The sequence below is a fragment of the Poecilia reticulata genome, chromosome 19, assembly GCF_904066995.2.
Source record: "Poecilia reticulata chromosome 19, P_reticulata-male-v2, whole genome shotgun sequence".
Taxonomy (NCBI): Eukaryota; Metazoa; Chordata; class Actinopteri; order Cyprinodontiformes; family Poeciliidae; genus Poecilia; species Poecilia reticulata.
Genome location: NC_088848.1, coordinates 19,412,150 through 19,664,667, shown reverse-complemented (window position 1 = coordinate 19,664,667; position 252,518 = coordinate 19,412,150). Strand labels below are relative to the sequence as shown.

General features: G+C 40.3%; 16 protein-coding genes, 3 long non-coding RNA genes and 3 other non-coding genes across 48 annotated transcripts; 11 read left to right on the top strand and 11 right to left on the bottom strand.

Moving 5' to 3' along the window:
* Positions 1-11,572: 11,572 nt before the first annotated feature.
* LOC103481953 (uncharacterized) lies at positions 11,573-15,876 on the top strand. Its single transcript, XM_008437794.3, has 4 exons — positions 11,573-12,764; positions 14,444-14,803; positions 14,942-15,066; positions 15,141-15,876. The coding sequence occupies exons 1-4, from the start codon at positions 12,689-12,691 to the stop codon at positions 15,321-15,323; spliced, it is 744 nt and encodes a 247-aa protein (XP_008436016.1). The 5' UTR covers positions 11,573-12,688; the 3' UTR covers positions 15,324-15,876.
* A 1,438-nt stretch (positions 15,877-17,314) lies between these two features.
* On the top strand, positions 17,315-30,693 carry fdxr (ferredoxin reductase). The gene is made up of 12 exons (XM_008437793.3): positions 17,315-17,738; positions 18,650-18,756; positions 21,189-21,284; positions 23,717-23,839; positions 23,911-24,024; positions 24,114-24,215; positions 24,436-24,543; positions 25,905-25,989; positions 27,762-27,961; positions 28,041-28,212; positions 28,285-28,458; positions 29,577-30,693. The coding sequence occupies exons 1-12, from the start codon at positions 17,657-17,659 to the stop codon at positions 29,705-29,707; spliced, it is 1,494 nt and encodes a 497-aa protein (XP_008436015.2). The 5' UTR covers positions 17,315-17,656; the 3' UTR covers positions 29,708-30,693.
* An 813-nt stretch (positions 30,694-31,506) lies between these two features.
* mrpl38 (mitochondrial ribosomal protein L38) lies at positions 31,507-35,457 on the bottom strand. Its single transcript, XM_008437788.3, has 9 exons — positions 35,298-35,457; positions 33,898-34,086; positions 33,695-33,826; positions 33,411-33,613; positions 33,255-33,327; positions 32,351-32,396; positions 32,092-32,250; positions 31,798-31,934; positions 31,507-31,722 (listed from the first exon to the last, which is right to left on the bottom strand). Exons 1-9 carry the CDS (start codon positions 35,377-35,379, stop codon positions 31,586-31,588), a joined length of 1,158 nt encoding a protein of 385 aa, XP_008436010.2. The 5' UTR covers positions 35,380-35,457; the 3' UTR covers positions 31,507-31,585.
* A 406-nt stretch (positions 35,458-35,863) lies between these two features.
* Positions 35,864-41,800, top strand: trim65 (tripartite motif containing 65). 2 transcript variants are annotated; one of them, XM_008437791.3, is made up of 9 exons: positions 35,864-36,010; positions 36,407-36,482; positions 36,595-36,858; positions 36,954-37,049; positions 37,892-38,122; positions 38,198-38,366; positions 38,454-38,543; positions 38,645-38,862; positions 40,083-41,800. In XM_008437791.3, exons 2-9 carry the CDS (start codon positions 36,465-36,467, stop codon positions 40,389-40,391), a joined length of 1,395 nt encoding a protein of 464 aa, XP_008436013.1. In that variant the 5' UTR covers positions 35,864-36,010; positions 36,407-36,464; the 3' UTR covers positions 40,392-41,800. The 2 variants fall into 2 exon arrangements, with proteins under 2 accessions (XP_008436013.1, XP_008436012.1); XM_008437790.3 differs by having other exon boundaries at positions 36,407-36,858.
* wbp2 (WW domain binding protein 2) lies at positions 41,665-47,550 on the bottom strand. The gene is made up of 8 exons (XM_008437792.3): positions 47,311-47,550; positions 46,006-46,114; positions 44,675-44,810; positions 44,498-44,590; positions 44,260-44,406; positions 44,048-44,170; positions 42,885-42,961; positions 41,665-42,792 (listed from the first exon to the last, which is right to left on the bottom strand). Exons 1-8 carry the CDS (start codon positions 47,367-47,369, stop codon positions 42,745-42,747), a joined length of 792 nt encoding a protein of 263 aa, XP_008436014.1. The 5' UTR covers positions 47,370-47,550; the 3' UTR covers positions 41,665-42,744.
* Positions 47,551-49,571: 2,021 nt separating this feature from the next.
* unc13d (unc-13 homolog D (C. elegans)) lies at positions 49,572-69,649 on the top strand. 2 transcript variants are annotated; one of them, XM_008437786.3, is made up of 34 exons: positions 49,572-50,158; positions 51,008-51,034; positions 53,786-53,842; positions 53,933-53,989; positions 54,071-54,178; positions 54,253-54,312; positions 54,467-54,533; positions 56,480-56,660; positions 56,738-56,782; positions 56,867-56,938; positions 57,021-57,090; positions 57,176-57,280; positions 57,524-57,616; positions 57,704-57,804; positions 60,470-60,587; positions 60,815-60,936; positions 61,027-61,117; positions 61,195-61,251; positions 62,157-62,254; positions 62,380-62,431; positions 62,510-62,640; positions 63,103-63,220; positions 63,509-63,661; positions 64,534-64,629; positions 64,748-64,954; positions 65,891-65,965; positions 66,064-66,143; positions 66,253-66,367; positions 66,447-66,518; positions 66,682-66,765; positions 66,846-66,966; positions 67,893-68,016; positions 68,283-68,500; positions 69,439-69,649. In XM_008437786.3, the coding sequence occupies exons 1-34, from the start codon at positions 50,096-50,098 to the stop codon at positions 69,549-69,551; spliced, it is 3,351 nt and encodes a 1,116-aa protein (XP_008436008.1). In that variant the 5' UTR covers positions 49,572-50,095; the 3' UTR covers positions 69,552-69,649. The 2 variants fall into 2 exon arrangements, with proteins under 2 accessions (XP_008436008.1, XP_008436009.1); XM_008437787.3 differs by lacking the exons at positions 49,572-50,158; positions 51,008-51,034; positions 53,786-53,842; ... (2 more) ...; positions 54,253-54,312; positions 54,467-54,533 and adding an exon at positions 55,380-55,702.
* On the bottom strand, positions 69,571-79,003 carry unk (unk zinc finger). Of its 3 annotated transcripts, none has more exons than XM_008437783.3 (15): positions 78,533-79,000; positions 77,248-77,457; positions 76,184-76,360; positions 75,961-76,094; positions 74,834-74,969; positions 74,612-74,729; positions 74,443-74,527; positions 74,055-74,350; positions 73,798-73,863; positions 73,504-73,687; positions 73,294-73,413; positions 73,036-73,221; positions 72,326-72,507; positions 71,967-72,227; positions 69,571-71,176 (listed from the first exon to the last, which is right to left on the bottom strand). In XM_008437783.3, exons 1-15 carry the CDS (start codon positions 78,682-78,684, stop codon positions 71,021-71,023), a joined length of 2,463 nt encoding a protein of 820 aa, XP_008436005.1. In that variant the 5' UTR covers positions 78,685-79,000; the 3' UTR covers positions 69,571-71,020. The 3 variants fall into 3 exon arrangements, with proteins under 3 accessions (XP_008436005.1, XP_008436006.1, XP_008436007.1); XM_008437784.3 differs by having other exon boundaries at positions 73,312-73,413; positions 78,533-78,998; XM_008437785.3 differs by lacking the exon at positions 69,571-71,176 and having other exon boundaries at positions 71,999-72,227; positions 72,322-72,507; positions 78,533-79,003.
* A 41-nt stretch (positions 79,004-79,044) lies between these two features.
* On the top strand, positions 79,045-81,091 carry LOC103481945 (histone H3.3A). Of its 2 annotated transcripts, none has more exons than XM_008437781.3 (4): positions 79,045-79,196; positions 79,915-80,052; positions 80,150-80,303; positions 80,394-81,091. In XM_008437781.3, exons 2-4 carry the CDS (start codon positions 79,925-79,927, stop codon positions 80,520-80,522), a joined length of 411 nt encoding a protein of 136 aa, XP_008436003.1. In that variant the 5' UTR covers positions 79,045-79,196; positions 79,915-79,924; the 3' UTR covers positions 80,523-81,091. The 2 variants fall into 2 exon arrangements, with proteins under 2 accessions (XP_008436003.1, XP_008436004.1); XM_008437782.3 differs by lacking the exon at positions 79,045-79,196 and adding an exon at positions 79,395-79,454.
* Positions 81,092-81,114: 23 nt separating this feature from the next.
* On the bottom strand, positions 81,115-87,082 carry LOC103481943 (uncharacterized). 3 transcript variants are annotated; one of them, XM_008437780.3, is made up of 16 exons: positions 86,811-87,075; positions 86,403-86,510; positions 86,238-86,313; positions 85,104-85,260; positions 84,980-85,025; positions 84,819-84,877; positions 84,695-84,730; positions 83,928-83,980; positions 83,711-83,843; positions 83,364-83,581; positions 83,244-83,289; positions 83,104-83,169; positions 82,961-83,020; positions 82,801-82,886; positions 82,598-82,692; positions 81,115-81,216 (listed from the first exon to the last, which is right to left on the bottom strand). In XM_008437780.3, the coding sequence occupies exons 1-16, from the start codon at positions 86,845-86,847 to the stop codon at positions 81,182-81,184; spliced, it is 1,311 nt and encodes a 436-aa protein (XP_008436002.1). In that variant the 5' UTR covers positions 86,848-87,075; the 3' UTR covers positions 81,115-81,181. The 3 variants fall into 3 exon arrangements, with proteins under 3 accessions (XP_008436002.1, XP_081456897.1, XP_081456896.1); XM_081600771.1 differs by having other exon boundaries at positions 82,801-82,883; positions 83,244-83,519; positions 86,811-87,082; XM_081600770.1 differs by having other exon boundaries at positions 83,244-83,519; positions 86,811-87,080.
* A 1,982-nt stretch (positions 87,083-89,064) lies between these two features.
* LOC103481942 (butyrophilin subfamily 1 member A1) lies at positions 89,065-96,254 on the top strand. 3 transcript variants are annotated; one of them, XM_017310794.2, is made up of 10 exons: positions 89,065-89,254; positions 90,628-90,721; positions 91,643-91,741; positions 92,502-92,609; positions 92,687-92,845; positions 93,028-93,168; positions 93,407-93,458; positions 93,535-93,561; positions 95,018-95,044; positions 95,123-96,254. In XM_017310794.2, exons 2-10 carry the CDS (start codon positions 90,659-90,661, stop codon positions 95,680-95,682), a joined length of 1,236 nt encoding a protein of 411 aa, XP_017166283.1. In that variant the 5' UTR covers positions 89,065-89,254; positions 90,628-90,658; the 3' UTR covers positions 95,683-96,254. The 3 variants fall into 3 exon arrangements, with proteins under 3 accessions (XP_017166283.1, XP_008436001.1, XP_008436000.1); XM_008437779.3 differs by having other exon boundaries at positions 89,066-89,254; positions 90,625-90,721; XM_008437778.3 differs by lacking the exon at positions 89,065-89,254 and having other exon boundaries at positions 90,326-90,721.
* A 52-nt stretch (positions 96,255-96,306) lies between these two features.
* itgb4 (integrin, beta 4) lies at positions 96,307-125,264 on the bottom strand. 7 transcript variants are annotated; one of them, XM_081600764.1, is made up of 43 exons: positions 125,188-125,264; positions 117,922-118,004; positions 117,028-117,110; positions 116,303-116,404; positions 115,960-116,164; positions 115,767-115,863; positions 115,514-115,685; positions 114,524-114,787; positions 114,352-114,441; positions 114,143-114,265; positions 113,535-113,702; positions 113,352-113,428; positions 113,029-113,234; positions 112,672-112,775; positions 112,495-112,590; positions 110,927-111,059; positions 110,712-110,837; positions 109,693-109,811; positions 109,571-109,604; positions 109,295-109,489; positions 109,093-109,196; positions 108,961-109,019; positions 108,409-108,432; positions 108,175-108,323; positions 107,157-107,336; positions 106,895-107,043; positions 106,562-106,769; positions 106,159-106,467; positions 105,337-105,509; positions 105,078-105,258; positions 104,804-104,941; positions 104,542-104,724; positions 104,332-104,460; positions 102,511-102,669; positions 101,121-101,291; positions 100,176-100,319; positions 99,752-99,895; positions 99,021-99,170; positions 98,734-98,922; positions 98,496-98,651; positions 98,231-98,395; positions 97,465-97,584; positions 96,307-97,381 (listed from the first exon to the last, which is right to left on the bottom strand). In XM_081600764.1, the coding sequence occupies exons 2-43, from the start codon at positions 117,995-117,997 to the stop codon at positions 97,254-97,256; spliced, it is 5,982 nt and encodes a 1,993-aa protein (XP_081456890.1). In that variant the 5' UTR covers positions 117,998-118,004; positions 125,188-125,264; the 3' UTR covers positions 96,307-97,253. The 7 variants fall into 7 exon arrangements, with proteins under 7 accessions (XP_081456890.1, XP_081456889.1, XP_081456891.1 ...); XM_081600763.1 differs by lacking the exon at positions 125,188-125,264 and adding an exon at positions 121,711-122,144; XM_081600765.1 differs by lacking the exon at positions 125,188-125,264 and adding an exon at positions 121,711-122,144 and having other exon boundaries at positions 99,752-99,886.
* Positions 125,265-127,239: 1,975 nt separating this feature from the next.
* sap30bp (SAP30 binding protein) lies at positions 127,240-146,052 on the bottom strand. 5 transcript variants are annotated; one of them, XM_081600773.1, is made up of 11 exons: positions 145,896-146,052; positions 143,825-143,934; positions 141,403-141,447; positions 138,038-138,077; positions 134,057-134,145; positions 131,109-131,200; positions 130,815-130,927; positions 130,650-130,708; positions 130,467-130,572; positions 129,628-129,718; positions 127,240-127,900 (listed from the first exon to the last, which is right to left on the bottom strand). In XM_081600773.1, exons 1-11 carry the CDS (start codon positions 145,987-145,989, stop codon positions 127,780-127,782), a joined length of 960 nt encoding a protein of 319 aa, XP_081456899.1. In that variant the 5' UTR covers positions 145,990-146,052; the 3' UTR covers positions 127,240-127,779. The 5 variants fall into 5 exon arrangements, with proteins under 5 accessions (XP_081456899.1, XP_081456900.1, XP_081456901.1 ...); XM_081600774.1 differs by having other exon boundaries at positions 127,240-127,897; XM_081600775.1 differs by lacking the exon at positions 130,467-130,572.
* Positions 146,053-146,125: 73 nt separating this feature from the next.
* LOC145549134 (uncharacterized) lies at positions 146,126-152,108 on the bottom strand. Its single transcript, XR_014085099.1, has 5 exons — positions 151,837-152,108; positions 150,068-150,276; positions 148,258-149,402; positions 148,124-148,182; positions 146,126-147,107 (listed from the first exon to the last, which is right to left on the bottom strand). It is a non-coding gene; the product is annotated as an uncharacterized LOC145549134 (long non-coding RNA).
* Positions 152,109-157,215: 5,107 nt separating this feature from the next.
* On the bottom strand, positions 157,216-160,649 carry LOC103481940 (uncharacterized). Its single transcript, XR_536364.3, has 4 exons — positions 157,958-160,649; positions 157,712-157,849; positions 157,497-157,602; positions 157,216-157,406 (listed from the first exon to the last, which is right to left on the bottom strand). It is a non-coding gene; the product is annotated as an uncharacterized LOC103481940 (long non-coding RNA).
* LOC103481939 (cerebellar degeneration-related protein 2-like) lies at positions 160,649-173,550 on the top strand. The gene is made up of 6 exons (XM_008437776.3): positions 160,649-161,094; positions 165,949-166,061; positions 166,820-166,968; positions 167,249-167,413; positions 167,494-167,701; positions 167,908-173,550. Exons 1-6 carry the CDS (start codon positions 161,016-161,018, stop codon positions 168,682-168,684), a joined length of 1,491 nt encoding a protein of 496 aa, XP_008435998.2. The 5' UTR covers positions 160,649-161,015; the 3' UTR covers positions 168,685-173,550.
* A 346-nt stretch (positions 173,551-173,896) lies between these two features.
* On the top strand, positions 173,897-173,969 carry trnar-ucg (transfer RNA arginine (anticodon UCG)). Its single transcript has one exon. It is a non-coding gene; the product is annotated as a tRNA-Arg (tRNA).
* A 346-nt stretch (positions 173,970-174,315) lies between these two features.
* trnam-cau (transfer RNA methionine (anticodon CAU)) lies at positions 174,316-174,387 on the top strand. Its single transcript has one exon. It is a non-coding gene; the product is annotated as a tRNA-Met (tRNA).
* Positions 174,388-176,434: 2,047 nt separating this feature from the next.
* On the bottom strand, positions 176,435-178,572 carry mrpl58 (mitochondrial ribosomal protein L58). The gene is made up of 6 exons (XM_081600395.1): positions 177,573-178,572; positions 177,327-177,351; positions 177,173-177,232; positions 176,957-177,039; positions 176,651-176,820; positions 176,435-176,571 (listed from the first exon to the last, which is right to left on the bottom strand). The coding sequence occupies exons 1-6, from the start codon at positions 177,738-177,740 to the stop codon at positions 176,487-176,489; spliced, it is 591 nt and encodes a 196-aa protein (XP_081456521.1). The 5' UTR covers positions 177,741-178,572; the 3' UTR covers positions 176,435-176,486.
* Positions 178,573-178,905: 333 nt separating this feature from the next.
* Positions 178,906-178,977, bottom strand: trnaq-cug (transfer RNA glutamine (anticodon CUG)). Its single transcript has one exon. It is a non-coding gene; the product is annotated as a tRNA-Gln (tRNA).
* An 829-nt stretch (positions 178,978-179,806) lies between these two features.
* Positions 179,807-189,654, top strand: daglb (diacylglycerol lipase, beta). The gene is made up of 15 exons (XM_008437775.3): positions 179,807-180,514; positions 180,593-180,744; positions 181,699-181,873; positions 182,085-182,352; positions 182,495-182,617; positions 183,297-183,424; positions 183,514-183,640; positions 183,721-183,804; positions 184,367-184,444; positions 184,531-184,611; positions 185,176-185,303; positions 185,450-185,518; positions 186,096-186,168; positions 186,259-186,512; positions 188,608-189,654. The coding sequence occupies exons 1-15, from the start codon at positions 180,420-180,422 to the stop codon at positions 188,798-188,800; spliced, it is 2,028 nt and encodes a 675-aa protein (XP_008435997.2). The 5' UTR covers positions 179,807-180,419; the 3' UTR covers positions 188,801-189,654.
* A 714-nt stretch (positions 189,655-190,368) lies between these two features.
* Positions 190,369-231,482, top strand: spag9b (sperm associated antigen 9b). 8 transcript variants are annotated; one of them, XM_081600348.1, is made up of 30 exons: positions 190,369-191,179; positions 201,401-201,521; positions 206,036-206,106; positions 206,858-206,955; positions 211,663-211,807; positions 214,144-214,209; positions 215,122-215,500; positions 216,136-216,229; positions 216,753-216,877; positions 217,320-217,377; positions 218,016-218,168; positions 218,250-218,307; positions 218,388-218,518; positions 219,228-219,284; positions 221,593-221,772; positions 222,060-222,189; positions 222,300-222,389; positions 223,299-223,460; positions 223,957-224,128; positions 224,227-224,418; positions 224,502-224,658; positions 225,302-225,430; positions 225,534-225,614; positions 225,696-225,763; positions 226,167-226,315; positions 226,401-226,572; positions 226,655-226,768; positions 227,703-227,879; positions 228,495-228,626; positions 228,704-231,482. In XM_081600348.1, exons 1-30 carry the CDS (start codon positions 190,880-190,882, stop codon positions 228,820-228,822), a joined length of 4,080 nt encoding a protein of 1,359 aa, XP_081456474.1. In that variant the 5' UTR covers positions 190,369-190,879; the 3' UTR covers positions 228,823-231,482. The 8 variants fall into 8 exon arrangements, with proteins under 8 accessions (XP_081456474.1, XP_081456475.1, XP_081456473.1 ...); XM_081600349.1 differs by having other exon boundaries at positions 190,371-191,179; positions 215,122-215,494; positions 227,700-227,879; XM_081600347.1 differs by having other exon boundaries at positions 190,372-191,179; positions 219,228-219,281; positions 227,700-227,879.
* On the bottom strand, positions 227,839-241,013 carry LOC108167283 (uncharacterized). Its single transcript, XR_001777642.2, has 4 exons — positions 240,543-241,013; positions 232,119-235,244; positions 228,469-228,639; positions 227,839-227,919 (listed from the first exon to the last, which is right to left on the bottom strand). It is a non-coding gene; the product is annotated as an uncharacterized LOC108167283 (long non-coding RNA).
* Positions 241,014-252,518: the final 11,505 nt, after the last annotated feature.

Sequence of the window (252,518 nt, the reverse complement as noted above, 5' to 3'; positions counted from 1 at the left end):
AAAAAATGACTTGGGGTATTATTTTGGGAAGGTGACGATATGCTAATTGGTAAACATCCCGTCATTGTTTTCTCTAGAATGTACACACTTTAAACACCATCCTCTGATTTTTGCAGCTGTGGATGCAAAAATCCACCGGAGTGAAACTCTTGACTCCCCCCGGCTCCCAGAAAAAGAAAACCGAGTGCAAACATTCATATCGAGGACATCCTCCTCCTCCCTCTGATCTCTTTAAAGGCTGTTTTTGTTGGCTCTGCCCTCAACTGAAACATCTCCCCCATCAGGTTAGGTGAGTTTCTGCTGCCGCTCTTCTAATTAAAACGCATAACTGAAAAATAAAATAAAAAAAAATACATAACTACTCTTTGATCCCACCAGCACGCCGGAGGGTCTCATATTCTTTATCCTGAAAGTGGTTTAGGGTGCTCCTTTATATGCGGTCGGGTTTGACCTTTGACCTGAATATTAAGCAGCATTCTCCACATCCCAACCTTCTCTTTCTCTCTCACTCTCTTCTTATCTCTCACTATCTCTCTCTCTCTCTCCCTCCCCGTTGCCGTTTAGTTCCACTCATTGGAATCACATGTTGGAGTCATTCACTCGTTCCAGTGCGGTGAGTATACACTTCATACTTTCTCTGTTTTATTTGCTTTTCTTACTCTAATTCATTTTCGGTGTCGCTGTCGCTAATTTGTACAGTTTATACACACGCTCTGTTATGATAACTCGTATAATCACTAGCTGTCAATTATTGCACAACAAGAATCCAGCAGGTGTGATCTGGTGTTTTAATGCTACACAACACAAATGATCCGTTCCAGCAGGTTTCAGAGCTGACATCATATTAATTATGCAGTTTAAGTTTGTCTGGGTTTTCATTTCATCTCATTATTGGCGTCAGCTGTTTTTAACTTCTCCTCAAACATCCACAGTTTTAGCCAAAAGCATAGTAATTGCATTCTTCCTATTTAGACATCTGTGTTTACTTAGTGTATGTTTTAAGAGAAAGCTTCTCCATGCATTGATCTGTTATGACAGCTGTCTTTTTTGTAAGGATAGATGCAACAAAGTTGGATTTTTATGACGGAAGAGTTTAAATTCCCACACGCAGTCTGTCATATACCTAATTGGTGTTAATGATAGCCGGAGGTATTCGTTATGAGTGTCTTTGGGGAGTTTATGTGTTTTTCTGAGCGATAAACCTAAGTGAAGTGCTTGGCTAGGTCATATAAACATCACTCCTGCAGGAGATGTTAACATCTCTGCAGGAGATGTTAACATCTGCAGGAGATGTTAACATCTCCTGCAGAGATGTTTTAACAAGCATCATAACAGGAAAACGTTTAAGAGCAAAGGGATTAAATGTGATGTATGGAGGTCACAGCAGCTGGTAAAAATCAAAGATGAACATTAACACAAAGCAGTGCAGTGTGTGTGAAAATGTAACCAACAAAACGGAAGAAAATTGCTAACCAAAAAATTTTTTTAATAATTTTTTGTTTTTGTGTGTGTGAAGTAGCAGTCTGAAGCCCATTTTCTGTTTTGGATCTTTAATGATATACAGATAAAAACAAATTTGTTTACTGTTGAGCAAGTAAAGTCAAATATATATAATTTAGCAGTTTTAATTGAATGACTTTTGTGTCACAACGGTAGCTTGAATTTGCCAGTTTGGGCAAAAGGTTTGGACACCACTGATGTAGAGGAAAGAAACCATATCGATTCATGTGATGTTGGCATGAAACGAGGTGGTGGCAGCATCATGCTGTGGGAATTTGTTTCTTCCGCTGGGAGGGGTGGAGTCGATTGAAAGATTTTTGGGTTCGATCCAGAGCCAAGCTGGATGAAAACCTCCCAGAGACTGCAAATGACTTGGGTTAAAATGGTCCAGATCAAAATCCAGTTGGAAATCATCAGAAAGCATAAATATTGTTGTTTATAGACACTCTCCAGCCAGTCTTGCTTAGATTGAAGTATTTCACTGAAAGGAGAGAGGAAACATTTCAGACTCTAGAACTGATCACTTCAGACTTGCAGCTGTAACCGAACCAAAAGTTAACTGTGTAATAAATGGCAATACTTTGAAAAAGTTTTCTTTCTTTTTTTTAATCTAGTTTCTTCCAACAATAATGCACTCCTTTGTGATTTTCTATTAGGAAAAGAAAAAAAAATGACACTAAAATATATTCTGGTCTGTGTTCGGGACGTGATGCAATGTACAAAAGGTCCAGAGTGAACAAAAATATCCAAAGTATTCAAATCAAGTTATGGTGAAGATTGACTTTCATTTCCTTGAAAAAGCGAGACACTTCAAAAACTGGAAGAATTACTCCAAGAGGAAGTTAAGAGGATGCAAAAACTAAGAGTCATTATTCTGTTTTCTTTTGTTGCTGCTGTTGCTCTTTGCCAAACTATGAATCTGGCATTGAGAGGGAACATTTTTTAAATGTTTGGTCAGATGCCAACCAGCTGCCAGGACTTGTCGGTCTTTCTGACAGCTAATCTGCACCAGGACAGGACTTCGAACTTTTAGTTTAATTTTTACCCCCGAAGTAATGATATGCCAGCACATTAAAACTTGACCTAATGAAGGCTAAGGTTCAGAGAGAGTGATTTCTGAAATAGTTGATAAGTTTATCTTTAGATGTGCTGTATGTGTAGATTTGTTGCAAACACTTTTTGAGTGGCTGAAACTTATGGTCACATTTAAGTACACAAAATCCAACCAAGTATTTTTGTCTAGTTTCTAGTGCAAATATCTTTTTACGCTTAAAATAAGACAAAACTAACTTCCAACTAACATTTGAGCTTGTTTTAAGTCAGTAATTCTGTAATATTGATTTAAGAAGTACTAGTTCCACTGGCAGATCATTTCACTTATAACAGAAAAAAAAGTCTTTAGAGAAAAAAATCTGCCAGTGGAACTACTTTTTCATCATTAAGGAATTATTGACTTAAAACAAGTCCTGCTGAAAAAGTTACTAGTTTTGTCTTATTTGAGCTAGAAGCTAGACAAAAATACCCAGTAAGATTTTGTGTTTTTGCAGTCCATATAGTAAGTTAAACATTCTATTTGTTTTTAATACTGATGTTTTCCCAGGGATAAATCTTTGATAATTACTTATTAGGGCAAAAATACAAACAGTTGCCGGAAACATAGCAAGAGGAAACGCAAGTGAAAGAAAATGCATCATTTGATTGTCATATCTGGTTCATAGTTCATATTAAATTTCTTCTTCTTCGGAAAATCCAACTGAAGGAAATTAAAAGTGTTCAGAGGGGCCAAATTGGTAAAAATTGTTCCTTGCTAACATGTCTTTCGAATTTGGACATAATGTTGTCCCATCTCTTGATCAATGTGTTAAAATTGTGTGGAAAGATGAGCACAGAGAAAACTTTACAGATCCCTAAAAGATTTTTCCTTAAATCACTTGTTAGCAATCGGTACAGCCTGACTCTTTTGAAGCACTAGCTAAATGATGTAGCTGTTAGCTACTCTTATTTGACTGGTTAAAATATTACATTTGCCTTCTGCTTTCTTAAATTTCACACTTTAAACCAACAAACCAAGCAGTATTAACAAGATGATCTGTGGTTTCTGCTATCCATCCATCCATTTTCTTTACACCCTTGTCCCTCAGTGGGGTCGGGAGGGTTGCTGGTGCCCGTCTCCAGCTAACGTTCCGGGCGAGAGGCGGGGTCACCCTGGACAGGTCGCCAGTCTGTCGCAGGGCAACACAGAGACACACAGGACACACCTAGAGGCAATTTGGAGAGGCTAATTAACCTGACAGTCTGCTAGTCAAATGAAAAACGTTTGAACTTTTTAAAAAATATAACTTGTAGCTAGTTAGCTTAGCTTCCAATCAACTGTTTTTAAGCTCACATTAAAGAGAGTCATTATGAAGAACGTTCATCGTCTTTCAATATTAAGAGTCCTAAAAGTCAGAGTATAAGTCTAAATTGGTACACACCACACTGTAAAATTATTTAAATTCAACTGGAAAACACAACAGATTTCTCCTTGGCATTAGCCTACCAAGCAACAGTAAGACCTGGAGAGTAGTTGCCGTGTTTCCATTGACCATAACATTGAACAAATTGGAATTACACAAATCAATCTGCTTAATGGAAACACGGCAAACTCTGAAAGAAATTAAAAACTCTCATTTTTGCACTACGATGAAGTGGTCTTTCGGCTGTATCAAAATGTTTTTTAACGATTTATTACATAAGCAAACTTATTTGTGATTTTAATTACATTTCTTATTTAATGGAAACACCACAATTGTGTTTTGTTTTTTCAACATTTTTACGTCAATATGTCCTGTTTTCTCCAGTCGTTGAAGGCAAAGGCATTCAAAGATGTCCTCCCTTTGGATAAGTTTGAGTCTGTTGTATCTCCTACCACACAGCGTTTCATCAGATGCAGGTAATGTGTTTTATTTTATTTCTGATACTTGGAGAGTTTAACAAGAATAGCTAATCAAAATGGAATAATAATAATAGAATTAATTGATTCTCTCATTTTGCTATTTGTCTATGTTTAGCGGTGTCACTGACTTGCCCTGAGACAAAACCAGTACAATCTGGTGCAACGGTTACAGTAAACTGTTCAATAAAATGGAAAATGGAAAGCTGTAACGTTACAAAATCCTTGATTCACACAAATGGCACCACCACTGAATGTGGAATTACCTCAGGAATTTACTGGTGTGCCTGGGATAACTCCAATGTGACCCTAAAGATCGTTGGCGTAAAAGAGGACAATATCACAGTTGAGATTCACTCTAACTGTGGTTTGGCTTCTGACCGTATCCAGGTGCATGTCGACGGTGAGTTACTTTAGGCATCTAAAAGTGTTTTCTGTTCAGACATGAGAGCAAATTGTATTAAAAAAATATGTATTCACTTTTCTTTTCAGATACTCTGCTTGCAACACCAAAGTCACCACTTGAGATCAACCAAGAAAAAGAGGCTCAGCCCTATCTGATTCCCAGCATACTGGGTGTTCTTGCAATCATTATTGTTGTGACCATTGTGTTTATTATTAAATATTGTAAAACTCGGAAAAGGAAATCACAGCAGAATGACACAACACAAGGATGCTCAGAAATCCTTTTGGAATCTCCATAAGAAATGAAAGAAAGTTTTCGTCCTTTCTTTCTTACAGAACTCTTTTGGACGGACATTGGTCAGATGGTGGCACGTCCACTGATCTGAAACCGGGACTATTAACTCTTTGTGAGTCAATTAATAAAGCTGCTGCTGGTGGCAGCTTTGTGTACATGTATTGTGTACATATCTGTGTGTACAGGCTCTTTATCCATAGAGTGATTGAGTGCGGTCTTGCCGCTATGACCAAATTTAACACGGTTAAGTGTTAATGTTTCGTATATGCATACTGCATTTGTTGTAAATGAAAGGTATTCCTCATCGGACTGTTTTTATTATGAATTTATCTACTACTTCTTTTCAACAAGGGCCATTTACCGTCTTGAGACACACATTCATTTATTCAGTTTTCTTAAGGTGATTCACACTAATGATCCACATTAAAATCTAAATCTATTCACGTTTGATATGTCATCTATGCCATGTGAAAGCAGCTATCAATTTATAGTGTACATTGAAATCCCATTACATTAACCTTGTCTGGAGGATGTGGAGATCAATTGGGAAGGGAGTACCACCTGGCAATTTCCTTGATACCCAAGAAATATGAAGTTTGCAATAATGACCAAACATCAGTTTGCATCCAGTTTCTATGGTAACCAGTGTTGGGTAGGTTAGATTAAATAATTAACTGGATCCCAGAAGAAATGACCAAAATTCAAGTGTGTCAGTGGTATAACTAATTCAATTACTTTAACCATGATATTTAATTAATTATATTTAGTTTATTTTTGGGGTTTGTTATAGGTGAGGGGGGCACTTCTACAGTAACTTCTACAGTTCTGCAATGATATGTAGAGATGGGAGCTTTGATTAGACTAAAAACTTCAGGATGTATTTATCAACGAGACATTCACACATCTTGGAAATACTTATTTATCTTGAAGAAGCCAGTTTGGGATAACTCACATTAATGATGGCTGGGAAAATGCAAATCATTACACCTTCTTTTTTACAACGCATCTATTCAGTGTAAAACCGTATTCAAGCAATTCTGCTTCCATAGTGTTTTTGTGCATGACATCATGACCTGTATGTACATTTTGAAAACCTTATTTTAAACGAGGTCTGATCAATGAACAAGAGCTAATTTGAGTTGGAGCTGTGAACTTAGACCAAAATGTTGAACACTGGTGAACTGTGGACATGAATCAGTTCATTTTAACCTGAGGGTACTTCATTCAGAACCAGATCTTTATAAGAATGAACTTGGAATAAACTCAGCACAGCAATGACATGGATATCATTTATTTCAGATGTCTGAATATGACATCATTCCACGTCTAAGTCAAAAAAGCACTGAGATTTGCTAACTGTGTTACTGAAGGCTTACTAATATGCAATACACACTAATATCAATGTATTTCTGTTTTTTTATTAAATTAAACACTAATGTCGTTATTTTGTGTAAACATCACTAAAGTTATTGTGTGTCTATGGTAAATTTGTAAAAACTAATTAGAAATATAAATAAACAGTTTTGATAACTTTTGCTATCTAGCAGCCATATTGTTGGTTTTTTTTTTTATTTGAGCAGTTTCCAAAGTAAGAAATCGAACTTGGTTGACATTTTTTACAAGTGTAATAGAAATCCCCCTCTGAATTCTCCCTAATTGATTTTTACTCGTTTTCCAGTTTTCAACCAGTTTGAGGTGATTCCCAGGAAGAGCTTGATTCCCTCCAATCTGTGTCAGACTGATTATCTGAGAGGAATTTAAGATAACTGATGGCTAATCTGATCATCTCACTACTCCCAACTTCATTATGTTTCATTTTTTTCTCAGAGGTTTATATTTTGAGGTTTATATATTCATTGATTAACTGATTAAACAAAACCACATCAGCTGATACAAATACCTCCCTCATAAAAGTAGTGCATCTCTTTTAATTTGGTTGCTAAGGCAACAGAAATGTGCTAAGCTAAATTGTACTCAAGTGGTTTTGAAATTCAAGTACTCTCTTTATTTTTCATATTTCTCCATCTTCAAGTAAGTCAATCATTCAAAGGCAATCGGCACATCTGTTGCAAAGCTGAAAATTAGTTTTGCAAACAAAACGTCACCCAGCAGCAGTGTGATTTATGAAGGCACAAGTCAGGGCAGGTATCATGTGGCATCCAGATGAGGTGTGACATCCTCACACGTCGTTATGCAACAAAAGCACATTTTTACGAGCTTTCTCGCATCTAAACTTAGCATCGTCACTCCTTTGGATTTACAAAGGCTGTTGGTCCCATTGAGGACATTTAAACGTCAGAGAAAAATGCAAAACTAGTCACTTTACATAAATGCTAGAGTTAACCGCAACAACATTCATGTGCTTGATTTAAATTTGTAGGCATTAAATTATTTTCTAAAACGCTGTGTTGGTTTTATGCCAGATGTAACAAGAGTCGGACATCTTTCAGGAAGCTTTACCAATCAGTTGCGTTTACCTCTGACCCAATGGGTGTAATCTCCTGTTGTTGGCTCATGACCCCTGACCTCAACTTAACATTTAGAAGGTGTCGTTGGTTGGTTTTTCACCTCATATGTACATAAAGCAGAAGCAGACCCCGCCTGGAGGGACTTTATAATTATCTCTAGTAGACGTTACAGCGGAAACAAGTGCATACCAAATGTTTCCACTGTAGGAAACAGCTTGGTCATTCAGGTGTACGTGGATGCAGTAAAAAGGAAAGCAAAAGCAAAAAGAAAGAAAAAAACCCCCTAAGCAGGTTAGAACAAGGAAAAGAAACAGGCAAAAAAACAGTAATTATCATGATCTGGAGATGAACAAATGAATACAAGCAGGTAGCAATTTGTAAATGAGGCCAGGCGTGACAAAGCTGCATGAAGTCATCAAGAAAGACAAGTTTCACCAAAGCCTTTGCATTCTGAAGCAAGATGTAGAGCAGATAGAATAAACTGGATTGACACATAATTTAATTGTGACACAACTCAGACAGCACCAGTTAAACGTACATAAAGATGAAACAAACCAGAACATAAAACTGCAGATGTTGGCACGATAACAGGCCGCTAAGGCATAACAAGCTAATTTCTCAATATATAGTGTGATTTGATGCTAAAAGAAAGACGCATACATAATTCATTACCTACAGGAAGGAAGTGCCATTCCCTTTACAGATCAAGAAGACACACGTAGCCTGTTCTACTGGAGCTCTCTTCGGGTCAAAGGTCATCTTCACTTTATAGGCCCAAAAGTGCTGAGGATGGGGAATTGTCTGGAAATAAACATTCTATGCAATATTCTGTTTTTATAGACAGTTTACTTTTTAACAGCACAGTAAAACATAATTAGTGTAATTTATTTTGACTCTATGGTGTGTTGATATTTTCTGGTCTCATGGATGTGGTTTACAACACAATTTGACCCAATGCAGTCCTTCTCGGCTGTGTAATGTGACGCTTCCATAAGTACGGCTCTGATTGGTTTATCAGTCCCTGATGATGACTCCTCTTCATGAACCACTGAGAGCTGTGATTGGTTCAGGGAGAGGAGACTGAGCAAACCCATCAATGGACTTGGTCCAACTGATCACCCTGTTGGATTCAGTGGTCAGTTTTGTTTGGATCTTAAAGGTGCGGTAGGTATAGTGTGATTTCCAGGCACACAGTGTCCTTTTATAGCACAATCAAATGTCTATGTTACCTTTAGTTGGTACAAATATGCTGTATAAATCAGACATGATTTAAAAGACATTTGACTTGGTAATTTAACGTCCTGAAACTGGAAATTGGGCCTCAGTTATTTGTGACATTACAAGCGGAAGGGTTTCGAGAGAGGCTTTTCAGACGCCAAAAAAACATTTAAATTATTCCCAAAAACTAGCTGGGTGTTTTTTTTAAGTCCTTGGGCTGTTTTTGAAGCACTAGAAACTCAAATGGAAGTACGAAAACATGCAAAATTTTAATTTTGTATAATAGGTCCCCTTTAAATAGTTTTAACCCGTTTAATCCCACCGGCAACAATTGTTGCCAGACATTTTGTTCCAACTACTGGAAGCTCTAAAAGAATTGTTTTGACTTTTGGCAGCTAATTGAAGTTTTAAAAATAAAACAATAGAGTGTCTACTCTAAGCAATATCAAGGTCATGCATCTAGTGTGAAAAGTCACATGACCTGTTTACTTCCTGCCTGTGACGCTGGAGGTAAACATCAGTCACAAACCTGTACAAGAGGAAGTCATTAAATATTTAAATAAACAAATATGAATAAAATATTTTGTACATATGTTCTTTCAAGTGTCTTCTGATACTGATATGTAAAGAAACTTGTATCCCTTCATTCATCTTTGGATCATAAGAAGAGTAAATGTAAGCGTGGCAACAATTGTTGCCGTTGGAGAATAGACAGCACTATGCCATGTGTCAATGGTTTGCCTGTTTATTCTCTAAGCCTTGCTGTTCCCACACAGCTTAAACTATTAGATGTTATAGATCAGTGTTTCTCAGCCCTGGTCCTCACCTCCCCTCTGCTCTGCATGCTTTAGATTTGTCTCTATTCCAGAACAGCTGATTCAAATGATTGCATGACCATCAAGTACTGCAGACGCCTGTAAATCATCCAGAGATACAATTCGGGTGTGTGGCAGAAAGGAAAAACCTAAAACAGGGTGGCGGTGAGGACCAGGGTTGAGAAACACTGTTTTAGATCTTCTAGACATGAAGGAACCTCAAAATGATGTCTAATACGTCGCTGTCATTCCAACAGTTGAACTCTTCCCAACCCCCCACCACACCAGGGAACAAGAGACACAGGTGGGAGCAATTAGGGGCAGCAATAAGTGTGTTAACTAAATGAACACACAGAAAACCAAAACCTCACAGTACCATCTAGTGGCATTAAATGTTAACACAGAAGAAAATAGCATGCAATGTATTAACAGCAAAAGTATCATCTGGTTTATTGTCTTTGTTTCCAAAAGAACAGCAATGTTCAAAAATAACACATAGTGCAAGAACAACAACATATAGAACAACTTGAGGAAATTGCATAAAAATAAAATTGTGCAAAAACAGACCAAACTAAAACAACAAAATATCAAGGAAATACTTGATTTAAAACGAACAATTACAATTACTGTTTGAGCAGTTGCCCCTATGTTGACCTAACCCTGTTGTCAATTGGTTGCTAATTTTGATTTGCAAAGTCTTCTCAAAGATTTTGAGAATTTGTGAGAAAATAATGTGCAGAAAAAGCAATGAACTGCATCTATAATTCTTGAATAAGTCAGCGAGCTCCACTTGACTTTTGCCCTGCAGACTAGTGATAGTCTTTATCACTATTCTGCAGGAATACATGATGATAGTGAAAACTTCAACCCTCATGCCTTTTGGAGTAGGAAAAGTTCTCCTTAAAAGGCAGCGATCCTCTGATTTTCTTTCAACTTACCAGTTAGATAAGTACTATATATTAAATATATAGTAGGTGAGTGTTTCTCTCACATGATGCATTAGTTGAGCCTAAGAATGTGGACTGGTGTTCTGACTCCAAACGATTTTGTCAGTGTTCCTAGAGAAGTTTCACATAACTTATAAGTTTATGTAAAAATAATGTTTGTAAATTATCATGCTCACAGCAAACAATATAGTTCCAACTATTGCATAGCTAGTCGATATATCAAGGTAGTTAGCCTGATGAAAAAAACATTTTGCTAGCAAGCCATACATTGAGAAGTTTTAATTAGCAAAATCGCCCCTTTGAAGACAAAAAATGTAAAAATATTTATGAGGTCAACCACGAGAATCAACTCATTTAAATTTAAAACTCCGTTTCACACAAATACAAAGAGGCTAGCATAAATTTTTGGCTGGTTAAATGGACAGCACATGATCGATATCAAGCTAGTTTCCCATTAGCAGCTACACAAATCTTTTTGATAAACATTGCATTACCAAGAGACATGCAAATATACCTTTATTTTGAGCATGTATATTTGGTAATGACGTATTGCATTTACACTAATGCAATATGAAAGTCTTTACTATTATGTTTTGCTTCATCATCATCAGTCTACAATAAGTCAGTCCTGTAAAGTTTTTAGCAACCATGACTGGGCAACCTATATAACCCTACGTACACCATGTTCCTCAGGAGAGGGTCCGCTTTCTCCAGTTCTTGTCAGACGTGATAGAGGCTTGGGAACCTGAAATCCTATTCTGTCTCCCATCTGGGCTGGGGGCCCACTGCCCACCACCCTCCCAACTCACCTTAAGATCCACCATATTATGTAGTTTTGGGAGCTGACGGTCTAACAGGACAGCCATTCATTCCCCTGCCCGCTGTCTCATATTTGAAATTTGTTCTTTGTTTAATTATTTCTAGCATATGTCTGTAGTGCTTTTAGTATTTTTGACTTCTAAAGAATTTTGTTGTGCAACAGGCAGTAATACTGTTTCTGTCAGCCGATTCACACGGCAAATTACTAAGAGTCAACTCTAACTTTTTGTTATAGTGTGTGTGCGTTTGTTTGTAAATACCTTGTGGGGACCATTTTCCTGACACATACTACGTTATGGGGACCCACTGCCCCTTGTGGGGACGGGGAGACCCTGTTTTTGGGTCAGGGGTCAGATTTAGGACTAAGGTGTGAATTGAGTTCTGGTTAGGGTTAGGGTTAGGTATGTAATGGGTAGGGTTAGAATAAGGGTAAGGTTTAGGCTGTAGAAATGAATGGAAGTCAATGGAAAGTCTCCACAAAGATAGCCACGCAAAAATATTTATGTGTGTGTGTGTGTGTGTGTGTGTGTGTGTGCGTGCGTGTGTGTGTGTGTGTGGGTTTCTGTTGTGTTGTTTTTGTGCCAACATGCCATTAGGACCATAAATCTCTGATGTCGACCTGCCATCTCGCTATAATAACTTCAGGGGAATTGGAAGCGGCTCCGTCGAGGGTTTCGAAACATAATTATTCATCAGCTGTGAGTGATTTTTTTTTTAATTTTTATGCGTGTTAAGGGAAATACATTTTTCTGTTTTTGGCTGTTGTTCTCAATATGGTTCCTTTTCCGGCCTCTTGAAGTTTCAGAAGCTTCTAACATTTTTAAAGCTTGAGCCCGTCGAGATGGTGTTACCTTGGGTTTTACCCCATGCGGACTGATTTTTTTTTTTTGGTTATTTTTTGTTTTGTTTTTTCTGTTGAGTCTCAAGTTGTTCACACTTTGGTTTAACATGATCAAAATGGGGGCGCTTTAAAGATCGCAGTAAGAAAAAAAAGCAGTGACTTTTCCTTTCGGGACATTCTGAATGTGTTTATTAATACGAGCCCCAAATGATGAGTGACGGAACATGAAATAACGAAGTCGACAACAACAGCTTTCAGGCCCTTTGATCGACTGCAGCGCAGCATAAACACTCCCACACACCCCAGTTTGTACCCAGAGTCATGAGTTTCCTTCGCTAGCCACAAATGAGGCGTTAGTGTGACAGTCGTCCCTGTCAGTCTCAGAGGTTCTCGCAGCGTCTCAGGTGTCCTGTGCGTGTGGCAGCCTGCCTGCAGCCCCTGTTGCGGGATGAAAGCCAAGTGGTGGAGCTGCGTGTTGGCGCTGCTCTGCATGCCTGCCGAGGTGATGCCGAACACCCGGACAGGTGAGTTTGTTTACGCTCGAGTGACGTGGGAAGCAAACGACAATTTGTCGTTTGGTTGGGTTGGGAATCTGACGAAAGTTAATGGCTCGGATTTATCTTTCGGTGTGGTGTTGCAGCTGTTGCATGCTTCATGGTTCGATGCTGAAACAGTTTTTTATCAACGCGCACCAGCAGGTTAAGCTGCTACTTTCTGAAGTATGTTGCATTTGCGCGTTGTCTTGGAGTTTGCTGTAATATTTTATCTTGTATCAAACCATAATGTGTTTTAATTAGGATTTTCTGAACAACATAAAGTTATGCATGACTGTGAAGTGGAAGAAAATGATGCATGTTTGTTTTTAACAGGTATAAAACTGTAATATGCATTTGCGTTCAGTTCACCTTACTTTGATACCCATAAAAAAAATTAGAGCAACCACTTTGTCTTGAAACGTTACAAAATAATAAAGCACAATTTGAACGTCTAACTTCATCAGGGAAACAGCCAAGGTAACTCTGGAGGACCTGCAGAGATGCAAACTCATTTAATAGAGTTTGATGAGATCAAAACTGTTTTGTGGCTCACTTGACAAATGTAAGCTTTATAAAAAAATATATATATCTATAAGACGTTTAATCTTTGCAACAAGTCATGCAGGGGACATCACAAACATTTGGAAATAGGTGTTCTGGCTGATAAAAGATCCAATATGAACTTTTTCTCTTTTGTGGCAAAAAAAAAAAAAAAACTATCTACGCATCACTTCTTAAGACATGACACTGACAGCAGAACCACAACCGTAAATGGACAACCAGAGCTACAAGACCAAGTTATATTCATGTGTTAAAAAAATGTAGCCACAAACCACAACAGAGGCTAAATATCATTGCAAGGCTAAATATCACTGCAAGACATGAATACTGACGTCCATAGATGCTGTTTTCGCAAGAATGGTCAACTATTGCGGTTTCTATTTATGCAAAGTGTCAGAGAGTCCAACCCCAAAAGACTTGCAACTAAAATTAAAGTTGTTCTACAAGTACTGACCCAGAGCGAGTGTATGCAGACGCACACCAGACTTTTCTTTGTCATTTTTTAAAGATAATTTCTAAAATCTTTTGCAAAGCAGTCCTCCCTTTTTTTTTTTTGTTTCAGATCCAAATAGTTCAGATGTACACCAGAAGGTTTGTAATGGCTGAAATTGCATGAGTGCATGAAATGTTATAAGATATCATTACTTTGAGTGGGCCTGTCACAATAACCAATAAATCAATTAATCAGATGATCATTTAAAACAAGCTCAATAATTGAAATTGGCCTGAGTTATTGTTTTCCTCTTTTCTTCTAACCCTAACTTCTGTGACAATTTATCATCCAACCAAATTTGTTATTGTGACAGGCCTAACATTGAGCTGAGACTTTCATCTTTTTTTATAAATTCACAGGAAAAAATCTTTTACACATCACTGTATGCCTTTTATATATATATATATATATATATATATATATATATATATATATATATATATATATATATATATATATATATACATATATAACCCTCTTACTGTATCTTCCAAAACGTTTAGATGTCCGTCCATGAGGTGTCCCCATGACTGATAAGGGATTAAAACCATTAATCTATTGATACCATGATGTTGACTTTGTCTCTAACAGTCCATCTCTTTCTCTCTGGCAGTTCTCCAAAGCCCCTTGACCATTTCCAATGTGTGGATCAATTCGTCGCTTGAGATCAAATGCTCCACACCCCAAGGAGACCCTATCGGCCTCTCTCTAAAACGGCACTTCCTTGGAGATGAGCAAATTCTGTACCTCCACTTTGACAAAGAAGTTGTTACCAAGAACACTACAGCTGATAAATTTCTAAACAGAATTAGCATAACCGAAGAGCAGCTGGATCCAGGAGTCGGGTATAAGTTTAAGCTGTCCCTTCTGGAGCAGAAAGACACAGACTTGTATTACTGCAGCTGGGTCTACATTGACGAAAAATACAATAACTTGAACTTGGAGAGCAATGGGACAGTCATCATTGTCGGAGGTGAGAGGAAATGTGCTGTTTACTCACATTAGACAAATTGCAACGTTACACATTATTCTTTATGATTTTTTTATGAACTCTTGTTGATGAAATGTATGATGCAAAGAAACTTAAAATGCTTGACTTATTTCCTCACAGAGGGCGGACCCGTGAAAGCATGCAGCCTCCGCACCGTAGATCTGACCCTGATCTGCCTGAGCATCGTGGCATTTACCGGCATATTGCTGATGTTCATCTGCCTGATGATTGTGAGGTGCAGGAGGGTACGTGCGACCTGCACCAGATGAGAGTTTGAAACTGTGTTCAGAGTAATCGGACCATCTTCGTCTTCCAACAGTTCAAGAAGAACTTCACGCCTTTCAGAGGTTACGCCCCTCCCTTGCCTCCGAGACCCTCGCGGCCTCCGCGACCCCCCAGAACCAACCAGCCTCGGAACATCTACATGCAGCAGCAGACCGTCAATCACTGCCCCTATATGATGACATCCACACACGACTACGGCATCTTTGGCAATGTGTGATGCTAAGCGCCGATGCAAACTGATGATAAAATCTAATTTTTGCAGCCAGGGCATCTGAAAAGCACTCTGGCTGGAAATAGATAGCGGAACTGGTTAGCTTTATGCAGTGCCTTTCACTTCCTTGACATCTAATTTACCGTTTTTGTCTGCAGAAATGTGTCTCAGCTACCACATCCTGGATGAAGCGAGAATGTACAGGTGTGTGAGTGTGTATGTGTGTGTGTGTGTGTGTGTGTGCGTGCGTGCGTGCATGCGTGTGTGTGCGCGTGTGTGTGCGTGCGTGCATACGTGTGTGTGTGTGTGTGTGTGTGTGTGTGTGTGTGTGTGTGTGTGTGTGTGTGCGTGCGTTTGTGTGTGAAGGAGTGAGCGTTGTTTGTGATGGAAAACTGCAAAGTTAGCTATGTTTCCATTTCTGCTTGTTGTGCAGGTTTCCTTGACCCATTAAGATTTCAAATATACTTCAGACTCTTATGCAATTATTTTTATCCTGTGTATATACTGTGCATTTTTGCCTGTTTTAATATGTGCAATAAATGAAAAATGTTCAAAATCATGCATTTGTCTTGAAGACTCCTGGAGTCCATGCTTTTTTAAGTTTCACTGCTCATCTGTGCTCTGATCAGGTTTATTGTAAAAAATAATTAAACAATATGCTTTGAGGGAAAATTTTACTGATGCTAAAGCTAATTTAGAGAGAAGCAAGCATCAACTGGAGGAGACTGTGATCAAGAATGGAAATTATGCTTCATTTTAATAGCAAAAATCTGAAGAGACATGGAGTTCCACCTTAGATGACGGAAAGCGTTAATAAGAGAGGAAAAAGGAAACTCCTGTTCAAAGTCAAAGTCCAGATTGAAATCCTATTGAGAATCTGTGGCAAGCTCTGAAAAATGAAACAAAGGGGCAAACTTTCACTTTCCATATGTAAAAAGCTGGTAAAACATGGCAAGGGGAGTTTTTACAGTTAGCACAATTCATACATAAACGTGAACCAAAGTGCTTTATAAAAAATAAAAAAAACATTAAAAACATGAATACATTTAAATTTAAATTATGTCAGATACACTGAGGCATCAGTGGAAGGACACACGGTTGTGATTACAGTGAAATAATGAAGTATTGATGCAGAGGGGCTCATACAGATCTATGGCACATTTTAATAAACATGCATCATTTTCCTCCCACTTCACAGTTATGTACTTGGTTGTGTTGGTCTGTCACATAAAATCTCAAATAAACACATTGAGGTTTGTGGTTGGGTTGTGACAAAAAAATGTGAGAAAAAATTTTGAGATTTGAAAACTTTGCCACTACACGGATTAATTCATCTTCCCTACATCTGAATCTCCTGAGCTTCGCATCAAAACAGTCTGGCAGATAAAATCATGTCCTTCTGAAACAACAATGATAAAAAATAACTTCCATCTTTATTCGTGCATTCCATCCCTACGGGGACGGGGAGGTTGGAATTTGACTCAGTTAAATCAACTAAAAGATTTCCTGAAAAAGTAATATTTAGAAATTTTGCTATTAGTTTAAAAGTCGTAGCTCACAACCTTAAAATCAAATATGGCTGCCATGCATCGTTAGTGAAAGTTCTGGTGAAAATACTGGGTGATTTGTACCCCATTAAATCAGAGGCACATCTAACACTGTACCACATGGAGTTGTGTTTACATGCAGAGTAATATACACCGTCATTAGCTTTGTTATGTAACAATAATGAGCCAGAGTGAAAAGGAGCTAATACTTGTTTGCAGTTTTAACATTTCTCAAAAGAGATTTACCAGCAAGGAGGAGAGACTGGCGAGGACGTCAAGTAAATAAATTCTCTTCTCTAAAGGGCAAGTTTTAATTAGTGTAATAATCGATTTGGACAGCTTAATTAGATATCCTGCGTCCTCGCCCCAGGTCACTCACTCAGGCGCTATTAGCTTAGAAAACTTTGCTAATAAAAGCACGAGCTTATTGTGCGGAACTTTTGTGGTAAAATGGTTTCCGCGGACCGTTATCGCTGTAACACAACGTGCAGCCCCAGAAACAAACTGTATTCACAATTTGCTTTAAAGTTTAAAAGTGTGAAGAAAATAGGAGAGAATGTGAAGCTGAGCACAAAGTCGGGCTAGCTGTCAGCTTTAGCTAAAACATCGAAGGACAGGCAGCCTGTCACGGTGAAGATAGACGGTCTCCACCTTGGCTTTTGATCCCCTGTCCCGCTGTCCAAAGCTCAGGAAGAGCAGCCAGAGGCTGTTCACCAGCTATGAACCGCACAACAGGATATAACCCGCTTTCAGGTTGATGTTAGGAAGCTGGTCCGCACAGAGGAGGTAAACATGAGGTACTGCAGGCGACTGCTGTCTGAGCTAAAGCTGTGGACTTCAGGAAGAAGTAAATGGACAAGGGGACTTAATGAAGGTGAGGCACTGGTACCACTGTCTGCACACCGTCCAGTCTTGTTCAAATTGATAGCCTAAATTGTCTGTTACATTTTTTTTTTGTGCAACTCAGTTCACTCCAGTTCAAGTTATGACTCATTAAAACCGCATTAACAGTCAGAAAACAGCTTGCGGTGCAATGAGACTGAATTGTGGCTTCATTACTGAGATCCAAATGTGCCAGAATAAGAAAAAAACCCTACCTAATTAATTTTCACATATATAACTAATTTAGTAAATATGAAAGGAATAAATACTTATCTGTTAGCTAGCTATTTATTAAATGTACAATTACAAATTCAATGTTTAAATAATTACATTTAAATTCCATATATGTTAAAAACATACTTTTTATGTAGTTATCTAATATTTAATGTGCTACAGTCCATGTGAACTTATTTAAACTGTACTCAAAGTTATGAGATAGACACTAACATTTGATTGGTTGACCTGCACGGCAACTTGGCTACAGACCAATCACATTCAGTATTGCAGTGCTAATCCCACCCACTGACTTTGATAGATGAAGTAATAACAAAGCACCGAGTGCCATGTGTTAAAAAATACTGAAGAACTTTAAAAATACATTTGGCATATAATGAACCAATTTAATTTATAATTATGTAGTTAAATTTAATATTTAATATTTGTGCAAAAATACTTAAAGAAACATTGATAGTTATTTCTTTTCATTTTAATTGTATTTATAAAAGCTATTAATAATAAAATTTAAATTCGAAAACACATTATTAATCCCAAAGGCAAAATTAAGACTTTTTAAAAAATAGAATTTAAATGTGTAATTTATTTAATGAGTTTATTATGTATTGAATTGTGACACATTTGACCTTCAACTCGTCCTTCGCTGATCCAGGCTGTTCATTTTTGCAGGCCTTGGTGGGAGTGGAAAGGCATTTTTGTCTACTTCTAGCTGTCCAAAGGTGTGTATCGTTGGGAGCGGTCCGGCAGGTTTCTACACGGCGCAGCATCTTATCAAGGTGTGTACTTCCTGTTCCGACAGCACACGGATAAACTTCTCTGATGCTTGTTCAAAGCGAACAGAGCATGCCTGGCTTTTAGTCTTCTGTCATGTCAAGTCATGGACACACTTAGCTATTTGCACTACATTTTACAAACATGTTCCTTTTGGGTTTGAGTGGATAAAAATGGAGAGAAATACACTGTTATCGGCTTGGACTGATGGACTGAACAGGAGACTTAAATCGGGAAAAACAGCTACAAGTATTCACATTTTGAACCTCACAAAAAAGGCCAGAGACAAAAAACCCCAAAGTGTTGGCAAATTATTGCTAACAGGCTGTTGATGAACTATTTGAGGCTCTAGAAATGTCAAATAGCAATTGGCCTTTTTCTTTTTTTTTACCTCAGTCTTTTAACTGGAGGTAGAGTCATGCTCTTAATAGTATGATGAAAAAAAAGGGTTCTACATTTGAACTAGATCGCCAAGTTGACAAAAACCTAGTGTAGCGAAGCCAGGTGATTGCACCATTTCTCTTCTGTCAGAACACGCACAGAAGGCACTCTGCTTTTAACACTTGACTATGGATTAACACAACTCCACAGAACTGCAGTAATCCAAATGAGATGTGACTAAGAGATGGATTAGTGTCTCAGACTGATGTAATTGAATGAAGACCTTTAATTTACTAAGTGCCACCAGGCTGGAAAATAGCTCAACTTTACAACTTGAGCTGATCACATTAAATTTAAAAGCAAGAGTTTTTCCCAAATAAGCGGCGACGGGAATGCGAGGTGCCAATAGCACTGCTGTGTCAGTTAAGATTAACTTCTTTCTTTTTCTTTTTTTTTTTGCTTAGTCCCTTTCATGTTTTAGATGTTGTATAAAACGCAGCAATGCCTAAAAAGCAGCACAGAAACGTTATGGACCGGAACATGCAGGCAAATCTGGATGTCATCAGCAAACGGTGTGATCCAGCAGTACGCTTCTTGAAACCGAACACAAAGGGAGGGATATATGTTACTGGAAATATTGCATGATCTGGTTGATCATAGAAGATTTGTGGCTGTCTAAACAATAGTTTATCCTCCAGCTGCCTACGAAGCTTCCTCGTGAACGTAAATCATAGATAAGCGACTCATGACAGGAAGTCGTGACTAAAGTAAGCCGTTTCAAACCGATCATAGATGACAATAAGACCAGAGTGGTAGTTTAGGAAAAAATATAATGAAATCACTTTGAATCTGTGTTATGTTAGCAAACAGTAAGCACAGTAGATATGTCACACCGGAAACAACTCAATTTCTCTGTTATCTTTTGAATGGATTCCTGGACTAGATAATAATCTGTCAAACTAGAACAGGAAAGAGCCCTTCTGTGTTGTGCTGTTGTGTTTTTAGTCACCGATGCATGCTAAAATTTCTAGAAGCCATTATATATATGCTTGGTTGCTTTCGAAGTATTTTAACGTCTACTTTTACTTTTTCTGTGCCTCAGGGAAACATAACCTAGGATCTAATTTTTAATAGAAATCATCTAAGACAAGAAAATAAACATCTAAACTGACAAAGAATTACCCTTTACACTGTAGTTAGCTTTTTTAATTGTATTTTTATAGCTCAGACTTTTCTTACGGACGTGTTTTCCTACAGTTTTCTCTGAACTGAGGCCTCAGTGAGTCAGAGAACGATGGACTGACAGATTGTAAGAAATACAAACACAGAACTATCAAAGCAGGAGCCTAATGGCCCAGATGCACTTTGTTCAAGTTCAGTTGCGATGTTTTTATCTGTCATAACTTTTTTGTCGTCTTTATCGTCTGATCTTTTAAAGCTTCAAAAGCTTCGTTTTGTTTTTTTATTTATGTACCTGCAGTAGAGACAAAAAAAAACTGCTAGATTACTATTTGTTATTTCTTGCAGTTCTGTTCCAGACTATTAAGACAGGAAAATAATCCCCCAACTGTACCACTGAAAAAAAACAGTGAAATATTGTAAAAATACCAAACTCTTGTCGGATATAACAGAAAATACAAACTGGGAGATGATTGCTTTAAGAATCGTTTTAAAAAGCCATTGTATTTTCTTTAAGGTAATTTTCCTCCATTTTGACTTGTAAAACAGATCACACAGGTAGACATTTACCCCATTTAACAGGACTGGCTGTCATCTGAGCTTCATCTATGGTTACTGTTCATGTTTGCTGTTAATTTTACACTGAACAATAGAAACATCATGTTCTAACACATTGGAGAAAAATGGGTTAGAACAGAAGAAAAAACTGTCAGTCACTTTTCAAAGTTTCATGAGACGCTTTTATGAAAGCTGTATTTTGAAAGTTGTGTTGGCTGGTACATAAAAAACCTTTCAGCATCATTTATGAAGAGACGATATCTGCAGCGAGCGATTTCTCCTGTTTGCCATTTTTTTACCGTCCGTTTCTTCCTCTCAGGCCCGTCAGGATGTGGAGGTGGACATTTACGAGCGACTGCCCGTCCCCTTTGGCCTGGTCAGGTTTGGAGTGGCCCCTGACCACCCTGAAGTCAAGGTGTCTGCTTCTTCCACTGACATTTTATAACACAGCAAAGTTTTTCTCTTCAAGTGTTTTTAAAGTGTCTTAATCAAAGAAGCAGCCCAGGGGATCATGGTAGATCTGGAGGGGTTGCAGGAATCCACCGCTCGGGTGGGCGAATTTCTGGAGATGAGTGGAGTGGCAAAAGCGCGCTCGCTTTTTATTTTTATTGGAAATTAATTTTGTTTATGGATTAAGAGTAAATTTAATTGTCCAAAAGCTCAGGAAAGATTTCTGAGTTAGAAAACCTGCAGGATGACGGTCCATACGAAACGCTTAATGGTGAAAAATTGCTTGAGATTCACCTCAAAGCCCTTCCAATTACTTTGTCTAAAAATGTCAAAGAAAGATTCCTGTACAATATTTAACTTAAAAACCTTTTACATTTGATAAGTTGCATCATTTTCAGGTCTAGGATCATCTCATTGTAGGTTATGATGAGTGTTGAGTTGGTCAGAAACATCAGAGATGCGTAGATCTGAGGTGGAAGAACGTTTTGATGGTCAGTCCATGAAAACCACCACCTGACAAGACAAATGAGCAAGTTTTTATATATATATATATATATATATATATATATATATATATATATAAATTAGAGATGTGCCGATCAGGTTTTTTCCTGCCGATGCCGATACCGATCACCCATGAGGGCCGACCACCGATACCAATCACATAATTATTATTATTATTAATTTTTTTATCATAAACACTACCGGTTACATTATGTGGAAAAAGGAACCATGAATTCACCTTAATTTGACAAAAACTTGTTTTTAATAACTTTTTCCAAGAAGAAAACTAAACAAAACAGGCATTGTGCAAATTGTACTGCTATCGGTAATACTATCTTTAACAGACTGATAACATCTGAAGGCTCTGAAGAGGCTAAATAATGCAAAGAGCCAAAATAAAACCTCTCAACATTTCCAAAAAAATTCAAGTACAAAACTTAACATTCAAAGGCAAATACAGGATCCATTACAATAAACAATCCTGAGTTACTGAATGAAAACTTCCTGAGAGCATGGCGGCTAGCTGATTACTGCTAGTTCTGAGTGGCAGTTTGTGACTGAGCAGAGTAATTATGCAGAGCAGGGAGGAGATCAATCATTTTTTTAGAGATTATCTGTCTCATGTTAGGACAGCAAAAGTTTTAATACGTATGTAAAATGTATTTTTTTACGTAGGTGCTGCAGCTTTAAGCAGAGATTCGGTGTGGGAGTCACTACCAGGTGGAACAGAAGCGGCGGTCCGTCTGTGAAATATTACTACCTGTAGCGTAGCAGCGGTTCAACAGCAAGAGCAGAACCAGCGTCTTGCATCGCAGCTCGAAGACTTAAATAATTTTGCGGGTTATTTGTTTAGCTTTCTGACCGTCATGCGTTTGTAGCTGTGCGCTGCTTTACCTGCTGTCTGATCCTCCATGTCTTTTTTACTGCACTGAGCCTTGATGCAGCCAAACTCCGCCAAGTATGGCATTGTTTTTATCTCGTATTAGCTTTGTTGTGTTGATGCATTTTGATGTGCTTCAATTTTCCGCCGCAACACGCAAACTTCCCCATTCACTCAGTGCGTTATAGTTCCACATCGCTTAGGATTTGTTGCTGCGCGTTTGCGCAGTGTGAAGGAAAGAGGAGACCAGCTGCACAGACAGGCTGCGAAATGAGATGCAGGTGATCGGTATCGGCAACAAGAGCCAATGATCGCCGATCATGCACTTTTTCACGAAAATCGGCCCGATTATGATCGGTGACCGATCGATCGGCACACCTCTAATATAAATATATTAAAAAATGGTTTTACTCACTTCTGCTTGGCTGGAACACAACAGTTTAACAAAAACTACAACAAAAAGGAGTTCAATACAGTAACAAATAATAAATGCAAAGATTGCATGAGGAATTAATATCCAGAGTCAACATCTTCAGTCTTTGGCACAGTCTAACTTCTGGAATTTAAACCCGATTGTTTTCTGCAACCTTCAAAGCTGATTTCAGATTTTTTTTTTATCATATCTTTTGTTACAATGTGCCAAACAGGAACTGCAGATGGTTGTTTTACTGGAATTTTGAGAGCATGTACTTCCGGACAAAAGTTTTGCCTGTGGCGCTAATGTTGAGTTTTACAGACAGTGTGGTTTGTAGAGTGATGTCTTAATTGCAAAGAGCTTTATTGTCTTGTCGAAAACTTTCTTTATCACAAGGAGATAGTACAACTTTGCTTTATTAGTGTTGTGTGGCGTATTTTTGCCCTGACACAGCAGAAGGCCATTTAAAGTCACTCGCCAATAACTCATTAGAAAACCAACTGGTTCCAAATTTGCACTTCTATAAATTATTGTTCCTGTACTTTAGAAAGTGTCAAATGTTATTCTGTGTAATATATGCATCTTTTTTGTCCTCCAGAATGTCATCAATACTTTTACTCAAACAGCCAAACATTCCCGCTGTAGTTTCTACGGCAACGTCAATGTCGGGAAGGATGTGACCGTCGGCGAACTGCAGGGAGCGTACCACGCAGTCGTACTGGTGAGAACACGACCAAATCCTAAAACGAGAATTCACGCTTTGACTGTTTTTTAATATACATTTTCTGTCAGAGTTATGGGGCGGAGGGCAACAGGAGGATGGGGGTGCCGGGCGAAGACCTGCCCGGCGTCTACTCAGCCAAAGACTTTGTAGGCTGGTACAACGGCCTGCCCAGCTGCCGAGAGGTCCGTAGAGGGGGAAAAACCTCATGTGTTCTTGTGTAAATCAAAGCAAAACGGGCTGGTTTCATGTTTTTTATTAATTGCTCCTCCAGCTCAAACCGGACCTGAGTTGCGAAACAGCCGTCATTCTGGGACAAGGCAACGTGGCCTTGGATGTGGCTAGGATACTTCTGTCTCCCTTAGACATTTTAAAGGTGAGAAGGATTTTTCTTTAATGAGAAAAGTTGTAACTTTGGAGATAAAATATCTAGAGCAGTTTGCAAAATCTTTGCAAACAAAAAGTTACAAAAAGTTGATGGGTATTGTAGTGATGAAAAGAATACTTTTGACATTACCTCAAAGGTAAAGATTACCTTTAAGGAATGCAGTACTATCTGATACCGAAGCTTCACCTCATGATTTATTGTCGTCCAGAAAACGGACATAACCCAGCCGGCCCTGGAAGCCCTCGCCGAGAGTCGGGTTCAGAAGGTGCTGATAGTCGGCAGGAGGGGACCCATGCAGGTTGCGTGTACAATCAAGGTTCGTATCACGGAACAGAGGAAAACAAGCCGAGCCTTTTATCAAGGAGACACATCTGTCACATGGGAAAACCACACTAACCCAAGAGTTTGACCTACTCTGCAGACACCTGCTTCAGTCTGTTGTTGACTTCCTGCTGTGTGGCATCACCGTCTTGTGGATGAGCCGGTTTCTGCCTGCTTTTAGCTGGCGTGACTCCAGAGTACCTCGCAACACACAGGGTTCAATGTTTGGCTGATGACACTGCTAGCTGCCCAGGTCCTATTGTAGGATGGGGGGGAGGTTATGTTGACATGGTGGGTTTGGGTTTAACCAAACGCCGCTGTTCATTATGACCAAAACGTCCGTCCTTTGCATAACTCGTCTAAACGTTGTCGCCTGGTTTGTCGAGAAATGTTTGGGTGGTTTGGACAAAACCCTGCAAATCGACACCGTGCTATCATAATTGTTTTGAAAAGAACAGGTTTTCAACTTCTAATCTTTCTGAAGTCATATTTTTCAAGTCATTTCTAATTGTACTTGGTGAATTATAACATTTAACACGCTAACATAAGCCTAGAGGATGTCTAATAGAAATCTTGGCGCTTTTTTTGCATTTTCTTATGGTTTGAGACAGTCTTTCTCTGAGATCCGTGGCAATCTGCTTAGTCATCCACATCTTCAAAGTTTCTGCTTGTATATAAGATTTCTTATTGTAAAATGATGGACTTTCCCAATACTGTGGACTCCTGGTCTTTGGAGTTTATGGACTCGTAACAGTCCACGAATAGTTGAAATCTGGGATTACTCAAGTAGCAAACACATCTGTCTGCCTATTTTAATATTTCAAACGCCTATTACACCTTAATATGCATTAATAGATACAGTGTACAGTGGAACCAGTCTTGGCGCTCAGTCTTTATTTAAAGATGTTTGCATCATCTGGTTACTAGATTCCCTTTAATGTATGTGGAAGCTCTAAGTTTAAAAGTAGCTTCTATGCATTGTTTTCTGCTCCATTTCTGCTCAGTCTGTATTGAGTAAATGACATTGTGTGATTTGTTGTGTGGACATGGTGCTAAGCAAACTATGCTGAAATTTTAGCATTTCAACTTTTCTTCATCTAAGCCACGGATTCCAAATGTCACCGATTAGGTTTGAGTCACTTTTTTCCAGCAGGTTATGAAAGAAGTTTATTTTTGGAAAAGGAAACCTGAATCATAAGAACCAGAGAAAACCCAGAAAAAAAAAAAGAAAACGCAACTCCAACGTGGGAGACTTTTGGGTTTTGTTTGAAATCGTGTTGTTTTTGTTTCAAGCTGCTGGTGGAGCTTTGAGAACCCGATTGTTGCGGCCATCAAATTTCTTCCTCTCGTCTGCAGGAGCTCAGAGAAATGGTGAACCTGCCAGGAACCAGGCCCGAGATGGTGACAGCTGACTTCGAAGGCGTCTCAGAAGCCCTCAAAGGTCAGAGGCGAATCAAAGCCTTTCATGACAAGTTTCTTTTTTCGTTTTGTTTTTGTTTTTCATTTTTACAATAATTTCCCAGGACCGCAACAGGTTTATTTTTTGTTGGTTTTTTTTTAAAACGAGTCTGACTCAAGATTTACGGATTTTGCTCTTAGTTCTCATCTCCGACTTGACGGAAAGCATGCGAGTTCACGAGAAAGCGACGTGTGACTAATGCAGAACAACTTGAGCTGTCATATGGCAGGAGGAAGTGTATGTTGTGGTTAACAGCTGAGACAGACCTATGGCTCATACACAGAGCTGAACGGAAACTGTTCACAGGTTTAAAGATCGCTTCTGACGTACGAGAGCTGACAGAGGGCTGCAGACGAGGCCAGCCGCTCTGCCGCTCGCATCGTTCCGCTGACCTTCCGGCCAGCAGCCTCGGCCTCGATGGAGACGTGGCATTGATTTGAAACGGACGCTCTTTTTCACCTTGACCTTGTGAATATTTTTGGTGATAAGCGATGAGGGGCAAATGCAACATTAAAACAGCATTTCTGTGACAAATGAGAATATCATCACCTACATACACCTTCATGTGTGTTTTTACGCAATCCCAGTGCCTTGTTGGGTTTAATGAATCCTGAGTTTGATGTCTACAAGCCTTCAGAAACACAGCTGCAACTCGTACCTGAGCTGGCATCTCTACATTGGCTTTCCTGTTCATTGCTCTGTGGGTAGAGTAGTCGTCTTGTGATCGGAAGGTTATTGGTGCGAATCCAGCTTCCTCCTGCCACAAGGCATTTAACCCCTACATATCTGTGTATCGGTGTAAAAATGTTTGTGTGAGTGTGAATGGGTGAATATAACTCTAGCATAAAGTGCTTTGGAAAAATGTACCATTTTACCATTCATTTTAGGACTGCAACTAGATCATTTCAATGTGGAAGAAACGCTGGCATTTTGAGAAATGCTGCAAACATTTAGCATCCAGGATTTACTTTGCACTACCAGCCACTTTTGCCTGTTTTCACTCTCTAAATTGAGCTATTATTTCTTTAATGCAATTTTGGTTACAGAGGCTTCATAATTCATTTTAATTATTATTTCAGTTTCAGATGTTGGGTTCGGATGTTTAAGACCTTTTCCAGTTCCGGTGTAAAAAATATTCTTTCCAAATTAAAGTTATTTGATCTTTCAGAGAGTGTAATTACTTGCATTAAAACACAATTATTATTATTATTATTATTAGATTAGTTGAAAATGGTCTCAAATTGACAATGTTATCGTTTAACACAATGGTTTCTGGGACGATTTATCGTCCAACAAAATTAGTTATTATGATCCGACAACAAATTTTACTAACGATTATTTTAAAAATCAATTGTTCAGGAAATTAATCGATTAAATGGGGTTAAAAGAAAATACCACAATCTTTTCTTTCCTGGTGAAAATGGACTTGCGAGGTTTGGTTCTTTAATAACTTCGGTTGGTTTTTAGCGGTTGGCTAAAAATAATGGTGTCAAAATCAAACATGACATCCAGTCTTCTGTTTGTACACATCAGTCTATTGTTAGACCTGAGATCTCAGTTTGCTGATGTGAAACTGGTCATGAACAAAAATAACTGACAACAGCGGTATGTACATCTAAACATGGTGTGAAACCGATTCAGGTGGAATAAAGTATTCAATTATTAACTTGTTCAACACACATTTGTGCCGACTGTTCCTCCATACATTTGGTGAATAAGTCACATTTAAAGCGCCAGTGTCTCTGCTGTCCCAGACGTCCCGCGGCCCAGGAAGCGTCTCACCGAGCTGCTGCTGAAGACGGCCCTGGACGCGCCCGGAGACGAGGAGCTGGAGAGGCGGAGAAACGCCGCCAAGGTCTGGGGGTTCCGATTCTTCCGGAGCCCCACGGAGATCTTAGCCGACCCCGGCCGCATCCGAACGGCCGGCATCCGACTGGCGGTCAACAGGCTGGAGGTTGGAGCACAGCTTTGGATTTCAAAACCCAAAATGCGCCCGCTTCGGATTCTTATAATCTGTGTTTTCTCGGGGTCAGGGGTCAGGAGACGCAGCTCGGGCTGTTCTGACCGGAGAGGTGGAAGACGTCTCCTGCGGTCTGGTCATCAGCAGCATCGGCTACAAGAGCCTCCCCATCGACCCCGTCGTGCCGTTCGACTCCCGCAGAGCCATCGTGCCAAACTCAGTGGGCCGGGTTCACCAAGCCGCAGGTTTTAAAACATTGTCCTGCAATGAAAACCCTTTAACTAGACCATTTTCCATAACTCTGTCTTTCTCTTTAGGCTTGTATTGCAGCGGCTGGCTGAAAACGGGCCCCACAGGTGTGATAGCCACCACTATGAACAACAGCTTCGACACGGCCCGGTCCCTGCTGGAGGACATGGACTCTGGAGCGTTGGACGTGTCGGCTGCCAAACCCGGATCGCAAGCAGTCAGCAGTCTGCTGGAGGAGCGAGGTACAGCAACGCCTCAGCACTTATCGCAACATTTGTTGTTAACCATCTTTATTTATCTTCACCCAGAAATTAACTACAGCCCAGAAACATCACAGCTATCTATTAAAAAAACTGTATCCATGGTGTCCACCCATCCTTAAAAACAATTAAATCCATGTATATAAAATGAAGGCCTTAAAATATCTTACATTTTTAAAAAAAAAAATTAAAAATTTACTATTTAATCTCTCATTCATTTTTTAAAATATTATACTGTTACTCTGCTACTTTGATTCTTCTTTGCATTGTGTGACTGGAGATGGTTGAAGCTATGCTAACTAGCTGCTAATATACCCTAATTAGCTAGGATATATTAGCTTTGCATCTATCGTGTGTAAGTGCAAATTTGTGGCCAGTTGGCTGGACAATCTTTGTATCCTTCTCTGGAGATTTAGCTCTTAAATTCCATTCATGATGGTCTTAACATGCCTTAAATTCAAGTAAAAAATGTGGGCCTTAAATATATTAATCACAGACTTAGGTTTTGATTGGACAGGACTGTTTAATCTTGTATATCTTTTTTTTTTTTCTCGTGCAAATCTGTTGCCACTTGGCTGGAGGTCATTGGTACGTTTCTCTGTTGATACAAGTCTTAAATTTAATTCATAGTGGCCCTGAAAGGTCTTAAATTTTAGTTGGTGAAATCTGCAAAAACCCTGGTATCTTTATTGGAGTCGAAACAATTAATTGGATTAATCATGATGAATATTAATGAAGTAATCGTCAAATAATTTAATTGGCAAATGTTTGTCAACTGGAGTATGCAGACTCCAAAAAAGGTTGTTTTGCTGAACATATTCAGCAAAATTAATATTAAGCCAAAACTGTGCAAAAAAAAAATACATTTTGAATTTATGATGTAAAACAAACAAACAAAAAAAATCCTATTGTCTGTAGTATATTCTACCCAGAACTCGGGTGGCATCATTTTATCTTCCCCTGGTTCAAATTCTGTCGAAGAAAAATCTCCTATTCAGCACCTTTTGCTCTCCAGTTTTGAGTTGACCACAAAGTCTCCATGCTGCCCACCTGCTGGTTTAAGCTCCAGTCACTGAGGGTTTGTTTTGCGCCATTTGTAGGAGTGAAACCAGTCGCCTTCTCAGACTGGGAGAAGATCGACAGCTTGGAGACAAGGAGGGGGGACGCTTGCGGCAAACCCAGAGAGAAACTACTGAGTGTAGAAGAAATGCTGAAGGCGGCCTGGTCGTAACGGTCAAGCAGCAGGCGGAGTCCGGGAGAACGACGATACAATGACTGGTTACTGTATCCATGGGGACCAGATTCATACAGTACAAACATACTGTATGGCATCAACTTATTACTAAGTTGATTCTTACAGCACAAAGATAAATATTCAGTCAATTTCAGCTGAAACATAATATAGAACAGGGGTGTCCAAAGTGTGGCTGGGAGCCATTTTTGGCTCTTGAAATTATTTTTGTTTGGCCTCTGACCACAAGTCAAAAATTGTAAAAAATAAATAAAATTTCAACAAAATAGAAAGCAACAGATTAACTTGGAAATAATCTGTTTTTTTTTTTTAATTAAAGAAAAAGAAGCCATTTTTATGTTTTGGATCTTTAATAATATCCAGATTTTTTACATAAAAATTGTGCATGTTCACATTTCATCTTTAGGTTTCTACTTGTAGAAACTCCACCTATGGTGTGTTTACTAATTAGATAACTTCTGGTGGCAATTTGATTGCAGGGATTTTATTTGAGGGGCTGGGTGGAGATGACCAAATCAAAGGTTGAATGAAAATGCACACCACACTTATCAGACACAGTAATTTGTATAGGAAACTGAATAATGCAAGTCAAATTTAGCAGTTTATTTTTTATTTTAAGTTATAAAATAAATATTTTTCACCCCCTTTGCAATTATGTATCACTTTGTGTTTGGTCTGTCACATAAAGTCCCTGCATCTTGTGACTAATGTACAAACAGGTCAAAAGGGCAAGGCACTGTGTGTATAAAAAGTCAAGCCGTTTACTGGGTGTGTACTCAGACTAGAGGACGACATTTGGAAGTGGAGCAACGGAAACCGCAAGTTTTGGTCCCCAGTGATGTCGTCCTGCTGCACTCGGAGCTCAGCAGTCATTGACTATAATATTAAAATCTTTTGTTCCATGCTAGCTAATGTTTACATTTTGTAGTCAACAATAATGGATTTAAATAAAATGATAAATCCTCTGGGTGATGTTTTTGTAACTTTGGAGGGGGGAAAAAGTGGAAACTAAATCATTCCTGCACAAAATGAAATGGTTGCGGTAACGTTCACATATTAACCTGTAGTTTCGTTAGCTTGGTCCAGAGTCAGCCAGTTCATTCTTCCATTAATCACTGGCGTGACACCGCCCCCTGCTGGATGAGTCTAGATTACAGTAAATTCCAGTGAATGGGGGCGATTTAAGTGCTCGGTTTACCATATTTATTAGATACAGAAAAAACTGCGAAGCTGTTTTGTCTTTGTAACCATATAATTTACTTTACTTAGCGTGGTCAGACTTATTTTTATTGGTCAGCATTTTTTGTTTACCTGATCCGTTTGAATTCACAATGTTAAGTAATTCATTAAACTGAAAATAAGGCCGAATAGAACAAGTTTGAAAAGGAAACCAGAATAAGATGCATTTTAAACAAATTTAAAGATAAACACTTTAGTTACACTGACCCACCTGCAGAAAATAAGGTAAATACATCAAATTTGTACAACATTTCAATAAAACATTTTTTACAATAGAATTGTCTTGGATCCCCGATAAGCGGAAGAAAATGGATGGATGGACGGATTGTCTTGGATCAAGAGATGTAACTTTTATGGCCTATGACTACTTTTAACTTTACAACTGTGCTTTACCAGTCGCACTGTTGGCGCTGATTCTGTTCCTATTCCTCAGTAAGACTTGGGCAAAAATGGACACTTATAATAAACTTTTTAAAATAAAATATGTATCTGACTGAGGACAATGAGCTGTCGTCACAAGACTAAAGAGAAGACTCGGAAACGGTTAACAAATGCTTTATTTAGACGGCGATTCCAAACTTTCCAGACTGGATTTCCGGTCGGATATGTTTCTCCTGATCAGTAAATGCCGTAGGTGTGCTCCTTCCCATCTCTGTACCTGTCCAGGTAGCGTAGCGGCTGCCTGTGTGGATACTTGACCTGTGGAGGGTGGTACACTGGAGGCCTGATGAACTCAAACACCGGCTCCTTCATGTCTAAAGCGAGAATGCGGCTTTAATTTTTAAACAGACTTCAAAACAAACATGGCAACTTAAAGAAACACGACTCACTGAGTGTGTGGTGGAAAGTGTTGGTAACCGATTCGTCCCACTGGCTCTGGAAGAAGGCCAGGCCTGCTGGCGTCATGTCGTCCTGATGCTTTCTGTAGAAATCTACGGTCTTAAAGGTGCGGTCAACCAGCGAGTGGCTGAGGAGGAAAGACAGCATGGATTATTACACACACACCAACACAAGTGGTAATACTCCTCTTGTATCCTATTATGGTAAGAAAGAACATCTCGTTTAAAACGCTTGAACTTCTTGATTCTCTCACATTCAGGTAAGATGCCGGGGCCGTTACTCACCATGGCGATGGGCGGAGATCTTCCCGGAAGCTGATGGGTTTTTCCTGCTTGAAGAGGACGTAGATGTAGCGGTGGAAGCCTGTTCCCCTGGCAGGGAAGGGCGGCAGGTAGTGACACAGCTCCTCTCCGGCATGCACCGCCCCGCCTGGAATGTTCCCGCTTCCAGGGACACAAGATATTCCACACTTTTAATATTAACATGTTTTGGGACGAACTGGATAAAGAAATGCACACTTTGGATTGGATCCAAAGTACTTACACAAGCCAGTGGAGGTACTCTGCCTCGTTATCCAGAAGATGCTCGTCTGCAAAAAAATGAAATAAAAATAAAGGTATGTTTTCTGGATTTAAATGTGAAAACTAGGGGTGAAAACAATCAACTTGTGATGGTTAATTCAAATTAATTCCAATTGATTGTTCTTTTATTGTTGTAGGCCAAACCCCATCCAGCAGAGAGCGCCGCTGGTCATCCTCAAGCGGCGCCTGCCGATACAACATGGCGGCCATATCAGAACGGAAAGAGAAACGGTCCAAACTCAGACCTTTATGGGAGGTAAAATGCACTTTATGCGGTTCCGTTTTGAAATATAAACGCGCTACAAGTTATTTAAGTTTCACCTCGATAGCGCTCATTCAGCCGAAAGGCTGAATAACAGAGCAGCGTCAACTTCTCCACCAAAAATAACGAAGGCGAGGACGTGATGACAGGAAAACGGAGGAGATGACGCAGAAAAATGTTAACATGATGCGGAAAAAAAACCATTGTGTTGGCATTGTGCCAATAAGTGAATTAATACACTTAATGGAGCAACGTTTTAAGTTTTTATTCAGCAATCCAAGACGTTCCTGTTTTGCTATGCTTTATATGCAAGTTTAAGAATGAGAATCCCACAATTTTCTGTTTATTCAGTCGATATTTAGTACAGCTGACTTTTTTTTTTTCAAATTCAGTATATTATGAAACATTTATCCCTTTATGTTAATGGAATGACGGTCAGCCATCTTGAAAGAATAGAAAATTTAAGTTTTTAAGAAAATGGCCGCTTGTCAATCAACCGTTAGTCGATGGATGAGATCAATCAACTTTCCATTAACTCAACTGATAACTTGCATCCCCAGTGAAAACAGACTGCTTAGTCTCACAGGCTAAAGGCGACGCTGACCTGGAGAGGTGAGCAGGAGGGTCCATAGGGAGCCCTCCTCCGCGTCAAAGGCGATCCGGGGGGCCGACACTGCCTAAAGAGACAAGATGGAGCAGAAGATAAGCTAAGAGAAGAAACATAATATCGGAAAATTCATCCTCTGTCTTTTTAGCATACTTCTGTAGGCGTCAGCTGATTCCCATAATGCACTTGTCCATCAGTGTCCTGGCTGTAGCTGATGCGGAGGGTGACCTGAGGTCGAAAATACGCCATTGGAAAGAGGTCCCTGAAGACCCCGTAGTGGTCGGCCAGCTTCTTTATGTGCAGCGGTCCGCTGTTCTTCTCCCAGGTTTCCTGCACTCGGTCCAAGGAAATCTTCACTGAAAGGGTGACATGTGTTAACCTCACCAGTTGAAAAAAGTCACATTTTGACAAACGTCAAGGGAAAAAAGAAAGCGTACAAGTACGAAGTCGGGAGGCCCTCTCCAGCTCGACGTTCCTGCTGTTTTCCCTCATTACCTGCCTCCTCTCCTTCACCTCTTTGGTTCTGCTGGGACGACAGTACGACAGTCCGATGTCCACGCGCTCGGCACCTTGACGCACAACAATACTCAGTGATGCATTTGAACGCCATCAGCAATAGATTCCAGAGTTTACTCCTCACCGTGCTCGGGATCTGCTTTTTCCACGTAGCTCCTGTAGGTCTTCCACCACACGCGCTTGTTCTTGGCCTCCTCTGCCTGTCGGAAGTAGCGGTTGTAGCTGCGGTATTTCTCCAGAGACTCCAGGTTCGATGTGTCCATGTCGTCATTGGGCATGGGTCCCAGCGGACGCACCCGTTTGCTGAGGACCGCTGGGTCCAATGGTTAGAAACAACATCGTCAAAATGTTATGGGTTTAAATTATTATCTTGTATAACTGCGTTTTTAAGTCAAATTTGAATTAAAGCTAAAGCTAAAATGTTTCAGTCAGGCATGTTCACAGACAGAGCTCTTTTAGTGACAAATTATTATTATTATTATTATTATTATTATTATTATTATTTACCCTGTTATGACTATTTATGAGAACCTCGAATAGAGCTGATGCTAGTTTCCACTTCTTGGTTTGAAGCCTGTGCTTGTCTTCTGCCCTCTGCTGGAGGATCAATGTATTGCAGAAGGAAACATCTCGTTTGATTCAAGAGTAATAAAAGGCCGAATACACCTTTATTAGAAACAGAGTTTAAATGGGATAGAAAGCTCTCTTTGTTTTCATTGTTGATAAGAGGAAAAAAAACAAAACGTGTTTTAACACAATTATACCAAACATAACTTATTAAACATTGTTTTACAGCAATAACGCAGTAAAAATGCATTCATTTGGACACAAATTCAAAGTAGACACGAGCCACTTTTTCATGAAAAGAAAAATAGAAAACATCCAAGGGGAGTGAATATTTGTTGCCAAGAATATTTGTCAAATTCTAATTCTGGTCACATTTAAATCAGTGACTGTGTAGGCAAACGCTTCTTTTGCAGTAACATTTAATTTCATTATTTTTAGTTGATGGAAAATCTAATTCATGTAAAAGATGTCAAATTAGATTTTTTTGATTTTTTTTTAAGGAGTATGGTTACATGCCCACATAAGTCTAAGCACTTCTGATATAAAGAAAACCAGGTAATGCTTCAAATAAATAATGGTTTTGTTAAAGTGAGGAGTAAAAGAAAATGTACATTTCAATTTTAATTACTGAAAGTGAACTATTTTTCTTAGTTATTTCTCGTCAGCCTGTAAAGGGTTCATTGCTTTTTGATACATGATTAAATTGTAAAAGTTAAACTTGCGGATTCTCCTTCTCTCTTAAACTAACCCAGTTATTTTACCAACGTAATGAAGACTGAAACAAAATGTTTGATTTTTCTGACTGCTGCTTTGTTTGTCATGTCTGACCGCACAGTCGAGGCCAGCATGTTTGTGTTGTTTCCTTCAAACACCCTTTTACAAAGCATCACTCGAGCATTAAAGTTCGGACAATAACTACCAAATAAAAAATATCTCAGAAAAAAACAATAACAATACCTGTTGTAGCAATAGTCCTCGCGTTATTGACCCCTAAATCTGTCCCAGTTCGCACAGCAGCACAAACTGTGCGCAGCGCCATCTTGGACGTAACTACGGTGGCCGTGTGGTCAAATGATACAGAAGTACGATGTTGCGTTTAATGCATCAAAGAACTCAGAAATCTTCTTCAATCACTTTTTCCCGTTGATAAGTAATATTAGTGAACAGGTGTTCTTGTATTGTAACCCAGGCAACGACTAATACGTCAAAAAAAGGAAATAAAAATACAAAAAATTACAGGAAAAAAAAAGAAATGTAATAAAAATGTAAAAATATTCTTTTGTGTTTTAATGACTAGCAGCAATCTGGGTTGTGAATTCAAACATTGCACAACCCTCTTTCTTTTAAATGGGCTAATATAAGTTTTCGAGTTCAACATGACCAAAACATAGTCGAACTGATTTTACACTTCAGAAATTTCTTAACAGTTAAGCTTCTTAACTATATTTATTACCTGAAAGCGCATACTAGTGTTAATTTTAATAAGTGGTCTAAATATATAACTCCTAATAGGTAGGAATCTCTCAACACAGTTCGCGTCTTCCACCTTCATTTGTCTCGTTTAGCGTTGTGTTTATTATTTCCCTGTAGCCAGTGAAGGTATCGTTTGGCGTGTTTTCGTCATCAGCGAAGCTTCTTCTGTAACGTGCAGGAATAAATCTATTGTAGTGGTAAGACATGTCATGATGTTACATTCGTGTTACAACTCAGTAGTCAGAGAATGCGTGCTGTTTAAAATGTGGAATTAAATTGTTTAGTTCTCTTAATATTTTCGACTGAGTATTTGTCACGTAGAGTCGTGGCTAAAATAAAAGGAGCCAAACGTAATGCTAACGGGAGCTAGCGCTAGCTGTGCTCTCCATTGAGTTCATTTCAGGCTGTTGGCTCTGGGCTCCTCCTGGATATGGCGTGGTATATCGCTGTGACTTTATTACTTTGCTGTTGCTTTGTGTCACAGTTCAATGCAAAAAAGAAAAAAAAAGAACATTTTATTTTGAATTAGCCGTTTTTTTTAGTCTTGCAACACATCATCGTGACATCCTTTCTCTGTGTTTTCTTTCTTCTAGATGTTTGTTGTTTCCCTGCAAATATGGACTCTCAGAATTCATATCTCAACTGCGCCATATGCCTGGAGCGTTTCAGGTACCCTGTGACCATCCCCTGCGGCCACACCTTCTGTAAAGACTGCATCAGCACACACTGGGACACCAGCAGCAAGTCTAACAAAAGCCCCCATTGCCCCTTCTGCAATCAGGAGTTCGCGTCCAGACCGGTTCTGAAGCGAAACGTGTCACTGTCGGTGCTGGCCGAGTCTGCCAACAGTACCGGCCCGTCCTGCAGGGAGCCTCTGCTGAGGTCAGGGGATGGGGCGAGGACTTTGCTGCTCTGCGATCGCCACAAGAAGCCCCTGGTTTATTACTGCAGGCAGGACAAAATGCCCGTGTGCTGCGAATGTGGCATCACTGAATGCGCCAATCACGACAAAGTCATGCTGGAGGCAGAGAAGGAAAGTCAAGAGGTATAAAACAAGTCGGGATACTTGTAACTTTAGTCCAGACTTAACTTTTAATAGTACGGTAAAAACCTTTTCCCCAAATTGTGGTTTCTTTACAGCTGTTGCTTGAAAGAAAGAGTAAGGAAGTGGAGAAACGGCTTGAGGACACACAAAAGAGCATAAATGATTTGGTGGAGAACATCAGTCATGCTAAGGTGATTCCTCAGTTTTTATATATATATAAACAGAACCTAGATGGTTAGACAAAGGAAAATATGGTATCTTGAAAAAGTATTCACACACTGTATGCTTTTCTACTTACTTTATGGGGGTTTGATAAACACAAAACATTCAAAATTCTGATGTGAATGTCACTGGTGTTACTGGTGTATTAAAAACCCCTATTTAAAATAAACAAATGCTTAGTCTGGTGGTGGGGCAAATAAAGCCTGGTGGCCTGCCAGGCGTATAGTACACTGGGGGAAACCCTAAGCTAAATAGTGGGCAATGTTGAAAGAAAACCTTTCATAGGCCACAAACTATGATAGCTTTTTAACTGTGAATGACTGAAATGGAAGTTCAAAATTTCAAATATCGATATTTGTCGAATAAGGTCTCGATATTTAGCAAAGAAAAACAGGTGGCTAAATACGCAGAGCTGATAGGTGACTTCCTCACAAGGTGGCTCTACAGAGACCGTAGAGTCACTCATCCATTGGTTGTCTTAAGTTCTGACATAACTGTCTGAACACAACCGCATGACATGTTTCAGGGTTTTATTGGTGAAACAATGTTGAAAACTATGTTGGTCACATAAAATCCGGTGGAGTTTGTGGTTGTAGCGCGACCACAAACTCCACTGGAGTTTGGTAATACCTCTCTTAATACAAAGAGGGGTATTAATACTTTTTCAAGGCACTGTAGGAGATTGTTCTAATCTATCTATCAGACATAGTTTGAAATTAAAATCCAATCTGTTGATATTTGCTTGTTTATGGTGAAAGATTGACAAATATTTCACTAAGCAGTCGTGGAACTGAGGTCCTTCCATCAACAGGTGACTCTAGAACAGACTTCGTCTTGGATGAGGGCCAAGTTCTCCTCTCTGATCAAGATTCTGACCGAGAAGCAGGAGGCCACGGAGCTGTTCATCGACCAGCAGAAGGAGGAGGCCATCACGGAGGCGCAGACGCGGCTGGCCTGCCTCCAGCACCGCTCGCAAATCCTCCAAGTGAGCCAAGCCCAAATAGCGGCTCTGCACGATCTCTCCGACGCCGACCTCATTAGGGTCTGTACCTCTTAACATCAGCGGTGATCTCGTATTTTGTTGAAACGCGCTGGAGCAGATGTGTTTTACTCTCAGGAGTCGACGCGGGTGGAAGTGCCACGTTTCAGCGACGTTCCCACAGAGGTGTCGCCAAACCTTCTTGATCGGCTGAACGGCGTCACAGACGTTCTGACTCGAGTCTCCAAGCTGGTTTGTGAGGATCTGGAGAGAGCCGTGTGCACCACTGTGCTTCAGGACAACGACGGTAACCTTGGTTTTAAGAGCTTCTTTCTGCTGGACCGGCCAGAACTTATATCCTAACCCGTGTTCTCATCGGCTCATGGCTCTCCAGGGTCTCCTCAGGACAAGAGGCCAGTACTTGCTGTGGTTCCCAGTCCAGCTACTCCGTGCCTCCCTGGTGGGAAGGAAAGCCTCAGTGCCTGTGAGTCCAGCTTTTTATACGCTACATGATTAAAACCTTAGCTTGACAGATCTTAACTCTTGCCTTGACAGATCTTAACTCTTCAATTCTTGTCTCTGTAGATCGGTGCTCTCTGACGTTTGACCCTCGAACGGCCAACGAACACCTGTCTCTGTCTCATGAGAATCGGAGGGCAGAGCACCTGACCTCCGGTCCGCGCCCAGTCCCAGCTCACGAGGCTCGCTTCGACCACACCTGGCAGGTGCTCTGCTTCCAGGGCTTTAAAAAGGGACAGCACTACTGGGAGCTGGAGGTGTCCAAGCCTTGGGCCTACCTCGGGGTAAAGACTCTGCTGATTCTGTTGTCGTACATCACGTCAGTTTGTTGGTCATTAGAGATTTCATCTTCTTTTACTCTCCCTTCAGCTCAGCCCAAAGTTTTAGTTTTGTGGGGGGTTTTTGTATCTAAGGTTCAAGTCAGAAGGCTCAGACGGCAGTGGAAGGAGGATGACTGTGTGTCGAGTAAATTATTTTTGTGTTTGACTTGGTTGCTTTATTACTTTGCCCAAAGACCCAAACATGAGTCGCTTTCTGTTTATATTGTTAATGCTTTTATATTCAACATCATAACATTATTCACAAGAACACGGCTCTTTGCAACGCAGATATGTCCGTGGCATAAAGGATCCAGTACCATACATACAGAGGGCATACGGTGCTTTTCCACACATTCATCCCTTATTTCAAAATCGTGTTTGTCCTACCATCATAAACATAAGACTTTTCTAATCTGTTTACTGGAATAAAGTTTTTTTTTTCCTTGTATGCTTCTTTAAATGACAATTGGAAAGTACATGGCATGTACTCCTTGTCATGGAGACTTTGTGACCACCCCAAAATGGCAAATTTTTCTGCTGCTACTTTCTTTTTTCAGATTTTTGTTAACTCCTGCCTGCTGGCTGTTGACAGAATTAAAAACTTCATCTAGTAGCTTAATGGCCAGTGCAAACAGGAAATGACCTCTGACAACCATGTGAAACAGGATGTCAAGGATTAGTAATTACAATTTCCTAAAAACTTAAATGAGGAAGTATAAACCTAAAAATAAAAAGTTACATTTATGTTAAAAGGACAACTGCCTCTGGTCATGGTGTTAAAACCAGTTATTTCGTAATGTGGGCTCTTCTGCCACTGAATTAATGTGGTCAAATTAAAGGGCGCTAGCTAAATTGTTAGCATCCATGTTTGAGCTGTCGTATATGGCCACCCAAAAAAACGATATATTTCTTCACTGTTTTTTTTCTAAAGATTTTTTTCGACATTAGTGGCTTTTATTTGACAGTAATTACACAGAAAGAGTGCAGAAAGTAGGGCCTGGTAAAGCATGCGGCTAAGGAACCGAGGACGGGGGTCGAACTCGATACGGCATCGTCGAGGTCCATAGCCACTCGCCCGCTCTGACCCCTGCACCCTGCGACACACAAAATGCCCTTAAAAAAAAATAATAAAAAAATAAATAAAAAAAATGTCCATTTAATTTTTTTACCTCTCCCTCTTCCAGGTTACTTATGAAACCATCCCCAGGAAGGAGAAAGGGAAGCGGTGCATGGTGGGTATGAACGAACTGTCGTGGAGCCTCCAGCTGGACGAGCACCAACTCTCCGCCTGGCACAACGGCCGGCGGGAGACGCTGGTCGGCCACTCCCATCACAGCCGCATCGGCATGCTGCTGGACTACGAGGCGGGGACGCTCACCTACTACGGCGACGGACAGACGAGGCTCCACGCCTTCCACTGTGCCTTCACCCAGGAGCTGTTCCCCGCCTGCTGGATAGGGGAGGGAGTCAGCATTACCCTCTGCTCCCCGTGAGCCTCCGGCTGATTCGACACAGAGAAACTCATTTTATCTATTTAAAAAACTTTCTCCCCTTTCTGGTTTGTGTTACTCTCACCACTTGGTGGCGACAAACTCTGAATCCTTACATCTTTCACTCCATTTCATCTAAATGGTTTTATGTTTCACACGTCAAAGAAATCAACTTCAAGGTGTCTCCAGATCAACTCGTTATGCACCCAGCTGATCCTCGTTTACAGCTTTTAATGCAGGCAGAGAAGACTGAAGAAAATGACTCCAATGTGTTCAAACATGGGGGTTGCCAACACTTTATACAATTCTTATTTTAACTTTTTTGAAAAATATGTTTACCAAGAGGAGCGCAATGACAATTCTCGCTGTTGGTGTTTTGCATTGACAGGACAATTGTGATGTTTTCATGCATTATTCAAGATGCAGCTGGAGCTATATCTACACAACGGACTGGCTAATGATATGCTGCCAATTTGTGCTACAAAGAGTTTCAATTTGTCTGTTTGAATTAACCAGCTTGAAAGGAACACTGTCATTTGCCTTCCTGCTCCGATATTGCATACAATCATCTTGGGCACGAATGTGATGCTAACCATCTACATTTATCCAAACATCTCAGTTTTCATCTCCGACCGTAAAAAGTTTGTGCAGGAGATGTTTAGCTTGTCCATGTAGACAGCTGGAGGTTTTGGTTGGTTGGTTTATTGATTTGTCAGAATTACCTCAGTTGGTACTGATAGGTTTGTAGTCCAGAAGCTTCGATGTTCATCCAAGCAGGAGGGACAATGATCCTAAACATGTCAAAACTGGAGTCTCCATTCATTGCCACTTTACTTGTTAAAGAGCAACTCTTTCACCTGCTGCAAATAAAATCCATTTTTGTTAACAGATTTTAAAAAGCACTGCTGAGAAAAGAGCTCTTGGACTTTGAGCATGAAAGCAGAAACTGATTCCTGCAGTGTGATGTTGGAATCTACGGCACTTTCTAGATGTTTTCAGCACGTTTATGACAACCAGTCATGTTTTTTTGTTTGTTTTTTTAAGCACTTTTGCTGAGCTACGCTGTCAACCTTTGGCATGTTGAGGTACTTGAGGCTCAGGATTTATAGGGAAACTGCTGTGAATATGCACAAAACGCTGCAAAAGATGGAATCAGAGCACTTTTCCTGACGTAGAAGCATCAATCTAGAATGAGTTTCTCTTTTCTGTTTAAAGTAGAAATTTTAAATGTGACAACAATCCTGACTGGAAATTAAAAAAAAAAAAGCACTCCCTGTTTCATGAGTTAAGAGCCATTTATTAAACTTCAATCTAATGCGCACATGCTTCTGTTGAGATCATGCCATTTGTTTGTTTTTTCCATAATTGAACCATTCTACAGTAACTGTTCAATAAATTAAGTTTGAAATACATACAGAGCTGAATGTTATTGTACACCCAGCCATGACGAGAGCGAACCATAGCCTGATGCATAGCATTCTAAAAGTGCAAAGAATGAGCCGCTGATGCGCCACAGATACAGGATACAGATAAAATGACCACAGAGGAAGGAAGAACCGAGGCGCTCGAGATCAGACCGAGCGAACGGAGTTGAACAGAAACTGAGCCCGTCCTCCAGGCGGTCGTGTTACTATCTGGGGAAAAAGACAACAATAAAAAAAAAAGACAAAAATGGGACGACAGAAGAGTGAGAGGTGACGCCTGGGGCAAACAGGACGTGACATCATTAGGTGACCGGTCTGCTCCCGCGATACATCGGTGGGAGAATCCACCCCTCTAATCCCAGATTGTGGACTCTCTAGTGTTCCTGGTCCCACCACAGCATGTCGAAACACACAAAATCTGCTCGCTTTTACAAAAAAAAAAAAAAAGCTACTTCATACTTCTGACGCTAACTGTTCTCGAGAAAATACCTTCTTGAAAATCTTGGTACACACAAAAATAATAGAAAAATAAGACTGCATTCGGTTTGCCTCCGGCTGTCTGTAGCGAAGCAAATGACTTCATTGGTTTAGAGTTTGGTTAGATAGAAAATTCTACGTGAGCGTCACATCATTCAACATCAGATCGCAAGAGGTTAAAAGAGGGAGAACGGTGGGGAGGATTAACGAGACACTTGGAAAGCGACAAATACTATACAATAGATGGCGACCGTTTTGGTTGCCAGCGCTTGTTCTTTGCGACTTCCTGGTAAGTAAAGGTGCTTCTGATGAAGGGAGACAAGAAAACAACGAGAAGGAGGGTGGAGGGGGGAAAAAAAGGAATGTTAGAAGGTGATAAGGAAGACCGAGAGGAGAAAATGTCCAGTCAATGAAATGAGAGGAGACAGAGGAACGAGGGCGGGGTCACACAGGGTCTACTGGTTCTTCTTGTCCTCTGGAGGGGAGTAAGGCGGGGGCTTGTCCTGCAGAGAAAAATGAGAGAGAGAGAAAGTGTTCATTTCATTTCAATTATTGATCAGAAGTAGTTTTTCGGAGCTGGGATACGGGCTCTTACCTGCGGCAGGTACACGTGCGTAGGAGGCAGAGTGGCACAGCTGGCGCTCGCCGCCGCTTCCGCTGCCTTGGCCTCCGCTTGGAACGGTAGGCAGAGAACAGGAGAGGATGTTCATTATTAAATATGCCTTTGACCCTTTAAAAAAAAAAAAACTGGCACACATGAGAAGGGTAAGGGGGGAGAGGGGAGAGCTCATTTCACTGATGGGTGCAGGAAAATGTTAGCCAAATTTTACATTAGTTAGCAGAGAGTGGTTTGAACGATGGAATTGCATTAACAAGGCAAAATGTCCTGACTCAGACTGCAGAGGTCTAATGTTCATCAGATGATTACATTTCTTTGACTTTTATTGTGAAAATGTTCACATTTCTTGAACTTTTTTTTTGTTGTTGTTATTGTTGCTACCAACAAATCTGAGCTGCTCCAGAAGAGTTCATGTGATAAAACAATAAATGAGTAAAAAGTTGTGACGGAAACAAACTTATGTATTTTTCTTTGTAAATTCAAGTTCGAAAATACTTTATTGATCCCAAAGTTAAATTAAATGTTGATTTAACTCATATTAACTCAAATTCTTCAGAGAGTTATTGCAGACGGTGATGGACAGATTTCCTGTAGATCGAGCTCTGAATTGAATGGAAAGCCTTTAACTAGGCCATTTTAAGATGTGAATCTGCTTCCTCTCTGCCTGGTGCTTTCTCAGTCCATCTTCTCTAGCTCTGTTGAGGAAAAGCGTCTCGACACAGCAGCATGGCGCTGCCACCACCGTGCTTTACCATGGCGGTTGAGTTCGAAAGCCTTGAATTTCCCCTCAAGACATCTCTTGATTTCTCACTAGAATATAAATGCAATTTAAAAAAAAAAGTTTTTCAGGTTCTTGAAACAAAAAGAAATCTACATGAGAAAAACAACAGAAAATCTAATTGTTTTTTCATCTTCTGGTTGTTTTTCTTTGTCTGCTATGAGTTTAGCTCCAGCCTTTGACGTTGCTGTTGGTGTGGTCATAAAAATCTGAGAAGGCAAAACAAATGAAATTAAATAACGATTCTCTTACTCAAAACTGTCTCTGTGCCTAAAGAGAAATAAGAACTATCAGGTTTATTTTTATGTGTTTATTTTGATCTTAGCTACCACTCAAGAGCCTCTCCACTTGAGAGACTCACCTGCTGCTGAGGAGGGCAAGTCTGGGTCACGTGGTGGCTGCTGACCCAGAGGGGCAGAGTAAGGAGGGGGCGGTACGTAGCTGGCAGACGCATCGAAAGCTGGAGGACTTGGGTAGAATGCCCCTGGATCACAGGAGAAGAAGAGAGAACCAAATGAAACGTTTGTTGAAACGCACACTAATAACACAGCTGTCAGTATGATGGTATGGTACCTGGAGGTGGGGGGTTAGGGTAGGAGTAGCCGGGTGGAGGTCCCTGAGGGTACATTCCGTTAGCTGGGGGAGGAGGGAAAGCGTAGCCTCCATTAGCCAGGAAAGGGCAGCCACCGAAGCTAGGAGTCAGCGGCTGGCCCTTAGACGCTGCAGCAACAAGAAATACCACAAAAAATAAATACCTTTTTTTTTTTTTTTTTTAAACCTACTGTTTAGATGTAATGATTCATTTTCTTACCCTGAGCTGCTGCCTGCAGCATGAACTGGCCAAACTCTATGGCTCCGCCGGCGGCGAAGACCAGCTTGAACGTGGCGCTTCCTTCCCATCCACCTGAATGAATGAAGACATTGATTTCATCCAGATGGTAGAGAACCCGTCTCAGCCGAATGAAGGGGCCGAACGCGGCGTGCTTACCTCCGGACTCGGCGCTCACGGTGCCCTTGATGTAATTGGCGCCCAGAACCGGCTGTTTGATCTCGCAGCCCTTCATCAGGTAGAACGGCATCATGAAGGACTGCAGAGCGTCGCGTCCTTTAGCCAGGAAGATCACCTGGAAGGAGGAAGCAGCAGGTTTCGACTTTCAAGCTGGACTTAAGTTTTGCTGGGGGGGGTTTTGTGTGTGCTATATATTGTTAGAAATATGTCTGTGAAAGTAATTTTAAAAAAAAAACAGCTTCATCATTTTTCCAATCATCCCTGGCCCTGTTTCAATTTAACAACAATTTTACCTATTGTTTATAGATTTCTTGAACTAGTTTTGTCTTGTTTTTTGCAGTATCATGTGTTTTTATTTTTTCACTTGAGTATAGAAAGGTTAAAAATGACCAAAAATAAGTAAATATATACACGTGTCATTTCTGGAATGTTAGAAAAAGTTAATCTTGCAGGATGTTCTGATCCTAACTCCGTTTTAAAGCAGAAGTAGGTTTTTAGAGATAATAACCTCCATTGTCTGTCCTCATACTTCCTGCAGAATGTAAATGTCTCCTGTTGTTTTCTTGGACATAAAGAGCTTCTTTGTTACTGTTTTTTTGTCACAAAGACGTTATCCAACTCAGCTATATTCCAATGCACACACTTCCACCTGCTAACCAAGCTCTGCACTGGTGGCAACGAGGTTATGAAGCACACTTCCCAGTTAATAACCACCTCTGAGCCCATTTCCCGTTATCCTGGAAATAATGACTGCAAACTGTTATTTAATATGAAAACTACATATAAAGATACACCATGCAGGAATTTTTGTTTGATTTCCAAGTCTAAAAAAAAATGTAGATTTGTACAATCTGGATTGGATTGTTCTACAATAAATACAACTTTTTTAAGGCATAGATTTTCTGATGCCTTGGTTGGCTAAAAAAATGCAAAAGTAGGAATTTCAATGCTTTGTTTGATATCTAAAACAAAATCATGATAAATAATTTTTTTGTCTTGATGTCAAAACTGACAGTATTATTATTATTGTAATTTTTTTCTTAAAGAAAGAGGTAACTTGTTTTATCTGAAAATATTGTGATACAAATCTACGTGACTTATCCCTAATGAGGAATACTGTTTATTGCAGAAAAGTAAACCTGTTCTTCAGTAAAACAACTGCTAATGAAAAAAAAACTAGTTAGTCTGGAGCAAAATACGCATTTTAAAGAGCGAATATTCACTTTTGTTATTCATGAGCAATTAGAAGACAATTCTGACAGTATTTGCTTTTTGTTCGCAAGAGGTGGTGATTACAAAAAGTCACTCACCCTGTACGGTGTCAAGTAGACGCTGCCCTTTTTGCTCTTTCTGAACGGCTCAGGTAGACGATCCGCATCGCAGAAGACGAGCTCCACGTTATCATGGGACATCAACACGCTAGTGACGTAAACAAACACGTAGACATACATTTACAATAATAATAAAAAATAAATAAATAAATAAACACTGTACATAATGCAAGTAAAAAATGCTTATGGCTCGTTACAAGCCTCCAGGCTCAAGCTTCAGTTTCATAACCCTTCACTTACAATTTTAAAGCTGAGACAGCTGGGTTTTTCTGTAGCTGTCCAGTTACTAAACATGGCCCTGAAATAATAGGATTAGGCCCTGATACCATCTAGTGACAGACTGTGCGACAGTTTCTCCTGATGGTTCAATTACTACATTCCTGCATGTTCCAGAAGCAGCTATAAGGCAAAATTTATACCAACCCTGCTTTCTCTACAAATGATATGGCAGAAATTTCGTATTTTGGCCTAACAGCAACCAGTTCAATCTTTATTAAAGCACTTTTAATAATCTGTTAGTTCAATGCTTTCTAGTCTCCGTCCATAACTCTGAAATTCTAATACATTTCTAACCAAGAAAATATTGATGTAATGTGAAAGAGAAGTTCACACCCTCTCTTTTCTGCATTGCCATGAGACACATTTGGGCAAACACACCCAGTCTCCCTCTATTACATGTATCAAAACCAAACAACCTTTTTCTGCCAAAGCAGGGCAGCGTGTAAGAGGCCAGCAGGCTTGTGTAAGCACAACTACGCAATGCAATATGTGTTCGTGTAGAGCCACAGTCCGAACAAGAAGCATTTAAACGCTGAACTACACGTATCCTGAAAGCAGGCTCGCGCTCCATGCTCTTCTTCTTCGTGTTAGCACGTGAAGTCTGTTTTGATTGAAGGCCATGTTTTGGTCACGAGAGCCGACCCAGAGCTATCGAACGCGCCTCGAATTTTCCATGGCGTTGCAACAAATAGTGGCGTATTTATGTGAAACCTCGTGTTTAATAGAACAAAACAGTCTATTATGCATTCTAAATCCACAGGAGCTACATTCCTGCTCAGAATTTAAAGGTAAAAATAAGTAAAATTGGGAAAGTGTACATTTTATTATTTTTTTTATGAATTAGTAATATACTGCGAATAGCTACATAATGTGCACTACTGCTGTTCGTTATTTGTGAGGTCGACGTTGTGTTTCCATTAGTTTGCACTGTTCGCGTTTATACCAAAAAAAGAAAAAGATAGAGTAGGCCGAGTGTGGAAAACGGTGACTAAAAGCTAGCGTTACCTCTCACTGTTGTTGATGATGACTCCACCAGACTCTGAGTGGTTCTGGTTCAAAGTCATGATGTCGACCCTCCAGCGTCTCTCACAGCGGAAACAGCTCAGCTGAAAAGGTATTCAGAGATTTTCCAAAGAAAGAAAAAAGGGGCCTCGGTAGCTGTCACAGTACGTTGGTAACGGTTGTTATGAGTCTGATGCTACAGCTGCACCTGCTTTTCTTCCGCTGTACGTTCAAGTGACGTCACGCACGCACGCACGCACAAAATATGCATACCGATAAACAAAACATATTTTCTTAATGTAAGCTGAAAGCTGTAATTTAATTGGATACGCGAAAAAACAAATTAATAACACGTAGCCACATTATATTCTTGATATTTTGAAATTATTTCTGAAGGGTTGAGAATTAACGTATGACGTAAGCGGTGAGCTAATGTCGAAGTTTCTACGGAGTTATACAACAAATGTACAAATGTAGGTTGTCAACGACAATCACCGATAATTTTACCAACGACGGAGGAAAATATATTTATTTATTTATTTGTTTATATTGCAATGTATCCATATGCTTTCTTGACATTAAGAATAAGGTAGAGAAAATGTGGGTTACAAGGCACTAGTGTTAACTAAGATATGTTTTGAAATACACTGTAGTATTAAAATGCTATGCTGGATGTATTGATTAAGGATGACCACTGAAAGTCCAATTGTTAGACATTATAAATTCTGTGGTTTAAGAGATACTGAGCTACACAAAACCAAACTTAATTGTCTGTAACACAACATAATTTATATCTCAGTAACACTTTTCAGAATAACTTCATAAACAGTTGATTGAGGAAGTGTGAGGGTGACAAGATTGAGTATGAAACAGCATCTGCCAAAGACCAGCCTTAATTTGCTGCTGCTGTCAATACTAAGTCAGAAAATGATCATTTGTTAAAAAAATAAATAAAATAAAAAAACTCCCAGTGAAAAACAGCTTATTTTTCAAATATCCACAGCATATATTATTGCATAAAAGCCAGGTATTCTGGGAAACGTCTCAGTACATCAAGGCCAAAATTGGAAACCACCGCTGAATGTTATTTCAAGGAACTTTCGTCTTTCCCCACTGATACTGCATAATATCAGGTGAGTTCAGTGATACTCTAGAAATAATAATAATAATAAAAAACTTAGGAAAATTCCAGAAGTGTGTAATTACATTAAATGAGGAAGTGGTTTCACACACTCTCCTGACTGAGCTTTAAACTGCGTTGCATTTTTATGCCTTGAACTTTGTCTGATTTTATCCGGAAACGTCAACAAATACAAGAAAAACAATAATTAAAAAAGCAGTTCAGCCTTTTTAACTCTGTTATTCCTGAATCATTTCAGACGCAACTAATTGCCTAATTGTTACATAGCTAAGTAGAAATGTAAATGTAATTTCATCATGAATCCTGCTGTTCTGTGTCGGCCTGAGAGGTTTGTTGGAGAATATTGGTGAACAAACGGCATCATGAAGAACAAGGAACACGGCATATGTCAAGGGATAAAGCTGTGGTAAAGTCTAAAGAAGGTGGAGGTTACAGAACATAATCCCAAACTTTAAATATCTTCTAAAGTTCATCAGAGAAGTAATCATTAGGTCTGCGGGAACTTGGGAGTTGTTGCAGAGATCTGATGGGTGAATAAGTTATGATTTCCACAAACAAGATGGAGGACACATCAAACATGTGAAGAAGGTACTCTGGTTAGATGAGACCAAAATTTTACAATTTTTTCCCCCTTACATGCAAACACTACACCCTGAACACACTTCATGTTTTGCCAGCTATGTGGTAAAACATGAAGCTGGCGGCATCATGCTGTGGGAAAACGTAACAGGGCGAGGGAAAAAGTAAGTTCATTTAATACATAAGATAATTCAAAAAATAAAGGAACACAAATAAAGAAAGATGCAATAAAAACAGAAATATATTCAAACAAAAGTAGCTCAATTTAGACATCACATAAAAAGAAAGAAATTATAAAACTGCAAATGTAAACAAATAAATAACTTGAAAATAACAAAAATGACCAGATCTAATGACAGGTATTGTCTAAAGGAGTTAGACAATACACACTTTTTAATAATAATAATAATAATAAAAAATAAAAAAATAAAAAAAAAAGCAAAATCATTTTATTCCACTTTAGGATTATTAACACAACAAAATGAGAAAAAAAAAAGTTCAAATGTAACAAATACCTTAGCAAGTTTTGGAAATCGACAGATCTCATGATTATTTCTGATAAACATAAAGAGGAAGAAAATAAATTTGTCAATAATTGACAAATTTCAATTTTTCATAGTCCCGTGGCCCGACTGGTGTAACGGACAGCTTCTCCTTTAGCTTTATGTAATCTTGTGTGAGACGTGTTTTTCATCTGTGGTTGAGATTCATCAGTTGAACCTTCCTACAATACGAACAAAGTATTACCAACAGGTCAGTGAGGGGAATCTGCAAGTGCTGTTTTCTTATGTGCAAGCAAACGCCGGAGAACGAGCGAACGAGCTCTGTAGTTTTTGATTTAGAGATAAAGGAGAGTGCTGGTTGAAGAAAACAAAACAAAAAAATATATAAAAACTCCTAAGTCACAGCAGTCACTGACGTTACCAGCCTTAACAGGAAGTGATGACTTCCGGCTGCTGTGTGATAGTACATCGAAATGCAGTGCGCACACACAGCTTCCCCATATCTCACACACGGAGCACACCAGCTCACCAGGAAGGAGCCTGGTGATAAGATAGAAGCATCACCATGGCAGGTCAAAGTGGGCAGAACACCAGAAAAGGAGAGAATTTACTACAAACACCTGAACAGGTAAAAAAAAACAAACAAAAGAAAACAAAAACCCACCAACTCACTTTAACAAAGCCGATGTGTGTTTAACATGCCGTCTCACTTTTGCAGCAGTTGGTTAGTTGCCAACTGGGTGGTTGGCGCTGAGAGCTGGTGCTGATCGAAGAGATCGAGCGCTCTAATAACGTTGTTACAAAAAGATTGTCTTTGGCTTTCAGCTGCTGGTGTGAGTTCAGTCACGTTTATTCAGGTGATATTTCTGAGCAGAAACAAAACTGTGCTCATTGCGATGTTAAAACGTCTGTCCAAGCACTGAGTCATCGTCTCCTGATGGCTATTTTAAGGTCTGATGACTATGATTCACAGGGCTTTTAGATAGATATTTAAGTCAACTCTATTTTTATTTTTGTCTCTTCAAACTTTCTGCATGGTTTTGTTGCTAACTCATCTGAAGGAGAATGCCGTTTGATGAGTTAAAAGACCCTTTTGCTGCTTTGTGGAAAACATTCTGGGACAGCTGTTTTTGCTACGACGTGTGTGTATGAAGAGGCTGCGTCCAACCGTGTTTGCATATCTATATTTACAATGTGAGATTTCCCATTCAGTTCAGTTGTTTACTTTTTTCCTCCCCCGATTTGAATGTTAAGCCTCCTCACGGTTGCCTTCATGTCATTTTCATAATCAACGATAGAGGAAGTCCTCCTGTGAGGAAGGCATTATTAGAAACATGAGAATAACTTGATTACTTTTTTAAGCAGGGACAAATCTAGTAACAAAATGTCACGAACCTCAATTTTATCTCATTTTAGCTGCTTCATAAAATTTGCAGTCTCCTTATATCTGCTTATATATGATTGTTATTTTTTTCAGGAACATGGCACACCAAGACACAGGCAGGTAAGTAAGATCAGATGACATTTAAACAGTATTTCATCAGTATTATGTATGTGGATGGTCAGAGTAAGTTAAACAGATGTTTGATTGAGGGCAACACTGCCACGGATGTCACTTTAAGGGAAAAACAAAAATACGCTGTAAAAAAAAAAAAAGTAGTTTGTTTCTAAGAAATGCTTCACTGTCTACCAAGTAACTTTTGTCCTGCAATAAAATTACAAGAATGTACAAATAACCCACAATGTCAAAGGTCATCAACACAGAAAGCTAAATAACTAAACTGAAGTGGAACCATTGCTATTAGCTAAAAAGAATCCCAACCCTGAAAACATCTATTGGAACTACGGTTGTCAAAATGGAAAAAGTACAGTTTTGCCTCTAAGTTTATATATCTTGGCTTTTTGGCCCAATTTTCAGATATGAATGATAGTTCGATTTTTTTTCTTTTTTTATTTGCCTGGCACTATTGGTTAGTGGTTGGGTGAAGCTATTTATTGTCAAACTAATGTGTTTGCTTTTTCTAAATCATCATAACAAGAGGAACTGCTCAGATGACCCTGATCAAAGGCTCACATACTAAAGTCCTTAACATCAATTCCACCTTTAACTTCATGACAGCTTGAAAGTGTCTCGTGCTTGTCTGAGATAAGACATTTGTAAATTTCCCGTGTGGTCTTGCATGAGCTGCATGTTTGAGTGATTTAATGATACTGAGGCCAGAAGATTTTCCTACTGTAGCCAATGACAGCTTGGCTTGGTCCAGTGTTTTGGATCATTGGTATGCTTCTGTAAATTTCTCCTCTGGTATAACTTGCTGCATTTACATTAATCAGTTTTCACCAAAATTCCTGTGCTAACACATATCCACACCATCAGTTATCCACTTTGGGGTTTCATGGTTTGAATCCTGTACTTTTATTGGGCGTCTTGAATCCACTACACCACTTTATTTTTTTTAAAGTTTTTTTTAAGTGTGTTAGCTGAAAAATATTGTTTTTTTTCCTACACCCAGACCAATTTTCCTACCAGTTGTGTCTGAAATTGTCGATCGATCTGCGACTCAACGGAATCCTACATTTTCCCCTTGTGTATCAAATAGTTTATAAATGCGATGCATCAGACCACTTCTACCAGGTTATGCAAATATTTGGTTTGAGTCAGTTGGGTGGTTTCTCTTGTCATTGCGATTTTAAAAGAGCAAACACAACCGTTCGACAATAAAGGTCTTCAACACTAAGTTGCATTGAAAAGCAGCAGTAGCTATTGTAACCAATACTCTGCCTGGATATGTGAACCTTTGAGCAGAACAGTATGAGTCAGCTCAGCAGATGTCAGAACATGTATCAGATATGTAAAGACACAACTATAGAGTTCATGGGTTCAAAATGCATCTATGGTCAATGTAAGGATTGAGGTGGACAGGTACCAGATGTTGGTGGTTTCGTTCCATCCATCTGTCCGTCTGTCCATTCATCATTTAATGCATCATATCCGTGTAGGGTTGTATGGAGGCTGGTCCCTATTATGGGCCACTGTGGTTTTAATCAGTAGAGCAGATATCATACAAACTGATTGTGGGTTTGATTCCAACTTCCTCCTGTCACATATTGATGTGCACTTGAGAACTGTACACCCTTCTGCGAATGTATGGATGTCAGAGTGCACCTGGTGAATGTGGCTCTAGAGTAGGGGTAGACAATCCCCATCCTCGAGGGTCAGTGTTCTGCAATTTTTAGATGTGCCTCTGCTTCAACACACCTAAGTCAAATAACTCTGGAGAACTTGATTGCACTGAGGAGGTAATTAATCCGTTTGGTTGAAGTGTGCTGGACCAGAGAGACATCTACAAGTTGCAGGACACTGGTCCTTGAGGACTGGGATTGCCCACTCCTGCTCTAGAATAAAGTGCTTCGTGAAAAGCCCCATGTAAATTCAGCCCATCTATCTCTGGAAGTCTTTGGTAAAGAGGAGGTGGATAAGCTGGACATGTGGCGTAAACATAACCACTTTCTCAATGTCTACAAAACCAAACACTGAATTTGTGACACAGAGAAGTGTAGGAGACCGTAGCCATAACTGGAGATGAAGTGGAAACTACCAAGAATCTGAAATTGCATTGAAGATTCTGTTATCTCTTCTGTCTTAGCCTTGCTGTGGAGGAGGATCCATAGTTAGTAGCTGGATTAGTTTAAGACAGGAGAAGCGTGATTTGTCCAGAGCGTTGCACTCTGTATGGTTCCATTCCTGTAGATTGGCATGAAACCAGCATGGCCAGCCCTTTGAATTTTCAGCTAACCAATCCAAACTAGCAGAAAAGCAGTGCTTTACAGTGGGCTACGTCGCTAGGAAAGTGTTAGCATGGGTACAAATTACAAGCATCATTTGTCACAGTCAGCAGATCCTGCCGGTGTGCCTTGTTATCTGTCAGCCACCCTCAGAATAAGTGAGGAGACTTGGCCATCAAAAGGAGAGATAGTGGAACCTGCCACTGTGTTGATATCAACCAATCACAGGCAGTCTTGTAGAAAGTCGTGTTGCTGGCATTGAACAACCTTTCTTCTTAAGTGGAGTGACATTTTTATCATTTCTATTTTTAAATGGCATGTAAATACATGTGAAATGTGATAATGTGAAACTGTGGTATCATTCATTAATAAACCATCTAATTCCAAAAACCCAAACTCTCTAATAGTCTCTAATTAAGTTACAGAGTAGGATTAAAAGTTTGAAAGAAACTTTTTTTTGTCTCAACAGTTTTCCCCAGTCCATTCACGTAAACTCGGATTTACAAGGAGACAGAGAGACAGGAGGGTGAGTGACACTCTCAGATCTTGGTGTATAAATGTCTTAAGACTACCCTCGGCCTCTATAGGCAGCAAACTGCTCTTTTTGTTGTTTCAGGATTTAAAAGAAGATGAAAATCCGGAGGCCAAAGAAAGACGACACAAGGAGATGGAGGTACTCTCGTCTCTTTTTTTATCTGGAGTAAAACTGTATCATCCCACCTGAACCGTCGCTAAGTTTGACTTCTGTCCGTAGCTGAAGCCGCTGTATAAGGAGCTGCTGTACACCATCGCCCATAAGATGGGTAAACCAGCGTCAGCGGAGGTCTTCACAAACAGCCAGCTCCACCAGTACCTAAAGGAGGTAATCTCCCTTTAGCACTTAGCACAGGGCAAGGTTTGCTGATGACTGATGGTTCTTTCCTTTCCATCTACCAGGCTTTCACTATGACAGATGAGGAGCACAAAGGTCTGATGGAGAAAGTACAGAACACAGAGGTGAGAAAAGGAAATCACCATGTTTTTGTTTTCCATTCAACGAACCGTTTGAGACCCTAACATCTATTTATAGATTTTGTGTGAAATATCTTAACTTGCCATTAGCAGGAAGCCGAGTTTCTAAGTATCTGACATAACATGAAATCCCCTACAGCCGCCCATAAACTGCCTGATGGTCACCGTGAAGGAAGCTAAAGAAATTCTAGGAAAAGACGTCAGTGGTGAGTTCTGCTCTACAATGATCTTTGCATCTCTTAGAACGGACAGAAACAGTTACTGGAAGTGAGTTTATGGATGGAAGGATGGACGAATGACAAACTGCTTTGTAGGCAGGAACACTTGCCAGATTAGTTTGCTAATTTCAGCTTTATTGCCATTTGAGATCCACGTCCTGTGGTCTCATTAAAAGATGTTCAACCTATAGGAACAGTAGGACAGAAAAATGTATCACTTGAAACTTTCTACAACCTTGGTATACTTTCATTACTGGCCCATGTCAAGTCGGGAATATAGACCTCCTCCTGAAGTACTCCTTCTTCTTTGTGTGACTATAGTTCAATCTTTAGGAGTTTGGCTTGTATTGATTGTATTTCCCCGCCCCCCCATTTTTTATGGTTTATGGTTCTGTGTGCCTGACGAGAGATTAGAATATTAATTATCTAAAAAAACAACAACATATAAATACATTCATTTCATTGCAATCAGGACATTTATATGATACGACCAAATGGCCTCAAACAAACCCAAAATGTAAACTCTATTAAACTGAGGTAATAGAGTCAAAAGGTTTATAGATTTACCAGCTTCTTACAAATGAAGTCTTCACCATCTGGTTTTGCTTGTGCACAACATTAGGAAGCTTTCTTCTTAGTGCTCAAATGTTTTTCTCAGTGAACGTATACTTTAGCTTTATAACATCTCAATAAATCCAAGAGTTTCCAAGTGTCACTATTCCAGCAGATATTTTTAATAAGTCACATTATAAAAGCAGGATTTTCTTTTTATGTAGTACAGCCTATTTGATAGAAATGTGCAGAAATGTCTACTCAGAAGTTGAAATGTTACGTTCCAAGATGGAAAAATAGACTAAAAGCTTCTTGCCATCTCTGTCCATGAAATGCGGTGTGTTGTGGTGAGGAAGACGCTAGCAGACCCAGGTTGGCGATGAGTGATGGTCGTTTAATGATAAATATGCAGCTCAAACAGTCCCAGAAAGCCATCAGCACAGTGAGCGGAAGCTAATGCTAACACTGGTAGCGACTGATCTAAAAATCACTGATACACGAGCTGACGCCGACACATGACATCAACAGTTCAACTGTGACGACTGAAACTACGGGGTGGCAGTAACGTCAACCGATTAGGACCCAACAAAGGCACAGAGACACAGGTGACATGAAATACACAGAGGGTAATCAGGGAACAAGACACACCTGGGAACAATCAAGGGGAAGACGGGACAACACGGAGACTCACTAGACTAGACACTAGAAAAACTCAAATCACTACAAACTCAGAGTTTATAGAAATCCAATATGGCCGTTGTATGTTTAAGTAATAAAGTTTATTTGCCTTGTACCTCATAAAATTATTAATCCAAAAATGGCTGTACAACATTTAGTGTTTGAATACATAAAATCCAAATGAAAACAGTTAGCTTGCTTTGCACAGGTTAATTAGCTCCTTACTGAGCACAGCGTTTAGCATATTCCACTGTATTTTTCTTTTAATACTAACTCAGAATCACAATTAATTAGCGTGGCACTTACCTTGTAAATAGTTGATGCCAACTGTTATTACGTACTACTAAAGGCAACACGATCATCAGCGTTGCTAAAGCTAGATTTTATCTTGCTCAGTTTGCTAGCAAATTTGCACCTAGCTAGTGCCAGGCTAGATTCCCATTTGCCCTTAGTGCAGCCTTAATTCCTAATCGTGTGAATTCAAAATGTGTAGCAGACCACGTTACAGCTAAGCTTTAACCACAATATTTAAATGGTCATATTTAAGTTTCCTATTTGTAGCTAACAGGAATGATATGCGGTGCAGTCCTCTACTACTGTAGCCCATCATCAAGTTTCAAATTCAAAGTCACTTAAATCTTTAGGGTAAAATGGCAAACTAGTTGTCTACCTTAAAAGTAAGGATCGAAATGTTCTTCCTTCAGGTTTTAGTGACCCTTACTGCCTCCTGATGGTCCTGGAAGAGGAGGAGGAGAAAAAGAGCAGCCGCGCAAAAGCCAAACCCAGCAAATATGTTGTAAAGGGCACAGTATCACATGAGAAAATCTACCAAACCGATATCAAAAAGCAAACCTTGAACCCCATTTGGAACCAAACCTTCATACTGTGAGTTCAAATTTGTGGCAAGTTTCTGATCAATTACAGAGTTGGTTTTTTACACCTATCGTTTCTTTCTTCTTTAGAGAGTTTGAAGATTTGTCAAGCACCACTTTCCACCTTGAAATGTGGTAAGAAGAGCAAGAAAAAAAGCGTCACTTAGCTAGTTTTTATTCAACTTTGGCACATGTTCACTTTCTGCTCTTCCGCTGCAGGGATAAGGATGAAGAGGTGTCTCTCACTCAGAAACTGGAAGAGATCAAAACCAACTTAAATAGTTTAAGAAGGTATTAAACTTTTCTGTTTTTAATTGACTAAAAACATAATACCTGGCGAGTATTGCTGTTTTCTAATCAATGCTCTGCTTAGGATGATCAAGGAGGCCAAAAAGGAGAAAGGCACAGATGACTTTTTGGGAAATATTGTCTTAAGACTACAGGTAATAAAAACACTTAATTTACTCCTTTATTTTACCGTGGATGTCTGTTCAGTCTTAAAAACCAAACTCTGTCATAACGCTATAGGATCTCCACTGCACTGAGGACAACTGGTACAATCTGGAGCCCAGAACGGAGACGTATCCTAATCGCGGAAAGTGTCACCTCTTCCTCCAGTTCATCCACAAAGCTGTAAACGAATTCCCTCAAATCTTAGCTGTTGAAACCTTATCCCACATAGGATTTGGCACAACTGTGACTAGATTTTTTGCAAAAGTGTTTATACCCCATGAACTTTTTCACATTTTATCAAATGACCTATTCTGCAAACTTTAAACTAGGCTAATTTTATTCTCATCTGACCCTTCAGAGGTTATGAATACTTTTTTTTTACCAGGTACTGTAAACCTGTGTGTGTTTTCGTGTCATTGGCAGAGAGACGGGACTCTGAGCGCCGGTCGCAGTGCCTATACCAACTACTGTGGGATTCTGCAGCAGTTTGTCCAAGCTTATATTTCAAAACAACAGGTGCAACACAGTTTCTCCCTGTGCTGTTTTGAATTCTGGTTTTCTTTCTTTCTTTTTAACTCCGTTCTCTGATGTTTTCTCACACAGAGCTCCGCTCCGTGGAAAGGCGCGCTGTGTGGCGAGGCTCAGACTCTGCTTGAACTCTACGCTACGCAAAACGACCTCTCTCCTTTTCTGCAAGACCTGGCGTAAGCACCGTGTTTTCCTCTAATAGAGTTTAGTGATTAGGTAAAATGTGAGCCCAGTACTGAATTTTCACAAAGTCAGCCAAGACCAATTGGGATATATTTGAGTTATTTGAGATGTATGCAATCACCTTTTTGCCGTGCAATCATACGGTTTGGGTTCGAAGACCGCCGAAAGACAAACTTCTCTTGAAGCCACTTTAGCCTTTCACAAATCAATCACTTGATCCGACCATGTACTGTTGTGACATTCGCCTTCATCAAAGATGTCCAAAAAAAAAGTTTTAAAAAAACCTGACTTTTTTAATGCTCTGATGTAAGGTCTGTCTAACAATATGTAGATGCATTAAAATTATTTAAACTGATAAACGCAAAATATAACAAAGGAATATGTCTTTAATGCACCATGTTTTTTTTTTGCTTTCATTTCAAAACATCCTCACCGCGATCCAACCAGCCACTAATCTCCACCCCCCTATGACATGTCTCTATATCAGTCCAGCAGTAGCTCTCCCAGAACGTTCTCATAGAAGTGGCCAGACCATTAAGCATTTTAAAAGGGCACAGCTAAAAGAATATTTAAAATGAATTAACTAATTTTGTATTTATTTTTGGGGTCTTTCATGTATGTCTTTCTACGACATAAATATGATTCTCTGAGGTGCGCAGCATGTTTTAATGGGGGCCACAGCCCCCTCTGTGCCCCCTCATGGGGGCACCACTGCAGTCAGGATGAATTGGGATAAATTTATTACCTGCCTGGGTCATTAACTCCCTGTGTCCACTTGACTGTCTTTTTATGCTCCTACCCTCGTCTGTGATCCTGAACTGGCTTGAGTAAGTACAGAAAAAGTATGAGTGATACTGTACGTTGTCTCCACTCCTCTAACCACAAAAAATTTGAACTGATCCTTGTTTCGATCACAATTTCTATGCAAACTGAGAACTGGTAAATCATATGATCTTGTAGGAAAGCAAATACACTCATGCCAACTTGACTGCTGTTTCTTTCAATGCTCTTTTTTTTTTTCCTACGTTAAGTGGAGCTCATGTGTGAATAAGTAACATTTCATTAGGACAGGTCACACCAAAGTAGTGGCCGTTCTTGAATGAATGGAGCCACAGATTGTCTGCTTCATTTGTGAAAGTTCATCTTTGCTCCAGTGCCAAACAAGCAAACTTTGGTCTACCTGAAAACACGGGTCTGGGGTTAGCATGCAACCGAACCGTAGTGTGGTTCGCTCATGGGCCATCCAACAAACCAGAGAGAGAAAGTAAACCAAAAGGAGGAAGTTATGTCACCTGTACTCATGATTTACATGTGATACATATATTACTCTCTGCGTCTCTGCAACCACAACAGGACGTCGTAACCTCTTAAGTCTCCATGTCTTTTCTGCACTGCTGCATTTGTCCCATATATGAAAACTAAAATACAGATATCAGGGAGGCTCTTTAATCCAAATACACACAAATAAATAATTCCTAGAACAGATAAATATTTTGGATATCTAGAGCAGCTTTCTTCCTACGCATTTACACTAATTTAACAATCATTTTTCACAGTTCAGATGATGTCACACTCATTTTTTTCTATTTAGAATTAATATTATGAAAAACTGATATTGAATTCACATCAGAAACTCTCATTTCAAATTTACGTGTATAATTTAAAATGGAATTAAAGACTGGTGTGAATTTTTTTAAAATTAAATGTTAAAACAATTTGCCATTTCCTCGCTGTTAATGCTAAATAACATAGTCCAGGTTGTGTTGCCATCTTTTTTTATATTTGTCCCAAATATGAACGCTCCACAACTTCAAATTTAAAACCTTTTCAACGTCTTGACCAAATAATTTAGTCTCACGTGTTCACCAAATTGTTGTTAGAAAACTCAATTTAATGGGATTTCAATTAAAGTGTAAAAAAAAATTAAGAGAGTTCAGAAATTTTAAAATCTGGTTCTATTTAAAAAAGAGAGGGGATAAAACCAGATAACATTTCACTAGCAGTAGATAACACTTTTAGAGTCTTCACGTAGAATAAATCCACATTAGTTTGACTTTGAGGCTAAAGCTAACCTAAGCTAACTGACTCTAGTCTGACACAGTCCAAGAACAAAGAGGACTTGTACCATTTAAAATAAATTAAATCCAAAACAACTACAGTAGCTTAATGAAAAGCTGCTTCGTGAACTTTTAACCCTTCACGATGTTTACATTATGATTGACAACTGCTTACATGTGAAAGGAAAGTTGGAGGCGATGTACCTTTTGGGCTAGCTATTAGCTTTAGCCTCTAGATACAAGTAATGTTGGTTTCTATAAAAAAAAAAATATTGTAATATATAACATTTATAACATTCAACAAAACCTCACTTCCAAAATTCACTTCTATCGCTTTACTATAACATTAACTGGACGGTTAGCTTGCCTCCCTTCAGGGGAACTTCTCCCTGGAAAGATTCTTTTAAAAGGTCATATCCTTATTTTAAGATCACAGATTTTAAAATTTGAAATTTTTTTTTGCTATACATTTTGTATACATAAAATTTTATGAAATAATTCTAAGTAACCCATCAACCACCTAGCTTAGCTGTGACAAAATGTGCTACGTTTCTGTCATACGCCTGCTCTTAACAAGTGTGATTGTGCTTACCCCTGCCAGGAAGTGGGTGGCTTACAGTAAACTGTACCAGAGCTTGGAGGTGGACTCGTCTGTGCTGTTCCATCAGCTCACCAGCATAGAGTACCACTGGCATCAACAGGAGCTTCCCTACCAGCAGGTACACGTGCACGACTCACTGACCTCATAACAGGAAAAGATTTCAAACTTTTAGTGTACATTTGTGACTGATTTAACATTTATAAGTTAAAAAGAAACTATTTACAAAAGTAGTTTGCTTGAATTATCACTTGTAGACGTGTGTTTGGTGTCAGATCTCAGGAGAAACTAGAAGTTAAGATTTCAGCACAGATGAGGGTTGCGTAAGGTGCCGCTTTCTGTTGACAGAAACAGGAACTTGGGGATTCTCTTCACGGCTTCCTGCAGTACGGACTCTGTTTGGTTTCCAAATACAGAGACATCTTCCCCCCGACTCCCAGTGCCACTCCGAAACTACACACACTCCTCAGGTGTGTCTGCCTGGAAAACACACACACTCGTATGTTTTAATTATGAGCCCCACATAATGCAATAAATGATTTTTATTTTTATCAATGCAGGATCTTGGTCCAGATCTGTAAGACTCAAGCTTTCCAGAAACTGAACCCGGCCAACTTTGAGCTTCACAACGAAGTCCATGATGCCATAGTGGTGAAGCATATTTCCAGTTATATTTTATGGTTCACTTATGGAAGTTTATCAAATCAAAATAGTGATTTTTATACCAGACAGGCACAGAGGAGTGGTTTACCATCAAGAAGGGTTTGCATCAGCCAATGACCAAGGTAAAAAAAAAAAAAGACATCACTTTTCTGAAGCTAAATACACACAATAGAAATGTGTTATTGTTATTCTCTTTTTAGGGGGATTTTTAATGTACTGAAGCTGTATGGCAAGCTCATTTATATCAAAATAATGTCTAGTTAAAATGACCTTTTGTCTGATAACTGAAATATCTGTCATGCAGAGCAGAAAGGATGACGAATGGCCTTTCTAAAGTGTCCACACCCCTTTGATTTCTCTTTGCCTATTTCATCACTTAGCAATTTTCTGTGATGAACCAGCACAAGGTTCATCATACACTGCAAAACCACAAAATCTTACTAAAAGCATTTTTAGTCTAGCTTCTAGTCCACGTGTCTTGGCACACTGACAAAACTAACTTACTATTTCATTATTGTTTTAAGTCAATAATTGCTTTAATATTGATGAAAATGTTCCAGTTCCATTGGTGGATTATTTCACTTATGACATGAGGACATGAGAAAAATGTCTTGATATAAGTGAAATAATCTGCCGGTGGAATTAGAACTTTTTCATCAATATTAAGGAATAATCGTCTCACAACAAATTCATATATCTAACGCTAACTTGTACGGTAAGTTAGTTTTGAGATATTTAAAGTGTACAAAGACATTTGCACTAGAAACTAGACCAAAATACTTGGTAAGATTTTGTGTTTTTGCAGTGTAACTGAAGCAGAAGAGAAGTGATGGTTCTCGATTCTTTTTAAAAATGAAAAGCAGTATATTTTACTGTATATTGGAATTATTTTGCGTAGAATTGATCTTTGTTCTGAATAATAAGCACATATTTGCATCTATGGAATCTGACGATAGCAGTGCGGGAGTGAGGTTTGACTATATGTGTTGCCACGCAAATGGAATTTCTGCACTCTGCTGAAACGCAGGACCTGACAGAGATCGGGAGCGCCCTCGCTAGGCTGATCGCGGAAGTTCAGGAAGACATAAAACACAACAAAGACGTGTGGAACCGAGTTTTTGTCAGGTGACAAGAGCGACAAAAGATTTTTTATTTTTTTTTTAAACTGTCCGTAAATCTGCCAAATGTTTTGATAAAACACTAGTAAAGTGTTTCACTCCGATAGTAATCAATTGTTCTCTCCACTACAGTGCTGTGCAAGTTGACGTCTTCACTGTTGTCTATCAGAAGTTTGACTCCTTGGTAAGCTGCGAATGGAGCATTCTAGGTTCACATGACTCACCTCATTTCCTCACTTCTCACGGTTCTTGTTCTCCATAGCTTGCACAGGAAGTGAAAGCCACCCTCTCCATAATGGAGGACCAAATGGAGCTGAACCTCTCCAAAAGCCTGTTTCCTGTTTACCTGAGCTTGCAGGCCATCCACAAAGACAAGGCCTTCCTGCAGAAACGGTCTGAAATCATCACAGATTCTATTATGATGTTATTTTATTTTATTTTTATCTAACCTAGCAACTGGTGTTAGCATAAGAATAAAAAAAAACCCTGAAGAAATTCATCCATCATTGAACTTGTTCACAATTATCTATTATTATTTAATAATTACGTGACGCAATGGAGGAAACTGGTTGCAATGGATTACATTAGGGGAATCAGAGTGAAGGGGTTGAAAACAAAATAAAAGTATGTCACATGATTTGTGACATATTGATTTTTCATTATGTTTTAATACATACAGTATGAATGTCCAATTTATTATTATGTGCTTTTTGTGTTGAAAGAAACAGGCTAGTGTCTATAAACACAATAGTTAAAATAGAAAATGTTACGCAAGAAGACTGAGCCACACAATAAAAGATAAATTAAACAAATATTTATGGTTTTGTTTTTTTTTGTGTTGTTGCTGTTTTTCAGGGGATTACTCCAGCTGACAAACTTTCATGAAGGTTTCCGGGACGCCCTGCCGTACTGGCTGAACCAGGCGTTCAGCACCACTCTGGACCGGGTGGTCAAGGCGGTGCAGGTTGACCAGGTAACACGCTTTTGATGATGGGCGATATGGCTCACCGACCGCCGGGGGCCGGCATAAAGTGTTGCGCACAGGAGGCTAACGTTAATGTTTGAAAAGGAGCAGAAGGAGGCGCTGACTCATGCGAGAGCCGCCACTGGAAATATGCGGAAATAATTCCGCATATTTCCACAGAATTCAAGAACTAAACCCTGTTCTTAATGAAACCCAGCTTGACCTAAACCCCGCTTGACCTAAACCCTGCTTGACCTAAACCCCGCTTGACCTAAACCCTGCTTGCTGTGCTCTCAGCTGCAGCCGCTGCAGGTCGGTGCGGTCCCCATAAAGCACAGCTCCTCAGCCGTAGACCTGGTGGCGTGCATCCAGCCAATCTGCCACTTATGGGACCAGCTGTCGTGGCCTGACCCCGAGGAGGCCTTCATGCTCATGGTCAAACTGACCGAGGTACAGCACTCAGCTGTTTCTAAAGCAGTCTCCCTATTTTTTTTCTTTTTTTTTTTTACATATCACTATGTTGTGTTAGTATAATATGAGAGAGATAATCTGTCATCTGAACAAATGAACCGTTCCGTCAGAAACAACCAATCAGAGCCAGCTATGAATGCTAAAGCTAGTTAGCTACCAATGCTAAGCCTGTCACAGGAAGCATAATAAATTTAGATGAGCTATATAATTTACATTCTGATGATTAATATTTTTCAAAGGGAAATTTTGTTTACAGCTACATCATGATTCATTTTATTTATGGTTCCAGTTGTGTGTGGTTTTTATTTACGTTTGTAAATAAAAATATGTGTTTTTATTTTGGATATTTAAAGCATCTTCCAGTTCCAGTGTGGAGTGGTTCCGTACAAAATCAAGGTTTATTGATTTTTGAGAGGGTGAACGTACATTATTAAGTCATTATCAATATATTAATTGAAAATGGTCTCAAAACAACAACATTATTGTCCGACAGAATAATTACAGGGACAGATTATGGGCAATAAAATTTGTGATCGATGACAACGGTTTTTGTGTAGCATTAAGTTGTTTCTCTGGTCATTAGCACATTTAGCAGTACATACATGAAGTTGATTGTCAGCGCTAAGACACCCCCTCCTGGCTCTGATTGGTAGCTTCTGACTGGGAGCGTCGCATTTCTATTTGTCTCATATCAGACATGGTGACATGTGGTGACATTTTTAACAAATAGGTAATAAAAAAGACATAAAGAAAATCATGTAAAAGTTACATACTGCAGCTTTATGGCCTTTTTATGCAACTGATTAAATTTCCACTGATTAAATGAAGTAAAGTTCCACTTATGTTTCCAGGATGTTTGTAAGATTGTAGTGAACTACTGTCACCTCCTAAAGGAGCGGGTCCGGGTGTTGTCTGAGAACTCGGACCACAGCATTGCCATCAACATGGTAACCGAGCACATCTTCACTCATGTTCATTTACAAACTTTTCTGCACATTTTCCTCCATGTGTCTCAGGTTTTTTTTGGGGGTTTTTTTTCTTCTTCTTCTTCTCCTTCCCTTGCAGCTGTGCGTCGTAGTGAACGACCTGGAGTACCTGCGCTCGGTGCTGACCCGGCTTCCCTCTCAGCTCAACTGGGAGGGGCTTCGCATCCGGACCCAGAGCGTCATAGGGCAGAGCCAGTTTGAGAACACGCTGCATTCCCAGCTTCAGCAAGCCAAGAGCATCCTCTGCAAGGAGATCCGGTCGGCTCTAGACACTCTGGGGAAACAGGTACACCACAAGTCACACGCTTTAGTGTATGTCATTTGGACTTCATGTGACGAACCAACATGAAGTCGTTCATGATTTGGATGTGTGACGAAAACAAAACATGGCTGTAGAAGATTTACAAGTACAAATCTGAGTGTGGTGCGGATTTGCATTTGATCCCCCTTTTCGCTGATATTCCTAAATAAAATGAAGCAGAAATTTATGACTCAGGTGAGAGAACTTACTGACAAGCCATTTAATCTTTGTGCACCTCTAAAAATCTAGGTTTCACAGAAGAGTGTCTTGACACAAGCAATATTTCATCTTGTTTTGCCAAAAAAGTCTGTTTCATCATCATCCTAAATACATCATCTCAAGACAACATCCACTGGAAAAACACATTTTACCAAGAATTATTGGTCTAGTTTCTAGAGAAAATATCTTAGTTTTGTCTTATTTCAAGTGTACTAACTTACAAGTAGCTCTTCAGTAACAATTAAGAGCTTGTTTTTAGTCAGTAACTCCCTAATATTGATGACAAAGTGTTAGCTATATATCGGTATCGGGAGTGAAAATAAGCAGATCGGTGCGTCCCAAATGCTTTTCTTTGACAGAAATCTGAAGACCTGAGACTGGGGTGGAGGTTCACCTTTCATCAATTCAAGTCAGAATGGCCTAGTCAAAGTCCCTTGACTTGAAAGATATGCGTTACATTTTTTGTAAGAAAAAAAAAAAAAAAAGGAAAACTTTGCATCATTAGCACTCTTGTGCTGCTTTGTGTTGGGTTTTCACAGATGACCCCTACACGTCAGGCTGAGGTTTGTGGTTGTGATGTGAGAAAACGTGAAAACCTGCAAAGGCTTTCGCGGGGCAGTGTTTGTGAAAGAAACATGCTCGTTTTTCACTTTCACGAGCTGAATGAAATGAAAGTAAACACAGCTCTGTCTGCGCTCTCAGTTAAACACAGACATCGAGACTCACGTCAGGAGCATGTCCACCAGGCGGAGGATTCCCTCCAAGTCCACAGAGGACGTGAGTCTGCTCCTCGTTACGATACTTTCTTTTTATTTCTCTCTCTTAACAACCAGCTGCTATTCTCTCTTCACGTCACGTCGCTCGTCTCCTCCCAGGCCGCAGCCCCTCTGATGCGCTACCTCGAACAGGAGCTGCAGTACATGAATGAAAACCTGGTTCAAGAGAACTTCAACAGGTGCTCCGCTAACCCGCCTCTGTCAAACATGCCAAATCTCCTCCTTTTTGCCCGTTGGTCCGTTTCTTTAAACGTCGATTTGTGCTTTATTTTCCTCTCCCGTGACCAGCCTCCTGACTCCGTTGTGGCAAAACTCTGTGAAAATTCTTTATCAGGTCACCAACCAGCATTCGCAGCAAGAAGGGCTCATGGTGTTCTGCCAGAGGCTGCTGTACACGCTGCAGGTGGGTTTTTGCCGTCGGAGCTCACTCTCCTCTCGGTAACCGTCTCCGCAGCCTCACGGTGTGTATCCTCCGGTTTTAGTGTCTCGAGCAGTGTTTCCACGCCGACGGAAACGGGCTTCCTCAGAAGGCGTTGCACTCCGACGAATACAAGGTGAGTACCGTCGACACCGGCAGCTGAGTTCTCTGGTATTTCATTGAAACGTTATCGATTCAGGTCCATTTCCTGTCTGGTGAAAAAAAAAAAATTAAAATAAATAATTTTAGGTACAGCCATGAAAAGGCTTGATTTCTGTGATTTCCTAATGCTTGAACAGAATCTGAAGGCTCACCTCACTCACCACTCGCTGACCAGCCACCAGCTCATAGAGAAGTTCTTTAAAAGAAAAATATCAGAGCAGGTGAGTTATTTATTTAAAAATATCAAATCGGAACTCCTGTGAGTTTTTTTATGCTTTATTCTGCTTCGACCGTCTCGCAGAGAGATTACCAAGGGGAAAAATATGGAGCGGTCACCCTCCTCACGTCCTACAGGAAGTCCGACCAGAGGCTGCACATCGAGGTGCTTAATGCAGTCAGCCTCCTACCAATGGACTCTAATGGTACAACACAACAACCACAGCTGTGTACTGGCTTTCTCAAAGTATTCAAACACCTTATTATTGATTTGTAAAGCAGCTCTAGCTCAGTTGGTTTGTACAGGGGAAGAAAGTCCGTCTACGGCAATTCCGGGTCAAATGTTCAGATTTAAAGGGGACCTATCGTGCAAAATTCACATTTTTTATGTTTTTCTACTTGAATTTGGATTTCTACTGCTGCTAAGAACAGTTCAGGCTGTTTTTTTTTTTGGGGGGGGGGGGGGGGGGGGTTTGGGCAACGAGTTAATGTTTTTTTTTGGTGTCTGAAAAATGAGCCGTTTCAAAAATTTATTGTTGAGCCAGAGTCGTTACCTAGCAACCCAAGCCGAGCTCCGCCATGTTCAGTCAGCTGGTTTTACCGCTGTATGCGCTGAACAATGGCTACTGGAAAAGACAAATGCTTTGTTGTTGACTTACCATCCAGAATCCACTTGCTGCATTCTTGTCGGTTGCGCAGGAGGCTCCACTTCTGCTTTTCAAAGATGCACGATTGTATGATCACGCATCTGTTTCCAGTCATTATCACATAGTGTAAACGTCGGGTCGCTGGGGGCGTGGTCAGCAGCAGTTTATTTAAATTTAGTGACAACTCAACATAGGCAGACTGAGCAGACTGAGATTTCATTTTCTAAGAATGATTTTGTCCAAGACATGTTATGAACGTGTTTTGTATAGTCCATAGGTCCATCCTAATCTGTTCAAGGAAGGAGTTCACCTTTAAACTATCAAGTGCATGTTTAGGGTTGTCCTAATGAATGGTTTTTCACAATGTTTAAATTTAAGACAAAAAGTTGAAGCGGAGTGTGAATGCTTTTCCACGGTCAATACATAAATAAAGAAAAATGCTCGAGACCCCTGCCTACATGACCTGGTGCTTTGACGCTTGCCAGGCCTCAGCGACCCGTTTGTGCGTCTGTGCCTGGAGCCCAACCACGTCTTCCCCGAGATAGAGCCGCGCTGCACCCAGTACAAGAGCTGCGATCTCAACCCCCTCTTCGACGAGGCCTTCGATTTGTAAGTCTCTCTTTGCACAAACACAAAATCCTACAAAGTATTCTTGTTTCTACTGCAAATATCTTGGTATACTTGAAATAAGACAAAACAAACGAACAAGTAACTTTTTATTAAGATATAGGAACTTGATTTCAGTCAATAATTCCTTAATATTGATGGAAAAAGTGCCAGTTCCACTGGCGGATTACATTTCGCTCCTCCTCTAATGCTTCCCGTGGGATGGCTTTAGAGGTAAACTCCTTGCTGACTTGTTCTCCGTATCGCAGCCTGGTTTCACTGGATCAGTGCCAGACTCCAGGAGCGTGCTTGGTCGTCACGGTTCTGGACCACGACACCCTGAGGCCAGATGACTTTGAGGGCGAGGCGTTCCTGGCCCTGGAGGACGTACCTGGAGTTTCAAAACAAGAAGGAGAGGAAGTCGACTCGCAGATGGACTCAGCACCTGAACAGATACGGCTGCCTCTGATGCACCCTAAACCTAATGGTAAACTTTTTTTTTTTTTTTACCATTTAATAAAGGAGTGGGATTAAAAAACATGGGAAGATGCCTTGCTATAGCTTAGAACCATTCATTTTAACCTTCATTGTATTTAGCATTAAATTCATCCTGTTCTCCTAATTTGTTGTAGATCCAGGAGGAACAATGTCTTGTTTTGGTTTAAACTTTTCTTGTTGTGACAAATAACATTAAACTGATGGTTTATTTCCTGCATGGACCAGTTAACACCTACAAATTATTAAAGACACAGTATTATGTAAAGTAGACTTTTTTGAGCTTCACATCATGTTATAATGTTATTCCCTCATCAAAAACACACCAGGAGTGTTGCTTTGACTCTTGCATGCATGTTTGAGAAATCCTTTAATCTCCATGGCAACCAGGTGTGCAGAACACCTGGGTGGACCTAGCTCCGCCTTCGAGACACAGCTCCTCCTCAATGCTACAGTTTCCAAGCCTCAGAGCTTCCCCCACTCAGCTCCTTCAGACTAGCCAGCAGCAATTAGCAAACACCTGGTGGAACTGTGTGTATGCTGAGCTCATCATACATGTTACTTCTCAGTGAAACTGTGGCAAAAACATTGTTGAAGGGTTATTAGAGGAGCCATGTTGTGATGACTTACTGAAAGTAAAGTTTCAGAAAAAGCAGGAGTTTTTTAAAGAGACAGAGGCCCAATTTTTGAGTGTTAAATGACAGTCAAATTTCTTTTAAGTCATATTCGATAAATACAGCATTTCTATAACAACTGAAGGTAACAGTTGCTTGATTGCGCTATAAAATTACACTGTGCGTCTGGAAAAGACATAATGCTGCCCCTTTTAAAGATATTTTTAATCTATTGCTTTTTGAAAGCTAAAATCTGGAGGGATTTAGTTTCATTTCATCACCTAATGTTTCCCTCCGCCTGGCTGCATGTTCATAGAGGACAGCATCCTGAAGCTGCTGGAGTCCCGGCGAGGAGAGCGAGAGGCTCAGGCTTTCGTCAAGAAGCGACGGCAGCGGGAGAAACAGTCCCAGGAGGCGGCGCAGCAATGACAAAACGCACGGAGACCCGTTCTTCCTCCAAAAATATACAATTTGTTTTTAATGATCAGTACCAAAAAAACAAAAGACAAAAAAAGAAAAAAGAAAAAGAATGCACTCAGAAAGAAAACACTGGTGTTGCATGAGTTGTGTGTGGACAACATGACCATCACAGTGATCCGAAAAACACTTTCACGCCCGCATTTCAACATCTACATGTCCACATGCATCCCGATGGTTCGTCCAATCAGTGCAAGAGAAAGATATAACATCACTTATGTATGTGTATACATTTATATATAATATATATGAAATATATATATATTATACACTGTTGAAAGACTGAAATGTCAAAAGAGTACTACAAATGTAGAAATTTGGCAGAGAAAGCTGTCACATATTGATTTAAAAATAGCTAAAAAGCCTTTTTTTTAACTTTTTTTTCTTGAGTGTTCTGAGCTTGATTCATATCGAACATAAAGGGTGTTAAAATAAATAATATCTGAAACTGGACCTGTTGGCCTCATTTATTACACCTTCCTATAGTTTCTGCAGAGACAAAAAACCTGAGTGTGAAAAAGAAAAAAAAACTCAAGGCCATTAATTAGACGTTTGAACAAATTCTATTTTTCAAATTTTTTTTTAGCTATTTGAATTTCTTAATTACTAATAAGCAAGACACTCTGCTTACAGCACTGTGATGAGCTGTAGCAACAAAGAATCATTGGAAATATGCCCTTTAAGTGTTTCCAGAGTGACCTTTTTTATTTTCCTCTAAAGATGTTCCTACTCCCTGAAATATAATTTTTTTAAAAACAAACTGATTATCTACGGTGTCATCCATCCATCCAGCCAGTTTTCAGACTGACGACACGATCACAACACCAGGACGAACACAGCACAGTTTTTTCCCTGTTGTTTTGTGGAGGAGGAGGAGGGAGGGGCAACGCCAAACTCTGAGTGAGTTTTAAGTGCTAAAAATACAAAAAGCGGACGTCTTTATTCCGCCCCCCTCCGGCAAATCACAAAACTCTCCGGATGGATGGATGACACTCTGGGGGAAATATTGTCACTAAAGTGAGATTATACTTTTTGAATTATATCATTTAAAAACTAGCTATGTAAATGCTTCATAGTTAGGGGGTCAGAGTAAAATATAACAGCAGGTATTTTAAGTTATTTTCACAAGTGAATCGCGGGGGGGGGGGGAGTACAGTGTTGCTGGTCGAGAGCATTAACTAGCAGAATGTATTGTTTTCCTTGGGTAACACTGGCGACAATAACGACGTCTAACTCTGCGACGAGAGCACTTCCTCAGCGACCTTCGCGTTCAAAGTGCGCGATTAAATCGGCGCCACAGCGACGTGGTTTTTGGTCTCTTTTTAGTCGCGTCGAAATGGTGGTCAGGATCCGAGGCTGGCAAGGTGTGGAATCAGGACTGACTGGTGTGGAATCTGGAGCGGTCCCACGACACGGCGAGGTCAGGAGAGCTGCTGCTCGGCGGTCTGTTCGGGGCAGAGCGGGCACTCGGTGGACGACGAGCAGCTCTCGCACTGGAGTCCGTGGCCGCAGGGCAGCGAGGCCGAGCCGTGCTCCCCGCATGTCACGCAGCACTGCCTCTGCTTCCTGTACACCACCTGGCAGACACGACGGCAAAACACAGCGTTACCCTGGAGACCGCAAAGAGAAGGTGTATTTTGCAGCATCTGCTGCTTTACAGCGTGAGATAAAACTTAAGACTTTTGTCTGATCGGTATGTATCTAATACTATGCTTTGTTACTTATTTTACATTATATTTGGAATTCCTAATTACACTTTCTAAACAATTTGAAAGGTTTTTCTAAGTTTGTTTTTGTCAGTTTCTTTATCATTTATTTTACATTGATTGTTGTTCTCCTAATTGCACTGACTGAGCAAATTAAAGTTGTGTTGTTTTTTACAAATAAATTTGTAATTCAGAACATTTATGTCTGTGTCTGAAAAAAAAATTTAATGTTTCAAGTCAATTCAGCCGATTTTCTGCATTAGTTCGGTGTCAGCTGATACTAAACCTCAAATATCGGAATCAGAAGTGGAAAAAAAAGTCACTAATCAGAATCCGGCTGAGAATCTGTGGTGATGTTCTCCATCCAATCTGACTGAAACTATTTCTAAAGAACAATTTCAGTCTCTAAATGTTACTTTTATGTTAACTTCACACAACAGTCACATGCGAAGCAAACCTGAAAATATATGTTTGCTCGTATATTTGCCATTTTTTTCTTCTTCCATTTTTCTAATTCTACTGGGGTTTATATACTGCTCAAAAAAATAAAGGGAACACTTCAGTGTTCACTTAAATGTTAAAGTGTTCCCTTTATTTTTTTGAGCAGTGTACATATATATCATTGCCAAATATGACAGTGGTTTGCCATCTCTAGGATCACCTGTTCCACAGCGCGTAAGCAGCTGCAGAGTTGAGCCTGCAGGCTCAGGACCGACTCCAGCGGCAGGCGGTGCAGCAGCTGGAGCTGATGCAGTGCAAGGTGGGGATTGTCTCCGCTCCGCAAGCTCTCCAGCGCCTCCTGCAGGAGAGAGATCTGCCTCTGCGCCTCCTCCTCAGCCTCCCGGGCCCGCTCGGCTTCCACGGCAAACCGGGCTGCGTTGGCGCGAGACTCCTCCGCGTCCGCTTTGACGGCGGCCCACGACTGCGGGAAAAACAAACGAGCGCGTCGTTGAATCACTCCGGCTTCGTTTTTGCTTGCACTGCAGAAACGCAGCCGTTGCCGCTCCTCTACCTACCTACCTGAGCTGTGTGCCTCCAGCTGTGACCCCACTGCTTCAGTGCCCTGTGAGCGTCCTCCAGCTCCTGCTTGAGCCTGGTGGTCTCTGCACAGGGGCCGGAGGGCAGCAGGGCGGGAGGGGTGCCAGGAGAACCCTGACCCGACGGGAAGTGCTCCCAGATGTTTGTGCTCATGCCATTCAGACCTACAAAAAAACAAAATAATATAGATTTGTAATTAGTATTAATTTAGGATTTCTGCGGGTTTTAGCAAGTCAAATGTAAGACTTTTTAAAACCTCGATGCCACGTTGAATGAAATTTAAGACTGGAAAAAATATAAATGTAAGGTATATTAGGTGGAAACTGCTGCATTACAATCAAACATAACAAAAACAGTAGCTTTATATGCTGGATATGACTACTTTTAAGCTAGGCACTTAACTTATAATAATACCAATGCAGCCAACTTCATATAGGTTGTCAATAGAAGTCAGCCAGCGCCAAAAATGGACAAAGTCCAGCCAGCTGGAGATAAATTTAGACATAGACAAAAAAAACCCTAACTAGCTAGCAAGGGTATATTAGCTAGCAGTAGCCTCAAATGCCTCGAATCACAGCACGCAATGAAGATATTTGCATGTGACTCAAACTTTTGCCTGACAGAAAAGTCTTACCAGATAAATAAATAAATAAAATGTCCTCTTTTTTGCATCTTGAATCTGATATTCGTACCTAAAGTGCTATGAGATGGTCCGAGGAAGGGGCTCTCTGATAGGCTCGGCTGTGACGGGTGAGAAGAGAAGAAAGGTGAGGCCTGTGGCCTGACTGGGGGCGACGGAGACGGAGAGCTGAACGGGGCGGAGCTGCTGAACGATCCTGGAATGTTGACCGGAGCTGAACTCTGAATCTGGCTGCCTCCTGCAAAACCAGAGAAAACAGAAACATGTCTTAAAAATTATTACTCTTTGTGTGATTTTGTGTTTATTTTACCTTCATGTTTCGAAATACCTAGCATCACCCCAACACTGGGCAGGGCAGAACTGCTCTCCATGCTCCTCTCCAGCGCAGAAACTCCAAAGTCATTCAGATCTAGATCATCCAGAGCCGACTCTGTCACACAGCAACACCACGGCGTTTGAGTTCAATCAGATCTCATGTCAGCTGCAGCAGAAATATGAATTCTAGTATTTTATTGCGTACCGACGACCGATTCAACTGTCTCGCTGGTGGGGTAAAAAGGCAGGGCATTGGCGTTCATTCCCGAGGAGATGCCAGACCCTGGTGGGCCAAGAGCGGCGGGGCTGGGGGGCGTGGCGGCTAGACTGGAGGGGATGCTGGAGGACAGACTCAACGGGCTGCCGACAGGGAGGAACACTAACAAGTCCTGCAGAAGAAATAACAGAATTGAATCCTTCTGCCGTTTCAAAACAGACACAAAAATGCACAGAGTTTATAGGCAAAGCTATAGCAGTTCAATTTTTAAGAGATTTGTACCTGTTTGCTCTGCGTCGAAGCAAATTCCCTGCTCCGATGTTCGAGAGCGAACCCTCTGTGTTTGGCCTGAAATTGTGAGCAAATGTTGTAAAAAGATGTTGAAAAGACTCGATAAGAAAATTATTTTCCCAAGTGCCTCATACTTTCCAACTCTTAAGCTTAAGTAGCTAAATTGGAAATTTGTGGAATGTACCGATTTATCCAATTAATCATCTGATTTGCAGTCCTGCTGAGTTTTCCAAAGCACACGTCCTCACCTGATCTTCCCGTTCAAATCCCGGCGCCCTGCCGTACCCCCTGTCCCCAGCCCAAGGAGACAGCGGGTCTCCTCCCCCGCTGGCACCCTCACATAGCGACAAAACGCTACCCAGCAGCCCTTGCTCTGCCACGCAGGACACCGCAGAGGGGGAGAAGTGGTCTGACGCGGAGCCGAGCCTCATGCCGTGTCCACCAGGACTCTGGGAAACGTCGTGGCCGGGAAGGGGATCCGGGAGCCTCGGGGGAGGAGGGGAGCCGGGGCTGGGGAATATCGACTCCTCTGCAGCAAAAGGCTCTGGAGGAGGATTCAAACCAAAGAGACATGGAATTACAGCGAAAACGAATCGACAGACGTTGAAACGCAGGGCCGCTCCGGTGGGATCTTACTTTCAACATGAGCGAAGGCACAAAATGGTCCTCTGGGACAGCTGCCACATTGCTGCATGTCATTACACTTGGTGGATTTATAAATCTGTAATGAAGGAAACAGTTTCCAATCAGCTCCTGTGGTTTCTACGTTGAGACTCTGGCAGAACAACAGGAAGCAAATCCAAACCTCTGGGTGGAACTGTTGCTCTGTTCTCGTGTGGCAGTACTGACATCCCTCGGCTCCCTCACACTTGCTGGGATCCCCCCACTCTTCGCCCTGTTTCACCGCCGGACATGGCAGCGCTCTGCGGTGGCAAAAAAACCCAAAACAAACACAGGTTCTCTATTTAACAAAACACGAACCAACTAAAAATGATTAGAGTATTCCAGAACTGAAACAGGAAGTCACCTGTATTTGTGCTTGTGCGGGCTGCGCCGCCTGTCTTTGCTGTTGTGGTAATACGGACAGGCGTATCCTTGACGACACAGGCGGGGGGGCTTTTTACAGAGCTCCGTCTTGTAGTGGGACAGCACATAATTGTTATCTGGAATAAAAAGGAGAGTAATCTGTCAGGCGGGTGACTGGAACACATCAAAAGGCATCGTATTTGAAAAGAAAACGTTTAAACTGCTCTTGCTGAAGATTTGGACCAATTTAGCTGACTAAATTGGTCAAAAGTTGTTTATTTCTGCCATTTCCTGATTTATGCACAAATCGGTATTCTGTTGTGTTTCCCATTTTTAAAAGTGGTAATGAGAAATGGTTGCATTATATTTATGGCCCAGAATAGCACAGAAAGACAACAGTTCCCAACTATAGTTCCTAGGAAGCAGGCCAGTAACTAACAATTATTTTAGTAATTGATTATTCAAATTATTCAAAGACAAATATGCAATTCAATTCCTTTTTTTGAATAAGAAAATAAACATTTATTACCTAAAATGCAACAACATAGCATTGTTTTAGTGATTATTTATAGCACAGATTGCATCTCTAACATCAACATTCAATTTCAAGCCATTGATATCCTCTCCATGCAGCTGGCAAAGAGCAATCCAATCAGTAGCCTCAAAACAACCCTGTAGAGCTTCTTATTCTTCCTAAGGCCACATGTGAAAAGCTCAGCCCTGTCAACTGGTCTTCACATCCACACAGCGTAGGGTTGACTTGTTCATTCATTTTTGGATTAATCAGTTAATACTTGGACAGCAAACAGTGTTAATGAGATTTTTTTTTTTTTTACATATGTGAGAATATGAACCAGGTGAAGCTAAAACTCCCACTTGAGGAGCTGTGAATAGAACAGATACAGATTCTTTAATCTTACATGTAAAATGAATATTTTTTGTGCAGCTTTGGCCATTACTGCTATAAAGGTGATTATTAGAAGCACAACAGCTGAATCATAAAAGTTATTCATAAGCTAACTTGCTTGTTTTTCTGGTATCTTATACAACATTTCTGTACAAACATTTGCTAGCAGAAGGAAAAAGCTGGTCCCTGCTGGGACGCCTCGTTACATATTTCAGATTTACCTTGCCAGCGCGGTTCTTCGCTCAAGATCTTCTCTATAAGAGCCGTGCTCGCCGCTTGACCCGACTGCGCGTCTCCGCTGCCTCCTCCTTCCGTCGTCCCCGACCCTCCTTGAGAGTCCAGCACCTGCACTTCCCTGTGGAGCGCAGAACACGGGAAGAACATCAGCGACGACAGACCCGGAGGTGAAAAACTAGACGGCAGACGGGTCTTAACGTTGCACACCTGATATCGTAAACGGGACTGCGCAGGTCATGCGATCCGTGAGCAAAGGCACAGTGGGAGCCGTTCTTACTGCAGTGGCCTTTCGCATCCGTTTCGTGGATACACGATCCAGTCTTGTAATAGCGGAGGTGGTATCTCCGTTCGGTGTCGCCCGCAGTTCGATGCAGGAAGGGACATCTACAATGAAACAAACAACAACAACAAAAAAAAAAAAGAAAAGTCTTGTAGAACATCCGTGCCAGAGAATATGAATTTCTACAATTCCTGGTTCCTCGAGGAGGATCTGAAAACTGGCTGTTAGCACAAATTTAAACACATTTAAACATTTGTATTTGTATAAATATGCAGAAATAGGCTGAAAACAACCATTTGGTTGAAAATATGAACATTTCAGCGGGATGTCTTATTCCTGTTTGGGTCCACAAACCTCAATAAGACATTGGGTCCACTTGAAATCCCTACAGCCAAATTAAAATGAAGAATATTTGAATAGTCTGGTACAGCGACTGCTAGAAACGGCCAGATTAGCATAGTAAAAACTCCCCCGTCACACCCTGAAATATCTTTTCACTCTTTTCTTTTCACTGTTTTTTGAGTGCAAATGTCAATATCAATTCCCCCACTAGGGATTAAAAAAAGGTGCTAAAGCTTCTCGGGAAGATTATGCATGATGCAGTAAGTTGAAAGAAAGTAGCAACAGTCGAGTGAAAAGATGCGTGAGGGAAGTTCCAGATTTCAATGAGAAAGTGTTTTGAGAGGATGTGATGGACGTCCTGCAAATGTGTCAGACACCCGGAGCTGTAAAGTAAATTCTACAAAAGCGGGACACTGGATAGTAGAAAGCAAAACGATGCAAAAAGAGTTACACGTTAAATGACCTGAACTATTTATGTGATAAACAGCGCAAACACAGAGGACGTTTGTCAAACTCCGGGTAACTTTGTGGCCATTCTTTACTTTTTTGTCCTCATGAATTGAAAAAAAAAAAATAATAATAATAAGAAGAAGAAAATCTACAATCTGAAGAGTATTTTAGGAAGATGAAAAGCCTGAGCAGCACTCACTCATCTCCTTCTGGACATGTGCCTGTTCCCTCGTCGTATTTGGTACAGTAGACGTCTGGACTGTAGTTGAACGTCCCGTCCCGTCTGCGGATGGGCCTGCGACGCCGCTGGTTCAAGAAGTGCCAATGGAAGCAGGAAAAAGGCCGGTGCTGTGTACATTTGTGCTGCACAAACAGGGGACACTGCTCTGTTCTGAACTCTTTGAGATATCTGGAAAGTAAGAAGACAACAAGAAAGAATGTGACTAATGTCTGTGCAACGTTATTATTATCATTTTAATCAAAACCTGGCATTGTTAAATATGCAAATAATTTGTCTACATAAAACTACAACATTCACATCCCTTACAGATTTATTCATATATTATTACATTAAAATTATAAACTTCAATGTATTTTACTGGAGGTTTGAGCACAAAGTCAAAAAATAATTGTGCAGTTAAAGAAAAATTGGGTTTCATGCACATGTATATGTCCAGTTTATGGAAAAAGATAAGGTAAGAATAAAAATGTGGAGGAGAATAAAAAACCACGAGGTCCAATCTTCAAATTTGTAATTTGTAAACTTTTGGCCAAGATGCAAAATGCTATGTATGAAATCCCCACCCCAAAGGATTAAACAACATCATGCTGTGGGTAAGTTTTTTCAACAGGGACAGAGGTGTTGGTCAGCATTGATGCTTGAGGTTAAACAAATATTGATGAACATTTTTGCACAAACACTAACCAAAATCGCCAGTGACTAAACTAGTAGACATACTAGCTGGTGGCTAAAAAGATACAATATTCTACCAATGCTTTGGACATTTTAGTTGTAATATCTGGTGCTCGTGCATCGTTTTCTTCCCATTTCACAGTGAAATCTCAACGAAATAAGTTGAAGTTCCAGGTGATAATGCGACTAGAATTGGAAAAAAATTCAAGGTGTTCTACCAGTAATAGCCAAAACTAATACTAGCATAAGCTTCTACAAATAATCATAAAATACATCACTACGGTATTTACATAACAATGAACAAACCTAAATTGATGCAATAGTGTCACGCAGAGGCACAGCTAAAATGCCATATTATACAACTTTTAAGAAATGGTTACTGAGTAACATTAGGCCTCTTCATTAGGACCAGAAAACACTGGGTTACCAGCCTCTTTACTTCATTCCAAACATTTTAAAGTTTTATTAATCAACCACTGTCTGTAGTAAGATGTATGTATTTTTGTGTGTATGGCAGTGCACGTGAGGTTGTGTACACCCAGCCAGCTAACCCTGCTAACCAGCTACGTACGTGTAATGTTGAGGTTTCTCGGGCTGTACGTTCAACACGGTTGCGGGAGATGTCGAGCCCCCCGCGGGCGAAGACGACGAGGACGAAGATGGCCCCCCTGTAGCGGTCGTCGCTGCCGAAGACGACGCGGGCTGTGAATTTGTTTTAGACATTTAACCAGTCTGAAGCCCAACAACAAGAAGCTTGTTTTTAGCTTACTGGCTAGCTATTCTTTTTAGCTTCGAAATCCGCATTCTCCTACGATGTGAGCTTGCGCAAGGCGAGAGGAAGTAGTAGAAAAGGGGATGCAGCACGGAACTGTGGGACGTGAAGTTCAAAAATAACCTATGTAATACTTGTTCAGCTCAAATGATATTTGATATTTATTTTATTATAAAAATTAAAACAACATAAACAGCTTTCAATATAGTGAAATTCAAACCTGTTTGAATTAGGAATTACCCTAAATTTTTATGTTAAATTTTCCTGCTGTAATCTGATTGGCTGCGCCATATCCCGTTTGGAGGACAAGCCAATCGTGCTCAGTCTGCGAAAAACATGACGTCACGTGGAAGTATTAATAGACAGCTTCGTTCACGCTCTCGCCTATAGTCGTTTTCAGCGGTGTTAAACATCGGAGACGCGTCTGACGCAACAACTTCTTACTACACGTTCAACTTATAAGGTAATACGACCGTTTAATCGTGTCTTCTAAGTTTGGCCTAAATTATCTGTCTTTGCTTTGAATTTTTCGAGGGTCTGATCGTCTACTGTTGTTGGCCTAACATGTCTACCCGTTAAAGAACGCTAAAAATAGAACAATGGAGGCTCTTATGGTGACGTTTTTCGGTACTTATCTACATGAGCGGTTTAAAAGTAAACGGGGTAAACAAACCAGCTTCCAGTGCCGTTCCTTTAATTTGCCAGGACACCAGTCTAAAATGTGAATACTTCAGCTAATGGCGCATGTATTCATTCGGCACTGTTGTTTTTTGTTTTTTCAGGACGAAACTGAAAATGGCGAGGTCGAGGCAGAGCCGCGCTGCTTCGGGCGCCATTTGTTTTGATCTGTTAAGGTTTTTAGTTGACCAACAGACATTATGTGTGTTTGTATAACGTCGGAGTAACTGGTTTAAACTGCCGTATAATTCTTTATTTACACTCAGAAAGGGAAGCGGGATAACCGGTGTTTGTAAACGTGTATTTATGAACGTCGGCTGTTGTGGGCCGACACCTCCCATGGCCGCAGAGTTGGGGGAGGGGAGTTGCGTTAAGCTAGGCTAGTTTTAGCATTGTGTTTACAAACGCGATAAGCTTCCCTTTTCCCCCCACCCCGACTGTCTAGTCTGGTTTTAAAAATTATTCCGCTTTTTAAACTAATGCGCTTCTATTGCAATTTTCAGGTAATACGCTATGGCTCGTACCAAGCAGACCGCCCGTAAGTCCACTGGAGGTAAAGCGCCGAGGAAGCAGCTTGCTACCAAGGCTGCAAGGAAGAGCGCCCCCTCCACAGGAGGCGTGAAGAAACCACATCGCTACAGGTACGTCATATGTTTACATTAGTATAACCTACTTAACCGGTTGTTACGACAAGTTGAAGGAATTTTGAAATCTTTTTTTTTTTTTTTTTTTTTGCAGGCCCGGCACTGTGGCTTTGAGGGAGATCCGTCGCTACCAGAAGTCCACGGAGCTGCTTATCCGTAAGCTGCCCTTCCAGCGCCTGGTGAGAGAGATCGCTCAGGACTTCAAGACTGATCTTCGTTTCCAGAGCGCAGCTATTGGAGCTCTCCAGGTAAGAAACTTGAAGCTAAACTAATGTGAAATCTTGTAAATGGTACAGTTGTTTATTAATTTTTTTCCCCCTCCTTTTGCCCTTTGATAGGAGGCAAGCGAGGCATACCTGGTGGGTCTCTTTGAGGATACCAACCTGTGCGCCATCCATGCTAAACGTGTCACCATCATGCCCAAGGACATCCAGCTGGCTCGCAGGATAAGAGGAGAACGGGCCTAAGGGGCCGCCCGCCTGCTTCGTTGTAACAAATTGTCCTATTTATCATACTTATCCATTTTGTGGACATTTTTATTTCTTGGGTTTATATATATATATATATATACAAGTTCTTCTTGAATTTTTTTTTTGTATTTTTAGTGATGCAGCATACCAACCATTCCACAAGCCCGAGTACACCATGGACATGATTTTACCTTTTTTTTGTTGGGAGGGGGGGGGGTTGTCAGGCTAATGACGTTGGGGAGGGCTCCTTTTATTCACAGAGCAGTCTAAAATCTTTTGACAAGAATCAAATACTTCACATCCTAACGGGAGCAGCGTTTCTTTACCTAGTTGCTATTGATCATAAAATGCCAGCATGTCATCCTGGGTGCCCTTCGCCGCAGCGTCAGAGTGTTGGCTGTCCCAGTTGACCCTCTGCACAGTGTGAGGAAGCACCGCAGACCCTCTACCCCGTGATTTTTCTGGGCCGCTTTTTATCTCAAACACAAAATCTTGGCAGCTACATTTAATACTATTTATGAGATGTTGTCACATGTCTTTCTATTAAAGGTCTTTATGAATACAAAGTCGTGTCTTGTGGTGATATACAGAAGGTAATACAGTTCTAACACTTTATTTTAGACTGAATTTATTTGCATGGGCGAGTTGATCTGTGCCTATACAAACCATTCTGTATGCTTGAACCCAGCAGCTGTAAAAACAGAAAGGAAAAGGTTTTAACGTCAAGGTGCTTCTAAAATTGGAACAAATTGCAAAACGTGCTAATGCGATCAGGAACACTGTTGGGATTTACCTAAACGCTGCATCAACATGGCACATGGGTAAACCTGATTTGTAATGGAAACCTGGGTCAGCAATGGTCTTAAGCTCGTAGGGCTGATTAACATCTTGTCAATAGTCTGTAAAGCAGGTGTGTCCAAAGAGTGGTCTGTGGGCCGTTTGTAACCTTTGGACTGAAAAATCTGTCAAGGAGGTTTTAGCTTGGTGTAGACTTTTTTTTTTTTTTTTTTTCCCTTACGATGGCAAATGTTAAGACCACAAAGTGTTTGGGTTTTTTATAGCCAAGTTTTCACTACATCCAGAGAATTTTCTTAAAGTCAACTTTGACTCACCCAAAGTTTAATTTACTAAGTTTTACTAAATTTAGTAAGTGTTTGAAAGTGACCCAGATCCTGTTTATAACTGGAGAATAAACTTGTATGAGCTAGTTTTCAATCATTTGGAAACAAAATGCCTTTTAGCACAGAGTTCATTTTAAATACCCCTTCAATGAAAAGGGGCAAAAATTAATTTGCCTAATTTTAGTTCTGGCCTCCAAATACTTTTGCCTTAAGTTTGAACACCCTTGTTCTAAAGTGTATATTCCAGATAAACCAGTTTGGACACTTGTCTCAGGCTTATATCTGTATGAAGTGATGTTTAGATAGAACTGTTCAACACTTTTTCTTCCACTCAACGTTTTGTCAACATCCTTGGATACATCAGTCTTTCTTTACCAGTAAGATTTATAGATTATCTTCCATCTGGAGGGGAAATATTGACACTCAGTAATTATGAAAGCCATTGCATTTCTGGTATGGAAATCCTTATTAGCCAAATATAAAAATTTTCTGAGAAATTGAATTATTGGCTTAGCATTAGCTTCAAGCCATATCAATCAAAGTTACATAACCACAGCGAACATCTCCATGTAATTAATCTGAATAATGCGACAGCATATTAGGGCAATTGTAGACAGAAAAAAAAGAGTACATTTCTACCAAAAAATTAAAATTTCAAATTTTGAAAAGTCAAAAATTTGATAGAAAAAACTCCCTCAAATTTTGAGATTAATCTCAGAGATTTTCTAGAAAAATCTTAGAAATTTTGGAGCTCATAAAGTCGAACATTTTCAACTTTTCTAGAAAATCTTCGACTTTCAAAACTCAAAATTTCCAATTTTTTTTTAGAATATTTTTGGGATTAATTTCAAATTGAGTTTCTTGGTGGAAAATTTCTCCTTTTTTCTACCTACAACGCCTCTCACTTTTCGAGTTGCATCGTTTGATGACCGTGTCGGCAGCAGGCCTCACCAATGCGGCAGACTATATCCTCGCACTCCTTCATGTTGCCGGCTTTGAGCACAACACAACAAAACCCAGAGGACCGAGGGGTTTCTGAAGAATCTCTGTGAAAGAAAAGAAAAAAAGTTGCATTCCAGAAACAACCTTCTGGGACTGTTTCACCTCAACTTAAGTGGTGATGCCTCGGATGTATTGGGTGTGTCAGTACTTACGCCACGCAGAAGGCGAATATCGTGTATCCGGGCTGAGCAAACCTCCCTACGCAAGAAACCTCTGGGTAGTGATGCTCAAACAGCTTCTGAGGAGACATGGATGCTATAAACATATGATAGAGGGGAATTTAACGTTATGGCGCAGGTATTTTCTTCTTACCATCGTACTATTTCTGTCCGTACACGTCAAGTGTGTTTCCTTTAGGTCTAAGAGCACCTCCTAAGGGATACGTTACACTCAGGCCATAATGGTTCAACAGCATATTTTACAATGTGCCTGCAGGCATTTGAGTCATCTCTCACCTTGCTTGGTTGGTTTTTATGCAACACCTGAGGAATTGCATGCTGCAAGACTTCCTTTCCTCCAAACTAACAGTGGGGAAAACCAGAAGTTGCATCAGTTTTAGCAAACGTTAGCAGCATTTTCAAGCAGAAAAGATTACCATTCCGATGTTTGCTTTCCCCAAGTACTTCACAATGTAGACGATTCTGTCGAGAGATTGGCGAGTTAAGTCAGTTGAGGTCAAATCTACAAGCTCTGGATAGGCCGTGTGAACACCTGCCTTCCCTCTTTGAGGCACTGGGAGGTGCCGGGAGGCTTTTGACCGACGTTGGCTTGCTTTTGTTGGGGAGTGAGGCCAAGCTGCGCGTTGGGGTTCTCCGTCCTCAGGGCCCTCAAGATTTTGACGAGGGGACGATATATCGTTCCGTCCTGGGCCCTGCATCGCAGAATACGGATGAACAGAGGGCAACCCTTGAGACGGGACAGAACAACGCCTGCCTGGAAGCCAGAAGAAATGGCAGAACGCATCAGACCACAAGATAAAAGGTTTAGGTTTGCCTTTTTTTGCAGATGACACTTTTCTATCCGCAGCTAATGAAGACAAAAGAAAGGCAGCGATTTCCTCACTTGTCCGTTTTTGCAGTTTCTCAGGGAAGTCCCGTTGATCTCATCGATGATGTCGCCAGAGGAGACAAACATGTCAACATGAGCCTGGCTGCCAGGCACCAAGTCCAGGACGAAGACACGCCCGCTTAGATACCTAAGGTGGGGAAGAAAAACATGAAGGTGACGTTGCACAACCGGAGCAAATTGATGTTTCTTTGTACAGGGTTAAGACACAAACCTTAAAACCATCCCAACTTCCCGACAGGGCACGACCTCATAGGTGTCACACACCTAGAAACAAACAATCGGTCACGTTCTTTTGCCTATAGTTACGTCAGTTTTCCCACAATGCATTCCTGACTTTGGATTCCGTAAACTTTTTGCAAAATTTTCCACATCGCAACAAATTCAGTGAATTTAGTGAGATGTGAAGGACCAATAAATAATAGTGCAATATTGTATATTTATTGTTCACTAGTGTCAAAAACATGATAATAATAACAAACTAGTTAATGTTTTTTAAAGTTTTAGCAGTATTTTTCATGTAATAATTGTATCGAATTTCCACAACAGAATGTCACTAAAAGCACCAGCAACATGTTTTTAACTCAACTTTTCTTGTTCTTTAAGTTGTCTCTCTCTGTGTGTCTTTAATGTATTTTCCGTAAAAAAAAAAAATTAACATCCCACAGAAAAAAATGTGTTCATCCTTTGTAAAAATAAAATATCGGTTATTTAAGAATAAGAATACATTTTCTGCAGTAGGTGTTCGAACTGACATGTGACATTTGTGGCTCTAAACGAGTCTCATTGAGCTGGGCTGAAGGCAAAAATGACTCTTTGGATTGTAAAAGTTGCAGACCCCTGGTCTAAAACATGACATAAATTAAATATATGTGATTTTGCAGATCTAACGAGACAAAATACAGAAAAGTAAACTGGAAATTAAAAGATAACGCTAGTTTGCAGACTTTTTTTAATAAATTTTTGTCCTGGAGTTCTTACCGGTAGCAGCCAGCTCTCATCTAGAAAACTACAGTTCTGTTTAAAAAGAAAAGCAAAAGAAAATAAATAAATACTAGAACAAGTGAGAGCATCACCACGTTACATGTTGTAGTTTTTCACTAACCTCCATGTCCAGCTTGAACTCCATGTGAGAGAGCACCAGCAGCAGCGACATGAACGGCTCTGTGGGACAAAAAAACAAAAACAAAAGCAGAGTTCAAACTATAATGGTTACCAACACGTCCTCGGCTTTGACTAGGCCACTCCATTTATTAAACGTCTCACCGACAAATTCCTCATTCCTGAAGATTGATGACGTGGGACTGTACCACTGTAATCAGAGGATGAATAGACGTGTCAGTGAGGAGTAACGGAGCGGTGAAAGCAAAGTGTTGGCAGCGTGTCTGACCTCCAGAACTCTGGGCGTGTGCAGCAGGTGGGTGAAGAACTGCGACAGAGTCCTGCGGCCGAGGGCCAGCCGCAGCAGGTATCGGCCCCGGCCCTGGGCTGAGATGAGCTTCCTGCAAACTCTGGTCTGCTCGACAGCCAGGGAAAGAGCAGAGAGCCTGAAAAAAAAGGATGTTAATAAAAAATATCGGTAATACCAAGTCGGTATCGGATCGGAGCTAGCATGGTAAGATCGATGCTACAGTTTCAGATTCCGTCTTGAAATTCAGTTATATTTTTGCATTGCAACTCAATGCATCAAAAAGAGATTTGTCTATTTAGCTCTCAAATGTCAATTTTTGCACTTATTCTGTTTTATTCAGGAAAAATGCACAGAAATCATGTTATTAAAATATTTTTGTAGATCCCTAAAGATTTTGATTTGAACAAAATAACTGAAAGGAAGAAGAAAAAAAAACATGAAAACACCAAAAGGTCAGAAGTTTGATGATAGTAAAAAGTATCAGTATCAGGTACTGGTGATATTTGGTATCGGTTTGATACCAAAATATTGCACACTTCTACTGTCAAAGGGTTCTTGTCTGCATTGTTTTGTTTATATTCTTCTCCTCCGCTTAGGTTGAAATCTAAGTTATTTACACATTTCAGCATTTATTTGAACTGAATTATCATTACAAGTGCAGTATTTCATTTTCACTCAAGTTCTTTGTCACTTCCCTCATGCGCCGTCAACTCCATCCAATTAGAATGTGTGTGTGTGTGTTTTTAATAATATTTGTTTTGTTTTTTGAGAAGCACTTGTCTGTAAAACTGCAGAATTTTTCAAGCTGGTGCCTACGGATTTTCATTTCTAAATCCGACTGTTGTGGTGCAAAATTTGTTATTTTGTATTAACTGAACAGGAGTAATTAAATACCAAGTAAACATGTGCATGTGTCCCATATCTCAAGAATCATTGACTATAATTTATTTTGTACATTTTACATCCCTTATGGTTCTATTGTGTTTATCAATATGTAACACTTTGGATGGAGTAGCTTGTGAGCAAATGAGCAATTTCTCGTTGGGAATCGATAAAGTATGTTCCACATCAAACTCAGCAGAAAAACAATAAACTGTAGGCAGCTCCCTCTACCTGCTACAGGTGTCTTGATGAGGAAGTTGCTCAAAGCACTGCCAGTAATCTCTCTGGACCAGACTGAGGACTGGCTCTGAGGAGAAACATTCAAAAACATTTAGAGGTCAAACATCTTTACAGGAAACGATGTGAGGAGGATTAAATATGGAGTAAGATGCTCACGCTGCAGCCCCTTTCTGAGGACCAGCTCCAGCAGCTCGCAGCAGGAGGGGAGGTGAGGACTGGAGTCCGTCACTATGCCTCCGTCTGACTGCATGTTCAGGACACACACTGACACACACACACACACACGCACACCCACACACACACACACACACACACACACACACACACACACACACACACACACATTAGAGATTATAACAAAGGATAATGTGAAATGTGATTAATGGTAACATTCATTAGGTTGATGTAGCTGCAGAGAGGGTCAGCTGGTCGGTTATTATAATGGCAGGAAGAACAGGCTCTTGTTTACAAGAAACAGGAAAAACCCGAAACAGCCGACGTGAAGCTGAAATGTTGATGAAATAACGTCACACCAATCACGAGCCCGCTGCTGTGGATGCTTACCTTTGAGGGAGGCGAGCAGAGGATCTCTGGGTGCCATGTTGGCATGGAGGGAGCAGCAGCAGCAGCGGGTGTCCGGGTGTTTATCAGGAACCCTCGGCTTCTTATCGTTCAGCCGCAGGGAGACGCGCTGCGTTCGCACTTCCGTGTGGCGAATAATACACGGAGAATACCCCGTGCCCTTTCCACGGCACCTGTCTGAGAGCCGCTCCGCGATAACATGTAAATGGCAGTAACCCGGAGCCTACAGCTGGGGGCGCTGTTGCTGCAAATGAGAAAATTAAGACAGCTGTTTTATTTTTTGATCAACTTCGTTCTAGTTTGGTTACATTTCTTTTTTTATCACCGTTCATACATAATATAATTAAAAGTTTTCCAACCCATGATCGTGTTAGCATAATTTTTGGAGGTCAAATAGTTAGTTTTGATCATGTCTACGGTTTTGATTATTTTAAAGGTGAGCTCCTGTTAAGTCATCATTATCAGTATAAGTAAACTGTCACATGACCTCGAGCTTTTTGTAAGGTAAATAAATCCTCAGACATTGGCGCCCCCTGCTGGCCGGCTGTTCTTAAGCAGCAGCTAGCCAGTTTTCTTATGTATTGTGCCAGCTCTGGCTAGCTTAAAAGAGAGAAGGAAACAACATATAAATAAATATATTCAAAGAATATCAGAAAACATTAAGCACACAAGGAAACCAAATAAATGTTGGTTCCAAAATGTATTTATTCTGTATTAAGTTTTCTTTAGTGTAAGTAGTCATTCTGACTCATCCACTCACTAAAAATACACACAGTGGCTCACTGTAATGGACTTTGATCCTGTGGTGACAAATATAAAGTTGTGTGGCATCATTATATGAAGGGTAACAAATGTTGCACTACTCTATAATCTAAGGAACCTGCAAATATTATACAAAAATGGGCCAAGGATAAAACTGTAAACATAGTTTGCTATTCTGCCAAATGGTGTACATGGTTCTATTCTGTAAAGAAAAATCAGTTTCGCACAATTGCGAACAGTTACTAAAAAAAATAAATTTGATGCTTCTTTGAGATCCAGTAATACCAACCAATAGGATTTAGATTTACTGTTGCTGTGAGACATAAATATGTCAGAGAAAGAATCCTCTCCATGATGCTGCCACCGTTGTGCTTGATTCAACCTAAAGGTATTAATTGATTATCTGCTAAAGCACATGTCAAACTGAAGGTCTGTGGGCCAAATCCGGCCAGCCATAGCTTTTTATGTGACCCTCTGTAGACTAAAAATTTTATTGATAACATTACATTTTATGCTATCAATCAAATCAATGCAGTTTTTATCCATTTACTGTCAAATTATATCAACCAGACCCTCCAGTTTCTTGTGGATTATAGTGGAAATTCAAGCAAAGTCAACAAATCTCCGCACTAGGGTTAGGGTTAGGGTTATGTATTAGCACTTTTGTGCTAATACATAATTGGGAGTATATTGCAGATTTTTCTCAAAAATTGTCAAAAACTTTCATACTTGAACAGCTGCCTCAGTTTTAATTGATGTCAGATTATAATCCATGATCTAATAAGAAGTCGCATTACAGTCATAAATAAGCGCAAATGTTTCCAAATTAGTACCACAAACGCTGCCAAAATAAATAAATAAATAAATCACAAAAGCAATAGCGAAATTCTGGAGGGACTGAAAAGATGTTCAATATTATTTAATTTGAAGAATCAACTAATATTTTTAACAGTGTAACAGGTTTTATCAATACATTATAGCACAACACCGACACTTTAGGACCATTTATGAACTTGACTTGGCCCAAAACGGAAACGAGTCTGTGCTAAAGGAACTGTTCAATAAATTTGCCTAGAGAATAAGAAGAAAGCTAATAAATACAGAGAGGAAACCTGCTCTTGATCCCAGACTAAAGTAATGATTTTTCTTCCAAATTGACAGCGACATGAAGCACGCATTAAGACAACAAGGCATTCGCAGTAGAAGCAGCCCGAGATTAGGTGATCCAGACACAGCTTGGATTTAAACCCAATAGAAAATCTCTAGAGGGACTTAAACCTGTTCTGTTTCGCCAAAAGTTTTATTTACTCGTTTAAGAAAAGAAAACAACTCTCCCATATATGTGTGTGTATCGAATTCTACGGACTAAAAAAGATGATACATGGGTCCATTTGGTGCGTTTTGGGCTTTGAACTGAGGCTAAAAGCGGTGTTTTCCGGGCTACAGCTCCCTCTGGCGGCGCCTCGGTGGAACTGCCGCCCACTGGAGGCGGTGTCAGATGAGGGCGCGCGCTCTGCTGTCTGGCTCCGCGGCTGAAGTGGATGAGCAGATGAGCGGCTCCTGTGAAGAATGGCGGAGCTCTGATTTAATCACTTTTGGTGACAACTAGTGAGCAGACGAACCGCGCAGAATTCCCCGAGGACAACAATTTCTCATAGAGAAAGGTGAGCATTTATATATATTTTCTTTTAAGCTAAAATGAGAAAAGCGGTGTTATCGTTCCAAGAAAAATGGCAGAATTTCGCAAATAACTCATTTTTACCCTCATTTTGACTCCGTTGTGTACCGCCGCGTTCGCTAAAGGAGGGTTTATTTATTTATTTCACCATTATATAAATATTCCCCGCACAATTTTTTTTTTTTTTACCGTCTATTTAGACATGGAGATGTAGGCAGAGGTTCACTCCTAAAATAGAAAGTCACTACATGTGTTTGTACTGCAGTGGCACCGGTGGTAATCCCGGATTTCCTTTAATCTTCCAGCTCCTCCCCCACCTACACGCTCAGCTCCCGGTAACCACACTGTTTCCATCAGACAATGAGTGATAGTGGCAGCTGCCTGCCATAACTGCACCGTGTGCGGGCAGCCACGCATCCTCTCATAGTAACACTGCTATATATATTTTATATATATTGAGGAGTTATTAACGATTTTAAAAAGTACAAATAGACTTCTGTTTGTTTCTCCCCAACCAGATGGTGCTTTCTGAGTTGCACATTTTCTCAGGCGCATTTTTTTAAATATATTTTTTTTAGTCTCCAGGAATCCAGTTAAATGTCCACAGCAGCATCTTTTTTGGCCCAGCGTCCTTCTCTACATCACAGAACGAACTGCAAATCCCCTCAGCGCAACAAACTGGCATGCAGGGGCGGACTGACTGCTGAATCAACAGCAAGCTAGTCCAACCCCCCCACCCCCTTCCTACTCCCCCACCCACTCACCACCACCACCTCTCCTTCCCCATTTATATATATATAAAAAATCGTCTCTGCTGCCTCACAACTCCAGGGAAATAAAGTTGCAGTTTTCAAGCTCTGGATCAAGCTCCATCGACCCATGCGTGTCAGGAAAATCTTGTGACTGTGCATTATTTTTGGGGGGGGGGGGGGTCTGTTTCTGTGGTGTTGTGGTGAGCGGAGTGGGCGGTCGGTCCTCCTCCTCTCCTCCTCCTCCTCCTCCTCCTCCTCCTCCTCCTCCTCCTCCTCCTCCTCCTCCTCTCTGGTGTAATGATGACAGCTCCGGGTGCCTGATAATGAGCCCTCCGTGGGCTCTGAGCGCAGAGCCGTGCTCAAAGTTCTGCAGTGCTCCTCTGTTCCTGTGCTCCCCTCTCTTTTGCCATCGCAAATAAATCTGCGTTTTGTGCTCTCTCATCACTTTTTTCCTTTTTTTTGTGTGTGTGCGGAGCTGTGGGGTGAGCTGCAGTCGTAGAGGGTGGTGGTGGTGGGAGGGCCCCCCTCCGCTCCCTTTTTCCTGCCCCCCTCAAGCTCTTGACAGAATGAGTGCCAGCGTACTAAAGCTGTTTTATTATCGCAGCAGAGGGCATCGGCCTCGCTCTCCGGCCGCCAGCATGATGAAAGGTTGCCTGCAGTTCCTTATCGAGCCGGCCAAGAAGCTCAAGATCAGACTCAAGGTATCGGCACCGAACTGACAGCACATTAACACATACTGTATATGACAGGTGACGTGAGCTTTACATGTTTCATTGACATAGTCAAATTTTGCTGGAAATATCACTTCAGTGCGCCAGTTACTTTAAGTAGTCCTCAAAAATTCACAATGATTGATTTTTATTTAATACAGTAATAGTTGGAGTAGTGCTACTCTTTTACAGCCATACTTTGGCATATTTTTTACTCAAGTAAAAGTAATAGGTAGCAGTACACTAAGTGAGGCGAGAGTTAAAAAGTATTTGGTAATAAGGCGACTAACCGATGGAAACGTCAGTCATTTAATATTTAAAAATGACGTCTTCAGACGGACCAGAATATAGAGACAGTTGGAAATGTTGGTGTTTTAAAGATCAGAATAAAAATAATTCATACAAGTGGAGTAGTTAATTGTAAATAATGCAGCTGAAAAACAATAAAATCAGGTATATAAAAAAAATCTAAATTAGTAAAAGAAACTTTAATAAGAGCTGCAGGTGTGTGTCTGATGAGGTTTTTGGTTAAATCATTCAGTGACATTATTCACATTGGGAAGAGAATCCAGAAATTTTTACCGGAGTAAGAGTAGCGTTACTTCATCACAAAGTTACTGAAGTAAAATTTAAAAAGTACAGCTTAGTAAATATGCTCCTTAAAGTACTTCTTTTTTTCCCACAAAAGAAGTTGCTAAAGTAAATAGAACTGAGGAAATTAGTTACTGTCAAACTCTTAAGTGGAAAAAAGTGGTTCAGACTTGCTGTTAATTTTGTTGTTGTTTTTTTTTCTTTTTTTACAAACATAATTAACATGATAAATTAAAAGTCTTGTCAGGATTTTAAAATGCGTCTAACGATACAACAACTGCCCACAAACCTCCGGTCCTAAATCTCGTGTTTCTCCTCAAGGAGTCTCGTAAGAGAGTGAAGCAGGAGAAGAAGGAGCCGCTGGTGGAGAGCCAGCTGTTCATCATGGAGCTGGGCCGGGAGCTGAACAGAATCTGTCAGGTCAGACAAAACCATAAAACAAAAACCATCTCACGTTTTAAATTCACAAAAGTAGCAATTATTCCCACCGCCACCAGCACATTGATTATTGCTGTTATATTAACGTGATATATAGCATTTATTTAAGTTTTTTTTTAGACTGTTATGAGTAGAAATGAGCAAAGTATAGATTATACAAACTCTATTTAGTTGTAGTTTGCTTTTTCCTGAGTTTTTGGTATTTAGTGAACAGTAATTTGCCAGGAAAAATAAGGTGGAGAGAGAAAGGGAAGACGTGCAACAAATGGCATGGCGACACTAATGATGTCAAGTCCTTATTGTGCTGAAATTTATGTCATTTTTCAGCTGTTTTTTTATAGCTTCATAAATAATAAGTGGATATTAAAAGTTTAGTTAGTCAGGCTATCTGCTCAGGTAGCCAGCCTACTGAAGGCTGTATATTATACACACATCTCATCGTTTCATCATCAAAAATTTTAATTTTGTTGCTGAAACTATCTCCAAACAAGTTTTTTTTTTTTTTCGTAAGTCAATGAGAAGTATAACAGCCATATTTCAGCCAGTTGGTGGACAGTTCACAGCAACAGTTGTTAAAGGTTGTAGCATTACATTACTTGGTAAAGTTTGACAAAGCCAGAGAAAATTCTGGCCAGTCAACTCCTCAACTTTGGTGAGGAGTTTTGAAACCGTAACTTTGTTGGTAATCGCCAGCTGTGGCTTTGAAACATGGCGGCTCAGTCTGGTGTTGTGGTTTTCCCAGAGATCCAACATCCTGAGCCACATCTGGACCGGCGAGGACATCTGGCCTGCCAGCGTTTGCAGAGACTTCATCGTGGACTGGGCTGCCATTTTGGAAAAGAGAGTGCAGGTGCCAAAGAGGCGTCAAACTGGAAAAAAAACAAAAGTCTCCTGCTTTTTCTCAAAACGTTTCCGTCTCTCATTTAGCACAAGATCATGCCGTCCGAGTTCCAGTACGAGAAGCCAGAGAAGAGGGACTGGAAGGGCCACCTGCTGTGCATGCTGGAGTCGGAGGGCGAGTACGACATGGGCCCCTACAGGAGGGTCATCTTGGACTGGACCCGGGAGATTAAAAGCAGGGCCCAGGTGAATGTACACAAAGCTAACCAGTATGTGATTAAAGTCTGACCCAGTTCCCTGCTCATGTCTGATGAGGATGATTAGCCTGGATAATCCCAGAGTCATATTTAGTTTGGAGCTGTCAGCAGTCTCACTGTGGTGTTTGTTTGATTGTTTGTTTGTTTGTTTGTTTGTTTGTTTGTGTCCAGCCTCCTGTCTGGCCAGGCGAGCCGGTCCTCATGATGCTGGACGATCTGGAGTTCCAGTGGAAGAGGGGCCGCCTCCCCAACTTGCTGCCAGCCGTGGAGCTCATCATGCTGGCTGTGCTGAACGCCGACAGCCCAGTAAAGGTCTGAACTGCTTTCGGTACCCTGCTAACATTTAGTGCTGCTAATAGAGACGAGCTCACAGCCAAGTAGAGTAAAAACACAGCAGATCTGTTTCCAGGCCAGTAGCAATCGGCTCAGAAGTGGATGAAACGCTGCATGTGAGCTGCTGTGTGATGGCCAGTCATGCTAATCCTGTTACCTGGCTGTCCAGTTCACCTTGGCCTGCTTTAGCTTTGTGTTTCTGTGTGTTTCTGTGTAGGAGGATGTGACCAAGCAGTGGCTGGTGAAGAAGCAGAGGAGCCAGAGGATTGGTGAGTGGAACAGAGATGAACCCCCACGTGTCAGAATTGAAGTTTTTCTCATTTAAACGATTTTTTATTCTTTCAGATGCGGTGCGCTACATCCCACACGGAGGTAAGTTCACATGTTCAGGTGATGTGGGAGCAAGTCCCAGTTTATCCAAACTTACAGAAGACAGTCAATACTACTTTAAAAAAGCTATGACATACCTCTGTATTTAGTCTATAAAAACTTATAAATAAAACAATGTAAGAGTACTTCTAACACTTTTTTCCAGTTGCATAATGATCCTGCACAGTGCAATCACAACTTCAACATGCAGCAGCATAATATAAGAGGGAAAAGGGGAGGAACGTTAAAAAAACAGAAAGGAAAGAAATCCTCCATTTGTGTCTAGTTTGGTCCTCTGGTAAGTGTGGATGACTTAAGCAAGGGATGAAATTTTTCTGGCACACACTTCTCGACACTAAAAGTTTAAAAGGTGTTTCATAAAAAGACTCCACATCTTAAATGACTTTGATTTAAGTCATTTAAAAGTGAATCATTTCATGATTATGAATTGTTTTTATATCTCTTATTTAAAAATATTTTAAAATGCCAGTTGTTAAAGTTGTACAGAATAATAAGCAATATCAGTTGTCCAGAGAATAAATAGGAAAAGATACCTAAAGTACAGATTATCATTGGTTTACTACGTCATATTTATGTGTGGTAATAAAGGTGTCGGGCAGCAGCAACACCAAAGCTCTGGCTGAGAGGTTATACTTCATAACTATTGGGATTATATATCATTAAGTGATTCACAGCCCTCAATGAACATAAACAGCTTAGTGAGTAAATCCCCACTAAGGCTAATGACACCTTCTGCAGTGGTGAAGCCATGAGTATGTAGCTCAGGTGAACACAAAAACAAAATCCACCTGGGAGGCATTTAGACAAGTTAGTCCTCATTTATTTAGGTGATATAAAGTTGATCCATCTGTTGCTGTTTTATTAGTATATGATATTATATATTTAAGCAAAGTGTGACTCATTTGTTTAAAGTGCTGCTTGTGACTGGTCAAGGTGTTCCTGACCTCCAGGTAAGTTATAATGGACCAAGTGGGCGCAGCAATGGTTTACATCCTGAATGTCTTCATTAAGGCACAATGTTTCACGTTATATTGTACAAGATATTGCTAGGTTATTAGGACAATATGTTGCTAATTTACCTAGGTGATGTATTGCTTAATTAGTGCGTAGTATTGTTTTTTTTATTTGGGTAAGGTATTGCTGATCTAGCAAGACTCTGCTGTTGGTTGTTTTATGTATTTGGATCAGAACTGGGTAACCTGCAGGTCCTGACCTTTTATTTTTTAAAATTTCTGGTCCAGTATCGAATAAAAATTATGAGTTAAAAGTGTGGAAAAATGCGACAAATAGAAATGGCACTGAAGCAAGGAAGTTCATAAACCAATTAAACTTTGTTGGGCTGAGCAGGTTAAACCCGAATATCACATTGATATAAACTTTAAATATATATGATATAAACATTGATATTAACTTTAAAATACATTGTTCTTCTTTATAGTCTGGAACTGGATTTGCGAAGCATCAGGTATGAAACGCCTTCATATTGTTCGTCACAGGGACAACTTAAATCTCTTAATGGTTTCTGTCTACTTCGTGTCTCCAGAGGAGGTGATCCTGGACTCAGAGTCTGCCAACCCGAACCTGCTCATCTCCACTGACGAGAAACGGCTGAGGTGCGGCCTGGAGCGCCGCGTCGTCCCGCCCTGCCCGGGGCGCTTCGACGGCTGGTGGTGCGCCGTGGGCAAGGAGGCCTACTCCTCCGGGCGCCACTACTGGGAGGTGGAGGTGGGCGAGAGGGACTGGCGTCTGGGCGTGGCCAAAGCCTCCGCCGTGAGGCAGGGCTTCCGCTCCCTGAACACGGACACGGGATACCTGACCATCCGGCTGGAGAGGGGCACGGATCTGAAAGCCCTGACCGTGCCCGCCACCCTCTTACCCCAAAATGCGACGCCCAGAAAAGTCGGGGTGTATCTGGACTACGAGCTGGGCCAGCTGTCCTTCTACGACGTGGAGAAGCGATCGCACCTGTACACCTACAATGAGAACTTCACAGAGGAACTGTACCCCCTGTTCGGGACGGTGGAGGTGGTCAAAGACCTGGTGGTCCAGCCCCCGGGTGTCCGGCAGCCGTGCCTCTGCCCCGGGCCGTGCTTGTGGACCTGAGTCGCTCGATGCTCTTCGGTCTCTTCAAACCTGATTCTCCGCAGCCCACCGAGTCTGCGCAGGAGGCGTGACTCTCGCTGTGAGGTGCCTTGTGAGATCAGGATCCAGAACTGCTATCCATCCACATTACAACTTTGTGTTTCTCTGCCTTCATGGAGACATAGTGAATTGGACTCTTTGTATTTTACTTATAAATGTTTTAAGCATCAGGTAAAAACAGCCATTTTTTGGGTGATTTTTCACTCTGAGCTTTTAGAGAAACATCTAGAACATAAAAAAAAACATTAGATTTTCATACTACGCATTTTTATCGTACATTTTTCATGACTTGTTGAAGTTTAAAGTGGAAGCATAAAGGTTCTCGGTGCAGTCAGGCTGTCCCTGTGTGTGTTAGCAAGCGCTCCTCTGCAGATAATCAGACTGGACTGACGCATGTGAGCTCTTAATCTCTGCGTGATTCTTCTTCTAAAGCTTCCTGCAAACATTTCCAGGCATGAGCTTGTTTACGCATTCGAGCTGTTGTTTTTGTGCTAAATATAACAATGGTAAACATGAATAAATTAGAAACGTCCCATTTTGTCTGTGATCTCATACATAAATAATGCAGTCAGTCATTAGAAGAAGTCAATGTTTTTAATATAAATCTTTATTAAGTGCAATATAATTGATGTACAAAAAATGCTTAAAAATGGACCTGCTTAAATGGGAATGATACATGCCGAGTAAAAATTGTCTGAACTGTTCAACTTATATCTGTATATTTATGAAAAAAAAATCTGAAAATGTTTCCAAAAAAATTTCTCATGAACCCAAAGTACAGTAGAACCTGCAGCAAGCAAATACAATCTTTGTCTTTAAACATACTTTCTCTGGTATCATGTCTTCCATTAATCTACTGAACCAAAACAATGCTGAATTAGCCACATAAAGAAAATGCATAAAACTGCAGCTGTAATGAAGTGCAGACATTTTAAATGAGCAAGCATGTTTCATTTCTGATTCCTTGTTAAACTCATGCATGCCTTGGGCTTGCGACCGGCTAGTGCGGATGTGAACAACCAGAACTGTAAAAACTGAAAATTTATGAGTATATCTTGAACGGGGAAAAAAACCCACACACTTTAAGACAATAATTTATAAACAAAAGCCCTTTAAAATTCCACAGTGACAGTAAAGATAAACCTTTCAAACATTTAAATTTTAAGATGAAAGTTGGATGACAGGATAGGGATGTTATTTTGGATTATTGAGCCATTGTTTAGGATATAACTTCTTTAAAAGGCTGGTGTGTTAGCGGATGTCAGCCAACAGAGGGACTACTCTCACATGAAGTTATAAACCCTAGGGTAAGAAGTCAAGAACTACAATAAAGTGGGAAACTGTGGGGAAAAAGAAGGTGACCACAGTTTGTAACAGTAAAAAGTAGCCTTTACCTTCAATTTTATTTATTTGGTTGCAGTCTTACCCTATACACACATACATGTACAAACTCTGAAACACTTTTTTTGCGCTTTGGCTTTGTGATCAATTCTCAGGCTGGATGCTATCATGAGCATCGCTCACACAAGTTCCTAAGACTCATAAAACATTCTCTTTGTGACGGTGGATGCTCCTGTGACGCTCCTCTGAACCACTTCCCGAGTGACCTGACGGCTCACCATGCTGCCCGTCTCCGTGTGCTGAGTCATCATCATCCCATCTGTTAACGGAGAGCAGCTCCAGTTTAAAACGGGAACCCACTGGATTATAAGACAGACAGGATCGACTTTTTTTTCCTCTTACCTGAGAAGTAGGGATCGTTGATCATGGTGTGGGAGACGTTTGTTCTTGTGGTCATTTCTGGAGGCATTTGGAAAACTTCCCTCCTTGTCACTGATTGGCTGTTGTACTGAGACAAGGCACCTACAGGAAGCAGTGAGGGCCAAGTTAAATTAAACTTTGGATTTTAGATGACAAAGGTTTCATTTGATACCAAACTGTTAAAATGGTTTTTTTTTATTATTAATTCTTAAAACATTATGCTGCAAAACCTGAAAAGAGAGCAAAACAGCCACTGAGTCAAAAGAGAAAATCAAGTGCAGAAGTACAAACTTCAACTTCACCATCTTTGCACATTTAGAAACTTTTTTTTAACCCATTCTTCTTTACAAAATGCTTTCTGCTCAGTTTGAATGGAGAACAACTGTGGACAACAATTTTTAGGTTTTGTCTGAGTCTGTTCAGTTCAGCCTGAACTTTGACTAGGCCATGAGCATGATTTGATCAAAACTATTCAATTGCAGCTCAGGCTAAATGTTTAGGCTTTATGTCTTTGCCGTTTCCGACAGGCTTTATTCTAGAATTGTCCTGTATTTAGCTTCCTGTCGCTGGTGAAGAACTAACACTGCTACAGCCTCATGCTGCAGGGAGGGGATGGTGTGTTCAGCCAGAGTAATGATCAGTTTTAACTTCCTCCACACACCAAAAAATAAAGTTTATGGCTATAATGACAAATATGGAAAAGTTTAAGAGCTATAAACATGTCCACCATTCCTTCACAATCTCCTACCTCCATCCTGAGACTCGATGGTGATGATGCCCTCTCTCTCGGGACCAAAACCCTGGGTGGTTTGAGCCTGAACCTTGAACTTGTACGGGACGTTCTCAGTCAGGTTTGGGACAGTCAGACTGGTCTCAGCGTTGTTACCGCTTACATTGAAGGAGCGCATGTCGCCTAGACAGAACAGAATCACGATTAAACATTGAGATACTGGAAAGGTGCACGGCAAAAATAGGAGTTTTTTTTGTTTGTTTGTTTATTTATTTTGCCTCACCTCCACCATGTAGCTGTTCGCAGGTGACCCTGTAGCTCAAGATGTCCCCGTTGGGCTTCCGTGGTTTTTCCCAGGTGAGCTGCAGTGAGTCGGGGCTCAGGGCTGTGAACACCAGCGGCCCCGGAGCGCTGGGCGTACTCAGGGTGAACGGCGAGCCTGGACAGAGGTTACATCTTAGGTAATGCAATAAAAACAAACTTTTCTCCGAGTTAGGAGTGCAACGCAGCGGATCCGGTACCTGGCATGGGACTGAGGGGACTCTTGGGGTCCACAGCTGACTCGATGGTAATGACTCCCTCCCGTTCTGGACCCCAGCCCTCCTGACTCTGAGCCTTCACCTTAAATAGGTAGGAGTGGTTGGGCAGCAGGTCGTGGATGACCACAGAGTTCTCGGCCGGGTTCGTCACATTGAGGCGCTTCGTCTCTCCTACAGGAGACAAAATGGCGAGCATGCAGCATGGTGGTTACAGTGAAAATACCAGACTAATCTGAAAGCGGTTCCAAAGACGAAAACACTGAACGGACCTCCGTTGAGCAGCTGGTAGAGGACGCAGTACCCCAGAACGTCTTTCTCACAGTGTGGCTCCTGCCAGCTGACTTTGAGTGCGGTCGGTCCCAGAGCAGAAAACACCAGCCTGCTGGGCGAGTCTGGGACGCCAGGAGAGAGGCGGGCATCTGAACGGACACAGAAAGGCTCATGTGAGAAAACCTCAGAGGCAGGTTGTTTGTTTCTGTGTCTCAACCCAAAGAAAGAATAAAAATAAAAATAAAAAAAAACAATGCCCTAATCTATAGAGATTCAAGAACACATGATGAACAATGTCATTGTATTTATCTAGAAAGGTTCTTTTTTTTTTTTTTTTTTTACAATAACTGTAAAGATTACAAGAAATTACATCAACTGGTTGACAAAGCAGGTATAAAAATGTTTGGTAAACACAGACTGACTTCATGTATGTCAGATAATTAGTGAAGCAGAAATGAAGATGAGCCAGAACAGTGGTAGTTCTCGCATGAATTCAGACAATTTGCAGGAAATTATCTAGATTCTGAAACGGCATAAAATACTCCTCCTGTTCTCAGCAGCAGGGGACGCCGACTCTCCACTGACTGGACACGATGCTTGTGCTTTTCTCCTTACTAATGCCACCCTGGGCAACCGCCCATATCAAAAACCGCCACTGACAAAGATGGTTGCATTTTGCAAACGTGGCAAATGCGTCCGCTGCCTTCATGCATGAACGTGGAGGACTTACCTTGGAGCACGCTGTCCAGGCTGTATAGGGCTTCATTGACCTCTGACGACTGAGTCCTGGCCCTGGAGCCCTGAGACAGGCTGTAGCTGTATTGGGTCTTAGAGCTGCTCTGCAAGCCAGCGTAGCCGAACCCACCTGGTGGCGCTTTTAGCAGAGGGAGGAGGAAGAAGATGCAGGGAGAACGAAGAACACAGAACAGCAGAAAGGGAGGGAAGTAAACAGAAAGCAGAGCGATAGTCAGCATAGCGGCCCCAACCCTGCTGACAGACGTCCAAGCCGTCAGTCTCATGCGCTCACACAGTTTACCTGCCATGTCCGAACAACTATCACACGCCAAGATAAACGTCTGTCTTCTGCAGAGACAGGAGGAACTAAACGCTGTAATAATTAGTGAAATCAGCTCAGAGGCTTGATGGGAACTCACTCAGATCTGGGAACTTATTGTCTCCTATGACGATGGAGTCCCGAATATTTTCATCTGTGTATCCTCTGTTCTCTGAGCGCTTCCTCATCAGGACTTCGGTCGTGTGGATCCCCCCTCCGATCATGTCTTGTCTGCGGGGGCTTCCTGCATAAGAACAGAGAGAGAGAACGCATTAGAGCTGAGCTGATCGATCCAAAGTATCGATAATATCGACACTAATTGGATATCAGTATCGGATTGATACTGCCGTGGTAAGATTGAGACTTTAGTTTCTGATTCCCATTTGAAATTTATTTTAGTGTTGTAGTTTCTCTAGAAACTAGAAAATAAGTTTTTATTTGCTCAAATTATAATTTTTGTTCTTTATTTAAGACATATGTACACCTAAGGCTGGACGATATGGCTGAAAAACACATCACAATGCAAGTGTCTCACATCAGCCAACATGTCAGTAAGTATTTGGGTTTTTTTTGTTTTAAATATCTAAAATACTGTCTAACTGGTGATGTGACTTTCCCGTTATATCCACAGGTTTCACTCCCTGTCGTTTATTCCTAGGCAGTTATGAAGAACGGTGGCAAAATTTGAAACTGCTGCTGTTACTCAATATGTTGTTGCCAGGTAACTAAAGAGTGAGTGAGTTGATTGATGTCACTCGCCTAGCTTAGCTGCCCGTTAGAGGCTGGCCTTTCCTCCGCCTACAATGCTGTGCGGTTCTGCATTGGAGTTCATTGAATATTCTAACAGATGTATTATCTATTGATATTGATCATGCGTCTATCACAACATATAATCTTATTGATTTGTGGCCTGGCCCTATGTACCCCATGTGTTTTGTTTTTCTATTGTTACCATTTGTCATGTTGATCTGCTTTTGAAGTATTTTGTAGACACCTAACAACTTTGTCCAAGCTCAGAACAGCAGCTGGCGTCCATCTTCCTTACCTGGCCCAGTCATGTAGGTGGTGTGCATCTCTGTGGTGAAGGAGCCGCCCGCTCCGCCTTTGTAGTTGGAGCTCAGAGTGGACATGGGAGAAGATGATGCTGAAAGGTTGCGGGTTGTTGAGCTTCCTGGGAAAAGGAAGTTCTGTTCCCACCTGCCGTTCGACATGTAATCTGCAAGACACAACAATCAGAGCCAGACTGGTAAAAATACAGACTGTCATCTTTTAGCAGCTTACACTTCTGTTGATGGGAAACCTCACTAAAACCTCTGATGTCAATTGGTTTTAGTGGATTTAATTTAGGGGGATCAGAGAAAAGAGGTCTGAATACAAATGTACGGCACACTGTAAGTTTTATATCTGCAAAATCCGTGTTGAGTTCATTTATTTTGGGGCCATGTTAAGATCACGAATATTCTCAAAAGGTTGGTTGTGCCAGAATGTATCATTAAAGCTCCTTAAAAAAATGGGTTAAAATATTAATAAATAGCTGTGTCTGCATTTGATAAGTACTTGTTAAAATTAAAACGTACTGACATTTTGACATTGACCAGTCACAACATTGTTTTTGTGATTATTTTGCAATCAAAATCACAGATTTTGTGGTGCTAACTTAGAAATATTTGCAATATTTATGTATTACTGCAAATGTGCGTTTTAGTTACTAGCTGTATTAACTGTAGCTTGACATCAAGTAAGGCTGAGTATGAAATACTGCCACCTGCAGGTGGGAGTTAGCGGTCAGATTGTTTTTGACCATTATTGCAGAAAATTTGCAATGAATCTACAATTATGCAGTAGTGTGAAAAATGCAGGGCTCTGTTGATTTTGTGGGAATTTCAAAAAAGTGGAGGGATTGATTATTTTAATTTAGAAGTGAACCAATAAAACTGATTTAATTTGATTGATAAAGTAACATTTAAGCACACAACTGTTTTCTTGAAGTCGGGCCTTGAGTTTGACACGCACATTAGTGAAAAACTGGAGAATGAACACACAAAAGAAGTTTATAAGGCAGTGTAAATGTTTCATGAGGTTTCATAGTGCTTCCCATCAAAATGCGCACACCTGAAGAAGAAGAAACCAAGTGCAGTAAAGTTCTCATCTTTGCAACAAGAAACGCATTCCCCCCCATGTACTGTAGCACAGCAAAAAGCTTCCTCGAGATCACCACCCACTCCAATGGGGCGCAGAGAGGACAGACAGGGGTGGGCACCTGGAAAAGCCCCTCCCCTTTGTATCATCAACTGGACGCATTGGGACAGTTGATGCCAACGCTCAACGCTGGTGGGAGAACAGGTTAAAAAAAAAAGGATGAGGACTGGCCGTGCAATTAGGCATGCTTGCTGTCTGCCTGACTCTATCGGTTGATCTGGTGGGGCGGTCTTCACCTGGCAGGGGCGTGTGGAAGGAGGAGCTGGGGTGGGGCTTCTCGTCTGAGCTCATCTCTGTGTCTGTGCTGAGGCGACTGGGGATGACCTCCACTCGCTGTTTCCATGACACCTGACGGAGTTCCAGGTTTGACCCCACCAGCTCGATATGCTGCCAGCCTTGATTTGGTGGTCACAGAAGCAGCAGCAGCAACGAGGGCAGGATAGATCGGCAGGGAAGAAGGGCTTGTTTAACTTCACAGTGAATAACAATCGACTTTTATCTCAGCTCAGAGAACAAAAGTCCAGATGAGGGCTGCAGCCAACGATTATTTTAGCAATCGGATAAGAAATTGGCACATTTCATTTCACCACCAATGCCTTTTTTACACAGCATTAAACACATTAAAAGATGCAAATAAACAAATAATTTAATTAGTTTTTTAAATACGATATTTTTTAGAGTCTGTATACTATCGTTAACAATTACAAGATTACTAAACTATTTCACCATTATTTCAGTAATTGATTCATTATGATGAATCGTTTCAGCCCTAGTTCAAATTGTTTCAAAGGTGACGAGTAACTTCAGCAGTCCCTTCCAGAACAATAATCAGAAGCAACTGAATAGAGAGCTTGAGGGTAGTCGCTGTAGTCGCTCATGTGTGCGTATAGATGGAGATTAATCTGGGGCGTTGCCTACAGGTAAAATGTCTGCCAGATGGAGGTGATGAAAAATGCAGAAAGATTTCACCTCTGATACTCCCTGCTTTCTCAGCTTTTCTGAAAATGTGGAGGGGAACTTATGCCAGGCCTTTCTAACATCCCACGCAGAATATCTGAGAATTAAAAACTGCTTAGAAAAACTGAAAGGGTCCTCATGAGGCGATGATTTCAAAAAGGAAATTAAAAAACCGGGAAAATTACTTGCAATACTCATGTTGTCGTTTCTGTCTTTAGCATTTCCTGTCAGTCTAAGGAGCAATGAAACCACTGCATGATTCATGCCACAAAGCACAGCAAATACTATTATTTCCTTGGTGAAAGGAAATAATAGTATTTCCTATTATGTGCCTGTGCACTCTTGTGCACAGGCACAAGAGTGCCTGAGTGCCTGAGAGGCTGAGTGAGTACACTCAGCCTCAGTGTGTGCAGATTTATTAACTAGTTGAGCTTTTCCACATTTTTGTAACATTGTAACCACACAGGTTCCTGTATTTCATCTGCAATCTGTGAGACAGATCACCATGAATTTGTGCAGGATTCTGAAAGTGGAAAATATATATATATTTTTTTCACAATTTTGAAAAGTGTAGCATTGTTTGTCTTTTAACTATATACGGCAAATTTTACCAATTCTAATATTTCCTTCTTTTCTGACTAACCAGTGCAACTTGCTGAATTTTGACCAATCCACAAGTCTCCCTTCTAATCTAAGTTCCTGTTTGACTTGAATTAATTAATTAAAATGTCTCTTGAAAGTCAAACCTGCAAGATGAAAGCATGTGTGTGACCTAAACAGAAACATTTGCCTTTTTCAAATTCAGTCCTTTTTTGGGACGGTTATGTTCAGAAATGTCAACTTTTCTATGGCAAATAAAAAAGCTCAGAACATTTTTGCCACAACCTCTGTACATCTGTAACAAAAACATTGCAACATCCCGGAGGAACTGTCTAATATACCTTTATAAAACCCATTGTGACAAATTGCTTGGTGTGAAATTTTTTACATGTAGGTCAAAAAATAAAATTTATTTGGTAGAAATACATCAACATTTGTGGTTATGACATCACAAAAAGGGGCATCAATATTTGTGTGTGGCTTTGGTTCTCGGTACCCACCATCACCCGAAACGCTTGGCGTCTTGGAGCTTGTTGGCGACTTCAGCACATCGTTGCTGTACATCAGGTAGCTGTCATACTCGTCTCCTGCCTCAGCGTCCACAATAGGAACGTCTGGAATGATGGGAACTACAGACGGAAACAAAAAGGAGTTAATGTCTTTCAGAGGGAGCGAGGCTGAAGAACCAGATGTGTTTGGCACAAACTCACTGGACATAGGTCTGCTGGGCTGAGACGCCAAGTTGATGGTAGCGTCTCTGAAGGGGCCCCAGCCTACGCTGTTTTGGGCACGGACTTTGTACTGATAAGTCTGGGCGCTCTGGAGGTTTTCTATCAACAGCATTCGTTTCTTTGGGTTGTCGATCTTTACTTTTTTGGCTCCTCCAACTGGTTCTATTTAAAGAGAAGACTGTATTACACTGGAACTGGATAGTCTAGGTATAGCTTGAGCATTTCGAGGAGACTCTCTTACTCATTTCGTCATCGATGGGCGTGTAAATGACCTCGTAAGCTGTAATGTCGCCGTTGGTCTCTGCAGGCTCCGCCCAGCTGATCTGAGTGACAGTTGGACTGATGACGTTGAAGGCCAGACGACCAGGTTCCCCGGGCGCTGCAGGGAAACAGACGGGTGACTTTCAACTCCACTTAAAGAACACACAAACAACTTTCATCGTAGTGCAGTGAATGTCCTGCATGTACAGCTTAATATGCACCAGACTTTCTTCTCCAGAGTTTCGAGAGATTACCGTCTTCCAGTGTTTGACAGCTAACGATGTTGGTGTCAGGGCCCTCTCCCATTGAGTTGTAGGCACAAACTCGTGTCTCGTAATCGCAGAAGGGTAACAGATTAGTCAGCTCGGCTTGAGGCGTCCTCACGTCAAGGACCTGGGCGTCTTTCTCATGGTCGCCGTAGATCCAGTACTTCACCTAAGATGCACATCAGGAGTCCCACTTATGATACGGTCGATTCAAACTGGAATGAGGCAACTGGTCAGCTTGGCGTACCTTGTATCCCACAGGGTTACCCGGTGGCGGATCCCAGTTCAGACGGATGTTTCTGGGACCCGTTGCTTTGGCCTTGAGGTTTCCCGGGGGGAGGAGGCAACCGCCAGGGGCGGTGCCTCTCGGGCTCACGTAGCCCTTCGACTGCATCTGAGCAGTTTCTAGAGATCTTGGTTCTTGAAGAACAAAATAATATCCAGAGGAATAAAATAAACACGGATTAATGTACAGTATCTAACAAAAGAGACATTAGTTAAATTCTGTGAATTGTAAAAGTTTTCATAGTCCTTGAAGTTTTCCAGATTAGTGGGATTTTATGTGACAGACTGACATTAATTTGAGAATAAATGTGAAATAGAATTAAATTATACATTGTCTTATATTTTCATGAAAAAAAAATCATTGTGGCTTGCATTTGTTAAAAAACAAAACACTGTTTTTTTCCAGCAGCCATTATGCAGTGCATACAGCTGATCAATAATTGGGAGATTTTTTTAAATGGATCATTTTCCAGACACCAAAAAACATTAACTTGTTGCCAAAAACCGCCTGGATGTTTTTTAAGCTCGTGGGCAGTACAAGAGGCAGTACAGACCCAAATGAAAGTAGAAAAATGTCCAAAATGCGAATTTTGCATAAGAACTCCCCTTAAAAAAGAAAGTGAAAACTATATATTTTCTTTTTTGCTGTTTTCAGGTATAAACCCAATAAAACACATTGGAAAGTGAGACAATGTTTTTTAAGGGGTATGAATACTTTTGAAAAGAACAGGAACTGATGCAATGTTATGGAATAAGGATTATATTAAAGGTGCTCTCATATCACCTTCTGTGATATTCACAACGGTGTTCTTCCTTTCACCAACAACGGCATTAGTGCTGGGATCGTACAGCTCCAGCTGGAAGGTTTCTGGTTGGGCTGAGCTGGGAAAGGGTTCGATCACTATATTCTTCTCCGTTTCTCCCGGAGCAAACTTCAGAGAACCAGAAAGATCAAAGCGCTGGGACTTCTTGGTGCGCCACTTGACGGTGGCGGGGCTGTCTTCATTGCAGGAGCGCACCACCGGGATGGGGTAGGTCTGATCTAAGGTGCTGAAGTTCTGGTTACCTTTCTTGAACATCATCACACTCGGTTCTTAAGCAGACAAAGAAAAAGATATAAAACAACTGGAGTCAATAACAACGGCAGAGCTGTCAGACGTAATCCAAACACCTCTCCTTTCATTCACCTTGTGTGTCTGAGATGGTGACCGTGGTTCTTGGGTATCGTCCCAGCTTGGCACCCTGGCGTGGGTTACTGAGGTCCATAGCAAACTGCTTGATGGGTTTGTCTTCCAAGAAGCCATCTTTCTCACTCAGCTCCAGCAAACGGACAGGAACGATCTTTTGAGTCTCACCCGGAGCGTAGGACAAGTCTCCTTGTACACTCATGTAGTCCTAAATCCCAAGCAGGAAGAGCTCTTAGTGGTGGTTCGTTCAATCAGGCTGTACTCTATATGCCAGTCCTACAGAGGGTTTCACACATTATGTCAACACAAAACAGGCAACACACGTCTTCTTACCTTCTTATTCTTGGCAGAGAGATCTTGAGTGCTATAGGTGACCTGTGTGCGTCCATCCTCGATGATCTCTCTGCTGATGGGGATGTGTGCCACACCATCCTTTCTGCTGTACGTGTATTTCGGTTGGAGGAAGGAGAAGATGCTTGTAGCTACGGTGACAGAGGTGAAGATTCAATAAAAGCCATCCATACGCAACGACGTTCAAATGTTTCATTTCAATACAACCAATTTTCAGATGGAAACCTATGACGTGATTTCTCACCGTGCTCTTTGATGATGGTTATGTTAACAAAACGCTTCACAATTGTTGCAATGCCCAGCGGCACATCCCTGGCCTCCACTTTCAACTGCTTCTTGTCATCGTCGTCGTCCTTGACGAACAGTGGCACGTGAACGTCCACCATCTCCACGTCCTCCTGGAACTCCACGGCTCCTGCAGCCTCTGCAGGGGAGTAACGGATTCACTAAAGATGAACTGCACCTTTTCTACTGGACTAAACCAGCAGATATTCAGTTATACCGACGAGGAGCAGGATGGCTTTCTGAGGCAGATGCTAGAAGGCTATATTTTATTTCTTAATATAGCATAAATGGTATAGTAGGATCTAGTTTTATTTTGTTTTCCTTCTCAGTTGGTGGTGGAAATGCTTCCTTCAACTGTTCCCCAACCGCCAATAAAACAAAGAAGAAGAAGGAGAAGGATGGTTTTCTGATCATGGATGGATTTCATTTGGTGTCTTGGCTTTCTACCACCTCCCTTTCTGCATCTGTTCAATACTTTTTCTCTGTGTCATTTCACATTACTACACATAACTTATTTGTTTTGGTTTCTTTCTATACACAGATTACTTGGGTTGTTACCAACACCTAGTGAAAATTTCATGTCAATAGCACCTTTAGAAATATGTTTACTATAAAATAATACTTACTTATTTTTACTCGCTGTGTGCGATAGACTAATACAAAACAACTTCAAACAACAACTTCAAAAAACAGCCATAAAACTCACAGTACAGCTACATTAAACACTTCACGCTTTTGAAAGATTAAATATTTAATCTGAGATTGCACATTAAATAATAAAAAACTTTTAGCTTTTATTAGTTGTATTACTAACCAACAGAATTTTATCTGTTATCACAAAAACTTGATAATCGTTTTCTCCACTGAATTTTGTTTTTGATAAAACGGGGAAAATAAGAATAGTTTTTCAAGGCTGCAGGTCATTAGCTCCCTGATAGTGTCACACCCAGACACAGGTACGAATGCTGGCCACATACCTCTGTCTGTGGCCACAGTGTAATAGCCTGGGACCACTTTGAGGTCCCCAAAGTTTCCAGACTGGACGTTCTTCTCGGTAAGTTTCACTATGTCTGGGTAGGCTCTGCGGGGAGCTGACAGCACAGTGTCCATGATGGTGTAGTCCCCCCTGAGGAGATTAGATGAGCCAGAGAAATCAGAATAAAACACACCTAAAAATCATGACAAAATTTAAAGTGAGCTTAATTTTTTACCTTTTTCCAGCATTTTTCTGCAGTCTGTAAAAAAAAGCTCATATATGTCAATTTATGACTAGAGATACTTTATTTTAATGTAGATAGGGCTGGGCAATAATCAATAACAATATACATATAATCACTGACACGTGATCAGTATTAATAGAAAATACATCCAGTAGAATATTAAATAATTTAACTGAACTCGATCCAGAACCGCACAGCATTCTGGGTAATGTAGGCATAGGAAAAGCTTTAGCAGCTCAACCTTTCACGGCTAGCTAAGTAAAGTTGGTGGCATCAACTAACTCACTCACTCTTTGGTTACCTAGCAACAACCTGTTGAGTGACTTGCACAGCAGCAGTATCAGGTTTTATCACCGTGCCTCATAACTGCTTTAAAATAAAAAACGGCAGGGAGTGAAGATTGAAAATCAAAACAACATCCTGAGAGGAAATTGTAAGTGGGCAGTTTAGAAGTATTTCATATATTTAAAATAAAAAAAATAATAATATCAATATCGAAAAAAATTTTTTTTCAAAGTCTTCTTGACAGCAAAAATATGTTACCTGAATAAAGTTTGTTGCACTTTCTGTGCCTCAGGGATCTGCTTGTACACCTCGTTCAACTGCAACAAAGAACAAGGAAGTAATCACTGGCAGTCAGAGCATGAGCCCACCAACATCCAAAACCCAACTCACGTTGTCAGCCACTTCCTCACGGAGTTGCTCAGCGTCTTTTGATTCGGGGCGAGACAGGTTCTCAGAGAACAACCTGTTTAGTCGGAGGGAGATCGGGAACTGGACTGCAAAAAACAAAAAGAATAAAAAAACGAAAATAGTTGAAGGTTCTTATGTTACATACACTACATGATTTTCCTTTTAAAATCCATCTTGGACTTACTCATTTCATCCGGGTTTGGTTGCATCAGCTCCCGCGGGTGACTGGGCGCACGGTGCACATTATCTTTGACCTTCCAGCGAACCACGTCGGTTCCTTTTGGTGGACCGGTCCTCACCATCGGTGTGTTCAAGTGGTTGGAGGTGAGCTGAGACTGACGGAGCAAATACTCGTCTTCCTTAAAGCCAACCATGCGACCTAAATCAAGAAGAGAACAGGAAATGCTGCTTATAGAGGATGGTAAAAACAATACTACTCCATGTAATGCTAAATATTTACCTCCCCTGCAGCACGGCAATAAGGCCAGACAGCTCTGCATTGGGAAAAATGACAAAACTCTTCAGTTTAACCATAATTCGGGAAGGCCAAGCTTTGATATGTGCAGGTGTGAGTGCTTTTACCTGCCAGCAGGATGCGCAGCAAGCACAGTACTTCCAGCAGCAGAGCAGCAGCAGCGCCAGCAGCAACAGGAGGAACAGGATGAGCGGCAGCAGCCACAGCAGACTGGCTGCTGGACAGTCTGAAGGGGTGATGCAGAAAAGACAACATGTTTAATACGTGTTTAAATCAAATCACTTTCTGGAGCAGAGATATCTTTTCACAACAGAGAAATTATGAGGTGGCTTTTGGTGACAGAGCGATGAAATTATGAAAAGTATGACAACTACGGCCAAAACAAATAATTGATAACTGTGGAAAATTAGCATAGCAAGAGTGCGCTCTACCTGACAAGTGTTATTCATTTCTACATAAACACGGCTACAAACTATTTTAGAAAATGTAACTTTATAAATCATTTAATCTACAACATTTATGCCAGTACAGAAAGCATTTGAAATTGAAGAAACTCTTTAGCAAGAGTTTAACAGCAGGTGGATTTCCATTGACCATAAAAATGTGCAAAATTTTAAGAAAACTCTAATTTCCAATAAACAATTTCTGCAGTAGGATGAGGTGGTTTTGCAACAAAAATGGTGTATTCCTATGGAAGCCGAGAACAGATGCTTTCCACATATACTTTTTCCGGTTGGTTTTATCGAAATAACGAGATAACAACCCAACTTGTTATCTCGTTGTCTCGAGATAACAAGTTCATTTCGTTTTCCCGACATTATTCATTATCTTGAGACAACATAGAAAACATCTGCTCTTGGCTTCCGTATATTTCACAGAACTGCAATGGAAATACTTTTTTCACATTGCACACATCATGTGACCAGCAACCAGATGTTACAAACTTATTCAGGTGTGATTTTAATAAAATTTCTTATTTAAAGGAAACACCCCCATTGCAAAATTGTCCTCTTTCATAATTTGTTGAATACTGTCAAAGTTTTGTGCACACTTATCATGGGAGCGCAGCTCATGAAAGATTCAGCTCCCTGGGTGTAACTTTGCATACGTGCAGCCTGCAGCTCACCTCTCTTTTTGAGCACCTCAACCAGCATCTTAGTGTTTGTTGGATCTTTACTGGAGTCAACCGTGTACTCATATGTGCAGTCGTTGTCCTCATCAATGAATCTGCAAGAGTCATGCACTTCCTCCCCTGAAAAGAAAATCAAAAACACATGACAATAAACAGTTATGACATTTTAGATTCAAAACAATCACATTGCTTTTCTCGCGTTAGCTTACGTTCTTTCAGCTCATCCACCATGATAACTTGGAAGGGACACTTCTCGCACTCTTCTTTGTCCTTCTTTTCGCCCGTCTTCCATGCTTGACATTGGACGCACCTCCTTGTTTCCTCGCATACACCCCGTAAGAACTAGATGCACAGTTCAAACGATGATCAGAGAAGAAAGACTTGAAGCCTCAACACATATGGAGTTGGACCTGCCGCAATTTTAGTTTGAATAATTACAGTGGTGGAGAAAGTACTCAAAAAATTTACTTAAGTAGAAGTACAAATACACAGACCAAAAATGTACCCAAGTAAAAGTAAAACTACCACATTAACATTTATACTTAAGTAAAAGTAAAAAAGTACTGACTTTTAAAAATACTTAAGTATTAAAAGTAAAAGTACTTGCTGAATGGATTACCTAATTGCTAATATCATTAAGTTTACTGATCATATTTCATTTTAATACATTAGAAATGTGCCATTTTAATGAACAATGCCACACACAAAGCGTGTTTTTATTGTGTTTACTCTGTAACATAGTTAAGACTTAGATATGTGATTCTATGCATCATAATTTCAGGGATGGAAAAATCTTGTCTCCTGTCCAAACATAACATGAACTTTACTTTTTTTTGCCACTAGTGGCATTTATTTTTAAAGAAATCCAACAGAAAGAGGATGGAAAGAAGGTGGGTGGGAGAGGATGGGCAAGGAGCCAGTAGTAGTGCTGTAGTCAAGACCACCTACCCAAGACCTAGTCAAGACCAGCACCCCGCGCTACATGACAAAAAAAAAAATTACTTTTACCCATCAAAATTGCTTCTCAAATTAATCTGAAAAATCCACATTCCCATAAAAAAAACTAGATATTAAATACATAGAGCTGAAATAAATTTAATCAGTAAAGATCCGTCCAGAAGAATCGGATCGTTCCTGAATATCGTACCACAATATTGCACTTTGGTACCAGCGTTGTCCCATATATGCGACACCTCAGTCAACACCTTCACACAATAATTCAGCGCATGAGTGACAACTTTTTTTCTTAGTAGATGCAACACTTAAGCTTTCCTTCCAAGTGACGCTAAAAGTTGGACGAAGTCCCAACCGTCTGTGAAAGCGAAGCGCTGCTGATTTTACATGTCGCTATATCTCATGACTTATGCAGGGCTATTATATTACATACATTAGAAAGACATCTCCTCCCGCTCAGAGGAAACCACTGCACATGTCTGGAGCTCCGCGTGCGAGTAAAGGGGGAGGCGATGGGTGACAACAGACACTAAGTCACGTTATTGCTTGGATTTTACGGCGCCACCTTAAGTCCCTGAGCTTCACATTTTAACGGAAAAAAAAGAGCAATGCGACTTGGATGTAACGAGTAACGCGACACTTTTGTAGAAATGTATTGAAGTAGAAAATACAGATACTTACTGTAAAATGTAGTGGAGTAAAAGTAGAACGTATCTATTATTAAATCTACTTAAGTAAAGTACAGATATACAAAAATTGTACTTAAGTACAGCAACAAAGTACTTGTACTTCGTTACTTCCCACCACTGAATAATTAACACACCTCGAAGTTTGGCTCACAGGTCGGAGACAACGCTATCCCGGTGTCTGGGCACTGGCAGCTGCCGCAAACGCATTTGCCTCGTCCTCCGCAAATATTCTGAAACGCATAAAGACGGGGTCAGGCATCGTCCATGCATCAGACAGCCCAACAGGAACGTAAACCACTGGCTCTGCTCACCCCTTTGTTGTCCAGGCAGGTCTCGTTGCTTTTGGAGCACTCGCAGGCAGTACCCTCCCAGCCCTCCGAACAAGCACAGCGACCCATCACGCAAGAACCGCGATCTGACAGGAGGGAAGCAAGAGAGCTTTTACAATTCTGTAGGTGTGTGTTCTTTGTAAAAGCTTAAACCCATACCACTTCCAAGTTTATTTGGCAAACAGATCTGAGTACAGACGATAACGCAGCCAGGATCATTTCTACAAACCCAAATACCTTAAAACTTAAATAATGCAGGAGTGATTTTTTTTTTTGGACAGTACTTCTGGAAGGTCAGAATAACATGTTGATTTGACGTGTCCCTTCAACAAAACGTACCGTTGCAAAGGATGCCTGCGACTCGTTGACACTGGGTCTTGTCATACTGGCAGTAGGGTCCTTCGTACTGGTCCGGATTGTAGCACACGCAGGTACCACATGCCTGACAGTCTCCACGGCCCGAGCAGGACTCTGTCATGCCGGGCCCAATGCACTGGCTCTTGCTCGAGCTGGAGGTTTTTGAGCAGTTGCAGAAGGCGCCCGCCCTGGTACAAATAGCAAAGACATTGCTGAGTAGCTGTGGCGCATCTGACAGGAGTCTTATAATACCAAAGAGAGGGGAAAAAAAATGAATGCTACAAAATATAATCCCCCAGTCTCACCAGCCATCGTCACAGAGACACTTTCCACACACCAGGTTTCCTTTGCCGTTGCATCGTTTAGCTTTTAGAGTGGGTGTCTGAAGAAGAGACATGAAAAGACAAAAACGTATGAGTCTGTTTTATAGAACAGGCAAGAAGATAACCTTGAAGGAACATTTTGGTGCTTCAATGGGTTCAACAAACCTTCTCACAGTCACAGGTTTCACACAGAACTGAGGCTTTCACATTGACAGCAGAGCTGAAGGTCGTCGGTTTTACTTTGATTGTACCTTCCTTGTCTCCTGGATCCACTTTGCAGACAGGTTGTTCACCAAGCATTTGTTGGGCTGTAAGTTTTACCTTGAACTTGCCCTAGCGAGCACACACAAACACAGAGAAAGAGAATCTTGTTAGCATCTCCCTTAAGATAGATTTCTTTGAATCTTAGAATCCAACCACATCATTAGCAGAGCTATGCATTTTGGACAAATTTGCTCCACCAAATTTAGCACAAGTCATGTAGGGGACACAGCAAATCTGTTCAGGTGAAATCAAAACTGAACTGTTTGGTCTAAATGCATAAAGCTGTGTGTGTGTGTGTGTGTGCGTGCGTGCGTGCGTGCGTGCGTGCGTGCGTGCGTGCGTGCGTGCGTGCGTGCGTGCGTGCGTGTTGACCATTTATTATCCTGAAGATGAACTGTAAATACTTAAAAAGTGTCTCTACTTTACTTCAGGGGGCCAAGACATGCATAGTTTTTCTCCCACTTAACAGTTTTGTTTCAGATACTTATTTGTTTCAGTGCAAGACTTACAATTTCTCCAGGCTTGAAGTTAAAGGCTCCATATCTGACTTCTTTATTGGTCGTGTCCAGAAACTGAGCTCCAAAAGCCTTTGGTCTGTTCTCCGCACGGATGCTCATCTTAGACTGGATGCTCTAGAAAACAAAACGATAAGACCAACCTTGAGACATTTGCTGCTGACATTTTTTCCTTAAATGTTTCAAAGTTGTAAACATTTTACCACAAAGGCATCCCGCATGATCTCCAAGATGTTGGATGAATCCTCTTGAAGCACACCGATCTCAGCAATGGGGAAATATTCTTTCAGTTTCTGCAAACAGAATGAAAGAACATATTGGATCCTGTGAACCTAAAAGCAGAGGAAAAGAGTTGAACGGCTGTGGCGTACTTACAAGGTAGTACATGTAGGAGTAGTTGGTGACGGCGAATATGGGGATGATGTTATGGTTTCCCAGCAGACGGACCAGCGTAGGTATCGAAGGGTAATCCTGCTTCGTAGCCTGAATGTAAGCACCATTTTCGTCCAGGTGACAAGCCTCGTCGTTGCGCTGCAGGATTCCCGCCAGCACGTTGGCGCCGTCAGCCTCATAGTGAAAGGCTGACTCAGTGGAGAAAACCAAGAGGTGAGTGCTGCCTTCGCGCCAGCCAATCTCCTTCTGGAAAAGGAATCCGAAACAAAAGCAGTGAGAATGCATGGCTAGGAAAACAGAAGATAAAGGAACTTCCACTGAATGACAGAAAGGGAAAACTTTTGCAATGGTGAATTTACCAGAGGAAGGACTAAGATACAGAGGTCCACTAATGTCCATCCATTTTGGTGCTATGAGTGACTTTTTATTATTATTTTCTCAATTTTCTGGCTGTTTTATTTGTTTACATCAGCATTTACTATAAAAACCAACATCAGAACTCGTTTCCTGATGTTCTGAGTTCAGAGGGGAATCTAAACTAATTATATTTATTTTTCAAATGACTTTTTCATCCATCCATTTTCTTTACACCCTTGGTCATAAGGGGTGCCCATCTCCAGCAAACGTATCGGGCGAGGTCACCCTGGACAGGTCTCCAGTCTGTCTCAGGGCAACACAGAGACATGCAGAACAAGCAATCATGCACACACACTCACACCTAGGCAGAATTTAGAGAAACCAATTAACCTGACAGTCATGTTTTTGGACTGCGGGAGGAAGCCGGAGTACCCGGAGAGAGCCGGGTACTTTGGGAGAACATGCAAACTCTGTGCAGAAAGACCCCGGGTCAGGAATCGAACCCAGGACCTTCTTGCTGCAAGACAACAGTCCACTGTGCAGCTCTTAAATTACTTTTTCATGACTCGTAATTTAAAACTTAGGACTTGGAACCAATCACCTGGTCTAACTAACCTTACACACTGCTGCCTGCAGAATGGCATCAAATCCTCCTTCGGGGGCGTCCAGGTTGCCAGATATCCTCTCCTTTTGGAGCTCTGCTGTGAAGCTGTCTACATCCTTGATCAGTGGAATGACGTTTTTGAAAGAGAACGGAGAGTCGCTGTCCGGCCACGGCTGTTTGAGTCTGAGAGGAGGAAGCAAAGTTAGGATGAAGCACGCACATTCACAGGTTCTGCATCCATCAGCGTTTTATTTTTTCCCTTACTTGTCAGGTCTCATGTCGGTCTGGGGCTCAATTACTTTATCCACAAATTTTCCAAACCCAATGGTGTAGTCACTTGAAATTTCTTGCACCACTGTGGCTACAGGTAAAACACACACCATCAGTTTTCTCTTCTATTTTTTGCAGATTACCTCAGAGGAATTGCAACACGTCACCACAATCCAAATGTGCTCACCCAGCTTGTTGCCCATTTTCTTCAAGTTGTCCAAATCGTCCTTCATGGAGTTTGAGAAGTCCATAAGAATGTAAAGATCCAAAGGGCCTTTAGTGGGAGCAAACACATTCACATCCACCTCTCTGGTCTCTCCAGGCAGAAAGGTCATGCTCACTTCCTGTGGCGACACCTGAGACCGCTGAAGGTTCATATTAATGGCTTCGTTCTGCACAGCAGCACAAATGCAGAGAGAGAGAGAGAGAGAGAGAGAGATTCAACAATTGGACACAAAACAATTACGGAAACACAATTTGAAAGAATGACAGAACAATTAGACGAGAAACATGACAGAGGAAAAACGTACTCGCTCTATGGTCTGTTTGCTGGTAGCTTTGATGACATATGCAGCGTTGCAGCCGTGAGCGAGGATTTTCTCATGCAGGTCACAGCGAGGAAAGCCAAAGTCCTGAAATATGAAGCCAAAGTTTGAAGTTTAAGTGCATTGTGGACTCCTTTTTAAAAATCATACACTAATATTGATCCAAGAGAGTTCAGATCTCAAAAAAAAAGGAAAATGTTGAGGTTTTCTTTATTTAGAACAGAGTAGAACATATTTATGAGTTCATCTCATCAGTAGATAAAACAACAAAATCCATTTTATGGTTTCGTCATCTGCTGAATAACATTGTTTTAAGCAAATATGTCTGCTTTCTAAAACACTAGAATTTAAAGAAAACAACAAAATGATTTAATTATCCTAATCAAATGGATTTAATACTGTAAAAAAGGTTAAGGACAAATAAAATGCAAATTAATGTCAGAAGCACTTACTTTTTATCCTAATTCTACGTTTTTTTCCCATTTTTCACTTCTTAGTTTTGTTTTCCCATACCTCTCTTAGCATGAAAAAAGATCACCTCCAATTCTAATGTAACGTTTCTAATGCAGAAACGATAAATAGTGAAACGTTTTGAAGTCTTTCCATCTCTTTTTAGTTTATAAATGCTGAAAAAGTCATCTTTTCTCCCAACGTCTCTTTAAGGGAGGAAGAGAAGATGTGAAATGAGCTTCCTGGTTCTCTGCTCTCACCTCTTCGCTGCAGTATGCACATCCCACCCCGGCCTGCAGACAGTCTGAGCAAGTACCGGACCGGGCCGCCAGGCAGGAGTTCACTGTTTGGAATAGAAAGTTTAACTCATGAAGCATCGTTAGAGTATACGTGGTGACACTGACGACACTGTAGTGAGCGCTAGCTTAGAACAAATGCTAAAAAAAAAGAAACAAGAAGAAAAAAACAAGTAGAAAGCTTCTCAGAGATCAGCTCTTTTGGGATTTACTTTTACAGATTTCAATAACATTTTGCATGACCTTTAGTTTATTTTCAAGGATATGTCTGCTAAATCTGTCAAACTTTTGAAGGATTTCGATTGAATGATATGTGTTGCTGGTTGTTTTGCATTGCTACATGTTGAATTTTAATGTTACTGCATGTTTTTGGGACCGTAGGTGGAGATTAGCATTTGTAGCTATAACCTGGTGCAGTACATCTCTCCCTTAGTGGTTAATGTATGTTGTATATTGTCCCATTTTAAATAAATTCATCTGTTTATTCATTAAAGCCCAGCTAATAAACAACTAGATAACTCAGGACCTTTTAAAACATCCATTACACATTAACTATATTCTTACAAGCACATCAAGTTTATTCTTAGCATTTTCTTGGATTGAGTCATTTATGTCATGCATATAACACAGACTGGAGTCATTGGGGTAAACTTATTCTACAGTGATGAGTTTGAGTTTTAAAATCTTAAAGTGAAAAAATTTACTCCTTGATTTTGCCAAAAAATACTGCTGAATTAGTCAGTCGATTCACCCGACCAGATCACCTATTATTAGATCCAATATTTTTAAGCTTAGCTTATTTAAAAGTCAAAATCATGTCATAAACAAGTTAGGTCAATAATTAATTCTGATTTTCACCTTCAGCAGAGCAGCAGGTCAGCAGGACGGCTAGCAGGCCGAGTCCTGCTAAGCAACACAACGACCAGCTCCCCATCTCGCCCCTGCAAAAGAAAACAAACTTCAGCACAAGCTGCAGCCGTCTCACCTGTTTCAGAGACATCAGCTGTACAAAACTGTACCAACACATTCACATTTTCCTGTCTGAACTGCCACACTCTTCTCCATACCATTATTTTTGATAACATTCTTAACATTTGAGTACTAAGCTTTCACTTGGGTGTGGCCACATGTCATGAAGCATCACAATGTTAAAGTTGTCTTCCAATTTGCCAGAATGATAAAGGATTATTTCACAAGAGGACTAACTCAGATTAATATTAGGCTTATCAGACTTTTACTGGATTATTTTATTCTAGACAAAAAAAAAAATCTAATCATGACTTTTTCAATATCTTTATTCTTTTATTCTTTTTACTAAAACTGAGCTGAAGGTGAATGATGTGATATTATAAATAAATGTATTGTTTAATCTAGTACATACATTTGGATTAGTAATTTTCTAAATAATAGAACAGAATATCTCATTCCCACACTCAGTTTTCGTTTATTCAACACTCATCCAAGCCTGGAAAATTATGCAGATAAAATTCAATCGACAACAAGATTTGCTCAAAGACTCAGAATCAAGCTGTTTTGTTGTATAGTTAAAGATTATTAAAAAGACTGTGATTACATTGGAAAAAAGACCATCGTAGAGATCTACAGTCTGATGAGAGCGGTCTTATCTAACAGGTAAGATACTTAAAAATTAAAGCACTGTAAAAACACGAAAACTTATTTTTGCTCTAGTTTTTTGTACATTATGTATTTTTCATAGGACAAAACATAGGACAAGTACTTTTTATTATTGATTTAAAACAAGCTCCTACATCTTGCTGAAAAGTTATGTGTAAGTTAGTGTTGTCTTATTTCAAGTGTACTAAGATATTTGAACTAGAAACTGGACCAAAAAGGCCTGTGGTTTTTGCAGTGTGATGGTTTTGGTGTTTTGGTTTTCTGTTGTTGCATCTTGATTCAAAGTAGTCACACAGCAACTTAAAGTTCAAAATAAGAATGAAGGGCAAAGTGATGCGTCTGTAATCAGAGTTAATTTCAGCTCCACTATAAAAGTGCATAATGGGAAGCTCTAGAATTTCAAGAAATAATCCACATCCGGTTGGCATGTTACATGAGTTGATAGTGTAGATTATGGATGCCTCTCATCCAGTTTTAACCTGCCGTCCTGTTTGGTATTGTCGTATAATTTCAGAGCCAGTTGGGACACGACGCGGTGCGGTCGGGATGGGAAACAACCGATGCAGGGTGGGATCTGGAAACGTTCCACGCAGCGCTGCAGTGTGCGCTATGAAACCGCATTATAATTTCCTGCAGGAATCTTGGATGCAAGACAATCTGACAAACAAACAGAGGCAAACGCAGGAGTTGTGGAGCGAACAAAGACTGCTGTGTGGTGCGGAAAGGTCTGTAATTGTCTTGGTGGGCAGTGGGAAAACAAATGGATGATTTGTGTCAACTCGAGGGGAAAGAATTTCCCCACGAGGCGAGAGAATGACCTGTTGAGAGTTAAAAACGCAGCCTGGTGAGCACATTGGAAAGGCGGGTTTGCGCCTCTCTGTGAAGGAGAGCAGCCTCCAGGTGTGTGTGCGTGTGAGAGGAGTGGGAGAGAAGGTGTCGCATAAATCACCGAGCAGCAGAGACGGGCCAGGACAACAAACCGCCTCTTCTTCTGCAGTAAATACGAGCAAAGTGGCGCTTTATGTTCCGCTCGGAGGACAATCACAGACGAGCGGGTGCTTCTGACCCAAATTACTGCCTCCAGCGGCTCGTGCTGCTTCTCTTTGTTCTGAAAGCTCCTCTGGCACCAGAAGAGGAGACGTTTCACTGAGCTCAGAGCCGGGGCCGCTTCTCCTCAGACAAAAACACGCCTGCCAGGTGGACATACCACCAGTGGGTGTGGATCAGCCCCCCACCATGACATCAGCTTAAGGAGAAAGGGAAAGAGGAGCAACAGGAGGGCGTCGACCTTTACAACAGCTGTCAGGGTCAAACTGTGGCGACAACAAATAAAAATCCCAGTGGGTTTAGGGATTAATGTTATCTTCTCTACAAAATAAGCAAAAGAAAACAACAAGGACAACCATTAGGATTAAATTACTTCTAATTGTTCTGCCTCAAAGGCCCAGTCTAGGGTTTCAGGTAACGATAAATTTAGAAATCGATTATTTGATTAATCAGATAAAAAAAGAATTGGCACAGTCTACAGATTTAATCACTTAAGCCATTTCATGCAATATTCGAAATACATTAAATGATGCAAATAAGCAAATATTGTAATTCCTTTGTTTAAGAAAAACATTTTATTGCCTAAAAATGTAACAACAACATTCCTTCAGTGAATTTCAACCAGATGAAGCTAAAACTACGAGAGGAGTTTTGGCTAAAATATATTTACAGACAAAAGTGTTTTTATCATAAATTAAATTTTGCATAGCTTTTGCTTAATTCCTGGTTGTTTTGAATTTTTTTCTGAGTATGTATATTTTCAATCGATTTATCACGATTAATCCAAATCATCGTTTCAGCCCTGGTCCGGTTGCTGCTTTAACTTATCCAAACAAATTAAAAGTGCAAAAGAAAAGTCATTAAAAAAAATAAACTAGGCAGCTCAAGGCAAAGCAAACAAAGGTGCTAATGGTCAGCAGGGACCCCCAAAAACAATCCGCTTCTTACACAGAATGTAGACTCAAATATTTTAGATTCTGGGATTTTTTATTTAAATTCTACGACTCAAGATTTCAACAGATGTACTAATTTCAGTTACACATTAAAAAGATGAGCATTGATAACTTAATGATGCCAGTTTAATCAATTTTGCTGGAGGCACATTTCATGCACATTGTGACTACAAATATTGTTGCATAATACATTAGTGCAAGCTATTAATTGATTGCGCTTCTTTCCAGAGTAAAACGAGTCTTTGCTGAAAAGAGATGCACATCGCATATCAACAGCAAATCAATGAGCAAGTTTCAGAAGCAAAGCAAGACTTTATCAGTTTTTTATAAAGTGCTATGAACTGATTAATGTGGCCGGCTTGATTGTTAAATTACAAGTAAACCAAAATCTAAAAGTAATATTAATCTAGTTTCTGGTGGAAATATTTTAGTTCACTTCAAATAAGACAAAACTAACTTGCAAGTAACTTTTCGGCAAGAAATAGGAGCTTGTTTTAAGTTTTTTCCATATTATAAGTTAAAATGTCCTGTTCCACCAGCAGATTATTTCATGCAATACTTTTTCTTCAATATTAGGGAATTATTGACTTAAAACAAGCTCTTATATCTTGCTAAAAAAGTTACCTGTAAATTAGTTTTGTCTTATTTCAAATGTACTAAGATTTCTGCAATAGAAACTTGCCAAAATTACTTGGTAAGATTTTGTGTTTTTGCAGAATAGTAGCGCTGAGAAGTTTGAGAAAGAGATGAGTTTATCTGAAAGTGGGGCCCCTCCAAAAAAACCCTCCCTGGGGCCACATGCAATCTTGGTCTGTCGCTGTTTTTAGCTTGCATGCAATTGATCTGTTTAGTGCAACTCTAAGTTACATAAAGCAGTCACTTTATAGCCATCCACCTCGCCCTAAAGGTTGCACCACACAGACAAGTCACTTTTGCGACACTCAGTAGTGAAAACAATGAAGTTATTAAGAAGATTATGGGTGAAAACAAAGAGATCGCTGATCAAACAAACCTCCCAGGAGCGTCGGCTCACAGTCCAAGTCCAAAAGTCTGACGGTGTGGAAGAAAGAAAAGTATTTCCTCTTTTGCCAAGTATCCACCTGGGTTAAATAAAATCTCTGCCCCAGTGTCCAAGTTCAAAGTCGCCTCCAAAAAGAAAAAGAAAAAAAAAGTTGCGGTTCTTCTCGCTGCGTTTTCTTGCGTCTCTCCTTGTAAGGTGCAGCACAGTCAATTATTTACTTGTTTGCTCTTGCACTCAGTGGAGAGTGTGCGTCTGCAGGAGAGATACGAGCGACTGTGAGACTCCGGCTGAATGTCAGTGGGAGTGCTGGGACTTGATCCTTTTTGCTCTAGCGTACACACCCACACACCAGTCCCTGTCCAGGTACGCTGATGTTAGGAAGAGAGTTAACTCACATCCGCTGGCCTGTCTGTGTCTGTTCCCCAACCTGCTGCAGCTTAAAGCTCCACACCTCCATGTGTCAAGACCCCCCCCCCTCCCTCACTGCATTCCTCCCCAACAGGAGTTCACCTGTGTGGGCTTGAGATTGTGGAAGCAGGCCCCTCCTTCAGGCCGCCTCCCAATCTCTAGGGAGTGGCGCACATTGGAGAACACTGCCTGCAGGCTATGGGAAACTGTTCTGTGACTTGTGTTTACTCAACCATGTTCTCGTGCTAACGGGTACATTTTCTTCTTGGCAAATATTTAATACTAGCAGAAGGATTATGACACTGTTTTCTTTTTTTTTTTTTGTTTGCTCTTATTTCATGATGCAACTTATTTCTTTTAGTAACAGAGTTGCGAGTGAGCAGGGAGATCTGCGTTCCTGTGCAGACAAGCCCACACGCTGCCGTGACCATGACACTGAATCCTTCTGTGAGCCGTGTTGAATTGTGCTCCAACAGCCTCACACAATGGAGCTCAGCGACCTTTTCTATTCACACGGTTTACATGTTGGACAAGATTTTAACAACTCAAGGTTCACACAGCTAAAGGTGCTTACCAAACCGACCTGTGTCAGTATCTAAAACTCAAAGATTTGTTTTTTTTTTTTTTATATTTAAGTTTTATGCTACTTTTGCAGGTAACAAAATTTATACATGCATGAAATATTTCTGCCAGAAAAGACGTGGGCACCTCGTCTTTTCTCCATTAACTTGGAGATGTTGCTCCTTTGATGATACTGCGTTCAAGTTGTCAGATTTTTCTGACTTTCCAGTTGAAAAAAAATCTACTTGAACACCCTTCAAAGTCGGATTTCCCACTGGGACCAGTTACTGGTCTACCCCCAGTTACTGGTAGACCAGCTACTGGGTCTACCAGTACTTATATTTATATACCAATACTTATATTTTTATCCCACCAATAGTACAATTCACATTTATGCTAAAAAAACAAAACAAAAACAAGCAGAAATAGATAAATCCTATTCAGTGTAAGATTGTTCCGAATAAATCAAAGGTCTATATGTAGCTGACATATGCCTACAGCTGTCAAATTATTTTAATTTACATGCATGGTAGACCAGCTACTGGGTCTACCAGTAACTGGTGTTACCATATTGTAACTCAAAGTCCCAGTTAGTGGGACTTTGAGTTACAATATGGCCGCTCCTCGCATCAACAGTAGTAGCTGTGGTGGAAACATGTTTGTTTCTACATTGCATGTGTCAAGTAGCAGAAGAAATGCTACTTGACACTCTATTGCAAACCAGTCAATTCAGGAACACCATTGAGTATCCTTAATTATGACACACAAGTAAGAATGTGTCATAAATCAATGCTAAGTGTAGCGCCTGCAACTCTAAACTGAACAAATTAAAAGTGGTGTTTGCTTATAGAAAGTAAAAGTTAAAATGACGTTTATAAGATTTGTTCACAGAAATATTGCGAACAATATTTCTGGGCGTTGTCATGATGAAATTCAGACTTCTTAACTGGAACGCTGTCACCTCTGATCTGACGTCGCTTCCAGCTCAGAGTTCCTACTTCCCAGCTGACTTGAACACAGCATCAGGCAGCTTTTGGATATTTCCAGGTGTTTTATACAAGACTAGAGTGTTCAAAGAGTCGCAGTTTTGTTATCCCCCGACTGGCATGCAGTCACAATCGCCCACGCTGGCTGAACTGTAAATCATTGAGCTGGTTTCACCTTTTTGCAAATTTTTCTGCGGAACGTAACAAAATTGTTCCTTTTTGAGGACTTTTTCATAGACTATATCTAAGATATTTGAAAGAACATGCAGTTTGGGAAGCCGAAGTTCCCCAGAAGAAATGATACTTGACCCTCTATTGCAAACCAGTCAATTCAGGAACACCATTAATTATCCTTAGCTCTGATTGGCTGAACAGCCAAGAGCAAAGTTAAGGAAGACTATAGACTAGCATCTGCTGTAGTACCAAGATGGTTTCCATTCTAATTAATGCATATTTAGGTAAATTCTCTGTTTGAAATAAAAGTAACAAAAGTTTAAGTGATTCTGAATGACACCAGAGGGACAGAGTAAATTGTGAATTGCAGGTGTAGCAGCAGCTGCATTCCTAAACAGTTAGAACAAGAATCCCGTTTGTACAATGAACACACAAAAATCATCCAGCAAGTCTCTCACTTGCACGGCATTGTTGACAAGTGGTTTAAATGACTACGAGGTAAAAGGAGCTCTGTTCCTCTGTACTGTACATACCACACTGGACGGACGCGCTCCTAGCAACCGGAGCTGGTTGGACATACAATGGAGGACTCTCACTACAGGGGAACAAAACTTCTTTAGTAGCGATGCCTCCCTTCTGTCTGACGGTCTCGGCTGACACTTGAACAGCAGAGCAGTTCAAAAGAGCACTTTCACATTTTTTAAAAGACAATCTGTGGCTCCCCCAGCTGAGGATGGACTTTGTAAATACTTATATTTTTATCCCACCAATAGTACAACTCACATTTATGCTAAAAAAACAAAACAAAAACAAGCAGAAATAGATAAATCCCATTCAGTGTAAGATTTTTCTGAATAAATCAAAGGTCTATATGTAGCTGACATATGCCTACAGCTGTCAAATTATTGTAATTTACATGCATGAGAGAAACGTTTTTGGAAAGGACACCAAAACCGGGTCAAGCCCAAGGCCCCACATCCTCTTAAATCCGGCCCTGCGCCCGCTGCATTGGTCTGTAATTCAGCTGTAAACATTACACAAACAAATACACAACATATATTTGTTTGAGCATTAGATGAACTAATAACAGAAGGTTTACCACACCTGTCATTGCTAAGAATCTTTAGAAACTTCAAATTAGCCTGCACAAAGGCAGTACAAAAAAATGTTAAAAGTAAAAAAAAAAAAAAAAAAAAGATTGGATTAGTGTCCAAATTATTTGAAACGTTAAATTAGGTTAGAAACTGATAGGAAGTGTTAACATACTTCAAACGCAGCGTGGCTGGAGATCAGTATTTGAATAAAACCGCCTGAATTCAAAGCAAACAAAAATACTTACAGTAAATCAGATGCTGTGGTGATGAACCGGCCTCATCAGCTGAAGAAACTGAGTCACCCAGGGTGCTGGGAGAGCCCTACAGCCCACCCAGCCAGCCTCAAAATTAAAAAACAGAAGAGAAAAACAGTAGGACAGCATTAGCTTTGAGACATGAAGCCCCCTCCCGAGAATGACTCCACCTCCCATCCCCTTCTGAACATCTGAGTCAAGTCTGTGTCCAACTCTTCGCCATTTGCATGATAAAAAGACGGCTTTGTGATTCACTGGCTTTATTCAGTAGGAAGTTAATGAGGACTGTAAACAAATGATGACAACAAGCCAGAACAGAAGTGTTATCTGACTGAATCCAACATATTGTTTTGGGGGAAAGTAGCGAGAGTGATAAAGGAGCGCTCATTACGCTACGTCTCCTTGTGACGTAGTTTGTATTTTCTGTATATTTCTATAAAAGAAAAATAAGTTAAACTAATAGAAAACTCCCCCTACCTGTTCATTCGACATTATGCTGTCGGTACTTGACAACAGGGACTCGTTCCTGCAACTCAGAAAGGGAAGGTCTTTGGTGGGTTTGGCACATTTGACAGTGAAAGTTGTGAACGGCTCAGTCCGGACAGGTTCGGCTCGAGCCGTAATCTGGGTGTGGCTCGTGGGCTCACGCGGCCTCCGTTGATTGAAACACCTGCGGTGAGGATGATTAAAGCCCGTGAATCATCGCTCCGACATTCATACCCGGCAGGAAAATGTCTCAGACGGACTTTAGGGTCGCATCTCACACTTACGCTCTTCATACTGCGACTTTTAATCCAGTTTATGACGTTCAAATAAACGTTTTGCCCCAGGACTTTAACAACATAAAGAGGTAACATTACACGTGTTACATAAACATTTATATATATTTTTATTACATACACTGAGTGCTTTGCAAAAATCATTTATACCTTTTGAACTTTGCTCTTTCTAACCTTCTAGCACTATGTATAGCAGTCTCTAGACTCCTGCAGCCTCTTCCTCCGAGCATCTTTTCTGGATCACCTTCAAGCATGATGCTGCCACCACGTTTCACAAGGTGGTGCGTTCAGGGCAAAAGCACAGTGCTAGTTTTCTCTATGTGGGCCAATGGTTTCATCTTTTCCGACATGTTTGCTGTTGTTCCTTCTTCCATAGCTTCTTAAGAAAAGAACATCAGCTGTAACCACAAAAGCTTGACAACTCCAGTCTGTTTAATTAAATCTTTAACAGATTTACAGAAAGATTCACTCTTCAATAACATTCTAATATATTGACAGTGGAGTCAGTTTTAAAAAAAAATATATTTTACTTTGTCTTTAATTTTAAAATGAAGTTTTATCCATCGTAACTTTTTAAACAGTATTTGTTATTGTTACGGAAGTCAACATAATCAGAACATGATGTAAGCTACTTGTTTACATTTAATACATTTCGTTAATAGATCATCTTCCACGTTAAATCAATAAAGTTAAAAGTGCTCATTGTAAAACTATTTGACAAGGGAGATATTTATCCAGTTGCGAGTGTGTGTGTGTGTGTGTGTGTGTCGCATCTATGTAAATACGCAAGAGCTCCACCTGAGTGAAATGTACCCGTCTGGTGTGAAATGGAGGTTCAGGATGTTTTATACGTTTTTTTTTTTCCTGTCAGTTCTGCATTCCGGACTCTGCAAAAACATGTTGCGGTAAAAGCAGAACGCAAACATTTGCTCATGCGCTTGAACCAAATGGATGGCTTCTGTCACAGCTTGTAGCCAGAGGTGTGTGTGATTCAGCTGACTGTCATTAATGATTCAGCTCCAAGCCTTCAGCTGGGCCGTAAACCTCACAGCCCGGTGAAAAAAACCTCACCATGGGCTTTAGTCACCTAAAGCTAAAACATTTCATCCGTCTTCAAAAACACCTTAAAGATCTGCAAACTTCAGTGACGTGCAAGGAGATTTCCTGAGTTTCAGTAATCCGGTTCTTAAGAGGGAAAAAAAACTTAAAAAAAAAAAACTTCATAACTCTTTAGGAAATGGAGGAGGTAAACAAAAAATTCAAATTGAAAAGGCAACATTCGCTTCTTTAATTCCTGGTACAATCAATACACATATCGAAGTGTAAAAATTAACTTGTCTGACAGGAGTTCACTATGTCACAAACAAAAATGGAAAAAAAAAAAAAGGTTTGCACACAACCAAGAGAAACTGACATTTCACTACAAGTACAGGTATAAAAATGAAACAGCTTTCCATTCGCTTTATCCAGTCCGCTTAGGAACGCGCTCCGTTGAAATCGTATTAAGTTTTCAGGCGTTGCCGACGTATTAAAACATCTGCGTGAATCAGACACAGCAGAAGCGTAATTTTGGCTTTAGGATGCAGCGGTGCAGATAACAGCCCAAGCTCCAGAAGGCAGTCCAGTGCTTTGATTAGTCCAAGTTCAGCAGAGGGTTTGCTGGTTCTTAGCATCAACATTTCAATCCGACGGGATCCGTCGCTCCTATGATCCAACACGAGGCCCTTTCTGCTCGTTGTCTGCTCACTGCTTTGCTTTCTTTAAGATGGTGCCCACCGCAGAGATGACCGTGGTCTTTGTGCCGCTAGCCGTAGTGGTCACCGACACGACGGCGGGAAGGGTGGCCGTGGTGGTGATGAGGGTGGGCTGGGCCAGGGTGACGGGGATCGCAGAGTCCCACTTGCTTTTCCTCTTCTGGGCGTCTGCTGGCGGGAGCAAAACACGAAGCAGGAAGTTAATTCAGTGAGATTTCACAACTATTCTTGTGTTAAGAGTTGATTAATCGTTATTTTGTTCATTAGAGAGGCTGGCAGACAGGCATAGCTGTGAGGCGCCAGGTGGGTTTCAGGTGGGTTTCCATCACAAACTTTCTCGATATTTCACTAATTAAAAAAACAACAACACAATTTTGCAATTTTGGTGTTTCCATTAAATAAGAAACGACACGTGAAAAACTTTATTAACGCGATAAGTCATTAAAAAACACGTGAAGCCATCACCCTCCTACCACTTCCTGTTGTCTTTGTCATTTCTGCCAGTAGTAACATCCAGTTGTTGATCATGTGACTCATGATGTGAAAAAATGTATTTACGTTGCAGGTTTGCGAAATACGCTAATTTCGATACGGTCGAGAAAACAAACCCTCATCCTAGCGCAAAAACCTTTTATCGAAAAACATGAGTTTAATCAAAATTGGTGAGTTTCCCTTAAGCAAATTTATTTTGTGCAAATGCATGGTCAACGGAAACACGGCTTTTGTTGCACATCAGGTAGTGGCTCTCCAGATAAGAAAAAAAACAACAACTAAGAGGGCCACAGATGAAAGTAACGCCTGTATGTTTGTATTCAACATTTCCACATTTTACCACAAACATCAAAGTATTTTAGACCATCACAGACAAATTAGTGTATGATAATGAAACAGATTGTATCAATCAATCAATCAAATTTTATTTGTATAGCACATTTCAGCAGCAAGGCATTTCAAGGTGCTTTACATAATTAAAGAAAAATAAAAACAGCATGTGACATTGAATAAACTGTAAGAAAGAGATTTAAAAAAAAAGATTAAAAAATACTTTTGTTATGGAATTTAAGCACCTGTCGTCACCGGACTCTGCCGTCCATTTAACACGGGTATTATCCAGGCCCCGTCGCCTAACAGGACAAGGTCTGCAACCTTGTAGCACCAGGCTCCGTCCACCTGTCACGCGAATTTTTGCACTAGGACTTCGCCGTCCTACATGGATTTTTTGTGCACTATTTTTTATATCGTATGTATGTATAACAGCCCTAAATTAAATCCAGAATTCACCTAATTACTAAAATACATCCATTTACAAATGATCAGCAGGGACAGCAAAGTGTGCTGGAAAACCTGAAAACACCATCCTCAATATGCGACATGGTGGTGGCAGCATTATGCTGTGGAGATGGTTTTACTCAGCATGAGCAGTAGAGAAGCTGGTCAGAGTAGCTGTCTCTGTTTGCAACAACAAACAAACAGAGCTACAACTGAATGGCTCAGATTCAAGCATTTCCGTGCCTTAGAACGGCCCAGTCAAAGGCCAGATCTGACTCCAATAGAGAATCAGAAGAAAGAGATTCTGTTCACAGAGGCTTGTCAGACAATATGGCTGACACCGAGTCGTCTGCAGACAGTTCTGTGTCAGGCGGGAAAAAGTTCTTCTACAGTTTAAGTAAATGCACGCCACCCTTTTCAGAGTTTTATTTATTAAAACCACACAAAACCACCCAAACACCTTGAAACAGTGGATCATTTCCATCCACTTCACACAGTTTTCCACTACTTTTCGTTGATCTACCACATAAAATCACAACCGCTGAAAATCTGGGAGGGGAATTCTTATCAAAAGTTTGTCTAAGAGAGGTTTCATCTTCCCTGGTGGAGTTTTGTGCAGCGAGTGTTACCTGTGGCGGTGGTGGCGGTGCTGCTGCTGGTGGTGGAGGCTGCTGTGCTGGAAGGGTTGGTGCCTTTCTTGGTTCCGGTGACAAACTCGATCTGAAGAAAACAGATTGAAACATCGCTGAGGAGCTGCTCAGAGTCTGGCGATTCTTCAGCGCACCACAAGCTCACTTCAAATTCAATATTTCAGAAACTGCGTTTCCATCGATTGCATGTACAAATAACGCAAATTGGAATAAACACGGAAATTTCGAAAAATGCAAAAAAACAAAGCAAAACGTTTGCGCTAGGACGATGTGATTTTTTTCCACCGTATCGAAATTTGGATATTTTGTGAAACCGCAATAGAAGCACTTTTTTTCCGGACGTCGCCACCAGTGGAAAAGATGAAGAAAACGACAGGAACGATGGGTAATAACGAACCTTGTGAACACACTTATTCACATGTGATTTTAATTGCGTTATTTATTTAACGGAAAAACGACAACTGGGAAATTGTTAGCCAAACATCGACAGCTCTTGGCGACAGCCCAAACATGCGCCGCAGCTGCTGCGGCGCATTTCCGTCTGTCAACTTACTTTGACAGACGTGGGTCTGTCAGACCTACTGTCAACCTACTTTGACAGTAGTAGGCATTGTGCAAAAGCATGGTCAACGGAAACACGGCTTTTGTTGCACATCAGCCATATCTAACTATCAACCTACTTTCTCGCTCTTATTATTCACAGACAGTTTGACGCCAACAATACCACTAAGAGAGAAAAAATCTGAAGAGCTCAGTTCCACCAGGGAAACAAGAAAGCTGACGTAAAAGATCCGAGCGGGTACAGCCACGCTGCAAACCTGCACTGGGTTGGGCCGTTACGAGAGCTGAACTTGGCAAAGGTGACTTTTGCTTCAGATGAAGATCGTTAAGTAAAAATGAAGCGCAGCTGGTGGAGACTTGCCTCTGAAAACAGAAAAAAAAAAAAAAAAAAAAAAGAGACTGACAGCATATTTATCCTGCTTTTTCTTTGTTCGGCTCACCTTGGTCCGCTCCTTCTTGGCCTTCTCTAGCTTGTCCATCTCCACTTTCTGGGCTTTGGCTGGAAGGAGAATAATAATAATAATAATAATAATAATAATAATAATAATACTAACGACTGGTTCTCATAACCTGGAATCGTGACCTGACTGTGAAGGAAGACGTACCGAGAGCTTCGTAGTAGGAGTCTTCAGACCAGCCGTGAGGATCAAACATGTCTTTTGGGTAGTTCGTGCCCAGTTCATCGATTCCACAAAACTGAATAAGCTTCTCGTAAATACTGAAAGGAAACCAATGAAGTCGGGTCAGCGATAAGCTGCTGCTCGCGACCGGATTGTCATCGTCTCAGAAAGTGTTAATGCACATGTGTGGTCTTTTCACTCAGAGTATCTGATAGAAAGTGACAGCCTGTGTGGGAGTGTGTGCATCGCTGGCATGTGTTCCTCAGCTGAGCCGCATACCTCGGGTTTCTAAATTCCTTTTTCTTCTGGATGTGGCTGTTTGTGTCAAAGTCTCCGTGGATTTTTCTCTCGTACAGTTTGTAGATCTTCTCCTGCCACAACACCAGCGAGTCAGTGAATGGGAAACAGACTGAACGTGGTTGTTCCTACAGTATATTTCTGAATCAGAAAATATTTCTGATACCTCAGAGGAACATTCAACCGAGCTCCAAAAAAAATACAAAATCACTACTCTTGGACGACGTTCAGTTTTACTTTGTAGTAAATAGAAAAAATAAATACAAATCAGGTAATTCTATTCTAAAAGCTGGACATTTATGTTAAAATACACCTCAAAAAATTTACGTTGTAAATAATGATGCATTCCCCCCCCCCAGATTGAATAGAAGAAAAAAAGTCCGAATCTAAAGTGAAAAACGTTTTCTCTCAATATTATGAATATTAATGTAAAACAATATTAATCTTCAGTCGCATCCCAACATCTTAACATAACAGCTGATGTTGGGATGAAGGTAATGCATCCATTACCATCAAAATCTACACCCAAATTCTTTCGCTAAATTAGGATCTGAGCGAAATGGACTTGAAACTTTTTTAATCACAATATTTTGTGGTATTTATACCAAAACAATTAAATCTGGCTGGTCACAGTCAGAGCTTCAAAAACATAAATCTTGCTCTCAAAGTAAAGGGAGCACTAGAGGAGCTAAATTATCTAAATTATGACCAATAATTGGGTTTCTGTTGTATTTTGAAATGTAAGCGTTTCATTTAGTGATGATCTTAAGCAACCAAATATGTGAGGAACCATCAAAAATCCAAAAACAATCTCAGTTATCCTGCATATCTTTGGGGTTTGCAAACATTTTCAATTAGAGTTGATTAGTCATTTTGTCATCAGTCATGTCATTCCCTAAAGGAAAGCTGGAAGAACGGCTTCAGGCTATTAGAACGAGGAAGCATTGGTCATCCAGACTAATATCAAAATCCAGGGAAATATGCTGCTTTTCTCCAGGCAGCCATCTTTAAATCTTTTTTTCTCTCCCCCAGGTAGATCCAGAATCTCCCAACCAGATTGCCACTCTCTCCAGTTAATTTGTGTTTTCTGAACTTGAATTCCGCTGAAACCAAGTTTACGAAATCTAATCAAACTAGGAACTTAAAAGGCACACAGCCTCCTGCTGCCGTGACCTGAAGGCAGGGACGTGCAGGGCGCTCAGGTGAATCATCAGATGTTCATCAGACAGATGGGGGAGTGTCGGGCCCCGGGGCGACCGTGTTTACTGGGCGCTTTCAGAGTCAGCTGTGTGTCCTGACCTGCCTTAGCTCCTCGCAAGGAAGCAAACTTGAGCGGCGCTCCGAACGTCGCCGCCGTGGCGAAAAGTCAGAAAGAGAGCAGAGGTGACTGAGAGGAAGGCGCTGCTCTAATTAAAGGGGAGACTCCAAATTTATGTCCCCAAAATATATTTCTGTTTCCAGAGGGGACGATTAAACATCCCAACCTATTCATTGGGTGTGTGGAGAAGAGCACTTCTGAGCACACACACACTGGGCTTTTGTAAATACTCACAGCTTTTATCGTCCCATTAGGTCTGGGCCATAAACCGAAAATTAACCCACAACTAAATTTATGACTGTGGCCGACGTCATTTTGCCCGTGTGAGTATTTTTGGTGTTTTTGCCTCTGGCTGTGTAAAGCTGCGCTCACGTCCCTTTAAAACGTTACGCGTGCCGTACGTTTTCACGTGACTCTACCCCATCCGGTCTGTAACCAGAGAAGGAGACGGCCAGGCTGAGAAAAATGGAGAAAATGTTGGATTTTGAACAAACAGCTGAAACGATTAATCAAATTAATTGTGAAGAATTGATTAATCATCAACTAATTTAGTCAATTAATCGTTAACTAAAAAAAAAAATCAATTTGTTGGGGGGGGGGAACATACTCAGAAAATTTTAGCACAAAAAAGTTACAAAATAAATAAGATAACACCTATGTCTGTAATTATGTTTAAGCTAAAACTCCACAATTAGCAGTTTTAGCTTCATACGGTTCAAACTGACTAACGGAATGAGATGCTATGGTACTTCAGTTAATAAAATGTTTTATTTAAAAATGAGTTAAAATATGTCTATTTGCATCTTTGTCTATTTGTATTTCTAATGTATAAAAAGTCAGAAGTGGTTAAATATAAAATGTAGAATCTGTAGAATCTGCCAATTATTTTTTTATCCAGTTAATTGTCAGAATAACTGACTGAATAATTGATGGAGCAATCAGTCAAATAGGTGATTACAAAAATAGTTTCTAGTTGAAGTGAAGGACAAGAAGCAGCTCATTCCCAGAAAAAAGAAGAAAATGAAAAGTTTGGCAACATTTTCGCTCAGCAAGGACAATTCGAAGTTATTTTTATTCTTCTAAACATGTTCAGTTGTGCTTATTTGTTCAATAACTTAACTAAAAGTACATATTTCCTTCATTTATTTGCAGATTCTATAGTCTTAAAATCACATCCACACTCCTGATTTTTGGGAGGTTTGATGTAATCGTCCATTTATCCTCATCAAAGTGAAGTGCTCTATAATTCATAATAATTCACTTTATGCCATTTCGCCCAGCCCTAACTCCCACTTTCAAATGTCAAGGTTTGATATTAGTCTACTGAAGGAAACAATTTGTCAATGTTTCCATGGGAAACCGGGGTTAAGTTCTTATTACTTCACAGGAAGCCCTGTGTTATTTGACGCTCTAAGTAGCCTAGAGAAAATACGGCCTCTTAAACGAAGCCCAGACAACCACACCCTTACTGCCCTACCCTGAGATAATGCTGGTAAGTTAAACCTACTCAATCCTGACTACAGCAGCAGTAGTTTTGTTTTTACTTTTTTATTTGTTTTTTTTAATTGTGGGTATTGTTGATGTACGAGGGTTTGACGTTAGGGCCGGGTACCTGTAGTTGACTGGAGCAGCGTCCCGCCGGTTCAGGGGGGATTCGGATCTCATCGGGTGACATGTTCCTCACCTTCTCTGAGAAGAGCGCTGACAAGACAAAAAAACAAAAAAAAAACAAACATGACTCCTTCTATATTTCAACCTGTCCTCACATGAAGAGGCATTAACTGAGTAAACACTCTTAAGAAAAGGTGGTGAACATGGATTTTTAAAAAAATTATTATTATACTTGCTTTCTGAAACATGGGCTGTTTGTGTGTGTTATGCTAATCTAGCAGTGGGGAATTCCTGTGCACCCTGGTTCTAAGTGTAGGTTTTACAGTGCGCACATTGCAGCCGGGGAGTGGCTGCTGTCAGGGCTTGTACTGAGGAGGGAGGCTCCTTTCCCTCCTGTTGGACCTGTCGCTTGTTATGCTCTGCTTCCCCTGACTCCAGGCCAGGCATTCTTTACTGTCACCGCTATATCTCAATCACACACACACAGGCTCCTCGCCTTCACTCGCAGCTGTCAGACGCACTGTAAAAATGTGCTATAGGTGTGTGTGTGCGTGTGTGTGCGCGTGTGTAACAGCAGAAGCGAGTGCCGACTTTTAATGAAGAACATAGACGGGTTAAAACTTGACTCAACATGAGAAGATCATTTTCTGAAGCGATGACTTGGTCTTCAAACAAAAAAAAAAGAAAAAGAAAACATTGGAAGAAAATTCCACTAAAACACAAGGCTTTCAATTAAGTCAAGAATTTGCAGTAGAAGCAGTAATTCCTCCTGCTCCCTTTCCTGTAATTTTTTGTTATGACCAGCCAGATTATAAAACCGTAGGGTCCGATAAGTGAGCAGCATTTAGAGTCTGGACTGGGAACGAGCCAGAATCAAGTTCGAGTTTTTAAATCGTTAAAACTTTCAGAGTAGCCTTCCTACATTATAAAGTTGTCTTGAAAAGAAAGTGACAAATCGCTATGAAACTTCACACACAAGTTTTCCTGGCCTGGGAAACATTTTGCCGCACTATTCCCTAAACAATAGGAAACCCCACCCAGAAAAAAACTGGGCCTGGAAGACATTTTTAAAAATTAAAATATATAATTTAAAAAAAAAAAAAAAAAACTACTACAGTTCTAAAAATGTCATCTGTAACTAGGGCTGTACCGATTACTCGAATGATTCGACAATTAAATTGTTTTTATTATTTAGCGCACTGAACGAAAGAGGGGGAGAGAGAAACTACGGAGGAATCGTAAAAATAATCGATAGAGTTATTCGATTACTAAAATATTTTTAGTAACATTTCATCAGTCAAGTTGTTAGCTAATTAATTTGTCAGGCTACCTAATCAGATAGCTAGGCTGCAGCCTGCTGCTTTACAGACATGCTAACCTTAGCTAGCCATCTGCAGTTTTAATTAAGAGTGAAAGGTGGTGCTCTTTTAGTTTCCTCATAACTAAGGAACAAAATAACCTGTCAACCTTTACAGCCTTTCCTATTAAAATGTATTTATTTTATTAAGGATGTTAAAATATGCTATTTTCATTTAGATTTTTGTTGTTGCTTTAAATCAGTTATATCAAGTTTTTGGATATGATTGAGAGGACTAGTACTAAATGCAGCCTGTGATTATTCTAAGTTGTTTCTGTTCTGTTTCTGCTCTAGCCTGTTTTAAATCTGAGTAAATACTGTGAAGCAGCCATCTTTTCTTCAAAGCTACACGTCGAGAATCTCACACAATGACTCCTCCAGACACATCCGTCACTCTGTCCTTTTGTCATCTAACAATGTGTGTTGCTCAGTTTTATCCTACCGAACATTAAAAGAAATCCTCGAAATCACTTTTCCGCCACTCTGATCTCCATACTTCGGAGCATGACCTCCCTCTGGGGTCTGTTCTGACATATTATCAATCAACCTCCTCTGGGTCATAGGGTTGTTTTTGCTGACGAGGCAGAAACATAATGCCTACACATGCATATACAGGTCTTATTCAAACAACTTTTCAGAAGCATGGGAACATGGGTAGCAATGCTCATGTGTAGCTACATCTGAAAAAAACTTTTGCCTCCAGCTACGACAAATGCCTGACACAACAAGTCTGATGACTCAAGCGTTAGGTGGCGGCCTGGCATTTCATTAAAACACAGATAGGCACTTTCTCAGCGCATCTGAAACGGGGATTATGCCACGGCACAAAAAAAAGAAAGAAAAAAAGGCGACTAATCCACTAAAGACAACCTGAGATTTACTGGAAAACTGCAGCTTTTGCCAAACTCGCATCTAAGCATCAAAATAAAACTCCGTTGCTTCACTTTGGTTGGGCGGCGATCAATAAATCACAGCGTGCGCAATAAATAACCGTGCTTATAAGTAGGCGCCGACTGGGGGGAGAAAATACTGGTACGCATTCAGAAGCCTGTAACATACAGAGAAAAGACTGTGGCTTGTTTCCAAATGATCCTCTGTCTCCCAGAAAGAAAGGCGCAATCTGTGGCCCCCGAGGGTCTTTTTTCGGACAGTGTCTGTCTCTTCGGTGGACGGACAAAGAACAGAGACTTCGGCCCTGGTGACGGGGCTTTTGGCCAGAGACGCTCTTGACATTTACTGATGGAAAAAACTGCGGAGGAAGAGCTCCACTGCTGGAATATCAAAGACCAAAAAGCCTCGACACCGATGCTGATCTATGGTTTAAGAAACACAAAAACTTCTAAGAATGCGTTTCGTTTGCTTTATTTTTATGTCACACGACATCTTAAATCGAATCCAGCTCGTGGATTGCAACGGCAAACAGTAAGAAGAGAGGGGTTTTTTCAGCCAGGCTGGTGAATGAAACCGCTCCCTGCATCAGTCACATCCTGTCTGATCTGATGCATACCTGCCCACCTGTGCAGGTAAACAATTATTCATCAAACACTAGTTGTTAACTCCTGATAGTCCGATCCGCTTGGCAGCTGGCAAACGGTCCGACTAAACCTGGTCCAGTTAATGGATCATGTATTAAATGCAACTCACAACCTGCAAACGTAAACAATCAGAACATCAGATTCACACTCTGTAACGTTCAGGGTCCATACACTTTTCTCAAGGACTTTTCAAGCATTTTCAAGGTACATTTTCTAACTTTTCCAGCCCTGCATTATGCATCCTGTACACTTTTTTGCCCAAAGTGATCCTCCACTCAAATCATTACCATGGCAACAGGTGTATAAATCCCAGCAGCTAGGCATGCTGACTGTTCACTGTCAAGAGCTCAGTTTAACTACCTTCAGATGAGATAAAAACAATACCTAGGTTGTTGTTCAGAAGTTGGGATGATCACCCTGGTTCCAGTGAAAGGAATAATAATTATTCTCACACCTGACAGTCTGGTAGATTCGGTTAGATTGGAGACCAAAATTGCAACATTTGTTACATTTTCAGCTGCTTTCAAGCCGTCAAACCAACCAGACTAAATGAAAAACCTGTTCACCTCCTCGCCTGTGGTGGCGCTGCGTCGAGAATTAACGGAGGAAACGACACAGAAACTAAATTATTTGTTAAATATACGATGAAGTTTGATTATTATTTTTTAATGAGTTTGTGTCATGACTTTGCTGGAACTCTGTGATATATGTTCAAAAAATATGCAGGAAATATTCGGCTTCTTTGACTTTGATGATGCTTCATGTATAACAGAGTGAATGTATAATAAGATTGTGCTACCTTTACTTTTATCGCTTATCCATTTCTGTACTATTTTCGTCTTGTTGGTTTTTCCTTTATTTTTGATTTGTGTATGAAAAAGTAAAGAAAATAAATTTAAAAAACTTGGCTGGCGTCTTATTGCGAGTTGGGGTGTAACTCAAGTTTGTGAAGACAAACCAGTGAATATGTTTAGCAATAAAGCGCGTGATATCCCATCCCAGTTTATGAGAAATATTTCTAGGAAACAATTATTGAGAATTATGAGCTTGTTTGTCCTTTGAGAAGCTGTCACTATTACATATTACTCACCAACAAGCTCATTGGGGTCCTTCTTCTCTGCTTCTGATGCCTGTAATAAAAAAAACAACAACAGGGAGGGAGGAAAAGGAGAGAGACATAGCAGCACATTTAGATTTTAATTTAGTCTGAAAATAAATCTAGCCAATAAGTACAATCTGTGTTAGGAAACGTGAGAAGCAGAAGAGAAGAAATGATTAATCTATGCGTCAGCTAGAACAGTTAATCTCAGTGCAACAGATTAAGGCTAATTTTCCACACAACTTAAGACGGTAGAAAAAAAAAAAAAAAAGAAGTTTGGCATAGAAACTAAAAAGTACAAAAAAAAAAATCCCAGAGCAGTTTCCTGAGAGGTAGAGAAGGATTGCAAATGTATTCGGTTTCCAGAGAATGCCTTGGCTCAGCCAGAGGAGGAGTCTTGAACAATCTCTAAAATATGCCCGGTGCGGTGCCAGCACCCTGAAGGTAACCCAGGTCCAACACAACAGTGCTGTTATTCACAGGACATGAAGCATCGCCTAGCAACCGCGCAGGCACATCAAAGGATTTGCCCTCGCCAGGAGAAAAAGGGAGGAGGACAAAGTTCAGGGGAGCTCTCGGGCGAAACTGACAAACGGAGCGTGTATGCCCAGCAAAGACAATCAGTCGGCACTACGTCTGAGAAACCGGTCACGGTTCGTTGATCGCCTCCTTAACGCTCGGTTCTCATTTAGCCGATGTACAGTCACAGTTAGAGAACATAAAATAACACAAATAAAACATAATCCAATGAATTCACTTTTCACTGCGCATCCATCTGTATTAAATCTAAAACCATTTTCATTTTAGATTTAGCACATAAAAATATATTTTAACACATTCTCATTTTCAAATATGAAAAAAACTTAAAAGTTTAATGAAGTGGCCTTAAAGTTCAGCCTAAGAAGCAGGGGAATGCACTTTTGTAAGAGGTAGCAGAAAGCTCTAAAGATGGCAGAACACTGACGGTTTGTTCCTGTTAGGTTTTCCATCTCACCAACAAAAAATCTGTTATGTTTTGTAAACCAATGCCAAGTTTCTGTAACAACACTCCTCAAGTGTGAGTGTTGTTACTGAAAAAAACTCCGATCAACCGTTTTGAAAAATGAAATCAGAAGAAGAAAAGGAAATTATTATCTACAGAATGCAGAGAAGTGTCTGCTTTTCTTCCAGGCTGAGAGAGAGAGACTTCTCGCAGATAACAAGAAGGCTAAATGGAGAAAAACAAAGTTGCTCCGTTTTATCTTCTGAAGCTCTTCGCCACAGCTTCATAGTGAACATGTTGGACTGGAAACGATTGTGGCTCATTGAAAATCTCAGCGTTAAGTTAAAGGTCAACTTACTTGCCAGGGGGGTCATACAGACGGGTGTTTTAGCAATGCTAGCTGTTCTAATTAGTAACACAATGTCACAGGCAAATAACTGAATATTTATTGTATTTTTTGCCTAATGTGAAGTTAATACCAAAAGTATTCACACTCCTGGCAGATTTGGGATTACAGCAGGACTGGATTAAAAAAGAAAAAGAAAATCAAGAAATATCTCTTCAATGTATTGTCAAAAAAGATTTATATATTTTATTATTATTATTATTATTAGACACTCCTTCTACATAATCGTTGGAGAAATGCCCATCTCATTTCTTTCTAGAATCAAAATGTTACTCTTAAAAAAAATCTGAATAAATTAACAGGAAGGCTAAATGTTAATGCCACTAGTGGTCCATTTCTACTCCTATAGCTTTGAAATCAACATTTATATACAAACTTTAACATGTTGGTAAAAACATCCGTCAAAGTTTGCCTCTGAAACCTAAAGAAATCCTGGAGACACGGAGCAGTAAAACTCGGCTTTTCCATAAACGTAAGTATATTTGACAGGAATATGGTGGAAAATGGGTTTTTTTTTGTGCTGGTTTCCCACCTACTCATGAGATATTGCATCACCTCTGCATTCCTCTCTATGCTGCACATGATACCAATAAAAAACCAGCCGCAGACATGCTGTGTTTCCAGAAGCTCCCACCTTAAAAGAAAAGAAGAAACACTCACATCTCATGTATAATTTAAATTAAAAGTTAAATTTCAGAAGATTTTACTTTAAATCAATTTTCCACTGACTATGACTCTCATATCCAACGGGGATTCTTATGAAATGTGACCAAATCGTCCGTAAGCCGCTTCCTGTTGGCAGATAGTATCTTTTGGACTCACATAATCGCATTTCCTTGCAGTGGACAATGATTTGATAATATTAAACTCTACATCATTGGTTGTCAAAGCGAGTACCAAACAACCTGAAGGCAGAAATAAATCAAACGACGATCCGTAAGAGATGCCATGCAGCAGACAGCTGCTTTTCATCAAAACATAACAGAAGGTATAAAGCGACAAAAAAATGACAGAGATGTAAACTCACCAGCATCTGTAATGTGTTTGCATCTTTAAAAAAGCACTTTTCTATTGTTTTCTGTTGTTTAGTGTTTTATTTTGATTTAAAACGCTATCCTAAGAAGGTTTAAGACTTTTATGAAAAAAAAAAAAAAGTAGCACAATTAATTAGGAAAAACTCCCTGTGGCACAATACCAACACTGTTTACTCTGGAGGATAGATATTCCTCCTCTTTCCGAGTCCCGCGAGCCTCTAGCCTGCCAACAAATGTCCAAACCGAGTGTAAAACAAATCAATGTCATAAAAAAAGGAAAGAGAGAAAATGACAACCAAGCAGTAAATTGTGAAACAGAAAAGCAGAAAAGTTTCACAACAGCAAGTTGCAGTGAGCGAACACTCACTGTCATCAGATAATGCGAGCAAGCAGAGCCAACAAGCATCTATTCTTCTCCTGTCAGTTAATGAGCATTAATAAGCAGCACAAAACATTCGCTTTCTACAGCGAGACAGCAGCATACATCACACCAGATCAGATAAAAACATGTCAACATTAATGCATCGTCTTGTCTCCCTCTGAACATGACTTTCTGCTCTCTGTGGAACAATCTCAAACGTGTCGACGCATGAGTGCTGAAGAAAATGTTTTGATTACCGTAATGTTTACACTGACAGTGCTGTTATCTGCCTTATTGCACGGAGAATTTAGCAGACGAAGCTGATCAGACTAGAGGCGGGTTATAAAGCGAAGCCTCAGAGGGCGCCACCCTCCTGGTGTTTGCACTCCGACAGCCAAGGCGCAAAACTGTGGCGCGACTCAAATCATTTTATGCGCCGCTGAAAGGCTTAAGACAAAACAAATCAGTTGTTAGTTTAACATCCAGGCACACATGATCCCACAGCACCATCTAGTGACCAGCATTGACTTCCAAATCTAATCTGCCCCCAACCACAGGTCGTTGTTCAAATACCTCCACATCATCTGCGTCCCTCCCCTCGTCTGATTCGTCCATATCCTATAAAAACAAAAACGCAGAGGGTTAACAGCGTAGGGCCGTGGGGGTCAGAGGGCAGAAGACCAGGACAGGGGCCAGAAAGGCAACACAAAGGACTCCAACACTGTTAAACATTATTCAGCTAACTTTATAAAAAAACTACGGACAGACTGACATTGTTTGATGGAGACTAAAGATTCATCAGATGTGACATTAGGACTGTTAGTCGCTTTTAGGTCTGCAACTAATGATCGCTTTAGTGATAAATTAATTTAGTAATGCATTGAACTTTTTTTTTTATATGTCAGATGCATCGTTATTCTGATGATTAATCGAATGTTCTGACAATTAATCAGGTTTTTTTTAAACTTGGCACATTCTCCACATTTTTCTTTTAACTATTTATGTCATTTTAACACAAAAAAGAAAAATTGGAAAATGAACACTTTTTTGTGTTAAATGCAAAGTGCATACAAGGTTTCCCCCAGAAAACTTGCAAAGCCCGGTGGTCGGAGCACTAGAGCAGTCATTCATCCAGCAGACCATTGTGTTTTTGTCCAGTTAACGATTAATCGATTACTAAATTAGTTGGCGATTATTTCAGCAACAAATTAATCACGATTAATCGTTTCAGCCCTTCTCTCTTTAACTGCTGAATGATGTGGATAGTTAAATTGGCAGAAATACAATTTAAAAGCAGTCCAGGAACATGACACTAGCTATTACACTTTACAATGTCCAAAGCTCTAAGAAAAACAATATAGTTGTTTTTGTGCACATGATCAACTGGAACCACACTAAACTGTAACAAATTATCAACAAGTCATAGCAAATCTAAAAGGAGACATGCTAGAGTTAGCCTAGCCTTTTAGCTAAATTCAACAGCAAGATGCAAACCTACTGAAGGCTTAAGCTGGGAGTCAAACTTCTCTTTAGAAACTATGTAGCTTTGCTCATTTAGGGCAACAAGTTCTCACAACAGAGCCAGTTTTGGATTTGCTTTATTTGGACATGGTTGGCAAATACCTATTCTGAAATGACTCGGGTCGCAAATAAAAATAAATAAAATATTGAAAGATTCCCAGAGAAATGCAGCTACTCCAACAAAACACAGCTCATACCAACTACTGATATAGACCAAAATATAAAGACGGTCTGAAGTCTCTAAAATATATTCCCTGCTTCAGGTTTGAGACAATAAAAATCATATAGGAGGAGAAATTGAATTTTTTTTTTTTTGTAAAAATTTCTCTAAAAGGTAATTATTCTCCTGACATGCAAAGTTTGTTTAACTATACATAATTTAAAACAATACTGATATGAACCAAAAAGTGTACTGCTTTGCCTTGATTGGTTTATTTTCCAAAGGCTTTACAATAAAAAAAAATGTAAAAAAAAATTAAAACTTTATTTGTGATCATGGCAAGATGAACTACAAATTTTTTTTCAACCTATTAAAGTACAATCTGTTACTGTGGTGAACAAACAGGGAAAAACACACACACACGCACACGCACACACACACACACAGCCTCTGTTTATTGACAACAGAGGCTCCACTGTGATCAGTTTATGTGGAGGTTATAAAATCTACTAAAGTATAAAATTATGTTACACAAAATAGATTAAAAACAAGGTAGAAACATTTTTAACAATCTGGCTTCACAATAAAACTGCTGCGTTGTGTTATTAAAACTTCCACCTGATTCATTTAATCATTCTTATAAAAGCTACACAAGATATTGTTTTTTTATTACCAATGATTCCAAAATGGTCTGCAACCAAATAAAACAAACAAACAAAAAACAACATAAAGCCTTAATGCTTACAGAAAGAAAATGCAACTTATCCAAAAGATAAGCATGGAAACCCAGGCTTTGTGTTTCTATAAGAGCCTGTAAATGCCCAAAATTAGTTCGACTCACATGGCACAAATAGAGCAAAAATATGCTCTAAATGCAACAACCAAGATCGTCTGCTTTTGATTAAACCTTGCATGAGTTTAAGAAAAATCCGATAAAGTTTATTAGGGAAACACCCTTTGATGCAAAAGAGCAAAAATGTATTTTCTTCATTTTCTGTTTGATCCAAAACTACTCAATCAATAAAGATGAATCTTTTTTTTCTTTTTTAGCTCTTTAATGTGTCACAGCTGAAACTGGACTCAACAGGTCAGATCTGAAAACGAACCAACACTGTTGGATGTCCTTGTAGGACTGAGCATCTCCATTTATATCAGAAGGTCACGTTTTTCAATAGTTTTTATCATTTCAGTGAAACAGCGGTACATTTGCTGAGCATTACTGGATCTTTATTTTATTTTTTCTTTAACTTGGGACAGATTTTAACGGCAGCCAAATTCAGCCTGTAAGGACGAGTTCAGAGCTCCGACACTGACCGAGTTGCTGTCGCGGCTGTCCTCGTTTCCAGATCCTTTGTCTTCAACATTCTCCGTCCGGTTCAGGTCGTCGTCCCCGTAGCCGTAGACCAGGCCCCCTACATTCCCCCCTGCACACAAACACACAGAAAAAAAGCAGAGGTATTACACTACACCGCCATAGGGAAGTTACAAACAGGTTCCGGCTGCCGTTTTGTTCAAGTTGATAATTCCCCAGCTTCCCCCTTTTAAAAACTATTTTTTTTATTTGCTGTCATGGCTTGGAGTTAGTAAATTAACACAGAAACTAATAATTTGCTTATTTGCTTAAGCAGTATGGGATAGGGCATCAAATTTTTCATTCCGTCAAAACCAAACTTGATTTATCTGTGAATGACTAACATTATTTAAATCAAACTAATACATGAGAGGTCAACCCAACAGGGCAACTGCATCAGCAGAAATGGTTTGCCTGACGTTTGAAATACCAAAACATCACATTCACACAAGTCTTTTGTGATTGCAACACAGCACACATTGAAACTGCAACAGTAACTGTAACAGGATACATGGTGCAGCTATCTCTGTTGAGCCGAATCAACATGCGATGCCCTACTTTTGGAACCGAAAGGACACGAATGATAAAAGTAGAAATTAGGGCTGTGTAATAATATCGATTTTGCGATATACATCGATATTTTCTTTCCTGGAAAAAAATCAATATTCATCCGCAAGTATCGTAACATCCAACTGTCACCTTGCTCACTCACTGCTTGCTGATTGATCATCAGGCTTAGAGTGATTTCTTCAGGTGTTAAGTGTCAAGGTTAAAAAGGTATCAAACTATTCAGAGCAGGGTACTTGGTGCACTTTATTTACTTTACAAATGCATGTAAGCTACAGTTTGTACCGTTTCAATTAAAAGAAACATGTTTTCTCACCACTTCTTTGATTCATTTTGTCCAACTGTCAACTTTAAGTCTGTGTCCATGTCCAACCAGAGCCAGGTATTATGTAGTTGGTGCTTTTAATTAGTTTTCAGTTAAATTAATTCAATCCAACTCTATAACAGTCACAAAATGTCACCAAAATCACTCTGTCCCTCTAAAATCTTTCAGAAAATTGCAAAAGTGTATTGAATTGTATCGTTTACTGAATATCGCAATATATATTGTATTGAGAGCAGAATATCGTGCATCGTATCGTGAGATTATTGTATCACTACAGCCCTAGTAGAAATGGTGGGAAAAGTGGAGTTTATGCACTACATTTAGACCCTTAAGACACACGATTTTTAAACATTTTTTTTTAAATGTGTTGCTTTAAAAATGACCACAAATGCATTTTAAAATACAGATGTTTATCCCATTGAAAAGTTGCATGTTTACAATGTTCTGTTTTACGGATGTTTGGTGAGTTTTTTTTTGGTGATACAAGTACAGATTCAGAGTTTGTCTTGTTTTTATTGATCGATTCTTAGATTAGTACTAGGTTTTTAGATAATTTAATTCCTACTAATAAAAGTTTTACTTCCTTCGCGAGTCTTTTATAGCTACGTTTGATGGACATATTGAAAAAAAAATTAATTGCTCTCAACTTTTTTTTTTTTACTGTAGAATAATCCTGTCCAGGTTTAATCTATCTAGATGGTGTTGTTTTAAAGTTGGACCCCTTCTTAGGTGATAGATTTTTTTTACACATTTTTCACATTTAGTGTTTCATAGAGTATATAACTGGTGTAACAAAGTTTAGGCATATTTTTTTCTATCCCCTCTAATTCAGACATTTATTTAACACAAATAAACTTCCAAATAAATCATCACATAAACATAAAAATACATAACCTGAAATAATGTACTGAAAAACTAAAATACACGGATACTTTGTCTGCAAAACTACAATTTAACTACAATAATACCAGATTTAACATAAACTAAGGTTTCTAAATAACTAAAAGCAACAAAACGTATAAAGTAGGTTAAGCTAGCTGTTAGCTCACACTCATGGTAGTCTCACAGACAACATTAACAAATGAATAGTGTGTTTTACTGTGATTAAAGCTACGGTAATAATTAAAAAAAATAAAATTCACCTGAATCTTCTGGTTCTGGGTCGGAATCGGGCTCCGAATCATCTCCATAATCTGCTAAAGATGAGAGAAGAACGCTTTTTTTGCCACTCGCCATAACTGTTTCAGTCGCATAAACGCAGCGGGGCTGGGAGCGCACTGTAAACACGTCACCGGACGAGAAACTTCAGCTGCGCAGTGAAGTAATGCGCAGAAAAAAACCCAACCGACACTGGGAAATGTAGTTCTTTGTCGTCTATCGCTACGTCGGCGTCGCGCTGTGAAAACTATAGAATAGAATTTATGTATTTATGTTACTATTTACAGAAAATGTATAATATTGAAATGTGTAACACAAATTATGCGTCCATATCTGTATTAACATTAATTTTAAGGTTTAGCATCCAAGCTACATAGTAACAATGCAATATTATTAGAACATAAAGCAGTGCTAGCTGTTTTGACTTCTAAAAGCAAACGGCAAATTTATGAATCATAAAACATCTTTATTATAATTGCTCTTAAAATACAGTGCCTTGGAAAACAACTCTTAAGCCTTGATTTATTTTTCATTAGGCTACATACAGTCATAAACTTTAATATACTTTAATAAGACTGATTGTGATAGATTAACACAAAGCATCATGTGTTTGAAGTCACCCTGCTACAAGGTGAATATCCATGATTGCTCTGTTTACCTGCATCTTTCTACTTCCCAGTCCTAGGTGAGGGGAAGCATCACCACAGCATGATGCTGTCACCACCATGTTTCACAGTAAGGATAGTGTTTTTAAAGTGACTTGCAAAATCCATTTGGAAAGATTCAAGGAACTTGCTTTTGATGATCTCACCATTCTTGTAATAAGATCAGTGCAAATAAAAAACTAACATTTTAGGTACATATTTTGAACTTTTATTTGACAGACTGTCTAAACATTGTGACTCTGACTTAAAAGTGACACCAAAATCTGTTTTAAGTGTGTTTAAATATGTGCATGAGTCTAAATCACTGCATTCTCTGAGTTCTTCTTCGGTTTCCTCTTCTTTTGTTTTGGTGATGTTGAGCTTCTGCAGCATCCGTACAGGAGAGCAAAGAGCAGCAGAGACAGAATTCCCAGTACGAACAACCCGATGACCACAAAGCCGCCCACCATCCATGGGTCCAGCTGCAGATGATGCAGGAACCAGTCCACCAGCTCGTTGGGGGAGCCGGTGGGCTTCTGGTTTTCAGCCAGACTGCAGGGGAGACGAATAAACCACACAAGAAATCAGAGTGAGAGATAGTCAGCTTAACAGTTTTATTGGAATTTTATTTGCTACTCCAATGCCCACAATGTGCCCTTCCCTCTGATACCCCTAAATGAAATCCAGTTTGAGTAATTGTCAGAAGTCGCCCAATCTTAGTAACTACTAGCCTGCTAAAATGTTCCATATTCATGTGTTAGAATGATCCAGTCAAAGTTTGGACTTAAATCCACCTAAGAATCTGTTGCTTGATTTGGACATTGATGTTCGCAGATACTATTCATCCAGTCTGAGATTAAGCTGTTTAATCTCAGATCGGATATTAAACAGTTTGACCATTCACTGTAAAACATTTGAGTCGCATTTAGTTGTGTCTACTATCTTCTTTAAGTCAAATTTGTGCTCTTTCACCAGGTGTGGGCAGTTTTTTCCTTGCATGTTGTGAAATAATTATTTGGTTTAAATTTCTGCATTAAGTGTAAAAATCTATATTCAAGATGAATGAACTTAAAACACAATGTTTAGACAACTAATCTCTTGTTGTTAAATCAACTTCATGAACTTTAATCTCTGAGTTAAAACCAAAACAATTTTCTTGTTGACTTAAGTTGCATTTTCAAGGCAGCAGGTGAACTTTCACTTTCAAGTTAAACCACCTTCAAATATTTTAGTGTTGTTGAATGATCAAACTAATAAGGACATGCCCCAATAGACTGGCATGTTGCCATTGCATCGAAAGCAAATTCTGCATATCACAATTCATTATTATATATTCATTCATGTTGGTCTATCACATAAAATCCCTACAAGCTACATTGACATTTGTGATTGTAACGTGACAAAGAGTGAAAAACTTCATGGGATGTCAATACATATACATGCATTTAATATGCCGCAAAGGGTTCATAATCATATATTGTAAGGCTAGAAAGATGTTTCTAGAATAGATAATACAAATTTTCACGTTAAAATCACCATAACTCACCGCCTTCCTCTTTTAAACTCACCTCACGGTCGCCATTTCCTGTTAATAGGATCCTGTCACGGCTCAGTTGCTCCCAACAAACTGAACATACAGGAAAATAACTCTTATTCTGGGTCACACGAAGCAGCTAGACCTTTCACACAAACTCTAACGTACCAATCTGCTTTGACTTTGATGAGGCATTCTGTAGATCCAAACTGCTCCTGCTCTGCTTTGGGGACAGGATACTTTTCTGTCTAATGTGGGTACGACGTAGTAGAAACAACTGCTTCTGGGTAATGTTTAAACAAAGGAGGAATGTCATGATAAGGTACGCACGCAGCAGCGGGACAACACTTCTCTGATAGCAACATGGTCGTTCCCTTACGTGTTAAAATTAGAACACGACATTCAGTTGCTATAATATAATTTAAAAAGTTATTTTTACATGCTGCTTTATGACAAATCAAGAGTTTACATCGTTGAAACATACACATTTATTGCAATTACTTATAGGAGAACCGCCACATGTGACAGCATCTTTGTTTTACCTCTATCTATACAAAAAGGTTAAACAATAAACGGCTCAGGTTTTCCTTTTTTGTGGCACAATTTGTACAAAAAAAATAAAAACACCCTTAAAAAGCCAGCAGAGGGCGCTCTGTCTTTTTTATTTTTTATACAAAAATTGGCTCCCTTTGACATTAACTTCCAATTTATACTAAAATGCAATCTTTCTATATTTCTCACAGTCACAGCACAATGAATGAATGAATGTCGACTGGGCACCAAAGAACTGCACTTGTACCACATCAGTATCTGTTTAACTGGAGCACAAAGAAGCTTTTATTGAGTCTTTTCATGCCCAAAACGCTGCCACACAGTGCTTTATTGTCCCGCTCTGTAATGCTTTTTCATGAGGCATGCCACTCTGCGGATCTGTGTGGATTCCGACGTCTCCCGGTCCCAGGATGCTGATGCAGTTTGTCGCTCAGAACTGGATACGTCCCAACACTAAGTTCCATCGTTCCTCTGGTTCATCCCCATTTTAACACCCACTTGATCAATCCAAGCAAACCAGTGACACTCAAAAGATTTATTCCCCTCTTCTGTAACCTTGATTCAAGAGCTTCTGTCATGGTGGTGGTGTAACAGACCAAAAGGGTACAGGGTGTGATGTGCTGTGGATTCTGCAGACAAGTCCCGCTTTCTTTTACCAGATCAGACGGATTCAAAAGGCTGAACTCTCGAGCCCTGGTATTTTGGTTTGCCGCAGCAGCAGCAGTGAAAGCAGGAGAGCAGCATCAAGAAAAGGACTGTGACTGCAATGACAAACAGGAGGCAGATAGGCACAAGTCAGGTCGGCACAAGTCATTGGAGAAACTCGCATTTAAAGCTGTCGGCATGTGTGTTTTATGCAAAGATTGGTTTGGACGCGCATCAGTCAGTCAATCAAGTTTATTTGTGTAGCACATTTCAGGAATGGTGGAGTTTAAAGTGCTTGACGTCATAAAAACATAATGTAGCCAACAATTGTGACAACCAGTAACAGACATTCTATTTTGTCAAGTGCCAAATCATCAATGTACATTAAAATATTTTGGTCAATGCTCCATCTATTATGGTGCAAAAGCATTTCTAAACATGTGGGAGGTTTAGTCTTTAATCCTGGAAATCTTCTTCAGGTGGTAGCAGGCTGAATTTGTAACTGTCTATGTGGCTCTGAAGGTTCAGGTGAGAGTCCATAACTACCCCCAATTTTCTGGTCTGGTTGCTAGTTTCTAGCAGTAATAATTGAAGCACTGTGTTGACTCTAGATTGTTCCTTTTTAGATCCAAACACTATAACTTCTGTTTTGTGGGCATGTGGGCAACCCGGACCTATGTGGTAAAGGATTTACCCTTAAGCCTAAACCTGGATAGTTACATTAATCAAAGTGTTGTGCTAAGAAGTATAATCTGTTGCACAGATGACAGACGTAACTTACCAATAAAGAGTACGAGGATGGAAAAGGCTCCACTTTCCAGTGGAGTTGCTTGTGGAAGACTCAGGAGCTTGGACCACACCCGTTGCAGGATGCCTGAAAACTCCTGTTTGGCATCCATGATAGCCTATCGATCCACGCGATGTCAGTCAAAACAGAAATAGCTTGGCTTGGAGGTTCAAAGAAGATGGCTTCTGTAGAAAGTTTAACTCCTAAAAAAGAAGACAGGATGACGTTGAGGATGAATGTTTCACTGAGGATACACCCTGAAATTACCAATCCTTCTTTGCAATATCAAGGGGCCCAGATCTCTAAATACCTCGAGTACCCTCTCATTATATACAACCCCACTCTGCTAACTCACTACCTTTATGAGTGGGAGTAGGCTCACAAGATCCACATGTTCACACAGCAACGTATGCCCTCACTTGTTACGCGTACTGCAGAATCTGGATGTTCAGTCCAGCTATAAACAGACCTAACTATTCCAGGCCTGGCATTTCACGTGTGAGGCCTCTCATCATCACTGCAGCAGCTGCCTGTGGGTGAGACCTCACAGTCTCATACGAGACAGGCCGCATAGGAGGTTAGGGCACAGAGAACTGAAATCGTAACAGAACAGGACGCTGGTGACAGGCGTCACCACGAACAGACTCTGAATGGGCGAGCGTGTGCGGTGATCAATGAAGACATTAGGATATTTATAGAATTCACCAGATTTCAAAGTTGGCATGTCTCCAATTAATGAACAGAACATCAGATACTGAAAAATCTGACAATACTGCAATGTTCTTCACATAGAGAGCATACATTAAATGTGTTTATTGTCTGTTTTTGTATTTGGCAAACGCTTTTATCCCAATGCAATCAGAAAAGCTGAGTTGTCAAACGTTTCTTGAAGATAGGCATGGTTCTGCCAGTGATTGGTAGGTTCTTCCACCATTGTGAAACAACACATAAAAACAATCTGGATTGTCTTAAACACTGTGTAAGCACTAGCTGGCCATATAAATATGATTACTGACTCATATTCAAGTATCATGATTTGATCATGACCAGGTGTGACAATCTCTTTAAAAGCGTGAGTTTTGATGGTTTGCTTCTTTGGACTGAACTAACAATCCACTGGTTGTGGGGCGAACTCCTATAGCTGTCACCACCTTCACCCCCACTGACACTGTCAGGCATAGAGGTGGAAGAGTGACGCTCAGGGCTTGGTTTGCAGCCAGAAAACCAGGCCAGTAGAAGCTTTGGCAATAACTGGGTCATACAACATAAGAATGAGCACAAACATGGCAGCAGCAAATCTACTAAAAAAAAAGTATATAGAAGAAAGATAAGTAATACTTTGTCATGTACTTTTTTTACCCCTAAAAAAAAAATAAATAAATAAAACGACTTAGCTTTTGTGTTTCAGTATAGACTAAATTCAGAGTTATCAGCTTTGGAGTATAGTTGGGCTATATTTATTTTTGTTGATAATTTCAGAAAGTGAAATATATTTATTAAGCTTCCGTCATATTTCTTATTTTTAAACTAATTTATAAAAGCTAAGACCTTCAGCCAACGCTACCGGTCGCAAACATTTTGCTAACTTGCTTCGCGGTTTTGTTTTCCTACTGCTCCAAACAAGTAGCTACCTACTTCTCTACCGTTTAAACTTATAAAGGAAAAATTTAAAGCTAATTCAAGAGGCCTACGTAACTTTTTATATCACACATTTATGTCGTTTACTTAAAAAGTAGTATTAAAAAAAAAAGAAGTTACTGTACCCGAAAATCCATGCGCAGTGCTTGGGTTGCTATGGAAACAGTTCCTTAAGCGACGAAGTACCTAAGGTCAGCGTAAATAGCGGAGTGCTCAAAAATATTCATACTCTCACTCCCCACACTTTGATTTTAATAATTTAAAATCAAAGCGTTTGTTTATTTTTTTATACGCCGGAACAAAAGCTTTTCGGACAGCTTCACTACACAACTAGGGTTAGGGTTAGAACCTTAAAACTAGTTTATCTCGTCTCACTGATGTGCAATGTGTTCACGCTTTTTATCACTGCAGGAAGTGACACCAGACTTTCATATCTGATCTTAGATTTTTTTTTTTTTTTTTACTTTAACCACAGTGCCTCTTTCATAGTTGGACTGGTTTAGAACTGCTGGCAATCCAGTCTGCACACTGAGAATGTTTTTAATGGCTGTGTGACTTCAACCTTTAACTCTTAACTAGTTTGCAGCATTTCCCTAAATAACGGATAACTAGAGTAGAATAGAATGCACTTTACTGATCTCCAAGGGGAAATTGCTTTCTGTCTTCCACCACATTTCTGCGTTTACATTCACCTACGCTGAGAGTAGATGTTGTGGATCTTTTCAGAAGGCTCTCCAGCTGATTGAGCTCTCCGCCACCTGTCAGAGGGAGGCTGAAGAACGCACAGCCTTCTTTGTCCCTCCGCATCTCCCCCCCCCCCCCATGTTACGTTTCACGAGCAGCAAAGAACCAAAACATCACCTTCTTTGGAGCGACTGCTTCCACATGCTACTCCTAACAACTCCACCCGTAAAGAATCCCCTTTTTTTCAAGGGGGAAGGGGGGGGGGGGGGGCGTGTGAGCATGTGTGGAAATAGTTTTGGGAAGTTTCAGGTTGACACCAGAAGAGAGAGAGAGAGAGAGAGAGAAACTGTTCTTACCTGTGCTGTGAACGTCTTCAAATGAGACAGGATCCTCTTTTTTCTTTTAATTAAAGGAGAAGTGAAGTCATCACACCCTCCTGTCAGTTTTGTTGTTTTTAGTATTTCAGAAGATTGTTGTTGCTGGTCTGAAGCCCCTTCATCTGCTTGCCTGCCTCAGCTCTGGACGTTTAGAAGTAATGTGACTCTTTCAGAGGACCAGGAGTTGTTTGCTCCTCCTGCAGCAGCTCACCACGTTTACTTTCTCCTCCTCTCTTCAGAGGTTTGTGTAACTCCTCCTTTTTTTTTTTTTTTTTCGGGGCCTCCAGACTTCTCTCCCTCTCTTATGTTTATTTCGTCTCTCACTCCCTCCTCCTCACCCTCTGTCAGTGTGTACATCTAAACTCTCATTCACAGTCCGTTCCCCCCCAGTCTGTTTAGACAGACCAGCTGTGGTGAGGGCCCCGTTTTTTTTTTGTCTTCAGTCGCTGTGGAGACAAGATCCTGGTAAAAGGAATAGGCCTCGCTGTGTGTGTGTGTGTGTGTGTTCCATCTGGTGTTGTGCCAGCTGACTCCCACATTTCTTGGCCTCAACATTTGCATGTTGATTCACCCGGGCTTCCTGTGTTGTTCAGTAGAACTGTTGACGACTGGAGTCATGCAGCATGTTGCTGCTGCAGTGTGGAACTTTTTTTTTTTTAAAAGTTAATTTTTTTTTTTTTTTTTTTACATGTTTGTGAAAATTATCATTATGTCGTGGCAGTATAACATAAGACTGTGAAAGAATCAAGTTCCTCTGCCTTCTCCCAGTGTAAGCAGCAGCCTTTACGCTGAACATTTGTCATTTTTTTGGGCAAAATTACAAAAATGTGCAGCACTGGTAATACAGGCTTTTAAATCAAAAATGCTACCATGGATCATGTCAAAAGGAGGGGTTGAGGTGGTGAGGAGAGATGCAGAAACCCAGGTAATGATGATGATGAAGAGTTTAATGGTGAAGAAGCTCATACAGTCAACCCAGGCGACACGGCAGAGAATTTAGCACACAGCTAAATACCGGTAGCGCTGACACAGGGCTGAAAAGAGAGCTCAGCTAACCAGGACTTCTCAGTTCTACTGGAGAGCAGAAAACCTACGTGCGACCAAGACGACAACTGACATAGACGTACGTGAGACGACGTAAGACAAGGACCCGACGAGGGACACAGACAACAGGTGGGACTAAATCAGTGGTTCTCAACCTTTTTTGAGGTACCGAACCCCCAGTTGCATATGCGCATTCACCGAACCCTTCTTATTCCAACCCCCCGACACATAAAAGACTTTGCGGTATTATGATTTAGTAATGTAATTATATTAGTTGTGTTACCACCCCCACACCACTAGAGGCAGTAGCAACCCCGAAAAGATGCGACTAAGGAACAGATTTAGACAATAGAATTTGGTAAAAACTGTGAGCTTTGCTGAAGTAATTATAGATAAAAGTTCAAATCCATGCTGAGAGTGGAGCTCCTTCAATCAGGGCTCCTCCGCAGCACTGATTAGCTAAGCAATGTAAAGTGATCCTCTGGCGCAAGTGATGGCAAAGCGGGGCGTCATCACGACTTTACACAAGTGTGTCTTTACCTCCGCGGCAGAGGCTCCTCCGAAACCCTGAGACCGATTCACCGAACCCCTGGGGTTCGATCGAACCCAGGTTAAGAACCACTGGACTAAATACAATGGGAGGGAAATCACAGGAACGAGACACAGCTGGGATCAATCAACGGGGACGACGCAGAGACTCACAGCAGGGAACAGGATCACACAGAAAAAAACCTCAAAAATAAACACACAGAAACACGGATCATGACAGATCACACACAATACACTGTAAAAAAAGAAAAAAAGATTGCAAAACGGCACTATTTTTCTCCAGAGGAAGAATAGCTGGTGCTCCATCGCCACGTATCGTATATCTGTGCATGTCCCTGATTGCGATGGATGTTTAGCTAATGGCATTAGAACAAAAAATAGCATCTTAGTCAAAGTCCAGACCTAAATCCAATTGAGAAACTGTGGTAAAACTTAAAAAAATGTCTTTCCGCTAAATAGAAATGAGCTTCGGTCATTTTTGCAAAAGAAGCCACTTCAGGTGAAGAGCAGATACAATATTTGCATGCCACACTGTTCAGATTTTTATTGGTAAGAACGGTTGAGAGCATGTTGTTTTTCTCCTATTTCACAATGTGTTGGCCTATCATATAAAATATTAAAATACGTAATGTAATGTGACAAAACGTGAAAGTTTAACAAAAGTCAGAAGGCAGGACGTTGTTAGCTACAGAAAATTGTATGCGGGGGGGAAAAAAAACAATGAAATTCTTTTTTTCTTCCTGCTGCTTCGCTGTTTATTTTGTAAAAATGTCAGCTCTGGCCTGTTTCGATGAAAAATGGGCCCAAGCCAGCCAGAGTCTGATGAGAATCAGTTGAGTGGGTGTGTGGAAAATTATTCAAACATTCCTGGCTAAATTGATTCATCCACAAATAACCATTACTCATTTCCCATGGCGTTGTTATTGGAACAAAGCGAAGGAAGCGAGCTAGCGTCGAATAGTTTTGAAAAGCGGGAGATTATGCTTGGAAATGCGATTACAGAGTACAGCAAAGGCACAAATGGAGCAACATGTTTTGTTTCCACTTCAAAAACTAGAATGACCCTGAAGTGGCTGAAGTATTCCAGAGGCTGGGTTCATCAGGATGTTTGCTTCAATCCAGAACTGTTAGGTAATCAGTAGTGGAAAAAAAAGCAACAAAAAAAAACCCATCAATCTCAAAATCTCTAGGAATTTCACAGCTAAAACACAAACCACCAAAGCGCCTAAACTCATCTCTGATCCGCTGAGCTTTCATTCTGGAATGCTGCAGCGTCAAGAATGATTGATAATCCATACCTGATGGAGTCACATGGACCAAAGATCACTTTGCGAAACCTTTGGCAAACACAGCAGAGCAGAGTTAAATTCACAAACAAAAACTTATTTCGTATAGAGGTGTTACCTTCTGAGGATTTGGAGGTAACTGGGATGAATTCAGGTGCAATTTAATGAATAAAACCTGAATTAACTAAATTAATCAATGAGCCTTTACCAAACTTAGTGACGCTGTGAGCTCTGATGTTTTAAGTCAGACTCATTCATTTTCTATGATGAAGATTCTCATTTTGCTGATTTTGCAAGTCAACCACAGATTAGCTTTGTTTTGGTACATTTACAGCATTACAATTAAGGAGGCAAAATATAACACTATTTTAAGAAGCAATAATTTAACAAAAAAAAGGAACAGGCTGAACCCAAATAAAAAAAAAAACAAAACTAACTTTGTTAAAATGGTAACCAAAACTCAACTTTGTTGTAAAATGTGAGACAAAGCGTTCACATATTGTTGCAATAAGAATATGCAGAACGACAAATGGAGTAAAAAACAAGAGCCGCTTGGAAGTAAACGCTTCCCACATATAAAGCAAGGCAGGTTTGTAAAAAAAAAAAAAGACAAAATAAAGGTTAAAGTCAGCAGCAGAGTGGATGAAAGAGACAGCAAAGGGAAGTGTAACACAGAGTGAAACGCAAAGTTATTTCCTCAACACCTCCTCGCTTGATCTCCTTGGTGGGTGGAGATCTGTTCATGCATGTTAAAGTTCAGTCTTTTGTAAGACAAAATATTGTTTATAAAAATCCTTAGAGGAAAATTACATAGATTCCTGTCACATTTTCACAAATAAAAATTTGAAAGGTGTGGCGTACATTCAACCTCCCTGAGTCAATGCTTTGTAAAAAATACAATAAAAAAATCCATTTGCTGTGATTACAGCTGCAGTGACTTCAAGATACGGCTTGTATGTGCCACAGATTTTCAGTCGAAAATCGGCACGCAGACTTTGCCCAGGTGAAAAAAAAGTATACTTTAGTATACTAAATTTTAACATACTTTAGTATACTTTTATCGATGTACTTAAACTGTACTATTTTGGAACAGCTAATTTTGTGCTTAGTATACTTTAGCAGTATTTAAATAGTATTAAATTACAACTAATAGTATATTTTAGCATACTATACGTACTTTTTTGGAACAACTTCAAGTGTACTTAGTGTATTTAAAGTATACTTTTTAAATATATTTCAGAGCTTTGTTATTATATTTTGATATAATTATTATATTTTGAGTGTAATAATTCTGTCTCAGAATTATATTAAAAATATACATTTAATATACTTCAAATATATTTAAAATATACTATTAATATATTAATAATGTATTTAAATTACACTTAATTTTTATTTTTGATTTCCTGCTATTGATAATAAACTACAATTTTAATTACTCTTAATTCGTCTTTATTCCTACTTTCCTATTTTGTAAATGACATGCATATCTACACTACAGTACTTATATTGTTTTAGGCTACAATTACATGGAAAGATTAATTACACAAGATGCCCAAGGTAATTCAAATATTTTGTTTTATTACCGACATTTTAAAATTGTCCAATTTTACTCACAACTTTATGAACTTTACATAAATTATCAGTTTACACATCAAAAGTGAACACATGAACATAAAAATTTAAGTGTGACAATAAAACATGACGGTGAGGATCAACGACAGAACATTCCCGTTCACTGCACCTTACAGGAACCTACAAAAAAAAACAATAGAGCAATTAAACAGAGAAAACATTTGTATTTAAAGAGAACAGAAAAATGGCAAATAAAAAAATAATACTTACAATTTTAAGACATTGTGGACTCGCTGTGTATGTGACAACATAAGAACTGATGATGATTGGGACCGGATGATTGGGGTGGAAAAACATTTCTGGGTGTCTTCTTTGCCTGTTTATGTTAGAAGTAGAAAAAAAATAGTCAGCAATGTCATAGAGTCAGTTGATGTTGGCATTAACTATGAAGCTGATTAAAGTGTGGACTTAAGGAGACAAACTACCTTAAAATCTTTCCATCCGTGTTCTGAACACACTAATCCTTGCAGGGTGGTGAGAGTGGCTGGTGGTGCCCATCTCCAGCAGCCATCAGATGAGAGGCAGGGTTCACCCTGGACAGGTCACCAGTCCATCACAGGGCCCTGAAAGCCAACAACCAATAAAAAAAGAAAGATAAATGTTAGATTAACAAGAAGAGAAAAATTATTTCCAGTTACCTTTAAATCAAATCATGTTTATTAAGCACTTGCCGTTGGTAACACAGCAGTTTTTGTTGTTGAAAATGTAGATAGCTCCTCATTGAAAAAACAAACTTGCATCATGAAGACGATGTGGAGGTTCATCCTTAGAGCTGGTTGGTGATCTGGTGGAGTCAGAGCTTCTTCTGAGACAGGAAAGTCTTTAGGTTTTCTAAAAACCTGATTTCTCTGGCTTCCCCTTTCATCTTCACTTGCTTAGTTAGACTGCAAACATATGTTGTTGAAGATAAAATCATTGATGAACGAGTTAGAACAACCACCTCACAATATCAAAGTCTCTTTGTCTTATGGAGCTTAATTAAAACCAGGTTAGTTTATGAATTAGAGTATAAGTCGCAACAAACAACCTTCATGCAGTTATAACATGAAGCTGATTGATTGCTATAGTAATAATCATACAAGTCACAATAAAATAAACGCCACACCTTTCAGATTTTGATTTGTGGTTTAGAAACATGAACAAATTCAAGCGCATGACAACCTCTAAAAGGTATTTTTTTCACGTACATCTGTTTGTGCGTCACATCTGTATGCAATAGGCAGGAGATGAAATAAAAAAACTTTCTGATTTCACTTTAGGGATTTAAGATGGGAATCATTTCCTCTTTTAAGTAAAACGAAGCTGTGTGGGATTCTGAACAGATGGCCATTTTAGAAACTTTTCTTTATCGGTCAAACCTCCGCTGTCTGATGTAACCGGAGGTGGTGACTGCTCATACGACTGTGTAGCCAAGTGATTAAGCCGCACATGATGATGAGTCTGTCACAGCAGCGTTTGATAGAAGACATTTCCCCCCGTGCTCTGTTGGTCAACGCAACCACGGCTGTTCTAGATAAGGCCCTCGTCAGGTACATGTGCATGAGAACACCTGTGTCAGGTTGTCGTCTGCGACAGGATAGCTTGCAAACAGTCAAAGTCCTGAAAAGAAGACAACAAAGTGGATAAAGTAATAAATTACTCAGTTGTGAAATGGAGAAAACAATAAATGAATCCCTCATTTATATGGTTTATACTTTTAACTTTTATACCATGGAGACGCAGGATGGTATGGAAGAGGATTGGACCACCAAAAATAATTCAATAACATTTTGACTTTAGTCAGAATCCTAAGTGCATATCAAGATTCAAATAAATATCCAAACATTATTGTGTGTGAAATATGGTGTTAGTATGTTTTCTTATTATTATTGGATTTGTGAACCTGCACTTTATCCACACTGAAAGCCTGTCTAAATGTACTTGGTAGATTTGAGTTTGACGACTGTATTTGCCTAATTGTGCATAAGCAATTCAAACATTTTTGATTCTGAGATTTTAAAAAAAGGTAAAAATTCGGAGATTAAAGCAAGAATTTATATTTTTGTAAGTTGTATTTTATTTATTTATTTTATTAAAACAGTTTTTCTTTGTAAATGAGATCTTGGTAAAAAAAAAGATTTTTGAGGAAAAAAAGTCTGATTCTTTGGTTTTTGTTGTAGCTGTTGTATAGTGGCCCTAATCCTCTTCCGTGCACGTTAAGATAAACAGGAAATGCAAGTTGTGTTGTTCCCAAACTGCCCGACAATCTAAATCAGGAAGTCGCCCTCTAGTGGTGTAATATGTGAACACGGTAGACCAGACCATTATCTGACACTCAATCAATTACAGAATATTTCATATTGTACTGCTCATTGTACGGAGTCCAGGTCAGGCCAACAAACAGAAAAACAGCAACAACAAAAAAGAAAAAAAAAGGAAAAAAACTGAAGAGCTCCATCTCAGACTCTACAGAGTCTGGATGTTAAATTTAAGTTGGAAATAGTTGAACAAGTCTGGCTTGTTTGGAAAAGTTGGCAAGAAAGCTGCAGTGGAGTTAGCGCAGCTAGCAGCAAATTAGCATCTAGCAAACTAACTTGGACTACTTTCGCACTGAGTGTAAATAGAAATAAATGATGCTTCGTAAAACTAGCACCAGTAAAACATAAAAGGCATCAAAATCATGTGTAATTAATCTATTGTACTAAGGTTGCCTACACTTTTAAGTGAAGGCAATTGTTTTTGTAGATGCTTTCTAGGTCCACCACATAAACAAAAATCAAACAAAATTGATCGAAATTACTTGTGCCATGTTGCAGCTAAAATACTTGTTGCACTATTGATTGTCTGAGTTCTTAATCGTGGACCCTCAGCTTGACCTTTGATGACCAATAGAAACATTCATTATCTTTTAAAATGATACCGGTGCAAACAAAAAATTTTTTTTGACACCGACTGTGTTTAATTTGATCTCCTCTCAGACACCCTCCACTGTTTTGAACAGGTTAAGCTCCAGGCGGATCTGGACCAACCTGTTTGTATTCGGACTCCATCATTGTTCTGGGTCAAACTAATAGCAGTGGTTTCATCTGCAAACTTCATTATAGCATAGATCCTTTTGTTCTCCGGTTCAGATTTAGTTGTATTATATTTTATTTTTCGGTCAGATGTCAGCTTTAAATACAAAATCCGTTGTAGTAAATTAATTTTACACTAATAGGATTACGCGGACAATGTTATCTCTGTCTTCGTGTCCGTTTTGTACGCTTGAGTGGAGACAAAAGCGCGGCCTATACGAGCTGAAGGTGAAGTCATCGCGAGTGTGCAGCTGATCAGAAAACAGGGAGAAAGGAAGTGGCGGCTGTCGCAACATCCCTGCCACGTCTCTGCAGCAGCAGCAGCAGCTGCGTCGGCTGGCTGGGGCTCCGGGATGGGCCGGTGCTGCTGGGTTCATGTGTAGAGGGGATGCGACTGAAGGGAGCAGCAGAGAAGCGGAAGGAGAGAGGAAACACGTAAAGCCACACTCCCTCACTGAAGGAGAGAGAGAGGGGGGGAGGAAGAGGGAGAGCCTGCCGCGGAGCAGCTCCAGGGAGAAGACCGCTACTCTGCTCCGAGACTCCTTTCTGCCGCCGCCGCCGCCTCCTCCTCCACCGTTGGAGGGGGTTATTGTTCCCGTCAGGAGAAGAGAGGCGTGGACGGACTCATTTCTGTGGGTTTATTATTCGTTCACGGTTCGGACGGAGCGGGACACCCATGCTCAGCTCAGGGAGAATGGAGGAATTCGTCACCGAAGAAGAAGAGCCGTGGTACGACCAACAAGACCTGGAGCAGGGTAAGACAAGACACCGACCGACCGACCGACCGCAGCATCCCGTCCTTCAGCCGCTGCTTGGCACCGCCGGCCGGCAGCTGAACAAAGGCTCTCTGTGGAGCTCCCCAGGCCGAGGCAGAGATGTCACTTGGAGCTTTAATGCTAACAGGGAATTCACGTTGCAGAAGCTTCTTCTTCTTTAACAACAATGCATTGACAGCATGCCAAGTAAGGAAGGGCCTTCACATGGCCAGCATCTATTCAAGTGACAGAACTACTGGGTTAAGTCAGCTGACATCTATTACTTCAATTTTGACTCCTAACAGCTTCTTTATATTTTGGAGAACATTTATTTTGTAGCCTTATTTTGACCGAAGAGATTTATGGTTTTTGGAATCAATAACATGGAGACATCCTTATAGGCAGACCTTAAATAGTCCAAGTATAGCAGTGCAGTGAAGGATTTGTTTTGAAATGCTTTATTATTATTATTATTATTATTATTATTATTATTATTATTATTGACACAATAATTGTGAAGGATAAACATTTTCGAATATTTTAATATAGATTACTGGCCGGTAGCTACATTTACTGCCACCACTTGTAAGGATAAAAGAAGTATTAAAATCATTTAATGTTCTATTCCAGTTGCAGAATTTCTTTAAAAACTTTAATATAATTACATTTATTTAGTGGCAAGAGAATTCTAAAGTTTAGAAGTTATAATTTTTTTTTACTAGAATCACCATAACCCTATTATATTACTAACTTTTTTTTGTTTTATAACATTTCACAGGCATCCCATCACCACTTTTGATTGGAGTATCTTCTTAAAATAATGTCTTCAGTCTTTTCTTTTATTATTATTTTTTTTTTACCTAAATCATCTTTTGTACAGAAAGAGGTGATTGATTTTATTTTTTTTATTTTTTTTCAAAAATCATGTTTGTCAAAAAATTACTTTGGTTATTATTTTAAGGCGGTGACTATATGGTGGAGAAAAAACCCCAACAAAACAAAACAAACTACAAACCACGAAGAAAAAAAATACTTCCTTTCGTCTTCTTCTTCATGGTTTTCGCCAGTAGTTAATCACGTGACTGGTGTGACGCGAAAAAGTGTTTTCATTACAGTTGTGCGAAAAGCATCTATTTCGATACGTCTGAAGAACCACCCTTTCCTAGCGCAAAAACGTAAATTTTCTCATTTTTATTTTTAAATTGGCGTGTTTCCAGTAAGCGAATTTATTTCCGTAATTTTAATTTACGCAACTCTGTGGTGAATTCAAATGCAGCTAGTGAGAGCTTATGTGGAGAGAGGTTTTCCTTCGATTACTGATGTTGGAACCTAATTTGAAATCGTTCAAACCTCTTTCCATTCAAGGCCCCATCTGCTCCTTCCATCCCGCGACTTTCTGTCGGCTATTTTGTTTCGATTCCATTACTTTAATCGAATTACATCAGTCTAGAAAACGCATTGTACTCCGTTCATTCAGTTTGCTGTACGCTCAGACCGACCGCGCGCGCTCAGATGTTTTGTAGGACATAATTGAAGTGATTGGTGAGTCATCAAGTTCTCCGCACCACTTACTTCGTTTCCTGTCTTCCTCCTCCTCTTCCTCCTCACCGCCTCCCGGTTGTAGTGCCAGCTAATTATATAGGAGCGTTTTCTGTGGCTGGGCTGAAATAGTGCTGATGTTGGGAATTTGGCACGTGCACACACACGAGCACGCGCTAGCTCGTGCGTCGATTTTCAAACCCACTGTTACTTTCCGACACAAAAATAGATACTCGAGGATCCTTTATTTATTTACAGGAGCTTAAAAAAAAAAAGGAACCAAATGGAACTGGATAAATGAAGTAAAAATAAATAACATTGATATGAAAATTGAAACGACAAAACAAAACCCGCAGCGAAAGCTGTGTCTGATGGAGCAGAGAGGATGTCGGAGTTGATGGAGCAACGCTGGGCTTCAAAGTGCTGACTGCCCGAGCTCATCCCGGGTGACATTTCTAAATGCTAGTGTGTCAGTAAGGAACACCGCTTTCATTGTGTCACCTTGCCGTCAGGCAGACAGGCATCAGTGTTATTTTGTTTTTTTGGTTTTTTTTACAACATCAGATAGGTCAAGGCTAACTTTGTGCCTGTTTGGGATTAAAGCTGGGGAAGAACACAATTCGTAACCAAACACTAGTGGGTTTTGCTTCTGGATCTACTTTTATTTTTTATTTTTTGTTAACTGATGTGAAATAGTGTTAAAAATCATTCAAGTTACCAGACTCAGAGTTTCTCACTGTTTTCTTGCTCAGCAACTGTAATCTGGATGACAACTAAACTAATGAACGCGATAGCATCGCCTGAGGTTAATTAAGGCCTGTTGCGATAACAAACTTTGTTTTGACGATAAATTGGCCCAGAAGTTATCGCGATAAACGATAATATTGTTGTTTTGAGATCATTTTCAAGTAATACAATTGTAATAGCAGAACACATTCTCAAAGGTCGATAGACTTTAAATGATGGACATTTAACACTGGAACTGGAAGACATGTTTATACGAAATAAACAACACAACAGAAACAACAAATAAAATAAATGGTAAAGTCTCCGTAAACAAAATTGTCCTTCAAAAAAAAAGAGGAGAGGGGCTAGTACAGACCAATGCACCAGACTGAAGACTTTTGTTTCCATTTTTTGGCAGAAAAGAGGCAAATGATAAATAGTACAAATGGAAATTAGTATGCTTTATTCAATTTATCATGCAATCGATTTATTTATTGCTTACTAAAGCAATAAATAAATCGATTGCATAATTTATGACAGACCTTTGTCCAAGATCTAAATGCACGGCTTCTGAGAATGTTTACGCTTTAGTTTGGTTTTCATTTGACTGTAACATTTCTTGCCCGATAAACTGCCGGTGTTGTTACTTTAGCCTGCTCTGCAGTGGCGCAAAAAGTGGGTATGCAGGGTATGCAACGCATAGGGGCGCAGCACCAGAGGGGGCGCCAAAACCCCGTCTGGAGAGGGCGGCGCACCGATGATGTTTTCCCTTACACTTCTGCGCGCCTTACGCTCCTTCACCTCGCGCACATAACGAGGTAAATGTAGCGAGTTTTACCCTTCACGTATCGTCGCCTCGGGGGGGGCTGAGTGAGCGTCGCTCCTTTACCCTGACGTTCCTTCCCTCGGTCGGGGGGATGGGGGGCGCCGATCTATGTTTTTGCATCCACCTGAATAATGTGTAGTTGCGCCACTGCTGCTCTGTACAGTGTCTGCAGCAAAGGAAAATGGAAACACGAGAAGTCCTGTTTTCCACATTCCATTGAATCTCACGGGTGATATGCACCTACCGAGACAACACAGCTGTGGAAGACATCGGGATATTTACATATAAAACCATAAACTCACTTCTACGAGTGGATCCACTGACTGGAAACAGAAATTGTTTTATACGGCGTATCGGGTCATAGCTGTAAGCTATGGGGAAACAGGGACTTTAGAGGTTACAGAGACGGTCTCTGCTCCTCTGAGGGAGGGTCCCAGCTCTTCACATATTGTGTGAAAACGAAAGGGTCTTCACCCTGTGTGACATCATCCTGTGTGGGTCACTTTCAGGTCTGTGCTGAGCGACAAAGATTGATTTGCAACTTTGTCTTCTTGGCTAGTTGGTTCTCTTTCTTTTCTCCTCCTGACCCACCTACTGACTGCTTTTGTCACAAAATGTTTTGTTAATTTCGTCTCTATAGCAACTCGGGGCAATTGAACACACAACGACAAATTTAGTATCTTTTTTTTTCTTTTGTTCCAGTTGCTGAAATTGGTACTGGAAGTGAAGTTCCTAAATGTAACATCTTGTAACATTTAGTAACTTTATTCCTACTGAAAAGAAATTGATCACAGTTGAAGACTTTTTTTTTTCTTCTCACGTCAAGTAAACGTGAAATTGTGAAACCGTTGCGGAATATTGCAGTGGCGATTTTCTGAGTTGTTTTCTTCAGATTCTTTCGTTATCTGTACAATAGTGATGCATTCTGGGCACACGATAAATGAAATAAATGTGATATATTTCGATATATTAGGCAGACTAATTATTGGAGAAGTTAGTGGGGTTTCTGCTACTCACGGTTATTAATAAACAACCCAAGTAGAAACATCCAAGTCGGCGTACTACTAGCTGATGTTCACCACTCCTTATTAGCATCGGGAGCAGGAACGTATAAGGCATGTCCTCTGGCGCTCTTCTTTTTTCTTTTTTTTTTCCAGATATGCTGCAGTCCGCATCTTGCTGACGCCCGGCAATGTGGGCCACCAGGTCCGCTGAGTCAGACCACAGCTAGAACAGAGAGCGACGACAGTGACTCATCTTACTTTGGATGTGCATTTAGCTCGGTGTGGGAGCCTGGATGGAAACGCTGCCAAAAGAACACTTTTATTTTAAACTTTCATCATAGAGTCTCCAGCGTCTCGCTGTGCTGCATCTCAGCAGAGAGAGAAATTATTTTGGCATCGGCGCCTGACCTTCATGCGTTAGTCGCCGGGGAGCGGAGAGGCCTGGCTCTCTGGCTTTCTTCTATAATTGAGCCGCTTCGCTGCAGAACGAAGGCGGCGTGACGACCCGTTTTATCGTCCCGAACTCTATTATTCCCTCACCTAAAATAGAGCAATGTTCACCATTAACTCTGGCAGTGATAATATAAATTATTCTGCTATATTTAGTATTTTACTTCCAGAATAGTCCACAATCTATCTTGCTCCATCTTTCATTTGGTGGCATAAATATTCATCCATTCATTCATCATTCACTTTTTTTTTTTTCCGGTATTCTTTGAATCTGGCTCCCTTTATTCAGCGATTCTCTTTGTTTCTCAGATCTCCACCTGGCAGCAGAGCTGGGGAAGACTTTACTGGAGAGGAACAAAGAGTTGGAGGACTCTTTGCAGCAGATGTACATCACTAATGAGGAACAAGTACAAGAGATTGAGGTACGAACCTTGAGTTTCTGTCCAAGGACTGGTCAAAAACTCAACAAATCACCCCGCATCACTCCGCTCAGTCATCATGCCAGTGCAATATCCAGTGCAACCAGTTACCTCCACAAGTTAGTTAATTTTAAACTCATTATAAATCCAGCTCTCTGATGAAGGAAGCCTTGTTAGAAAACTCGTGACCAAACAGCATCAGCAGACGGAGTAGACGTTGAAAACAGGGTTTTTTTTAACGAATCAATATCCTAACTATGTGAAAGTGTAGCATGGGATATGGAAACTTTAAGTTTTTTGTTTCTGTTTTTGTAGATACAACAGTTTATTCATTTATTGCACTGATCAAATGAGGCCAAAATGTAACTTTTTGACACGTATCCAAACATAAAAACAACACCGTACATCATCCGCGTCGTTAAGTTGTTCAGAATGGATCGAGAAAAAATGCAATCCACACTTTTTAGATTTTTATTACTAAAACATGTTGGTCTGTCACATGAAACCACTGCAATTTCACCAAGAGTTATTCATATATTAGCAAGGCCCTCTAAGTGTTAGCATCATGAACTTAGCAACAAGTTTTTTCTGCTCCCACATCACTCCTCTCACATCCTGGGTCATATGAGCAGCCATGTTGCTGGCGGTGCCTGAGTTATGTTTTTAAATGTTCAAGCTGACGTTTTAGAAATGAAAAATGTGCCTAAATCAAATTATTGCTGTTATTTCTGTCACGTCGGCATTTGTGTTTGGCTCTCTAGTACCTGACCAAGCAGCTGGAGGTCCTTCGGGACATGAACGAGCAACACGCCAAAGTGTACGAGCAGCTGGACGGCACGGCCAGAGAACTGGAGCGCACCAACCACACGCTGGTCAGGGACAGCAAGGCCTCGCAGCAAAAGATCGAGAGGTGTGAAGGACGGAGCGCTCTCCTGACCCGCTTTAATCGTTTGGCCGTCATTCATTCCTTTTTTATTAGCGCTTAAATGTAAAGCAGGGTTTACAGAAGACTTGCTACGGTAGGGCAGTCAACCAAATAAAACAAATAGAAAGTTTTGCACTTCAGTAGTTTCATCCTAATTAAAGTGTCCAACAATGATTTCGTTTCAATAATGATTAATCACAATTAATCTGATTAATCGTTTCAGCCCTAAGTTGTGTGCCCTTTTTTGTTTTGTCTTCTGCTCCAGCTTGACAGGGACTATTGAGACTCTGCAGAACCAGGTGGAGTCTCTGTCGGCGCAGGTGGAGCAGCTCCGCTCGATGGAGCAGCTCCGAGTCAGGAGGGAGAAGAGGGAGCGACGCAAGACCATCCACTCGTTCCCGTGCCTGCGGGAGCTCTGCACCGCGCCCAGGTGGGCGTTTTCTGTTCAACCGATAAGCATAAAGCCCAGAGGGGAAAAAAAGAGTAAAACTCCAATGATTTTCCTGCTAGGTATGAGGATGAGTTTGTAGTGGGCCGGGCCGAGAGCTTCACTTTGGAGGCCAAGAGTCAGCCGTGTGAGGAGGACAGTCAGCACCTGAGGGAAGCGGTGTCGGCGCTGAGAGCCGCCGTCCGGACTGAGAGGGGTCGAAGGGAGGGAGTGGAGAAGGAGTGCAACCTCCTGATCGCAGAGTTCTCTCGGCTGCAGACGCGTGTGCAGGTTAGAGAAGCAAAACGATTGCTTTTTTTTTCTTTTTTTTATCGAGCCGGTTTGTTCTACAAGCTAGCACATCTAGCAAGAAATATAAACATGTCTGACGAGTAAACATCTGCTTTTTTTTTTTTTTTGCAAGATCTAAGTGGTGAGCTGATCGGAGTTTCACTCCTTCTCTCTCTCTCTTTTTTGCTTGTTTTGCTTCCTGACAGGACGCGGAGAGCTGCCAGGCTCGCGTGCGGGAGCTGGAGGTGGAGCTGCAGGAGCTGCAGCAGCTCCGCCGCGCGCGGACTTTCCTCCTGAGTGCTGAGGACGACGGTGTCGCCCTGACCCAGACCGTCCTCAGCATCACCCCGGAAACCGACACGTTCCTGGAAGCGGAGGATGGCGACGCGGGCGGCGGAGGCGGCGGCGTGCGGGAGGAGGCCGAGGGCGGAGGCGGCGTTGGAGGCCAGCAGCTGCCGGAGTCCAGCCCCGTGAGGAAAAGCTGCAGCGACACGGCGCTCAACGCCATCGTGGCGCGGGATGCGTCCGGCCGCAGGAGAGGCAGCTACGCCCTCCACGCCAACAGCGTGAGGAAGAGGGGGATGTCCATCCTCAGGGAGGTGGACGAGCAGTACCACGCCCTGCTGGAGAAATACGAGGAGCTGCTGGGCAAGTGCAGGCGACACGAGGAGAGCCTGTGCCACGCCGGCGTCCAGACTTCCCGTCCCGTCTCCCGCGACCCGTCCATGAAAGACTGCGCCGTGGGCCCTGTCCCGGCGCCTCCCCCGACTCCCACCCAGTCTCCCTCCACTCCCGAAGCCATGGAGAGCATCAGCAAGCAGGTGGAGGCGGTGGATAAGCGGCTGGGGCAGAACACTCCGGAGTACAAGGCTCTTTTTAAGGAGATCTTCTCGCGCATCCAAAAGACTAAAATGGACATTAAAGCTACCAAAGCCGCCAAAACGAGCAAATCAGGCAAATCGGGCAAATCAAGTAAACACTAAAGTCGACGTCGACTGTACAGATGAGGATGTTGGTGCTCTTTGTGAACAAGGGGCTAGCCTAGTGTACGCAATCTTATAGAGGATGCTGCTACTACAACTAAAGTATTAATTTCTTCCAGAGCTAAGCTAAGCTAAGCTAACCCAGCAGGAAATCAACCAAATCTGAAGTGCATGCCTTCCACCCTAGTGAACCTTCTAGAAAATGAATCTGTTACATTTTATTCTTCTCCATTGTCTTATTTAATTGAAAGTACAGGGGGAAAAAAGAGATTTGTAGGCCGATTTGACTGCCTTACTTACTCTACAATATTACAATTATAATACCACAGCTGGCAAAATGTTTCAGTTTTGCACTTTATGTTCAGGTTTAAGTAAAATAAGACAAATTGCCTCTTAGAGGGGTGGAATGCAAATGTAACATTATAGTCTCAATAGTCAAGCCAAATCTGTTTAGTACTAAACAAGCTTGACTCATATTTATGTACTTCCTGTAACAGAGGTTGATCTTACTTACGAAAACCTATATATGGCAAAACCTTAAAGCATTTAAACCATAATTATATTTTATTGGGATTTTATGCAATAGACCAAAACAATGTAGTTAATTATCGTGAAAATGATCCAGGTTTTCTTTCTACAGTTTTTAAAGATAAAATCTGACTGCTAATCTGACATCTGTTCAGAGAATCGGCTTCAAGATTCTGATTTTTTTATTGTAAATGAAAAAACATTTCTCTTTTTTTTGTCATATGCATCTTTGTCTTGATCTATCCTACAAAAATCCCAATTAAATGCAGTGACATTTGATGTGGTTGTGTGACCTAATGTGAAACTGATCAAGGGGTGTGAATACTTTTGTGAGTTGGGGTGTTTCAGACCACTGTGCTGCCTGTGTTTTGGCCTGGAGGTGCTCGTCATAACATGCTACGCTAATTCTGTCAGCGCTGCTAAAAAAAAAAATGTAACTAAGTCTAGATAAGGATGTGATTAGTCTATTTGGTCCTGCGCTTTCTGCAGGTATACCAAGCGGCTACATTGACCTGAATAAAAGTGAATCCATTTTCCAAAGCGAACTGGACTTTGGGGTCACTTTTGGGCCAAATCTTACCTGCCTATGTACCTGTGTCTTAACTCCTGCATATGTCTTTGTCTTAATTACAGTGAAGATGAGCTATATTATGTTTTGTTTGTAAGTTCTTTTGGGGTGGGAGTGCCTTCATCCTCTTCAGCTGCTCCATTTTGTTCCCACTTTGACATATAAAACTACATTTGAGTTAAATAACATAAATGAAAGGACGTTTTGGCTACAATATGCAGTTATCATGACATGAGTGTTTTATATTCCACCGTGTACATGAACTGATTCCTACTCTCTGCACCACGCTCAGGGATAGACGGTTGCAAAACATTCTCAACTCAATCAGATGTCCCGTTTACAGTTCTGTGCTCATTTTCATACACTCAGTAAATATTTCCATTTGCCTCTGAAATCAGAACTTTGATTCAGGTCAGAATAAGAATTCAGTTCATGAATAACGTCCCACCTGATGTACTTCAGTTCTACTTCCTAGCTAAAAAACAAGTCGGGCTTGCTAGTTTTTGAGCTCCATGACCAGGATACTTACTATAATATTGATGATTATGATAATTATTATTAGTAGGCGTTAATTACAATATATTTATGGCGTTTTGCGAATTGAAATGCTGAAGAAATATGTACAGAGCTGTATGTGCACAAGGTTAAAAGAGATCTGAACCATTAAAGCGCAGAAGGCGGTTTGTGGCTTCAACTTACTCTGTGTTTATACCTGTGGCAGCCATTTTGGATTTTCAGGCCAGTATTGGTGGGATATCTCCCACTTACCAAGTGTAAGCTTCACACAGCATTCCAGTTAATCTCCCTAATCAGAGACAGGATGGTTTTACCTTTTGATAACGATTACAAGCTAAAGTTAGCCTATCTTGTTTTCATGTTAGCGGTAGCTAAACGGATTCATAAAGTTAATTTCCTACCATTCTGAGCAAAGATGAGTTCTAACATTCGTATCACATTAATGATCACTATAACACAGCATAATTCATTAAAACTTATGTATTGAGCTCTCTCTCTTTTTTATTTTCACAGCTAACAAATTACACTGGTGTGCATCTACAACCAATCTTCCCAAATGTCTCTGCTTTGCTCCCAACATTAGCATGCTACTTCATAGGATCCTCACACAGTAATGGGAGTGCTAATGGACATTTGTAAAAGTCTTTTTAAAGGCTTCTTTCACATGCCACAGGAAATTGAACAAAGATCAAGTTCTGACAGCGTCTTATGCTGCATTCAGTTCATTTGTCGAGTCAGAAGTTGGATCTTTGAACCGAGTTTAACTGTGATCCAGTTCCAAATTGGAAAAAACGGCGAGATTAATTCGCTGGGATGCTTAGTCACCTTGCTAACTGCTGTTAGCTATACAAGCTAATAGTTATGTACTTCACCACATTTTGGACTTTCTGGATTTATTTGTGTTAGCTAAAATTATAATGGTCAAAAAAGCAAGTAAAGAGTTTGTTTTTTTCAATTTCAATAATCAGTTTTTAAGGTCACAGTTGGTGAGACTTTTTTTTTGGATAATTCTTACTTCTATGGAGCTTTGTGCTATTTTTTTACAGCTTCAAATTTATAAAATGTAATTTCTCAGAATAAATGACACACCTTACTGAAGTACATACTTAAATCAAACATAGAGTGCTAAGAAATAAACTTTTTTTTTAACATAAACTGAAAAGGCATAGACTTATTGAACAACACTTAAAATGTCTGTCAACATGGTGGTGCTTGGAAAAACTTGGTTTTTTATTACAAATTCTAAGTAAAGTTCTTTCACAGTCTTGAAAATTTTGGAAACAGTTAGGGTATGGGACTTTTTTTTTTTTTTTACTGTTTTCCAGGTCTGAAATGACAAGGGTAAAACGGTATCAAAACATATTTGATTTTGCAGGTATTATTATTTTCCCCAAAAAGAAAAATAATAATAGATTCTTTATCCAAACAGGTTGCTCTTGGCGATGACTCCATCCCTTCTCAGTGAGATATACTTCTATAAATAAAGGAGAAAAGAAAATAGCGAAGTAATAAACAATCTGTCTTTGATTTGCACACCACATTGACATTTTAGCATTTTATCAACCTTCTCACTGAATATACACGCTATTTCACTCACTGGTTTTTTGGCCAATTTGAATTCGGGTTGAACTGGGCCTTTTGTCTTTTAATTAGATCATATTAAATGCCAAGCAAAGCGATAAAAGTGCTATTTTGGGACTTTATTTCCAAGTGAAATAAAGGTACAAGTGTTTACTAATTGTTTATCTAATTTTCATGTGTTTTATGATATTTCTGTGTCTCATGGCAAATAGAAGAATAAAAGATTTTGAAATAAATCTTGTCTCTGAAACAGAAAATCCAAAGTTGTTTCACCGGTTAAGACTATTTTGAGCTCCTTTAAACTGAATATTTTGTTCTCAAATGTTATAACAGAAAAACAAATCTAGACAAAGAGTTTAGGATAATCTGTAATTGTAAAATAAAAATGTCTTGGGGGGCGGGGGGGATACAACAACAAACAAATGGAGTGATCTTGCATGAACTGGCATTACAAGGCTTTTTCTCACTGCTACAAACTCTGTCACATTACACTAGTAATGTAGAACCATGTAAAATCTCAGTAAATTAGATGGAAAGTTGAATGTTGAGCCACAGTTTGTGCTTCTTTAAAGTTCCTCAATGCTACCTGCTGGCTGTGCTGTACAGTAAACTCTCGTGTTTAGTGTATAAACCGGGCATTTGAAAATGCTCTTGAATGTTTGGGAGGAATGCGCTGATTGGTCTCTGAGATTGTGTAATAGTCTAAATACTGAACATGTTTTTTTACAGGAACGTGTGTAGGCACAGGCAGTTGTTGGAGTCAATGCTACAACTCACCTCCCAGTTGTTGTTTGTGGACAATGACAAAGATTCTGTTGTCATTGGTTGGGGGGGATGGCAGATTGCACGTGACAAACACTCTACATGTTGAATCTCTGGAGATATTCTGTAGAGATTGTTTTTTTTTTAATACAACAAAAGTATCAGAGAGGTTTTTCTTCAATTTACTCTTGACAGACACACTGTGGTAGCTGATGTATAACAAGTTAAAAAGGCTTCAAACCAGGGTTCTATCTTAACACCCAGCAATCTTACCAAACTCTTATGATAACCTGCAACACATTGCACCTCTTGCGCAATCTGCAATGCCTTTTTTTTTCTGGTAACCTTCAATATACAGAGCTGTGTTATAATGAATGTTGTTCTAACTAATATTTTTGTGTCTAACTCCTCACCTACACTGTCAACATAACCATGCCTGAAACTTTTCTAGACATCATATGTGACTCACTGGTCTGTAAGACTTTTAAGAGACCGGAGGCTGGATGATTATTAAGATTAGTTTACAGCCTTAATAGGAGTTTAATTATACAGTGTTGTGTATTTTAGCATAATTAGAGCTAAATATAATTGAAGGGCAGCAAGCGGAATTTTAGTGTTGACAAAACCATGCTAAACCAGGGTTTATGGCCCTCTGTACTGCACTTGAACGCAACGTCATTTGTCTGACAATTTTCGCTGTCTTTATTTTCGTTTTTTCTTTAAAAACACTTTATTTGCCTATGTATAACTGTCTATAACATCAAACTATTTATTTACTTTTCCCTTTATATTTTACTACCTTGTTTTAATGATTTGCAATGTTCCGTTGTATTGCCGCCATTGTTTAGATTAACTCATTATTACTTCATATCATAATGAAACATCTATTAATAAAGAACAAGACAAATGCATTTATCGTTTTTGTGTGTTTTGTGTGGGGCTGAATTGTAAAATAAAAAATAAATCTAGACATTATATGTCTTATTATAACACTTATTATATATACAATAAGTGGTTCTTTAAAATGTGAAGAAACGAAGACAAGTGTCTGTTTTTCAAGAAAAAATTAAAGACATTTCAATACTATGTAAATTGACACAACTCAAAATATATGTAGTGGCCAGTTTTATTTTTAAGGACTCGGTGAGTTTGAATGACGCTTTGTTTCAGATGTAATCACAAAATAAGAATTCATCGTCCATAAAATCCTCCGTATTCACGTATCTCTAGTGAAACCCGAGACCAAATGAATACTCAGACCGCGTGGCCTAATGGATAAGGCGTCTGACTTCGGATCAGAAGATTGAGGGTTCGAGTCCCTTCGTGGTCGACTTTTGCAAATATTAATATTCTCTGCTTCAGGTAATGTAGTCTCGTACCCTAGTCGCTGAACAAACGACTCCGTAAGGCAAAGGTGAAGAGTATAAATACTGCTAGTTTTTAATAAAAAGTGTGTTTTCTGGTATGCCATCCTAGTCAGGAATTTATAACAAAAACCAAACCAAACCATACAAACAATATGGATATACACTCACCTGAATAAACCAAAGCATCACACGCGTATACACTTTATATACAATATAACGAAATATATGATAATACACAAAACCATTCGATGTGACAATGTCCGCGTCTAATCATTTAAGTATAGTCACAGGGGTTAGTTTTCATAGCTTAGCAGAGTGGCGCAGCGGAAGCGTGCTGGGCCCATAACCCAGAGGTCGATGGATCGAAACCATCCTCTGCTATGGAATTGTTTTATTTTATTTTATTTTTTTTGTTCAATCCGCTTTTATGCAAGGACATTAATACATTATATATTTTTCACAAAGTTTTCTCATGTACGTCGACAGTATTTACCGTTTCTAATATATATTATCGCATAGACTAAGCATCTAAATGTGCCTATATTTCATGACACATACAGAACTTGTCTTCCCGTCATTGAACAATTACATTTGATAACATACGCCAACAGAATGATGAACTATACGGTAACAAAAACAAACCCCGCTGATATGTGTAGCATTATCATTTAAATGATTTCTAGCAAGGATGGTCGATTTTGGCTTCAGTAACTAAAATACGATGGCAACTTGGAACCCCCCCCCCAAAAAAAACATATTTTCTAATGAAGTTCTACTGGACATGCATTATTTGCAACGTGTGTAAGATTTTCAAAAAGAAAACATATGAATATTAATTTTCATTGCAGCAGCTGATCTATAATGTACAGAAATATGTACTCTTCAATATTAAAATCAAAGAAGCTACAGAGAATATATATTTGTCAGAATTAGGGTTTATTCTATCAATCAAATTAACATTTAATCAAGAGTAAGGGAACATTACAAGCCATCGGAGGAAGTAATACATGTGAAAAATCAGATCTGGTGCTTTCATCATCATTCTCTGTTGATTATTTTAGTAGCGTAAGGAACCAATAAACGGCCAATACCTGCTCAACTTATCACCAGTGGCAAAGACGAAAAGCCTTCAAATACATAAATAAATCTTTTATCACAGTAGAACAATCCCACATTAAACAATGAAAAAAAAATCTAAGTTTTATTTCAAATGTTTATTCAGAACATCATTGTTAGAACATCATTGGTAGCGCATTTCTTTGTACAACTGGAAAACACAAGATGCCAGTCTTGGCTGCAATGTTCCTTTTTACTCGTAGCACCTTGCTAGTACCTAATTGGACCCCCGTTCGCCTTCAGAACCTGTTCAATCCTCTGTGTCATAGACTCAACGGCATGTCTGAAACATTCTTCGGAGATTTTGCTCCACACGTGCGCGATGGCGTCACTCAGCTGTTGCAGATTTTCCGGCTGAACATCCATAATGCGAATCTCTCGCTCCACCGCATCCCACAGGTGCTCTATTGGATTGATGTCCGTCGACTGCGGAGGCAACTGGAGTACGCCGAACTCGCTCTTATGCTCAAGAAACCAGCTAGAGATGACTTCGGCGTTATGATGGGGCGCATTCCCCCGCTGGAAGTAGCCATTGGCAGACGGGTACATTGCGGTCATAAAGGGCCGGACATTGTCTGCAGCAAGACGGAGGTAGCCTGCTGTGTTTAAACTATGCTCAATTGGCACTAAAGGACCCAGTTTGTGCCAAGAAAACATTGCCCACACCATGACACCACCAGCAGTTTGAACCGGTGATCCCACGGAGGACGGATCTAGGCTTTCTTGTTGCTCGTGCCAAATTTTGATCCGACCGTCCGACTGCTGCAGCTGAAATCGGGTCTCGCTGGACCAGGCAACGTTTTTCCAATCTGCAACTGTCCACTTCTGATGAGCCTGTGCAAACTGTAGCCGTAGCTTCCTGTTCTTTGCCGTCAGGACTGGCCCTCGGTGCGGTCTCCTGTTGCTGTAGCCCATTTGCTTCAAAGTCCGGCGTGCCGTGCGTTCGGAGATGGTGTTCTGCACGCCTTCGTTGTAGCGGGTTGTTATCTGAGCTACCGTCGCCTTTCTATCGTCTCGAATGAGTCGGTCCATTTTCATCTGGCCCCTGACGTCGACGAGGCATTTTCGCCCACAAGACTGTCGCATGCTGGACATCTTCTTCTTCTCTGACCATTCTCTGTAAACCCGGGAGATGGTCGTGCGTGAAAAGCCCAGCAACTCGGCAGTTTCTGAAATACTGAGACCAGTACGTCTGGCGCCAACAATCCTGCCGCGGTCAAAGTCACTTAAATCCCCGTTCTTCCCCATTCTGATGCCTAGTGTGAACTTCTATACTCTTTCTTTTCACATCTATATGGCTTATATGCACAAAACAAAGTGACCAGTCAGTGTGAACTACAAAACTATCGCTCGATATTGCATCGTCAGTCGAAATCCACTCGTCGGCTGTTCTTGACTGATGAAAGGATTTTCTTCTGTCTGAGTCGCTCTTGGTTCCTCTTCTCGATCCTGCGCAACATATTAAATGACAAACTTGTAGTTTAAACATATACAGAAGCCCAAATCAATTCATTTCACTGGGTATCACCTGGCTGCTCTTAGAGCTACATCTTCGTCTGATGGTTCGCGAGGTCTCTTGTTAGCCTCAGCTACGATGGCGGAGATCTTCTGTATACAGTCCAAGAGGTTTCTCTGCTGACTCCTGCTCACCTCCGAGGTCACCAGGAGCTCCCCGGACTTATTGATGCGGGTTTTGTTCTGTGGAGTTTTTCAAAGTGAAAATGGAATGTAAAACAAACAAACAAACAAACAGGACATAAAAAGTAGACATCAGCTGTAATGTGTGTGTAAATTCTCTAGATGTACAAAATTATACACTCGCCACATAACAAACCTTTTCTACGATTTTTTGTCGAACGTCTTTAGGGATCCAGTCGGCTGTATACACATGAAATCGGACCTCTGCTTTAGTGCTAACTGTGGATTAAGGTCATAACTTTAGAACAAAAACACTCAAATAACACTTTTAGATTAACTGTAGACTTAGTAGCCGAGTCTTCCATTAGTACTTATGGCCCTAAAATTGAAAATTCAAAAAGTTTTTGTTTACCTTTATTAACGTGCTGACCTCCAGGGCCGCTGCTCTTGCTGTAGGACACAGTCAGACGCTCTATGACCCAATAAGGGAGAAGACATAAATAAATAAAAATAAAAAAAGTCAATCAGACTTTTCTTTTTCTTGTTTGATTCATCGGTTCTTTTACCTACTGGAATGTGCACGTGCGTGTCCTGTTGAAGACAAAACAGTAATTGTATTTAATTTTTACAAAGTTAAGAGTTACAAATTATGAGCATAATTTAACACAACAATGGCTTCCAGTTGAAAGGAATCGCTTTGTACTCATCACCATTTTTTCTGATGAACAAATTATACGAGTACAGTCATAACTAATTGATTATTTAGTTAATTTTTTTTTCATATAAACGAAGACTGGTCTTTATTTACGTACCTCCGAAGAGTCTGACCCTCGAGTTACATAATAAAGTTTCGACAATGTGCTGTTGGTTAATTTGAAGATAATACAGCTGAGGTTACCGAGCGGAGGACTAACGTTTACACTGCTACTACTGCAAAGTGAAAATAAGCGTCGAATAATGCAGGTCGCCATGTTGGTCATGAAAGTCTATGCTCTTCCTCTGGTGTTTTATGCCACCTGTAAAGTGTAATACTGCCCCCTACTGAATGAGAGTATTTAAAGAAGATGTGATCATTCTTATTATATTAACTATCCATTTGAGCTAATAAGCTCATATTTAACGAGTTTGGTGGAACTAAGGGTCGTTTTGTACCCCCCCCATAAAACAGCTGTTAATAAAATAAAATAAAAAAACATGTTGGTTCTTTCGTTTCTGAATTTACTGGGAAACTGTAATTGAAGGAGTATACCGCCACCTACTGTACAAAAGTTCATGTTGACTTGATTTTAAGTCTTATTTTCTATATTTACATCTGTAATTAGTACAGATGTGAATGCATTATTTCTGCATTCATAATTGCATGACTGTATTAAGCAAGCTTATTTTTGACGTGTGAAGAAATGAATTCTAAATTAATATACCATAATACAGTAATGTTTGACAACTTCATTAAATAGTAACAGCGTACATATTTTCCTCATGGAAAGATAAGCAAAATGCAATACTGCAGGTCTGGTTTCAACATTTTTCATGCTCCACTGAAATAATAATCACTGTGTTGAATATTCAGCTTTTTTAACACTAGTATTAGTCTCTATGGTATCATTTTAGACACATTTCTCTATGGTATAATTTTATAATAATTCTCATAATTCTGATGCACCGTTAATAATAACAGTCTGGAATATTCTCCCATTCTCTTCCGACTTCTGTTCATCCCACACGCCATTTTCGACGCCTTGTTAGGGTACATTCAAGAATGTTTTTGTTGCAAGCCTTTCACCACAAGCCAGCTCGACCTGCAAGAGACTTTCTTACCCACACAATCAAACCGCTACTCGAGCTCACGCCGAGGACGTACTCCGGGCCGCTTGGAGCTGACTGACAGTGTGTTTACTGTAGTACCCTGGCAGCTGTACACAATGGAGAAACGCTACCGGAAACACGTGTCCTCCACCTCCCCACTGTAGGAAATACGCAATCTCCACCTAACGAAGTTTCGATTTCCGACTTTAGTTTGTGTTTTATTTTTACTACCCTGGTATGCATCGGGATAGCTCTTGTAGCCATTGAAGTTGTCGGGATAGAGTTGTTTTATATGGGAGACATCATAGTCAAAAATTTAGGAGCTTGATGACAAAAGACAGGTTCCACCGAGATTTGAACTCGGATCGCTGGATTCAGAGTCCAGAGTGCTAACCATTACACCATGGAACCATGTGAGACACACGTCAGAAAGATACCTTTATCAACACACGCATAACTGTATTTCTGATATACTTGACATATTTAATTGTTACATCTTAAACGTTGACACTCTAGTCAAACAGCTTGTTTCTATTATATTAAACAATTGTTACTGGCTGGTTAATATGTTTAACGACGCCCCCTGCTCAAATGTTTGTGCTACTTCAAAAAAAGCTTCAAATTTTTATTCTAAATTCAAACGAGTGGCTCTTCCTTCACAGAAGTGCTCATTTGGTACCGCATCGGAACCATTGTTAAATGGTTCGATTGCTGTCCGAAAACAACTAGGGATGGAAACACTGGGTGCGTTCCTTGGCAGTCAGCCTGCGAATAACCTGGGTAGTAATCATGACTAAAGGGTTTAATGGCCCTTCTGTCCTTTTATATTCAAAGCCAAGAGCTATTTCTTCATTCTCGGCACAACTTGTTTCCAACGCAGGCAGGTTGGGAGTGTCCTTTCCGAGCCCAACAATCAAGCGTATTAATTCAGGTGACTAATTACAAAGCATTTTCCCCTTATATATCCACCAATCAACTGGATTGAAGAAGGCCCGCTTCATTCACGTGTGGATCTGATAAAAGGCATGCCTCATTCTGACTGGTACACCCAATTCCTTACCTTTTCACAAAATTGCACCCTCACATTGACTTTACTGATGATTTGAAAAAATAAATTTATATTTGCTACAAAAATGTCTGTTATCTTCACAAAAGCCACATATCATTTAGAAGTGGGCTCCCGCCTCCCCATACCTATGCGATGATTGAAATGCTGTTCAAACCACGCCTAGCCGGCGAACACAGCATAGCGGGTGACAAATGGGGCGGACCCAGTAAGTGGCCAAGGGAAGGAAAACAAAACAGAAGATTTGCGCATTTTATATGAATATAAATACATTTCGTAACATATACATAGCTGTACAGTATTTTTGAGCATTATTCTGGTATAACTAGCTAAGGAGTAACTTTGTTAGTTTCTAGCTTTTTTTCTGGAATACCGCTAAGGTATTTTTTTTAGCAAGGTAGCTCTAAGGTTAGCAGCTAAAAATGACCGCAGCTACACCCGTTTTAGACGGGTTGCTTTTGCTGGCTCCAGCTACGCGTTGAAGCGTTGTGTTATCCGGAGTAAAACCACACATATCAGTTGTTACAGCCTTCTCTTTTTTGCGCTAGCTCTGAACTCTGGTGAGAGTTTTCAGCGTTAGCTAGCGGCTAACCCATGTGAGGAATGAAGTGGGAATTTTGCAATCGAGGAAGTCTGATGTGACGGCAAAGGGGCGAAGATTAGATCATTGCCAGGGCAGATGAAGTCATGCCTGACGTGCCTGTCCTGGTATAACAGCGGTTAGCAGGTTCGGTTAGCAGTTAGCAGCAGCAGTATTAGTAGTGAGGGATTTCAGCTTGTTTACAAAATGCCTGGAATGGTGGCGTTCGGGAGGCGCTGGGGGATCGCCAGCGATGATCTTGTCTTCCCCGGCTCTTTCGAGCTGCTACTCCGTGTGCTCTGGTATGTTGCTGCACCTCATTTTCCGTGTCTCACACATAGTTTACAAGAGTTCTGATGTTCGATGCTGTTCCTCCTCAGGTGGATTGGCACCTTGATCTTGTTCACCTATCATAAGGGTCACTTTGATTGTAACGGGGGAGGAGTTCTGCATACCTACCTGGTTGGACTCTTGGTCGTGCTGGGGCTGATCATCCTGTCACTGTGGGCCATTGTCTACGTCAGTGCCCAAGGTAGGTAAACGAAAGAACACCTGGACGATAAATTGTCGCAGAAGTTATTGCGATAAACGGTAGCGTCGTTTATCGCCATACGTGGCGTTAATTTTATCGCCATTTTCAAGTAATTTAATGGTAATGGCATAATACAGACAGAAGACATTCTCAAAGATGAACAAACTTCAAAGTATAATGAGTATTGAAGACTGACAGTGGAAGACATTTTAATATCCAAAACAAACAAACGAAACCACAGAACAAATCAAATGAGTTATCAATCAATCGATAAAGTTTATTTGCACGGCACGTTTCAGCAACAAGGCAGTTCAAAGTACTTTGCATCATAAAAACACAAAAATTCAAAGTCATAGAACACACAGTCAACATTTGTAGCCAACAATTATAAAGTCCCTGTAAACAAAATTGTCCTTCAAAAAAAAAAAACCGGCTGTTTGAGAAGAAAGCACCAGACTCCAGACTTTTGCCACTCAGTTTTTGGCAGAAAGAGAGAAAAGAGAAAAGAACATAAATCACGCAAATGGAAATTATTGAGTTTGTTTTAACTTACAATGTGATTAAGTGACTTATTCTGACAGGCCTATTTATGGTAGATGCTGTTGGTTCATATGTTTCTAGGCTACAAATGTTGGGAGTCATTTGGTGCATCCAGATCTTCATCTCTACAATCTTGTCATTATGATTTATATCGTCAAGCATCAACTTAAGGTCGCGCTGCAACGGTCGTATTGCATAATCATGTAATGCAGGAAGGAAGCGGCGAACATTTTGTCCTCATCTGTGATGAAACGCTGGCAATTTTGAAAAGATTTTGTAATAATTATAACATCCGCCTTGCACTGCAGCTAATGAAACATCCACCAGTCAACGCTGCTGTAATCATGTGTCATGAATGCCTTGTTCAAGATGTCTGTTATGGATATTGGTAATACCTGTGCATTATTCCCTCAGGCACTATTACCAACCCTGGCAAGCGGCGATCCATGCCGGCCCTGGTGTACCTGCGAGCGTTGCTCTACATCCCAGAGTTCGTGTGGGCCTGCCTGGGAGCCGTCTGGGTGTCCGATGACAGCCGAGGTTGTGACCCAGCCACTGTGGGTGCGATCATCAGTGCTGTTATTACCAGGTGGGAGCCCTTGCATGTCGTTTGTGTATTTTTTATTTTTTTATATACTAGTCAGAAATTTGGCGTCGGATGGAATGAGATGTGACGATGTACTTTGTCCTCCCATTTCGTATTTCAATACCGTTTACCAGCCCATCCCTATCAGAGACGTACTTTTAAACAAAGATGTAGTTTAAATACATTTTTTGGTGCGTTTTTTTTTCGCCCCCAGCTGGATCATCCTGCTGTTCACGGGGCTGGGTGTGGTTTTCGTCTTCGATCCAATGGGCAGCCCTCGCCTTCACCCGGGCCCCGTCGAGCCGCTTGGGGTGCGGGACATGGAGAGCAGCGGGGGCACGCAGTTCCTGTCCACGGCTCGCACTCTGGCCACCAAGGTGTGGGAGTGCCGGCTGCGGCTGCTGTGCTGCTGCCTGCCGCAGGACGAGAGCCACCGGGCAGCTTTCTCCAGCATCTCGCAGCTCTTCAGCGACTTCTTCTCCGTAAGAGACGGGTTCAATCAACCAAATATACACACAGACACACACACACACATATATATATATATATATATATATATATATATATATATATCTCACCAGGATTGCAGTGTGAGATTTTGTCTTGTGTGGAATGATGATACAGGACACAGACCTGGTGCCCAGTGACATCGCAGCTGGTTTGGCTCTGCTGCACCAGGAGCAGGACAAGATGGAGCGCAGCAGAGACCCAGAAGACATCGTCACCCACAGCCCCTCCTCCCCTATCGTAAGTAACACGGTCACAGTAAAACTCGGACTAGATGCCAGTAGGTCTGAAACGATTAATCACCTTAATAATGATGAATTGATTATTTAAATATCTGTCAACTAATGTAGTAATAGATTATTTAGATTAATCAATTATTGAAAGAATCAACTAATTTAGTAATCAATTATTTAGATTAATTGTGATTAATTGCTTATCAAAAATTGTCAACTGATTTTGTAGTCAATTAAATGGATTAATTGATTATTCAAGTAATCAACAATTAATTAAGTCATTAATTAATCGTGATTAATTGATTATTGAAACAATTGACAACTAATTTAATAACGGATTAATTGGAATTAATCAATTACTGAAAGAAACCTCAATTAATTTAGTTATTGATTAATTGAGATTAACCAAGTATTAAAAGAATAGTAAACTTAATTTAGTAATTGATTAATCAGACTAATCGCGATTAATAGATTGTTGAAATAATCGTCAAGAAATGTAGTTATCGTAGTAGTAGTAATCGTTAACTGGAGTGTACAGACTCTAAAAAGGTCAGTTGGTGAAAATTGATTAAGCTTCAGTTCAACCGATAGATTAATCTGTTTTTTTATATTGATCGTCAGTTGCAGCCATGAATACGACTTCCTATTCGTGCTTTTTAAAGTTGATCACCTCTTCCTGTTCTAAGGACCAGGATCTGCAGACGGAGCTGGAGAATGCGGCTCACTACATGCAGTTCGCGGCGGCGGCTTACGGCTGGCCTTTGTACGTCTACTCCAACCCCTTTACTGCTCCCTGCAAGCTCAGCGGAGACTGGTGAGACGCTCTTTGAACATCAGGGCCGGTGTCGGGTTGGCCCCGCCTCGATCCGACCCCAAATACTAACGTGCGTCTGCGCACTGCAGCTGCAGAACCCGCGCCGCGGAGTACGACATCGTAGGAGGGGACCACCTGGGCTGCCACTTCTCCTCCATCCTGCAAACCACCGGACTGCAGTACAGAGACTTTATATACGTCAGCTTCCACAACCAGGTTACAGTTCTGTTTATTTACAGAACGACATTCCTGACCAGTCGCGTTAAAGTTCTGAACAAACCCGATGTGCCCCACAGATCTACGAGATCCCGTTTTTTGTGGCGTTGGATCACAAGTGGGAAGTAGTACTCGTAGCGGTCAGAGGAACGCTGTCACTAAAGGTGAGTTAAATCGGACATCGTGAAAGATTTTCCGACTCATATCAGGGTTGTTGTTTTTTTTTTTTACACTTTCACACATTACGTTATGTATTTTAGTGCAACGTTATATGATAGACCAACTTCAATGTTATCGTTTATCGCAATAACTTCTGGGACAATTTATCGTCCAACAAAACTTGTTACAGTGAAAGGCCGAGTCAGTTGTTTATATTCATCTGAGCTGTTTTGGCGAGGAAAGAGGTCAAATATTCCATCCTCGGTTTCAGAATCACTTCCTTGTTTTTCTGAAAGACGGACTGCCGCCCACCGAAACATCTCTCTGAAATATTAACACTCGCTAGAATCACAAAGAGGAAAAAAGCCGAAAACGGGAAGTGAGACTCGTTTGTATCCTGACGTGTAATCTGCGTGTGCCTATAATTAGATTGTGTTTATGTGAAAGGTGTTTGTGGTGATGCAGAAGGTTAAATCTTGTTTTGACTTTGGTCGTCCACAAAAAAAATTAAGCACTAAAAGAAAAACAATATATACTTTTATGTTTCATGTTTGTTTTTCCTTGCAGGATGTTCTGACAGACCTGTCTGCTGAATGTGAGAACCTGCCAGTCGAAGGCGTGTCTGGCCCTTGCTACTCTCACAAGGTGAGGCACATTCCAACCGAACCTTTAGCTTAATCACAACTAGTCTTTTCTAAAAACTAATAATAACGTAAACATATCTGCTGCAGGGCATGTACCAGGCGGCGGGCTACATCTACAAGAAGCTCGTCAACGATGGCATCCTGAACCAGGCCTTCTCCGTCGCCCCGGTAACGAGTAAAACAAAAACATGACTTTCTGTCCCGACTTTCCAAATATGTTCAGTAGAGTGTATGACCGGTGGTGATGTGGGGCAGTTTATCTTCCAAAAGCCTTGGAAACATGAAAAAAATATGAGGAGACTTTGAGTTATATTGGGACTGTATCTGAAAACGGGTCGTCATGGCTACTTTTTTGCAGTATAATGATCCAAAATGGCCGAATCAGCTGGGGGGAATAAATAAGATTTTTTTCATAGGCGTCTCAGTAAAAACTTAAATATATGTATTTTAACATGAACCACAGTCCATATGTTCCCATTCTTATAGCTGTGCAGCCCGCAGCATCACAGGTCCTCCCACTTACTTAACAAAAGTGTTTTTCTACATTTTCATTGCTTGTTCTTATATATATATATAAAATACATATATTTTCCCTCTTTTTCCTAACTCATTTTTATAAGATTGTGCTACTGCCGTGAAAGGTGAATTTATACTAAGGGCAAAAAAATTGAGTATCTGTCAAACTGGACGGATTTGTGTAAACGGTGTGTTTGTGTGTCGCTGTAATGGTAGGAGTATAAACTGGTGGTCACTGGTCACAGTCTGGGGGCCGGCACAGCTGCCCTGCTGGCCATCCTGCTGCGCACTTCCTTCCCCACCCTGAAGTGTTACTCATTCTCACCACCAGGGGGCCTGCTGAGGTAACGCACGACTTCACAGTGTAATCTGTTTCCCCCTTTATTTTTCACTTTCTTTTAAGTTTTGGGGGGAAAAAAACTTTGATTATTGTTCATATAGATGTTCTTATTCTTCTTCTTATAATATGCGTTTTATTTTCTGTGTTCAGTCAACCCTTAGCTGAATACTCCAAGGACTTTGTGGTGTCTGTGGTGTTGGGGAAGGATCTGGTTCCCAGGTAAGAAATGCCTGTTGCCATGGCTCTTACAGGTGCTTGAAATCCTTGACGATGCTTGAATTTCATTTAGGTGTTTTCAAGGCTTGGCTTCTGCATAAAGTCCTGGAAAGTGCTTGATATTCAAAGTGCACAGTTTTGTTATAAAGTGCAATCTGGCGTTTGATTAAAAACTTAAATTTGGAAAACGGGATTTACATACCCTTAGTAAAATAACAAATTTTTTCCCCCCTCACTCTGAAGTTAAATCTAGTTTTAGGTTATTTGGAATTACTAAAATTATTTCTACTCACTAAATGCCAGAAAACTTGGCAAGAACTTGTCCCTACAGAATACTAGCACAAAACATGGTCAAAAACTGTAATAAATGATATATAAGAGTGAATTGAAACTGCCTTTATTTGTTCGTTTGTATTTTTCTTAATCTCCAAAGTGTGGAAAAGTTTGAAAACTTACTTTGAGAATGCTTCTGAAGTGCTCTTAAACTTTGCTGTGGGAAACGTGGACAAACCTTGTATTGTCTGCTGTTGTGTTCTGCTGGACTTCATGTCGAAAACCAAAAGCTATTCTTGATTCACAGACTGAGCATCCCCAACATGGAAGACCTGAAGAGACGGATACTGAAAATAGTCACAAACTGCAATAAGCCCAAAGTGAGTCTGGACTCGGAGCGTTGCAGTCGCACGTTTCTGTGCCCCGAATTCAATCTGGCCGTGTCTGAAGTCGCTGTCTGTGTGTTGCAGTTCCGCATCCTGCTGCAGGGGTGTTGGTACGAGCTGTTCGGAGGGGACCCGGACGATTTCCCCACCGAGATGGACAGCAGGAGGGAGGAGCAGCTCAGCCAGCCGCTGCTGGGCGAGGAGTCGCTGGTGATCCGCCACTCGTCGTCCTATCAGAGCCTGGCATCGGACGACTCCCCCGCCCACCCGGCCGTGCAAATGCCGCTCTACCCGCCGGGGCGCATACTGTACATCACGGAGGACGGGCCATCGCGGAGGTCGGTTTCTGCATGCTGCGACTAACGATTATTTTAGTTTTTGATTAATCGCTTACTCAGACGATTAATTGGGTTAAAAGAAATTGCCGCATTTTGCGGATTTTTCTTTGAAGCTTCTTTGTGCAACTTTAAAAACACATTGAAAGATGCAAAGAAACAATTCAGTTCCTTTATTAAGTAAGAATATAACAGTTTCAACAGCTTTCCTGTAGTGAACACTTGATCATTTGTAGCAAAGGATTCAGCTGCAGCTGTGAAAATCCGTTTAACATCAAATTGTTAAAAGCGCTGCTTGACTCGTCAGTAAATATTGTGTAGTAGTAGTTATTAAGAATTAGACGGCAAAAGATGCTTAAAAGGTTGGTTTTTTTTAGTAGTTTGACTATGCTTTAACTATGCTACCTGAGGAGTTGTGGGTATAAAACATTTACAGAGAAAATTTATTTTTTCTACCATAAATGCAAACTGTATATATTTTTTGTACAGTTTTGGCTTACTTACTGCTCTGACAATGTTGTTCTTTTAGCAAAGCGCCATTTTTTGAACCCACATATGGAAATTAACAATTAATTGAGTACTAAATTAGTTGACCATTATTTCAGTAATCAATTAATCGCGATTAATCAGATGTGTCATTTCATCCCTAGTCTCCATTATGGTATTTAGCAGCACTCTGTGTCAATCTGTCAGAGAAGGCCAATAAAAGACACAGGTTGTGGTGTTGATGAGACAGAATGTAAAAAAAAAAAAAAGAAAAGCCCAGTGGGTTTGAATGCTTATTATTTTGATATGTGATATAATACATTGCTAAATGCTCAAGTCATGGCACCAAAAATTGTAATTAATCTTAAACTACAGTAGTTCTACTGTTTATATTTTGATACACTCACATACCAGGATTTACTGTACACATCAGCTGACACCTCAAATGACATCATTTCCTTCTCAGCTGACACCTTTCTTCCATCTTTTCTCTTGATGATATCTGCTCCGGCTAATTTAATTTGAACTGCTTTCGATGCTTGAACTTAAGATAACACAAGCTAATGTGGCTGAAATGCACTGTGGTCTTCATTCACGAAGCATAACTCGAATTGTCAATAACCTCTGGCATTGCATCTCAATTCTGGTTAGTGAATTAGTTCAAAAAGTAATTACTCCCTCTGGTTGTGCAAATATGCACAGTTTTACGACCAGTTAACAATTATGATGTACTTTGTTTTGGTCTAACTCATAAAACTTTCCCACAAAATACATGAAAGTTTTTTTTTTTTTTTATGAAACATAACCAAATGTGATAATGGTGGGAATGCTTCAACAAGGCACAGCATGGTTTTATCACAGAGAAAATTTTAATTCTGTAAAGTTTGACAGTGCTATTTTTTAAGCTAGAATATTGTTTATATTCCTCTAAAACCTTTATCTCTTTTTGTCTTTTTACTAAAACAATTTATTAAAAAAATAGTCAGAATAACACGGCTGCTTCGGTTTACATCAGGGTGCTTCGCATCGTTAAAAAGTTGCAAATTCATCTATCTAAAATTAAGACCTTAAAATGTCTTAAATTCATATAAAACATACGTTAATCAAATATCTTAAATTTTGCCTTGGACTACCGTACTTAATTTTCTCGCAGGATTTTCTGTCAGGCAAAAGTTTGAGACGCCTCCTTTGCGTTCAGAGGCTAACGGTAACTAACTGCTAATATTCCCTTCCAAGCTAGCTACCTTTTTTACGTCTATCGTGGGTAAGTGCAAACTTATCGCCACGTGGCTGGACGAAGTTCGTACATTTTCGTGGAGATAAAGGACTTACATTCCACTCATAGTTGTCCTAAAAAGATTTACATTTTATTTGGTGAAACCCACAGATGCCCCGTATATTGAATGCTCCGCTTTGTCCAAATGTTTGCTTATCAAAGACCCAGTTTGTCTTTTGCTTCTTTGTTGTCTCCAGAGGAGCTTCCAGCCTCGGATGATTAGAGATGCTGACAGTCATATGAACACTTCTTGTTCCTGCGTCACAGCACAACTTAAAAAAAAAAAAGAGAGAGAAAAAAAAAGCTCTAGCTCTTCTATTGTTTTTGTTTCCACAGATCCTGCTTCTCCCAGGTTCGGTACCGTGCCGACTGGTCCAGCGAAACGGCGTTCCGGAGCATCTTGATCAGCCCCAGGATGCTGGTGGATCACATGCCCGACGGCGTGCTCCGAGCCCTGAACAGCCTGTGCAGCGACGGCCCCTTCCTCTGCCCGTCATCGCTAAGCAACAACCCGCACATTTCTATGTGAGGTGCACTTAAAAAATAAATAAATAAATAAAAAATATATATATATATATATATATATATATATATAAAGGGGTGGGGGGTCACCCTCTTCACGTCCGCCTCCAAGACTTTTACTCGCGTGTTTACATCCGATCCAGGTTCCCACTACTTCCCAACCTGCGATCCACTACTTAATCTTTTGGTCAAGTTCCTGTTTTATTAAGCTTCTAAATTGTTCAATCATTGGATTGTGATTTTGTTGGGAGATTTGAATCTGCGGAGCTTTGCCTGATTTGTAAAAAGGAAAACCCATAGAAGCACAGAGTCATGCACTTTTTTAATTATTTAATGCAAGAATTGTTCTTTTTTTTTTTTCTTTTTTTTTGAAGTTGCTCCATGAGCGACTCTATATCATATTTGAATGTTGTGTATACAATGTGACAGTGGCATTTCAACTGTAATGTCAGTGTTTTTGGTTGTGTGTCGTTTGAATGGCTAAGATGAAGATTAACTTGTTGCCAAGGGCGACTTTGGATCTTTCAGATTGGATTGTGCAGTGAAAAAAAATGAGGGTATTCATATTGTTGTTTGTGAACTGTAGATGGGAAAGTTTAATGTTTTAAACATCAGGGTGAACAGTGCCTAAGCATTATAAAAAAAATTAAACCCAAACACACTAAGTAAAGTTCAGTACTGCAGTTGGGTTAAACTCAAAAATGACTGAAAGTAAAAAGTTGAAAGATTGTGCTCTTTTTTTGTGGAATTTACCTGCTTGCTATGGATGTTATCATTCTTTTTCAAGAAAAAATTTCATACGCTCTTAGGAATGCATTTGAAAACTGAAAGCAAATAAAAGCATTTGTGAATTACACACACCTTTGCTTGTTTTCGGTCTGAATTCTTGAAGTCTTGAAAGAAAAAAAAATTAAATGTATAGAGGCTGCACAGTGCTAAGTAGGGGTGAATGCAAATATACTTTATACTTATTCAGATTTTATTTTTTTTATTTAAAAAATATAAAGTATAATTTTAACGTGTCATATATATATATATATATATATATATATATATATACACTGCTCAAAAAATAAACGGAACACTTAAGTGTTCCCTTTATTTTTTTGAGCAGTATATATATAAGGGAACACTTAAGTGTTTAAGTGTTCCCTTTCTTTTTTTGTGCAGTGTATATAAATAAAGAAAAGCTCATGAGGTTTAATACTCTTGCAGCTCACTGTAATTATTTAGGGAGGCTAATTTCGACATTTTTCCGGAATAAAAAAATAACCCACCCTGTGCACTTCAGCACGTGACGTCATGACAGAGTTCAGTCACCAACATATATGTTCAAGAGATGCTGGGAAATCCCTCATTCAAAACAAAGACGATGTAAACAGCAGTGCTCGAAAGTTATGCAGTTAAAAATACACCCATTCTGAACTAAATAGCATAGTTGTACAGCAACTTAAATTTTATGTAAAAATCGGCAGATTATATTCAAAAGAAGATTGAGATGAAGCTTAATTTTCCGGATTTTTGAAAAGTTCTTGAACTTTATCCCACGGCTTTGATTTGTTTTTTTTTTACGTACTTTTCTCTCCGCCTTCCAAACGTCACTTCAGCATCACCAGGCTATATATGAACATTAAAATAGAAAATGATTTTAGTTGTATCCGTGACGGTTGGATTAGTTAGTTTAGTATTTTGTGCGCTTTTTCTGCTTTGTTGATAGTTTGGCTCTGTGGATTCCCACATATCCCGACAGCACGTGAACGCCGCAGCAGGGAGCTCATCTGTTGGACAGGGAAACTAATCAGGAGCCAAGTAAAGACTTTTCAACACTGCGAGCTAATAGGTTAGCACGGCTCCTAAGTCAGCCGTCACTACGAAAACGGGGTAGGGACTTTGTTTGTGACCGACAACATCTCCTCTAGGCAGGAAACAACTTTGGAGCCATGTTATAGTGGGGGCAGAAAACACTTGTATCGCTGCGCTTAAACTATAAAAGCGAGCTGCCTCCGGTCAGCAAGCTTGTGGCTAGCTCCATAACGTTAGCTGGGAAAGAAGTGGAGGCTTAAAAAAAAAAAAAAAAACAATAAACATGGAGCTGGACGACGTAGTCCTCTACCAGGACGACTCGGGCGACTCGGACGTGATGTCCGAGCGGGTCGCCGGTCTGGCCAGCTCCATATACCGAGAGTTCGAGCGGCTCATCGAGAAGTACGACGAGGACGTGGTGAAGGACCTGATGCCGCTGGTCGTCGGGCTGCTGGAGAACCTGGACTCGGTGTTCGCCGCCAACAAGGAGCACGTCGTGGAGCTGGAGCTGCTGAAGGAGGACAACGAGCAACTTGTCACTCAGTACGAGCGGGAGAAAGCGCTGAGAAAACACGCAGAGGAGGTGGGTTTGCACCGCGACGCCGCCAAACTAATTTGCCACCGGGATTATAGATTAAAAGGCTGCGATTATGTACTTTAGCGTGGAAAGATTAATGCCTTCCTCTGGCGTTTTATTTATTTTTTTCTCCACATAAAATCGCATTGTGATTGTTTTAACTGTTTGTGAACCATTGTTTAACTTGCACACACACGAAAGTACAAAGCTGAAGTGGAATTAGGCGTAAAGTAAAGTTTAATTAAGTCGGTGGTACTGTCTGACAATCTGGAGCGGAATGAAGCAAACAGAAACATTTGACTCTTAATTGGATAGTCTTGTTTACACCATTACAGCTCAGCAGGTTGAAAGTTTCCTCAATGGCAGGTGTGAGTAAAACGATGCTACTTTAAACTGTCGCAAATCGGAAATGAGTGAATCTCACTACGTTTGATGCCAACTCGGCAACATAAAAATATAAAATAAACTTTCGAAGAGGGAAAATAAATACATCATTCTCTTGTGAATATTACATGCAGCTATTTCTTAAAAACTCATAGGTTGCTAACACCATCCTGTTTTATTACTGTTATATTAGACCTTCACAACATATCAGATCATATAGGTGTGTGTCCTGTGGTGTTATGGTAGTTCATTACTGTCAATAAAGAGCAATAGCGGCACAACAAACCAAACCAAAAGAACTCCCACATGAAGTCACAGATTTCCTGCTGTTGCTACAGCAAAGTCCAGAATGTGGTTTAAGAAGTCAAAGGAAAACAGCCGTAATCTCAGATTATAGCGGCTATGGGTTTGGAGAGCAGGACTTGCTCTGTTGGACAAAGCAGAGAAATGGAGCTGTAATTCATTCCTTCTTGATTACAAAAATAACGTAACACTTTTCAGCTTACTCAAATAGCTAGTTTTCTACCTCTTGGTAGCAACTTCCTCACGGAAGAGTGTTGTTATCACGACCTGCTAAAAAGATCAGATGTTGAGTGTAAAAACCATCTGATCTGATCACACGATTAGACGTCTTGTTGTACCAACTGGTGTAATTTTAGTTTCTGCTGCCTTTCACTCTAAAGTGAAAGTCGCACTTTCACTTTGCGATCATGAAGCAAAATTTGAGATATCAGACACTGACAATTTGTTTTTGTTCCTCCTGGACATCCAGGATCCTGATTTGGCCCAAACGAAGATGAGTTTGACACCCTCTGTTACACATGGATTAATGCTCTGACAGATTTAAAAGTGATGCAGCACTGTTTTGTTGACATGTTCCACAAATAAAGACATCTGACGGCCAGAATTCCATACCAATTCATTGTATGTCATCTGGTTGACCAGCGGTCAGAATTTAGCACGTGTCATCGGGGAAAGAAGCACAGATGACATGGTGAACTGAAATTAGCTTCCTGAAACTGTAGCAGACGCTTGTGTGTCTCTGAGCGTCCTGTGGACTCGCCTGTGGCCGTTTGACAGACACGAGGCCGTATTGTCACACGTTTCACTGCTCAGGCAGCCGCCGGCATGCCTCTGTGGGCGTCGGCTGAGAACGCTAAAACCAGGTGGATGACTAACATTTAGAGTTACTGCGATTTTCTTTTCAAATGTATTGACCCTCTGCTGCCGTCCTGTGAACCAAACAAGCGCTTTCAGACAGCGATAAGAGTCGTAGTTTGGTCTACAACGGAGTGGAATTGCTCGCCTTGGACCACGTCAGTCAGAACGTAAACCTCACCGGTTATTCAGAGAAGAGTCCACAAATCCGACTGGCTGTTTTTCAGCAAGGTGCGCTTCTACAGTGCATTGGACTGTCTATATTCAGGTTTTTTGATATTTGTTTTTACAAACAAATGTCTGAGCATTTAAATATTTCTGAAGAACTCTGTCCTATTTCAAGTAGTTGTATTGTGGTACAATATTATCAACGATTTTTGTCATTTTACAAAATCAAGCCAAATCTGCTTCTTTTTTAAGCTTCTTCTTTAACCACAAGGAACAACAGGTCGCATGGTTCCAACTCTATAAAAATCGTCCCGGCTTTAGTTTGGTAAACTTTGTAAAAGTGATTCACCCCAAAATTCCCATGGCAACTGATTCAGAGTTTTAAAATCTGAAACGCACAAGCGGTTCATTTCCACCTGAACTCGTTTGGACTGCTTGACTACCTGTTGGCCGCGGCTCAGCAGGTTTAAGGGTTTCCACGACATCAAGTTACTAATTGACAGATGCTCAGCTGCTCCTCCATGTTATCCACACACTGACTTTGTAATGATGATACAGGGTGATATAATTGTCGGAGAGATCGGGTTGCAAGACATCTATCTGCAGCATCAAGCGGCAATCTTTCTAAAGTTTTTGAGCTGCAGCTAACGATTATTTTAGCAATCGATTTTCCTGACGATTAATCGATTATTTGAATTTAAAAAAAAGAAAAAAAGGGGCCGATTCTTTAGATTGTTCATTTAATCACTTAGGCTTATTTTATGCAAAATTAGAAATACATTAAAAATGAAAATAATTCAATTCTCTTTTTAAATGATAATAAAAAACAATTTTATTGCCTAAAAGGTTTTCCTTTCATTTTTGCCAACCAGGTGACGCTAACACTATGCCACTTGAGGGATTCTAGGACATTTTTACAGACAAAGGTTTTAAAATATTTACCTTAAATTCATAATGTAAATATTTTTTTGTACAATTTTGACATAGTTACTAAACATGTTGTTCTTCTAGAAAATGTCTTTTTTTTAGCTGAACGATTAATTGATTACTAAATTGATGATTTAAGCTATTGATTAATCACTATTAATGTGATAATCCGATTATCTCATAACCTCAAACCAAAATATCCACAATATCGCAGTATTCAAATAAACATTTTAAAATTGGACAGCATTATTTGTTTGTTTTTGAAATTCAAAAAAATTTTTCTAACGTTGCTGAAAGATGGAAAATCTTAATTGTTGCAACTATAATGTGTCCATTTTGGATTTTTGGAAAAAAATCAGTCAACTGAAAATATTTCAGCTTTTTATTTGTTCAGTTGAAATGAAAGTGTTAACAGAATGCGACCCCTTCAGCCAGTCAACTGAACAGAGCGAGAGGTGGAGCAGGTGGAGCACGACTCTTCGATATTTACAGCCGGGAAAAACCCAGCACCGTCTGTGGCATGACATTGTGAAGAATTCGCTCTGTAGAAACTATGATGGAAAGTTTGTTTTGTTTAGTTGTCAAACCACAGATGTTGCAAACCGTGACACATCTTGATCCTGGAAACCGACCCTGTGTCGTCTTTGAAGAATGAAGTTGATTGCTCGCGTGCAGCAGAGACAGCAGCGTGATCGTCATGTTTACATGTAACTGATAATAACAGTGAAAGAAATGGCTGTAAAAACGACATATGCAGGAAAGCATCCAAAATAAAAAGTGCTAAAATACCAATGGTTTTAACATGAAATGCCTCGAGTACATAAAAAAAGCATGACCAATGCATTCTGTTGCATTAACTTGGGCCGGTTACTGATAGGTTTTTAAAACGGTTTAAATCTCATGAAACATCTTGTTGACTCAGCTTTTTGGAGCTATTTCCAGCCACAAAAAATAAACAATCATAATGCTGAAACTGAAGGAGCGCTTTTGTAAAAGCTAACATTGGCTAGTTATCAGTGACTCGTCTGTTAAGCAGCGGACTGCAGGCTAGCTACCTGTCTCTGCTAGCACTTGCAGTTGCGGCTCTTGCACCACTTGAGTTTTAACTCGCCAAAAATGAAACTACGTATAAAAATATCCCTAGAATGTAATGATTTATTGACTCAAGCATCTTTTCATTAGAAAGTATTTCTTTAAGGTTTTGTTTCTATTTAAAAAGCACTAAAACTCAGATGCTAGCTTGTAGTAAACCTTTAATAGTCATCTAATCTGGACTTCATTTTATTTGAACTCAATCAAGTGAAAAAGACGATGACTTTCTTCTCCTAACCGATCTGTGTTTAAGCTTAAACCATTAACTTTTTAAAAAAAATATTATTTGACAAGAGTTTACACAACCAGAGCTTTATGAATGTTCAAGTGTAGTTTTCTTTGTTGTTTTTCGCAGTAACAGTTGGTTGTTGAGTACCAAGCGCGACACGCCAACACAGCCGTTTCTTCATAACGTATTTCATGCTGTAACATGTTGGTGCAGCTTTTAGACAGACCTGTACATGTGGGAGTTTTCCATCAGTGTGGAAATGTTTTCCTCTCAGGTTGCCGTGTGAAATCCATTGCCTTTAATTAAAGTAGTCCTGTTAGTTATCATGCCGATTGGAGGTTAAGATGAAAGGAGAGCATAAATAGGATAATTTTGGTTTATAAACATCAATTGCTTTCTTCTGCTTGATTATTCAAAGCTCAAAAGAATGAAAACGCCATCTTTTCCTTTAAGACGTTTATTTTTTCTTGTCTCCTGAATTCAAGGCAGCAGCTTAAATAAAAAGCCAACACGTATTTGTAGAAAGTACATTTTGTACACCCTTTGTGCTCAATATAACTTGAGTTCACTGAAACGGAGAATGTTTCTTTCAGTAACAACTTCTACACTCTTTCCATCCAAGTGCATGCAAACACTTTGGAGTAACATCTTCCACCTCTTGTGCTGAAACTTTGAGTCTGTTTCTTTCAGTAACAACTTCCATACCGAAGACCGTGTCTTGTACAAACTGTTAGCATTAGCGAGTAGTGTGTTTGCTGACTGGAAAAGGATAGGATTTTTGAGTTTCTGACTGGCTTGTGACCGCTCAGGACTGGTCAGGCTGAAAATTGTCTGATTCTGGACAGCGGTCAATTTCTCAGCTTGTCTGTAATCGTATATCGTCTCGCTGACGAATAAGATCTCATATTCTGGACGATCTGAATGCAGAAGATGAGTTGGAGACAATCGGGAACTTCATCTTTTACTTTAATTCAACAGCATAAAATGTTAGAATATGAAAGTTGACAAAGATTAGATCTACAGCACTAATTGTTCTTCATATTGAACTAAGGGTAGACTTGACAGTACAGTGACTCATTATTAAATATTGCATTAAAAGGGAATTAAGAGGGCAGGGCCGCTAGTCATCTTACCAACTTTAATTCTAATGGTACTGAAAATACTTTTTTATAGTTAATGTTTTTAAAATGAAATCATCCCAAGCCACCACCCACATAAAACCCATACGTAGTTGTTGTTTTTTTTTTTTAGCCGATGATGTTATTATGACTGTATATCATGGAAGAAGTTCCCATTTCATTTTACTTCCTCCTGAGCTTCACTTTCAGCGCTGGAGACAGAAATGGAGCGCTCACTAAACTTCTGCTTTGTTAAACCGCTGATCAGATCTCCACTCAGACTGCAGACTGAGAGGTTACAACCTAAATACTGCACTCAAATGTTTGATGCTTAGACACAAGGACCATGTATCAGGTTGCCAGCAGTTTGAGGATGTCTTCATGAGGCATGATTTTAGTTACCTTAACAAATAAAACATAGAAACACGTTTCATGCTTTTGTATTCAGCATCCCAGAATCAAGATGTTCGTAAAACGAGCTTTAACCGCATTAATCCGCTCGTCTAAAGTTTAAGCAGATTGCAGTGAATGGTTATCAATCAGATGACGTTACACGGAGAAGAATGTTGTCTTTAATGGGTCGGCATACGAGCCGACAAAAGACCTCAGGGAAGTTCTGTTTTTCCTTAAGAATTTCCTGCCGAGCCTTTTCCTCTCCTCCACTGAAACAAATTGGTAAGGAGACGTAGTCCTCTGGCGGGGAGCAGCAGCAGCGTTTAGCCAATAAACTGTTCGGTCGGCAGGATTAATCGGCTGCGGGGACGCTTTTCTCTGGCAGGGACAAAAAGCGTTGGTCAGAGTTGTCAATCAATTAGTAAAAGACTGGAGGCCCTTAGGGGCCTAATACGAGCTCAACGTAGCAGTAACTGAGGTTTAAATGCGCTGTATGTTTTTATGAAGGACAGATTGAACCAAATTAAAAATATTTATCTTGGTGTAGCACGCAACTTTACTCTGGCAGTTAGTTTCTGTGGCTATTTGGCAGAAATTTTAGTTCGACTTGATCAAAACAGATTAGCCAAAATCTCTGCTGTGACGACCTGAACTGAAACAGCATCTTAGCGTGTAGTACAGGTTGGACATACAGATTTACCACACTGCATGACTTGACCTGTAATATCACTGACAATTGCGTATGTGCAGTTTAACGAACAGCAAACGGTTAACGTAGAATGAATAAAACGTTAATGAGTTATTTTGTGATTATTTGACTCTATAGTCACTCTTTTGACCCTGATATTGTATATAGTGTCAGTTATATTGACACCCACTAATGCATCTGTCCAAGCTCTCTTTTTTCTGTGTTGTATGTAAAAACAAAAAAAAACAAAAACATTGAAGCTCAAAACTCCTGCATGCTTTCAGCTCGTCGCTTTAATTTAGGTAGCCAGTAAATATCAATTGAATATAATGTAATTCTCTAGTTTGAGAACCACAAGCAATCTCATCTTTTAGTTATTTGTTGGAAAATATTGCATTAGGATTATTGGATTATCACAACAGTTTCAGATGTTTGTTTTCGAAGTAATAAGGTTACGTTCTAGCTGCAACTCTGAAGAAAAAAAAAACAATTGGTTAAGTTTCATTATTTGTCTGAATGCTGAGAAAAATGGATATTGGATGTGACCGACTCACCGGTCATCCCCAACGCCGCTTGGTGCCGCAGCTTTAATTTACGTAAAAGGTTCTTATCAAAGCTGGATAGGTTCTGCGGCATACAGCTGATGGAGAAGTCTAAAATCACCCAATTTGACTGATGTTGGATTAAAAACTGTTATTTTTCATACAAGTTGAGTTCATATGTACTCGCTCATCTTGACAAGACAAGATTCAGCGGTTTTAGAAAAAATGAAGTTATATATTTGACTGATGCGATCTGGTTGAAGCAGTAGCTTCTTTCCCTTCTGTAACTCATCTGAAGATGTGGTGGCAGGGTTTCCCCCAGTGTATTATAAGCCTGGCGGGCCACCAGACTTTACTTATGCCCCCACCAGGCTTAGCATTGCTTATTTATTAAAGTCTTTTAAAAATGACTGTAGAGTCATTTTTTAAAGACTCTATAGTTGCTGTTCAGGAATTCATTGTCTAATCTTTCAATAACACATAATAATTAAGTGATAACTTTAAGTTTTCTGGGGGAAACCTTGTGTGGCTTTTATTTTTCTGTGACGGTGCGCCACCATCAATTACACGAAGAAGAAACCCTGCTACATGTTTTCCCCTCAGAATGCTGGACCACTTTCTAGCATCTCTCCCTTAGACCAGGTGGTGTTCACCTCTTTTGTTTCCATGTCTCATTTCTGCATCCTGCAGCAGTGAAACCAGTAAAGAGGCATGCAGCGTTGTCAGTTTATTGGTTCAGATGTCAGAGACCTCCCACTCCAAGCTACCACGAACGTCCCAGCAGCAATCTGCAGCCAAACTCACTGAAAAAGGAGCTGATTTCTCTCTCTGTCAATTGACTGCCGATACAGTGGAGCCCTGTCTGTGCGGGAGTGCACACACTTGTTCTGGAAGGGCGTGTGTGTGCGTGATTGCGTGCGTGCGTGTGTGTGTGAGTGTGTGGTGGCGCTGGGGGACAAAGAGAGCATTATACATGCAGTGTTGGGGGGAAGAGAGGATGCTAAAATGCTGGAACACTTATTCTCTGGAGCGCAGTCACACACACACACACACACACACACACACACACACACACACAGATATACACACACCAGCCCTTTTCTTGGGTCATATGAGGAGCAGCGTGGTCAGAGAGCAGCAAGTCAGAGCTGGCCTGATGAATGTGTTGATGCTGGGAGCGGGGCAATAATAAACCATATTTAATACTTATGGTGTCACTATTGTATTTATATTTTCCTTGTTAAGTCATTGGGGTTTCTTAAAGCTAAGACTGGACAATATGGCTTAAAGAAATATGATTTTTTTTTAAAATCTAATATTCAATTTCCAGTTTTAATTATCCCCCCCCTACTTTTTTCCTTAAAAAATACAAATAACAGAAAATATCTTAAAAGCTGGTTTTTATTTCAATCATTCCTTCTGTGGTTTGTCAAAGTCAGAATAAATATCTGTAAAACACTTTTGTCAGAAAGAGATGGTAGTTCTTGGGTAGGCTAACATCATTCTGAACTTTGGGGGGGGAAAAGTGAAAATGTTTTACTGATAAAAGTGTGGCATGCATTTATTTCCAGCCCCTTTCACTCCGATACCCCTAAATAAAATCTATACATATTTATTAGAATGGTCTAACCAAAGTCCACAGCTAAATCCAATTAAGAAGCTGTTGTTACAGATGCTCTCCATGCAGTCTGACTGAATTTGAGTGTCAGTGGAACTACGTTGACCTTAGTTGTTACAAAGTGACAAATTTTGATTTGCCGCATGTGAATACTTTTGCATAAGGCTTTATGTCTGTAGTTTACACTGTAACTGTCCCTGCAAAAACTCTTTTAGGCCAAAAGTCGAACTTTTCAAGACTTCAAACTCAAGTCACTCCACAGAAAACAGTTTGTTGCCCTTTGGCAGAGTCATGTTTTCTAGACGATTCCTAAAATAAGACAATTCACAAAGCACGTCCATGTGAAACCTCTGTGTGCGTCTGTGTGTGCGCGCGTGTGTGTTGGGCACATAAAGAAGGATCTGCTTTGTTATCTGATGCCCAGGTGATAACTGCTGACTCAGCTCACAGACTGCAGGGTTTCTTGTCCAGAGACCAGCCGCATCACAAGACTCCATTTACAGGCGAAGCTACAGACACCTGACTCAGCTTATCAGATGATCCATCAATGCAAACTCACCAAACAAGAGTCAGGCTTAACCCATATAACACCAGTTAAAAATGTAATTTCATCTCCTTTTTGCTCAGCATTTCTGGATGTCTAAAAACCGATGACTAATAATTGGCCACAAAAGCAACAATGACATTCTGTCAGTAAGTTCTCCTGCGAACAGAAAAGTTCAAAAGGTTCTCGACATTGTGGATTTGTGAACCTAAAATCAGTCATTTTGTAATGCTGTCATCAAAAAGAGAAAACCAGTCACTGTAAAAGGAAAACTGAGTTGTATGTGTCGTAACACATTAAAAATGATTTCACAATTCTGAAATTTGAATCTAATCTGAAGCGTAAAACACAATCGTTTAACAGGATTGCCGTAGAGCACATTTGGACGGAGCACATTCTTTTTCCACATTGCAAAAGTATTTAGTTTGGACGAGATCCACGTAAAAAATAAAGCTTTTTTTTTTCCCAATTAACCACACAACTGAACCCAAGGAGCGTCTTTCTCTGAAGGTTGTAACCTCTGTAAAATGCTATTATGGCTGTACAAGAAAGCAGCATTTCCAAATTAAGTTGATTTTTCTTTTTTTTAAATGGGTGCCAATAAATATGTTGTTACACTGTGTTATTATATATTTTTGCTTAGTGGAAAGAATTGTGTGCCTTTTAAGAAAATATTGCTGCTGTAAGAAAAATGGAATCAATAGTTTTTTTTAGAATTTGCTTCAAATTAGATTTAAGGGTGCATTCACACCAGCCCTGCTTAATCCGCTTTAGATTAACCTTTTGTTTGTCCAGAAAGTTAAATTCACTTTGGGGAAGTGTGAATGCGTAATCAAAACTCTTATGTATACCAAAAAAGCAAACTCTGGTCCACCTAAGGTCTGAGAAAAATCCTACAACCGCTAAAATTTCACGCTACTCCACTCTTTTTGTGAAGAAGTAAGTTAGGAAGTTGTGTTCAGTGTCTTCTTCAGAGGGTTTTGTGTTGTTTCCTTTAGTAGTTCTTGGCTCAGCGTCAGAGTTCGAGTTGTTTGACACAACACAGTTTGAAAGGGAACTGGACCAGTTTTGGTCCCCCAATCGAACAGAGTCTACTGGACTATCGGGTGTGAAAACACCCCGAGTATCGTGACACAAACGTTACACATATTCCGATGCATCTTCAAAATATGAAGGTACCTTCAATATCCCTCATAGCTTAGCTCACACCAGACCGTCAACTATGTGCGACACCTCTTCATGCCCTCCTCAACTAATCACCCAGTCTGCCAATGGAAGGTCAGAGGGTCACATTACTCCTGTCAGTACCTCGCTGTGCGTTAAAAAGCTAAATGTCTGCCTCTGCTGTGTTGTTTTTCTCCTGCAGAGATACATCGTCTTAGAAGACTCCCAAGATGGGGAGAAAAAGGACCTCCAGAGTCGACTGGTAACTTCGGAGTCCCACGCGCGGCAGCTGGAGCTAAAGACAAAGAACTATGCAGATCAGAGTAAGTCCACTGCTTCTCTAACTGGTTTAGGCCACGCTGTCACAATATTTGTTCACCTAGCTCGTCTAAGCCCAGTGGAACCGAAGCACGTTCCCAGTCCACAGCAATCAAGTGGAGGTAAGCTTATCTGTGAAAGTACAAAGTTTTGTGGCCACTATCTGGTCTCCAGTTGTAGTAAAGCAGGGGGTTTCCAATGCTGGTCCTTGAAGTCTAGCATCCTGCAGGTTCTGTCCCAGAGTGCTGTTGCCAGGCGACCTGAAATGTTCATCAAGGTGCCATCACTAATCGAAAACGATTGGTTTCTGACTCCTTTTTACTTTTCCTTCCTAATGACAGCTTGACTCTTTAGACAATGGCTGCTTATCATATGACTGACTCTTACACAAGCACTGTTTATCAGTGACTATTTGTGTGCTGCAGAAAATTTCATAAGTTGAAGATAAAGGATAATGTAGTCATGAAAAAAAACAAAAAACAACCCTCATGATGCATGACCGCACCATTGACAACGTTTGCTTGACCACATTTGGCTGGCACTGTTTTCGCTAAAGGGGAAATTTAGCTTTTCATTTCTTCTGATGTGATACTTCCTGTTTTTATCAAAAATATCTATTTTGATCTCTAGTTAAGGTTAGCATGTTCTGAGCAGATAAATGCACCGCTTCTCTACCTTACACGGATTCATTTGAACTACTCTAAGCTGCTCTGTCTGTGTTGCTGAACAGGGCCCGGCCTAAATACAGATTGACACAAAGCTTGACAAACAGATTAAGTCAGACTGCTGTGCCTCTGATTCATCACCCAACACCTACTTGTTTACGTCGGGATACTCCTTGAAAAGGCTTGAGCCACTGCTTCCACCGTCTGCTGTCATCTTTACCACCTACAATTAATCATTCAGCTGGAGATGTTGAGTCTTTGCTTTAATCATGGAAAAATACCAAGGTTGGAAGGGGTGCAGGGTTTTTGTCAGCATATAACTGACTAAACTGTGAGCTAAAAGTCTTAATTTGATGTGCAAAAGGAAGTAGTTGGTGAGTTTTTGCTCGTATATTAACAGAGTTGACTAGGTAGTAGAAATGCTGCTTGTCGTTTTCAGCTCCACTATGAAATAGTTTGTGGGACAGCAAAAAAAAAAAAAAGATAAAAAAATAAATAAATCTGTTTTTAAAGAGTCCAAACATCATTCAGTCATTTCCAGTTCAAAATCTAAAACATTTTGACTAATTAAATTTGAACTGGACAATTCTGTACTCAACAAGGAGAGGACTAGCGGCAGCAGCAGTTAGCAAACAGCTGGTGGAACCGCGCATCTGCTGAGTTCATTATATGAGCTACTTCTCAGTGCAACACTGGTAGAAATGACATTTAAGAGTTAATGGAGAAACATTGTTGTGGTGATGATCTGAAGGGGGAGTGTCAGAAGGAGCAGAAGCTTCTTAAAGTGACAGAGGCCCAATGTCAAGTCGTCAAATTTCTTTCAAGTCATTTTTTTTTGGTATGCAGCATTTTTATAACAACTGAAGGCAACTTTTGATTGTGCTATAAAATGGAACTATGTGTCTGGAAAATATATAATAGTGCCTCTGGTGGAACATTTGAACTTAATAAATAAAAAAAACAAGGGGTGTTTTGTTTTTTCCCCCAAACAAAAATCAGCTAAATAAACGCCACTCTCCAGTTGGCTGTAATGTGTTAGCTGTCGCGCCTGCTTTGCATGTGGGGACTTTTCTGGGGTCACTTTTTCTTGTTTTTCTGCGCACCTTTATATTTAGGATCAAAGTTGTTGTTTTTTTTCTCAGCTCTGCTATTTTCCGCCCACTTCCTCAAAACCAAGCAGAATTTCAGTTTCTAAAACTCCAGCTGATGCTTTCAGAACCAAACATCTGCTTTGTTCAACCTGAGCTCCGCTCTACTCGAGACGCTGCGAATCAGCCATAACGCATCCAGCGAGCTCTGATGTTCTCCTGGGACAGTGTTTTAGAAAAACTGCATCCGAATAATAATAATAATAATAACTAGAAAATTCCTGCAGAAATTTTAAAGGGGCATGCCAAAGTGTGCCCGTCGGCTTTGACGCAGCGCTATGATGTTAAAAAATTAGCATTAATGCTAAAGAAAGCTGCAACGTAGTCAATAACCTTTGGAGAGGCAGAAGCATGTTTAATAAACTGTAGTTGTACCATTCATTATGTTAGAATTGATGCATAAGCTAAAATTAGCCAATATGCTAATGTTAGCTTAAATGCTGGCAGTAGCATGTGGAGCAACACGACCATGTTGTTTTAATTTTACTACTCTATTCAGTATACTAAACATGTCTAATTAATGAGAAAATTAGGTAAAAGCTAACTTTAGGTAAAAGTGCTAGTGCACTAGTCATAGACAGTGAAATGCTAACTTTTGTACAAATGCTAATGAACTGCCTTGCTGAGCATCACCGCTCTTTTCCTACGAATCCTCTTCTGCTCTCTCTGTCAGGTTTGTGATCTGTAGCATCGCAGGCGCTGCGTCTGTGCCGCTGGTTCCTTAAAGGAGCAGCGACGTTATTTTCTGTCCATAGACTTTTAATCAACTATTTATTCTTATTTATGTCAGATTTTAACATGGGGGGACATATGTGTAATGGTTATAGTCTTGAATCAGTAGTATAATGCTGAAAACACAAGCAGTTGTAAATACCAGTAAACCCTACAGTGCAGTCCTGGGGAGCTGCAGTTCCAGACACTGTTCTGTTGCTATGGTAATTAATCCCCTGCAGCTGTGAGAGCCAAAGAGCGGGAAAATCCTCTTCAGACACAGTTTCTATACTTGGGAGACACCAGGCGTTAGTCTGAAGGACCCTGACAAAAAGCATAAGCCCTAGCAAATTTTTGTAAACATTGTACATGAGCAGGCATGTGTATCTATGTTATGACCAACTTTCAGACCAATAGGGCGATATTTATGCCTGTGAGGGGGATTTAAAAAGGGTTTTTGAGTCAGCCATAAACAGTCCTGTGTGTGTGTTTCATAGAGAAAGATTGACAAAAAGCATAAGCCCTAGCAAATTTTTGTAAACATTGTACATGAGCAGGCATGTGTATCTATGTTATGACCAACTTTCAGACCAATAGGGCGATATTTATGCCTGTGAGGGGGATTTAAAAAGGGTTTTTGAGTCAGCCATAAACAGTCCTGTGTGTGTGTTTCATAGAGAAAGATTGACAAAAAGCATAAGCCCTAGCAAATTTTTGTAAACATTGTACATGAGCAGGCATGTGTATCTATGTTATGACCAACTTTCAGACCAATAGGGCGATATTTATGCCTGTGAGGGGGATTTAAAAAGGGTTTTTGAGTCAGCCATAAACAGTCCTGTGTGTGTGTTTCATAGAGAAAGATTGACAAAAAGCATAAGCCCTAGCAAATTTTTGTAAACATTGTACATGAGCAGGCATGTGTATCTATGTTATGACCAACTTTCAGACCAATAGGGCGATATTTATGCCTGTGAGGGGGATTTAAAAAGGGTTTTTGAGTCAGCCATAAACAGTCCTGTGTGTGTGTTTCATAGAGAAAGATTACTGATTCTGTGAGACACAAAATCTCAAATTTTTTCGTTTTTATTAATTTATGTAATCATTTTAACTCCAATCCCCAATAAAAATAATAGCTCCCTTCTCGGCATCGAGCCGCACGATTTGATACCACTTTTGTGGGTGGGCACGCAGCGGTACGAGCCGCATTAACGGTAATGGAAGAAAAATAAATAAAGAGACATTCTATTAGGTGTAGAACAATAGGTGCCTGCCATGCAATGCATGGAGGCAGTACTGACTTGCTTCGCAAGTCAGTACTGCTCTCCTTATGCATTGCTATGGCATGCCCCTAATAATAACTGATCCCCTTAAAATAAGCAAGATCACCAGAGGAATCTGTAAGCTTTCCACTGGCTGGAAGTAAGTCAGTTTTCTAAGATCTGTTTTTTGATCTACTTCTACTATTCATGAGTTTTTACTTTTTGTTGATGTTGTTGTACATTGTGAATTTTTCTTTTTATAATTAAAAAAAGCAAAATGGATTTGTGACTTATTTTGGAATTTTAAGACAAAAATCGAATCGAAATTGAAACTGTGACACCAGTGTCCTCAGCTGAGGGGTTTTCACAAGAAAATTACGAAGCTGAAGAGTATGATACAAACTCAAATGTAAAATGTAAATGTAATTAAATCTGAATCTTGTGAAGGATGATGAAAGGACGTGATTTATGTGAACAACTCTTACTCCTTTCAGAAAACGCGCTGCTCATGTTCTCATAATAAAGCTCAAGGACGTTTGTGGTTCGTTGTTGCCCCCTCCTGGAAACGCGTTGCTATTACAACGAATCGCACAATTATTGCACTGAATCCTGCATGTAAAACTGCGGGCCTCACTGAGAACAAATAATAAAAATATTTATTTTTAATATCAATCTGGTTTATATTTACTATAATCAGTATGTATATATGCTTTTTTTCCCCTCGTTCTCTTAGTAAGCAGATTTGAAGAGAGAGAAGCGGAGCTGAAGAGGGAGTACAATGCTCTTCATCAAAGACACACTGAGGTAAGCCGACGTGGAAAAAATGTCAACTTTTGTTTTCAAGGAGATTTTACATTTTACCAACATGTTTCTTCTGACTTAAAGTAATAATGATTTAAATTGACAGAGCCTGAGTCCTGACTCTAATCTAATAATCTGTGGAGGAAGCGACAGATTAGGGTGATGGTAAGAGCTGGAGCAATCAGATTTTATCGACAGTGCAATTATAATACAGCCAAGTGTAACTCAAAATGCTTTATGACGATAATCCTCATTAAGGTACATTGTCTAATCGAGGAGACCGAACACTTTTGAAAGGTAATCCTTCTAGGTTCAAAATGATACTCCCAGTATAGAAGTAAAACATTTTTCAGTCGTAATGAAATTGTTGTCTAAGATGTGTTGCAGAGGTGGTGGAGAAAGTGAGGATGAAATAAACATGAAGGCTCTGAACAGGACTGACGGTGCTGCCGAGCCTTTGATCTCTCTGTCAGTTCTCCATTATTTATAACCAGCAGACGTCCGAGCCTCCAAACCTCTCAGGTTTCAGCTGCCAGCTGCTGCTGATCTGAATAACGTTACAAAAAGATAAAAGCTGTCACCTGCACACTTCTAGTACACATGTCTCATTTATTATTCAGCTCTTTATTTTTCTGCCCAAGTTCAATGTAGCAGGAGATCGCTTACTGACGCATCCCCACTCTTATATTTTTTAAAGACACTTTGTTTCTGCCAGATTATCTTAACGTAGCTAATTCTTGTTTGCTTTTTGCAGATGATCCACAGCTACATGGAGCACCTGGAGCGAGCTAAACACCAGCACCCGACGACACCGGCAGAGCCGTCAGATACAGGATCGTCAGCTAAGAGACGGTTAGACCTACTAACTTTCCTTTTACATGAACTGAACTCGCCTGTTGACTCTTTAGAAGAAACACATGAAGCGTGGCTGCAGTGATCAGATGCATAAGGTTCTTCTAGTTTCATAGAAACATCTTGGTAACGCTTTATTTGACGTGGTGGGGGCATAAAACTGACATGAAACTGTCATAAACGTGACATAACACACATCATGAACATGAAGGAGTCGTCATGAACGATTGGGACTGTTGTCATAAAGTCTCTTTAGGTAAATAATGACACTTTTAATGCAAATAAGCATTACAAGTTGCATTAAAAGTGTCAACTTAGCTTTATTTAGTAAATAATTAAATTTTTAAACTTGAGAAAATAATACAAAATTTAATGTTCAATAATAATTCAGATTTGTTTTAATTTATTTAGACATCATTTTACCAGGCAGTCCCTTAAGATAAAATATTTAGTTTTTGAAAAAGATCTGGCCAAGCGGCACACCGATGTTCAGTATAGAAAGCGATAATTAAAAGGCACAAACTATAAAAAAAAACCCAAAACAAAACACTTAAATACAGAAAAATAAAAAACTACCAAATATAGAAGTTAACACTTCAGAAAATACAGTTAAAATGAATGATTTAACAGCATTAATGAAAAATTATCCATACAATATATCAAAATTGTTACAAGAAACTTTTCACGATAAATGATAAACGATATGTCTGTATGCACGATTTCTTTTTCAAAACTCAATTATTTCCTGAGGATTTAGTTACCGTGTAACATGCGATTTTTGTTGATGCTAAAAATGCAAAAGCTTAAAAGAAGTTCCCTTTAAAACACCCTCACACAGACACAAACTTTCCCCTTCCGGCTGCCTGGTCTGAAGCCAATCTGCTGCAGGCAGAGGACAGACATATGGAACAAGCTGCCTCAGCATCCTACAACCAGAGGGAGCGATGGAGAGAGAGAGAGAGAGACCCAGAGGGAGGGGTGCTGGGTGCCATGACGGTGAGGATGGGGGGAGCACGTCAGAGCGCTCTAGACCGCACCGCAGCAGCCGCGTTGCATCTCGGCACATGATAGGAAGAGTAAAGCAGGGAACTAGCTGCCAGAAGAGTAAAGTGGAGGAAAGCTGCTGCTGGTCCCAGCCTCGCCTGGCTCTCTGCGGATGATTCGCTGCTGCTGCTCCAGTCCATCAGGATTACTGCTGACACATTGTTGATCTGCTCCAACTCTGACTGCCTCGGCTCTGAGCTGCAGCATCCAAAGCTGTGGATTGAGTCCTAGCCAGAGTGGGGTGGTGGTGGGGGGTGCGCTGTCTCTTGGAGCTGCCGCAGACGTAGCTCCACCGAGGGAAACGTCAGAGCGCTTCAGGGGCCACTCTCCACCTTGCTTACCAACCGTCCCCTCCCACCTTTGGGTCCTGGGTGGGGGCCATGAGCCCCAGGTGCATGCTGCTGTTTGTTTTCGGCTTCGTTGGAGGAGCGGTGGTCATCAACTCCGCTGTGCTGGTCTCTTTGTCGGTCCTGCTGCTGGTTCACTATTCGGTCTCTACCGGAGGCTTACCTGCCCTGCCCTGGTCTCCTTCCCTACCCAGACCAAGCAGGTACAACCTCTGCTACTCATCGTGCGAAAGTGGCATGCTGTTGTTTATGTTCCTCACTCTCCTGGTAGTCATAGTGACGTGGTAGCCATGCCGTCGCACCAGTCCAGCCATGTGGGTGAGGCATCAGCAGACGGTGTGAGACGGCATAGTGAAAGTAGGTCAAGAGAGACGGGGGTACAAATTTCATAAGTTATTTCTCAATATCAAAGATATTTTACTAAATATCTCTTTGAGGTAAAAATAGGCCCCAGTGATGAGTACAGAAGGCAGCGGCAGTGTTTGTCACCGTCGGTGGCTCTGGTGTGAACTGTTTGAACTCAACATGGCAGTGTGTTCATTGTTTCAGGCTGCTTGTCATCACTGCATGGCTTCTGTGGTGGTGTATTCCCCGTGGAAGCCGTTGCTCTACCCACTGGGTGTGTAGAGTTTCCCCTCCATCTATAAACCAGAGTGCCCCGTAAACGTTTTCAGATTTCTATGACGTTTTCATCATAGTATCACAAACTTGAATGTCTTTTGCACTTTCTTCTTAGCAGTTAGCTGTGAGCATATTTTGGGTCGTTTTCCTGCTGAAACATATTTTGCCGCCTCTTAATTCTCACAAAATCTCACATTGCAAGATTTTTATGTCGATTTTGATCCGGATTTCCCCTTTTGACAATCTTTTGGACTTTCCCATTATCAGGTTAGCTCTTAAGTTAATCTTGAGATATATTTCTGCTGGGTGTGGTGTGTATAGAGTGACCTGATCCTCTTGAAAGAATATTGGGACCGCTACGATCTAAAATCGGAGACATTCAACGTGTTGGATTGTCTTGGTTAGATATCGCAATTGTCCTGAGGACAAACGAGAATGCAGCCTGTTGATTGTGATGTTTAGAAAGCGAGGTGACAGAAATATGGCGGGTAAATTTAAAATACAGAAGCCAAAACAACTGACAGTCCAGTGGACATTGTTGACATCTTTGCATTGATTTTCTCTGTCCACAAACTCTCACTATTGCTTCTTCCCAATCGGCCATATTTGTTTATTCCGAACGCGCGTTTGGTCTTGGTCTAGAGAGGTTTAGAGAGATTTCCCAGCTGAGATCTGAATGTTTTTGAGTGAAGTCAGTTTGTGTGTGGTGTGTTTTGTTGTATGTGCTGTATTCATTTTCAAGCACATACAGTTTTGTAAGCAAGAGTTCAGTTTTGCTTTTCCAGAATTAGTTCTCCCATTTGTTTCTTGTCCTTCCTATGCGAATTGTGTCAAAACTACCAATGAATCTTTTTATGGCAGCTTCTCACCACTCTTCTGCAACGGCCAGATTGTTTCACTACAGATTCACCTGTTGGTCCTCTAAAGGGCCTCTTGACTGCTTTCCTCATTAAAGGGCTCTTCTGGCCGATTTGCCAATGTCAGCTGTCATCGTTGCAGTTCAGTGACAAAAGCCACGTCATTTTGTTCTCAGCCTCATGTTGTTTGTCGCTTCTTGTCTCAACCCGCCTTGTGAACTTTTCACCCAATCTATATGCCAAACTATTTTAAAACTATTTTATGATTGGTCAGAATTGTATCCTTTTCCTTCCACTTCAAAGTGAGGAGGCTCTATGCTTGTAGATCCTGATATGATTTAGTTTCAGAGATTAGAGTTATCAGGTTAGCATGTCTCAAAAATAATAAACTGCTTTTCTATGATCTTTACAATTGTTTGGCTGTGATTCCCAGCTTTACTTTTCTTCCCACCACATCAGCCTCAAGGGAAGCATTACTGCACCACAGGATTTTTTTTTCTCCATTCATTACATTATGCAGCTTTGATTCCACTGTGCTGAGAAGATGGACACTGCGTTTAATTTCGCAGATTAAATAATCCGTTATGAGAGTGACCTGAGACTTTGTTGATTACTAGAGCTCCGGTTTTTTTTTTAGCCGCTGTCACCTTTTCTGCAGCACCGACTCAACAGCATGTCTTGTACACCATCCTCTGCTGTGACTGCTCACCATAAATCAGATGTTCTCGCACCGCACTGAGAGGTCCCGTTCATTTTTACTCTTTTGTTACACTTCTTAATCTGTCAGACTTTACAAAATCGCAAAGCTGACAACATTGGGAGGGCTGCTGTTAACCACCCACATGCAGACGAGTCTGTCAGTCAATCATCTTTCATGGCGGAGCAAAAGGAATAGAACTGAGATCATTTTAGTTATTGATTGATTGATTAACTACCGATTAATCGATTATTCTGACGATTAATTGGATAAAAAATTGGCACCTTCTTGCAGATATTTGATTTGTATTTTTTATACAATATTAGAAACAAGTTAAAAGGGGCAAATGAATAATTCAATTCATTTTTAGAGAAAAAAGAGCTTTCCTTTAGTAAACGCTTAATCATTTGCAGCAAAAGATGCATCTACAACTATAAACATGTTTTTAATATTAGCATGTGAAAAGTTCAGCTCTCTCTGTTTGACTCAACATTAATACAATGTAGGGCTAATCTGTTGATAGATTTTCTTTTTGGAATAACTAATTAATAATCAGATAGCAGAAGGTGCTTATATGAGATTTTCTTTGCAGAATGTAAGAGTTTTGAGTAGAACATATTTATAGACAGTTTTTATTTTTATTTTTTAATCTTAAATTCAAAATGAATATATTTTCGGCAGTTTTGGTTTAATTACAGCTCTGGGGGTGGTGTTCTTTCAGCAAATGGCCTTTTTTTCAATAAATCAAGTTAACAAGTAATCAATGACTAAATTGACGATTGCTTCAATAATCGATTCATCACAAATAATCCAATTAATCGTTTCATCCCTAAAAAGGAGAAGGTTGTGGATTTTCAGATCTTTTGTGGAGGTCGATAAGATCAGTTTCTCATGTAGCTATCGCCCGATGTCCCAAAACGAAAGAAATCTGGACTGATTTAACAGTGATTTAACTCCTAATGATTGGTTGTGTCGGAGAGTTTCTGTGTGACGGATCAGATTATACTTCATCCAGTTTTCTGTGCGTTGGTGAAACTTTTAGACGTTGTTTTTCTTCCAGCTAGAGCGACGGAGCTTGATCACTGGAAATCACTGAGTGTAACGTGTTGAGCTCCAACCAACCGTTTCCCTTTGTCTGTAGGAAAGAGCGCCCCATCTCCATGGTTTTCCAACTTCCCGGGCCCGATGGCATGACCCCTGAATTCCAGCGGGACCCTGTCGATACCCCGTCTGAACCATGGAGATTCAACAACGTCAGCCACCCGCAGTCCAACACCAGCATCAAGGTACGGCCCATGATTAAACTCTCGATTAAACTTGCAAACTTCTCCCCCGTTTCGGTCAGGTGTACACCGTGAGCTTCCCATGAACCCAGAGCGGTCACATCACTGCTTTGGGTTCAGGAACCAAATGGAAACATTCTGTGCCAGTAAACTCTGAAGGACTAAATTTCTATTCAGAGAGAATGGATTGTTCAGTGTGTCCTGAATTTTTAGCAGCTTGTGTGTGTTTGTGTGTGACGGGGATGGCTTGGCGCCCAGGAAGAAGGGAAGTGGTACCATTCTGGGGCCTGCCTTAGCTCTCCTGGGAGGGCGGATGAGACACAGTCTCTTTCACATCGTCGCCATTGAGGATCATACTTCCAGCAAGGCTCCATCATGAATATTAATGAGCCTGACAGGCCTCCGTTTGTGTTTTACACTAACTCTGGTTCAATGAACATGATTGGAGTTGGTAGAGTGGGATGACTCTTAGTAACCTCTAAACTTTCCTTGTTCTTCAGCCTTTAAAAATTCTCCGTATTGACAAGTTTTAGTCTCCTTAGCGCTTTTTTACCCATTTTTAAATATTTGACACCTTTTCCCTCACCGTGTTTGGTGTAATATAAAAGTATTCTTACCCGTTGAATTGTATTCTCTTGTTGTTTCATGTTATAGATGCACAACATAAACATATTTGAAATAGCTGCTGAAGTCTTATGTAGAGCAGACTTTTAATTAGACAAGGGTTTCTATTTGTTGTGTGCTTATTATTATTATTATTATTATTATTATTATTATTATTATTCCTTGTTGTAAAGCACTTTCTAATTCAATTATCTGTGAAAAGTGCTGTATAAATACATTTAATTTACTTTTTTTGTAATGAGAGTAACACAAAGTAGAGCCAAACTGTGAAGATGAAGGAGAATAATGAGCTGAGCATTTGTCGTCAGCCCTTTTACTATTGTGCCTCTATGTAAAATCTAATGCCTGTGAAATTTAAGAGAGGTTTGTGGTTTGTTAGAGTGAGTTAGTGAACAAACTGACCAAGGAAGAAGTTCTCTGGTCCCAATAGGGACCTTTTTGGCCTCCATCGCCCAAAGTTAAACATGGTGATGGCAGCATCATGCAGTAAGGAAGCTCATCAAAAATGATGGCAAGATGCATGCAGTAAAACACAGAGATATTTTCTACAGATGAAAACCGCTTTGATTTGATTTGATTGATTAAAATAATAATTAAGCACACTCTGTTGAAAGTTTGGGCCTTCAGTTTTACACATTTGCTCTAAGGAATAACAAGAAATCTTTTCAGCAACCAACGGGTATTTTCCTGTTTTCTTTCAGTTTTAAGACTTTGAGTAGCTTCTTACAATTTTTTGTGCCACTTTTCCACAAAGTAATGATGTTTGATTTAACATGTTTACTCTGTAGTGTGTCCTTAACTCACAAGTAATTCTGAAAGATAGATGCACTTTTCACGACTTTAAATTGTAGCTACTACTCTACAAACAGCTACTTTCTTTTGTTTTAGGTCTTTATGTTCTTCTTTTCTCCACTTATTGCTAAACTACACACAATCAAGGAATTTTCTGGACTTTTCTTTTCTTCTGCGTATTTTGTTGGGTGTTTTGGGTAGAGCCACTTTAGACAGAGGGCCATTTCACCCTAATTGGCCTCTTAGTGCTGCTATGGCAACAACACGGTAACGCCGGCATGTAATGTTCGAGGTCGTTCTCCTTGGAGAGAGAGTGTGGAAAAGGTAGGAAAAGCAAACGATGAGAAATGAGGAACAGTAAAAAGAAAAAAAAGTCCTCTAGTATTGACCTCGTCGGTGTGTGAGAAATCTTTAAATAGTGTCTGCTTGTAATGCAACATCTGTTGTTTTCAAGGTGACAGGGATTCGAACAGATCCTTAGTTATTGTCCCCATTGATTATTTTCCATGTGCTCTGAGTTATTTATAGGAGGATCAACAGGAAGAGAACAATGCAGGGTTAGAGTATCAGGATGGCGCAGAGTTAAAATGGTTCAGCTTTTGTTTACACACTGAGCCCTCACCAAGTAGGTCACACACTAAGGAAGAGGAACGGTATTACAATCTCATAGTTAAAAACAAATGGTAGTGTCTTAAACTTGACACTTAAAATTTGAATCTTGCAGAAACTATAACATTTATCAGTAAGGCGCTGTGGAACCTGATCTGTAATAACATCTTTTTAGTTAATATTCTTTAGTTTTACATTATTATAGTTCTTCTCAACTCTCGTAACAGGTCGATTACCCATAAAGCTACTCAGGTTGAGTTTTTTTTCTCTCCCCTCTGATAATCTGTACAGTAACCGATTTTAATCTTCTTCAGTTTGAAGGGATTTTTTCCCAAGTGAGAGATGTTGGAGGAATATCACCAGGGAATTTCCTCAACCAGGTAGACCTTCATGGAGGTTATCTGAGTGATGGCATCCATAACACTAACCATTTCCTTGGCTGTATTTTCTGCAGAATTGGTTGTGTAAATATAAATAGTGATGCTAATACTTTAGAGCAGTTAGAAGTGCATGATGTCCACTGGCTGCGTTTGGAGTTTCAGCTGAAAATTGTGGAATAATACACACACACACAAAAAAAAAGAACTTCAATGTCAAGCTTGACATTATAAAAAGTTTAAGTAGAACGTATCTGCATGAGGATCGGTATCAGAGACACTGGTACTTTATTTACTTTGTATCAGATCAATATCGCACAACTCTACTTTTTCTGACATTGCGTTTCTGCTTTAGCTCCATTCTTGTTTACTTATTTGTCTCTTTCCGCTTCCTTTTATATTTTAACAATCCTTAAACCTAATAGACTCAATTGTTAAAATATAAAGAGATGTACCTTTAACACCGTCTTCCTGTACAGTCAGTAGTGGTTGCGTCAGTAGCTTTGGTTTATTGCTGTGGGTTGTTAGAGTAAAGTTCTGTCGCATCTGACGTAGGGAAACATCTACCATTATGCTCGTTTTCCAGGTATGATATTGCACGTTGTGTAATTTACTTGCCTAAAGTTTTCAAGTCTGGTGAGATGTGCAAAGTCCAATCACATCAGCAATATTTCTGAAAAGCTCTAATTGTTCTGGATGAAAATAATTGTTTGGTTTTGCTTGTTCTTTAAATTGGCTCCAGTTCACCAGACTTGACAATGTTTTGCTGCTTTCAGAGTTTAGTTTTGTGGACATTAGTTTATTTGGTCACAGCTCAATTGGGTCTAATTTGTCCTTCACAAACCGTACATTTATAGCTAGAAATGTAGAAAATTCCTTCTGTCTCTCATTCACCCTCGTTCCCCTCCCCGTCAGGACGAGTTGGCCAATGCAAACCGTGGAAACTCCAAATCCAGCACAGCAGCCAACCAGGGAAACGCCTCCAAGCCTTTATCTACGGCGTCCTTAAACAATGGATTGTCCAAAACCGTGTCGTCTCAGGGCGGTTCTATCACGCCGCTGTCTCCTCACGAAGTGGCCAATGGCGAACACGTGCTTACCACTGCTTCGCAGCTGTCTACGGCTTCTTCTGATGTTGCCATGGAGTCCGTGGAGCAGGAACCTTCGGGAGGACTCAACAGGAAAAGCGGAAAACCTGAAAACGGAGAGAACAAGGAAACGTCGAGGGAAGAACAGAAGGGCCGGCGTGGAGACGACGTCCAGAAGTTTGCCTCTGCGTCCGTCACAAGTAAAGGTGACCGTCGCAGTTTCTGTCACAACTACACCGTATCATGCAGAAGTCTTTGAGTTTCATTCACACTACAATTACGACCAATTAAATTTGGGTCTATATTTTGACTTGACCATGTATCACATGAGAATACTTTGATGTAACCTTCCATTGTACCTCTGACTGTGTGTTTACGGTTGCTGTCCTGCTTGAAAGGTGAACCTCCACTCTGATGCCTTTTCTAGCCTTTCATGTTTGTTTGTTAATAATTAGTATCGACACCATTCTCCCTAAACTTTCTGATTTTTGTCTAGAAGATGCATGTCAGTTATGAAGCAGAAATCCAGGAATTGGTTAAATATATTATTGGAAAGCAGAATTTTAATGCATTAATGCATGATGCTAAGCCAGCCGTAAACACATCCACAGTCATTAAGAGTCAGTTCATTCACAGATTAAATTACAGACAGATGGATTGAAAACTCCCACCATGGGACCCAGAAATGGTCGTGATGTGAAAAAAAAAAATCAGTGTTTTACTTTGATTTGAGCAGAATGTCTTGGTTTCTCTCTGTGTTTGAAACATTGACACAAACTAATTAAATGAAGTGGTCAGTCTCCTGAAAGCTGCAGCTGTTGTTTTTTTATTTTTTTTCCAGAGGGAGAAGAGAGCCCAGAGAAGTCTGAGGTGCAGGCTATCATAGAGTCCACTCCTGAGCTGGACATGGACTTTGACAGCTGCCAAGGGACAAGGTACATATTTAGGATTACTGCTACCTTTCCCCTCAATTCCCCTTGTAGCTTTTATAAAAGATATATTTGTCAAAACTGTGACTATGTCATGTACACGAGGATGATTGACTGCGCTAAGACCCTCCCTGGCTCTGACTGGTTGTTTCTGACCGGGAGCTGTGGGTTTCTTCAGATGGTAATAGTAGCACTGGGAGTAGCTCCGTTATTTGTCCACAGATTATTTGTCATACTGTATTATCACAACATAGTGACAGTTTGAACAAACATGTAAATAAACTATTTTGTAAAAGTTGCATACTGCAGCTTTAATGACTAATTTATACAATCAATAAGTTGACCTGCAAGCAGTGAGAATAGTGAGGAGTAAAAATGAAGCTAGTAAAAATACACTAAGAAAACTAAGTTGAAAACAAATACTGCAGTGGTGGAAATGGGTGATAATTATTACTCCAATGTGTTCAGATTTTATCACCACCGAGTTATGAATTATGTTTCATATATCCACGTTGTGACTTTCGTCCAGCACGCCAACCAAAGGTGGCATCGAGAATCCAGCCTTCGGCCGCAACAACGACTCTCTGTTCGATGAGCTGGCGTCTGCAGGAAACGACATGATCGGCGACGTGGACGAGGGAGCCGACCTGCTGGGTAAAAACACCCGGCTCTCGTTTTCTCTCTCGTTACATTTCGGCTTTTTGCTTTCACAAACACAGTTTTCCTCGACTCGACCTCTCTGAATTGTCTTTTGCTTTGGCTTGCGGCGATAAACGTCCTCAGATGAGTTCTCTGGTGTGTATCGGAGATTTCCGTCCTTGTTGTCTTTACTGGTCGTCTCTCGCTGTTGTAGCTGATTGTATAATTGTGATGTTTACATGTTGGAGGTAGTGATATTCTAGAGTAGAAATGCTTAAAAGGGACGTAATTATGAATAAACCTTTCTCATCGTCCTTTTTTTATGTCGCTGTCAGTCTGCAACCTTTTAGGTAAGACTGAAAATGCATAGGTGGATAGAGTAGGCAGAGACAAACGCACTGGTTAGAAGTGGTAAATGATAACTTGCTGCCTTATTAACCCAGACGTTCATTTCCAGGTATGGGTCGGGAGGTCGAACATCTAATCCATGAGAACACCCAGCTGCTGGAGACCAAGTCAGTGCTCACTACTTAAACCACGTGTCAAACTCGAGGCCTGTGGGCCAAACCCGGCCCGCCATAGCTTTTTATGTGGCCCTCTAGATTCTAGACTAAACACTAAGTGTGCTTAAATATCATGTTATCAATCAGATCAATGCAATTTTCATCTGTTTACTGCCAAATTATATCAGTCAGTCCCTCCAGTTTGAGAATTATTGTGGAAATTTATGCAAAATCAACAAATCTGCACTTTTTTGTGCTAATACATAATTGGGAGTTTATTGCAGATTTTTCTCAAAAATTGTCAAAAGCTTTCTTGTAACTAAACAGCTGCCTCAACATTAATTGGTGTCAGATTATATAGTCCATGATCTATATAAAAAGTTGCATTTACCATCATAAATAAGCGCAAATATTTCCAAATTAATTCCACAAACACTTTGATGTTTTTTGCAAAAAATCACTAAAAGAATCACAAAATCCTGGAGGGACTGAAGAGATGTTCAGCTACATTATTTAATTTTAAGAATTTATTGGTGTTTCAAAGGTTTCAGTACATGCTGGTGCAACCGGCCCTTTAAGAGCATTCACCGCTGACTTAAACTTTTTTGAAACGCTTCGTGTTGAACGTAGCTCAATGGATGTGTTTCCAGAAACGCTCTGAATGTGGTGAAAAACGACCTCATTGCTCAACTGGACGACCTGTCCTGTGAGAAGGAGGTTCTGCGAGGCGAGCTTGAGGCCGTCACTCAGGCTAAGACCAAACTGGAGGATAAAAACAAGGAGTTAGAAGAGGAGCTGAGGAAGTATGTTCGCTCAGAGGTTTTAAAATGTCCTCGGTTGCTTACTTAACGCGTAATTAACTCAGATGGATCCCATCATTGCAGAGTTAAAGCCGAGCTGGATGAGGCCAAACAGAAGGTCAAGAATGAAAACCAGGACGACGTAAGCATCTGTTCATGGAAATCACGGAACGAGTTGAAGCACGTGTGTCATTTTGGCTCATGGTTACGTTGTGCCTGCAGAGCGATGTGCCCACAGCCCAGAGGAAACGTTTCACCAGAGTGGAGATGGCCAGAGTCCTGATGGAGAGGAACCAGTATAAAGAGAGGCTGATGGAGCTGCAGGAAGCCGTCAGATGGACAGAGATGATCCGGTAAGATCACAACAAGCCCTAAAAACGCGTTCATTACATGTGCTAACCATTGAGAACCATAAACTTCAATGGAGTTTTTTTTTTTTTTTTTTTGGTACTTTTGGGAAGTGGAAAGAGAAAGATGAATGGCTGCAAAAAATTGTGGAATCTGGAACGTTTCCTGTGCTCACCCGAGTTAACATGTTTGCTACAGTTAAAAACTACAAGTCTTTTGGGGTAAATCTCCACCAGCATTGAATTCTGTACAGGGTCTCCTTAAATGAATCTGTCTGAAATGAAGGCCTTAAAATGTCTTTATTAAAATAATGTTGGCCTTAAATACATTTAACACAGGTCTTAAATGTTGTTGTGGAAGTACTATTTATTTAATCTCGTATATTGTAGCTTTTTTTCCTCATGGGATTTTTCTGTTCTGTGATTTCAGGCGGTTCAGGCTACCAGTAACTGGCTACTAATATAGCCTTGCTAGCAGCTAGTTAACTAAAATAAAATCATAATAATTTAAAATAAAATACACTAAATTTGATGGTTTTACCGTGAGGAAATGTGGAACTGCTGAAATGTCATAAATACTTTTCCAAGGCACAGTGCGGTGAGAAACCGAAGGAGGTTCCCTGTGGTGCAGTAGAGACTTTAAGTAGAAATCCAGGTGCCGTCTTTGTAATAGAAACAGCTTCAGACTTTTATTTACTTTTTTTTTTCCTTTCAGTGCTTCGAAGGAGAACCCCGCTCTTCCAGAGAAGAAGAAATCCAGCCTCTGGCAGTTGTAAGCTCCTCTTTTTATCCACCTGAAACGTTACCAGCCGTGTGATCCGTATGTTATTTTGACCTTTCTTTTGCATTTTCTCTGGGTGTTTCCTCCAGGATGTAGGTAAATCTCGGGTGGCTTGTGATATTCACATTCTAATAACAAACTCTTAACAGAGGAGAGCAAACCAGGGAGTGTTGCGCGCGATGCCAACCCTCCGATTTTTGGCGATGCTCTTCTTTGTTAAGTTTTCTAAGGAAACAGTTTGGTTTGGTTTGATGATGGATGTTTTTTTGGGGTAACATCTGACCAATGTATCGTCTCCACCCTGTTCCTGTGTGTCTCTTTATATTCTGCCTGATGTTGTGATGTCTCTGTGCAGGAGGTGTGTTGGGACGAGGGTTGCTCAGATTTAGTGGGAATAGATTTGACAGACAAACAGAAGTTTCTTGTGTTTCTTGCTGCAAAAAGCTTGGCGGTAAACCAGGGTTACCACATAGAAAATGCTGAATACTTGACGCATTCGGTGTGGAGTCAATGAGAGCCGAGTAGAGGTGCACCAATCAGAATTCGGTCAAAATTCACTGAAAATCAGTCCGATTTATTCCAGGGATCTGGAGTAACTTAGGTACTGATTATTTTGATGATTAATAGGATAAAAAAATTGGCTGATTGATTGATTGATAAAAAAAAAATTGGCACATTCTGCAGAGTTTTATTCAAGCCCTTTTGATACAATGTTAGAAATATATTAAAAGATGCAATTAAAAATAGTTCAGTTCCTTTTTAAAATAAGAAAATTAACATTTTATTACCTAAAATGCATTAATAGCATCTTTAGTTGTCGCTTGTATTAAAGGATGCATCTCCATTGGGTAGCACATGTTTATAGACAGGTTTTTTTAAATTTTTTATATTCAATCAAATTTACATATATTTTTGTACAACTTTGGCTTAATTAAGCTCTTAATGTCTTGTTCTCTCAGCAAATGGCTTTCTTTGAGTCTGCATACTCCAGTTAATAATTAATTGTTCACTAAATTATTTGAAGATTATTTCAATAATTAATTCATAACCATGAATCAAAATTAAATGGTGATTTTATTATTTTAAAACAAAGACAAAAAGATGACGGAGGGGACATTTTAAACTAGCTTACCATCTTTTACTGATTAGGATAATTAGTATAATTAAAGTATCAGTTTTTTTGTGTGTTCTTTAGAGCGGGGGTGTGAAGCTCATTTTCATTCAGGCCGGATCAGGATCATGAATGTCCTCAAAGGACCGGTTGTGGCAGAACGTGTTGATAAAACCACCCGTTAACAAATGTAAAAAATTCTCTTTATTCAGTCAGTACTTCTTAAAATGTAACAACTTTTAACATATTTTCACACTGATGTAATTTGCTCCTTTACAAATGAAAACTGATTTGACTGAGGAAATAATACTTAAGCACACAATTGTCATCTTAAAGTTCAGTTCATGTGGTCCTCTGTTGTAGAGGGCCACATAGATAGTTATGGCGGGCTGGATTTTGTCCGCAGGCCTTCAGTTTGACACCCGTGCTCTAGAGAATCCAGTATGTTTTGTGACAGACGGCGGTTTGGAATCTCAAAAAGGATGAAACACAACAAATCGGCTGCACTCTGTCCATTCTTCCTGTTATCTGCTAAAGCTTTGCTCTCTCTCACCTTCTCGCAGCCTGAATTACCCGCAGACATGTTTTGTCGTGCTGTGGAAAATAGGTTCTTAATTTTTAATTTTTTTCTAAATTCATTTAACCAACCAAAGATTACCTCAAATGGTTAGCTTAGTCCCCTTCCTGCAGTAACGCCATCCACACTGAAGAGTGTTGTGCTTAGAATGGTGCTGATCAGATTCTTGAGTTTACAACCTGCTCGCCTCAGATCAAGCCGTACATTTTTTTAGTTTATCCGATTACCAGCCGATTTCTGGGTGCATCTCTGAAACGGGGGTGTTTTCTGGACAGGCGTGTTCTGCTCTGTGTCGTTTACTAACTTCCTGGTGTTTGCTCTTTAATGACCCGCAATCCCTGCTCTCTGAAAGGACGGGCGTGTCTCCTTGCAAGAGAGATTTATAAAGTGAAGAGACTTTTTTTTTTGCCTGGATGAAAGCTAGCATGGTATACCGGCATGGAGAAGGGTTTCTGTTTTTCCCCCTTACGTGTTAAACCCCCTCTTACTGCTGGAGCTACTGCTTGTGTCCACCCTGCTATACGTTTGTCTCTGTGTGCTTCCACCCCTCCTCCTCCTCTCTCTCTCTTTCCTTTTCTCTCTTCCCCACTTCCCCGCCCTTACACCTCCAGTTTCAGCCGTTTGTTTAGCTCGTCGGGCGGAGCGGGGAAGAAGCCGGCGGGGGAGGCGCCGGTCAACGTCAAGTACAACGCGCCCACCTCACAGGTTCAGCCGTCCGTCAAGAAGAAGAGCAGCACCCTGCAGCAGCTGCCCAGCGACAAGAGCAAAGCGTTTGATTTCCTCAATGAGGAGTAAGTCAGTCCATGTTACATACATTTATTGTTTTTTTTTAATGATAGCCTAAGAAATTTCCAATTTACTCAGCAAAACTCCTGAGCTTTCATTGTTGTTTTCTGTTGTTTTTGCATTGCTTTGGCATGGAGAACTTTTGATAACTTTTGTCATTTGTTGTTTTTTGGGGTTTTTTGTGGTGCTTCTAAAACAAAAAAACAAAAAGTAGTAAAACATTTACTTTTTTTGAAAAACAACATGACATTTTTTCCATAAGATTTGATACAAATACATTCTGCCCTTTCAGTCCGCCACCTGAGAGTTCAGTGTCACGGCGAGAGCAGAAGAGAGCTCAGTACAAACAGGTCAAAGCTCACGTCCAGAAGGAGGACGGCAGAGTGCAGGCCTACGGCTGGAGCCTGCCCAAGAAATACAAAGTAATCAGACGGTTACCGAAACATTTCAGATGCCTCCGTTCTGGATTCTCACCGAGCTGTTATGTGGTTTCATTCATCCTGAATACAAGCTTGTTTGTTTGACTTTTCAGGCTAATGGAGGTCAGGCAGACGGCAAGATGAAGAATCTGCCTGTTCCCGTCTTCCTCAGGCCGCTGGATGAGAAAGATCCCACTATGAAGGTGTCTGCTACTGCTGTCCATAAGCATTCAGAGCTGAAACGATTAATTGGATAAATTGTGATTAATCAATTTTGGAAATGATTGTCAAGTAGTTTAGTAACCGGTTAATCATTAGCTGGAGTTTACAGATGGAGTAAAGGCCATTTGCTGGAAAAAAATCACCCATCGTTTCAGAGCATTAATTAAGCTAAAACTGTACAAAAAAATGCATTTTGCATTTCAGATAAAAAATGAAAAAAATAAAAATGAAAAAATCAGTCTGTAAATATATTTTAACCAAAACTCCTCAAGTGGCAGTTTTAGTTTCACGCTATTCATATTTACTAGATGAATTAAATGAATGCAATAAAATTGTCATATGCATAAAAGGAATTACAAAATTTATTTGCATCTCTTTATGCATTTCTAATATTGCATTAAAAAGTTTAATTGGGTAAATGAAAAATCTGTAAAATGTGCTATTTAAAAAAAAAATCCAATTAATCGTCGGAATAATCGATTAATTAGTTAGTTGGAAAATGTACTAATGTCATTAAAAACAAAATCATATACAATAGAAAAAATATACCAATTCATAAAATAAAAGACAGCAGAAAGAAGAAAAATATCTTATATTTGCCCCCAACTAAACAAAAACATGAAATAAAAAAAACAATTTGTATGGATTCACATTATTCTATTTAATATTTCTTCATTATTAAGAAACATTGAGGAAATATATATGCACACATATTCTCCTAAATATTTACATTGATCTGGCATTTTTAATAATCAGTTACTAAAATAACACAGATAGTGTTTGGTTTTATTTTTTTGTTTTTTTTAACTTTAAGACAGATTTGCGGTACGGATGCATCATTAACCTGCTGTCTGTTGTGTTTGGCCTCTCTCTCCGTGTCCGCGCTCCAGCTGTGGTGTGCTGCAGGCGTCAACCTGTCTGGAGGGAAAACCAGAGACGGAGGCTCAATCGTGGGAGCCAGCGTGTTCTACAGCGACGTGTCCGGTGCAGAAAGTCCCAGAAGGAAGAGAGGCTCGCAGAGCAGCGTCGACGAACTGGATCAGGAACTAAAGGTGCGCCACCTCCCCAGTTTAAATGTGACAAACCAATATAAGGATGCGGAGGAGAGCAAAATGAAAAAGGTTCAAATTCAGTATGATTTTACACTGCAGCAACACAAAATCTTCCCCTTTTCGGTATGGTTTCTGTTTGAAACATCTTGGCACCCTTGAAATAAGATAAAACTGACTTAGAAGTAACTTTTCAGCCAGATATAAGAGCTTGTTTTAAGTCAATAATTTCTTAATTTTGATGAAAAAGTACTTGTTCCACTGGCAGATTGCTTCACTTATAACAAGACATTTTTCTGCCAGTAGGACTGGAAAAACGTTCCCTGTAAGTTAGTGAACTTACAGTTAGTGTTGCCACATAAGACAAGTGGTAACACTTGTCTTATTTCAAGTGTTACCAAGATATTTGCTCTAAGTAACTATTAAGATGATAGATATTTGGTAAGATTTTGTGTTTTTACTGTGTATTTTTATTTCTCTGGGGGTTTTTTTTCTGCAGGAGCAGCAGAAAGAATTGCGGCACCAGGACGAGTTTTCCTCTCTGGTATGGATTTCCACCAGCACCCAGTCCAATTCAAACGTCGTCGTCATCGATGCCAACCAGCCCGGGAACATCCTGGAGAGCTTCTTTGTCTGTAACTCGCACGTCTTCTGCATCTCTAGCGTACCCGGTCAGTGATTTAAAATAAAAACAACAGTGCGTCCGTGACTTACTTTCAATGGAGTGGAGCTCACTGTGATCGGACTGCTACTTCCTCTTACCGTCAAGGTGCGAGAGAGACCGACTATCCGGCCGGAGAGGAAGTGTCCTCAAGCACTGACGCAGGCCCGGCGGGAGACGACGGCTTGTCGACGGCCAATAGCGGATCAGAAGGCGGCGACAGCATCCTGGGAGGCATCACGGTGGTGGGCTGCGACGGCGAGGGAGCGATCGCCGTTCCTCAGACAGCAGACAGTTCAGGTAAAGCACAAGAAACCAGCGAGAGCATTCAGGATCACGCGTCGTCTTCCCGCACCCATCAGACCTGCCGACTCTCACCACAGATTCCAGAGCAGCAGAAGAGGCCATGGACGCCGTGGAGACCAGCGCAGAGCCTGTCGACCACAGCGAGAGCCTGAGGGGCATCTACGCAGAACACGTCTTCACAGATCCACTGGGGGCGCAGCAGACCAGGGAGACGCCAGCTAACTATTCTCAGAGGTAAACGGCGACGTGCAGAAAGTACTAGCTGCGCTCAGATTTCCATAAACTTCAGCTCTTACGTTGCATGAATATGAGAAGATGTTTCCGATCTCTGCAGTCTATTTCTTTACGTGCAAAATCAATCCGTTCAGGTAAGAGTAGCAAAAGTTCATAATGTTTTTCAATCAAAAGTAAAATGAACAGTGCAGCAAAGCTTCATATAAGTAACTTTTTTCCCCCCAAAAGAAAAAGAAGCAGTCAGGTAAACTCAGCTCTGAACATAGATTGCAACAAAATTAGTCGCTTATTCTTGTTAACAAGCTTAACATAATACATGGACAAGGATTAACTAATTGAAACTTGACTAACATCATCTGCATCCAACAGCATTTCTCTACTTACTTGTTCTGTTTAGGAAAAAACAGTGAAAATTTATTTGCCCTTTTTCTGGTTCGCTGCCATGATTCCAACACTCTGCACTGCGGCAGATCTCCGTAGTATGATATAAAATTTTAATGATTTTGAATCCGTAGCTTTTCAAAACCTTCATATACCTTGAACCGGGTAACAATGGTCAAATCATGCTACTCCACTGGACACATTGCATGTCTTCCGTTGTTAACTGTGGTCCTCTGTGTCTCTGGTTGTCTCTTGTGAGCAGAGAGAGCGACCTTCTGAAAGACGGAGTGAGTTCAAACCCCAACGCAGAGGAGCAGGACCTGATGATAGAAGAAGCTCAGAAAATGAGCAGCGTTCTGCCCACCATGTGGCTGGGGGCTCAAAATGGATGGTAAATTTTTTATTTCTTTAGTGACTTTCACTTATCACTCTCCACCTGAGAACCAATTCGAGTGAAATTCAGTTTTGCTAACGAATTACGCCGTTGACCTTAGCGTGTACGTCCACTCGTCTGTTGCTCACTGGAAGAAGTGTCTCCACTCTATAAAGCTGAAGAAGCCTGTGATCGGCATAGTGTAAGTTTATTAGAAACAAGCAGTTTTTGTTTTTTTCTTTTTTCCTCTTATTGTGTTGATTTCATGTCATGTCCTCCTCAGACACGTGAAGGGACGGGTCCTGGTTAGCATGTCTGATAGCACGTTAGCCATTTTCCACAGAGGAACTGGTGAGACCAAAACTCCTTAGTGTTAAACATTCACCATGTAGTTGCGCAATTTGACATTTCATAAATGAATTTACGTCATGGAAACATGCCAGTTTTGAAAAAACTTGCTGTTCGATAAAAAAAACTTTGGCGATAGGATGAGGTTTTTCAACCATATCGACGACAGGAAGTAGGTAGGAAGTAGGATGATGGCGAGGCATGTTTTTTAATGACTTATCGCTTGAACAAGCTTATTATTATGTGATTTTAATAGTGTTTCTTGTTTAAAAGAAGCACTAAAATTGCAAAATTGTGGTAGTGTTTTTCGACATTAGCTGAACATCGACAAAATTTTGCGCACATTTGCATTGGAAACGCAGACAGTGCCCGTTTCTGAGGAAGTGTTTTGACTTTCCGTCGCCAGACGGGCAGTGGGACCTGACCAACTACCATCTGCTGGACCTGGGGAAGCAGCACCACTCCATCCGCTGCATGACCGTGGTGCACGACCGGGTGTGGTGCGGCTACAGGAACAAGATCCATGTGGTGCATCCCAGAGCCATGAAGGTTGAGGTGAAGGAAAACTTTTAGCCAGCTCAGCTAAAAGTCTGTAAGATCAGCACGTTGGCTCACGTTTACGTTTCTCTCGCTCTCACAGAAAACCTTCGACGCCCACCCTCGTAAGGACAGCCAGGTCCGTCAGCTGGCCTGGCACGGGGATGGGATCTGGGTGTCCATCAAGCTGGACTCCACCCTCAGGCTGTTCCACGCACACACACACCAGCACCTCCAGGACATCGACATTGAGCCCTACGTCAGCAAGATGCTCGGTCAGAGCGAGGTCGCAGTCGGCTGTACGAACCGGAGTTGGGTTTCAGAGTAAAACAGAGAGCGTGTCTTACTGTGCTGCAGGTACGGGCAAGTTGGGCTTCTCGTTTGTGAGGATCACAGCTCTGATGGTTTCATGTAGCCGCTTGTGGATTGGGACTGGAAATGGAGTCATCATCTCTGTTCCCGTTACGGAAAGTAAGTTCAGGAACTAAAGCCTTCAACTTCACAGTTCCTAAGGACGGAAACCTTGAATTGTGCCTTTTGTGTTCTTGAATCCACCGACTCACTGCTTTTGGCTATGATCTGTTGGAAGCTTTGATAAATACATTTAATGTTTAAAATTAACCATGAACAGCCTCTTAAAAGGGACCTATTATGCAAAATTCACATTTTGTACCTTTGTGTACTTCTACTGCTTCTAAAAACGGCTGAATCATTTAAAGAAAGCGATTCTTTAAGTGATCCACTTAAAGAAACTAAGTGAATCTAACTTATTGCCAGAAACTAACTTATTGCCAGTTTCTGGCAATAAGTTAAACTTTAACTTATTTCCAGTTTCTGGCAATAAGTTAAAGTTTATTGGTGTCTGCAAAATGAGCCTCAAGAATCATTTGAATTGCGCTGCCCCTCACCTACCAACCCAACTAAGTTCAGGCATGTTACCTAGCAACCAAAGGAAATCTCCAGAACGTTTGGTCAGCTGGTTTCACCGCTGCATGTGCTGTACAACGGCTGCTGGAAAAGACTTGACTTGCCATTTTGAAATCACTCACTGCATTCATGTTAGTTGTGCAGGAGGCTCCACTTCTGCTTTTCAAGGATGTACTGTTGTGCATCTGTTTGCATACATTTCCAAGTGCGAGAGTAAATTTTGAGTTGAGGGGACGTGGCCAAAAGCAGCTTATTTGGATTTAAAGTGACAGGAGACCCTGAAATAACTCATTATTAATGGAGCTCAAAAAAGGTAGCACTGACTAAAATCTCATAATCTAAGAATTATGGTGTGAAAAAGAATCCCATGAACATGTTTTTTATTGCCCATAAATATATCCTGACCTGTTCAAGAAAAGATAGTAGGTCACCTTTGAAGATCTGATTTGTGTCCACATTTTTGCTGTTCTGTCAGCAGCCAACAATGTAGCCAAGTCAGCAGGTAACAATCCCGGAGGCGTGGTTCGCGTCTACGGAGATGACAGCGGGGACAAGGTGACGGCCGGGACCATCGTTCCCTACTGCTCCATGGCTCACGCTCAACTCAGTTTCCATGGTCACAGGAACGCGGTCCAGTTCTTCGCCGCAGTTCCAGGTAATTCAGAAGGAGGAGTTTCAGTTTCCAGGCGTACCTGCTGTGATTGTTAGACTTTCTTAGGATTTTTATCTCAAGCTCATTTCAAGAAATAAAAGAAAACTTTTGAGAGAAAACTGTGAATCTTGGACATAAATAGGACTTAGTTTTTTTAATGCCCAGTTTTATTGTTTGGTATCCCATGACGACGCAGGGATAATCTGCAGCTGCAGCGCTTTTAGTCTTTTATGGATGTTTGAACCAGCTGACAGTCACTGCCATGATTTATGAGTTGAAACAAAAAGTTTCCCATTATTTCATTTATTCAACGTAATGATTTAATCAAATGTAACAAAAACTTAAAATCACATTGGGTTCTTATTTCTAACTTTTACTATGTCAACTAATGATAAAAGAAAATCATCCTAAGAAAACAGACTTAAGATACCAGAGACTTAATGTTGTTATTGAATTGACCAAATGATGAAACTTAATAAAAACTTATTTAAAGGAAACACCGTTTTTTTTTCCTCCCCGACATTAGTGGAGTATTGACAAAGTTTTGCACACTTTTGAAATGGAAAAGCAGCTACTGAAAGTTTTTAATTACTTTTGTGGGGTTTTTTTTGCTGTCAGGTCACGCAGATCTGTCGGCCTCCAGCGGAGGAGAGTCGGCGGGAGACAAGTCCGCCGACGGCTCCGCTCAGGAAAGCAGCAGGTCCATGTTGGTGATGAGTGGAGGAGAAGGCTACATCGACTTCAGGATGGGTGAGTTTCTGAGCTGCGGCGGAAACAAAAGGTGCAATCAGCGACAGCGTGGTGAACACGTTTCCGTCTCTCCGCAGGCGACGAGGACGGGGAGGCAGACGAGCTAGACGACCCCGCCTTAAAACTGCAGCCCTTCCTCACTAAAGCCGAGCGCAGCCACCTCATCGTCTGGCAGGTCATGGTCGGTGAAGACTGAACTCGGCATCGCTGAAACTCTGATTTGCCCCCCTTTTTTTATTTTAAGGCCACAGAAACAGAGGAGAAAGCACAAGATTAATCAGCACTTTTTTTTTTTTTCTTTTGCTCCCTCGGTCTCGAACAATGGAAGCAAAACAAGCAAAAACTGCTCTGCGAGCATTTTTCTCTTAACCTTGAACGCATGAAACTGCTTTGTCCTATTTTTTTGTTTTTTATGTCATGAATTTCTAGCATTATATATTATTGCCTCGCGGATTAAAATTTTATCTGAGGTAAGGTGAATGTTTGCCGGCTTTCCGCTTGAATCGCCTCTCCTTTGCTCACTCGGGACGCCGCTGATGTTCCGTCAGCTGATCAGAGGGAGAAAAACAACTTCCTGTTTGTCCTCTGAAGAATGTAAGACGTAGCGACGTGGGAGTCAATCATGGCGGGATTGTTTTTCTCTATCAAATTTCGGTTCTGTTCTTTTTTTTTTACGCGGGGAACTTCTTTGAAAGCCAATAGCCGACTCATATTTCAATTGTGTTTGGATCCAATACTTGTATTCATCCAATGTGCAAAGGCTTAATGGGAATGTTTTTTATCATGCATTTCAAATGGTTTGTGCCTCAAATATCAGCACAGGTCCCTATTCATTTAACAAAAAAAAACCCTCACACTTAAAAGTGTTTATGAAGCACAAAAAGCTGCTTTCAGTTGCTTTTCTTTTGCCCACAGTACAGATGTGGGTTGTTGCTATGTGGATTTAATAAAATAACACGGTATTATTACAAGTGGGAGCAGGTGAGTCACTATCAGATACTGTCTGGGAATATTATACATCTGGATCCAAACAGATTTTCTCCTAAAAGAACCAACATATTTTAACTTGTTTATTTTCTATTAGTTTCCAGATCCTAGCGATCCTAGTAGTAAACATACACGTATTTTATCATAAAGTTTAGCTGTTTAATAGGAAGCACGTTAGGAGATTTTGTCAGATGTGTTTAGTCCCTGAAAATAACGATAAACTTTCCCTAAAGTGCCTCCGCCAGGCCAAAGATTTAAATTTCACTGTAGATCTCAATAAGTGACTTTTTTTTTTTGTTGTTGATAAAAGTACAAAAAACTTGAACATAAATTTGAGCTTGGGCACCATTTTTCTGCCTAGGACTGTCAAGTTGGTTGTCGGCTTCAGTCATACCATTAGCATCGACACTGGACAGTATTTATCCCAGCTATTTATATTCTCCAGGCTTTCTGCTGATGAGGATTGGCTGCTCTACTGAAGTTGGGAAGACATGCAATAACACTAAAGCTAATGAGGTGTCATCGTTTGCAGATGACATACTGACTTATTAGACATCATGTTCTCTGGTCTAATCACAAACCCATGCTGTTGTCTCCAATCTTACTGAATACCCCAGCTGTACCGCCATGACAACGTGCGATGCTTTTCCTTTATTTCGTAGAGCAGACTTGTGTTGAACGTGTCGCGTCACTTTGTCTGTTTTCTGCTCCCACTTTAAGAGTTGCCTTAGACATCAGAGTTCAAACAGTCTGTGATAAAGTTCCTCTATTTTTCTCTAAAGAATTTTGTTCGCTACCAAAGGTTGAAGACTGCTAGCCAGCTATGACGTCACGCAGTAATAAAGTCTCACCTAGCTTTCACGGCAGCATGTTTGGAACAGGAAGCCAGGTTTTTTTTTGTTTTTTTTGTTTTTTCTAACAGAAATCAAAGTGTGTGGATATATACAGATAGAGATATATATATATATTTTTAAAATTTTCCTATTTGTAAATGGAAATATTTTCGAGGCATGAACGTGCGAGAGAGAGAGCTGCTACGGTCGGATGGTGAAGAAAAGAGTCCATATGCACCTCCCCTGGACGCTCGTTCTGTTCCCAGATGAGAAACCGAACTCTAACCTGTTTGGTTTTGCAGCGCTGATCTGCTTCCTTTCAACCAAACCTGTTTATTAATTCAAATGTCTTATTTTTTATCAGATTTTTTTGCCCCTCTTTGAGTGTGGCTAAAAGGTTTTATTTGGTGAATTTCAGCCTCCTTCTGTCCTCTGTGAACACTGCACTCATGCTTTTTGATTTTTGCTTTCTTTTGTTGTTGTGTATTTCTTTATGCAACCATGTGTATTTGCGTCTTCTCTCCACGAGAGAAGATTTATATATATATCTATACAAAAATATTTCAGTTTCGCCATTTCAGTATTTATTTTTGATGGATGAACCTTTGCAATTGAGAATGTATCTTTGTACATTGAATATATATATGATTATATATGTATGAAACTTAAAGATGGTTTGGATTTTATTGAGTTGTAACCTGAGGATTTCCTCAGCTATGCACCACGTCTCTGAGGAGAAACATGGAGGAAATTAGGGGTTGAAAACTGCACACACCTGCTCCTTCATTTAGCAATCAGTAGTCCTATAAATTTGAACTTCTACTCAGCGACGGGGCAGCCGACTCCCTTCGCAGACTCTTTCCATATATTTGTCACCACTGTAGTCTGCTTTTAGGTAACTGACGGGAGCTCAGGTTTTTTTGGGGTTTTTCTTTCTTCCCAAATCTGCAGTAAATGCATCATCTTAAAACCCTGCAGCATCTCTAGCGTTACCTATTTTTAACAATTAATTAAAGCAACTTTTGTGGGCAACATCTTTGGTTGCATCTTGTCATTTTTTGTGTGTATTTATTTATTTATTTATTTATTTATTTATTTATTTATTTATTGTTTGGCGTTAATGCACGTGCCATGTAGGGGCCGGCAAACTAAGCCCAGGGTCCCGAAGCTGATTTTGCCCCAAGTGGAAGAGATTTTTTTTAATTTTTGTTTACAACATTGTGCTTTTATTTTACATTAATATAAATTTAATCGTGTATAAATCAATCTACATGGGCAAAAGAAAAAATAAATTGGGTTCCCCCTAGTGGCCGCGGTCGGTAATGTTCCCCTTTGATTTGAGCTGCCGTTCAATGCGCATTCAAACCTCCAAAGCTCCGGTGGAAGATAAGCATGCTAACCAATGTCGCAAAAAATAACTTATTCTTCAAGGAGAGAGAAAACGAGGAATAATATAAAAAAGCCAAGATAAAGGTATTTTTGCATGTCTCTTGGTAAAAGAGACAAGAAAATGAGCTAAAAGAAAATTAGCTTGATGGCGACCTTGAAAGGTCCCGTTCAACAGCCAAACATTTATGCTAGCATCCTTGTATTTGTGTGAAACTGGGTTTGAGTTGATTCTCGAGTTTAAACATGAAACAACAAAAGATTGGATGTGAACATGAAGCTGTACCAGCAGAGCTTTCGTGGTTTGAAATGATGGAGCTCAACATCCAAGTTGACTACGATGAAATCGTTTTCCCGTTAGAAGACGACAGCGATTTTGATGAATCTGTTGATTCATCTTCCAATGAGCTGGAAGATCAGTCAGCAGAGATCCAGGGGGAATCAAGTCCTTCCATCGACTTGGACAATCAAAGATCATTGGAAGTCACGCAGGAAACGACTCCATCTGCTGACTTCAAGATCACCCCCTTAGTGCAAGAGACAAGCCAACACGTTAGAGATCTGACTAAGCAGGTTGACGATCTTAAAACAGAACTGCAGAGTACAATTTTGGATCTCCATGAGGAAAGAGACAGAAGGATTTCATACCAGGCTGAAGTCAAATCCCATCAGGAGGAGATTAAAAAACTGCAACAACTGTTGGAAAAAGAACGTCACCTGCAAGTCCAACGTGAACAGGTTACTGGCTCTTCTAAAGTTACAGCCGATAAGAGCGTTCTGAAACAGCTGGAGCACTTGAAGTGGGAGGCTGAAAAATATGCCTTCCGCAACAAAGGTCTGATAGACGTAATGATGGAAGAGTACAGAGTGAGACTTAAATATGAGGAGCAGCTCAAAAGTTACTCTGAGCAAGCTTCCAAATTCAAAGAGCAGGAGGAAACTGTAAAATCTCTGCAGGGTCAGGTTGCGGACCTGAAGGTAAAGTTGAAGCTTGCTCTGGAAAACGACCATCCTAGAGTCTTCACCCGACCAGAGGTCCCCCTGCAAACTGAAAGCTCCCAACAAACTGAGGAGACCAAGGAAAGACAGACCTCCAGTCAACCAGGGAGGTCTGAAGAAAGACAGAACTTCAATCAATCAGGGAGGTCCGAAGAAAGATGGACCTCCAATCACCCAGGGAGGTCCGAAGAAAGATGGACCTCCAATCACCCAGGGAGGTCCAAGGAAAGACAGACCTCCAATCAATCAGGGAGGTCTGAAGAAAGACGGACCTTCAATCAACCAGGGATGACTGAGGAAAGATGGACCTCCAGTCACTCAGGGAGGTCCGAGGAAAGGCAGACCTTCAATCAAGCAGGCAGGTCCGAGGAAAGACGAACCTTCAATCAGTCAGGGAGGTCTGAGGGAAGATGGACCTCCAATCAATCAGGGAGGTCTGAGGAAAGACAGACCTCCAATCAACCAGGGAGGTCTGAAGAAAGACTGACCTTCAATCAATCAAGGAGGTCCGAAGAAAGACAGAACTTCACACAAACATGGAGGTCCGAGGAAAGGCACACCTCCATGCAACCAAACTCCACTGGTTGCATGGAGGGTCTTCATGCTGACAATCGCATGAAGAAGAAGCTAAGCCCGGCTCGGCCTTTACACCGACCCACACCCAGGTGGTACTAACCTGGGTCACTATCCAAACCCAGGTTTTGCCAACACTGGGCATTATGTAAATTTGAGGCTTTACACAAATTTGTGAAATAAAAACAGACACAAGCCTCGACGCAAATACAATCACTGACTCCAAAATCAATGGAATCAGAACCAAAAGACAAACTTTTGGTTCTGATTGGTTTCTAATGCGTTGAATGTGTCATATTCAACACATTAGACCAGTGTTTCCCAACCCTGGTCCTCAAGGTACACTGTCCTACAGATTTTAGAGGTTTCCCTGCTTTAATGTGCCTGATTCAGCTGATGCCTAAAACATGCAGGGCAGTGTGCCTTGAGGACCAGAGTTGGGAAACACTGCATTAGACTACTAGTGTACTGCAGCTATGCAATTGGCTGAAAAACAGCCTACCATTATTATCATCATTATTTATAGAATGATTTAGAAAACAAAATTCTATACAGGTTTGTCAAAACTATTTTGACCCATATTAGAACTTTGCATTGATTTCCCTTCATTTTAGTTGCTGCAATTTTGCCTAACCCTAACATTAACTCAAACTTAATTCGCATTTTACCTCTAAACATTACCCCTGACCCAAAGCAATTAATCCACCATATTAGGACCAGGCTTTAGTGCTAATATGGTGGAGCTAATATGACACTGGACATATAGTGGTGCGTTCACCAAATGCGTTTTGACCGTCAGGCACATCTGGTTTACATTCAAAGTCTATGTGGAGGCGTGTCGAGGGCCGTTGCGGCGCCTTTAGAGCATCTAGCGCAGCGTTGGACGCTCCACATAGACTTTGAATGTAAACCAGACTCTCCTGACGCTCAAAACGTATTTGGTGTGAATGCACCATTAGAATGTTCAGTTCCTATGGTAACAATGACATCAGCAGTGATGACTCAAAGAGTGATGTATCTCTTTGATGTAGGAACAGGTCTGAAAAAAATGGGGGCTATATTTTTTTTCAGACCTGTTCCTTTTTCAGACTTATAAGTTATGAATCTTCTCCAGGAGCTGTTAAAATGATTTGTAGGCACAGAATCAGTACAAGTTCACATTCTCAGATGAGAGAGACTCACCTGGTATAAAGTTAATTTTTCTTTACTGGAATTACACCAAAGATAAATTAGTTTAATCAAAGCACATCATCAATATGTGTTCATGTACTCCATCTCAAGTCCAAAGCATGCTAGTTTTTTGTTGCTTTTGCCACCACTAGACGATATGCATGTAGGATATAACATAACATTATTCGGAGATGCAATGAGTTTATAGCAGCTCTGCGAATGATCCAATCGCCTGTTGATTTGTAGCAGTCTACGTTAACAGCAGATTTAAAGGGCCCCAAAATAAAATTTAGCTTAGTGTGAAGTCTTTTGCAATCTCTAAAATATTGCCATGGAGGCTTGGGCCAGCAGCCCTGATGCAAACATCTCCAGAAAACCTATTAAAGATTGTTGTAGTAGCATGACAAGACATGGAAAACAATTAAGGCTGTGAACACTTCTGCACAACACTAGTATAGTGTGAGGAGTTGGCAGATAGTTGGGTAAGCTGGGGGGAAAGGCAGAAAATTCGCAGAATGTGAGGCGTCACGTAGTGCAGTGGATAGAGTGGGCATGTGGTCGTCCCAAGTTTGCCTCCGGTCCTCAGTTCTTCTGCCGCATGTCTTTCCCGTATCCCTCCTTCCTGTCAGATTACTGTCAAAATGTTATTTTGACAGTGTCCTGGAAAAGCCTTAAAAACAACAAAAAATATACACAATGTGAAATATGAGTAGAAAATGTTCATTCAGTTTGTTTGGTTTTTTCACACTACACATGCATTAACGAGGATGCAGGTGCCTTTACTTTAAAGCAAAGTGAAACTGAAGTCTAATTTCTTCTTTTTTTTTTAGCACAAACTTGTCGAATGAACAAGTTTGTTCAACAACATGCAGTTCTCTCTCTCAATACCAGATGGCGGCCTCGGTCTGGTTTATTTGTGACTTTATTAGAAGGACACAGGCACCCCTCCCCTGCCTGTGATTGGTCCAGCGCTGTTCTATTCAGGGCCTCAGCAGCACAGGGCTCCTGCTTAGCAGGGTGAGGCTTTAATCTCACCCTAACGTCTGTCTTCTTGGACCACAGAAGCTGCTGGAGTCGACCCGAAAGTTACACATCTACAGCTGTTTCCTTTAGTGTTATTAATCAGTAGCTTGGGTTTGATTTTGGTGTGCATGGTAACTTTTGTCAAGCTGTTTCATATGAGAGAAAAGCTTGTCCTGCAGGAAGGAAGTCCCTGTCTCTGAAAGTGGTAATGTTGACAGCCAGGAAGGAAAAGAGCTTCTAAACCTAACAGGACTTAAAGAGAGCTGACAGTTTGTTCCCACGTGGCTTACTATGCAGTAATCCTGTTATGTCAGTAATCCTGACTTAACTTTGACGATTCACGACCAATTTCTGCACGCTCAAGTCCGGCGTTTATGCATTTCTGCTTAGAAAGTTGCAAAAGCCTCTGGAACATGAGCCTGAGTTGACCCCAATGCCAAGTTAGCCAACAGACAACTGGAAGACTGTGGGATCAGGTTGTACCATGAACTGTGTAGCTCATCTTTAACGCTGTGGGCTCCGCTGAGTGATCTGAACAGCTTTGGATCATAAAAGACTCCTAGCAATTTATAGACCGTCAGTTCTGCCCTAAACACGTCCGATGTGTTTATTTCTTTCGTGCGCTCTGGTACAAATTTTTTAACTTAGCATGTAGCAAGCTAGTGTTCTACGACCGGACGGGAATGGAAGTTGCAAAAATATTATGCTTCCATATGATTTTCTATATGGTGAAAACAGATGCTTCTCTTGAAGTTGAATTTTTAGCTCTGGCAAAATCAAAGACGCTCCACAAGCCCCAGAATCAAAATCCAGTTTGGGTTATGTAGCCACCAGTTTTTGCATATATGGAAATGTTGGCCTGTTGTTCTTTGCAAGATAACTCAAGATCAGTCAGAGTGGATGGAGAGCCTTTGCGTTTTGCCATAGATTCAGACGTTCTAGCACTGGTTGTATCCTTAGTGTTGTCCTGCTGGAATTCGATCATCAATGGGAAGTCTTTTGCTACCTCTAAAATTTCCAGTTCAAAATACTTGCAAGCCACAAAAATGCTTTTTTTGTTGTTTCTATTAAAAAAAAACAAAAATAAATGTATCATAATTATTTTTTTCATTATTTGAATCTACTTAACCTAAACAGAAGATGCAATATTTAAATTAAACTAGTAAAGGGGTCAGAATTTTTTTAAATATTCCACATCAGGATTTTTTATTTTTACCATTGCCTTATTAAAAGGAAGTTCAATTTAGTTGTTTTCTATTTTGTTGGTCTAGAAAAATGTTTCAGATCATTCTCATCAGCAGAAATGAAAGCATGTCACTCTTTTATTGAAAATGCTTGCTGTACTTTGCCAAATGTATCGACTGCATGCAGCCAGATCTGCTTTTCAGTAAAGGTCATGGTCACTTTGAAATGAAAACCAGCACAAAGTGTGATAATATTAGACTAACACTTTTTAATACCTAACATTTAAAGCTTTATGACTTATTTGGGAACGTTTTTCCCTAAAATATATTTTAAAAATGTCCGCCGCTGGTGCTGACACCACCAACCAAATCTGACCAGTTTACGTTTGCCGTTAGATTTATTGTAGACACACCAATATTTAGCCGTAGTGACATTACAGAAGGTGGCCGTTTAATAAATGGATGAATAATGAACTATTTTCAAGCTACTAAGTTCCATTCTCTCACTTTCCTCCTCCTGATTAAAACTTTGATTCCCTTTAGGACCAAACCGCCTGAACCTGATAAAGTCCAATCAGTCACAGCTCTCACTCACTGAACCCCTTTTTTTAAATTTTTTTATTTTTACAACGCACATCCAGCTATGCCTCTGTATTCACAATAAAGGTCAACACCGTTTTCCTGCCAGCCATTGTAACACGAGAGTCTGTCGGCTTGCATTATCTAACAGAACCAGTTTACAGTCTTAGCAGTTATGCAAGCTGGCCAGATGGAGGCTGCGGGCTCATAAGTGCATGCTAGCCACGTCCCTCCGCAGCCGTGACCTCCGAGGCCTCCCATGCTAACCGCTGCCCTTGATGCTCCGGGTCAAGCAACCTGCTAATGCCGCCGCACATGTCTGTTTATAGCAACACAGATAAACCCAGAAGTAAAAAAAAAATGATGCTGCTACAGCACGCAACGAAATGATAATTGAAAGTTCTTTGTGTGGTTTTCAGAAGGATACATGGATGTTTTGTGGCTTTTTCTGTTTATTGGTTGTGGGGTTTTTTTTTTTTTTTTTGCACCGCTCTGTTTAGTCATACTCCATTTAGTCTGTCACTATTTCCTTATATGATCCACAAGCACAAAAAGAAAACAAAAGCATATATTTTCCCTCTCCTGCTTATGTTTGAGACTGTCGGCTTGTTTAAAAGCGAATCGACATCGCCCCCCCACCAGGTTCACACACTCTGCTTCTTTTCGTCGTGACGCTTTAATCGGCTCTGTTGGCACCACGTTCACCGAGCCCGCAAACACATTCAATGCACTGGGAAAAAAAAAATAACATGAAATAAGCGTGCACTGATTAGACGCGCTCGTCTTCTTCACTCCAGCCAGGGGCCTGAGGCAAACAGGAAGGAGAAGAAAATCTCCCAAACGTTTTCTGTTTCATTCATACAGCTGGAAACTGTGGATCCATGGCGTGACGATGTGAAAAATAAAATTAGGGGTGGTGAAAATCCATTGCCTTAGTTTGAGAAACAGTGTGCAGGGATTGGCTCAAGATCTTGTGATATTGAAAAGCTATGGTATTAGCTGCCAGAGGGAAGTCTGACGACATGGTGTTTATCCTGATAACACTCTCATAATGGCTGTCTGTACTCTAAGCTTGACACCCTATATCGAAGACTCTCATTTTGAAGTAGAAAGGAAGTAATTCTTGACCTACGTTGACAGAGTCTGCTAACAAGGCTATATTAAAAAAACCTATCTGCTCATCAGAGAGAAGCTAATTCAGTTTTCCATAGACATGTGCCGATCAGGTTTTTTTCTGCCGATACCGATCACCCCCTGAGGGACGATTGCCGATACCGATCACCGATACCGATCACATAATTATTATTATTATTATTATGATCATAAACACTACCGGTTACATTATGTGGAAAAAGGAACCATGAATTCACCTTAATTTAGACAAAAACTTGTTTTTAATAACTTTTTCCAAGAAGAAAACTAAACAAAACAGGCATTGTGCAAATTGTACTGCTATCGGTAATACTATCTTTAACAGACTGATAACATATGAAGGCTCTGAAGAGGCTAAATAATGCAAAGAGCCAAAATAAAACCTCTCAACATTTCCAAAAAAATTCAAGTATAAAACTTAACATTCAAAGGCAAATACAGGATCCATTACAATAAACAATCCAGAGTTACTGAATGAAAACTTCCTGATAGCATGGCGGCTAGCTGATTACTGCTAGTTCTGAGTGGCTGTTTCTGACTGAGCGGAGTAATTATGCAGAACAGGGAGGAGATCAATTATTTTTTTTAGAGATTATCTGTCTCATGTTAGGACAGCGAAAGTTTTAACACTTATGTAAAATGTTTTTTTTTTAGGTTAGATGCTGCAGCTTTAAGCAGAGGTTCGGTGTGAGAGTCACTACCAGGTGGAGCAGAAGCGGCGCTCCGTCTGTGAAATATTACTACCTGTAGCGTAGCAGCGGTTCAACAGCAAGAACAGAACCACATCGCAGCACTTAAATAATTTTGCGGGTTATTTGTTTAGCTTTCTGGCCGTCATGCTAATCCGGGTGAGTGTTTGTAGCTGTGCGCTGCTTTACCTGCTATCTGATCCTCCATATGTCTTTTTTACTGCAGTGAGCCTCGATGCAGCCAAACTCCGTCAAGTATGCCATTGTTTTTATCTCGTATTAGCTTTGTTGTGTTGATGCATTTTGATGTGCTTCAATTTTCCGCAGCAACACGCAAACTTCCCCATTCACTCAGTGCGTTATAGTTCCACATCGCTCAGGATTTGTTGCTGCGCGTTTGCGCAGTGTGAAGGAAAGAGGAGACCAGCTGCACAGACAGGCTGTGAAATGAGATGCAGGTGATCGGTATCGGCAACAAGAGCCAATGATCACCGATCATGCACTTTTTCACGAAAATCGGCCCGATTATGATCGGTGACCGATCGATCGGTACACCTCTAGTTTTCCACAAAGTCTCACATTCAGAACTTTAGCTTAGAGCTAAACAAATATTCTCAAAAAATTAATTTTAGATTAATCAACTTTAATTCTATATTTAAAAATCCAAAATAGGACTGCTAAATACCCTCTTATTCCATAATAATAATATAATTAAATGAGCATAACAATAGTAATATTGTTATGCCACAGCATTACAAAATGTGAGCCTTTTAGAATGTCCTCACAATCTTAAAGGCTTAAAATGTATTACATTAATTAAACAAATGTAGGTTGGCCTTGGAATACGTTAAACACAGGTCTTAAATTTAGTTTTGACAGGACTATTTAATCTATGTTTTGATTTTTTTCTCTCTCTCTTTCTGTCTGGTAAAACTTTGAGTCGCACTCGGATATCTTCACTTCGTTCTGTGACTTCAGACGGTTGAGGCTGCCGCTAACTAGCCGCTGATATAACTCTTGCTAGCTAGTCAGCTAGTTTTTTGCGTCTACCATAGGTAAGTGCAAATTTATCACCAGTTGGCTGGACGACGTTCGTTCATTTCTGTGAACATAAAGGCTTTTTATTCCATTCATAAAGGCTTTAAAAAGCCTATGATTTCTTGTGAAGTTGTAGAGTCAATAAATATAGAACTGTATCAGACAGATCTGCATAGTTTCAGTTTGAGGTGTTGAAAACAGGAGTCCGCTTAGCTTTTCGCCTTCCAGACAATCTGACAATTTCAACGCCTTCCAGTGAAATTGATACATCTTTCTACTACTTGTAAGAAAGGAAATTCTTACCGATAATGACTTCAAATCTGCAGCATCTCTTTGTTATGTTGCTACATCTTATGTCAGGGATTTAAAGCTGTTGCTAATAAAACAACAGGTTGATACACTGAATATTTTTGTGTTGGACAAAGGAACGTCTTGTTCCACAACAAGCAGGACCAGATCAGAACTACCCTACTTGACATTTTTTATGCGTAACACAGATTTCTTAGTTCTGTATTTTTTTATTAATGGGGTCATAATGGGGTATTTGTGCGTAGAAATTGCAGGGATGAAACTAAGAATTTAGCACAACTTGGAATAAAGCTGTAACATTAAAAAAATGTGGGAAAAGTTGATTCTATCCAGATGTTTTTCCAGCTCGATTGAATATGATCAATGTAGCTAGCATGGCTTCGTCATGCTAGCTACATGCTAGCCAAAGTCTCTAAATGAGCTTTGGCTATTTTTTTAGAGTAGATTCCTGAACTATAATCTACTCTCTTTTTACTTTTGAGTGCAACTCACTCAAAATTAGTAAATTGTGTTTACTAATTTTTATTAGTCATTAGTTAAATTTTGTTTAGTTTTAGTTAGAATTGGTTACACTAGTAGTTTTGGTTTCTTCCTACTTTGGTTAATCTTTAGCTGCAAAATTCAGAAAGATCAAAATGTTGTGATTACGTATAAATCGATGGGTGTGATGAATACTCAACAGAAGACACCATTTTAAGAAAACATATTTCATTATTGTCGCACAAACAACTGACTCGGGTGTTTTTTTCCCAACTTTTGCCGTCATCATTTTGTGGACTAGCGTTAGCAGGAGCATGGGGTGCTGAAATTTGCCGACAGCTGACATGAAATCGATTTCACATCAGCTCAAAAGGCTAATAAACTGATTCATAAACACAAAAATGAAGGATATTATATGTATGAGTTCAGTATATGTTAGTTAGTTTTCTGTTTTTCTCCATTAATTACCGTTTTTATTTATGTCAGTTAACAAAAATGTTTTCTCATTTTCAGTTTTCGTTGTTTTGTTAGTTTTAAGTGGCTACATTAACCTTGGTGAGTGGATCTTGTCAGTGACAGAGAATTGAAATCTGTAGCCGATGCTAAAGCAACAAGCTGAGCCTTAATCTGCTGATGTAAAATTGGCATCATCAAACAAAATACACTTATCACATGGGTGTGATGGGGTTCATGCAGAGTGTTTTCATTTTAAGGAAATATAAGACAGCCATAGGCCTATTGGCAATTTCTTGATTGCATTTCACTTTCCGAGGACCCGGCTGCTGCTGAGCATGAAGAGCTGGAGCTGTAAATGTTAATAAGCTGTCAATAAATGGATTTGGGTCTGGATGCCCCGCAGCTCTTTTTTTCTGTGGATAAATAGTCAAACTGAGTCATCTGGATGAATTAAAGAGCCCCAACCACAGAACTGTAGCCGCTCTGAATCCACGTCAGTTAAAAAATTTGCATTTGTTTCACTGCACACAAAAAGGAGGGTTTGTTGAATCTAAGTACAGTGGATCTCAAAGATTTGTGCAAACCCCTACTTTGTCTTAAATGTGACAATTGTCTAACAAATTATTTCCCCTCAGATTTCTAGTGTTTTTGTTTTTCTCTCACACTTTAAGATCAGTAAAGAAAATTCAGTTGCACAAAGAGAAAATCTGAGTAAATACAAAAATCAGTTATGTTAAGCGAAAAAAGGCTTTCCAAAGCAAATTCAGCTATACTAGCTACATCAAGCTGGAACTGTAGAATAAATAATTTATATAGAACCCACCCGAAGGCCAAAATATCTTTGTTTTAGTCTTTTAGTTTAGTTTAGTTTGTACAATTAAAACACAGATCAAAGATATTAAGAAAAAAATAGTAAGAGTGCAGGAAAAGGCAAAAGCCCAATGGACTTATATAAAACCTCCTCCTAAATAGTATGGGAACAAAAATATAATCCAAGAATACAATCAGTTGATCCTAAATTTAGGAATAGAGCTATATAAGGAAAAAAAACAACATAAAAACACATCTACAAAGTATTAATGGAAATTTAAAATAACAATCTTAAATACTAGTACATCATGTTTTGATCTGGAAATGATTGCAAGCTATAGCTTAGGCTTTGGAAGTATAGGAAAACAGAAATAAATGTGGAAATACACTGGAACCTCCCAGGAGTGGCGGGGCTGCCACAGTTCCTGCAAGAGACCATCAACGACTCTCTGTTTAAGGTCACACAATAAACCCAGAACAGCACCTAAATCACTCCAGGTCCCAAGTTAAGGTCAGTGTTCATGATTCGACAATCATAAAACGTGACCCCCAGAAAAATGAATACACAGATCTGTCTCACAGTTCCTTTAAAAAAAAAAAAAAAAGTCAAAGTGCAACTTTTTTTGCAAAAATGTCCTTCCTACTGGATCTAACAAACTAAGACCTCCATCAATCCATTGTCCATACTTATTTATCCTGGGCTGGGGCCTATCCCTAGTGGTCACTAAGTAGTAGACGAGGTACACTGGGGGCAGGTTGCCTCAGTCCGTCACAGGGCAAAGCTAAAACGCAACATTTCCCAAAAAACTGACATGATGATCTGAGCGACTTGCTGGAATTGACAAAATCTGATTTTTAGCAGAAAATACTGAAGGTGAATGACCTCCCACCAGTTGTTGACCTCAAGCTCAACTTCTCTTGCATTATGCAGCAGGACGATGATCCAAAGCACACCACCAAGTCCAGAGAGGAATGACTCAAAGCACACAAAATGAAAAGTTTGGAGCAACTTAGTCAAAATCTGGATTTAAATCTATTTTAGACACGGTTTTGTGTGACCTTAAACAGCATTCTCATGCTCAAAAACCCTCTTGTCTTAATGAGGCTGACTTAAGACAATTCAACAAGCTGTAGTTGGTCAAGAACCATTCACATAGAGGTAAAAAACATATTACAAGTTAGGGCACATGCTTGATGGCAGCTGTTGCCAACAACAGTTTGTCAACCAGCCGTAAGGTTTACGGGCAATTGCTATTTCTGTGATATTTTATTTTAACTTGTCTATAAACAATGATTTAGTCATGGCTTGAGAAAGAATAATAAACAGAAAATATTGATTATCCAAATTATTTCCTGGTAAATTTGAACTTTATGATACCAACCCTGTATGTTTATACACTCAACACCATAATCTGATAAGAGGTCACATCCGACGCATAATAATCACGAGCGTCGGTGGAATATGGGCGTTTACAGCCTCAACATTATCTGGAGGACATTCTTTTGTGTTATGCGTTGTGGAAAGACTGGCTGGGTTGTATCAGTGTGATTCTGGCACATGAAGGGTTCAACCTGGAAGAGGACAGCCAAGTGTTGTTTAGCAGTTTTATGATACAGTACAAAGGATCATCCAGGATAATGAGACTGCCAGAATCTTTTGCTTTGTGTGACAACTTCCAGAATGGATTGTGATAGCGATACAGTGGCGATACAGCATTCCTCTGCACACAAAGGATAGAAGCCTGTGTTATCCACACAGTTGATTCTTTATAGCCCCTGGTACCTACTTTAGGTCATAAATCATGACAAGGACGGATAGGCACTCATTACATGCCTGCACTATATCCTGCATCAGTTTGAAGGTTTATCTTCTGTTTATAGTCTCCCGGATAACTTTTTAATAGATTTGGGAAAAGCTTCATATGCCATTAAGAGCCTGACCTCACTACCCTCAGCTGGCTCTCAATCTCAGAATCTGAATATTGGGTCCAGTATGTCAACCCAATGTCCTGCTCATTCTGGGGGAGATCTTAAGGAATTTCTAGATCATAAGAGGCATGAACTTCTTAGAGAGTTCTGGGACTTTCCCTGGGTGTCCTCTCAGTGAAACCTACCTGGAAAACTATATATGGTGCGGTATCAGTACCAAAATTAAGATGACTGAAAGTAAACTCTGTCAAACGGACACATGCCAATGCATCTAGTGCATGTTACTTACAGATGTTGTATGTTAACAATTTTCTGGATAAAATATTTCCAAGTGACCAGTCTAGAAATTGCCAGCACAGCCTATCTAATGCTAACATCAACCTATCCAATGCCAGCCTATCCAATATTACCGCCGCATCCAACCATCCATTGTACTTGATGATGTAAGACTTGGATGCTGCCATGAAAACCCATTCCACGATGGTCTCTAAACACTGCTCTTGAGCTAAGCTAAAGGCCCCATGAAACTTTAGTCCTGTAGCTTTGAGTCTTCAGAAAGTTGCTTATGCTCCAATCTCCTGAACACAGTGGTTTTAGGTTATCCTAAGATGTACATTCTAGCTATCGTGCGGCAGGGCCAGATACGGACTGCAACGAGGAACTCAAGCTGGAAGGGAGAAGATTCTCAGACAGATCTGTGACTCAGTTGTCTCCTCTGTCTCTTTTTCCTCTGACTGATGCCACGATAACTGTCATGATGAATTAGCCTTTTGCGTTCGCTCCGCTCTCTGCCCTCGTCACTCAAACCGTCTGCCTATCTCCCCCACTTCCCGTCACTCCCAGCCCTCTCCTCTCGCCTTTTCTAAAAACCAAGAATACTTGAAAACTGCCTGGTGGAAAGATCACTCTACATCCTACGAAGGTTTGCTGACATGGCGAGAAAGCGAGCCGCAAAAGGTATGAAAGACGATGATAAAACATGAAACGTTTTGGAGGACAGGCCCTGAGGGTAAGATGAGTCACTCCGTCCTCTGAAACCCACAGGACTCCATGGGGTCTTACACGTCCTGTGGACAAACACACACCATCCATTTAACCTCTCCCACACACACAACGTCCTTGGCCTCTTGCTCTGCTCAACACTCTAACGTACATCCACGCATGGGTTCACACACTCTAACATATGAGAGCTGCACTCAACCTGCCAGCTGTACAAAGTGCTATTGTGGAGCTCGGCATGAGTCTTCAGTCGCAGCATGACCAAATTAAACCTTTAGAAAACTGAGCATTACATCTTTCCAAGTCCCTTTGAATCGCAACAATGAGCCTCTCAGAGTTTTGCCGTCTTTCTCTTCAACCACGTTATTCCGCGAACATCATTCCACCGGGTTTGATCCTTGCGGGGAATTCTTGGCTCTATGTTATGTAAGAGACAGACAGAGAGGGGGGAGGCAGGATCATCTTCTGGTTTTTATGCGTGAATCTTCCGGAGGTAGTCATGTCCCGTCACTTGCAGTGCTGCGTGTCCTCACCGGGACGCCGGTGCAGGGACAGATGTTCCGTCTGTCCTCAGGCTCATTGGAGTCTCACACAGAGACACTAATGTATACGCTCTTTTCTGCCTGGATTCTGTCACTGCGGCGAGCTGGGCTCTGACCCACACATAATGTGACATTTATGCCTTACAATTCAGGTGAAAAACCTATTTATGACAGGAGGTAATATGAAAAAAAAACAAAAGGCTTCAAAGTTGCATAAAGGTGCAAACCCTAAAACCTGTTCCCAAGTTCAGCCACCCATTGCTTTTATGTTCATACTGATGAACCTGAAATAAAGATTTTTCTGTCATGTACTTACTTGCCACCTTTTGCTGACACTATGGGGTTAAAAAGGATCAAAACAAGAAAGTATTTTTCAAAGTTATCAGCCAGCAGAAGGAAGAAGATCTACAGAACTAATAGGCAATAATGTTACAAAAACTGGGCTTTTCTCAAAATTTCATCCAAAAAGCGATAAAGAAACTGGTGAAGAGGCCAACAACAATACTGTTTTTTTCCCGTACAGTATTTTCTAAAAATCTGGATTATTGATTGAAATGCAGAAGTGTTTATTTCCAAAGAAGACACCCAGTCCTGGCTAAAATCTCAAAGAAACTTTAAGAGGCAAAACTCCGATTTGATAGAACCACACAGGAAGGAATTTTTTTGGCCATAATTCCAAATGAACCCTTTTATTTAGTCCAGTCAAAGGGCCCTTACACCAGAGTTTTAATCACCAAGCCCCATTCAAACACCAGTTAGCATATCTTTGAACATTTTGGGGTTTTGTGCATTGCTGAAGGACACAGTAGTTATGTTGCCATCCAATTGTCATTTGAATTTTGAGTGAACTTTCAAAATGTTTGACAAAAAAACAAAAGCAAAAAATTAAACTTGTTTCCATCTCCTGGCTTGGATCAAACCAATCAGGCTACGCAAAGGTTAATTTTGTCAGACGTTATGGACCGCCTGCCCCATAAAAATGGAGGGGGGGTTTCGGGAACCTTCTGACACATTCAGAACTAAAATCATTATTTAGTTGGCTGACAAGGCAAGATAAAACACGATAATGGGTTCATTTTTATCTCCATGGTCAAGGATGTTTGATTTGCAACCAATTTGTGATTTGTTCCATTGCAGATAGAATAACGCAGCCTGCCTTCCTCCCTTATGTCTGGGCATTTAGATGTACATTCCCTTTGTACATTTTACTACGCAATAGGCGCTTCATCTTAAATCAGGGTTTAAAATAGTCACACAAGCGCTCCCCAGTCTGCAGCATTAATCCAGTGAATTAAACCTCTGATTTGTGTAAAACTCAAAGTGACCCCAGTGGGAGACGTCATGCTGATACAAGACTAAGCCTGTGGATTTTACACAATAAGCGGTAATTTGCAATTGCTGTTATTTGTTTACCTGCTTAGCCTCAGCGATGCATCGCTGAACTGATTGGGCAACATTACAGCAAAGCAGCTATTGAAGGCAACACTTAAGCTTTGGGTTTAAAGTGAGTGATTCTGATTGAAATTCTCTAATGTTCTGAAGCCGGTGGTCGTTATGTTGCTGGTAGAAAATGTCGACGGTAGGAATTCATGATGGCATTTACTGAGATTTTGTTATTCTGAAGGAAAACATGACAAAAATGTTACAGCTTTGTTATAAATATACAGACAGCGAGGAGACGGGAACTCAAAAACTACAACATAAACCGAAAAATGCCTGAAGATTTTAACATAGACTACTAGTATATGTTGAACCCAAGATGTACATTCCCATATCATGGGAATACTTTTTTTTTTTTTTACTGAAATTTTTACTGGAATTTTATGTGAATTTATCAGAAACAGCTCAGGTTCCCATGGATACTTTCTGATGAGGGTTGATTATTTGTCATTTTGGATCCCTTGATAGATTCAAATGTCATTTTTCTGATTTCTTTCCAGACTATCTGGTTTTGGTTTCCACTTTAAAGGGACACTGTCATGTAAAATTGACTTTTTTGAGCTTTACATCATGTTATAATGTTATTCCTTCATCAACAACATATCTGGAGTGATGCCTTGATTCCGTCATGCATGTTTGAGAAATTATTTAATTTCCCGTAGCAACTGTTCAGCTGTGCAAAATGCCCGGGTGGGCCTAAAACCGCCTTCGAGGACGAAGTTTCCAAGCTCCCACCTCACAGAGCAGCTCTCCCCCGTAACTCCCTCACTGAGCTCCTTCAGACTAGCCAGCAGCAATTATCAAACACCCGCACACCAGCTGAGCTCATTATACAAGTAACTTCTCAGTGAAATGCTGGTAAAAACATTGTTAAAGGGTTAATAGAGGAGAGATGTGATGATTTCCTGAAGGCGGAGTTTCAGAAAGAGCAGAAGCTTCTTAAAGAGATGAAAGTCAAATTTCTTTTTAAGTCATATTTGATTTTTATAGCATTTTTTTTTATATAAGTGAAGGTAACAAAGTTACTTGATTGTACTACAAAATGGCACTATGTTCCTGAAAAATGTAAGATACTGCCCCTTTAAAGGTTTATATGAAGAAAAGGTTTACTGAATAATATCTGGAATGTCGTGTTTTACTCAGATTTTCAAAGGAAAATCTTTCATAATCAGTACGCCCAACGTCTGCTGCCTTTTCGTCTTAAAGAGCTCTCTGATTGACTCCTGATTTTTCACATAATTAAACCGACTGATTGAATTACCCACTGTATCACATTATTCTGAACACGCCCCCTTTTTAATTATTGATATAATTTGACTGAATCAGAAGGATCCGTTGTAAATATGTCCCATGTAGACACAGCAGTGATAGACTGATGCTAGTTTGAGCATCTCTGTTAAAAGTAAAGCAAAAACAAAGCAGATAACCACAGTAGCAGTAATGACCCACATAAACATCCTGAACTCACTACACAATGATTTCACCCAGATAATTGTACAAACCCCATAGGCAACTCAAAAACCCAATTATCTATAGGAACAGCTTCATCTGCCAGGTGCAGCTGCAGATCGTGGCAGTCAGCCGGGTGAGACTAACTTTGATGCTTGACTCCTATTTGAGGTCCTAAGGTCCTGACTCTGTAGGTAAGGTAACCAGAGCTCCAGGCCTCAGGTTCTCCATGACCCAGTTCTGTCTCTCGGTTGTCTGGAAAGTGTTGGTGGAGAGCAGATTAGCTGGGGAAACTGGAGCTGGAATGAGAGGAGATGAGGTTTAATTGGACTGCAGGGGGGAGAGTTTTTTTTATTTTTTATTTCAGACATATATTCTCTAAAAGCCAAATAAAATGTTATCTATTGAGATAGAATAATGGCCATATAGCTGAATTTGACATGAGAAACTTTGGGGTGAGAGTGGAACCACATGGTTCAGTGGTAGAGCAGGTATACCGTATGCACAGGCTAAAGTCCTCTATGCAGTTTAGTTTTATTCCTTTTTTCCTGTCCGGCTACTACTGAAAAACGTTGCTCACTAAGTCTGTGTTCAAAGTCATTTTCTCTTCTCTGTTATCAGACTTAAAAGTAAAGCTTTTACTTTACTAACACTTAAGCAGTTTTAACTGTGTTAAAACTGCTTAAATGTTACCTCAGTAATCTGGAACACTACCAATGTTGTTCAGGAATTGCTTAAGGAACACAGCAAAGAATTTGTAGGGCTTCTTTGACCTTGAAGCCTCAGTTTAATTCCTCTGGATTTTGTTTTTAAAGGGGCAGTAGCATGTATTTTCCAGGCACATAGTGGTATTTTATAGCAAAATCAAGTAGTAGATTCTCTCTATCAAACGTGACTTTAATAAAAATTTTGACGCCATAATTTAACCCCTTGGAATTTGATGTCTGTCTCTTTAAGAAGCTCCTCAAGACTCCACCTTCAGGAAGTCGTCGCAACAAAATTTCTCCAATAAGCCTTTAACAACGTTCTTTGGAGTGCTGCATTGAGGTCGTACAAAGAGCTCCGCTGGGGCGCAGTTCCACCACGTGTTTGCTAATTGCTGCTGGCTAGTCCTTCAGACTAGCCAGCAGCTACAGCAACAGAGGAAGGTTGCTATGTGAGGAGGAAGCTTGGAAACTGCACTTCAAGGGAGGAGCTCTGTGGAAAAGACGGTGTTCGGTGAGAGCAGGCGTTTTGCACAGATGAATGGTTGCCATGGGAGATTAAAGGATTTCTCAAACATGCCTGAATCAAAGCAACACTCCAGATATGTTTTTTTTTTATGAGAGAAAGTATTAAAACATGGTGTAAATCTGAAAAAAACAAAAAACTTGATTTTCCATAATTAGCCCTTTTAACAATGCAAAATTTTTCTTCCATATTTTTGAAACTCTGTCTATGCTGTCTGGGATTCCAGTCAGAAAGAATTAATAAATATTCTGCTCCTGCAGGAGACAACAATGTCAACATTACTGGTATCAAAATCCGACAATCTGAGTATGGCTGAAGCAGTGCTAGACTAAAGCAGTGTTTCCCAACTCTGCATGTTTTAGATATTTCTCTGATTTAAGACGAAAAGCCTGTTAAACAGCCATCAGTTTTTCAACTGATGGCTATCTATATAGCCATAAGTTATATGATTCATTAATTCATGTGTGCTTGAATCAGTGAATCAGAAGCCATGATTGTTTTGGTCTTTTTTTTTCTGTCTGCCTGACTTTCCAATCCAAACTCAGAAATGTTTTCTATCTGTGAAGAAACCCGCTAGCATCTTCCGCTGATAGGTAAAAAGCAAACAGGCTCTCAAGAATTTGTGGCAGAAAAAAGCTTCATTATATGAAGGAAACAACAATAGAAGATAAACTCTGTAGCAAATTTAATGACTAAACACAAAAACACAGTCGGGGTGATTTGTGTGGGAGGGAATATTGCCCACACGTTATGTGTGAAAGATGGTTGAAATGACTGAGGCACCATTGTTTTGCTACACTTGGACCCAAAACAATGACTTTTCTATACATTTAAAATACCCCCATGAATGTATGCCTGACAGTATTCCTGCTCAACAATACCACCATCTTTGAAGTGGTGGAGGAGTGTTTTTTTTAAATTATTATTTCTTTTCTCATTGGACACGCACGTTGTCCTTTGTTTGTGAGGAAGAACACGTGCCGCCCTCAGACTTGGAGAGCAGCTGGCAGCGCTATCAAACATTAATGAGAGAGATGGAAAGACGGTTCAGAGCCAGGGCTTCAAAAATGTAAGACAAAAACGAAGACTGAGAACTGACGGGGATCAACTGCAATTCAGGGGAGGCTGACGGATCTCTGGGGTTATTGTTTTAATTCGGGGGGGGGGCGTTTGCTGAAGTTCCCATCAGTCGAGATCACAACACGTCTTTAAATGAACTGAGAAAATAGGTTGTCATTCTGCATGAATGTATGATTATTGTTTCTTAATTAATTAAATTATGAAGCATCTGCAGGTCTTTGGTCTAAATGAGAGATGGGAGAGAGAAGAAGAGACGTTCTGCGGTGACCTAAATTTTGTCTGAAACGGCAAACCGTGGAAGCTGCAGAAGGTGTGGCTGGAACATGAGACGAAATCGAAGCCCGAACCGTGTTTGTCTGTTCCGTTGCCCTGCTATGAATTATTTTGATGGTTTGATCAAGGCTCCGGATAATGAGCACAAATGAACCTGCACTGTCAAGAAAAATCAGGTCTGATTTCCTGTCTGTGAGGAAATACTAAGAATTATTGTGGAGATGGGAACTGCGTTAAAGGTTGATGAGAAGGTCTCGCAACTGAACTAGAAAGGGTTTGGAAAGTTTGTTCAAACTATTCTTTGCCTCATGTTAAGGTCAATACTTTGGCCAGGACTGAAAGGACCGATCAGTGATTCATTTGAGACCCTAACCCTAGACTTAGTTCTAAAAGTCCTGCGACTTTTAGATGTCTGTCTGCTTCAGCACACTTGGCTCCGATATGAACCTCATTAGCAGAGCTCTGTAGAGCTTGACTGGATGCCAGTGAGGCCAGTTTCACCATTTAATTCAAGTGTGTAGGACAAGGAACACAAGCTGCACAACTCTGGTACTTGAGGAACGCAGTAAGAGTCCACTGTCCGATAGAGCAGTAGCTTTTTATTGTTTACGTCCGAAAATTTTGCGGATGCGCATTATGCCGGAGGGCAAAAAGACTCTTCTTTTATTTGCCATTAATATTTTCATTGCTGCGATAGAACAGTTGACAAAATGAAACCTGGTGCGTATTATTGATTTAGTGCAGTGCGCCACAGCAAAGAAAAAATAACAGAAAAAAAACATTGAAGATTAACTCAAAACCACTCGTAGTATTTTTTTCTTGCTCTCTGTTTCGGCTATGCTACACAGACTCAAAGGATTCAACACCAAAAAACACACAAATATTTCCCACACAAAGAACAGAACATTCAGTTTGTTGTAGTTTTATGTTTTCAGGCTTGATTTTTATTTTGCAATTATTAATGCAGTAAGTGATTGCTGTAGATTAGCTACCACAGAGGTAGTTGGTTAGCTAACTGAAACACCTGCTCTACCAATGATTACCCTTTTTTTAGCTGAACCGAAACACACTAAATTCTCTGCAGCACATCTACATGTCAACGTTGTCAAAGTCAAGCTAGCATAACTCAGCCACTTCCCTCTCCCTTGCTCTTTGTTTTTCAATTGAAACTTTTTCCTGACCTTGTTATCTAGTTGAAGTAGTGTAGGCAATTAGTAAGCAAAGCACCTATAGCACACATACATTTAAGCAGTTTTTTGCCCTCCAGCATGGGTTACGGATC

Bases quoted from the DNA above. Each gene is read 5' to 3' on its own strand.
- LOC103481953 (XM_008437794.3), top strand. From the start codon at position 12,689: ATGAAAGCCAAGTGGTGGAGCTGCGTGTTGGCGCTGCTCTGCATGCCT. The intron at 12,765-14,443 runs GTGAGTTTGTTT...TCTCTCTGGCAG, and splicing joins GATGCCGAACACCCGGACAG to TTCTCCAAAGCCCCTTGACC. The intron at 14,804-14,941 runs GTGAGAGGAAAT...ATTTCCTCACAG, and splicing joins GACAGTCATCATTGTCGGAG to AGGGCGGACCCGTGAAAGCA.
- fdxr (XM_008437793.3), top strand. From the start codon at position 17,657: ATGAGGTACTGCAGGCGACTGCTGTCTGAGCTAAAGCTGTGGACTTCA. The intron at 18,757-21,188 runs GTGTGTACTTCC...TCTTCCTCTCAG, and splicing joins CGGCGCAGCATCTTATCAAG to GCCCGTCAGGATGTGGAGGT. The intron at 21,285-23,716 runs GTGTCTGCTTCT...TTTGTCCTCCAG, and splicing joins CTGACCACCCTGAAGTCAAG to AATGTCATCAATACTTTTAC.
- mrpl38 (XM_008437788.3), bottom strand. From the start codon at position 35,379: ATGGCGCTGCGCACAGTTTGTGCTGCTGTGCGAACTGGGACAGATTTA. The intron at 32,397-33,254 runs GTCAGCGTCGCC...ATTTTTTTGCAG, and splicing joins CCTCCTGCTCACCTCTCCAG to ACGAGCATCTTCTGGATAAC. The intron at 31,935-32,091 runs GTGAGTAACGGC...TTTCCTCCTCAG, and splicing joins GATCTCCGCCCATCGCCATG to CCACTCGCTGGTTGACCGCA.
- trim65 (XM_008437790.3), top strand. From the start codon at position 36,430: ATGGACTCTCAGAATTCATATCTCAACTGCGCCATATGCCTGGAGCGT. The intron at 38,544-38,644 runs GTGAGTCCAGCT...TTGTCTCTGTAG, and splicing joins GAAGGAAAGCCTCAGTGCCT to ATCGGTGCTCTCTGACGTTT. The intron at 38,863-40,082 runs GTAAAGACTCTG...TCCCTCTTCCAG, and splicing joins AGCCTTGGGCCTACCTCGGG to GTTACTTATGAAACCATCCC.
- wbp2 (XM_008437792.3), bottom strand. From the start codon at position 47,369: ATGACTTTGAACCAGAACCACTCAGAGTCTGGTGGAGTCATCATCAAC. The intron at 46,115-47,310 runs GTAACGCTAGCT...TTACGTCACTAG, and splicing joins ATCATCAACAACAGTGAGAG to CGTGTTGATGTCCCATGATA. The intron at 44,811-46,005 runs GTGAGTGACTTT...TCCTCCTTCCAG, and splicing joins TCTACTTGACACCGTACAGG to GTGATCTTCCTGGCTAAAGG.
- unc13d (XM_008437786.3), top strand. From the start codon at position 50,096: ATGGCAGGTCAAAGTGGGCAGAACACCAGAAAAGGAGAGAATTTACTA. The intron at 56,783-56,866 runs GTAAGAAGAGCA...CTTCCGCTGCAG, and splicing joins ACTTTCCACCTTGAAATGTG to GGATAAGGATGAAGAGGTGT. The intron at 66,519-66,681 runs GTGAGTACCGTC...ATGCTTGAACAG, and splicing joins TGCACTCCGACGAATACAAG to AATCTGAAGGCTCACCTCAC.
- unk (XM_008437783.3), bottom strand. From the start codon at position 78,684: ATGTCTAAAACAAATTCACAGCCCGCGTCGTCTTCGGCAGCGACGACC. The intron at 74,351-74,442 runs GTAAGATCCCAC...ATCCTCCTCCAG, and splicing joins TGCCTTCGCTCATGTTGAAA to AGCCTTTTGCTGCAGAGGAG. The intron at 72,228-72,325 runs GTAGGTAGGTAG...TTTTTCCCGCAG, and splicing joins GCTGGAGGCACACAGCTCAG to TCGTGGGCCGCCGTCAAAGC.
- LOC103481945 (XM_008437781.3), top strand. From the start codon at position 79,925: ATGGCTCGTACCAAGCAGACCGCCCGTAAGTCCACTGGAGGTAAAGCG. The intron at 80,053-80,149 runs GTACGTCATATG...TTTTTTTTGCAG, and splicing joins AAGAAACCACATCGCTACAG to GCCCGGCACTGTGGCTTTGA. The intron at 80,304-80,393 runs GTAAGAAACTTG...GCCCTTTGATAG, and splicing joins CAGCTATTGGAGCTCTCCAG to GAGGCAAGCGAGGCATACCT.
- LOC103481943 (XM_081600770.1), bottom strand. From the start codon at position 86,847: ATGGCACCCAGAGATCCTCTGCTCGCCTCCCTCAAAG. The intron at 86,314-86,402 runs GTGAGCATCTTA...GTTTCTCCTCAG, and splicing joins CCTCAGAAAGGGGCTGCAGC to AGCCAGTCCTCAGTCTGGTC. The intron at 83,981-84,694 runs GTAAGAACTCCA...GTTTGTTTCTAG, and splicing joins ATGAGAGCTGGCTGCTACCG to GTGTGTGACACCTATGAGGT.
- LOC103481942 (XM_008437778.3), top strand. From the start codon at position 90,587: ATGAGTGCCAGCGTACTAAAGCTGTTTTATTATCGCAGCAGAGGGCAT. The intron at 93,459-93,534 runs GTGAGTGGAACA...TTATTCTTTCAG, and splicing joins GCAGAGGAGCCAGAGGATTG to ATGCGGTGCGCTACATCCCA. The intron at 95,045-95,122 runs GTATGAAACGCC...TCGTGTCTCCAG, and splicing joins CTGGATTTGCGAAGCATCAG to AGGAGGTGATCCTGGACTCA.
- itgb4 (XM_081600764.1), bottom strand. From the start codon at position 117,997: ATGGGGAGCTGGTCGTTGTGTTGCTTAGCAGGACTCGGCCTGCTAGCC. The intron at 106,468-106,561 runs GTGAATGAAAGG...TGTCTGCTTAAG, and splicing joins CACCATCTCAGACACACAAG to AACCGAGTGTGATGATGTTC. The intron at 101,292-102,510 runs GTGAAGACCGCC...TGTGTCTTGCAG, and splicing joins CTTCCACACGCCCCTGCCAG to ATTACATGTCGAACGGCAGG.
- sap30bp (XM_081600773.1), bottom strand. From the start codon at position 145,989: ATGGCGAGTGGCAAAAAAAGCGTTCTTCTCTCATCTTTAGCAGATTAT. The intron at 138,078-141,402 runs GTATTTGAACAA...TTTTTATTACAG, and splicing joins GGGACGCAGATGATGTGGAG to GCATCAGAAGCAGAGAAGAA. The intron at 134,146-138,037 runs GTGAGTAATATG...TTGTCTTGTCAG, and splicing joins GGACCCCAATGAGCTTGTTG to CGCTCTTCTCAGAGAAGGTG.
- LOC103481939 (XM_008437776.3), top strand. From the start codon at position 161,016: ATGCTCAGCTCAGGGAGAATGGAGGAATTCGTCACCGAAGAAGAAGAG. The intron at 161,095-165,948 runs GTAAGACAAGAC...TTTGTTTCTCAG, and splicing joins CCAACAAGACCTGGAGCAGG to ATCTCCACCTGGCAGCAGAG. The intron at 167,414-167,493 runs GTGGGCGTTTTC...TTTTCCTGCTAG, and splicing joins GAGCTCTGCACCGCGCCCAG to GTATGAGGATGAGTTTGTAG.
- mrpl58 (XM_081600395.1), bottom strand. From the start codon at position 177,740: ATGACCAACATGGCGACCTGCATTATTCGACGCTTATTTTCACTTTGC. The intron at 177,233-177,326 runs GTAAAAGAACCG...ATTGGGTCATAG, and splicing joins GCACGTGCACATTCCAGTAG to AGCGTCTGACTGTGTCCTAC. The intron at 177,040-177,172 runs GTAAACAAAAAC...CTTAATCCACAG, and splicing joins AGGTCAGCACGTTAATAAAG to TTAGCACTAAAGCAGAGGTC.
- daglb (XM_008437775.3), top strand. From the start codon at position 180,420: ATGCCTGGAATGGTGGCGTTCGGGAGGCGCTGGGGGATCGCCAGCGAT. The intron at 185,304-185,449 runs GTAACGCACGAC...TTCTGTGTTCAG, and splicing joins CCACCAGGGGGCCTGCTGAG to TCAACCCTTAGCTGAATACT. The intron at 185,519-186,095 runs GTAAGAAATGCC...CTTGATTCACAG, and splicing joins GGGAAGGATCTGGTTCCCAG to ACTGAGCATCCCCAACATGG.
- spag9b (XM_081600346.1), top strand. From the start codon at position 190,880: ATGGAGCTGGACGACGTAGTCCTCTACCAGGACGACTCGGGCGACTCG. The intron at 217,378-218,015 runs GTCAGTGCTCAC...ATGTGTTTCCAG, and splicing joins ACCCAGCTGCTGGAGACCAA to AAACGCTCTGAATGTGGTGA. The intron at 222,190-222,299 runs GTAATCAGACGG...TTGACTTTTCAG, and splicing joins GCCTGCCCAAGAAATACAAA to GCTAATGGAGGTCAGGCAGA.